Source organism: Diuraphis noxia, unplaced genomic scaffold (assembly GCF_037042655.1).
Source record: "Diuraphis noxia isolate RWA-SAM2 unplaced genomic scaffold, SU_Dnox_SAM2 contig0005, whole genome shotgun sequence".
NCBI lineage: Eukaryota > Metazoa > Arthropoda > Insecta > Hemiptera > Aphididae > Diuraphis > Diuraphis noxia.
Genome location: NW_028301715.1, coordinates 29,838,132 through 30,126,489, shown reverse-complemented (window position 1 = coordinate 30,126,489; position 288,358 = coordinate 29,838,132). Strand labels below are relative to the sequence as shown.

The 288,358-nt window shown below is 27.6% G+C and overlaps 1 protein-coding gene and 1 non-coding gene across 2 annotated transcripts; one reads left to right on the top strand and one right to left on the bottom strand.

The window, feature by feature from the left end:
* Window positions 1-109,733: 109,733 nt before the first annotated feature.
* LOC107163535 (octopamine receptor beta-2R-like) lies at window positions 109,734-277,639 on the top strand. The gene is made up of 7 exons (XM_015510992.2): window positions 109,734-110,285; window positions 119,541-119,565; window positions 184,488-184,544; window positions 247,258-247,684; window positions 252,615-253,136; window positions 258,699-259,060; window positions 273,840-277,639. Exons 4-7 carry the CDS (start codon window positions 247,562-247,564, stop codon window positions 274,159-274,161), a joined length of 1,329 nt encoding a protein of 442 aa, XP_015366478.1. The 5' UTR covers window positions 109,734-110,285; window positions 119,541-119,565; window positions 184,488-184,544; window positions 247,258-247,561; the 3' UTR covers window positions 274,162-277,639.
* On the bottom strand, window positions 129,959-130,100 carry LOC149055172 (U4 spliceosomal RNA). Its single transcript, XR_016192230.1, has one exon. It is a non-coding gene; the product is annotated as a U4 spliceosomal RNA (small nuclear RNA).
* Window positions 277,640-288,358: the final 10,719 nt, after the last annotated feature.

Sequence of the window (288,358 nt, the reverse complement as noted above, 5' to 3'; positions counted from 1 at the left end):
TTATAAGCATTATAATTGGAACACAATTATGTTTTGTGGTATTGTTGTTCACAATAAACGCATTGCATTTGAAGCAAAATTGTCACTAAAAATTAATTAAACAATAATAACTAAGTAGTGTGAAGGTTAGAAGAGATAATTATTAAGTTAACAAATATTATTACTTTAACAAATGCTATTTTTGTCATACTAGCAAGAATGAAATAATGTGAATTTACTAAGTTTAATTTTTAAATTAAGTTTTTGTTTCAAGTAGTTTATTTTTATACCTTTATCATATTGTTATATCTTTATAAAGTATTTTATTCTATAACTATCACATTTTTATCATCATATTAAACATATATAACAACCAAAGTTAACCACACGATAAAAAGTTGAATATATTCAACTTCACGGTATATGTGGGAACGTGATGGTAAGAGTCATTGAATCTGACAGTATACCATAAATTAACTAAATCTAACCACGTGGTTAAGCCAATTACAGCACTGAAAATATACACAACACGACAGAACACGCAGACTTGCGATGTGTGAATCCACGACTCGCGTGGTAGTAACTAGTAGTTATGTGTTGTCAAAGGTATTTAATAAAATAACTATTGCATTCTTTTTGGACTAGAATTGTATTATTTTAATCTTATCGTCATGACGTCTTTACATTTTGATATAATATTTATTATTTTAGACAGGGTACGCACTGAACTCTTTTTCAGCAGCGCTCGATATAAAATGCAAATCGCCATTGCTTTCATACGTTATAATTCTATAAATAAAGTGACCTATATAAAGAATATTTAAATAAAAAATTAAGTTGATGTAAGGTCTTTGCGATGAGCAAATTGTTAAGCCATTAGGGAATAATTAGTTCATGGGCGAGATGCTCGGGAAAGCAATTCAAAATTAATATTTCCCGAGATGAGTAAACACACTTATTTTGTCGGAAAACTCGATGACGAAGTAATCAAAAAGTTAACGTACTTAATTTAATATTTATATTGGCACATATTATATTATATTTTAATAAATTTATTACTTCGAACGAACTGTTGCAGGTTATGGTGTTTTGCAATGTGGAATCGGTTTTGTTTCAGTTAAAAGCGATATCATAAATAATTATAAATCCAATTGTCAAAAAACAACCGTCGTCGCGCGATTTGGTGATCATCGTTTTCGAATAGCGTTCATATGTAGTGCGTACCTACTACTCAAATTATAGGTAGGTAGGTACACAATGATTTAAATATTTATAGAAAAAGCGCCATTACCCATTGGTGTATGCTTACTATATCACAATATACAAACGACATCAAATATTATTAGGTATGATGTGAATGTCATCGAATATCGAAACATAATAATATTATTACAACATAATACATTTGAGAACTACATTACGCGTATGTTACCTTATTGTTATTATTATATTTATGGTGAAGACAATTTATGTCTCGTGCTCAATATTATAATATATTATTATCATGATTATTATTATTTTAACATCATGCGTTGTTCGACAATATTGTGTTCGTTTTATTATATCTCTTTTTTTTATTATTTATTTTTGAATTTGTATCAAAATCAAACCCAATTTTCTATTTTATACCGTGGTATAATAAACGGTATGGGCATAGCAATATGTTAGTCCGATTGCAAGGATGCGAGAAAAATTACGTTAGTTGTACTTTCTTGACAATAGAATTAATTTAATTTCTGTCAATGTTCTTCCCTTTATTATGTAAAACATTGTTCAAGTGTTGCAAATGTAACTCGGATCAATTTAACTTTTTGTCTCAGCGAACTTATTTTTGAAATAACAGTGAAATAAATTAAACGGAAAAATTAATAAACGATGAGATGAATATACTTGTTACTTATATATATATATATATTTATGAATACGAATTGCATTCTCGTTATGCTAACCTAACCAGGACTTTCTCCATAAATATTTATTATTCTTACTTATTAATATCAATACTTAATAATATTATTATTTTTTATTTTTTATTTTATATTAGCACATAATTCAGTATAAGAGCTTAAAACTGAAATTGCGTCCATATCAAATACCATGAAGTGTTCATTATTTATGAATAACTTAATGTAGTTTACGAAACTGTTTTTGACGATTTTTAATCCCTTTTAAACTCAAAAATGATATACAAACATTTTGTGTTAATGTTTTAATTTAATTTGCCATCAGAAAGTTTTGAAGCAAGCTCCGTCAATTGTAAGAATATTTAGTATAAGTAAATGTTTAACTTTCAACGAAGAGTACAACAATAGTTATTTACAAATCTGTGTACATACTACATATACACAATAAATAATAATATAATATATTGTTGGGGGTGTAGTAGCCGGGTGGATTTAGCCGTCGGTTGCGACGCGTACCGTCGCCTGTTCGAATTCCGGTCATGGGCGGCATCACTTTCTGGGCAGTTCACTCTGTCTGGAGATAGAGGCCGCCTCCCCCTCCCCCCCTCGGACATGGCAGAAACCTACGGGTGCCCATTAGAAATTCTGCCAAAACCACACACACGTGTACCAAAAACCTACACAACCTAAAAACTCTACAGCCGCCTATGTTGTCGTGGGTTGATAAAAAAAAATAAATATATATATATATATTTTTGGTAAAGCGTAAATAAGTTTTAGCTGAGTTCATATTATTATTATTATATTATTTACGGAGCAGTTTTACTTTTTTTATAATATAATATTTATGTTTTGGACTCGAGTTTGTATGTAATGTCACATATGATTTTTTAACTATTAATACTTACCTACTCAACTACTACACAATAATTATTCTTAAGTATTCAGTTTTGATGAATCTCATATATTCAAGAGCGTAATAAATAATATTCCAAAGTACAATGTGATTAGTACTTACGTATAATATTATGCTACGATTTTTCTTCCCTAGATTTTTTATTTTACAACATTTGTTAATAGTTATATTAACTGTATTAATTATATGATTTTCGTATTCATTATCCTATGGGCCCAAAATGATTATAATCGTAAATCAATAACCATAATTCATTTATTGTACGTTCTTGTGGTATAAAATTGAAAAATGTTTTGTTACTTTTTAAAGTTGTATTTTTTTTTATTGTGAAATAATTAAAAATTCATATTTTGGATTTTAGAACTCCTCAGGTAGCTAGGTATACTATAATTACTTACAAAAATTTAAAATATTTAACATGTACGGATTATTTCGTATACATTAAATAGTGTTTAGGTATACATTTTATAGGGTTAGTATTTTGTTTTTGAAATTTTTAGAATAATACGAGTATGTGTTGTATTGTATATCTTATTTTTAATATTATATTTAAATTACTTGGAATGATTTTGTTTTTCAAGTTATTTTTAATATCGTATTACACATTTAAATCTGCTTTATTTTCACTAATAACACACCAATCTACTACCACCACATATACACACCACATTTTTTTAAATATTGATTACAAATTTAAGCCAAATGATACAAAAATGTTAGGATACAAATATGTGATTAAATTATACGATATAGAATTACTCTTTTTCCAGTTTATCACAATTAAAAATTTGACACGAAATTAGATATATTTTGTAAAAAGAATAATGTATAGAAATCGTATGTGAAAAACAAAAACTCAAGGCTCTTTTTATTTCAATTTTGGGTGCACCTTATTGCAGTCATAAAAATCAATTGGCTTAGAGATAATGAAGAAAAATCAGTAATTTACATCACGTTTTATTTGGAACTAATAAATAAAGTCTTAAATTTTACCTTCAATGATTGCTACAGTAATGCCCATTTAGAGATATATTACCTGATTACTCAGGAAAGATCGTTTCTCGATGTACTAAAAAAGTAAAAAGTGAAGTGCCAATTTGACTCAACATATTTTATATTCTCCAAGGGGGTTTATTAGTTTTACAATGATGTGTGCTTTATTTTATATATTTTATAGTCACTTTCAAGGACAATAAAACTGCAATAAGTCGACTGAAGTTTGAAGCCATAAGTATTTATAATATTGTATTACTTTTGAGAGGTGTTTTCACCCAATTCGTGGTAGTAATCTTCGTAACACTACGTGATGGTACATTTGTTTTCTGTATCGAATAATTTTGTATAAATGAGCAAAATTGTAAAACAATAGTTACAGGTGTGATTAAATTTATCGTCTAATGAAATTCTGACTACTTAAGATTAAACTGGTTTCCACAATAATTGATTGTGCTTTATTCAATATATATGTATATGTATATATATACTGTGCAGGTTCACTAATGTGAAGTTATTAACACCATGTTATAGGATTTAAAATGATTATTATATGAGCATTATCATACATACATAAAATTAAGTCATGTTTATTTTTCTGTACGTTTTTATATTTTCTATACCTATTCAATTAAAAACAACGATAACTTACAAAACAGTAGGCTCGTTTTAGGACTATAAGACTACATTAAAATAATTATAGGGATCTATCCAGAATTTATTGAATCATTAAATTCATTATCATAATAATATATTTTATTTTGAAAAAATTTAAATGGTAGAAAAAATCAGTGAATTGAATTTTTTTGCTTCTTCAAAATTTCTACCGTAGTTTATATCACAAATTTAGCATGGTATGTAAGTATATTTTATCGGTGTAATATATAGTCATACGTACAGTGGAGTACCTGTGGGGTGGGGCAATAGGGAAAAAAGTTTTCGATATCACTTATCAATGTAGTATAATATGATTCATGTTTTAAATATTTAACAATAATTTATAATACAGTATCAGATTATATTATAATTTATAATTATAAAAAAATGTGCAATTAATACGTGCAAATACTCGTATAAATTATTTATAGGATTATTGATGTATATCAAAAGAACGATTCATAGTAATATTCATTGTATTATCCCAGTTTCAAACACAGTACACGTTATTATATCATATTCTAGTTCGTATTGAATTCAGTTTTATTATTGTCTTACACGGGTAAATAGGGTAGTTTATATTACAAAATAATGTGTTCGGAAATACTCGATGACAACATAGTTGATATAAAATATAAAAAAACTCATCACATTCTGTTTATACAATTTTAGTCATCCTACTTATAATAGTATTTTATTATAACGATATTAATTATTCTAGACAGTATTATTTTTTTTTTAAACCGAGTTTGACATACTTTCATCTGATTTTTATTCTAAATAAATGCGATTTAATACAACAACAGTGGAAGTGATAACATTTTTATTTTTATTTTCACGTGTTTCGTGTTACCTGTAAAATAAACAGGCACCCTTCATATTTTTCCATCAGTTAAATCTCTTTTCACCTCAATGTGCAAATATTCATTATACATACAACACTTTAAATGCCATCAACATTTAAGAAAACTATTATTTTTTTTCGTCGTGACAAAATAAAGTACTTACGTGTGGGTTATAAAATAAGTACTACTTAAAACAGTGATATCGAGTTAATATTTCAAACAAGACAAATACGTACATAGCGTAAGTAGATAAATTAAAATATTTTACCTATAACATGTATTACAGTTTTAAAATTTTAGAGAATTGTTATTTAACATGTAAGCCTTAATGTTGTTTTATACCATTTAATAAACATAAAACTGTGTTAATTGGAGTTGATAAAATATTTTAATACTTATAGAAAATTATTTGTTTTTATATTTTAATAAATCAAATAATATTTGTGCAATCTCCAACCTAAACAAGATCACTAGGAAAATATGTAATCAACTCAATGACCTTACTCAATCTGGCTATTCAATCACCTTGATTTAGATCCCTAGATACAACCAAATCTCGGGAAATGAAAGAGCTGACGCAAAATTTTTGTGTCCAGGGGCTAAATATCCCAACGTTGACCTGAAAAATGAGCTCTTGGCAGAGATGTAGCTAAATTGCCTGCACAGAACGCCGTATCACAATTTTATATTATTGAGTTTCTAAAATAATATTATAATAATATTTCTAAGAATCGAGAAAAATAGATATTGGGGTTGCATACAATATCTAGAGAAAAAAAATGGTTAAAGGTGTGTTGTAATTGTGCGTTGCGTTATAAATATAATATACAAGTATTATGACTAAGATTAAAGTATTATTGAATTATGGATTGAAACAATTGTTAAATAATAATATAAAATGTTTTAATAAATTAAGTTATAACTTATGATATGTATGAAAAGAAATCATTAACGGAAAAATACTTACATTTTTCATTCAAAGAGGTAGTAATTTCAAAACAAAGCATTATATTATATTGTATTTTGGATTTAATATTTTAATTTTGTCTCGATTTACGCCAATGTCAAATGTATTGTAATATTATGCTTATATCCTATAATCACTGGATGATCTTGCGTGTGTACTGTATAAGTATATAAATTATATTATTATGTATCAACAGTATCAAGTATCAATGGATCAGGATTATATCTTTGAAATATATACTTCACCATGTTGTATAAGCAACAACCAATAATATTGTTACATTATACAACAACGGGTGTTGTTTTTTGAATTCATAAAGTGTATTGATATGAGTAAATTAAAAAATTAAATAGTTTGATTATGAATTTTAACGATCAATTCTGAAAATGGACCATAAATATAATATTAAAATAAAGTGCGTAGTACGTTACACTGCAATTATTAAAATTATACATTTCTTCAAGATGGCAGCCCCTCTCTTATCTTCATCATACCAATGAACTTTGTATTTTCGCTAAAATGTTGAAAATCCTCAAAATTACCGTTATTTTTGTAAAATGATCATTTATTTCAAAAGCACATTTTTTTAGCTTTTACTAAATGGCCAAATGGTTTTACATATTTGTATTAAATCACTAGAAAACCTATAATTAAAACGAGCTGCTTCACTGTTTCATCCTGTGTTGATCTAAACATAAATTTTTATAATTTGTTTTACTATGATTAAAATATTAAAATATGATATTAATGTAATAAAATATCTGAATTAAAATGAAGTACCTATTGATATAAAATAAATTCTTTGAATCTTTGAGTATATAGATATTACATCCCAATTTGTATATTAAATATTGTGTGTCAAATATACATGACATTTTATATTATAATAATAATAATAAAAATAAAAAAAATATTTTAAAGAAAAAGTATCAAATTTTTTGCTTTTGTATAAAAATAAATTATCGGTTTCAACGAATGTAACATTATTGAAAAAGTTAGTATATAATAATACAATTACTTAAATTATTTATTATATTTTTACCAGTATAAATTAAATGAGTTTAGTCTACTATATTTAAATATGTGTTTTACAAATGAATCACAAAATTATTTGCAAGTATATGCTAGTGAGTTTAATAATATTATATTTCATTTAAAGTTTAATACAAATTAAATCAAATTAATTTCATATAATTTTTTATTTAAATTTGATATCGAAACAACAGTTTTATAAGAACTATTATTTCATATTTGTTGTTCATCTGGAGCTTAATGATATATCTAAATAAAACTTCAGTATACAATTTTATAATCCTCCAGATTATTAATTAATTTTGATACTAACGAAAAAAAAAAAATTATTAATTAATTAAATATTATTTTATTGGTTACATTATATGTTATTTTTATATTTCAAATGAATTACAGTATATTAGTAGTTTATGAGCATTGAAAAAGTTTCATAGTTATAATTGAATATAATTGAATACAATACCTATTGAAAATATTGAAATGTTAACTTAATATCATAATTTTTATAAATCGAACAACTTTTATGTTACGTAAATTTAATCTGTGTATGTTCGTTGATCAAATGCGCTTTAAACTTTTTCTCAATGCACTGTCAAACTATTGGTGAAATATGTTATAAATATTGTGTTGTAAATATTAATACAAACGTTTTCAATAATTTGGATTTAGTTAAATGAAAGTTGTAACAAACTTTAAAATGTTAAGAAAGAATATAGCTTTCGAGTGCTAATGTAGTTTTGTTTTGATTAAAGTTGTACTCCCGTGGACATTCAAATATTTACTCTCATTTTTGTATGTAAATCCTTACGATATTTTATATTTGTTCGATTTTAAATAAAATAATTATTATCAAAGAAAAAAATAACTATTCGTGTCAACTATACTTACGACTATTATAGTTTTTTGAATTATTATTATTATTATAAGATAAGGGTTTCAACATCTTGTGGTTATTAGCCTACGATTTTAACTAAATAAAAAATATGAACAAAAAATTTTTGTTACTACACTTATATTTAATGTAGTATTTAAAGATACTTACTTTTTGAAGTTTAAATTTATATTAAGAAAAATTTGTAGATTGCTTCGGAGTTGTCTTCGCTGAAAGCAAGTCGTAGGGATGTTGGGATGTTGAAAATTGTCTGTGATTCAGCGTATGTTAGATATCTATTGACGATGTGATCGATGAAGAGGTTTTTATTGCATGTGTTGCATACTGGAGTAGGTTTTTTGGAGATGAGAAAGGTGTGGGTGTGGGTGATCTATTCTTGGTTATGATGACTTCATCTCTTTTTTTTTTGCTATGGAAGAACGTCCATTTGTGAGTGAAAGGTTAACTATATTATTCTATAAAGTGTTTATAGAATTATTTGTATTATGAAATTAAGGCAACTTTTATTTATTTTTGAAATGTTTCAGAACGCATGTTCTCCCTGTCACATTCATCGTTGGTGGGTCAAAACGTATAAAAGTTTGCAAATCATCCAATATTTTATCGTATTTGAGTACAACTATAGGAAATCTAGTTGTACACCGCAACCGGATCATTGTAACATTAAACATATCAGTGTTAGTAAACACAGCCATAGATCACAGAATACTACATTATTCCGTATAATATCCGTAATAATATTCCGCAATAACTTTAGTGCTGAAAAATAAAGATGTTAAGTATGGCGAACCCGAAAACGATCGATAACTCACAGCGGTTAAGTGTATGTACGTGTTCCAAGTTATTATAATATAGCTTATGCAGGTAATCGTAATCACACGCGATCGACGTATAAATCAACTCGATGGACCGCTTGGCCACTATTATAATGCGTATAGGTATATATATTTTATAATATTGATAAATTATGGCGGCGCGCACCCGTCTTATACATTAACTTTAAAACTACTGCGAGATAGTGCCGTAGCTGACAAATGATCGCCAACGAGTGATACAATTTATAGAGGGTTTTTTTTAAGGATTTTTGTCGGTTTTATTTTTGTCATGGAGATTATATTATTTATCATACTACCGTATAAAACGTGTGCTAGGATCGGGTGGCTTGCAGTGCTTCTGTTTTTTGGTATTCCGTAAAGATATCTCACTTGTAGGTAATATAATAATATTATACTGACAGTTGAATCATATCCACATCATCAGCAGTTTGGTTTTATTTGAAATTGAATAAATAAAATAACCTTTGTTGATTTAAGTTATGGTGGAATATTTTCGTTTCATAACAATATTATCTATTTTATTTAATGAATACTTAAATAATATTATAGTTGTTGGCTAAAAGAATTAATTTTTTCTGAACTTCTAAATATGCGATGTGATAATTATTGCAAGAAATCCTAACAATACGATCGCGCAAATTTGATGTGTCTATAAAATCATAGATAGTATTATATAAATGGTTATTATGATACACTTATAAATCAATTTTATGGGAATTGATATCCTATGTATAATTGCAGTCGGTTGAGATAAATCAATAGTTGTTTGAATGTTAATATGAATAGAAAACTTGACAATAATATATATCACAGATAGGAAAAAAAAGACCATTCAAACCAAAAATATTTGAGTCAATGTCATATCTGCAGCGGCCGAACTAACCCATGGACTAAAGAACTACCTAGATGAACAATCTTAGTTCATGATCTAACTAAATGACTTTATATACTTAACCTTTACTCATAGACCGGCCCTATATGATTAGGACTAAACCACACTATTGTATACAGTAGATGTGAAGTGTAAAATGGAAATCGCCATTAAGTAAGTTTAGAGTTTTAAACTTTAGATAAGCATAAAAAGTTATAAAAATTTATGATATGTTTTGCATTACATTTTCAAGTTTTGACTTATTGACATTTTTTAAAAATAATCCGAAATTTCCATTGTTTGTAAATAGTTCAAAAACAGTCAAAATATATCCAAACTTATACCATGTATAGAAAATGCATATATAAATATTTAGTGATTATCTTATTCGTATTAACATTTATCTGTTTTTGAATCAACAAAGTAATAAAATTAGTTTCATCGAAAACTGGTTTTGCGTGAAAGTTTCCAATTATTTTTTTTGCAATTGTAAGATCCCAGTTACATATTAAAAGAAGCTTTTGGACTTTTTTTATAAAATTTTGAGCCACCAATTTTTTTCTTACACAAAAGATACTAAAGTTTAAAATTGAATAATTTTTTAAACCTGATAAACAGTGTCTGCATACAGACACACAAAAAAAGCACACATGATTTAAAATCACTTCATTTGTCTTTTCGCTGAGAATCTTAACTAAATAGGTGTTTTGGTATTCAGTTATATCGTTCGAATGAATCACATTTGTTCAATCATCACCAACAAAATCAGTTTGTTAATTGCCATGAATAACGTTTCGTTCCACGCACACGACTATGCCCGAGAACGCACCTTTGTAATGGATATGGTTTGCATAGTTATTTATAGTTGTATTGCGAAAAATCAAGTCTTTATATTACTGTTGTAGTAGCCGGTGACAACTCGCAAATGAACTCGTTAGATGCGCTCGCCGAAAAGAGAGAAAAAGTGATCATTTGTAGTACACGTATTATACACATTGATTCGACACGTGTGTAATACCGGTGTGTACATTATATATTATAAATAATTACTTACAAACTATATATCCATTCAATTCGAACGTTCTGGGTAGGTTTAATTAGCGAATATTGTAGTCGGCGGAGTATCTACGTGACAACAGCCTTCGTTAAATTTCACATTGTATCGATTCTTTTTGTCCTTCCGATGCATTCATGTAAAACGGTTTTTCGGAAACTACTGTTACACGCATCGTTGTAGTTATGTCGCACGGTTAACGTGAAACGTTCTAGAACACGAATAACCAGCGATAAATGATAATAATAATAATAACAAAAACAAAAACTCTTTGTAAACTGCACGAAATCCTGTACAAATGGGAGGGCTGACGCGTTTACGCCAACATAACATGATAGACATCGTCCGCATTGGAATCGCCACTCTCGATAATTTTTTTAAATTGAAAACACGTATTTAAAATCATAAGCAATAATTTATTATGATTAATTGCATATTTTATTCATTATAGCGATCTTCATTAGATAGTATTCTATGTTAGATATTATTATTATTGTGCTCTATTTATTACAAGTTACAGCTGAGCCAATTGTTTATTCGTTATTTTTACATACTTCACTCATTAGTCATTATCAATGTCATGTCACTCGATCAAAAAGTTAATTAAATAGGCATTTTATTTAATTTTTAGTATATTTCATATTTCATATTTAATAAGATTTTGTACTTTTTCTTAGACTTCCTATTGTAAAAGGCATTAGATATTGTACTTAAAATCCTCAAGAAAAACGCAAAAATATAATTTTTACATAAGTTTAGAATGGAAAATTAAGATCGAAAAAGTTATGACTAAGGTTATACACAAATTGTAAATTGTGATATTATCTTATCCAAAAGTTTAACCACGATGTTTTAAAAGGTGAATTTAAAATATAATTTATTTTTGAGTTATTCATCTCAGTGATAATGTGAAAGTTTTTAAAAAAAAATTACACTTAATTATTTAAAATCAAGTTGATTAAATACATTTTGGTGTTATTTTCAGTTATTTTTTTACACCGTTGACAATTTTGTAACCAGCAAGTCAATTAATAACATCATCCACTACAAAAAAAAAAAAATAATAATAATAACAACAACAACAAAATATATCTCACTTAAATTATAATAGCTACGTTTATTCTTCTCTTAATTAATCATAATATTTTTAACACAATCGAGATAATCAAAAAATCTGTACAAAATCTAAAAACTTTCATCAACTCTTTTAATTTAGTTGCTTTATCTTTGATTCGCATAATATATTTTATAACTATGTTAAATTAATTGATTCGACCATAACCACTGCATATAGTGCTCTTAACTGGATCGATGCGATATTCAAAACCCACTGAACGTGTTCCACTGTCGTCCATACGCGTGTTTCAGACGTTTCAGTGAACAATAAACTATATCGTTATATCACGCCAACATCATTATGTATACTGTATCGTGAATTGTATTAAAATATCTCTTAACCATCACGTATAGGTGAATATTTTAGTTTCACCGCAAACCAAATCCGCATATTAATGATCTTAATAAATCGAATAACTTTAAGTCTGTTATTGTCATCTTCAACTGTACAAAAAAAGCGAAACGTAGATTGGCATTATTATATTATACTACAGTATTTTATGCGTGGCATCGCATTCAGTGACCAGAGTAGCAAAAACGGATCAACAAAGACATCGCAACGAGTGACGGCGTCGAAGAGACCCGTCACGAGGTCTATTATTATAACTTCAACATAGGTCGACCTATATTGTTATACGATTGGGAAAAAATCCGCCATTTGAACGCAAAAAAACCGATGATATGGGCTACAATTAGAATAATATATTTTTTATTCACCCCGACTTGGTCACAACCGGATGAATATAATATGTATGTAGAGTCAAAGAGTGTCAAGGTCTCAAAAGCGATAACAATATTTTACTTCAATAATCAATTTGTCGAATTTTTTCAATAGTAATATTCATTTTTTATAATATTTAACGATAATTTTACAATTTTATTTTTGTCAGACACAATACATCAAAATTAACATGAACCAATTCCCATGAATTATGATAGTGGGGAGGGGCAACCCAGGCGTCACAAGTGACATGTGCACAATCACACAATACTATGGACTATGGTGTTAACCGCAATCATGAATGTCGATACATTATTGTATCCGTATTGCAATATTGTACACACAAAACGTTGAATGAAATTAAGTATAAAATAAAGATTCAAGATTGACACACGAGACGAATATTTATTTTTGCATTTAAATAATTTGAACTTTAATTTCGACGGCGGTCGTAGTTTTGTGTTGACTGTGTGAATAAGAAAAATATTAAAAATCGTATGGTATTAAATCCAAACGGTTTTAATTTTAATTCAATGTATTAATATTGTAAGTGCGTGTCCTGAAAGTTGTTACAATCGTACGTTTATCTTCGTATACAAAATTTGTTGACATAATCGCAGGGACAATCACATAATGTAATAATAATCTCGCGGGTTTTCGCATTAATTGTGAAAATCTTCCACGAATAATCCAATCGAATAAAATATTATAATTTATTAGAGCTGTTACTGCCTAGTGTCGGATGTGATCCATATCAAAAATCAATCAATCTGTTCGAAAACAAAAATCGTTAGTACATGATACCGTTCTATAACAATAATTTAGAAACACGGAAAACATGAATACATTAATTATTCATAATATTGTAATGGATTGTAATGGTACACAGTACAACAATATAAGATAGTAAAATTTGTATACATATATGTAGTACATGATGTTGTATAATGTTGGACGTTAACATTACATTACGATTCTTGTGTTAATCGGATCTAATGAAAGTAAATTTACTTTGTACAAAACAATTTAAACGCTCGTCAAATAAAAATACTCATTATTTTTTATTATATATTAATATAAGTTTTTTAATTTAGGCTTTTATTGTATTATAATGATATGTTTCTTGATGATTTTAATGAGCTTAATAAAAATAATAGTAATTTTAAAACAGATTTAAAAACTTTCTTAAGACTTTTTTTGAGTAAACATGTGGGGTTCAAGATTTTTATGAAACTTCGATTTGTTATTTAAGTTTCATCTGTCGAAAACTTATATACACAACTATCGTAAAATATAATAATTATATATTATTATTTTATTCAATTTTTAATTCGTGAAAATTTTCTACTCAAACTAAATTCTCAAAATGTTTGTGGTTAGGCTACCTAACTTAGGTAAACTTATCTCTGTGTAGATTATGTTTTTCAAGCGACGTATTTCCCAGTTGAATTTTCGAATCCGTTGTTGAATCCTCCAGAACATCCTATACATAATAAATTTTACTTTAAAAGTTAGTGGTCCAATTATTATTATAATGCGGAATTTTTTTGCACCGAAATTTTGTTGCAACATAATCTATTACTGGTCAAACCTTTGAAAAAGTTCGTCATTGAGATGGAAATTTCGACTATATGTGGGAATAGTGATGTTATCTATATTTCAATCTATATAATATATATTACTTATATATCTATTTGATATTTCAAAAGATACCGATGATAATGACTAATTATTGACTTTTTTTTTTTTCGAATTCGTTCGAACTTAAACAATTCCACTATGTTATCAATACCATTAACAAAAGCGTATGGTCAAAGATCAAAACTTGAAAATAATTGGCATCGAGAGCTTAAATCTTTGTTTCACGTCCAGCTAAATTATTGTTGCATGTTTTCTGGTCGGTTCAACAAATGTTTTATATACAATAAACATATTATATACTATAAATTAAATTATTTTAATAACAATATATATTTTTAAGATTATGCCTGACTTGGTGAATTTAAATCATTTTTATTTTAGATGTGAAATTAAAGTCTATAATTGTTAATGATTTTAAAAAGGGTTGATTTTTGGAATAAGTACACAACTATACCTATGGGTGTATTGGCTCTGGAACTACGCGTTATCCAATCATTCAGCGGTTTTTATTTTTTTATTCGCAAAGAGCATTGTAGAAGATGTTTAAGCATACAGGTTTATATTGCTTGCCAAGCCATCTTCTCAAAATTGACCCGGTTTTCACAGTGAATTAAAAACTTTAAAAAATCTATACGATCGCTCACTTCACCGTGTTAAAATCTATGTTGTTGTGAGGATACTGGGCACTAACACATTCTCGTGATCTGAGCTATACTTTTACTGAAATATATATTTTAAAATAAAACTTTAGCCAGAAAAATGTGTGTAATAAAAGTATAAAGGTATTATAAATTTATTTAAAAGAAAAAAAGAGAGTCTGAGAGAACTTTGTAAAGTTCTCTTTTAGAAATTTGACCACAGAGAAAATGCAATGATCATTAAATTATACCTTATACCTAATTTTGTTGATACAAATTTGAATACTAAAACGTAAACGGTTTCTTCAAAAGAGTTTAACATTATGTTTATTTAGGAAATAAAAACTTAAAAAAATTGTTCGCATTTTATATAGTATAATGCAATAGTGTTTAATAAATTAAAAAATATTTCATACTTTTTGTGCTAGTGGCTAACCCAAAAAATTGGTAAAATAAGCAGCAAAACGGTTTTGAATTGTTATTTCGATCTGAAATATTCACAGTTGTTGTTAATAGTTCCTTTCCAAGACTCGAGTTGGTCGACTTCGAAGTGTATGTTGTTGTTAAATTTTTTAATCCTCCGCAGACATTGAATTATCATGACACGTCTGCAGTGTATCTAAAATATGTTACCGAAAAACAAACGTAGTTGCGCATATAAATAACGATTTGTTATGCTCATTACCTCCACCGCGCGTTTCTTTCGAGTTGGCATCAGTAATAAGTTGCGCGTTTTATAGTTTTGGTGGTTTAGAGCCAAAACCCTCTCGGTCAGTGTGGTGGAAATACAATTAATTTGTTTCATTTTATATTTCCCTTTATTAATTTCGTTTCGAAAACTTTCACATCTTGAGCCAACTCTCTTCACCAGTCACCAACACACTTCGTCACTAAAATAATCCGACGCCGTACATGTTTGTCGACGTTGTTACCCTTTTCTGCCACGGTCCTGCTATTGTCACTGTCATATTATAATAACTGTGTAACATAATACGGAATTCCGGGTAAAAAATAAAGATTTCCTCAACCAATATTGTTGTATCTATCTCGTACAGCTGAATGTTATTTGTGTCGTCTAAAATCTAATTTTACTTGTACATAATATTATGTATTACGGACGAGCCGTTTTTCGGTAAACTGCATTTGAAAATTGGAACGTTCGATTTTTGAAAACCTTTTTTTTGTACGGTGTTAAATATGTAAATCTCATAAGAAAGCTAATAAAAACAAAAATAAAAAATATATAAAAACGAGCCATAAATTTAAAACCAAGTTTGTCGACGGACCATCGTTGTTTGGATAAACTGAATTTTAAAACCAAATGAAATACAAATAAATAACCGCTGAAGTAGATGGATAATGGAAAAAATAAATTTATCTGGAATATATTTTATTAACATCAAAATATACAGACAAATACGCTTTTAGTATTATTTTTGTTTCTTTTATCATGTCAAATAACGAATTATATAATATTATGTAGTATAGGAATTCACTAAAACTTGTTTCCAGATATTTTTTTTAAACTGAGTGTGCAATGACCAATTCATAGTATACTTATAAAAATATATGATGTGTTATTTGTTTATAAATATTATAGTATATCTCTTATATATAAATCTATTTATTTATTGATTGGGTGATGTATAAAAAAGATTATATTTTATAACCAGCGTAATTGTAAGTTTTGTTTGTTATATATTCATATTTGTAATTATTATAAAAAAAATTAGTACTAACAATATAATAACAAAAACTCAAAGTTATACATATATGAAAAAAACTTGGTCAATCAACAACATTGTTAGTAATTGAATCACAATATAATTTTAAAAAGAAATCAATATCTTATTTATTTCATATTGAAATATTTAGATACATAAAAGGTTGTATCTAGAGGACATATTATGATGTTCGCTTTTTTACCTTTTTTTCGTCACTTTTAATATTGGCATGTGATTGGTATAACTCAACTGTAAAAAATGATAAGTGAAAAGTTGGACTTAGTTTTTTTCACTACTCAATATTGTCAAATGAAATGTTCCTTTTCTTCGGTAAACTAGGCATGAGGGGACAAAAACAAAGGTATCGATAAACTTTGTTCTGTGAAAAACCAAATCGATTATGAAATTCAAAGATGGAAAATTAGATTAAGTCGACGTTGTAGGGCAGTAAAAGAAATGTGGACGAAATTATAATAATCATCGTGTAGACACAACTTGTGTTCACATTTAGCGATTTTCTTATTTTGGTGTAACTCTAAAAGTCTCAAACAAATGGCCGTAGATACTTTACATTTTCACTGAATGTTTATATAGGCATTTTCTATATTTGATAACATTTTCAAAATATTTAGATTTTTTTTTTTTTTTTTTTTTTATTAGGAAAGAGCCCTCGGCAGCATAGGCCATTGGGCTTACAAAATATGAATAGCTTAAATTAAATATTTACAGTAAGAAACGTACAAGAGAGAACTTAATTCTAGATTTTGGATTGAAGGTTTGCTGTTGTGATGAATTGGATGATGTCTGTTATGGCCTTGGGATGATTTTGGAGTATTTCGGAGAGTGATTCGGAAAGGTTGAGGCTTGATCGGATGTTGTGGTATGTGCGGCATTCGGTGAGTAAGTGTTTAATGGTAATTTGGACGCCGCATGATGCGCATTTTGGAGGATCTTCTTTAGCCATTAAAAAACTGTGCGAAATTTGAGAGTGGCCGATTCTCAGTCTCGTTATGATGACTTCGAATTTTCTGGGTGTTTCGATGGGAAATGTCCAATTGTCTGTGTTGTGTTTTATTTGATTAAGTTTGGTGGAGTAAGATAACCATTGCTGGTGCCATCTTAGATGACATTTGTTAGTTATCAGTGCTTGTATGTCCCTGTATGCGATGATATTGATGGGAGACGATAGTGTAGAGGTTATTGCAGTTTTAGCGGCAAGGTCGGCGCGCTCGTTTTCAATGATGTTGGAGTGACCGGGGATCCAGCAAAGTTTGATTTTGAAGTTATTGTTTTTCTGTAGAGTATATATTTTGTTTTGAATATGAAGACCGATGTCTGTTGGGTTATTGGTATTGTTAATATTGTTGATGGCGCTGAGGGAGTCAGTGAATATGATGGTGTCTTGGAGCTGGTGAACGGTTATTAAATCGAGGGCTTTGATTATTGCGAATGATTCAGCTGTGAAGACGGAGCAGGCACTGGGGAGTTTGTACATGGATTCCATGTTATTCCAAATAACTGCAGCCCCGACCCCGGTAGGGCTTTTGGATGCATCCGTGTATATTTTTTCGCTTTTTATGTTTTGTATTATGTGGAAATATTCTTGTTTATATATTGAAGGAGGGGTGTCTTTTTTTTTAAAAATGGAGAGATCAGTGTTTGCTACGTTGGGATTTGTCCATTGCGGAGTTAAGGGGGGAGAAATTGTTAATACATCTGAGATGACTAGATTGTTCTCCTGGAGTAGTGTTGTTAAAGTTTTAAATTTTGGATTGAAGTCGAGCGAAGGAAGAGTGTTAGCTAGCTTTAATTCGTGATTTAATGTTATTTTGAGTCTTCTTATATCAAGAGGAGGAGTACTTGATAGGTTGTAGATGCTCGGTATTGGACTAGAGCGATAGGCTCCAATTGACATACGAAGTCCGGAGTTGTGAATTGTATCTAGTTTTTTTGTAATCGATTTATTAGCCGTTGTCCAAATGAATGATCCGTAGTCGAGTTTAGATAGTATTAGGGATTTGTAGATAGACAACAATACGTGAGTTTTAGAACCCCATGAAGTATGGGATAACATTTTTATAATATTGAGACGTGGAGAGATGGCTGATTTCAAAAAATTGATGTGATGTGTCCAAGAGCATCTTTTGTCGAAAATGATACCGAGTATTTTGATTGTATTACTATTTATTAATTGATGGTCGCCCAATTTTATCTTAATTGGATTTGGAGCGCGTTTGCGTGTAAATACGATGCATTGTGATTTTTCGGGAGAAAAGGTGAAGCCGGATGTTTGAGTCCATTTTTGTAGGTTGTTGATGGCTTTTTGAAGATGGTATTGGACAGTGGCTAGGGATTTGCTCCGGCAGTAAATATTGAAATCATCCGCGTAGAGGGTAGATTTGACAGGGAAGGATATGTTTTGAGTGATATTGTTGATGGCTATCAGAAAAAGAGTGACTGAAATTGTTGATCCTTGGGGGATTCCGTTGGCTTGGTCGAATACTTTGGAAAGTGACTGGTTGATTCTTACTTGGAAAGTTCTTGTTTTTAGGAAGTTTCTGATGAAATTGAACATTTGATTTTGGCTAAGTACTTTAGAGAGACTAGTCAAAATGTGGGGTTTCCATGTTGTATCGTAGGCTTTCCTTAAATCTAAGCTAATCATACCTAAGTATTGATTTTCGGCGTATGTGTTTTGTATTTCTGTATGTATTTTTGAAAGACAGTTGTTTGTACCTTTATTTTTCCGAAATCCGCATTGTTCAGGAGTGAAGTAGTAGGACTGTTCTAGGAACCATATTAGACGTTGATTTACGATTTTCTCTAAGAGTTTGCATAACGTATTTAAGAGAGAGATTGGACGGTATCCTTCAGGTGTGAATTTATTTTTTCCTGGTTTACTTATGGGGATCACAATGCTGTTTCTCCAACTTTGTGGGAAAACGTTGTGGTTCCAGATATAGTTGTAGATTTTTAGGAGTATTTGGAGTGTATTAATGTTGAAGTTTTGGATAAAAATATAAGGGATATTGTCGGGACCTGTACTTTTGCTAGTGCATCTTTTAAGCGAATTCAGTATTTCTTCCATAGTTATTGGCGTGTTTAGGTCGGACTGATGTGTGTTTAGAGGTGATAATGACGATGGTTGGGGAGGGGGTTTGTTTGCATTCTCACGTAGGAAGTCGCGACTGTACATTTCATTACTGGAGTTTTTTTTGAAGTATTCACCGAGGAGGTGGGCGACTGAAGATGGATCGGTGTTTAGGGATGAGTTGGTGGTGAGGTAAATATGTTTGTGATTTTTCCGTCCCTGTAATGATCGAATTTTGTTCCACATTATGTGGGGGTCGACTTGGGCACCGATGTTGGCAGTGAAGTTTCGCCATGATATAATTTTTTTGCTTTTGACTAAGAATCTTGTTTTGGCTCTGAGTTCTTTTAATTTTATATGATCTTCCGAAGATCTGGTTTTGATGAATGTTTTAAGTGCTTTATTTTTAAGGGCTATATATTTTTTAATTTCATTGTTCCACCAGGGGACTTGTGGGTTTTTGGAGGTATGATTAGTGTAGCCAATTGTTTGTTCTGCTGCCTCTATGATGTTCTCTGTGAATTTGTTGACTGTTTTATCGATATTTATATCTTCACCAGAAAGTTTTATAGAGTTGATTTTCATTTCGAGAAGGTTTGAGAAAAGGACCCAGTCAGGGTTTTTGAGGTTCCATTTTGTTGTAGGATGGCTCGTTTGATTTGAGTTAGAAATAAATTGAATAGAGATAGGTAGGTGGTCACTATTGTATATTTCATTAAGTACTTGCCAGTGGAGTCTTTGAGCTATGGTGGGGGTGGATAACGATAAGTCGATAGCTGAGAGGGTTCTATTAGAGGGATTTATTCTGGTTTGCTCGTTGTTATTGAGGATTACAATGTTATCTTGTTCTAATAATTTTTCTATGATTTTACCTCTTGTGTCGGTTTTGTATGACCCCCATATATGACTATGGCTGTTGAAGTCCCCTACAATGATGAAAGGTCTTGGTAGCTGTTTAATAATATTTTCTAAGTCTGAGAGAGAGAAGTTACATTGATTTGGGATGTAGATATTACAGAGGGAGATTTTTGATTCGAGTGTGATTGATATTGCAACTGCTTCTAGGTTTGAATTGATAGGGATTTCCTCCCAGGGGAAAGAGTTGTTTATAAGGATGCATACGCCACCACTTGCCCTCAGGCAGTCTCTGCGATTTTTTTTTGCATATTGGAAGTTTTTAATTATTGGAGGGGATTCATCGTATTTTAGGTTGGTTTCTTGAAGACATATTGCAATTGGATGATGTAGATTGATTATTAGTTTGATTTCTTCGATATTTTTGTGTAAACCATTGAGGTTCCATTGGATAATGTTTTTATGTTGTGACTGCATTTAAATATTAAGGTTTGTGTTTGAATTGAGATATATATATTTATTAAGGATTGATTGGATCAGTTCCAAGGGCTTTGTCGAGCAGCGTGCTGCAAAGTCTTGAGAGCCTATTTTTTATGCTTTGATTTTTCAATTTGGGTTTTATGTTTTCGATGATTTCAATTATTTCGAATTCAGTGATGTTGAACTGTTCTAATGTAGGAGATGGGTCGGCAATACTGAGGGTGTTTTCAATAATGTACTTAAACTGATCGTAATTTATTTTTAAGCCAGGTGTTTCTGAGAAGAAGGATTTTACTGGATCAAATGTTTCGTCGAGTTTTAAAATTATTTGTTCTAAGGAATTGGTGCGTTTTATTTTTTTAGGTTTTGGTTGAGGTGTTTTTATAGAATTTGCGATTGGCGTGTTAATGTCGTTTGAGATAATAGTTTGTGACGAAGCTTTAGGGGATGGACAGTTAGTGGTTATACTTGATGATGTAGAGGAGAGCGCAGATCTTTTTTTCGATTCAGATGTGGGTATTAGTGTACTATATTCTTGTGTTGATTCACTTGTTATTGAGTCGTCGAGGAGAGATGTTTGAATTGAGTTTTGCACTTTGGAAGTATCAAAAGTATCATTTGCATTATCTGAAGGAATAACTGTTGACGGAACGATATGCCCGGTCTTATCTTTTGAGATGATTGATTTGCTTGTAGTGATGTTGGGGTCGGATGATTCATATAACATAGCGTTTGGAGGATCTGGTGGGGGATTTTTACACAGCTTTGATGTGTGTCCAGTGAGTTTGCATTTATAGCAAGTAAGGGTGTCGTCTGTAAGAAAAATTCTGTGAAGTTCGTTTTCGGCCTTAACCAGTAAGGATTCTGGTATTTTATGAAAGTCTTCATGGTTTATATAAACTTGCCGCCTAAAGCTTAAGATATGCGCTAGATCTTTTAAGTTGAATCCAGCGTTAATGTGTGTTATCGGTGATAGTAGTTGGATATTGCGATTATGTAGTTCAGCAATAATTATATCGTTAGGAATAGCGGGCGATACATTAGAAATAATGATTCTTTTGGTTGGGTTTACTAGCCGTCTAATTTTTATAGGTGTGAGATCATTTAGTTTGATAATAGGATGATTTTTGATTAGAAGATCAACAGTGTTTTTATCGTTGAAATAAACGCAAAAACGGTTGTTTGACATTCTAGAAACGAATTTAATATTTTTCGGTGGAATTATTTTGCTGATGGCTATGACGTATTCGATTTGTGGTATGTTATCGATAGAATCGAAGATGATTGCCTGTTCTTTTTTTGGTGTATTAACATTGCTGATGGTCTCGGCGAACGTTTTTTTTTTAAAGTTGTTTTTATCGGTTTCGGAGGGGTAGTTTTGAATTGATGTCGATTTTTCATTTGGAACGCTCTGTATATGGTTGGTTACATCGGTGTAAATAATATTTGCGTTATTTTGGTCGGATGGCTTGGATGTGTGGTCATTAGTGACGTTATCTGTGTTTGTTGTGACGATAGGCGGCGATACATTAGTTTCTTTATCTACGGTGGTAATGACAGTAACGGAAATACGAGTTGGCTCATTGGGTTTGTGTGTTTGGTTTTTTTTTGAATTTAAAAGTTTGTCTATTAGGTTAGGGGGGTTCTTGGGTGAATCACCCATTTTGGAGTTAATATTTCTATTAGGCGGGTAAATATAAGAAGGTGGTAGTTATATGAAAAATGTTCATATTACCTGATAGTCTTACGTAATTATTCTGAGTGCATACGAGAGCTAAAAATACGAGAGCGCGGTCGAAGCGATTAACATGTTGCTCGGTCGATAGTGCACACGTAACTGATATTTAGATTTGTTTTGAGCTGTTTACTGACATTTTAATTTTTCAACTTTTTTAGTTTTTTTTTCTATAAATATCGATAAAAAATTATTTGTTCGGTAGAAAAGCTTGAAAATTTAATACAAGTTTTCTAACACATTTTAACAATAGCAGTTGAAAAATAAAATAAATTCATAGCCACAATTTTTATTTACGAGCGTTCAAATTTTGAATTTTGACAACATACGTAAAAATCACGAAAATTCATAAATTATTTTATGCTAGAAATTCATTTAAAATTTTCCTTTTATACCTGAGAATTTAAAATTTTATATAAGGCTCCTAACATATTTTTACAATAGCAGGTGAAAAATAAAAGAAATATATTGGCACAATTTTTTTTTACAAGCATTAAAAGTTTGAATTTTGACAACATATGTAAATATCACAAAAATCACGAAAATTCGCAAAATATTTTAAACTAGAAATTCATAAACATTTTTTTTTAAATCTAAGATTTGAAAATTTTTAATAATCTATAATATATCCTAGACAGATAAACTGTCTTCGCTCAGAATCGTTTTTCGTATACAATGATATAATATCATTGGATTCAAATTTAATTCCATCCATTACAGTAACCCACTTGTAACCTACTGTACAGCAGAGCGACATCCACGACTTACCCGCTATTTTAAATATGAAATTATTTTTGTTAGATATTGTCAAGGAATCTGGTAAAACATTAGATCCTTCAACCGTTGGAAGTTGTTTGATTGAAACATTGAATACAACTGCAGTATGTATTAAATTGATTAGTTGTGTGAATTGAAACCAATTAATTAATTTAAAAAAACCTTAACGTTTGCTCTTGCTACCTATTTGTTTGCACACATTCAATAAATGTTTTGTATACAAAATATGTTTAAAATTTGTAATAAAAAAAATAAAGAGCTAATTTTAATTTTAAAATATTGTTTTATATTAAATTACTAAGAATTTTAGTAAGTTTATAATATATTGGTCAATAAAAATGGGCCTCCGTGTACCGTGTTTATAATTTCCCGGGCCGAATTTTGATCCCAATCCGTCCCTGGACACAAGCATTTGATTTAGTGACAGTTTACAAATTTTTAGGGAAGCAGTGTGTACAACATTAATGTGGAAACGTGTTGTTAAATTTAAACTACATGCATTATAGTGATGTTAGCGTTAGTTATGTTTTTTATTTAATATGTAAAAAAATAAGTATATATTATATTAACATATACGTCTGTGCTGATCATATTATTATCAATTTAATAAATGAAAATAAAAGATGACATAATATCCTATAATTACCTCATAACCTGATTTAAAAATAATGGTGTAATCTCTTGCAATGACCGTTTTACACTTTTACTTGATGACACAAGTTTAAAAAGCTCAGCCTTTAGTGGAAAAACTATTACTCTTATCACATATTTACTTAAATATTTATTTGATAAATTTTAAACGACATTTAATTTCCAAATATAATAATTTGTGATGTATTTTTTACAAATAAACTGAAAACACGTGTTGAACGCTTTTTTGCGCTGTGCATTTCCATATGACCACGCGGTATTGCAGATTTTTAATAAAAGCTCATATTTAACACTATCTCTTATAAATGTCATATATATTATATTATCTCGTATATAATATCTAGTATAAGAGTTAACACTGTCGGTATGACTGTGTAGTGAATTAGATTATCTATTTTTGTATCTTTCATGATATAATTAAACTGTCATTTAAATACTAAACTCTAATATTATCGTTGGTTGACACACTATATATTATGAGACATTTTTATCAAAATTCAATCAACCCTTATCATTGTTTTTAGCGAAGTAAAATCTAATCAAAAAACAGTTGTAGAAACTAGAGAAAAGTTGGGTTTTATCTGTATAGTATATCCCGATGAATTATTTATAGTTTATATAGTATGATGTAGTACGTGTACAATGTACATATATAATATTATACATAAATAATAAATATAATTAACTTTATAAAAACATGAAGTATGTTGAAATAGTTGATTGGTTCATAAATAAATCTAATTCTTTAATTTACGGGACTTGAATTTTTTATTTAAAATCACTTGTTGTTTTCGATTTAAACAGTCATTCGAGCTCACAGGAAGTGACAGAGTTCTACTGTAAAATGTGCCACATGGATTATATTATTTTTTTAAATTAGTAATTTATTTTGTTAATACACTTTTTAATAAGCGTTCTGTAAAATATAGTGTTTAATCATCTATAAAAATTAGGGATTTATTCACATTGGAGATAAATTTTTTTATTATTATTTTTTGAAACATCATTCAGAGGATAATCGAATCAAATTCATTAACAAAAAAAAAAAAAAAAAACAATCTCTTATTGAATTTACTAATAAACAATCCGACTTCCTAAAAATGATTACAAAAATAAAATATTATAGAATATTTTACGTTACTTCAATAGTAAGATTTAATGCTGTTTATTTTGAATTTAATTTGGACAAGATGAATGTAATTGAAATCTTGATTATACATCACGTTGGTATGATGTTGTTCCGTGTTTTAATATTAAGATTAAATTTTTGAAATAATTCAGTTTATAACATTTTACTGCCACTATGAAATAATTTATTCATCATGATTTCGATTACAAACAATTTGTTTGGTAAATAGTATTATTAAAGTACCAATTTGTATTTGTTTAAAATAGTAATAGTTAATAATTATTAAACTAAGGTGTGCACATTATTAAAACATAGAGATATTTGTTGTATCATCCATTTTATAAAATACAATTTTAAATAATATATATTTTTTCAAATAGATAAAATAATATCATGTTTGTCAACATGAAATACATTAAAAACTAAATTATCAAATAGGTAGTAATTATAATACTGTATAAGTTTCGCCTAACAATGTAGCTTGGGAATTTTTTTATTACATCTTTATGATCTGCGGAAAAATGTTATCTTAAACTTTAATTTGTTTCATAATAATATGTCTCTTTCTAGATAGCATAGGAAATAAGTACGATCAACTTTTTAATACTTTATTCGAAACTCTAAAATTAACATCTTTTCTACAGCCTTTCTAATAATGTTCTGAAATTATGCCTCAATAAAAATACTTAGTAAGATATTTCCGGTATTATATGTTGACATTATATTTAAAAGTTAATTTATTTTTATGTTTGTTGTTGGTTTTTGTATATAAAAAGTTTAAAAAAAGTAAAATCATTTCACAGTCGTCAACGCTAAATATCAAATTTTTTTATACTCAAAATATAATCTGTAGTACTCAATTAAAACGATTTTCGTAATGACACATAAATTAATTTGTATTTGCATTTTGCTAATTGTTTGTTGAAGTGAAATTATTTAAATACATTATAATTTATAATGTTTAGATTTTGCCCATGTATTAAAATTGTTTGGATGATAAATTGCATAAAATATAATAAATATACGTAAAATAATTTAAACTTAAAATAAAATACATAACCACGGAAAATCATGACTTATTATCATAACACTTATAAAACACCATTAAGACTTATTTTAAATCTAAAATAAACAATAACGTTCGATGTTTTATATTTATTATTCAGTATTTTATTGTATAATAATAATTTATATTGTTTGATAATATTTTAAAATATATGTTATTTTTATAAAATGCATTATCATTATTGTCGCTTATTAATAAAAATGGAAATTTTTTACAAATACCTATTTCCGCAATGTATAAATTACAAACATTATCGCCATTATTTGTCTCTAAAAAGTATAATATACCTGCACTTATCAGTAGAAAATATGAATATAATAAGCACCTGCAGGGCCATCCCTAGAATTTGCGAGGCTCGGGGCAAAACTCTTTTTGCGGGGCCCACAAAAAAAAATTCATACTCTCATTTACATTATTGCGGGCACCCTTATTCAGTATGTAAAGTATTTTTACCTATTACCTTTACCGCAATACCTCACATAACCATTTTGCACCAAAGCACCAAACACAAGTATATATTATCTATGATTAAATTGCTGTATATTTTTATAATAGATTAATAACATTATTTATTCTAGGTAACGACAGAAATAACAATAATTAAAAATTAACTTTTCTTGATTTGAGATCAGCAAATGTGCAAATAACATCATCCAAGTACAATTATTCATCTACTATTTCACGTTCTATAGATATTATTGCTAAATTTTTAGTTTTATCTTAATTTAGTGTTCTTAGGTAATTTTTTACCAACTTTAATTTTGAAAACGATCTTTCAGCTGTTTCTGTTGTAACTGGTAATGTGAGCACAATCCTCATTGCTATAGCAACATTAGGATAAACATCACCAACACTGTTGCAAAGGATTTTTTGTAAGACTCTTAAAGGTGATCAATTATTTCTGAAAGAAGGCAAAGTTCATCATACAATTCCACTCCAATAATATCCGTGTTTTCCCCTATTTGTAACATAATCTGTAAATCATGGCAACTTTTTAACAATATATTTGAATCAGCCGTCGATAGATTACCAATATCAAACAGAAATCCAAAATAATTGTTAAAACGATCTAATTGGGTGAATCGTTGATTTATAGATACAATTCCTTTATCTAAAATTGGTAAAAAAAAGCACTGACAAAACATTCTTCTTCATTTGTTGAGCATAATACAGCAGAACTTTCATAACTAAACATTCGTTTCTTTAAACTTCTTCTTTTAGATTTAAACTCTGGTGTTATATCAATTTGTTTGCAAATATGAATAGCTTCTTTTGCTTCATTAAATCCATTTTCACGATACTTAAACTGTTTCAGGCCTTTCAAATTGTTTACAGCAAAATCAATTGAAATTTTTTCATTTTGCAGAGTTTTGCTTACTTTATTAACATTATTTAATTTAATTAATAAAATTTCAAATAAAATAATATTTAATATATTATGTAAATTGTTGTACTTAATAAAGAAAACTTGGGATTTTTCATGTGTGTGAGCGCGGGGCCTAAATGAGAAGCTCAAAGCGCGGGGCCCGGGGCGTGGGCTCAGCTCGCCCTTGCCTAGGGACGGCCCTGAGCACCTGACTCTTGCTATTTATGTATATAACAGGTGCAACTCAGTTTCCAATGTAACATATTATATTACACCGTCAAATGAGCTTTAAATTGATACAAATTATTATTTGACCCTTTGAAAAGCATGCTTGAACTGTGTTTTGAGCAAGGTTCCTCGACACCGACTCTGCATTATAAATTTTATACTCGGGTATAAATATTTTTTGCAATAATGTTTGAATCTTCGATTGTAATCATAGTAATATAAACTGAAATAATAATAATTATCATTCTGTTTTGTTGAAGTTGTCGAAGATATAGGCGCATTGCAACATATTAATTCGACAAACATAATATGTCGTGTGTACGGATTAATGATAATAGCTATAAGTTTAGGTAGTAATACTATGGTGTCTAATACTGCAAGTTAAGACGTTAAGTATACATAAGTAGGTTGTATGACATACGTAATAGCCCCATGATTCATGGCAGTCATTATGAACACGTTTGATGGATGTACGAGGTAAATTATTAATTACATTTAAAATAATAATATTTGTTACAAATTCACAATATATACGTGTATCGTTATTTGGAGAACTGTATTGTAATTGTAATATTAAATAATATAATACGTCGACGAATGACGATAGACTTATTTACGCTAAGGAATATGAGATCGAGAGAGACACTGCTGCATTCAGAAATATCCTGGTCGATTGGTCTAGTTTATTGAATTATTTCGTTGTAGGATATTAAAATACACGTCTTATAAAAAATCGGAAATTTAGCGTCCTAACGTAGTGAGCTTTCCTAACAGCTAACTAAGCTTTCCTCGGAACAATTTTTTTTTAATTTAAAATTCAAATTAAATAATAATTAATAAACTAAAATTTATCTACGATATACAAGAACTATGAACAATGAACATCTTGTTTTCGTTATGTATCACAGTAAAAGTGTTCAATTGACAGTATTTACTTGTTTAAGAGTACACACTACGAATAATTTATTTTATAGCTTAAAAAGTTATAACGTACTTTTCGTATAATTTATTGACCATATACCTTTATTTGAGAATTCGTCCACATTCAAGATCCAGACCACGACACCGAATTGATGCTTCAAGTTTTCAACGAGCTTCGGACAAATCACCAGAAAAACGTCGGAAAGTCGTGGTCTCAAGAATTCGGGGGCACACAGTCGATTTAGGTCGATGCTTAATAATATGACAGAGCACACAATTTCCACATGCGATGCACTCGAGATCGGGTTTTCGTTCGTCAAATAGTTTAAATATGACACCTGTCACTACAATTATAGAAGTGTGTGTGATCAAGACGCAGTGTCAACCATCTTATTGCCACAGGTTTGGCGGGCGTCTCCCGAGTGCGTACCGTTAATCATATCGTCCTTTTTTATATAGTCCGATTGCGTCCGCGATAATACCGCAAATAATTTTGGTATATCCCTTGTGCGTCCTCGATATAATCGCAAATAATTTTGGTATATCCTATGTGCGTCCGCGATATTATTGCTAGCAATTTTTATCATTATGGATAAAAAGCATTGATATCTTATAATATTACACTGCGTGTTAATTTGCATTTACGCTACGAAATGATTTCGCTACGATTGAGTGATTTACGTAGAAATATACTATTCATATTTAGTCTTTGACAACCACGTGCAGTATGTGTAGTGACGTGTAGTGATGTGTATGCAGCTGACAGTTTTGTTTAAATATATTTAATTAACATTTTATATTAATTATACTTATATATATGTTACGGTAAATGATGTTATATCGGGAATTAACGTTATTCGCTTGTTATTTACGTTATTTACCTACGAATGTGGGAATCATCGTTATTTTCTAGTGAATAACGTTAATAGCCGTATGATTTGGGAAATGTTGATTTTATTTTAAAATAATGTCCAACAAGCAATGATAAAGTGATCGCTAAACTAATTGTGGTACTAATTGGATAAATCAATAAAACTTTATCGGCCACAGATAAGGTGGACACTGGGCCTATACAGTATACAATTACTATACATATTATAACATCGTTATAGCCGTGGAGATTACATTTGAAAATATTATCATACCTAACGAAAATTGATTAGAATAGGATTATTACTTTAATATGTGTACAACTGTCGTCGTATTTACCACATGTTTAAAATTGCTATCGATATTCAGACTGTTCGCGCAACTTTCAACGAGAGAATGAAAAATCTTCTTACGAGCAAACGAGATGACAATAACTCATTTTTGTCTACTAAAGACTACAATGATGTTATTGAACAAGTTAAAAAATCAAAAATGTGTTTAAAACTGTCGGTGAAGCTAAAACAATGAAGGACTATCGTGTAGTACGTAAGTACGATATTTTAAAAATAAATGGAAAAGAACGCCTTATTAGACCAGTTTACGACAAAAATGTTGTATTGTATTACGTTAAAATTGACGAACTGTTTGATATTCTTCACGAATCACGAATATTGTAGCAGAATTGCTATCGGCCACGGAGGACGAAATCGTATGATGGCAGAACTGAAAAATAAATATTGCAATATAACAAACGAAACAGTTATATGGCTTATTTAAAATTATATGTTCATATTGTGATAGACAATTGACACTGAGGGAAGCAGCTAGTAATAGTTCGGTTGCGGGCCCTCAAAGGTACCAGCGTCGCCATTGCAAGACTGGTTGTAATAATAAGCGTTGTGCCTGCCGTGGGGCTGAAAAATTATGTAATAATAAATGTCACGGGAGTACAAATTGTAAAAACAAATAAAAAATAATAACGCATTTTTTATATTTTTAAAAATACCTAGGTGTACATCATTTTTCAAATTGTAGTAGGTATTTGAGATTCACGTGCATATCTGGTCTATAACAACAATTACCTGTGTATTTGGTCATTAACGTGATTATCCGGTTTATAACGATAATTACCTGTGTATTTGGTAAATAACGTTAATAACCGGCGAATTACGTTAATTTCCATTTAACATAATTTACCGTAACATATATATATACTTAAAAGATGTCGATGTCGTTGCCGTCGAGTATGATCAACCAACACGGTAAGGAACTTAAAATTATTATGGGATATAAAATGAGATTTCATAAAATGTTGAATGGTGATGTAAAACTATGGTGCTGTGTAAACAAAACATGTAAAACTTACATGAAAATAGATACATGAGTGAGAATACAATTATTGATGGTAATAAATTTAAACCATAATTATGAAATCGAATCTGAAGGAAAAATGACGAGTCAAGTAATAAGGAACTATGTAAAACGAAAAGCTCAAGCTGGTTGTATGTCAGTTTGATGTGGACGAGTTTAAAATCGGCTCTACAAAACCTCCGGCCCACGATACGGCTAGTTTGCAGGATGATATGATAACCTGCGGTCGATGCAGTAATGCAGGAATGGTAGCGGCGGTAACCGCGGTCAGTCCAGTGGCACCGATGGCGCCAGTGGAGCCGGACGATGTGATTCGTCCGACGAATGAATTGTTGCGGCGCCATTATGATATACACAGACCGTAATATATACATAGTTTATAACTATAACAAATGTCTAGGCACAGCCTTTTAAACGTCACTGCTGCGGCCTTTGGACGTTTGTGGAGTTCTACCCGCTCCCCTCTCACCGTCATCGTCTCGTGTCTCGTTTACTCCGCTCTTTTGTATCCACGGCTGCACACCATTTATGTTCGCCGAACAATCCGTCCAATGTTGTTTTACGTCCGCCATTGTGCACGTTCGTCCTGAGTTCCTTCCTCACTTTTGTTTCCGGGTCGACGCCTGTTGTATTCGCCGGACAATCCGTTTACGTTTGCCATTGTATGCGGGTTCGTCCCGAGTTCCTTCCGCATCACTTTTGTGTCTGGCTCCCGTCCGTCGTGTCACTAAAATCTGTCCGAATCCGTTTACGTTCTCCATTGTAAGCGATTGCCCGTTTGACTTTTTTGGTCACCGAGTTTATGGCGACCAGCCCTATTCTGATGGCGAAAGCATTTCGTGTCGACGTATATCTCTGCACTCTGAGCACTGCATTTGGCATCTACCGTCAGAATCAAAGCATCTACTGCTGGACATCAATTTCGACGACCCACCTGAATCAAAAGGGATGTTTTCGTAAATGGGCTTATGTAAATAAATTATAACTTTAAATATTAGGATAGCTGCAGTACACGAATCAACGTTTTTGTACTGTTATCAATTAATTGATTTTTATTTCACAGTTATTATAATATTATTATTGATAAAGCGTGTCCACGCTGAGTCCATATCACTTATTGGACGTAGTACACTATTATTTACGACGAAATTAAATATTTAGTTTAGTATAAGATAAGAAGTATTTCAAAAACGTTGGTGTTTTCTAAAATAATGGCTATTTTATATAAAATAGATCATATAAATGAATAAACAAAGTTTCAACTTGAAATGTGTTGTATAACATTCTTTAAAAGATGAAAAATATTCAATTACAATAAAACGCATATTGTTTATAACGCCATCGACGTTATAACCACGATAATTTCTAGTTATTTTAGAGTCGAAGGATAATACTATTTTCTTGAATATTATAAAATATAAGTACCTGTCTACAAAATCATTTACCTGTTAAATATACCTGTTTGAATATATTATTATACATAGTACTTACATAGATATATATAAAACAAAAATTGAATTTGAATAAATACATAATTAAAGGAATATAATAAATTAAGTTGAGGATTGTTGGTGATATAGGCACACCCTGTAAGTATATGGTTTATAATACATACATTGCATACTTACACTGCAAAATTTAACTCAAAATCGGAAACGAAATTTAATATTATAACACACGCGTACAGTTTTACCACCATTTGTTGACGAACTTTTCCACTTAAACACTCAAATATTATTAACAAACCCTATCTCACGGCGTTTACGTTTATAAACCACCAACCGCAGTCGACTTATATAACGACTGTTTCAAAGAATATCGAACACTTGTATGCATTAATAATCTAAAGTTTTTAATAATAACGATACATTATATTTCGGAAAGGTATGGATAAAATTATTTTAATGCGATATTTCTCCGACGATATCGTGAAAAGTTCTATGGGTACATTTTGAAAGGCTTGCAAACCGTTGTATATAATTCGATGCATAATTAAATACACTATACGTTTACTTATGTTTACTGAACCCATTTGGGAACATTCTGTATAAATACATTTGATTTGTAAATAAGAAATGTATACACTTTTAATCATCATTGAATTAGATAGAATTGTGCAATTATTATTACAGTACTTAAACCTGACTGTAGATCGTAGAAAATTAAATAAATAACTAAGAAATAATTGTTGAAGTTTAGAATATGACGTTTTAGAGAAAGCATTTTAACAATAAAACAATTATTTTTCGGTTACATTTTCTGAATAACTGTTCAAGTTTAGCTAAAAATTATATTCAAACTTCACAATAACATAATATAAAAAATATGTTAATTTATCTGAGCTTAAGAAACAAATCCTGCCAAAATGAACGTTTATACGTGAACAACATACAGATGTACAATTTAACTGGATACGCTTAACGTAATAGTATAATATTATTATGTTAGTTGTGCCATTATATTTGCAGATTACGTTAACTTTAAAATAATTAACACCGCATCAGAGACCCGCTTGCGCAGTGTGTGTGTGTGTGTGTGTGTGTGTGTATAGGCTAAAATTAGACTGTTCAAATTTTGAGTGTTATAAAAAAAATGAAACCGCAATGATAGATCAAGAGGAATATTTAAGCAACTCGAAATATTTAGTACCCAATGTTTTGTTTTAATATAATTTATTTTGATAGGAATTCACAAAAAATGAATCATTCTAATAAAGTTAATATTGTCTAACGACTTGACCGACATTCACACAATTTTATTTTGTTTTTAAAATTAGCCTATGCACTAAAATAGCCGAGACGAAAAATAAACACGTGAACATAACTTTGACTCCGTACATTTACTCGGAGCGTATCGTTGAATTTTTATTTATAAAAATAACATTTTCACTAATAGGCATTTTATTGAAGTCCTTGGGTAAGTATTAATTATTATAAACGTGATAAATATAAGGTGCAATTATATTATATAAATGTTGGTAAAAATTTCCAAAAAAAATCACGTCAAATTAGATATAACAGCTAATGTAGTAGCAGCGATGTTGTGGTTGAATTTATTATGACGATGTATAGACAATCTAAAATTGATTAAATTAAATCAAAATAGGTAAAAAGTTCGTATAAGTCGGTACTTATGAATTTACTGTATGAACCAGAAGAGACGTGTTCAGGACTTTTATGCCTCTGTAATATTTAGTTATTTGCTCCGTTTTGCTTTCACTGTTGTAATTTGATAACAACAAATCATGTTTTTTTTAGACACTGTATCTATATATTTGTCAGATTTAGACAGATTTAAGGCCGAAAATTAAATACGTAGATGACGCATTTAATATATTATGTATGTATTCATTCACTTTAATTTAAAGATTTACTGTTTTAACACTTCAAAGGCACCTATGTTAATTTTAAAACAATTTTATTACTATATATATTTTTTTTTATGAGCATGAATTGTCGTTAATAACATCATATGTTATAATATTTCAGTGGTTTGATGAGTAGGGCCATGCAAGGGGCCAAGTCACACCGATTGGGACTTGGCACATTTAAATATTATAATAGCCAATAGGTAATACATATTTTAATAAAATTGTTAATTAGCATTTTGTTTAAAAGGACGCGATGGTAAAATCTGTTGTTTAATAGTTGCACATCAAATGATGTCAAACTACAGTACAGGGTAGATAATTACTACTGGAAATAGAAAGTTTAGAATCCATTCTGAATTTAACAAAAATTAAGACTTTTGATACAAAATATTATAAATACTTGGGTATAAAAGTTCTAGACCAAAATACGACAAATTCCGATGTTTAATACGCATTTAACTAATGATCACTTATAAGTATAGAGATGTGATTTTTTTGTCATAATTATTAGTTTATATTATTAGAAAATTAATTTTATATTTGTGGGATGGAAATCCAAAACATAATATTGACAAAATTAGATATCGATTCTTATGGAAAAAACATTGATCGTCAGAATTAATAAAAAGTACTATTTTCTGGTCAAACCGCTATTCAAAATGAATGGTTAATCCAAAACAAACCTTTTCCGTAATATAGAAATTGTTATTTGGACAATCAAAACCTTACTTTTTCTAGTGTCACACAAAAACATACTGCTACTCAAGTTAAAAGAATAGGAACCAACCATTAATTTAATCATTATTAGTTTTAGTTACTATAATAGACGTATCAGAGTTGTTAGCATAATTTTAAATAATAATTTTTATTTATTCTTATTAATTATATAATATTAATAATTATTTATTCTTATGGTTTTTAAAATATTTTCTGGAATTTTAAAGTGATTTTAAAATTGGTCATAAAATAAATTGTGTAAAATATCTGATAATTTTAAGGTACTTAGTGTTTTGTACGATATAATGCATACTAGTAAATACCGGTATGACACTTTTAAAAAAAAAGAATAAAAATTAAAACAATATGCGATATTTGAATTTATCTACTGATAAGTGAAGTTAACTAATAACCATAATAATTTGTGTACTTACAGTAATAGTAACTGTTTTAAATGTCTTATAACTCAAATAAATAAACTGATTTGTTTTTAAATGTTTTAGTATAACTTAATATGTTTATGGCGACGGATTTAGGTTTCTTTTTACGCATAATTTCTTTTATAACCCACGTCGAGTATTATGTCGGAAAAATATAAATAAATAATGGGTAATAACTAATAAGACATAAGGGCCGATAAAAATATTTCCAAGGACCATAGTACACCTTATTAGGTTTTTGGCTATCGAAACCCATGTCACGTGAAAAAATAATACTTTAGATATCGAACAAAGGGTGCAGTTGACAGCCAGAAAACAGATACACTCTGATGGTTGAACAACCGTGGAAGAATGAAGTTTCTCAAACGACAAATAACGAAATTCTTTTCGAAAGGACTGTATGAATTATGTGCTTTTTTTAATATCTAAAGCCATAATAATATTACGTAATAATCGTATTATACAGTCTTATGTAGGAAGGGAAAGGAAGTGCTCCTATATGATAAATCAAGTTGAACGCTAATAAAAATTGAAAAAATGTGAACATATAATAAATATTTTTTATTTTATAGTTTTTGATGGTATGTGTGCTGATAAACTTTGTGGGTACCGGAAAACGTTAGTAAATCCTGAAAAATCTACAGGAAGAATATTAAAATTTAAAAAAAGATGTAAAATAGAAATATGCAATACCTACGCAGTTTTGAAGCGATCAGCAGTGCGCTGAAAACGTATATTTATAATAATATTATAGGCACGATATAAAAAAAAAACATCTTACTTATAATATTATGGTCGATGACGACTTAACAACCGAGTATTCAATATGAGCACAAGTATTATGATATAATAATATACGTCATAATGTCGCGTCGCAAGCACGCTACAAAGTCGTTTATACTTCATTAGCGGAAAACGTATTAAGACATGACAAAAAAAATAAAATGAACCATGAAACTCGGTGCAATGTCGACTATATCACGACGATAATAATATTATTATGTATAATACGATTCATGATACAACATCCGGGGTGTCGTTCTTTTGTGAAATTCGTCGAGATATGAAAATAATCAAAATAATAAACGTGCGAAAGTTTTCCCTCCGACGAGTTTCCCACTCAAAAGCCGCTGCTCTACGATGCCTGTCAGCAAGCGGTTATGAATATTATTATTATTATTATTATTACTATTGCGTGGACGATATCCTGTATGCGTTCTTATTACATTTAAGTCGGTAGAAAACGATTTCGTAAATTTTCGGAACTGTAAAGATTTTAATAACTGTTAATATAACATACAATATTTCGAAAATTTTATAAATTATATAATTATATTATATATATATTATTTAAACGTATATGATATCGAAAATTGCGTACATTGAATACATAATACATCGACGCTATTCCGCATGATTTTTATGCAAAGTTGACAATACATAGATTTATATGGTATAATTTATAATAATAACATGTATAAAAAATGTATTGTATTAAGTAAAAAATGCACTTAAAGTCGTGAGTACCAGTGTCTAGTATATATAATAAAGCATATAACTTACTAGTTGTCCGGACCAATGATTTGTATTTTAATATAAAAATATATTTGTAAAAAAATGTAAATGCCATATTTATTCAAATTTCAATAGCCATATAATATTTAACCGATGGCAACCATTTAGACAAAAAAATAACTTTTTCGAAGGCTAAAAAAATGAAGTGTAGCTTTTCCTTTGGCCACCTAAAAGAGTCGAAAAAACACTATATAAACACCCTCCAAATCTCGAGAATTCTATTGATATAGTTTTCTTGAAAACGGTTCAAAAGATGAGTTTGAGTCTATCAACTTCGAACCGACATCCATTTTTAGTCACATAATCCGACTTTACCTGCAGTGTGAACATGGAAAAATATAAAATATACTGTATATATTATTTGAGCATATCTTTGGTTTTAGTGTAACTTAGTTGACGAGCAACTTTGCGTCGGTGTACTTTGATTTGGGAACTAATTTAAAAAAAATAAACTAACGACTTGAGTAAAGGTTTAGGCTCCCAAATCACCCTTTGCGTATGCCATGAATTGTAAGTCGTTATAATAATTCACGTTTTGTCTCTACATGTTTTTCAGCACGACAACGTTGCAATATTTTATATACCAATTGGGATCGTTTTTATATAAAAATTGAATTTGTGGAATCGTGTATATAAATCTATAAAAAAAATACAGTTTTAAAATTGTATATAAATGTTTTATAAAATCTACACGGTTCTGCAGTTTTGAGATTTTGCGGAATCACGGTGCACCCCATTATCTATAATTGTAGTACTGTTTTTGTTATTATTATTATTTAACCGTACCACAAAGTATTATATGTTTGTTCTTTGTATTGTATTTTTAAATATTTTAATGTAATGTAATTGTTGAGCTATAATTATAAATGAAATCTAATAAAAAAAATCGATAAGTTAATATCGGCTCATCGTAAAAAAAAAATAAATAAAAACTGAAGAATTCTAAGGAGCTTAGAATTTAGTGATTTTAATTTAGTGGGAGAATGTCATAAAACATCCATAAAATATTTAATTTTCGAAAAGAAAAAAATGGTTTTCATTCAAATTTAAAACTACCATATTGAGGAGCAACATTTTTTTTTTTTTATTAATCATTTTCGCTTTTTGCATATCAGCGCTACATCCATTTACATTTTTTTGATTTATATTTCAATATCGTTGTCATATATATGTTGTACATAAATTATATCATTAAATTTGATATGAGGCAAATGTATTCTAATATTTAAAATAACACACTAAAATTGATTCTTCGTCTGAACGTAAAATGTTGCTATATTATAGGATAGGTAGTTAGACGAAGACAATAACCCCGTGGTCCTTATATTGAACTCGGTAAATTATAATTTTTTTTTCAATATCAAATAACGAACCATATAATATTTATTTTATTTTGTTTATAAATTATTAGGATAAAATAAGTTGGACCTAAATACGTTTTAGTAATAATAATGGCATCAGTTTATATCGGACCAAACGTGATTATCGATAAAAATGTTTTTTTTTTTTTGAAATTGTTTTTAGACATTACCTATAAAGGTTTCACTTTTAATAATAATATCACGATTTTTTGATGAGGTCTTAATCATTAAGAAAGCGATTACTAGAGCATGATTTATATTGTCGGCATTGTAAAGATTTTTTTTATACGTGCTTTATTATGAAAGACTTTAATATACTCATACAACTGTTAACTTCATTAATTTTGTGGGTTTTCATCGATTAAATGTATAAAGTTACACTCGACGAAGCAATAGTACGTACGTTTTAAGACAGGTTTCTTCGTTATCTGTTGTTAAATGCGTATTGTAGAAAAAGAATAGACTATTCTTATATATTACTTGATTTGAAAAGCACATTTTTACTCGTATTTACGAATAATATAATTGGTGTAAGAAAACTGCATTGTTTAAATTAAAAATATATTTTCCAACTGAAAGAAAATCAGTACACTTCCAATAATTATAATATATCTAATATCTATAGTCTATAAAATCGTAGTCATACGTATCATCGGTTACAGGTCTCTAATTTAATTACTACTTAGCGATATCATATAATTTTGGAGCGATCCGCTTTTTTTCAAACAATTTGTGTCGAATAATAATTTTAATTTTGGGGTGAAAATGTACCTAATTTTTATCTCGATAGTTTTAACTACGTGGCAGTCTGTTTTAGCCGGACAAATGGCCAGGACTTTTTTGAAAGGGAGAAGGTATTTTTAATTTAGTGATCAAATACAACTTGGGGAGGAGCTGTTCACTCGTCTAATACAATTTTGGATTATATGGCCGTGAGGGAGAGGGTGGTCGAATGTTTGAACACCCAAAATCAACCACGCTCGTCCAACTGGCTACGCGCCTGCTCTTGCAGCTGAACTATCGCAAACTTTGTTTTATCGGGCTAACGTATTGAACGGGCACGGTAAGACCTTTACGTTTGCAATTTTTTTCTATACTTTTGAGTTTGAGAGCATAATTTCTAATCGAACAAGAACAACGCGTGCCATGTATGATATTATTATATAGGTAACTGCGGAGTTGCGACGAAAAAGTAATTACCCTACGGCCGAGACGATACAATAATTTTATAATAAATTGGCGATGACATGCCGAAAAATTCGATTTGTATGGATTGTCATTCATTGTGTTGGTGGTGCAAATGGAGGTGAGAATGACACGTATTGTGTAAGTAATATTATCAAAAAGAAAGAATAAAAAAAAAAAAAGAACAGATACTTGGAGTTTGACAAGCCTTCGGAGGCTTTATGCATAGTAATAATATGTAAATTATATATATATGTATCACTGAGGTGGGAAATGATAAATCGTCGCAGTCCCATCCGTGTTTGATTTTCTGTTTGAAGAGACACGGGAATGAGTGCACGCGACGTAAATGGAACAGTTGAGACTTTTCCACCATTTTCCGAACACGTTTTTTGGATAAACATAATTATATATACAGTCAAGTCTCGACAAATCGAATCTCGAGGGGGACAAAAACAAATTCGACTTAAGCATTTTTCGAGTTATAAACATCAAACAAAACTTAAAACACTTCAATGGACAAGGAGACAATTCGCATTATCAAGATTCAACTGAATTATGCTGACCGGTTTCCTAAAAGCCTTTTTCAATCGATATCTTTTTTATATCTAAATACTATATACGTAATACTATGGATTTAACACATACCATCGCGTATTTTGTCAAATACTTGTCGTGCACGTTTTATCTTCGAGTCCTTCTGTAATTTAATAAATCAAACAGCAAACCGAAAATCCAATCGTTTACAATCGCCGCCACTCGATTTCGTTATATTTGTCTTTTTGGATCTTTTAACGTATGCATTGTTTCCAATTTGAAATCTTTTGCATGCATTATCGTCTGCATCTGTAAACGTGCAAAAAGTCAATTCTATCGATTCATCTCTACTATAAACGTTCGAGATAAGATGTTTAGACGTGTCAGATGCATTCGACAAATCGTTTTTTTTTCTGTCCGTTGCGTTTTACAAACAATTACCGGTAAGTGCCATTTATTCAAACTCCAGTTGATGGTATATTATAAAAACATATCAGTGGTAATAATGTTAATACGCCGTTAGTGATTACTTAAAATAACATAATTATACAAATATGTTTTTTGCGTGGTAAGTACAGTGTGGCAGTGGGACATTATTTGGACTAAATATTTATTTCTAAACTACATAATATTGTTAATTTATATTATTATGATGGTGCGAATTATTATCGATTCTGTATAAACAGTAAATACATAGGTACTGCAATTAATGTGTTTAATCTCTTTCCTTTATTGAAACAAAATATCTCGACATTACGTTGACACGCTATATCGACACATTAAATCACGAAAACGTTTGACAACGTGTTCTGCTCGAAAATTATTATTATTTTTTTGTAAAAATATTTTTCAGAGTTTACCCATAATGTTTTGAAATTATAAATCATCGGTGAATTTAAATGTACCTACCACCAGCTTACATAAAAAAAATAAATTAATATATTAATCAAAAAAATGTACGTGGAAAAAAAATACTAGCCAGAGTGATGGTAAAACGTAAATCGAATTTACAGAATAACAATAGGTGTGACAAACGATAAATCCAGGTGTATTATAAATGACAGCGAGTCGAGGATAAAAATCTAAGGGAAGCAAAAAAAAACATTTGCTGAGATCATACAACCAAATTCGATCGGTCGGATTTCATCTGTCCGCAGCGACGGTCATACGCGATAACTTAATCCGACATAACTCTTTACGTCGTGTAATTTTATGCGATTGTTCTCATCAATCAAGTCCTCTTCCTAAGAGACGCATTATACTCGAAGGGACGATTGGTGGTGGATGACGATGATATGAAGTCTCCGTGTGTATAATAATAATAATAATAATAATAATTGGTGTTCTAACCGTGTTTGGAGTTCATCACGGTATCTACTATATTATATACGAGCTATTATGCGCAGTATAGATCGCATCCACTAACCAAAATTATACAGCTTACATAACTAATCCACACGTGGCCAAATTAGTTTTAGCCCCAAGGAATAACAACTAAAGGTGATATGATTTTTAAAAAAAATCTGTCGCAAGTTTTTCAGAACAATAATCCTATCGGGTTATCATCATAAATTATAGTAGATGCTTTTTAAAATTATTATTATTATCATTACCAATTAATTATTCTATTTCTATATGCGTACAATATTATGCTCCATAATAATTTCCAAGAACAAAACTGTCTGATTGTGAAATACTACCTATGTGTTTTTTTTTTTTTATATAATTTCGTCAAATAAGCTAAAACAATTTTTTTTATTTAAAATAATTGCATTAAAGAGGTACTTGATGAAAAAAGATTTTAATGACTTAAAAAAATGTACTAATTAATGAAGTTGTATATTATGGGTTCTTAATTAAAACTCGAAATATAATAAAAATTAATAATATTAAATTGCATAAATAGCGATTTAATATTATTATTTATGTGTTTTAGTTAGTAGGCAACTTAAGTCTTAAGTGCCTATACTTATGCAAGGGGAAAAAAGGTTTATACGTAGGTATTTAAGTTATGGCATGGCAAGAAGTATAATAATTAAAATGTTTATAGTCAATTTTGTTGTATATAAACCGTACATTTTTAATAAAAGTAGGTACAATGTTGTATATCATTATATACAACACACAAATATGTTCTTAAAAATTCCCATTAAAATAATATAAAAGTGAACCAATCTATTTATAAATTATAATTAAAAGTACATAGTGAGATCGTTAATACACTATTGATAGGTAGTCTCTAAAATACTATTTGATCGGTTGCGATTAAATAGTAATTGTATTCAATCGTCAAACTCGCAGAAGGATGATCTTATAAAATTGCATGTGTTTTTTCTAACTATTATTTCCAAATATTTATGTACGATTTGTGAGAATACACGTGTGAAATTATCTTTTATTTTTTAATATACTGGTTTGCAAGGAATACTGTTAAATTGAACGGCTGATTAAAATGAATGGGCTGATCATGGGTCACTATTCGATGATTAAGGGTCATTTAAATATTAAAGATCCGTTTAACTCTAATGGACGCTTGAACAACCCGAAATCGGTGTTTAAAATCATTCTATTGCAGCCATAATATCGTTTTAATGAAGATTTAATACAAAAAAATGTGTATTTTACAATAGGGTCAATAAAACACCAAACACGCACATTATATAAAAAAAAAACAATCATACATTACTTAATATTCAATGATTGAGTTAGTTTTTTTTTATGAACAAATATGTGTATTTGTTGATGGTGTCGATTAACACAATAAATTAAAGCTAAAAAAACTTTAAAATTATATAATATTAATCAAAGTTTGTTATCTAGATATATTGTTACAAGACGTTACAACCACCATATTACTATATTTTTTATGTTTTTTATAACTTACATATAAATCAACTGGGCAACATAATTTACAATTATTTTCATTTTGATTCCATGATTTATTTATTTATTTTGAAATTATTAATAATTTCTGCTTCGAAATCAGCAATTCCATGATTATATAATTATAAAAAGAGTATTTATATTAAATTGGTAACTTCGATAGTCCTTTTTAATAGCCTTTATCATAAAAATATATTTTGTTTTATTTTAAAATATTCTAATGCATATTCGGTTTTAATTTAAGAATTCTAAACGAGACATAATGAATTATTTTAATTTATGTAGTAAAATATTCCTACACATCAGTTATATTTCAAAATATTGGATAATTTTTAGACATTTTTACTATTGAAGGATAATCTAGTATGTTTAAGTTATAAGACATTGGAATTCATTTATATTGAAATTAGATTTTTTATTACTATTGTAGTTAGGTACAATCTTTTATAGTGTTATGTATAGCTAAAATGTTTTTGTAGATCAGTCATTATCAAAATGTTGGCTTATCATTATAAATTTAAATTATTGCAGGATCTAGTATTTTATAAATTATTATATCAAAGTCGTTAGTCTTTCATTCTAAATATTAGATTTGTGATTATTATTTTAGATACCGTATGTTTTTATTATATGCTCGTTTAAGAAAATTTGTTGAATGACATACTGTACAATTTCTAAGTTTCTATGCGTTATTCTCTTTCTGCAAATAGTTTATACGTTTATAAATATTTAAATAAAAGTTTTGACTTAATAAGTCATAATATTTTTATTAAAAACTCATTCTCGTGGTTTTGACTTATTTAATTGTTGTGGCTCCAATCGTTTAAATACTTGGAATTTTTGGTCTGAAAAAGTTAATAATAATATTTTTTAATATTTATATCTTATATGCATTATTATTATTATCGTACACATCACAATCAGTAATTCTTTTGTCGGTCTACAAAGTTGTAATTTTTTTTTTAAATTAAAACTATTTATGATTTTTTATAATTCACTGAAGCATGGATAATTTATTTAAAAGTCAATATTACACCAACTACCCTATAGAGGTGTGCAAGAATTGTGTAATGAGTCATGATATCATACTTATCATATTATGCCTTTTAATTATAAGGTTAACCTTAAAGTTTTAATTGTTTTTTTTGATGTTAAATAGCAACTTGGTTAGCAAAGACAAGGTGTAAGAACATTTATTGATTAAACATTTGAACTCGAACACTCCACTCTCCACTAGTAAATAAGTGGACAAAGTGAAATATTGGAGTAGGTACCTAAATTGAATATAGACTAGTTAATATATTTTTATGAGAATGATAAAATTGAAAAAACAGAACTCACGATGGTGGTGTAGCTGAATTAATTTTCAGCATAAAAAAATCATTATATATTAAGTATAAGGTACATATAGCAACAATGAACCAATACAGGATGAATATAGACGAATGAATAAGTGAGATATTATAATTAAGTCAGTTCGTGAATCTCATAAAAAAAAAACTTTTAAACTATTTAATGATTATAGAATACTCCGATATGTAATCTGTAATTTTATTATTGAGGTTTGAGTAACTATTATTCACATCACACATAATATAATGAAAAAAACTTCAAATTTCCTTTTCAAAGTCTTTTAAATGTCTAACCATTTTTTTGTTCTTTTAGGGATCCAGAAAATAAACGATACAAACACTGTCAATATAATATGTTATGTATTGTAATATTATTAATTATTATCATTGTGCAAAAGTATAAAGTACATTTTTTTATGAACTAAATTTTTCGTTTAAAATTTGTCAATGAATAATTTTAAATTGTATCCCAATAGGGTTAGTGCTCGCCGAAGGTTGCTTATGAAGCAATATCAGCGCTCATAATATCTGGTCCGAGAAAAATCGTTTCCAAACATTTTATAGTATTTTTTTTCTCTGCCACCATGCAATACGCGTTAATTTAATATTATACGTTGATGATCACAGCTTGGATTAAACGACGGGAAGCGTAAAAGTTGATTTTGTTAGTATCCAATATGCTACCGGACTATTTCGCCGTGTACAAACTAATTTGGTTTCTTAACACTTGACCTGTATTTTCGTTACAGCTAGCGAAGAAAAATCAGAAGTCTCGAAGGTTAGGTTCAAATCGATGTAATTTAAAGAATACATCTGCTGCACTTATTGTAATATAAAATATTTTGTCTTTATTTAATTAGTTTTATAATGTTACTATTTATAATTTATATAATTAGTTTTATAATGTTACTTTGATCATTTTTTAACTGCCGGTAAAGTTAAACCATGGCCCCAATTTATCATAGTTGTATGGCATTAAAAATAACAGTAATAGACCGTTCTACAAAGAATCCCTATGGTCTGACTCATATCGATTGATCGTCAACATCACTACGAAAATATTGGAAGAATAAAATTGTTGTAAAATCAGATAAATATATTTTTACTCACCCGTTTGAGATTAATATATAATTTATGTACTATTTACAGATGTTTTCAAACTATTATAATATTATTTAATTTGGTCAAGATAGTTTCAGAATATTCGTGTAATATTTGTACAAAACTCCACTTTTATTATATACATAATAATATAATATACAATCAATATCACTATGGTTAATCGTTACGCTATAGAAGTTATGACGTGTACGAGTTTTGAAAAATGTACTATTTAGGTACCATATGGTTTTAAACTCAGTAATATCAAACGTTGAACAACCGGAATGAAGCAATATTATGTCCTGCGATTGAAGAAAATGCGTTTTTGTTGCGTTATAGTTATTTATATTTCATATGATTAACATTTCCAACTATATTTATCAAACACTTAAATTATCAAATTTATCCGGGTACAAAACATATCTGATTATTAGTATTAAATACATTTGATTCTTCTGTATATTTATTTTTAAGTTCTACTATCCTATATTGGTATATACATTTTGATAACTTAAAAAAAATTCGTTTGCATTACGATTTATATTTATAAATATTTTCTAAAAATTATCTAGGTGCATAATAATATTTATGGTAAAATAAGTCGACTTAAACTTATTATCAGACTGAAGCACCAGCCTATGGAGTGGTCCGGAAAATCTCAGGTGTTAAAATAATATGACGTTAAGTATTTAACAGATACCTAGTGTATTTAAAAATTCCAAAATTTTGAATAACTGCATTACTAAAAAAAAAATGAGGGGTATGCTTGCGGTGAATACTTGGTATATATTTTTTAAGTAAAATATATTATACCGCTCATTTTTTTTTTTTTTCGTTCTAAACCGTATACCGGATTCAATGCAGTCTTGGTGTTTAATTGTTATTTACGACGATGAAAACGTCAGCGGAGTCCGCGTTGAGAAACCGTGCACACACCTACGTCTTGTACATATTGCAACTAATCGTGGCCTAAAAATAATGCGCGAAATAAATCACGAGCAACGCAGAATTTCGGTGTGCGCAATGAATTTCGATCTCGCCAGGGCTTTCGCAAGCATTAGCAGTTCTGAGGGAGAATTATTTAGCTACTCACATTACGCTGGAACAAAACAATAAAAAAAAAAAAACAAAAAAAGTGTCTCGTAATAATAAATCCGCAGATAACTGATGTAAAGTATCTAAGATATTATCATTATTATTATAATCATCATCATTATTTATAAAGAGAGAGAGAGAGAGAGAGAAACTTGGACTTTATTTGTGGCACAAAAAAAGAAATATAATGTATCAATGATGCAGTAGGTTAGACACGTATAATATCGTTTGTTTGTCAAGTATGAAGTAGGTATATAACCTAACTTACGATTGTGTGTTTAATATTAGATACTTATAACTTATGTAATAATGCATGTCGCCTAAGAATTTAAAAGATTTAGACTTAGATACATTTCTTATTAGACGTCGTTAGAGCAATTAAAAAATATCAAAAATACGTAACATTTTTTTTTTATGAGAATTTGAAGTTGAAACTGTGACGATATTCAAAACGTAAAATATTGATTTCATGGTTAAAACATTTTGTTTTTAATTCAAAAAATATAGATTAAAAGAATTCGAATTAATTCATTAATTGAATAATTGAATAAAAAAAAATAAGCGTTTTTATTGATTAAAATGTTAATGCTTGGCCAAAAAAGCTTCAAAATTGAATAAAATAGGTCCCTCATAAAGTTTTTTGACTAAAAAATAAAAAAATACTGAGGTGCCAATATAATTATAACAATATTACATGGTCGTGATTATTTTTTTAGGCGTTTCAAGTTCAAACATTAACAAACTTTGTTAAAATAACAAATATTGTCAAATTGCTTTTTTGTTAAAAATGTATAACATTTTCAATAATTTTAATAGCATAAAATTTAACATGTAATAATATAATGTCTTTCACATAATTGTTGTCCTTAATTCTTACTGAAATCTTAAAATATTGAAAATACATGCCGTGTAGAATTTTTCTTATAGTAATTCTAAGTTAGTACCAACAATTTTTACTTTGAATTTTTTCAAAATTTAATCATTACAATATATTATACTAATGGTTTTATTTTATTTTATAAGCAGTATTTTATTAAAATAATTAAAATAATTTTAAAATCAAATAAACCCTAATTAATTTTTTTTTTGTTGATACATTTAGCTGTTTTGGTAATATGTTTTGTTTTAAAACAGCATAGTTGAGCAGATTGAAGTTAATAATTGTATTGATGTACAAAATACTGTTCAAAATTTAAAACAAACAGTATAAGTACCTAATGTAATAATACTATCTATACTGTCATTCAATCACACTGATGGATGTTAAAATTTAATACACAACTCATATTATATTATTGTTAATAGTTTCATTAGTTTTATGTTATCGATTGAAAGTTTCGAAAAACTTATGATTTTTAATTTATTTTCGAACGCACCTCGCCATGAAAGATGTTTCTCAACCATCATATTAATATATAATCTATGTACTGTTATCCTTCACAGCAATTATTACTGTAGTCAATTACATACGTTTTTTGACGAGTATATTTTTATTCGACTTTGGTTTGATCTTCGGTTGAAAATCACACACACTGCTGCGAAATCAACGGTATGGTGATGGACTTAAAACCGATCGATATAGGTTTCCAGTAAGGTAGGGCAAAAAACCAAAAAAAAAAAAAAAAAACAAAACAGAGAAGAGAAAAAAATTACCATTGTGCCATCACTGTCTCGGTCCTTCGAATCGAATGGCGGCCAACGTGTGTAGTTTGCGTGTATGTGCAATGGCGTATACGATTACAGTGCTCTTCGTCGTCATTGTTGTTAATGTTGTTGTGCTGATGTTGTTTTTGGTTTTGTGTTCAACGGACAGTCCTGCCACTATCAGTGCCAAAAAAATAAAAAAATAAAAAAATAAAAAATAAAAATGGAAAGAATATAGTATATACGTACGTCAACCTCTGTCGAACACATAAACCGAGGGGATAGAAACTTTTTCGAAAACGGCCCATTTGTATCCTACCTATATCGTAAAGTTGTCTTTACTAAACGTACTCACACGAGCATACACAGTATTACAACCGTTCGATAATAATTTAACTCATTTAAGGAGTACACGCATCACATCATATATAGGTATACATTTATTCGTGGATGTGGAGCTGGTCTTAGATATATTATCTGTCTTACAACGACACAGAAGGCGTAAATAACCGTTACAGCTTCTCCTTTTTCCTGATTATTTCGTATAATTATACGCGGACTGTCAATAAAACCGCGAATGAATTGTATAGTTTTCTTTCGAGCAACGGACAATAAACTATTGTGTTATACTGCAGCGATACTCACAGAGAATATCATTATAAAGAAAATTTCTGTTAGCGGAGTAGGTCCCTTTTTTCGTGTCCAAAAATAAATAGGTTTGGTTTTGTTCTAATGAACTTTTAAGTAACGAAATCTTTTGTTTTGATCTACTGGAACAAATTTCTCTCAAGGTGCCAGTTTATAATACTCTTCAGTTTAAATTATTTCTTAACAGTTTGGGCAAGAATAATTTCGTTAAATACAGTCAACTTAACCTATGGTGATTTTTTGAAACAATATCTTAAATTTTGATATTTTATATGATAATTTTAACAAATCTAAGATATATATATACAGGGTGTCCAGCGGATATCTGACAAATGAAATAACTTTTGTTCTAATCGTTATTTTTTAAACATTTCTTTTAAATATAATTCATAGGCACTTGCGCTAAATTTTTGGAATACATTTTTTATTTTTTAATACTGAAAATAAAAAAAAATATTGATAAATTTTTTTTTCAACATATTCAATATAGCCAATTTGTAAATCTGATTTTTAGAAAAATTTATATGGTAAAAACACTTATTTAAGTCAAATGGCTGATTTATTACAAATTTTTTAAATATCAATATTTTCGTTAAGTAAATTACGATCTAGTTTATGTTAGAAACATTTTAATTTGAAAAAATATTTTATATGAACATTTTATATGTTCAAGTTAAAATCTAATTCATTTTTTATTGTATCTTCTATTTTATTATAATAATTTTATTTGGTTAATAAACTCATTATTTTAAATTCAAATTTTTTAAGTATTTATTAAAATATAAAAAATTAAAAATGTATTCTAAAAACGTAGTGCAAGTATCTATGAATTATATTTAAACGAATTTTTTTTTAAAATATTGATTAGAACAAAAATTATTTCATTTTTCAGATATTTTCCCATATTAATCTATTGCTAAATTATTTTATATCTTTATCATATTGTAATTTTAAATTTTTAAATTTTTAAGCTAGAAAATTGTATAATCTCTAAAATAATAATTTACATAATATTGTATTTAAACATCCTTTTATACTATTCTAAAATATTATTAACCTAATTGTACGCACTCTATATTTTTTCATTATTGTATGTTTAATATGTGTTTCTGTACCCAATCACTATTAGAGGGGTTCACTTAGAAAATAAATGAACATAAATAAATAAATCAGTTGGGATGATACTCAATAGTAGGTAGCCTATATTTTCACACTTGATATAATGATTTGATTTCTATTCCATTAAATTGATTAAAATAACTACAACCAACTCTAATTTTCAAAGATATCAGCTCTCATAGTATATCTCTATTATTATCGTACAACACTTTAATGAAGATCTAATGCAATTGCTGAATTGAACTTATAACATCAAACCACGTTGTTACTTCAAAACGTTTATTTTAAGTTATTTACTAATTTTCTAGCATATAATAGTACGCTAAACTACAAGCATTATATTTTATAATAATTTGCATTAATTATATATTCATTTTTAACTTTAGAACAATTACCATTTATCGAATTGATGAATACTACACATTATTGATTATTTGAACTAATTATTTTTAATATTTTCATTTTCATTCATATTGCCAAGTTCTTACCAAATAATAATAAAAAATGTCCATTAAAACGGTGTACTTCAGTCTTTCGTAGATATTTGTGAAAAAACCCCAATGATGACTTATATTTTTCCTTTTTTTTCAGGAATACCACACTTTACAGAGTTTTAAGAGTAATTTCACTTTCGTGATGACATATATTTCTCTCCACTTTCAAAAAAAATTTTTAAAAAGATTTTTTGAGTTTCCTAAAACTGAATGCATTTGATGAAATCTGAAAAACAACAAACTGTGGTGACGAAATAATAATTATAATATACAAACAAGTTCCATATTGTAGATTCTGAGCGGAGCGATGATTATATTGATTTTACCATGATGTGTGTTTTTTTTTGTGTGTCTGTCATCACGTTTTGGGGCAGTAAAAGTGCTTCGATTTTTGACTTCAGTACCTCGTTCGATCAGAAAGTGAATCTAGTTGGTACTTTGGGGGGTCAAAAGTGAAAAATTCTATATATAGAATAGTATATTCTATCCACCATGCAATTTTCAAAAATTTTCGACTTAAGTGGAACTATTCATAGGTATTTGCAATTTTCGTTCATTATTAGTTTTTTTAAAATTAATATCGATAAAAATTTATTTGTTAGGCAAATAAGCTTGAAAATTTAATACAAGGCTCTTAACATATTGTTACAATAGCAGTTGAAAAATAAAATAAGTTCATAGTCACAATTTTTTTTTTACAATCATTCAAATTTTAATTTTGACAACACACGTAAAAATCACGAAAATTCGCAAATTATTTTAAGCTAGAAATTCATAAAAAATTTTCTTTTTAATTTTAAAATTTTAAAATTTTAAATAATCTATAATAATATATCCTAGACAGATAAACCGTCTTCGTTAAGAATCGTTTTTCGTATACAATGATATAATATCATTGGATTCAAATTCAATTCCATCTATTACAGTAACCCACTTGTAACCTACTGTACAGCAGAGCAACATCCACTTTCCCGCTTTTTTTTTTTGTTTTGATGAAAATTAATAATATTTAGAGATAGTATCTTTGCTAAAAATTGTTTTACTTTTATTGTTTAAACATTTATATTTATTTAGAGATTCAAGGCTCTTAACTATATCTAAACCTTTATTACCACTCCTCCTTATGCATATCGCTGTCTTGGTTCTTTATGACAGAGGTGGCCAACAGGTCGATTGGTCGATCGCAACAACCTTAAAAAACTCAGAGAGGTCGATCCCTAGTCTTTCAAAGTTGGCCACCCCTGCTTTATGGCATTGATCATACTATCAAATGCAGGTTTCCAAGCATTTTCCAACACATTCGCCCATGCACTTTATAATAATATATAATTCAAAATTACACACTTTGGCGAGATAATCCATCTATGATTATCGAAGAATAATTTTTAATCGATGACGTGTCTTCTGAACGGTTGTAAACCATATATGTTGAATAATTAATTATATATTGTAGTAAATTTACTTGGAAATAAGTAGTAATCCAGCCAATGTGTTTCTGGATATAATTTTTATTAATTTATTTTTCTAACAACAACATTAAAAGATTATCATTCAAATGTTACACATAGGGCTCATGTTTATTAAACGTGCGTCTTTATAATTAATTGAGACATTAGGAAAATTGTATTAAAATTTAAAATGAACTCCACACCGTTCAAGAACGTCAAATTAGAACAAATTATGTAATAGGTCAAGTAAGTATCATTGAATATGAAAATGTCCCTCGAGAAATTGTTTTGAGGCCATCCTGTTTGTATTAAATTTTAATTTAGTCGGCGATTTAAAAGTTGACAGATTAGTTGTATATGCTAATAACACCTGCTTGTTTTTCACTGATAAATAATCCAATGGAGCTCATTAAAAAACCACAGTTGACGTGAACGAAGTTTATTAACGGATATGTGACAGAAATTTCATAATTGATATTAAAATAACACAGTGTTTATGAATATTCATATGAATACAATTTTTTAAATTCCAATTAAATTGCAATACGTATAGAAGTGTAAATGATAATAGTAGTATCTACTTAAATAAGTGTATAATAGTAATAATAATTTTATATTATGACATCACATCTAATAAAAAATATGGTAGAATTTGCATAGATACACATAATATTCAATCTGTATATTTTACGCATTATAGTCAATAACATACCATACAATTTTTTTAACTGAATAATATTGCACATTATATTAAATCATATTATAATATATCAATATACCTTCAATAGTTTAATTGGTTGTTACCACGATTATTTAGGATGTTTCATTTAGTGTTGATATTCTATATCACACTATAAATTGTAATTTAAAATTTATATATTTATATGTAGGTAGAGAGTATACGTTTTTAACTGGTAATGTATTAATTTATATGACTAACTTGATTTAGCTTAAAAAAATAAACAATCAAGTTTATCATACTATTATTTCATAGGATATGTAAATTTTAATGATTTCAATATTAGTAGAATTGTTACCAATTAACTTCATGCCTAAATCCGCAAGACTATTTTTCTATAGAATCAAATAGCTTATTACATGAAATAAATATATTTTTAAAACAAATATAAAATAATAACATTATATTCATTTTAAATTATTCTAAAACGCGTGAATAATATATTATTGGACGACATTCAGTTTTATTTTTATACTTAATTATTTTGGCAAAACGCATTTTTATATAATATGTTTATATTTGAACGCAGCATGTTTAATTTTGTGGCAAATTGATAAAAAATATATATACTTAGGTATCTATATACTAAACAGTCGTTTTTATTTAATACGTTTCTATGTTTTTATAGATAATTTTATGATTACCAAAATTTTAAATTACATTAGTGTTAATAACGTGAACTACACACTATTTACATTAAACGTTTAAAATACCGAAAAAGTAAGAAAAAATGTAAATATAAATATTATTTTTTTATTTTACCTTCATTTTAAAGGTTAACTACTGTAATCGTTTGAACTTTGAGCAGCAATATCAGTAGGCTGAATAATAAAATAATGGTTAACGGTAATATAGAAGTTGATATTGGAGCCAAAATGTTTTAGATGTAGCTCAATCGTATGTGTTGTGTTTGTGTGAAAAGTCACATGGGGAGCGAATAACGAAATAGGTATTTTTTATAAGCGTTATCAGAGCGTCCAAGAATTTTTATGTATCGCTATCAAAGTATTGTCTTAAGAAAAAAAATTAATATTCTGTATTGAATCATCCAAACCGGAATTTATAGTTTTGGTGATAATGTGGAATGATAATCAAAAATTATAGTATTATTATTTTGTAGATTTGCAGAAATTAGTACATTATGCTTATATAAAAATATTTGAGGTTGAAAACCGTCGTTTTTCTTTAGGGTTCTTAAATTGTAAACCTGTGACGATTATCGATTATGTCATATGTTCTAGATACGGATAAATTAAGTACGAGATATTAAACTTAATAATGTTTTTTTTTCATATTTCAAAAATATGCCTCAACTACCAGGGTTATTTCCGTTTCAAAATACATATTATAGTTTATTTAAATTTTACAGAATAACAAGTTGTGAATAGGTGATTTATATGATACAATAAGTTTAAGAGAAATATGTTTGACATTTTATGCGATATTCTAAGTATTGATATTATATTTTATGAAGAAGGTTGGTCTCTTTGAGACTTAATAATGTATTTGAGGTCGAAGACTGACGTTTATTTTTCTTTTATTAAGTTTATTTTTTTTTTTTAAATTTGGAATCATCGTGTTGTAGGTTGAAGTGAGCATAGATTTTAATTTACCTGTCCCGCGTTTTTTTTTCTGAGAATTCAGTTACTAGGTCACCTGTAAATGGCGTTAAATACCTAATAACTTCTGGTTAATTAATAACAGGCAATAACTTCGATGAGATTAACTGTCAAGAAAGATGAACTATCATTAACGATGGTATAGGTACAACACGCGTGACCTGGTAATTTTCTTAAATTTATTTATTATTTTACTTTTTCAAATAGTTGTGATTTAATTTTGTCACAATTCACAAAGTTAAGTTTCAGATCCAATACTCTAGTGAAATATTGTGTTAATTATTTAATTAAAAAAGAAAATGCGTTTCATGGCCACCAGATTTTTTGAAGTTTCTTGCGTAACCTCCAATGAATTTGTAAATTAACTCAATTTTACATTTTAAACATTTTAGTTTTCAAATTTGGTTACCTTCTCAAAATTGTAAAAAAAATCGTAAAAAAACTGAGAAAAGTGTAAAAGAATTGTTAGAATTTCCGTGTTTAAAGGTACAGATTATAAATTATTGATAATATATTATGTATTTATTTGACTGAATATTACATAATATTGAATTCCATGGTGAAACGGCTAATTACGCTACCACCAACCATCGCCCGGATTATCAAATTCTCAGAAAAAAACAATCTATATGTATAATAAAATAAAAAAAAAATTATGCATACTAATTATGAGTTATGACTAATGTCCTATGCTGTTGATGTCAAATATTATCAATAAAAAAAAGTATAATATTATGCTTTACATCTATTAAATATCGAATAACATGTTACATTAAATTGTATGACGGTAATATTGAGATTTGCAATGTAAATTTGACTTTTCTAGAATATTTGTTTAAATATAATATAATGATATTTTTTCATGGTTATTACTTGTAATTAATTTGACATTTATCTCAAAACAATTTTACTGTTAAAATACAATATAATGGAGTGTACAATTAGTATAATTGATACTTAAAAATAATAAAAAAAAACATTATCTTTTTCTTCGCTACATTGTACCGTTAGATGATCTTAGCCCTTGTAATATAGATATACTTTTTTCCCTATGTGAGGTATAAAGGGACATTGTTTATTTAAATCACAAATTGAGTCCACTTTGATTCTTGGTTTGAGTGAATTCACCACGGGGACATTATAACCAAAAGTAATTAAATACAGTTTTAGATGATGTACTTATGTTTTAATTATGGTAAAAATTTGAATTATTGCATAATTGCAAATATTCTATTTAAATGCTGTAAAATATTTAGTGACATAAATAAAAACTAATTTTATAAAATATGAAAAAAAATTAAAGTTTACATTAACTTTACCTACAGGCTACAATAACAATGGATTATTTATGCATATAGAAATATAATTTACTTAAACATTGAGTCACCAAAATAATTTTAAGCTATTCTAGCTGTCGATAAAGCATAATTATTAATTAATATACTAATGAAGACTTTAAAAATGTAAATAAGCACGATTCTGATCATGTATTTTTTTATCAAACTTTTCAAGTTCTGATCATTTTATTATCTTCTTAGTTCTTCTATTTATGTTATTTAGATAAATGTTATTTTTCTAAACTTATTTGCCCTAAAATATATTACAATGATAAATTATAACCATTATCATTCAACAGACGAATACGAAATGACTATTATATTACGATATTATACCATGTTTCAAGTTGTATGATGTAGGTAAGTCTACAAATATAGGTAAAATTAAATAATGATTGTTTAATTTGTATCTGTATCAAAATTAATTAATTATTTCATTCTTGTTAAAATACTATCCTTAGAGGTTGATATATTGTAGTCAAACCAAATTATATAATTAGTTTAATAGCAAAACACCTATTTTGTGTACCGCTTTAATAATTGAGAAACTGTATATTTTAAATTTAGAATTTAAACTCCACTCAGAGTCTAAAATTCATCTTTAAAATATTCATTATTTTTATAATTGAGTTATACTAATTTTCCTCTTTAAAAATCCACTTGAAATGTTATTTTAATTAACCACGGGAGTTCACACTTTTTGAACTTAGAATGAAAAGTGTAATTTTATGTACATTTTCTGGATAGCAATTGTATAGTTTTCTATACAAAAAAAAAATTAAAATTGGTTTATAATGATTATTTAAATGTAAGTAGGTAATTATTATAAACTTTAAATTAATAATAGCAAGAAAAAGATAACATTACTAAGCGTATCATATTTAATGACTCACAATAATTTTAATACCATCAATACGTCTTATGTTTAAAGATAAACAAAAATAAAATAAATCGTTACATTCTACCTTCATCTATAATGAAAGTATAATACCTAATTCAAGTCAATTTTGAATATAGGCTTATTCTGAATAAAGCCTAAGTCTCATTTGCAACGTATACATTAGACAACTTGTCGAATTAACTGCTTCGGAGGACGTGATGTTCGCATTTGTTATATCTACCTTGCAAAAGCTTACCATCTCATTTATAAGTCATATAGTATCATACTTAAATGTTCGTTCAGCAGAATCCAGTCTAAAGAAATTGGTATTAGTTGCAATACTTCTGTAAATTTAAAACAATCAACACAAAATTAATTACTGAGCTGCCACGCGAGATGTTCTGAGTGTATCTTGTCTTTGGGTAGATAAATGTATTTGTCATGGGTGTGTTAAATTTGAGTTTCTTGAAAAATAACTGCATCCAAAAACTCATCGTAAGAAAAGACAGTGGACAGCATCAGTTTCTAATAAGGATACTAATTTATAATTTATTGATATTGCTTATGTAGTAGGTACTTAATGCTATAGTAGGCTAATTATTATAGTAGCTATTTTCAAAAACATCTAATAATATCATATTATATTAAATTATAAAATTATTGTTTTAAACGTATAAATATGTAATTACTGATGTGTATATGCGCATATAATAACAGTATGAATAAGTTAATGGAATAAAAAGCTTGGAATTAGTCTATATTTTTAAAATGTAGAAAATAATTATAATATACCTACGTATAGGTAACTTTCAAATTACTTAACCAAATGAATTGTTGGCGTAAAAACAAGTAATATATTATAATGAATACTTAAATAATGTATTCAAAGAATAAAAAATGTAAAAGAAAAATACAAAAAAAAAAATTACAAAGTAGAGCGCACCTTAGAGTATTTTCTATGTCCTTTGAAATTTATATACCTATGCTCTCGGCCGGACGGTTCACATCTCGTTTGAGCGAGGTTATGAAACATACATAATACACCTAATATGCATATTGCATATATTTATAATATACATGTATATTGTATGTATATCAATAATAATTTACTTACTACTAATATGTAATGTTGTCATATTGTCGTTGGGAATATGCATAGCATTTTATGATCGTATATATATGGACATGATTTGTGGTCGCCGACTGTCGACCGAATGAGTAGATTATGTTGAAACAGAGAGACGTAAATGCGCTGTGTTTGGTATCGTATGAATAATAATAATAATAATAATAGTTGTAATAGTTTTCAGTGTTTATTATTTTCTCATTTGATCGATTGGAAATGTTATTTTTTTTACCTTATGCGCGTTGTGACACACAGCGTACTTATCTGTGTTCTAATCATCGCCCAACTGACGATTATATTATATTTATGCACACATGATATTGGGAATCATAATATATTATACAAAACACACATATTGTGTAAATAAATGTAATATTTAATAATACAGCTGGTTGATCAAATACTTAAAGTTTATCCCTGGACGAAAGAAAAAATGCTTGGCGTAACTTATAAATGTATAGCGTAGAAAATAAGACAGGTAGGTACTTTGTCAACTATTTAGTTTTAAGTTTTTAATTGTTTCATAGATACGTCAAAGGCTTTTAAGCCAGCTATAATAATATTATATAGTATATTATATTCACAGATGATAGTGTAACACTACCCCCTCCCCCCTACGATAAGGGAGTTTTTTTTATTAGACAACGATGTTATTTTTCTTAGAGTACGTCTAAACTAACATTAATATTTAATATTTTTAGATAGAATATTATACGTCTCACAACTTCTTCCTTAAAACCATCATAATAATATACTCACTCAGTGTTTTTTTTTTTCACTAACTTATTTATTGTAATGGAAAAGTCACGTGATCATACAAAGTATGAGTCATGTAAGTACTAAAGTTCAGACTTTCCACAATGTACCTTAGCTGTTTATTATATACTGTACGCATTTGACATTTGAGATCACCCATTTATCAGTTTGTTCTCTGACACTGGTAATAACTATAAAAATATATCGACCTTTTAAATTTTAGACTTCGGTTGCATTTAAATTTAAATTTACAAATTTGAATTTTAAATATCATTCTACGACCCGTGCTTTAGTTGCCAACAGACGTAAAAAAATTATCCTTCTGTCTATTTTAACTTTCATGATTTTATTCCGTGTGCCTTTTGGCTGGCGCAGTGTGTGGTCTAGAATTTTAAAACATGTACCACATTATCTAAATTATTAATTAAGTAGTTTGTATCATCAGTAGGAGATCTTATTTTTTAAATTATTTTCATATCTATTAGCCAATGTTTCACAGTGAGTTCGGTAGGAAGTAGTAGTTTCATAAAACGAACCATTATAATTCATTTAAATGATTTATTTTTACCTAGTCAAAATACTTTCGTAGCAATTATTAATTTTATTCATTTCGTTTATTAAACTCGAACCAATCGCAGTTGTTTATTTATTACGTATTTTAATTAATAACGAAATGCATAATGTATTATAATCAATATTTTATATGACGTTCACTTATGCGTTTTTTAAGCTTAAATTAATTATATCTTATTGTTCATGTATTATGTAAATACAATATAATTCTATTAATTTTCAAGAAACAATATTAATATAATTACTATAGTATAAAGTGGGTTAGGTTAGATTATGATTATTTCCATATTATGATCATAGTATTATGTTAGGTATTTTAAATTCATACAACCTAAAGCTCGACCATGATAAGGGAGGTCGATTAAAAATGCTCAATATAATTCTATTATATTTATAAGTGATTTGTGCTATCACATTTTTAAATCGTATGTTTTCTATAGATACTTATAAACAGGTAGTCGGATAGGTGTTCACACAGATAATTTTTTTAAAAATATTTTGTGTATTTAATTTTAAGCACTTCAAATCGTCGTATGGTGGTCATTTGAATGATCAAACATCAACAGAATAATATGATTTTGTTTTTTAATCGTTTAGACTGTTTAGAGCATTTTACGCTTTTATCCGTTCCGCGCAATTATAGGTAGATACATTTCGTTCTTATAATATACTATCTACCTACGCTTATTTTATTTTAAGAAGATATGTTAAAATATGTCATCTTCAAACATACGAATTATGACCATTGTAATCAAACTACTCAATAATGCCACACACGAAATAATATGGCAAACATGTTTTACGACGCACCCGTGGGTTATGAGGCGTGACGTTTCGTCCAAAGCGTGTCATAAATTAATATTATTTACACTCGTTTCCGTGTGTTTGTGTCCCATGTATATTTAAAACCCGAACGTTACACACCGAAGTGTGTCGTCCTAAATACAATTATTGCAGTTTTTTTTTTTTTTTTTTTTGTCACTGTTTACCACCTGAACCGTTCGCGTATTCTATTTTCATGTTGTATAGACCCTCGCAATGGTTATATTCGATAAGTTAATCACATTGTAAACAACGTAGTTGTGTCGTGGACCGTGGTTGTCGTACTTTGTAGGTTAGTTATACCCACTTCAAAAGTCATGATTTCTTTAATTGCCACTACCTTTGCTCGCTTGTTGATGATTTGTGTAAATATCATCAATTAAATTATGCACCTATGCTGCCAGTATTCTACCAGAAAGCTTTCGCGAGGTTTGAACGGCTTGATTCCGTGTGTACGCATTTTCTAAAGTAGTCTTTAATGTGATTAATATAACTACGAATAATATATTTCTCTAAATTATTTCACCCGTAGTATATCTACAGTGCTGTGAAATAATTACAACATTATTCATAACGTTCGTTCAGTGATCTTCATTTTAGGAAATTATATTAATATATAATGCACCTATAGACTCTATAAAACTGCAGTATATTCAAGTAGATACCCATTTCGCTTTTATTATATCTTTATTATTGTATTCATAAAAATGTTGGGTACACTTTTATTTTAATGTAATGCGCATTTAATTATAACATTTGAAAACTGGAATTGAAACAAAATTGTTTTATAAAATGCCGTATAAGTTTGTTTTTTTATCTGTGTTTATTAAATAGTGGGTACCTATTAAGATTTATCAATAACAAAAAAAAAAAAAAAAATGTTTAACATTACATTTTAGAACATTAAATATTAAAAACTTTTAAAACAGAGTAGAATTTTTTCACATTGAAACTGGGTGAACTCTCTCCAAGCTCTTTGTTTTACACTAAGGTTTTTAAATGAAACTTGGATAATATATGTAAATTGGATTTTTTTGTTTTTGGTGGGGGGGATGTAGGTATATTATAATGAGATCGTTTTTGAATACATAATTTCATTTTTTTTTTTAACCACTACATATATAATCAATCAACATTGTCATATTATGATTCTATACGGTATATCTAAAACGTACGTATTATTTTGGAAACTTATCTCTGTATTAGTATGTATAAAATAATGTGTATTATCATTACCATCTTAATATAGCGCTTTCCCATGGTTAGACGAGAACATAAAATAATAAATTAAAAAAACCATTCACAACAATTCGTCATTGTCTCAGCAAATTATTAAAAAGAAAATCATAAACTGAGCAGTAGTTCGTTAATACGCTTTTATGATGAACAATTATTATGCTCACTTCAAGCGGAGGAATGGGGGGTTTTTTAAAATTTTTTTATTTTTATACTAGAATACACAATATATGCACCAATTATTATTTTATTTCGTGAGAGACATGATGTAAAAATTGGAATTTAATTCGATTTTATATATTATTTCAATGTTTTGTTAAATATGACTTAGGTATATATTACATTAATAAATTGCGTTGTATAAGTACCGAAAGTCGTGGAAATACTTTAATACAAAACGGGATAATTTTGAAAATTCATGAATAGGGGGTAAGTTGGGGAGCTGTCCCGTCTACCCGCACGTATGTATATATATTGATATAGTCAATAAACGATGGCGGGCGGCACCGCGGAAGCAATGCGAAAGCTGTTCCCGCGGTGTCTTTGGTTAAAAATTAAAAAAATTAAAAAAAAGGTACCTACCGAAAGTAGTTAAACGCAATTTCGTATAGTATTTATTATATTATAGACTATAGTACTTAGTAAATATGTAGAAAATATTTTATCCAGGACAATAAAATGGTTAAAAAATGAATTAGTGTAACGAAAACAGACTTAACAATATTATCAAAGCAATAATAATAGTTCACCCATTTTATTTGTGGTAAAATTGGCTTTTGAGTACTGCACCTGGACACGCGGGTTATCTCTGATGCGTATATATATACTTAATAGTTATAAGTTATAATGTATGCGTTTCAAAAGTTTCGTAATCAAATAAAATTCATATAATTTACGAGCACAAAAAACTTTTTTCTCTTTTTATACTATTTAAAAATATATATTTATATATACCCGCCTACCGTCCATAAATTATATTAGCTTATGACAATAAAAAACTGTAACCTATCATAATTCCTTTTTCTCAAATCCAGGCCCAAAACCCTAAAATACCTGCTGATATCCAATGTAAAAAACAAAATTCTGTTTGCTAAAGTAATTATCATTATTATAAGACCTGTGATACAAATAATTTATTATTTTAAATTTGTGCTAGAAGATATGATTTAATAAAATTTAGTATTATAAATTATGAAATTTTTTGTAAATTTTGAGTGTTATTTTAGTAAAAAATTTTTATTTTTTTAAAAAATAATTTCTATAAGTTAGTCAACACTAAATTTAAAAACAAATGATATTATTCTTCACAGCTAGTATATAATTACTAATAACTCGTGTTAATTAAAAGACTTAGCGATTACTTCTTTTTGAAACATTCCGTAAATCAATAAATTAATTAGAGTATAAGAAACTGAAAATTAAGTAACATAATACTTTAAGTGTATGCTATTTCTTACCATAAAAACGCATGTCTGTCATATTTCAAGTCACCTTACAATTTTTATTGTAAAGTTATCAAAGCAATTTTTTTTATTAATTCGTTATCATTTATTGAAAGTGTGTTAATAGATTATTTGTTCATAGAACAATGATGTGTTCAAATATTTCATACCCAAATTCTAGAAATATCGAGTTTAGATATGGAACATTTTTTTAGACCGGGTGGTTGGTTCCTGATCTCCAATGATTCTAGAATTATTTATCTAAAATGGTTTCATTATCACTCCAATACTATCATAATTTTCACCGACAGACTATGAATTGGCCAAACATTATACACTCATGAGCATTTTATGAAGAAAAAGGAACAAAGGATATGCACCTCATGTAACACCGTGATCACAGTAAAACATCTTTTAACTGGATGCCTCCTCTGCACAGAGGACGCCAAACACAAACTGATGTTCCCCAACAATCTGTGTGAAATACTTGCACCAAACGAAGAAAGAACATCATCACTTTTAGAATTTCTCAAAGAGACCAACCTTCTGTATTAAATATAATAGCATTTTAGCAAAACTTAGAATATCACACATAATTTAAACATATTTCTCTTAAAACTTTTAATATCATTTGTTCACCTATTTAGAATTTATTATTTTGTAAAAATTAAGAAAACTATAATATGTATCTTGAAACGCCAATAACCCTGGTAGTTGAAGCATATTTGTTGAATAATAGTAAAAAAAACTCTCATCATTTTAATTTTTTTTCTAGAAATATTTTAATTTGTGTACATTTTTTATGATTGTCAAAAATTTAATCTTAAATGGGCAGATACACATACGAATATATTATTTACTATTACTTATTGTTAATACGGTAGTCAGTAAGTTGAATTAATATTATTTACATGTTGTCTTGAAATTATCAGTGATAATGAAAAAACTAAAATATTATATTATGTATAATTTTGTGATTTTTACGTATGTTGTCAAAATTAAAATTTTGAATGCTTGTAAAAAAGAAGTGTGACTATGTATTTATTTTATTTTTCAACTGCTATTGTAAAAATATGTTAGGAGCCTTGTATTCAATTTTCAATCTTTACCCAACAAATAAATTTGTATTGATATTAATTTAAAAAAAAACTATTAATGATCGAAAATTTCATATGCCTATAAATAGTTCAACTAAAGTTGAAATTTTTTGAAAATTGCACGGTGAATATAATATACTTATATAAATATTGGTTTAACATTTCATTTTAAAGTTACATCAAAAACTAAAATCGATATTGTCGAAAACCGACTGTGCGTAAAATTTCCCGTTTTTCTCTTAATTTTTAGTTTGTTTATCCTGTTTATTTAGAAAAATATTGAGAATTTTTTACTTTTGACCCCCCCCCCCCCTCAAGTACCTACTAGATTCACTGTCTGATCAAACGAGGTACTGAAGTCAAAAATCGAAGCACTTTTACTGTCCCAAAACATAGTGACAGACACACAAAAAAAAACACACTCATCATGGTAAAATCAAAATATTCCTCGCTCCACTCAGAATCTAAAATATATATGTTTTATACACCAGTGAATAATTTAAATATAATATATTACTAATAGCCTACGACGCTGAAGTTTTCTTAAAAATTATATAGAAACAAAAAATTAGTTTCTTTTAGTGTACAAAAATACTCTAAAAATAGAAAGTGTTTTCTTTGTTGACGCACAGTAACATAATATTGATTGTAAATTTTCTTTTTCTAAAAAAAATAATATTATTTTCATTCTTACACTTGAATAAATATATTATATATAAATAAATATATATAATATATAACATAATAAATATATATATATATATATTTATTTTTCTAAAAGTTATATATAAAAAATATTATAATATATATTGCATGAGTACGTGGAATTATGCATTTATTGGCCATTTAATTTTCTCAAAACAAGCAATTTATTTAAACAACATAATATGGGTGTTGTATATATGTTAATTATGAACATATAGTTCATGCCCCGTTTCGACCGAAATTGCACTGTATTGTACATTTAATGTTTTCGTTTTAAATAAATGTTCTGAATGTGATATTACTAGTTTTCTATGTGTATCTACTACACAGATATTATATATTGTCGTATATTGTAGACAGTAGTAAAATTAATATTATGATATATAATATATGTGTGTAAAATTTGAATTGTAAAATATTAAAATAGGTCATTGAAGCTAGATATGCTGAGGTAGCATAAATATTTCCTATATAACGCCGCCAGACACACGGGCGCAGGCAGACCCGTTGTCGCCGAGTGATTCGGCGAGAACGTGGTACGACGGTTGTACGTGTGAAACAGCGACCGTAGTAAAGGCTATGCAATTTGGATTTGCAAATTGTTTTATTTATATTTGCTTTAATTTAATAAAATTGTTTCCTACCTGAAAACCCTAGTTTAATATTATTATTTCAAGTCTTCTTCGTTCGTACCTTTATATTGGAACAGTGCTCGGACACACAGACCTATAGTCATTTTCAATATTAGGAAACGGACGAGGAATCGACAAACGCACACCATCATACCTATAAGTTACAAGCGCTAAACTAAATTTATTTTAGAGAGAGTCACTAACTTAGAACGTACGAAGGTGAGGCGTATAGTTGATTCACCGCGTAAAAGCTAATACGGGGGCGGGGTGATACCACAATAAAATGGTGTGTTGGCTTACATTTTAATAATAATATTCTATAACAAATGAAGTATGCACATTTTTATGATCACATTATATTTAATAATATTGCAAACTGTAACCGGATAGGTATAATTAGTTAAAATGAAATACCGTTAATAATTTGAAGTACGTATTGTACACGTGAAGTACTGAAATATAATGTAATTAATATGTTTTGAAATTGTTCACCGTAAAATTCGTACGCAAACGACGTGTGGGTATTAATAATCTTGAAACGTGAATTCAATTTCCTATTAACGAGAGTAAATTATGTGTGTGTTTTAGTAATTATTATTTTTAATAGGCACGAAAAATTCATCACATTGACTATGCATATTGTGTTGTATATATGTTTAATATGGTTTTCAGTGCATAAATATAGATTAGTTGATAGCAGAAATCAATATTTTGGTATTATACCTATATTATTATTCTTACAAAATCGATACTTTCTTATTTTATTAAAAAAATTCTGTACGATTTTAAATACTATCCCAAATATTACTCTCAATCCCTAACATATGTTTAGCTTAAAAAATATATATTGATAATCATACATTTGTTTATAAGATTGTGTTTCTATATTGTTAATTTATGAATAAAGAAAAAAAATTACGTTTTACTCTTAACTTGTGTATAGATCGTAATAAAAATGTAATGATTTTAAATAAATATGTACCTAGGTACTATTAGTAATTACACGTTATTGTGTCGTAAGGGAACATACAAAGCAAAATTTCGCTTTAATTAAGTTTAATTTTTTAAAAGTAAAGTTGTTTACCTAGTATATTCAATATTATGCTAATATTATATCAAGTAAATTTGTCAATAGTTGTGAAATTGAAATCACAGTACAATAATAATAGTGGCCTTGTATGGCATGGTGGCTATCTCAGTCGCAAAACGTATTCAGTGTACTAGCACCGGCTGGTGTCACTAGTTCCCAGATGGGTAACCGGGTTTTTAGTGATAATTATCCTCGCCACATTTTTATAAGTGTACAAACAACTGAACCCTCTCCGCAGTAAAAATCAACTTGAAATAACATTCACCCAATGACCAATGTTGCCAAAGGTTAATTAAAAAAAAGCGGGTAAGTGGGTATCGCTCTGCTGTACATTAGGGGGTGGGGTGGACCTCTGACTAGGGTAGGTTAAATTTGAATGCAATGATAGGTATCATTGTATACGAAAAACGATTCTGAACGGAGACGGTTTATCTGTCTAGGATATATTATAGATTATTAAAAATTTTCAAATCTTAGATTTAAAAAGAAAATTTTTATGAATTTCTAGCTTAAAATAATTTGCAAATTTTCGTGATTTTTACGTATGTTGTCAAAATTAAAATTTAAATGCTTGTAAAAAAAAAATGTCACTATGCATTCTTTTATTTTTCAACTGCTACTGTCAAAATATTTAAGGGGCCTTGTATTACATTTTAAAATCTTAGATACAAAAGGAAATTTTTTTATGAATTTCTAGGATAAAATAATTTACGAATTTTAGTAATGTTTACGTATGTTGTCAAAATTAAAATTTGAATGCATGTAAAAAAAATTGTGGCTATATATTTATTTTATTTTTCAACTGCTATTGTAAAAATATATTATGAGGATTGTATTTAATTCTCAAATCTTAGAATTAAAAAGAAAAACTTTTATGAATTTCTATCTAAGATAATTTGAACATTGCCGTAATTTTTACGTATTAAGTCAATATTTGAACTTCAAATGCTAATAAAAAAAATTGTGCCTATGAATTCTTATAATTTTTTAATCACTATAAGAATAACTTATGAGGAACTTTTAATTAAATTTTCAAGTATTTTGATAGGGCCAAAAAATTTTATCGACACTTCAAAAGAAGATTTTCATAAAAATTGGAAATTTCAGTTGTCTATAAATATCTCAAAAAAGTCAAAATATTTTGAAAATAAATCATGTAAAGAAAATGCCAATCTAAATAAATGGTAAAATTTTCAAGTATTTACGACTTATACTTTTTGAATAATTACAAATATTTAAAATCGTTTGAGGATAAATCGTTATCGTTACGTTATTATTTCGTAAAAATTTAAAATTTAAACGCACTTAAAATTTTTCCTATAATGATGCTTCAAGTTTTCTCTATAGCTACTTGAAGGAAAACTTATGGAAAATTTATTATTGTATTTTTAATCCTTAGTTATAAACACAAACATGTTTATGATTTTTCAACTTCAATATTATTTGCAAATTTTCGCGTTTTCATCAGATTACGTTAAAATTTGAACCATAAACGCTTATAAAAAAAAAATTGTGACTAACGATTTTTAATTTTTTTTAGCTACAATAAGAATAACTCATAAGGAACCTTGTATTAAATTATCAAGTTTTTTTGGTGATCCAAAATTTTTTTACCGACACTTCAAAAAAAAATTCTCATAAAAATCGAAAATTTCAGTGGTCTATAAATAAGTCGAAAATTTGTGAAAATTAAACTGTATATAGATAAACTAACATAAACATTTGGTGAAAATTTCAAGTATTTACAGTGATTGGTTTTCGAATTACAACCATATAAATAAAACGATTTGGTCGAAAACTGGTTTTGCGTAAAAATTCCCGTTTTTCTGTCATTTTTTTTTTTGTTTTTCTCGATTTTTTTGAAAACTATTAGAAAATGTTTACTTTTGACCTGTATAATGCACCAAGGATATTCACTTTTACATAGGAAACCACCCCAAAAGTTTGAAATTGAAGCATTATTTCGACTAGTTATGCTGTACACAGACACAAAAAATAACAACACACATCATTGTAAAATCAATACATTCATCACTTCGTTCAGAATCTAAAATAATTATAACAACTAAATTGATCTCGAAGTTTCATAATATTCTTTTTGAATGATGCCTCTTCGCATTTTACTTATCAATTGGCCAGTTGGACTGTTCACTCGGTAGTCGGTCATAATCTATAACAAAAATATACTATTATTATGCAAAATGAATGTCCTTAAGCAAACAAATCCAACGAACCAATTAGAAAAAAAATGTATGTCGATAGATTATATTAATATAGTTATAAAGTAAATCAAATGCATGTAAGGAAAAAAATTGATTAAAGTATTTTTATGGATTTACCTAAAAACCTTATAGTTTTAACCCACAATATTATTATACTCGTATAGTAGTTATGCGCGACAACGCAGGTAGACTCGGAGAAACGACTCGCCACGTGGATAAGTCTCGCGAGACTTTCGACGAAAGGTTAGTCGTGCAACCCGCTGCAGACATATATCGTTATACGCGAATAATACGTAATTACCAACTGAACAAATCCAGTCAACCTGTAACTATAATGTGCATATAAATACAATACTTTGTACGACACTCTTGCTGTTGCTGTTGCTGCACCGCCGCCGCGTCGTCTCTTTATTTCCGTTCTTTTTCCAAGTCTCTCACGTGATATTTTCATTACCATAATATGTATTATTGGCCCCGCGTACTCGTTCGCCGAACAATAGATAATTTACATATTATTCGAAATGTCATTTTGCCACTGGTCTCTCTCACTCTCTCTGTCAGTCTGCGTAAGCTGCAGCAGCACGTCAACTGACGCGTTCTGAGTTGTACGGCAATGGCGGCGGATCAGAGTAAAAGGCAACTTGAGATTTGAATGCGAATTTCAGGTGCGAGCTGAGACAAACACTTAAAATAAAATATCGACAAAAACTGGAATGGCGGAACCGACGGTGAAGTTTCTACCGACTGCTGCTACGACAACAGACGGAGGAAAAGTGAATAAAAAAAACTCGAGTGCGCGCACACACACACACACACACACACACACACACACACACAAAATATGATTTAATATTATACTATTACTATAGATATGCCCAATACTCGTGAGTTATACGTAACTAGTTGAGTACCACGTGTTACTGTGCAGTGCATGCTCTCGGTCTCGTTTCATCCAATAACATCGCAGAATTTCCAGAATTTCTGCATATTTATATGTCTACATATTTTCAAAAATGGAGTTATCAGCAGAGCATGGTATAACGAGTGGAAAAAAAAAATAATTTGATATTATATACATTTATATAGTATGCACACAATAATATTTGATTATTTACAATAAGTACACCCCGGTGGGATTCAAAACCAATTAAATTATACGCAGATCATCATATTTCAGTATATTATGTATATATCGGTGCTATGAAAAATCGTAAATCGTTTAAAATTATTTTACTACATAAGTAGCTAATGTGTTTATAAACTGTTATATATATGTTACCATATATTATATGCACCTGGACTTTTATTTGGGCTTGCAAATTGTCCAAATTAAATTTGATGATCAGATATGATATTATATACGTAAAACACAATTCACCGTTCAACCATGCAGCATTATTCAATTTACCAATTTATTTTGGACGAGTTGATGTAAATAATAAGCGGTGAATACATCAATTCGACCAACGAATCAAATTAAAACCATAAAGAGACACACAGAAAATTACACAGTGATTAAACAATTCTCATGAAGTAATAAAGCATCATTAAAAATCACTGTAGGTATTATAAATAGTCATGAACGCTGATCAATAAGTTAAAATCATTCGCTTTGGGTAACTACGTGGGATTTTAAACATCAAACCAATACGTACATTACAGGAGAATTAATTTTTTTTTTTTTTGTAATTAAAAACGAAAAAAATAATGTTTTTTTAATAGTCATCATTTTTAATTAACAAAAAGTTTAATTCATTATTTTTTTTTTTTTAATTATTATCTCTATTGATCCAATACGATTTCGTAGGTATTCTATTAGACATTAGACCTTGCAAGACTATTGACTGTATCAGTTTAAACAATCAATTATGTAATGCAGCAAAAATTATCAAGATAAAATTATGATGTTAAATGTGTTACCAATTTTCAAATGATGGTTAATAATATTAATGGACGTTTAACAACACTGTTTTCTTTTACACATTAATTTACCAAATAAAAAAAATAATAGTTATTACACTTTAACACAAAGTCTACAAAAATGACAGAATATTGTTGTAAAAATAATTGTGGTAAACGTATTATATTCATCAATATAATCGTAAGTAAACAATTCTCTGAATTTCAGTTATATGCTTATACCGGGTCCTATTATATTTTAGGGATAAGCTAAAAAAATTGAATTGCAGACATCATGTATTATTTGGTCAACGCCTACGTTAAAACTTATCGTTATCTCATAAACTCGTATTATATTTATTTTTTATTCCATCTGTTTAAAAAATGTATTATATACTAAAAGACTCTCTTACTACGATAGTCACCCATAGTGGGTGTAAGAAATATTGCCATCTGAGGTTCTGTTTTTATTACTCTTATGGAAAAATTATACTAACCTTACAGAACGTCTGCTTCAGATGATTGCTTCCATCGTTTTAATGACCAGAGCTTCGAGGATTTTGTTTTAAACGAATCCCTATAAAATAAGACTTAACAATTCTTCAAATTATTTTTATTCTATTCACAAACGATTCCATGTAAAAATCGATTTAAATTCTAATCTTCATCTAATTTCAAGTATATATCTGTACAGTGTATATACCCTTCGTAACCGCCGACATTTAAATAATATAAAGTCATCTCAGGTTTCCCAAATAGCACTGTGTATAACTGTCATCCGTGTTTTTTCATCATATTTATATTTTAATTTAAATAAATTATTTGTTGTACTAACTATATAATGAGCGTCATATTTTAATTGCTCATGAATAAAGCTAATAAAAAAAATAATAATATACATTCGATATGCTTACATAATACTGAGTACCTATGACTGGATATTATATTTTATGTTATAATTTATGCTTTTAAAAAATGTATTTGACACATACATTTTCGCTTTATTTGTTGATGAAGGCATGGTATTTAACACGTTTCGTCCAAAAAATATGAATTCATTTATTTTATCATAGATTTACAACTTCGTGTTACTTGTAACTTCATATCATTAAAATGTTATTTAAATACACTTTATTTATCCTACTTGTATAGGATTTATAATATTCCCAAACATTTGATATGATTTTCATCTACATCGGTTCTATGAAAAATAATAAATAATATAAAGGCAAACATTACAATATAACCTGAAGTACAATTGTCATACTTTGGATATAACATATTGAGTGGTCCCGAAATATATTATAAATAATGAAAAAAAAACAAATGCATGGAACTAGTGAATTACTATAGGTATAATTGCACTGAGATATCTATCGGGGTAAAATAACCTTGACTTTGAATCTTGGAACATAACCTGAACGCACATTCATTGCACTTATACTATTTGTAGTAGGTATATTTTATTATTTATGAATATCATTCAACTGAATGCAAATATTCATATCACGTATAATGCATATTGTATTGTTTTATTTCAAATCGTTACTTCAAGAGGATAATACTGTTGACATAAAACAGCTATATATTCTATATTATAAGTTTGACAAATGGAAAAATATCCAATTCGAAAAAAAACTATTTTGTCGTCATCATCTGAAAAAACACTGTATTTACTAAAATTATTCAATATAGAGTCAACGACAATTTTGTTTATTTTTTTGGTAACCCCGATATAAACAAATAAAATATGTATTTTAAATGTCCGTTCGTTGATCACTTTATATGGAATGTTACTTAGATATGTGTGGAATGCTTATAAGAATTTTTTATGCGGTGTCAAATACTAAACGTATTATGCTAAGTATTTAATATACGGGTTTTTTTAAACGGATAGGAATTCAAATAATAAAGATTGCAATTATACAATATTAGTGCTAACCATAATGATGTTTAGAGTAAATTATGGTTTGTAATTAAAACTTATAAATTTTTGTTTATTTATTTTTAGTTACGCAAAAAAAAAAAAAAAAAATTAGAAAACAAATTTATTTTAAGTAAATAATAATTATTACTGCATTTTAAATCATATTCAAAGATATTCAAATTGTATTAAATCGTTAGAATTCTAAGGGTATGAAAAATGTTTTAATTTAAAACGCTTCAAATTTATTCATTCCTATATAATATAAAAAAAAATCCTTTTCTTTCAGTGTTTATTTAACAAAATTAATATTCCATTAAATTTAGCATAGTAAAATAAATATTATGTAAATTTAACTACTAATCATTGCTATTATTTATTTAGAATTGATTATATTATAATGTTGAACATGAATTATATTAATTCTGTCTTGTTATATTATTAACTTTAAGTAAAAGTGCTTGTTATTTTATATAATTATTTTAATTTTAGATTAGCTCGAATTAAACATTGTTTACCTACTAGGGAATAACTGTTGATAAATCATAGTTCAATTGGCGTTTTATATATTTTTTTAAAGATTTTAATTTAAACTAAATTTAAGAATAAAATTATTATATATGGCCAAATTTAAAAACAATTAGAAACACACTCATTACACAAAAACGTCGTTTTTCTTAAGCTTAAAACTTCTCTATGATAAAGCCATATCTCTTCTTATTCATTTATGTTAATTCAAAAGCTGCAATAATAGCTCCTTTTTCATTTGTTAAAAATCTTATTAGTTAAATTTCTGTAAAGTATTCATGGAAACGAAGAGGAAACTATAATAACATTTACATCACTGTTCAATAATATTATCAAACACCATTGTACGTAATATCATTGTTATCATTATTAAACAACTTTGCCAAAGTATAGGTACGACAAACAACTTAAATTGATTACGTAGGTACTATGATCTATAGGTATCGGTATAATTTTATCTACTCGTGTAATCTGCTGAAAATATAAATATATATAGTACTATTAGTGTAATTTTGTGCTCAGGTGTAAGTAGTATTGTGTAAACAATGGCATATCCTAATGAAAGGGTTCAAATTGATTAATCTCTCATGAGATATAAATGTGAATATAATCAAGACGTATATGCGGCAAGGAGTTCTTTAGATTTTGTTATTAACAAAAAAAAGTTAATTTTCATCTCTTTTAGGTATCAAAGGGAGAATTATCGCCTCGAGAGATTAAGCTGTCCTTTAATCTTCGTAATGAACCAATGAACTAATAAAATAAAAAATATTTTAATCAAATGACGTATCGTGTTAGTTATTTCACGTACTAACGTAAAATACTATAAATAATTTAATTCTCAAATTAATATTGGTCATAATATTGTAACGCTATATTATATAATTGTTAAACTTTTGAATATATTATACAAAAATTAAAACAGATGATACCTACTATTAATACAAAACTATAAAATAAAACCAATTTTTAGTTACTCTCTTATTAATAAATACTATAGGAAACAAGTGGGCAATATTTAATTAAATAAAACATTAAAAAAAACTGAATAAAAAAATTAAAATACATATTTAAACTATTCTGTGCACAATGTTTCAAATGGTTTAGTTTTGTAAAATGTTCTAATTTAATGGGTTTTATATTGTTCGTTACTGATAATTATGTAGTTTAATATTACAGACATAACAACAATAATATTCTCCGATATTTTTGTCTCGTTAAATAGAGAAAATAAAATAATGCCTCAAACAAAAACCACACGGGTTTTTCTTCAACAACTAATATAATAATAATATGCATTAATCCATTTACGGGCTTAAAATCTTAAAATATATAAATTTATATCGCACGCTCGTGTATCCGTTTATATGTATAGGTACTCCATAAAACTATTCGAAATTCTTACTGCAGCTGCTGTTCTATAGTTATGATATGTACTAAGTAGTATACTATTTATATTTATATTAATACTACCAACAACAGATTGAAACTGCCTACGTTTTGGTATAATATGCGTTATGATTAATAAGTAACAATAAACATACATTGATAATAACACACGGATCTCAAATGCATTACAGCTCTTTTAATAATATTTGACGGTGTCTGGATTAACGGATACAAATAAGTCACGCCATATAGGCAACAAGACGATGCTTACTGATCAGTGTTAGTCTGTACCATGATTGAAATATAAAATGTCATTACGTGTTGCATTTATACGCATTACAAAATTTTGAATGTTATTAGCTTTTGCCACCGCATTTTTGATGATAAGAAAAAGTGATATCTAGTTATGATATCCCTTTATAGTTTTCAGTGTTTTAACAGTCATTTTTTATCTGATGATAAGAATCCAAGACTATTTTACTATGCTGCAATAATCTATATATGTATTCTAATCATGTTAATATGAAACAAAAAATAGTTTGTTAACACCCCCAAATAACTTAATTAATTATATACCTAAGTCTTATTAAATTGACTAAAGAATATCATGGCAAAAGATCGATTTCCAGAGTTGATTCCCGTTAAACACTTGAAAAAGATTTAACAAAACGATTAAAAAAAAAAACTTAATTAGGTATAAATTTGCGACTGAAAACAGAAAAATAAGTATAGTTTATTATTTATTATTTAAATAACCGATAGTACTATCATTGCATGTAAAAATATTGCGAATAAAGGAATGCACAAAGTCATTTGCATATATTGTAATCTCTGTATATTATACAATTTTAACAGTCTCGAAATTACAGTTTCCGCGTCTAAAAGCTCGAAGCGGTTGTACGATAATGTGGCTGCAGCTGTGAGTGCGTTAATATAATAACAACATCGATTGACATCATTTCGATACACTGTGGGGAGGCCGCGGTAAAGTGAACGACCATTACAGTGTACAATATCGTTATTGAATAATAATATATTGATATATTATAATAATAATAATATGGCCGGATGAAACTAAAACACAACGTATCGCAAACGAGACACGGTCGTAATAATTAAACTACGGCGTGCACGTGCGAACGGCGATGGGCCAAAGTGTGGGCCGCCAATTACGCAGAAAACGCGACGTTATTGGTGCCCGCCAACGTGTATAGAGTTGCGCGGCCGACAAGTGTGGGACGCGTGCGCCGAATAATATGACTATTAAATACGTTTCAAGTGGCGACAAATCGTTTGGACGAGTAAGCTCCGCGAGCGTGTTCGATACCGAAATAATAATAACACAGGCACCCGCAGAAATTTTTCTAGGGGGGGGGGGGATTTGTTAGGAATTGAGGATAAATATTATGATTTTACAAGGTGTTTTAAAATAATAACCTTTTTTACTATACTCGTATACAATATATTATATTTTATAATATTACAACTTATTTTATACTTTAAATTTGTTGTATAGTATATAGTAATTTATCTTAAAACATTCAATTAAAAAAAATATTTTGAAAAAGCCAGGGGGAGCAAATGCCCCAGCTTGCACCCACCTGCGGGCACCTATGAATAATAATAATGTCAATAATTACATAATATTCTGTATAATTATTAATGACGTGCAACTCTTTAAAATGTTCAAACGCTGGCGTCCGATCCACGTTTTAATGTACACGTCACATTATAATATAATTTCTCGTTAGGCGTTAATAATAAAATGTTGTTAGGCGATAAACGTCATGCGCGATGATCACGGCTTGTTTTTTTTTTTTTTTTTTTTTTTTTTCCCCAAGACACGAAAAACAGAAAATCGTTAGTTGCATTATTGCTTACGAGTGCAGCAGTTAATCGTTTGGACAACGGCAGCGTTACGACACTTAATTAAAAATGTTGGCATTAAAAAATTACAAACGATTCAAAATAAATTTCTCAGAATAGCTTTTAAAGCCCCATGGTTCATGCGAAACACACAACTCCATAATGACACTGGTATACCTTACATAAACACATGGATAATTGAACAATTTAAAAAATTTCACACGAAACTAAAAACAATAGAAGGCGCCCTTCACTTCAAAATTGGGAAAATAACTAAAAACCGCAGACTAAAGCCACGGCTACCTCAAGACATCTTGCTACCTCCAGAATCATCCTCATCATCTTCATAATCGGTATCATCAGATCAATGACCTGACTAAACAACTCAAATTTAAATTCATTTTACTAAAAAATAAAATAATGTACAAATTGTATTACTCTATATATGAAATGTATAAATAATATAAATGTATAAAAAAAAAAATTGTAAAAACAATCATTTTGTTGAAACAATTATAATTAATAAATGAAAAAAAAAAAAATGTTGGCCATTAAAACGTATGCTGGACATGTTTCTGTAGTTTGTTCTAATTTCAAACGCTGTCGTAATACTCGTAATACACGTCATTATGCAGTGGTCGCTGTCGTTTCTTGACGGTCGGCAACGATTCTAAATATTGCCAACATATAGGGAGATAAATGGGAATTAGCAAACAGCTCCCAGTTATCCACAGCAATTGAATGTAACCACTTGCGATAACCGTTTTCTCTGCAGGTCCCAAAACCTACTGATTAGCATTTTCGAACGGCAAAATTATAATTGTTAATTATAATTTTATATAATACATTAATTGATGGCGTATTAACATAATATAATATATGTCAGACTACTAGGTGGCAGCGTGGTCTTGTACAAGTCGGTCAAGCTTTAGGGCGAACATATATTTTAAGTAGGTATATATACATGATAATATATATTATATTTTCTGCGATATTTACACTTTTCAAACGGCCGCCGCCGGTCATTTGTCTTTTGGGTCGCGTCGTGGAGCTATTTTTGAATGCAAAGCTACTAAGTGTTGGCACAGTTTCGTTACGATTCGCGTGCGCAAGATCCTAAAAGAAAAGAAATAATAATAATAATAATAATAACAATAAATAAATAAATAAAAAGTAAACCAGAAAACGTCATGTATATGCGTATATAAAAATGTATATAATGTTTCATATACGAATGATATATAATAATATGACTGATTTACGGCAGATTTATACCTGTCATGCCGACTTCTACAGTTCTTTTATACATGTATGTATACGAGTAATATATAATATTCTTTAAGTCATATAGGTACTGTATGATTTAAACGGAGCTCGGTGGATACGGAGTGGTGAGGCAGGGACGTTGAGTACGAACAATAATATTTGGAAATGTGTTTTATCGGGTTGACTAAATCGGTCTACTAAAGCAGTACCGAGGAGCCTTTGAAACGCGCTTCGGGGCTGGCTTATTTTTCGGCGGTGTTTAAATAATTGTGCATCTGGTAATATTCGGTATCCTCCAAAGCGGAGTGTTGCGCAGTCGTTCCTGTGCGAAAAGGGACTACTACATTGTAATCAAATAAAGGATTGCGAACACGTCACGATTCATATTTCCGAATTGTAAATTCGAAAGCCAAAATATGTGAAATAACATAATATTAAAATATATGAATCCATATTATGTATTTTTTCGTGTAACGTGCAGGTATATTGTTTGATAAATACCTGCACAGAGTTGACCTAGCTGAAATCGATAGCGATCTATTACAATATACTATATAATATAATGCACCAGTCAATCTACACGGCGTCAATTTTCAATAAAAAGGTTTATAGTTTATAAAATCATCGTCCAGTATCATATATAGCATCGGGTCCGTCATTAAGGCATGACGGAAAATATATTTTTTAATTCTGTAACTAAAAGGTTCCTCTGACTGGATAGCTTCGTTTTTCCACGTCACCATGTCCAATATAATATGTTCGCCTATTTGCTGGTCGTCAATTTTTTTTTACAATAAAGATTGTAAATATCATTTATTTGTTTAATAATAATAATAAAAAAAAGGTTTGTACCTGTTTGGCGCAATTATATGATTTTCAGTCGACGTTTGCCAAAAAACTATGTCTCAACAGGTTAGAAACATATCAATACTGTATATACGTTTTCCAATATCGATATAAGTATTGGACTTTAATATATTTATTATTATTCGATTACGTGTATTATAATATTTAATATATATACATATATAACAGTCGGCGATTTAGATTTTTGGCATTGTCACGAGTTAAACACGCGTCGTCTGTTTATTGGCACGGATCCCTCGTATATTATTATTTTTTCTTGATACGCGTTTCGTAATCATCAAAATAAATAAGCCTGACATAAAAAAACACACATCGGTCGACGCCGTCACATCGTCACTGTGCCATTATAGCAACCGTTCTATGCATCACCGTGAGACCCGTTTACTGTATGATTACAGCTTTTATTCTGATGTGTATAATATCAATTATCATTAAAAATTACATTAACACGAATGCGTCTAGAAACAAAAAATTTTCCATCAACTCAAATAGGACAACAGAAAAATGCTGAAATTCACAAGTCACTGGCCCTTCCCACCGCCATGTGAAACCCGCCAATATGCAAAGCTGTGCTCGATCAAAGCATTGCTTTCTAGATCTATCCTATTTGAAATCTCCTTGAAAATATTTTTTCTAATTAGCTAAGTAGTAGATTTTCAAATTATAATATTTCAAGACAATCGCTTACGAATGTTACAATAGTTCCTATAATTAGTAGGTAAATAACTAAGCTATTGGTGGGCTTATTACTTACACTTCGCTCAACCACTTTATAATCCATGTAGAAATGTATATCATACTAAACGATGCACATTAATTAATTAATATTGATCGTATATAATATAGACACTGTTATACTATATTTTGGTCTCCAGGGAATCCTGCACTCAATATTTGAATACGTCACCGTCACTCTCTCCATTTGCCCTGGATCAAAATTTTCTCCACATACGGGTTCAGTTGTTTGGATTTTCGAATTTGTCGTATTTCGCCAAAGCCCAAAGGTAATAGTCTTGTTATTAAATTGTGTACACGAGTTTGTCTAAAATTAAAAACTTTATTCTAAGACGAATTCACTCAAAATGTATAACCAAATAAAATGGTTTTCCTGACTTTTAATTACTTCGTCTGTTCACTGTTGTCTGTTGTATAACCGTAAGACTGTTGAATGCTAATTATATTATTATTTTACATACTAAACAACAGTAGTCAAATTGCAGTACAATAATAATTGTTATTGACATTTTAAAACAATGTTCTCACAAAAAGTGCGCACATTATGGACAAAATATATAACTACTGTGTGTCACCAATATTTTACGATTATAAAACTTTATTATTCTCATCCATTTTCAAATTGGCCACGCTCACTATCAAAGCCAATTGAGTAAATGTAATATGAAGTCTAGTGTTTTTTTTCGCAATTTATTTTTACACACTTTCTTCCTCTCACAATTTGTACAAACTGATTTCTACGTATTTTCAGTGCAGATTGTATTAAAAAAAAAAACAACGTGATATGAAAATATAACAAACTTTGTCCATATTATAATGGCTCAACACGTCACGAATTTTTCTTTTTAAACAATATAACTGTTATACTTCAATATTGAACAGTTAATTTTTCAGCCGACAACACGTAAAATCTCGTTTACATAATATGTACATTTTTAGTTCAGGGCTACAGTTTTAGAATAACTGACTCATTAAGTATAATAATAATATGCTATTAGCCATTTCTAAACACATCATTATAAATGCAGACTGCAAATTCGATACGTAACAGCCTCACAAAAAATAAATGTTAAAATTCTTATGGTAACACTTAAATAATATTCAATTTTAAATTGTAATTGACAAAATTTAATAAATTATTAGAGTAAAATAACTCTGGTGAAAAACTAAAAATATTATTTAAAATATATTTTGACAAACGTGATATTTTATTCATGTTTACATCGATTTTAACAAAATATTTAATTTAATTTAATTTGTATAATATATTATTTTTCTTCTAAATGTTATAATATGTATAATGCAAGTATAGCAGTCTTCTGATCAGTTTTGTTTTAGAATTTAGACGACACGTGACAGGAAGGGATATTAGGAAATGTGAAAAAAAGAGAGATTATAAATAAATAGTATGTTTGGTAAAACTCATGGATAAATATCATAATATATTTATGCTATTGTCAATAGTGTTTTAATTTTCAGCAAAACTTTTAAGTATTAATTTTGTTATCGCATACTTTAATGGATTACAATTAGAATTTAGCATTTGTAATTTTCTTCCAAAAAGTTATTGTTAAATAGTGCATTCATGCAAATACTTTAACTTACTTTTATTGAAATTTAAATTGTATATTCGGAAATATCCTTGCTGTCTGCTACAACATTAAAGTTTAGTATTATAACTTAGGAACTAAACCAAAAATAGACGTCTACGACCTTGACTGGTACAAGACCTATTCCTCATAATATGACAGCAAAACCCTTTCACAGATGAAGATGATTAAAAACGAAAATCATATAAACTAACAAAATCATAATAAACCAACGTCTAATAAAGTACCACGTAATTACGATAATAACGTACATGTATGGTATTATATTGCTATTGTCTATTACTGCCTTGAATTGTATATTATTTTATAGTTATTATATTATAATTATAAAAATATTAACGAAACGCCTCAAAATGTTAACATGAAATATCAAACCTGTAATAACAGAAATAAGCTAAAACGTTTTAAAACAAATTAAAAAAAAATAATGATGTGTTTTATAAATACATGAATAATAATGTAATAGTTATCACTAATTACTATTAGATTAAAATTATTATCAACCTGGTTAAATAAAAAACATATACATACAATGAATATTATGATTATAGGTACCTATTTATAATTACCCATATATTATAATATAACATAATATTATTTATAATTTAGTTTATAGATCATAACGTATTCATTGTTATGTAGAATAAGTAATGCATTATATGGTTTCATTCATTATAGTTTTAAAGATATAAATTTTTTCAACGATATAACTTTAAGTGTTCCATCAGTTTTTAACTTTGATTTAAGTTCCGTCAAAGTTGTGAACTACCTGTGTGAACAAAGTGTACCATCATTTCGGAAACAATATTTAAAAACATGACGGATTGATGGATGAGGTTTAGAGAATATTGACAAAAAATATTATATGCCCATGAGTATAACTTTTGTCTTTAGTTTTTTGTTTAGTCGAGGACTGAATAAAAAAAAAAAATACAAGCCTGCATCAAATCACGTTTTTACCAACGAGAAATTTAAAACCAGAATATTTGTATACAAAAAAATGTTTTAGTTGCTTACATTATTTTAAATTAAAACATCTAACAAACTTCATGTAAATTAACCAAATTATTTTTACTCGTATAGACAAGCTTAATTCGTGAGATAAATAATAATTAATATCGTTATCGTATAAATGTAATTTTATAAATAAAATGTATAAGATTAAAAACTGAAAACGGTGGAGGGAATCGTTCTGCTGATTTTCTGCCAAAAGATTTAGATCGAAAAATACAAAGAAATTGGTTATTCTACAAAATAACTATTACTGTGCTCGTGGCGGGCGAGGAGTGGTTTGGTCAGTAATGTGCTGTATGTACACAATACACAATAAGTAGCCTAATCTGCCTAATCTGTGTGTGTGTGTGTGTGTGTGTGTGTGTGTGTGTGTGTGTGTGTGTAGGTATGTGAATAATGTCTATAATTATTATTATTTGTTATACAATACACGTGATGAACAGACGAAATTTACGTTCGAAATATTCCAGAAATCAAACAGTGTACACATAGTTACTAGGTAGTTAAACGTTGGGATTTGGAAAATTTCGGATAACAGCGACGGAAGTCAACCTTGACATGTATGCGAGTCTGCACAATGTGTATATATATGATTGATACGTACGCAGTCCTAAGAAAACAACTTTCAATCCCAAAAACCTATTATGGTATTTTAATATACCATAATATAATACCATTATTATACCAGATAAATAGATAATATATGTATATTATATTGTAATATAATTATCAATATTACGGAGACACGAAACTCTTCGGGTTCGAAATAACCGTAATGAGTATCATTTATTACGCGTAGCCATTTCGAGGGCAAATTTGATTAATTAGTGCACAAAACCTTTTCGAATGGAAGAACATTTTAACCATTATGTCAATTTATTCTTGGAAATAAATTGTAAAACAATAGTATAAAATAGGTAAATTATCATCATATTATATTAAATGTTGATGTTGTGAATATCTCTGACCGAATTAAATGCGGAGGCAATCAGCTACCAGCCTGTAATTACACGGTTTCCATTAAACACAATCTATGGATATTCATTTTATTCATCTACAACCTGATTGAAGTCTTGTCGCTCGAAGCCGTTGGGTTGTACTATCATTGTGAAGTTTAGATATGTGATCGACTGCAATACGTAATGCACACAGATACATTTAAAATAATAAAAATCGTATGAATTATGACCAATATGTTTAACAAATAGGTATATATAAATTTGTAGAACATAGTTTGGTATATTTTAAAGTTTACGGGGCGATTAATAGAGGTTTACTGTATGCCTAATCTAATTTGATGGATACGTCAAATCAATCAAAACATTTAAACAGTACGTCATACTGCAATAGTAACCGGTGTAGTTGATATATATATATATATATTATAAAAAACGGTCGTGGAAAAATTTGAAAAATGTTATAATATTTATGCGCATAATAGTATAATTGTATATTATAAATAAAATAAATTGTCATTTAGTAAACAAATAGTAATCGCGGAAGCATGGCGGAAAAAAGGACGTATACTCATTACTCAGTCCCAAATCGACTTCTCCCCGAATACCCGTAGGAAAAAAGTAAAATGCGCATTTGAGTGTGAGCTGCAGCAGCGGTCCGGAATGAAATAATAATAATTATCATTATGAAAATAAAAATAATAAAAACGAGCGAACATCTGCAGTCAAATGGACGAATAAAATATGATACATAAAAATACCACTACGCGTTCAGCGCTGTTTAATCGGATGTGGTTGTGAAGGTGGACACTGGAACAGCTCAAAAAAAAAAGAGAGAAAATTTTTTGCTGTAAAATATACTGTTTCAAAATGTACCTATTGTACTTTATTGATGAGTTGAGCAAGTATTACGTCATAGTGTTGAATTCGAGTCCAATGATAGGTATAATATTATTCTAAACGAAAAACGGTTCTGAGTGAATACCGTTTTTAGCCTTTATTCCTGAGGATATCTTAGAACTAAATTGTTATGTACAATGTTATTTTTAAAAGTGATTTTATTTTAAGAAAACAAACATTATGACGTTTATAACACACAAAATTACGGCAATGGTAAATAGATAAAATAGAATAAACAAAAATTAGTAAATATAAAATAAGTTTTTCGTTTTTATTAAATTAATGTGATAACCTAACTTTTGTAAAAAAAAAAAAAAAAACATTGCATAATATTAAATCATGTTATTAATGATTATTATAAATTATTATAATATTATTGCGATCAAGTTATAAATCAATACTAACGTATGGTAGAATTTTTATCTTGCAGTTAGACCAACACGGTATTGGCACTAAGAAAGACCAAATTCAAAACATCACTAGCAATATGCAAGTCTCTTATAATGCTGAAAAGTCATTTTTAATTTTTTTTCCCAGAAAAATACATTTATTGTGCAGGTTAAATGTACTAGTATTTAAAAACTACAAAACTACTATACACTTGACATTTATTTTTAACACAAATATTATAATTATAAGTTATTATTACATTTGGTTGGCTTTCGAAGAAATATCATAAACTAGATGATAAATAATGGGAAATTGAAATACAAAATATGTTATATTATACCTTAAGTTGTATTGTATTAATTATTATAAACTACGGTTTATAGTTTAATTTAACGAAGTTCTCTAAAATATGATTTTATTTTGCCAACAAGACTTTGTAGAATGGAAGTTCCACTACGCCGACATAAACGATGATGTACGAGCACAGTATACCTATTACCATAATAAGGAGTAAGTATTTAATCTGTGGTAGGTATAATTAAAGTCACTAATATCAATTGTTTTAAACCACAATATTTATTTAAGTATTTATATACAACATACATCCTACTTTAAAAATATAATACTAATAACAGGAAGCCATTATGTTAGGTATCATATTTTGTTTGTTTGTATTTCGTGCGTCGTTCATGTATTATTGTAATATATATTATACAGTGTATTTATCGTGGTATTATAGTTTTGTATAGCGCTTCAAACGTAATTTGCGTTTATTTTTTAACTAGGTATAATTTAAAATATAAGTCATGAAATTGGCACGGATGTCATAAATATATGAGATTGATAGTTATTTTATAATAGCAAGTGTCGTAACAGTATAACACATAACCAGGAAATAAAAGTATTTATTACATTCGTACAGTATTCTGAAAACATTTTCAATGTAGGTAATGATAAATAATTAATGATTAAATAATTATTGTACTGAATTATGTTTAAATTATAGATATAATATTATACTTGTAAAAATATGTATTGGAGATCATTAAACAATCGTTTAAAATTATAACTATCTAATTAATTATGGTATTTACTTTTTTTTTTACAAATTTGTGAATAAACCAAGACCAACACTAACAGGTGTGACCATTGTACCAGGGTCGAGTCCAAAAGAACAAGACTATGCAAATTTTAGTCGTGGCCTTGGTGTGCTCGTCATTAATGATGTGCCGAGATTTGTGGAATAAGATATAAGAAGCTTAATAAGATTAGTACCAATAAATATCTTGAAAACATACAGAGAATACAGTACTTTTGACGATGCTCCCGCCACCACCACTCGCGGTAATACTAACTAGATAGACTACCAACAACTTCTCTCAAAGTTAAAGATTAAACCATCATATTTTCTTGATTAAAGCGTCATCAAACAAACAAAAACATTGTAAACTTATACTGTATAAGTTTTTCACTCTAAATAGTACCTACAATATTTCAAAACTTTGCGCCTTTAAAATCTTGCGCCCGGGGGCAGATGCCCCCTCTGCCCCCCTTTAATCCGGCCCTGCTTATACATTAATTCGCAACTCCCCTCAAATTCTGATGCACTATGTTAAAGACGGGATAATCCACGCAAAATCAGTTTTTGTTTATTTCCAACAATAATTCGAAAAAACTGAATTACCACAGACTTAACGTTTTCTCCGAAATTTCAATGTAAACATTGTTTGAACATAAATTAATATTTAAAACGGAGGCTTGGTTAGGTGCAGTCGTGCGCTCTATCTGCGGAAACGCATTGAGCGTACGCACCGGCTGCAGTTGCTAGCTCCTGGATGGGTGACCAGCCGGGATTTTCAGCAACATATCCTTGACACACATACACAAACACCTGTTACCATCTTACCAACAAAGAAATCCTACAAACAAAAATAACTCCTATCGAACCACCCCAAACCCAATGGCCTATGTTGCCGCGGGTTCCTACTCCTAATAATAATTTAAAAATATTTTTCCGGTTTTTTTTTTTTTTGACAGACATTTCAAATTTTAAACCTTTTTATCTTTTTTTTTTTTTATGTTTTTAATCATCTACAGTAAATCATCTATTAATGAAAAACATGAACATATCATGATACCTCGTTCTCGGTGAATTGTTTCCACCCTGATCGCAGGATAAACGTTTAAAGTTTTGTCCATATCCCATAGGCGCTCAACAAACGTGGCCGAAAAACGCGAACGGTCGACGTGTCATCGTCCCTACAATAATATATCATTATATTTATATTGCGGTTGCAGACGGCGACAAATGTGCGTGCGAGACAACAGCTCGTCCTGTGGTACACTGACGACGATATTTGGGGTTAATAATTAAGTGTGATACGAGTGACAGGTCCGACACGTGACAGACGTGTCGGCACTATTGCAGCAGCTTTGGCGTGCGCTCACTCGCTCGACGTGTATCGGTCGTATGGAAATAATAACACGATGATGTATATCATCGTCGTCGGACCGTCACCGATACGTACACAAAATATTATGACAAAACCGCAGTTTCGAATTCAAAAAACGACATTTTAGTTTTTTTTTTTTTTGTGGTGCCCATGATATTATCAAGTTTTTGAAGTTTGAAATTAAAAAAAATACATTATTTCACAACATTTTAAAGTGGTTATTGGATTAATTTTTATAACTCTTTTGGTCGTATTGATTATGGGAAACAAAATGACCCGTGAGCTAGATTTTCAATACTTTGTTGGTTTATTATATTTTATACATTTATAATTTCATAAAATAATATAAAATTGTTTAAAACAATATTATGAGATAACTGTAGTTATAATATTCACTATTCAGTGTAATAAGTAGATATATTATATATGTCATATTATATATATTTAATATAAAAAAAAAGTCTTAAATGTCTTTTATGTTTTTTTAGAAAATTATAATTCTAAGTAATTATGTAAAGCGTTTTATAAGTTGCTATAATGTGTCTTTATCTGTTATCTGCGTTTTTTTTCTTGTATAATTGTATAAAAGTCGTTTGGCGTTGATTATGATAAATAAATAAATATTATAACATAAACGCAGTATAGATACATATACCTTTAAGTGTTATGAAAGTTGCCCCTTTTCACCGCAAAACAAGATGCCATTTACGCATAGACCGTTTCGGTCAAATAAAGAAGGACAAAATTCTGGTTCGTTTTTGACAGAATGTGTTTAATTTTTTGTAAATACTACGTTGCTGAATAAGTTTTATTACCTATAACAGCGAAAACCAGTCTTTTTTCGTAGTATCTGTACTATGTAATGGTATTTAGAAATGTAACACATAGATACCGGATATTTTTTAAAATATTTGTAAATTTTGATACGGCACAAACAACAACACATAAAACGGCCGTTCTCACGGCCACCAATTGAATGCACATATCAAGACAGAATCATACGAGCAACCGTAAATACGGATAAGAACTAGGTGATTCTTCACAAGTATGCTCAACGATTATGACGAGCGAAAATGACATCAACGGAGCAGAATAGATCATAGGATCGATGTCATATTCACTCGTCATAACAGAACTCTCCGCCAATGAAAACAGCCACAACAGCAAAAACTGGTATATATACGGGTGCATTTTACTGATCGTCACCCTTTTTTTTTTAACCAAAAAAGCTACCCGCGTCCGTGGTATGCTTTACCCCTTACTTAACCGTACTAGTCCCGTTCCGCTGAAAACAAAACTTAACATACTTAAACTTTACGTGACCCCATACTTACATATGCTGGCTCTTCCTGGGCACCCTTTATCGGCCCCTCCCATTGGAGACGTATTGAATCCGTCCAAAACATCGGCATACGCACGATAACCGGTATGCCCTCTATCGTTAGAAACTCGGCCCTTTTAAAATCAGCCAACTTCAAATCTATCCAAAATTCCATTTGCTCTCAATCAAAAACAATGTTCTACAATAACTCTTTTTCCGATTACGATCATATCCGCCTCTTAGGTAAAACCCACTCCCCTCCAACCACCAAACGTTTACTCAAACCATACCCATTAAATTGGACTGACTAACATAACTGAACCTACCAATCAACCACAAAATCCATCCACTAGTAGAGGCACAAGCCTGGAATAGTAAACGGCATAGCCACCCCTCCCAAAGCAAAGCAAAGCAAAGATCGTCACCCAGTACTCCTTCAACCTTCAAGACATCAAGAACTTATCAAACAAGATTCATTGCTGTCTACAAGAAGGAAAAGGAGAACGACCGACGACGAAGCCAATTTTTCAACACGTTGCAGTGCATTAAGAAGCGAATCGGACACGACTAGCCAGAGTCCAGACCCTCGAACGGCGACGATCTTTGAAGCCAACGCCGACCACACCGCATTATTAAAATAGCCCGTTTCCGGGCTGATAACACCGACGCAGCTTACGAGCCGAGACGAGCAAGAAACTTGCGGAAACCTCGCGGCTCGTCGAGCATTACAGTCAGCGCCGTCAACAACACCAATAGAACGAGCAACGTAACGGCTCACCAACAGATCATCACCCGCAACTCAATCCGTAAAGTTGCCGGATACCTAAAACGGCCCTTTTAAGGGCCGATAACAAACGTGTACTGTCCGCCCCCAAGCGCGCCTGCCTAGGCCACGCTTCCCATCCGGAACTATAGATCGACGCCACTTATTCGAGCGGGCTGATCATAGTCAACCGGGTCGCCGCCCCTTCATTGTTCAATTAAACCTATACCCAACTTTGTAAGGACCGCCGCGCATCCATACACAACCTTGTCGGTGTGGGAGCGCGAGCCGTCCACTCCCCTTATATTGTATATAAATATTTCTTTATCATAGAAATAAACCAGCAGATGATACTATAAAGGCATTTGTATACTTTATTTGAAGTAACGGATGTTCGCTTCCGGTGACTCCGTTACAATTTATTAGAATAATATGTACACATCGAACTAAAACTACCTAAGACACTTACGAGATGATATCACCCAATCCCGAGACGACCAAAATACTCTTCAATTTAGTTAACTCAACAGAACTGCGTCAACTGATTTGAATATTCTAACTTAGAAATAAATGTAAATCTGTATATAGATAAAAAGTAGAAATTAAGCAAGTAAGTAAAATATTAATGTAAATTAAATATATAACGCCAGCTAATAACCATGCAGTTGATTCCTCAAACAATTAATAAAAAAAATAATATGCACACGGTTGCTCGTACAATAGTATTAGACTTAATATAAAAAAAGTTATCAACAGAGTTCAATAATCATTTCATAAAACAACAAGTAATTGTTCACTTATGTTGTTGAGTAAAAAAAAAAAAAACTGAAGCTTTCGTCGGCGTTCACGGTAACGCATTCAATATTGGGTTTCAACAGAAATTAAAAAAAAAATATAATATTAATACGGAATATTATGAGTTCTCAAAAATTTATTAGCCTGATTTTTCGATTGTAAGAGTTGGTAGTTACGGTTAATACGGTCGATTAGGAACACGTGATGTTTGTGACAAGAATTTGTCTCTAAGAAACTAGTTGGTCCACCGATTCTCGGCGTTCTCGCATAGGTCGGTGCTGGCACTCGGTGCATATCTGTGACTGAGGTAGACACCTCGCCACACTTCGCCACAAATGTATAACTGAATTATAGTTAAGTTAAAATTGATAAAGTATAGATGTTATATAAACTGTTTCCTATATTGACGATAATTGCTATACATTGTTTGTGGAAGAGCCCGCGATTATTCATCAATTTCCAACCACTATACCTTTTGCATGGTATATCATACAACGTACTTTCCATTTACCACAAATTCTACGCGATTTAATTGTGTTATACACTTCTTGTGTATTACCTATCAATTTTTGTGTTATTTTGGTATTGATATATTATAATTTACAATTTTTAAACTTATGTAATTTACCATTGTAGTTAATCCTACGTTTCATAAATGCAATAAACCACTTTATACTATCTATGTCACAATGGCGTTTATAAACATTTTAAAATATCATAAGTTTTAAATATTTTAAAATTGTATATTTCGTGAAATTAAAATAAACATTTCTGTTTACATAAGATTTTTTCGATATAATTTTATTGCGCAGATATTATTTAAAAACTTAATTGATATTTGTGATATAAAATTTAAAACAGATGTAATTAATGTCAATAGTCTTTAATCTCGTTATTAATAATTGTTGGTACTTAATGAGAAATATATTGTGAATTGACATTGTCAAATATAATGATACCATCTTTATAATTAAAAATTGAATTATTTGAATCATATCTGATTGTAATATTTCGATGTGCAATCATATTTTATTGTTAATACTGTTCATGATTGTTAATGATCATATTGTTGTGATTCATTTTTTTGTAAGTTCATTATTTATACCGAATATAATTATTCTTGATAACAATATTGAATTATATGTGCGTTTACGATGAGTCTAACTTTTTGATAGAAAATGTAACTACGTAAGCGTAAAAAGAAATTGGAATTTGCTTCTTTCTTCATTTCGTCAAAAACCTAGAGAGGTGGCAAAAAAGTTTAATCACTAAGAACGCCAAAAAGCTCAATACGTCACTGTATAAAACATTATATAAAAATTAATATTATTTTCATGGTGCTGCAGCGGTCGATTTGATAAAAACTCGCGATGATGGTGGAAAATAATGATTATTATTGTTAGGTACGAGAAAAAACTTAAAACAAAAACGAATGCGCTGAGTCCCGTGTCTGTTATAATTACCATTGCCGACGATGACGAGACTAGGTTAGGTTGTTATTAAATATAATACGTATATAAGTACCTATATGCCATACGATGATTTGGCCATAATATAAGTAATAACATATTATTAGTATTATTATTATGTGTCTGACAGAGAACAAAATAATACTGTTTTTGATGATGATTCACTGGAAACGCATTTAGAAAAAACATAATACGTAAACGTGTAAAAATATGATTTGATTTAGCAATAATTATAATATTATAATATTGTTTAATACATATTTTAGCACTACACGTTTTACTTATTTTATTGTTGCAGATACCAATATCATTACCTGCACATTTACCATACTAAATTTCCCCTCCCACACACACACCTTCCAGAAGGCTAAAACCAAGGTAACACCATAGTAAATTAGATCTGTTTTATAAGTCACAGACAACACGACACCATATCTCTGGTTTCTTAGTGCACTTGCAGAATGCATACAGAGCGTATAAATAATGTTGCAGTGTTTATTAATTACTCATTAAGTAATGCCAGAAATGATAATTGCAGAAAAATCACTTTCAGGTAAACATTATCAGATAAATTGGTGTTCTACAAATATGTTTTTATGTGGTTATAAGTCTTAAAAGAAACTATCATCGTTAATATTATTTACTACCTATAGTTAACTTCAATAAATTGTCAATGACCGTTGTTTTATAACTTAATGTATATGGTGATGTATATCAAGTAATAAGTTAATCAATTCATTTTCGAAGGATTAACATTTCAGACTAAGTCTGAACTTGACAAAATTGCATCAGTCATCAGTTATAAAGTATTTATTTAGCACAGTGTCTCATATTGTTTATGATAACTATAATATATGCGTATAAATCCCCTAATCACTTAACCTCTTTACACTAAGCCTGTAAGACCAACCGTAACCGAGATACCGGGACTAAACTAAGTCTAATAAAAGTTTGGAAAGGATTTGCGAAGGTTAGAAGAAAATCAGACTACATAGGCTAAATAAGATATTTAAAATTTAAAAAAAATTATTTATTACTACCTATATTAACGCATGTGAAATTATTCCTCGTGTTTTTAAATATTACTCAAATATTCACAACATTTTGCTAAATATTTAAAATATGAAAAATATAACTGAAATTAAATGTTATTTGGTTTTTAGATAAACTATTTTTATCCTCTTCTAGAGGTTAGTTAATGATGAAGTAATATAAATTAAATATAATTTCCAAATATTTATTTTTGACTTATATTTTAAGCTCCGTCACTCCAGCACCCCAAGTTTAAAATTTGGCGTAAAAATTTTAAACTTGGGGTGCTGGAGTGACGGAGCTCATATTTTATTAAGGCCTTCATCTTTCTTCTTACTTGAATTTGATAACATATTATATATTATTGAATACGAATTAAGATATTTTAAATAAAACTGTTAAATTTTTAATTTTCTGTTAAATTACAGGTACAAACACCTCGTTTAAAAACCTATTTAAGTACAAAATACTTAAATACAAAATATAATATGCGTTGAGTCTATTATTTATTTATTAACGTAAATTAACGTGAACACTTCAAAGCAGTATTTTTATAAGAAGAAAAATAATACAAACAGAAATAATATTATGTTTCTACTAGTTTTCTGTTATGCATATAGCATACTGAACCACTTGGTTTAAAATATTAAAGCAAAGCTAATGCTAGACTTCTTTAAATGTTTTGCTATTAGACACCTGGGTCATACGCAATATAATTTAGAATCAACCTTGTACAATTGAAAAATAAATAAATTCCTAAATTGTTTAATGAATGTATTAAATGTAAAATAATTTACAAAACTACTAAATTATTGCATTGTTCCAAAGGAAAAATAAACTTCAACATAATAGTCAGGTAAACATCAAGTATATTTTATGTCAAGACAATGCTCAATTAATTTTAATAACGTGGAACTTATGATATGATATATGGCTATATTTTTGTTTTAAACTTATGATTTAGAGAATAGCTAGCAAATAATATTTCTCAAGCAAAATACATTTTCACCGAAATTCATAGATAAATTCTATAAATTGGTACAGAAATAATGGCATATGATGGTAACATTTTTATAATTTTACAATTCATTGATTTTAGTTTTAAAATAAATTTAGTATTATAAAAAAATATTACTACCTGCTTAATAAAAAAATATCACTTTGACAATTACTATATATATGTTACTCAACTTATTTTTTTATTCATCATCAAGATGAAATTAAATAATTTGTAGATGTATTGTAAGTTTAAAACACATTGTAAACAAAAATATCATAATTTGATGAAAATAATAAGCACATTATGAACTTATTTAAAAGCTCATATAAAATACCTATTTCAATAAATCAATAAATGTAAGTAATACATTGGTAATATTAAATTACGATTCAATAATAATAAATACTGAACAATATTTGTTGACCCAACATATTTTATACTTAACACATTGCGTTATATTATAAATTTGGGCTCTTATTTAGTTATTTTAAGCATTATTAGACAACATCAGCATCTCAATATATATTATACTAATTTTGTGACTTATTTGAACGTTAAACGTTGATTTTAAAATACACTTGGCTATATTTTTAAATATGTGATTTAACTAGTTATGCAATGTGATAAAAAAAAAAAATAGTTAATATTATAAAAAGAGTATAATAATAATGTGTATTACGAGTATTTCGTATAAATACTAAACTATAGTTTAAAATATTTACTTACAACATGATACTTTATACGCATTATACGTATACTATTATAATGTAACTTGTAAGCTAAACCAATAATTCATTTATATATTCATGTGAAAATAATTGTGTAATAATTATATTTAAGAAGCATAATCCATCTAAAATACCATTTAACTTAAAAAAATCCTAAAAATATACCAATTCAACGTGAAACAAACTTAATATTTGTAATAATTATACTCGAAAAAGATGTATTTAGAGACATTTAAAAGTTTTCTTAAAAAAATAAAATAAATGAGAGGAAGTAATTGAATAGTGTTGATTTATTCTAATAGCTTTGAAATCCATCAAACTGAACAACTAGAGTCTAAGCTGATTAAAAAATATATTATACCAAAGGGTTAAATAAGCAGCTTGCGTTAAAGCTTGACAAACGGACGGAGATTTTTTATTTCATTTTCATCCAACACCTAGTCTAACGAGTATAATAATATATTATGTAAAAGTTGATTTTTTTTTCCAAGTATTATAGGATTTTACTAACCTTTATTATTATTATTTTTTTTTTTTTTAATAAAAACTTCTAATGGTTAAGTAGTTGAATTCTGAAAACTATTGCATAGTATATTATCATTAAATGAGTTAAAAATAAAAAAAAATAAAAGAAAGAAAAATACAATCATAATTATTGTAATGCCTGAATAAGATATTGTATAGTTGATGAAAAAAAATGCTTTTGTTTATAACATTTAAGTCAAATAACAAAAAAAGAATCAACTTCAGAGTTAACGCTTCTTAGGTAGATAAACATTAACTCAAAACAAAAAATATAAAAAATCCAACTAATAACACCTATATGAACTTTTTTTCCCTTTTGTATTGAGAGCCACAGAACCAGAGAAGGAACTGCGTTAGCATTACTTCTCCTCTGGCTTCCCGTCGTTTAAACACCTATATGACTTATGTTGTATACTAAATAAATTGTATTAATGATATATTATAAAGATTAATGTAAATGTTTAGTTTTATAATTATAATTCAAAAAACTAACTATCATCATTTGACCCACTAAATATTTCTGTATGATTTAATGATTTATAACTGAACATTTACTGTTTCGCCCGAGTATGTCACGCATTCTTATATCAAAGTCCTGCGTAACGTTTATGATATATATAATAGTAGGTAACATTATTTATGTGATAGCACCTGCAAACTAGTTAGTCCTGTGGACTGTAAATTTTTTTCATCATAATATTATATGTGTTTTATGTTCAAATTACGCAGGAAACAATAACTAAAAACATAAATTCAAAATAGAAATGCATCGTTACGATGACGTTTTTTGAGCTATTTACAAAATTTAAACGAAATTTATTTTTTTATCTAGGAGGGTAGGTATGTGTAATATATTACATTTTGTGATGTTTGTGGAATTAATATTCACTATTACCGTGTATGCATCTGCGTTTCTTAAAATAATATATGTTTATATAAAAAATAATATGTAAATATTATTTTGATAATTAAAGTCGATGGTAGAATAGGTGCAAAAATGAAAATCCATTAATTTTTTTTTAATATTAGCTTATGTTGTGTAGTGCATCATGAAAAATGATTAACCTATTAATATTATATCGTTACATCAACGGTATAGTGGACGCACTATATGAACGAAACTAGTTCCGGAATTCTTATTATATAGGTAGGAAACTTATTGTTATTTGTTAGTCATGGTTTATTGTTTTTGTTAAATAATAATAATAATAATATTAATATGAAATATGCATGTTAAGACCAAAATTTTGGAGTTTTTAGTGAATATCTTGAGTTTAAAACTATATACACATGTGGATGTACAATCACGCATGCAACATAGAAACAACATAAAAGTGCGTAAAGTTTTTTTCAAACATTTTCAAGGACGCATTAGTCAAGAAAAGAAAGATTTATAACGCAGAGTTATTCGCATAGCTGGAACTTTTTGGCGTCGGTTGTACATCGCTCACAGAGACAGCCAGCTAAGACCGGAAGTCTTCCGGAAAATCCTAGGTATGTCAAGTCGAAGTCATCACGTATGCTCAACGTGACAACATTATACATACCATACAAATACAATACCTGTGTGTGATGGATAAGGCGCTGGAACTTATTTTTTGAGGACATAGTTACTTAGTATAAATATAACTTATAATTATTTATAAACAATAAATTGTTTGGAAATAGATATCCGATAAATTAAATCGATTATCGTTAAAATGGAATCACGCATAATATTTTACTTAAGTATTGTTACCGTATTGGATATAAAAAGTGGAGAGGTCAATACTTCTCAACAAATTCAAATTTCAATAAATAATACGATTTTACAATTCATTATAAAATGCATAAAACCATTTATAATTATTTATTATTGATTACTTTTGAATATTTTCACGTATTTATTTTTTAACATGTTATAAATAAGATTGACATAATATGGATATAAAATTATTTAATTAAAATTGATTATAACTGTATAGTAAAAATACTCAAAAAGTAATCAATAATAAATAATTATAAATGGTTTTATGCATTTTATTTGTAATAATTGTAAAAATGTATTATTTATTGCAATTTGAATCGCTCTCATTCAGTCAATTTTGGTTTTAGAGCCACAGTTAATGGGTCAAAATGACTTAAAAAAATCCAGTCTACCGAATTTGGTATCAAAAATACCATTTGTTATTAAAAATATAATAATAAGTTGCAATGCGCATGCGCGTACCGAGAGGGTTAAAAATTTGAAATTTATCTGAAAATGTGTATTTATATACCACTAACTTGTAAAAATAAAAAATTAACGTTTAATAATCGCCGTCGGTGTAAATGCGTTAATATTAAAGGTTAATATTATTATTTCTATAAAAATAATAAAAACTCCCGTACGTATAGTTATCATATAATATATATGTTGTAAATTAGTGAGGTATAGATTCTGGTAACCTGCACTGGTATAGATTATGTACCTATCTACTTAACACCAAAAATATATAGTAGGTACAATCTAATGTAGAAGCGAAAAGTTTTATAGTCTGTTGTAATTTAAATTATTCCACGCCATTAGCTGTGATGTTGTATTATGTAGTACATGCGTTGTAGTTGTCGTCGGGTGAAACTACATATACTTGGGCGTTATTAAAAACATCATATTCTTCGGATTTCGATAATTATGTGAACCGATTTTCACTCATTCGTCCACACAAATATGTAATAAGTATAATACACAACCACATCGATGATTATAAAATATTACTATGTCCTACGTCCATCCGTGGTGGTTGCGGCTATTAAACATTCCGCCGAGGAAACTTTGCTAATTGTTACACAAGGCCCTGTGGATTTTATCACCTAATGCGAGTAATGTCCATTTAATTTAATGTAATTGGTAAAATTTCAATAATGAGAATAATAACATCAGAAACAACAAAAGTAATGATCAAAGAACCGAAAATGGAACTATTCGACGATATAATGTACCTATTTGAAGTCCTAACCAGCTGAATTTCCTATTTTGTCATTCCTCCAGCAGTTAAGATTGTAAAAATATTGATACAAAATAATTTATAAAATTGTTATTTTTTGATTATTATAGTAAAGAATCATTGTTATTATTATTATAATTCAATAATTTTGCTATGTATACAAAAAAAAAAAAATAATAATAATAATAATAATAATAACAATGATAATAAAAAACAAAACGATAGTGACAATATTTCCAAATTGTCAATACATAATTGTTCAAAATAATTCTGAAAATATAGCCAATAATAATACTTGGTATTATAAATTCATAGTGAACGAATTATTAGGATCTCACGTCGTATGTTCTATTCATTATAACCTTCGTCGTTTTTTTATTTGAAATTGTTTGATTGATTCGTAGGTATAGCTAGTCGTATAGAGTGTACGCGTTCTATGTAACGACTAAACATATGATTATGATTTAAATTCATCTATAATAAGTAGGTACAAATTTTACAAAGGATTTTGTATTTCTCGTTAATAATATGTGTATCTATTGGCTGCCTACCTATCTATGTTAATATGATTCATTATTCTGACTTAAAAGTATTTTATTTTTAAAATTAAAATGGAAATATAATATAATATGTCACCACATTTATACTTCCTCGAAAATGATGTATACTAGTTACAAAACTCAAAAAATTATTTGCAAAAAATAATCAAATTAAATTCATTTGAGTTAATTTTTAAAAATTATGGTAGTATATTGGATCAAAACGAACATAAGATAATTTATAAATTATTGATTCAGTTATATTATACAAAAGTGCACTCCGCGATAATAGTAGTTATCAGAATAATAATATAAATTAATAACAATTTAATAATTACATAATTGCATAATAACACATTACTTAAGATTTATTATTGTTATTGATTTATCATGATTGTATTGATTTAATTTATAATATTCTTTATTAACCACAGAAATAGAATAGATTTTGCACTTAGGTACCTATAAACCATATTTAAGCAAGCCAGCAACTATTTTGTGCATTATGTATTGTGTTATATATTATACTCGTATTATATACATCAGTAAATTACCAATGATATATAAAGAGTAAGACTTTTAGAGATTGCTTTTAGAGTAAGGCTTATACATATCTATATAAAATATTGCACTGATGTGCGTAATAGCGTGTATGAATCTACTTTTTATTTTATTTATTCGATGAAGTCAAGCATAATATCGTATTCAACATTATATTCATTAATACATACTATTTGTTCAATAAATATGGCATAAGAATAGAAGTATAAGTATTTAAGTTTTAATTTATATGATTTTCAGAAAAAGAAAAAACAGTTCAGAGGTAACTATGCATATTATACTATTACATTACATTTATTATTATTATCACAGGATTACGACATCACAGTATTATGGTCTGAATTTCAAACTCTGAAAATAACATGATCGGTTATAAATGTGAGTAATAGTTATTTTAATGGTGTAAAGACTGTAAAGATAACATTATAATAATAATTGTGTTCATTTTTATAGAAAAACATAGTTTTATTTAAAATTTTAAAGCGTGAAAAAATCTTTAAGCATTATGAAACAAACGAAAACATAATACAATACTATACAATAAATTAATAGTTCTGTTAAATATTTTTATTTCACTATTGAATATATTACTGTTTGATATCATTATTAAACTGTGATTGTGCGTTATTTCTAGAATAAAACTTTGTATGAACTATAATAATATTTGTTTTTTGTTTGTGTTGATTAACCGTCGTTTTAAGTAAGATTCACCTATAGAATAAATTAATTTAAAAAAATATAAGATATTTTTTATGCTATAAAAATATGACATGAATGATAAATTTTTTTCCAGGAAAAAACGAGTAAAAAATATTGTTAGGTTTATTTTCTTTATTAGAATTTTGAGATGCATTATCTTATAAGTTTAATGCACTAATAAATGTATTATAATTTTAGTATTATTATATGTATCGATTTCATAAAGAATTTGACACTATAAAGATGAAAAATATTAAGCGCTTAAAGTTAGGTATTATGGTAGCCGGTATGTGGTAGTGCAAATTTTAACATTATTTATTTCTTTGTTTTTAGAAGGAGAGTGGCTCTAAGACATATTGAGTGCTATTACACATAAACTCTAAATTATAAGATTAGTAAAACAACAACTAATAATAATAATTTGTAAATATTTTAAGCCTTGAATTAGTCAAAAATGCTGTAGTCAAGGCTGACGAGCCTATATGATGAGTTAAATCCTTGAAAAAGCCCTTGCAACATAGAAAATTGTATTAAAAATCCTGAGAAAACCTAAGTAATATGTTTTCTGTGTTTTACTATACACCTATTAAGTAAATCGACTTCGCTTTTATGAAACATTTGTGAACCTAAGAAGAGATTGATAAGGTTATATAAAATATTTTACAGGAACAAATTACACTTATTTTATAAAATATTTGATATCATTAATAATCGTCATGAAAAAGTATAAATCTCAGACCTAATAAGTACTAAAATACTTTTAGTTATGTAAAAAAAGTACTTCCAAGTCAACATTAGACAACTACAGATTAAATATTTTCTATTAGAGCACTCCTTTCGGACGAACCTATCACTTAGCCTAGACATTTTTGTGTGGCAGATAATGTTAAATAGTATGTAGAACACGTGACCTATTTAATTAATATATCATTTATGCGATCAAATGACATTCATAAATATAGAGTTTCTTTATTGTTAAGTATCAATTTAAATTTTTTTTTTTATCTCAACTCTCCACTGAAAAATTAAAAACAAATCTTTATAATACATATATTCATAGATGCAACATCAATAGTAATGTAATGAAGTTTTACCGTACAAAACTGAATGCGTATTATTATAGGTACTTTCTACTATATTGGAATAATAGTGGAATTCGCTTCACGTTTTTACAGCAGGTGAGTAAGTGGGTGCATGAAACGAATATTATGATGCCACTTAAGTGGACATCTCTGTTAAGCATTTTTTAGTTTGATAAATTATTATAACTTTAACACTTATAAATATAGTATTATAATATAATAATATTATTATTATTTAATATAACCTTCATTATTTTTACTACATAATATCTATAATTATTTCTATACTTTCTAAGTTATACATTTCTATAATTGCTTATTGAGTCCCAGTAAATAATAATAATAATTAATGTTCAAATTTTGTTGAATTCATTATCTGGATAGCAACGATAATAGTTAGGCACTATCATTAAATAGCTGTGGCTTAACGCAATACCGGAATTGTGAAATAAAACGTGAATTCAAATGATGACCACTGTTGTACGAGATTGAAAAAAATAAATACAAGATGGCGTGACGGGGAACAAGATAAGAGCCGTACCACTGTGATGAAACATATTTCACATCATTCGTGGACTAGCTGCAGTGAGCAGATGAGCTTATCGTGTAACAGATTGTTGACAGAATTTTTTGGCGATGGTGCAGCATAATCGCATGAAACCGAAGCTCAGCACCGAATCGCGTATTGTATGCCATTATATTTTACAGATGTTAATAAATTTTAAATTATTTTGACTACTGACCACCCATATCATATGAAATTTTTGATACTATAAAAAAATCATCTGCAAGCCATACTTCGCCGCCGGCATGCGATGTTTGTTAGTAATATTACTAGCTGCTCTAGACTTGACTTCATCGGGGAAAAATTAACGTAAAATACAGCGTTACGGCAGTGTATTTCAATTTCAATGTACCTATTTCAGTATAGGGAAAGTTAGAAGCAAATAATTTTAATATATTGCAAGTCGTTCAAGAAAAACAGAGTGTGATGAATCATGGCTTATCGAGTAACAGATTTCAACGAAAGCCCATTATATAGCATGGCGCAGCTTAATCATATTAAACTACCAACCAAATTGCGTTTTGTACTACGCCACAATATTATACACATTTTGATCATAAATAATTTTGGCGACCGACCGTTCACATCGTATGAAATTTTTGATGCTATAAAAAAAATCATCCTGCACCACATCGGCGTGTGAGGAATTTTAGTATAATATTACTAGCTGTACGACTCGAATTCACCAGGGTAAAAAATGAACGTAAAATATGGTGCTATATCAATTGCTATAAATGCTATAAAAAACAGAACTGTGAACTGATTTGAAAGATATGGGTCATCTATCCGTGGTAGATTAGATATAGAATTTGGTATATTTTTTAATGTATTCATACTACAACTATCTACATTTCCCAATTTCTATATAAAAATAATCTTTGAAATTTTATTTAAAATTTAAATCGGTCGAGTATTTTTTGAGTCTATAAGCTACAAACAAATAAGGATGTTGCTTTCCGTTATAGGTACATTATTTTAATGACAAACATTAAATCAAGTACATTATTTTATTTTATTGAAAAGCAACACATAGACTTAAATTATTTTTTTAATTGTTTACCTATAGTCAATGACAACCCTAAATGTATATTGTATATAAATGAAACAATTATTCGATTATCACGAAGGAAACGAAATTCGCGTACATGTGTTACTTTAATAACCTATAGGAGTTTGATACAAGTTATAAAGGGATTCAAAAAGAAGCTAGAACACCATCAGTGTTTCAAGAAATCTATTGATATAACTTTTATTGAAATCGGTCACATGCATTACTTTCTTCTGAGATTAACTGTTAAAAATCTTATTTCACATTTATATGTTTAAATAGATTAAATAGGGTACGAAAAGGTTATAACTAATAAGGTTAGGTAACTTATCTATGTATTTTACGTCATACCATAGTTGAATTTTTTCTCCAATTAATTTCAATAATTAAAAATAAATTTAAATATATTATAATATAATATGGCTATATATTATATAATATAGTTCCTTAATTTTTACATTTAAAAATAGTAGCATAACGAATAATTTAATTTATAAAAATATGAATTTTTTTATTTCTTACCAAGATTTTTAAATATTTATTTATTTAGTTTCAAATTCATAATATGGTCTCATTCCATATTTCATGTATAAAATAGAACTATATAGATACATAGAAAAATTTAGATACCAAACTATAGAATAGCATCGCTGAAAAATATAAAAATTAACTCTAAATTGTTGTGAAAAATATACTAAATGCAATTTTAATCATACACATAATATTTCTAATTTTGTAAACATTTATTTGTAAAATAAATACCACAATGTGAATAAATTCTGATAGTCCTGAGTTACCTACAATAATACACTTACTATTTATTACATTTTTTAAATTAATATGATATACTAAATTAAGTGTGGGTGATACAATTTATAATGCTTTATGTTGTGGTTAATAGTTTCAATGTGAACATTATATTACATTATAATAGGTTTAAGAATATTTCATAAATTTACATAATTTTACAAATTAACACCGGGTTTTATTAAAATAATTAAAAAATATAAATATTTAATTTAATGAAATGTATAGTTTGTAAGTTATTTTAATTTTAGATTTATCTTACGAACACTGAAAAAACTATGATTATATATGTTATAGTTAGTACCTAGCTAATACATTAATATTTGGTGGGCAATAGTTCTTATAATATAACGCAACTAAAATATTATTATTATACCGCCCTGGCGGTTGGTAATTGGTGCCATAATATGTGGTTCTGAATACTTCATTTGTAACAATTTAACACAAGCTTATAAACTTTTATAGGAAGTAAAGTTATCAAAATAATTATTATAAAATATATTCAACTACCTTTCTACTGTCCAGCACTCAGATAGGAGTCACTACTTCTGTTTGCAGTAGGAGGACCACTTCGTAGTTCATAGCAACACCATCCCACATCCCAGCGTGGTGGTTCCGGTTCCGGATAAATGCGCCGAACTATATTAAAATAATGTACTAATAATAATATTATCTGCTATATACTATAGCAGGGATGGGTAACTCAAAGTAACTAGCGGGCCACTTTTAAGTACTTTAAAATCTAGCGGGCCGCAATGCATAGGAGAAAGCAAAAAAAAAAAGGTCCTTTAAATTTACTAACGGCAGTACGGATATGACTAAACCGAAAATGAAATAAATACTATGTTAGCTACGCCATTATAAATATATATTTAGACATTCAATAATTTAGTTTCGGTTTAAAACTAGATAAGAATTTATATACACATTTTATCGAAAAACATAATAAAATAAAATAAAACACAGATAAGCGCTAAAATTATATGAAGTAATTTGAAAATGTAGCGCGGGCCAGATAAAAAAGGTTCGAGGGCCGCCAGTAGCCCATCCCTGTACTATAGTATTACAGTTTGACATTAGCAGTTTCTTAGGATGCCTCTCGAGTTCTCGGCATTGTGATATCAAAAGCGGAATGATTCTTTAATGGTTGCAAGTTCATTGAAAATTTTGAAATTTTGTGTTACACTTTTTCCTTCCAAATTATCACTAGGTAGTTTTAAGGTTATATTGACAGAAGTATAATATAAGCAAAACAATTTGGAGGAATTTTGTGGGTGTAAGAAAAAATGTCCATTATAGTGGACAACGAGTTTATAAAAGTACAAAAATAAAATTAAGCTTGGACGCTAAATCAGTTATAATAATTGCGCATTATAATGGATATTAGGCCTCAAAGGGTTAGGTTTTCGGTTAAGAATATTAATATCAAATTATCATCGAACAATTTTCGCATTTCTAATTTATATTACACCGTGGTGTCTTCATGGTTTGTTTTGCTAATTCAAATATAAATTCAACTCGATATGGATCCAACAAAATAATAATATAATATTACGTGGTCGTATTTCTATCTTGGTACAGATTGAAATGACTCCTCGCTTGGGCACAGACTTAAATTGTCGGGAGTGAAAATTCATAGTGAACATTTACGAGTTTATAATAAAGGTTGTGATACAACCAACGACGTGGTCACTGATTTCCGCAGAGTTATTTCACATTTTTGTTTGTACGTTTAGGAAATAGGTATATAGTTTTTATATAATATAATTTTGTATATTCTGAAATAAAGTTTGTTATCTCCAACATTCAGATATTCTTTAACTTAATACTATAATATTAATAAATAGTAGAGTATAAATAATCATTTCTTAAACGTTATTCCAGTATTATCGATAACGTCGGTTGACCGATCCTTGTACTTATAACAGAAATTTACGACCATTTTATGTAAAAACTTTCGTAGATTCCGTTAGGTGATGCGCTCTGAAGTGAATACCAGTATATTTGGTGGAGCGGAGCACACGGACCGACTGACACCAGTGGCTATAGTGCCCCTTGGTTGAGGTACGTCATCAAACATCGGATATTAAAATAGATCGGACATACGTGGAAATTAATGGTAAGTGAGCACGCCTCGGTAATAATTATTATGACTGCGCTCTGCGATGGCTTTTGTCGCGTATACCTATTACCTACCTAAAATAGCAGTTTTTTCTCGTTGTGGCGCTCGTTAATCGATCGTGACGTGTGCAACCACGTGGTATAATTTGGAATTGTTCGTATTATTTGCGCAAAAGAAACGAAACAATTAAATATAAGATGCTTAAAATATGAACTTTTCCGACATAAAAATGAAAGAGACCCTTGATACAGCACTTGGACTCGAAACTAAAGACTACTGAAAAATGATCGAACTTTTAAAAGCATTGCAACTTAATAATTTAATTTAGTAATATCTTCCTCTTTCTTGTGTGAAATAATGCCTTAAGCCTTTATAGTTATATTATAATCTTGTTTTTTATTACATGTGTAAATATTGTAAATAATGTAGTTATCATAACTATAACTAATATTGTCACCCTACTTTTTACTATTTTAACTAAAATTTATCATCCCTATAAACACACAAATAATTGCAATTACCATAATTAATGGTCATAAATGCCGGATTTTTAACATAAATAACAAAAAAAATATTAAATATTCGATCTTTCACATTAAAATTTTTATATTAACTCTGTATAGCAAAATCATGTGGGTACCTGTACACTGTACAGTGTACAGCGCTCACCACCATCTAACGGACGCTTATAAACATATTATACGGCGATGGACAGACTATAATCGTATTATTCGTATTATAAGTCATATAACGTTATAACTTATAAAATACAAGTGCCAACAGTAGTCTTCGGCGTACTCGGATGAAGGCCATGTCAACTACAACATATTTATGTCGAACGATTAAACAAAAAGCACATTTTAAATATATTATATGTTATCTTTAATGACTTTATAATAATAATTTCAGTGCCTTGAGCTAATAAATCATAAACTTTGGATGCATTTATTTCATAATATTTTAGCTGAACAAGGAATATTTCGGCGCAAATTTATGATATTTAATAGCATTTCATTTAAAAAACAATACTACTCACACATGCTATGAAGAACCTTCTATTTTCATTATTATAAAATATAAAAACTGCATTATATTGTATACCATATTAATATATATACGACATACGTGTAGGTATATAAAATAATTGAAACTTTTATTGTGAGAAACATCAAACGTTTTTAATATAAATTGTTGTTTTATTCATGAAAATATTTATAGTTCAGTTAAATTTCTGTGCTATTGTTATAATGGTTTCTATATACAATTTGATAATAATGTAGATTATGGTATATACATTACATATATAGTAAATTAGTACATATAAAATGTAATATGCATAATATTAGGTAATATAATATAATATAACATAATACGTCATAATATGTAATATAATATTTTGAACTATTTTAATGATATACATTTTGTCATAAATCAATATATTATTAATATCATGTAATGCGAAATATGTCAGAATCTTATATAACTCGATATTTGTAAATTGTAGATGCTTTAGGTGTAGGCGTTCATAGTTTTGCCTTATTTTTGTAAAAATGTTGGAGGTAATAATTGTTGTGTTCTACAATTTTATGAATTTTTTTTTGATTCAGGAAAGATTTTTCTGGTCTTTTGTTTTATATTCATATAAAGATTTCCGATTTTTTTCGGTTTTAATAATTTTCTTTTTTTTATGTGAAGTTATTGATTTTATAAACAAATACAATGCGTAGTGTTCTCTAACGGGACGTGAAAGACTTTTCTGATTTAATATTTACATTTTTATGTGAAGACGAAATTAGGTTTATTTGTAGGTAGGTACATAAGATGTTTTTTTTTTACATGCGTTTCACTGAGACTTCCGTTTTTACGGAGTTCATGCATACCTATTAAACTTTGCACATTAAATTGTATCCAAGTATCCAAAAGTTACAAATATTCAGTGACAGATTAGTACATTATTTAATAGTTTAGATAAAAAACACTTGGGAGCCATTAAAGATAATCACTTACAGTTAGGTCTGTATACATCATTATTAAAAACAACGTATTATTTTAATACATTTTATATCTTTCATATCTGCTTAAAAACGTCACATTTAAACGATTGCACAATAATTACAAGGCACTGAATAATGTCGAGCTTCTATCAATCATTACAACGGTAAAACTCTAAGCTCATATATTGAAAACATACTCGTATATTTAGAATGGGATATTGGGGTATATAAGTAAGTAAACGATGAAATAATATACTTAATAGTGATCACTTACTCGTTACGGAGAAAAATATAAAAATAAAACTAGAAAATAAGATTCAATCATATCAAAAAATAAATTTTATTATAATATTATAATTTTTATTTAGTTTTAATAAATATGAATTTACTTAAAATCCCAATTATAGCTAAATAAGATTGGAAAAATTGTTATTTGAAGCTTAAAAATGTATTTAGAAAAATACAATAATTACAAAATAATACTACATACACAATAGAAAAAATATTTTTAGACAAATTATTTCAACTACAGTCATAACTTGTTCATACTGTTAAATCGTTAATTATATTTGCACTATTCGTGTATAAATACTACAACTAGTATTATTCGTTAAAATGATAGCTAACCGTTTATTAATGTAAAACCAAAGTAATTAATTAAATATATTTTAAATGTTATAAATAATTTATTACATATTAATTGTATTGTTTTTTAAATATATATATATAGAAACATAATAATAAGAACATGATTAAAATCTGAAAAAAACCATGTTTATTTTCCATTTCAAATATAAAATCTATAGTTTATGAAGACAATATTATAATCTCGATTGTATCAGTCAGATGTAGGTCAAATGACGGATGATAATATTGTAAATAAAGAGTTCAATGTGTATACGAGTATATCCAAGTTTTATTTAATATTTATGTGATGTGTTAGTAAAATAAGCCGTAAACTAATGTTTTGTTTTTATTTTTGCGATTGCTTGTCTACGAGTTATACGTTATTGATATAATATGAACAATTTTCAGTGGTTATAAAGATAATGATTATGAGCTGTGTAGGGGGCAAGAACGTGTAGGGCAAAATGCAATTTGCCCACAGATGCTTTCAATGTTTTCAGTTTGATTGTATTTTTGTGCGTTTTCTCAAATGTTTGCCAAATTGTTTTGTCACCCGTGTAATTGATGGCGTCTTTAGTTGCCATTTCTGATATTGAAATACTACTGAAGTATAGAGTAACTCACCAGCTGCTTTTTGGATTTTATTTTATTGTATTGAGGTTAGACAAAATTAATTTTGTTCAATAAAATGTTCTAGAACTATTACTGAAAATAATTTAAGAAATAAAATTCTAAAACGAAAACATAAAACAACGTTTCTTAAAAATACTGAAATGATCGAGGAATATTTTTAAATTCGTCGAATTAAGTATATTTGTTTTTTAATGTATGCAGTTAATTAATGAAGTTGATTCAAAAACTTTTTTTTAATTTTGAGTTTTATTGTCATAAAAACATTAAATAAGAAAAATGATCTAAGTTGATGTATTTTACCATGTTTATTTTGTGTATAATTGTGTATGTAGGTAACATTATAATAATAGAATATCATGTTGAGAAAACATTATTTGTCACGTCACATATATCATTGTCATTAATATTGCAGAATTATAACGTAGGGCTATATACTGATTATTGTAAGAAAACATCAAGCTTAAAAGTCATTAGCATCGACCATTGCCATAATATTAAAATTCCATAAGTATGCATACGACACGTCATGCACATAAAATAATATGACGTAATAACTGTGGTTATTATTAGACCGCAAATTATTATTACCGAGCATTATTAACTTATCGACGACAGAAATGTATAATTAAAAAATTATAAACCACCTAATAAGAAATATTGATATCACTTGAAATATATAATATGCAGACTATATTCCCAACAACTTGGCTTGCAAATTGGATGCAATGTAAGCGTCTGTAGTCGTGCACTAACAGTTTTGAGTTTCGCTACAGTATAGGTACCTCACGCTATGTATTTATTAATAAATAATAATAATAAACAAAAATAAAAACCTAAGATATATTTATAAAAATAATATATCATCGATGAATAATATATTATATTATTATTCATCCACACAAGCCACAACGACAACAGTATTATTATTATTTTTTTAAACTTTATATCGTTGTCAATATATTACTAACATTTAATTTTAAACCATTTTCAGGTTCGTAAAATAATTATGACGTATAGGAATAATAAATATAGGATGGAGCTATAAAGCCATAAATATATTTGTAAACAAAGTCTGTGGTGGCTGACACCGCCGAGTGCCGACTGATGACCAGGGTTAATCATAGGACTGTATATGCATGTAAAATTAGCTAATTATTTATAACAATTATAATTAACTTGCAACAAAATATCGGTAGTTTTAATCTGATTATTATTAGCGTGTGAATGCATGTTAAACGTTAAAAACGTATAATTATAACTGATTATAAGTACAATTACATTATATTACAAAGAAAAACAAAACTAAATTGAAATTATAAAATTGAATTTTGTTTAATATTGTGTAATAAATATTATTGGTTATTGCACTTACGGTAAGTATTGGACTTACCTACGGAATTATAAAAACCACTTTTTAGTGATCCACCTATCGTCGGATAAAAATGATTGACCTATATAAAATAGCTAGTATAGGTACACTGAACAACTGCAGTAGATAGTTTCTATATAGGTAGTGTAGTGCAGAACGTTTCCAGACGAACGAATACATATCGGTTTCGACCGCAGTTAGTATAATGTACAGTGTACACGTATGTTAAATTCTTTTTTGAACAACAAAAATATAAAAATATAATATTTAGTAACTATATTGCGGTAAGGAGTAGCGAAAATACACGCGAAGAAGAATGACGATATAATAAAAATAATATTATATAAAACATATTACAACGTACCGTGTCTCCGTGTCTGTGCAGCAATATGCGTTAGGTATGTGGTATGTGGTACGTCAGTTTAGTTACCTAGGTATACTTACTGTTTGAATGCAGTCCATTCGGATGAAAATACGTAAAATAATAATTAGCATAAAATTAAAAATTAAATCGCAGGTACGAGCCGGAGATGAGCGTGTCACGATAAAAATAATAATAATAACAACAACAACATTAACAATACCTATAATAAAAACAATAATATACGAGTCATAAAATTGCGCGCGCATTAGCCTACGGTAATATTTTATTGCGGTGCTCGCGATCACTGTACGACGGCCGCGCCAAAGTTGCCTAAGCACCGGAGCGGCGGCCGCCGACGCACACGGTAGCGCAGTAGTTCCGGATTACCCTCCAAGCGCGCCGCCGACCCGCGTAGTCCTGCGACCGCGTCAACCGTTCGCGCCGACGGATAACGACGAGAGATATTTCGCGCGATTTCGACTTCCGTTCACCGTTCGAATAAAAAATTCCTGCGCGGATTATAAATTTTGTTGTTGTTATAATATTATAAATATTGGTTTATTTTTTCGAATTTATATTTTCATCGATTTTGGTGGTATTCCGTCGGGGCAGTGAACGTCAGTTAACACGCTGTCGTGAATACATCTTGTGCAGTGTCCGAGTGCGATTCGGTGTTTTTTTTTTTGGCGTTACGTGATTATCGAATCCGGTTGTGTGTGTGCGTATTTTTTTAATTTCGATTTCATAGCCGTGTCGATTTTACTTATTTTTTCAAAAAAGTTTTCCGCAAATGGTTTAACTATAATATTATACTCGACGGTTTTTCCATTGGACCGAACGGCTGAAGCTACCACCGCTGTCGCCGGTACCATCCCGTCAGGCGAGAACCTAGTCGCAGTTAATTATAGGTAGGTACTTACTGCTTACCTGGGTTATTAGGCAACCGTAAACGTCAAATAATATTTTATTGTAGGCAGGCGATAGTACTGTATATTAGAATAAAACTCGAAATGTATAATATGTATGAAATGACTTGTTTTTCTACCTCGTATATTTCATATTATTATAAAATATATTATAATATATTAATCGATACGAGTATACGACTAGGTACTTATTATAAATAGTAAAATTATAAATATTAAAACGTTTCAAAATATGATTGTACCGAACTAAATGATTGTCTTTGTAGAATAAAACTCCGAGCGGTAAATATTATGAAGAAAAACCAGTAGGACCTCACGGAGTATCTAGATTTTAGGTGTTGTTTTAAATTTAAATCTATTTTAGTGAACAACGTTGATAGGGACTTTTCAATATCGGTCGAGAACAAACGACGACTTACATGTACCGCGTTACACGAACCAAAGAGTACATTAAAATAATTTTCGGAGAATTTCCGTAGACGATGCTTGATGATTTAATGCAGTACGAGTTTGTATAATATTATATACCTAAATCCAGTGTCGCGGCGATATCGTTAGACGCAACTTGCGTGATGATAACTCACGATTTCTGTTCACGACGAGCATTAGCGGCGAATGAAAATCATAATATTAATTGAAAAACAAGTAATTCACTACGACCTAATAAAAAAAGTATGATCTTTGTGTAATAATAACTAAAAACAAAAAAAATAATAAACGTTGAAAAATTAAGCCGCTTGACGAGTGCCGACCGATAAAAAAAAAAAAAAAAAATGAGAAACACTGGTGGAGTTCACTCGATGGTAATTGACGTTAGGTGATGGGTTACTTCCGTACTGGATTCCCATGTGTGCGTGTGTGTGTGTTTTTATTTATTTTTTTTTTGTCCATTGTCCGCTAGAACGTATTCGGTTGGTGTAGTAGCTCTACAGATCACAATGATCGCATGTGCATAATATTATTATAATAGTTGGTGTGTAGGTATCTCGTTTAATGGAACATAATATTATTAAGTTTAGCTATATAATATGTCGCACGTTTAAAGTCATATCTACGTGCTATGCGAATCGCTGGTTCTATAGTCTGGACGTTATAAAAACCTACTGCAGTTGTAGAAACCTGCATTCGTAGTGTGATCATTATTTTAGCTATATTTTATTTGAAATTTGGATCCCTAAAAAAATTTCAATTTATTTGGTACATATAATAATATTCGCAGGCCTATTACTTTGAACTCCAAGCGGCATTGCGATATTGGCTAAAGGGCGATTATTTTTTTTTTCGTTTTTCTTGTTACTGAAAACCACTTCTCTTTTGGGCCCTAAAAGTGGACAGCCATTTGTACAGAACTCTTTATAGTGTCTATATTGATTGGGAAGTAGACACATAATATGCAATTAAGCAGGAGGTCAAGCACTATAAATATTCGCAAATTCATTTTTCTTCATTGTGTCATAAAGCTATAAAATTAAGATTGAAAAACTTCCTTTTTTTTTTGAGTAAGGATCATAGTATTAAAAGCAATGTATTCATTTAAATTATACTTGCATAATATTTTTTTTAACATACTCATATGTATCTACATCGTATAAATATTTAAAATTATTTATAAATAATGAGCACTTATGAAATATTAATATTACCTACCTAATTATTTATATTTACATTTATCTTTTAAAGTTAAGAAAGAAGGTATAAAATCTAATTATCGCTACTAATACATCAATTATGCTATAAATTATAGAAATTACTTAGATACGTGTTATATACTTAGGTATATATTGTAGCATAATCAATAATGTTTAACTCAAAATCATAAAACTACAAAAGTAACAATAAACGTAATGAAATTGCAATACATAATTACCTATACACAATAGGTACTGAATTGATTGAAAATATGTTAGTTGTGTAAATGATGTAATTAAATATCTAATAAGCTTTTGATTAATTATTTAAATGTTCTTATGTTACGATTATGCTATTTATTTTAACCTATAATAGCATTTAATTAATTAATAATACCTATTTGTAATCGGCACATAAATAATAAATGAAGACTTATAATTAATTATAATTACTCAATTAATAAGCAATATTTAGTAATATGGTAGGTAGCTTTTCGAAAAGCGCATATTGTAATAATGAGAAAAAAAATAATCTTTAACCTTATACGTTTTAGTTGGAGTTTCAATGTAACAAAATCACAACAAAATTATAAAATATTTTTCATTTGATTATCTAGAATATTATTTATTTCAAAAACCAATGTATAATTTAAAATTAAATTAGTGTAGATTATTGGTTAACTATAATCTTATAACTACAGTATTTACTATTTTGTGATTCAATTTTGACAGTTTCATTTTATTCTTAGGTTCCTATATACATATACGTATTTAATTATTTAATTTATTATGTTGAAGCCCGTACCGTATACCTACATAACCTATAGATAATTCACGAGTTCTAATATTTTCTGATTTTGATTTTCCAACATTTTAAGGTTTGTCAGTACTTTTCTAGTATACTAATAAAAATAAAAATTGTAACATTTTAAAATTAGCAGATAATTTAACTGTTTAAAATTAAATATGTCAACATCGTTATCTGAAAATGATGGAGTGTTAAGAAATTATTAACAATTCACTGTTAATACTAACAAATTTTATGTCTTCGTGTGATATATATTTGTCATAAAAATTTAAGGTAAAAATACCTATACAATTTGTATTTTTTTAATTATAGGTAATTATAACAATATTGTATATTACATTATAATGATTATAAATAGTTTAAAATAACAATCATAATATTATGACATAGAGATACAACCATGTGTTTGATGATCCATGTATATATATACATATATATATCTGTCCTAGTACCTTAAACATATTATTTTCCTACCTTAATTTTTTTTTTATAATATATTGTATTATTTTTTTAAATTATATATATTTTTTATTTTAAGACTTTTAAGTATAAATGTATATTATAAGTATGTTTGAAGTTGTAACACGTGAACAAACTTATTTATAAAATAAGCAATTTTTTGATTTTAGAAATACTTAAAAAAAAAAAAAATGCTACCATAAATATTCTAGTTATATTAGCCAATATCAAAGTTAACCTGAATACTGATGACAAGAAGTTTTTAACATAATACATAAATAAATGATGTTCTTGTATCAGGTTTTATAGGAGTTAACTTAACTTTGAATTATACAGAAACATATTACTTTTTAAACGTTTTAAAAAAAAAAATATTTTTAATTATACTGTAATATGTACTTATTTATATTATAGTGATTAATTTATACGTGTAGTAGGTTACCTATACAATATACACTAAAGGTTATCTGTCCGCCATAGATTATTATACAAAAGTAATTAAATTAACAGTAGATATTATTTAGGCCAAAAAAATACTACATAAAATACATTTTCATTGATGATATTAAATATTCATTTATTGATTACTGTTTATATTTTAAATCCTAATGTTAAAATTATGAAATACAATAATAATATGTATATTTTAAATTGTGTATAGAGTTGCATTATATATTATAATAAATGTAGATATATTAGATTATTATTATCATTAGGGAAAATTTCAATTTTTTTTTTCATAGTACAGGAATATAATTTTGTTTTCATAATATTTATTCACAGTCATTCAGTTATTTGTGTATTTGTTCTAATCTATTTTTAGATAGTTCTTATACCTAATATATTTTCGTTATACGTTGTTATATTAGCCGAAATAATATTTTATATGATTTAAAACTTAAGTACCTACCTAACATATTAAATTGATAAAATAATTTATTTTTTTAGTATTTATGTAAAATACTTAGTCATCATTTTGTTATTCTATCGTTTTCTTTAAAAATATTTGTTAGTAATTTTTTTTCAAAATTCAAAATCTATATAAGTAAAGCATGTACATATTCATATTTTTTTAAGGTGCTTTAAAACCACGCGTATACCTTTTTTAATCATTCTCAATGTAACAATATTAGAAAATAATCTAAGATTATAGAACTTGAATTTGTCCATTATGATTTTTAATCTTGATCAATTTTAATTTTATTTACCAAGCAAATGCTAACTTTTTACGCACGAAATCACTAATCAAGTCGACCTTGTTATTTATACACATTATTTTTAGCTCCTGTTTAATGTATATATTTAGCGCAGTATGAGTGGTCAAAGCAATTAATTTGTGTGACAAAAAGTTTAATAATTTTACCGTAGTTTTTGGGGGTAATTTTATTTTTTTAATATTTATTATTTGTACGGAATAGTTATGGGTACATTGTTAGTTTTATCTTCTAGTATTTTTGTGCAGAATACATACTATAATATTATATTTTAAAATGTATTTATTTGTAAATCGTTATGATTTTCTAAAATATTAAGTTAATTTTATGTTATTATCTTATTAAATATTTATAAATGTTTAATTTCTTGTTTAACTATAGTCATAATAATTTTATTTTATAATTTTAATGTCTATAATTTGTTGAATTTTACTATCATGTTAATTTATCCTGGAAACTATATACAATTTGATGTATTATAGTTAATTGTTATATTTATAAATGGGTTATATTTTAATTTCTCTATTTTTTAATGATAAATGATATTAAATTCTTAATTTACTCTATACAATACTGAATACACTATGTTAAATCATATAAGATAATCAGAGATTTAAATAAAATTGTGTTGTATTATAAATGCATATTAATATTCTGTAGTATATTAAAAAGCGGACAGTATTCAGAACCTTGATGATTAGCACTAGTCTCGCTTTTAAAAACAATCTATTTATAATATGTATGTAGTAATCTTAAAGTGTCAATAATTTTCAAGCAATTTTTCATTATAATAATATTATAATGGAGATTTACTGTAGATATGGGAGAGTTAAATTATTTAAGATTTGTTATTGTTTTAAATGTATAAAAATATCGTAAGTCAAATATTTTCCTATGATTTGGTAAGTTTTAATTTATTAAAGTATTATTATATACGCATTTTTACATGCGAATGTATACTACTATTATTATAGGGCAGTGGCGTATATAAGGGGGGGGTTGGTGGTTCAAACCCAACAAAGTTAATTTATAATAATAATTAAATTCCTTTTTTTATCCCCCCCCACCCCTAATTAATTCCGATAATATACGCCGCTGACCACTAGCCACAGTTTGTATGAACGAGTGTGGTAACTACAAATGGATATCCGAGTAGATATTTTATATTAATATTGTGCTAATTATGACTTAGAAATAGAAATTTATCGACCATACACGATTTTAGTACCCAACAATAGTTTATTTGTAGTTAAAAAACTCAAGCGTGTTCGATTATTACGGACGTGCACACGTATATTATTGTATTATTGTAGAATTTTGTATTCGGTAGAATTTGTATATTATTGTAATACCAATAAAAGTCTTAAAAAAATATGTGTTATGTAGTTATAAATTATAACACTGCTATAACCTAAAATATATTATACTCGATATTATAGGTATATAAAATATACTTACTCGTACTTACGATAAACTATTATACGAGGCATAGATTTTTTAGAAATGTGAATGCATACTTATGCTATGATACCATTAATAAACTTAATGATAGTTATAAACGTTAATCGATTTATAATTGTGCATCTCGTTCGTCAAAACTACCCATAACTTTTTCAATACATTCAATATATATTTTTATTAGTATTAACTGATATGTTAACAATAAAAATTTAAAATTATATAATATGATTTATATAGGTAATTATACAAAGATTTTGTAAAAAAATTGATCATCATACCGTATTACCTATACAAATATAAATTACTTTTAGTGGTAATACATATATTATGTTTTGAAATAGTCTTAAATATCAATATACATTAATATAAATACACGCTCTATAACCGCAGATAATCATTTTTCGTGTATACAATAACTTACCATTGAATTAAAATTATATACACCCATATAATTGAATTATTACAGAGTACAGTAATCTATTCAAATTCGAAGTGGTATCAACATTTTGCATATTCCTTGCGCCGTTATTAGTTAATTATTATTTCTCTATAAAATTATTCTTACAATATAAAATATAAAATTCTCTGTGAGAAAAGTATATCAAAGATTTTTTTTTTACTTAAGAATTATACAATTTATGTCCAAAGGTATAATAAAAATATGTTCTATATTAAATTAATACATGACAAATAGTGAGGGAAGAAACCATTCAGTGATCGCACTTATTGTTTACGAACTACGAGGTGATTAGGTATTAAAAACAAGCATTCAAAATATCAGCTAACATCCATTTTTCAACATTTAGAACTAATTTTTTACTATTTATTATATGCGTAGGTATGTATGAATATAATTTATTCTTAAGTTTACTGTTTATTGTGATGTTACCATTTGGAGCGCTGTACATTATTTTTTGCTAGTTGTTTCATACGTCACTTTATCAGAAGCCAAATGGTTTATTACAATAAATCGTATTATTATTTTTACAAGCATAAGAAAAGTTTATGTCGTCACATATTTTACTATATTATGTTATTTTACCTAATGCCTAATGAATGAAACTAGTGAGAATAATATTTTTATCTTTTTTATTTCAAATCTCAAAATGTAGAGTACATTATTGCAGATTATTTACAGAGTTATTATGGATTATAAGTTATAAGTTATTCATTTTGTACAGTCATTTTTAAAACGTGGATGATACATTTTAAGATCATTAATATTTCAAGAAGAAGATGTAAATAATACAATCATACTAATAAACATAATATGTATATTATAGTAGAATTGTATACAAAAATTAATACTAACTATTACCTAATTCTATATATATATATATATATATACATATATAATACTAACAAAAAATTAAGATCCCCGAAGAGGACAATTAGAAAAAATATAGGATATAGACAAATTAATTAAGCATTATATGCTCTAAGTTAATATCAAACCTTCGGAATAAAATTAATAATTAGGTAGGTACATATAGGTACTTATTGCTTTAATTATTGTTGGTATTTGTTTTTTTTATTTCACATCTTTCTGTCTTGTCATAAGTGTAGGTCTGGTATAAATGTAATCTTATAATGTTAAGGGAGATTGGATTAGGTTTGGTGGCATATTGGTTCTTTAATATGAATAAAAATATACCAATTTATCGATTTAAGGGTTTAAACTAACTACAAAAAGTAATTTATATTATGCCCTGTGTGGATGTTTTATTTCATGATATGATTGGGTTCACTAAGGCATTAATACTCACTATGGTTTCGATCTTTTGATCTTAATATTTTAAGGAAGAAAAAATAAATAATAATAAATATAAAATTAAGTACCAATTTGATTCCAATATTATTGGCTTTATACAAGTATTTTATTACATTATTACATTATCACATTTATTAATATATAGGAATAAATTGTATATAATATACAAGAATACAAGAATAGGTTAATTTAGTTAATACTTGGTATATACCTAGGTACAAACAAAAGATTTATTCAATTTAGGTTGATTGATTTATTGACTTTATTGAATAAAGGTCGAATTATGTTTATTTTAACGAAAATAATTTTATTAAATTATATGAAGCCGTTTTTTTTGTTTTACTCAGGGCAGAATGAATTATGCTATGAATTTAGTTGCCATTTTAAAATATGTATCATTGCAATATTTTTCTATAAATCTTATTGAATAGCCATCTTTTTTTTCGTTTGGTATTGCAACTAAGGTGAGAACTATGATAATCAATATAAAGATATACATTTATTGGTTATGTGTTTTATGAATTTGATTTTGATCTTTTTCAATAATTACTTGTAAGGTGACTCACTGCCCAACAATGTCATATAATACTATATAATCATAAAATATCAAAGAGTTTTTTGTATTTTTGTATAAAAGGTAGTTTTTTAATTTTATCAAAAAGTAATGCTGTTTTAAAGTGTAAGAAAAAATAATGATAGATAACTACCAAGTTATTTTTAAAAAATGTCAGCATCATGGTTTTAAGTTTTAACCGATCAAATTCTGTTAAGAGAGGTTTTTAAAGCACGATGATTTATTATTGCTTTCAACATAAATAACAAAAAATACTATACTATATACTAATTTTTTTTGCACCACCGCTATGCAGTTTACGGAACAATGCAGTGATTTAGGTTTTTCTGATTTCCTTATATTATAATCAACACTGAAGTGCAATACATGTTTAATTTAAATATCCAAAAGTTACTGTTACTACCCAAAAACTCGTAATTAGGAACACTACTGTAAAATTGTTTATTTATATTATCCTTTGCTTTGCTCTGAACATAAATGTACAATAAAATGACCGAAGTGACAAAAGTTTAAAATTCACAGTCTGACTACAATAACTGGTATAAGTAGTTTAAATTATTCATTAACTTGGTTAAATATAATTTCAAGATTAATTTAATTATTTTCTTTATATCACACTTTATTGTGTGTTTGACTTTACTCCAAAATTATTATTGATGATGTTATATTTTAAAATCATTATTAATATTTATATAATACATATATTATAGAATTTTATTGAATATTCTTTATTTAATACATTTTGTTTAGTAGTTGTAATAATGTATTTTTTGTGTGTCCTAAACCGTGAATAAAAATTAGATAATATTTATGATTTGAGTTAATATATTTTATTTTGAAATTATCATATAGGTAATATTTTAATTTTTAATCATAAAATTATGATTTATATATAAAAAAAAACTCATTATTAATGGTGTGATGCAAATAAAAATGTTGTCATTACAATTTAATCAGTAAAAAAAAATTTTCTACTGATAAATATAATATTTAAAGTTTAAACATTGAGGTTTTACTTATTCAGATATGAGTTAAATTACAAATTTCAAATTTAATTGTGAAATTTAATATAATTTTAAAAAATAATATTTAAATACATAAGTATATATGATTATTTCAATGAAATTAAATGTGGAAAGTTTCAATAATAGGGGTGGACTTTTTAATTAACCTGTGATATCAAGTTTGTGAAATAAAGTTATTTAATTATAATCGTTGAAAATTATATTGTTTAATTTATTTATATATTATATATTCAAGATTTAAATCATAATAATTTAAGTTTGTATTTGTTTATAAATTGTTAATTTTTTATGTTTCAGATATTCAATCAATTAAGAAATACAGGTAATACTTTGTTTTATATCATGCATATTTTATTAGGTATTATAGTTTAGTTACAAAATACCTATACACTATTAATATATATATATATATATATATGCATATGCATAAAAGTATTTATAAATTATATATGTTGTATAAAAATAAAAATATCAAAAATAATTTTGAATATATTGTATGTATTGAAAGTTTGATAACAATGTGTTGGCTATAAATAATTGTAAATATCCAATGGAAGAATAGATCGTATTGTAACTATGAATATAATTACAAAATTAATTTAACACTTTTCCTTTGTTCAAGATTTTATAAAAATGTAATTCTCAACCTTTTATTATAGAAATACTTTGAGGTGCAGACACAAAGGTATAACATTTCTTTGAGAACTGTAATACTTAAACGAAAAGATAATACATTTTTCTTGGGTATTATGAACATAGTATTTAGGTGTATTATTATTTCTCCTAAGATTTCACAGATAATAATTTTCTTAATTTATACCAGATTATATATCTGAAACTATTTTAGTTAAGTTATTAGATTCGTAATATGTCGGGCATAAATATATGTAGTCTTAGGTACAATTAATAGTAATATACAAGTATAGTTACGTTACGAGCTAAACATAAATACCTACGATAAGTCTAAAATTAATGCATGGATAGGTAATTTTAATGAAAAGTAACAACATTTAATATGGTTTATCTATACTCTTTCCACAAGCTATAAAAGATTTATAACATATTTAGTTTCTGTAACAATAAGCTACGATTAAATATATCGTGATAAATGCATCAGTGTCAAATATATTAATTTAATATAACATAAAAGATTATTATTATATTTATTTATTTATTTAATTATCTATTAACTGTATGCAGTATGCATATTTGTAAAACAAATACCTTGTACATTTTTAATTATACCGAATGTTAATGTTTAAAAATACACATATTTAAGATTTACGTTCAATATGGAAATATATTATGTATAATTATTTGGTATAATATCATCATAATTTAAATGTGCATTACTTGATAAAACATTAAAAAATTCATCGACTATCCCTTATTTTGAATTTGTTTTGACTCTAATCGATGAAAAATCTGCATGTATTACATTTAGTTACTGAGTAACAAATTAATGTAACTATATATTTTTTACTAAATTCATTATTATATAGGTAATCATTAATCATATTTTACTAACATATTTTAAAAATACTTGATATAATATAATTTGGAACTAGAGAGTAGTATAAAAATAATAACTAAGATGATCACATTAATTCATATTATTTTTTAATTCATCATATTACATTTTTAATTTATAAAACTAATAACCTACCTATAATCAATTTCTTTTCGATTCTCATAATGGGAATTGCTTTAAATTTTATATTCCCCTGACAGCCCGTTTTGGTAGAATGATTTGGTGCAGTAGGAGGGGTATTTAACATTCTTAGCATTCATGTACGAGTAAAACGGCACGCCAGGGACACGTTACCGCGTGTGGTATACCAACGAGTCTCTTTCTATCATTGTCCACTTTCCTTGCCACCACCATGCAACGTTTTGTAACGCACAATTCATCTTTATTGCCTCCGCTTTCTGTTCATCCATCGTAGGGTTTAAACAGAATAAACCAGGTAGTGCCACCCATTTCACAAATGCTATTAAAAGGGCCACGTACTTGGGAACCGTTTTCCACCTATCCTTTTTTGATAGTAATGCACCTTATTTCTATACATTTATCTATACATAATGATGAAGGTTACCAAAACAACAAATGATTGTTGTGCTTTTGTAGAACACTTACAAATAGTCTTATTTTATTTTTCTGTACAATTAATTTTTTTTTTTAGTTTATTTATATAACTGTTTCAATACACCTAATATCTTTACAATATTTTTTTTTTTCAAAGTTTATTAAGGCTTCAACAACACAGGTTTTTAGCCTACTTTAGTTAAAATTTTACAATATTATGAAGTTAATTAATTAAGGTTTACAAATAAGTTTACGGATAAATTTTAGCTTGATTATGAGTCTTTATTGTCTTCTTCTTGAGCTTCAACTGCTTCAAGTAAAATATATTGGGGTAGCCGTGGCTCTTTAGTCTGTGGTTTTTGGTTCTTTTCCCTATGTTGAAGTGAAAGCCACTTTCTATTGTTTTAATTTAGAATTCATTGATCCATGTGGTTGGGTATGGCATTCCAGTGTCTTTATGGGTTGTGTGTTTCGCATGTACCACGGGGATTTAAGAAATACCACGAGAAATTTGTTTTGTATCGTTTGAAATTTTTGGGGTAATTTTTTGTTTGGGATGCGGCTGCCCATATAAGGCATTCATATGTAATTAATGGTATTATTATTGATGTGTATATTAGAAATGGACATTTAATCTGAAGTCTTGAACTGTAATTTATTACGGGGTATAAGATTTTCAACTGTGTATAGGCTTGGTTTAATTTTTAATTTATATGTATTTTCCGTGTTAATTTTTCATCAAGATAAACTCCAAGATAATTTAATTGATTGATTTTTATTATTTCATAATATAGGCTGATTTTTAATTTTTAATCGAGTTGGATTTGTATATCTCCTTATGGTAGATATTTTTCCTTCGCTCTTAACCCAATTAAAAGTGAGTTTCCATTTTACAAACCAGTCTGAAATGTATACAAAAATAATAAAATCAATAAGAAAAAAAATTATATTTATCTTAAGTAAACGTAAAAAATTAAAAAAAAAATTGATTATTTTATTATATTGGTTTTTAGTTATCAAACATGATGTATATGTTACTATTATACTATTTTTTATATTTATTTATTATGATCAATAATAATAAAAACATAATATTCGTATTATAAAAATATAAAGTAGTATACCTAGGAACTTATTACAAAAGTACCTATGCATATATTATATTTTATTCTTCACGTATTTATGTCATTCTTCTTATTTGTTTAGAGTCAACTTTTGGCGTACGAACATTGAAATTTAGAAAAGTGTGATTAAGTACTGACATAAATCATTTTCGATCCACCTAGACCTAAATATTTAAATTTGATAATTGTTTAGCTTCGCATTACAATTTGCCGTTACGCGGGTTATGACTGTACATAAAATGAAGCTTAAGTCTGAACAACAGATAAATATACGAGTATATATAAAATTAAGTACTAAATTTACTTAAAGTTTGACATTAATTTGTGGAAATTAACCATAGGCGAAGTGCCCTCTCGTAGCGGAATAGCACCGTGGTTCATAAAAAATGTTTTTAAAATTATTAAAAATGTTTTTTATGAATTTAAGTATTTGATACGATTGACGAAATAAAAAGTAAATTATATGTGAAATGGATTTTTGTTCCTTGGAAATCTTAAATTGTATATGGAATTGAAAATGAAGATTTCATTACTAGCTTACTATGTTTAGTGTGAACTCATTTCGTACCTAGTTTTGATGATTTACCTAAGTTTTATACTATAGATATTTGAATATAAATGTGCATATTTAAGTAAAACTTTTGTAATTTAAATAATATAATATGCAAACGAATACTTTTTTCGAATGTTTTCAAGTTCAAATAAAAAAGCGGTAAGTGGATGTCGCGCTGCTGTACATTAGGTAGTGGGGTAGACCTCTGACTAGGGTAGGTTAGATTTGAATGCAATGATAGGTATCATTGTATACTAAAAACGATTCTGAACGGAGATGATTTGTCAGTCTAGGATATATATTATATTTAAATATTGTCATATATTCTATTTTGAAACAAATATTTTATTTTTCAATTAGGACGCATTTTGCATAAGGCATGGTTAATCAATTTTTCCAAAAACATTGCATGTAGTTATCATAATTCATAATACCTTATATTATCATAGATATACATAATATACCCGATTTCATAAAAATTTAAAACTCAAACACTCAAAACATTTTTCCTTTAATGACGCTTCGAGTTTTCTCTATGTCTACTTAAAGAAAAACTTATGGAGAACTTAATGTTGTATTTTTAATCGTTAGTTATAAACAAAAAAAATTTTATGATTTTTCAACTTCAAAATTACTTGCAAATTTTTGCGTTTTCGACAGATTTCGTAAAATTTGAACTATAAACGCTTATAAAAAAAAAAAATTGTGACTTACGATTTTTAATTTTATTTAGCTACAATAAGAACAACTCATAAGGAACCTAATATTAAATTTTCAAGTTTTTTTGGTTATCTAAAATTTTTTTATTGACACTTCAAAAAAAAATTCTCATGAAAATCGAAAATTTCAGTGGTCTATAAATATCTCAAAAAAAGTCAAAAATTTTTGAAAATTAAACTGTATATAGATAACACTAACATAAACATTTGGTGAAAATTTCAAGTATTTACAGTGATTAGTTTTTGAATTACAACCATATAAAAAAATCAATTTGGTCGAAAACTGGTTTTGCGTAAAAATTCCCGTTTTTCTGTCATTTTAGATTCTGAGCGGAGCGATGAATGTATTGATTTTACCATGATGTGTTTTTTTTTTTTTTTTTTTGTGTCTGTCATCACGTTTTGGGGCAGTAAAAATGCTTCGATTTTTGACTTCAGTACCTCGTTCGATCAGAAAGTGAATCTAGTTGGTACTTTGGGGGGTCAAAAGTAAAAAATTCTTAATACTTTTCTAAATAATCGAGAAAAACAAACTAAAAATTAACGGAAAAACGGGAAATTACGCACACTCATTTTTCGAGACAAAATCGATTTTGGTTTTTGATGTAACTTTAAAACGAATGACCATAGATACATAAAATTTTTACCGAATGTTTATATAAGTATATTGTATATTCTATCCACCATGCAATTCTCAAAAAATTTCGACTTAAGTTGAACTATTCATAAGCATTCGACATTTTCGATCATTATTAGTTTTTTTAAAATTAATATCGATAAAAATTTATTTGTTTGGCAGAAAAGCTTGAAAATTTAATACAAGGCTCTTGACATATTGTTACAATAGCAGTTGAAAAATAAAATAAATTCATTGTTACAATTTTTTTTATAAGCATTTAAAGTTCAAATTTTGACTAAATACGTAAAAATTACGGCAATGTTCAAATTATCTTAGATAGAAATTCATAAAAAATGTTCCTTATTTTATATCTAAGATTTGAAAATTTAATACTTGGCGCCTATCATATTTTTATAATAGCAATTGAAAAATAAAAGAAATGCGTAGTCACAATTTTTTTTTACAAGCATTCAAAGTTTGAATTTTGACTAAATACGTAAAAATTACGGCAATGTTCAAATTATTTTATGCTAGAAATTCATAAAAAAATTTTATTTTAAATCTAAGATTTGATTTTTCATAATCTATAATATGTCCTAGACAGATAAACCGTCTTCGCTCAGAATCGTTTTTCGTATACAATGATATAATATCATTGGATTCAAATTTAATTCCATCCATTGCAGTAACCCACTTGTAACCTACTGTACAACAGAGTGACATCCACGACTTAACCGCTTTTTTTTTCTTTTTCTCGATTTTTTTGAAAACTATTGTAAAATGTTTACTTTTGACCTTTATAATGCACCAAGGATATTCACTTTTACATCGGAAACCACCCCCAAAGTTTGAAATTGAAGCATTATTTCGACTAGTTACACAGACACAAAAACAAAAAACAAAAAAAACACACATCATCATTGTAAAATCAATACATTCATCACTTCGTTCACTAAAACTATGTTGATACATCTTTCAGATTAGATTTTGTTACAAAAAACTTAATATTGGGCTTTATGTGTTAAGATGTAGTTTACGGCAACTTATATGTTATAATGTAACAAAGTCTAGAAAGAATTGGGTCCCCGAAAATATTAGAAGTTAAAAATAAAATAGTCAGGGATATTAAGGGATAATAATATATTAGAATTTTCAAAATATTTTCTATGCCTCAGTCGTTGTCTGGAATACATACTTATAGAGAAAATATTGGATGACTTATCATAAATGGTAATTTTTAACTCTCATTTAGTTTATAATAAACCAACTTTTAGCACATTATACGAAATCATCGAATAATTTCACATAATTTCTATATTATTATTAAACTCTTTACTCAACTTCATAAAGCATGCATAACCTTTATGGAGTTTAGAGAAATTATATAATATATGTGGACATTGAATATTCCATTTGAGAAATATAAATGCGCATGTGTTTCTATTTTATAGAGAATTTATTGCCTAGAAATAGGTCATAAATTAAATAAATAAAACATAATTTTTAAAACAATATAATATATTAAAGTCATATTCTATGGAACTATTTGACAGACCTTAATAATAGTGAGATTAAACGGACTGTCACCATTTCACGGCAAAGCTTCTTTAGTTATATTATGCCTTAGTGGCCACAAACCTAATAAAGCCGTTGACTTTGAATCATTTCACCCAAACATGACCTGAATTAACTATCAATTATCAAAATGGAAATGCATTATTCAATAAAGTATATTATTTACATTGATTTATGTAGACATCTAGAATATCATTAGGTTTAATTATTTTGTTTTATGATTTTCAAATTCAAACAGTTGTTCAAGGAATGGTTTTAAGATATTAAAAAACATTTTACCAGCTAACGTAATGAGTATTTTTATTCGTATATTCGAAGTCGTAATTATAACACGTTTAGCTGTAAAAAAGTACCAACCAATTGTACTGGATAGTTTAATGCAATTTTTGACGATAATGGTATAAAGATCACAATTTTATTATTGACAGTATCTAAGTAATTTAGTATACCTTTATGAATATGAATATAAAAACACTTATGACAAAAAATTCTGATGTAGAATAACTCGATCCAGCAATACTTAATTTAAATGGTTTAACCAATTTGGTATTCTCAGTTATAACATATATTTTTCATGTCTACTAATACATTAATAGCCTAGAAATAATTATAGGATCTTGATATGTTTTTATGATGCAAACCTATCAACTCATGATAATACGTTTGGTAAAACCATTCAACTTAAAACTTGCTTGCCATAAAGCCATTTGTATACATAGAACTTCATCGAAAACTTTGTAAAACTTTTTCCTCGACGCCGATTCGTTAAAATATACTAGTCTCACTATACATTGAGAGAGCCTATTGATATAGTTTGAACCTTGGTTTGAACGATATTATATATCATAGAAAACTCCCAATTGTGATATTCGATATCTGTCCAAAATAAACGCCGAAGTTAAGTATTGAACTATAACAGTCAACGATGCGACGACGAATATTGTTTAATGCATGTGCCCGAGAAATGTAATTGTAGTATGTGATTCCGTTTTACGTTAGGCGGCCATACACTTTTGAGCATCGTTTTTTTCGTAATATAACGAGACACTTAATCGGAACTAGTCACCTCGTTTGGACAATGCATGGCGATGAACTACACAGCTATACCTACTGTGGAATATTTCTATTTGGGTTTAATGTGAAATTGAGCTGAAAATTGATTGTACAAATAATACTTCTAAAATAGATGATTAACTTTTGAAAACCTAAAATAATGACTCGAGGGCGTTTTGTAGGAAAGAAAAATATAATAAATAAATAAATAAATATATATATATAAGTGTATTTCTTTTAAAATTTGGTTATTTTTATCAATTGAATTGTAAAACACTTACTTTAATAATAGGTAATAATAAAAAAAAACGTATTTCATTTTAGTCATTAGCTCATTACTCATTACTTACAGGCTTATATTATTATCGAGTTATCGGAAAACAGATTAAACAAATTTTGAGAATAATCAGAAATTATTGTTTGATATTAGTATTTTATTATATGTATAATATAAGATAATCGATTTTTTTATTCCTGAAATATATTGTGCAATACAGGTAAACAGGACGAAAAAATGTGTTAGCAAAGTATAAATTCTTACCTAACTTAACTTAAATATAAAATGTAATCAATTCATATCATGAATCAAAATAGTTATTAAAAAAAAAGTAAAAAATATATTATGTATATATTATTATATGGATGTATATATTAAAATACAGAACCTTCTTGAATATTTCTGATAAGATTATTATGATTATTTATTTTTTTTTTTTTTGTATATTTTTAAATTCGTGTTTCGAATAATAATAATAGTTAAACTAATGCATTCAAATACTTTCTTTTTTCTATAGACATTTTTAGTTACATAACATTTTATCTTCTATCTCATGTATAAAAGAATAGATTAAATATTTTATTCTACCAACAAAATGTATACTGAACATTTATTACAATTACTTATTAAAAAATGTTTTCTAGTTTTTATTTTGCTTCTAATAACGAGAAACTCGTTATACCCGAAATATAAAAATTCGATTTTACAATAATAATTAATTAACATAAGCTTTAAGATTAGACATAATTAATGATTTTTAAAAATTTTTATAACGAATTAATATGTAGATATAGAAATTAGCTTATCTTAGTGCAAATTAGTAGGTTTTAGTTTATTTGGTGTTTATGATTGTATATAAACGATTCAAAATTAGAGATTTGATAAAATATTATTTTTATTTTTATTCTCAATACAAATATTTAACTAATTAAGTCTTTAATATATATATTTCTTTTAGATTATAAGCGTAGTGCATAGAAGTATTATATTTATAATGATGAGTGTTTTTTCTGTCTGTCATAAATATTTTTGGTTGTAAAAATGCTCACAATATCGATAGTAAAAACTAAACAAAAGTGAAAAAATATTAATTCTTACGCCAAACCAATTTTTAGAAAATTCGATTTTATTTTTGTGTTGTAACTCAGAAACCAATAACATAAAATTTTTATAATAAATACAATATTTTTGAAAAACTTTGATTCTTTTTGTGCTATTTATTATTTATATAGGCTATCATGAGCAATTTTTCGAATTTCGTTAATTAATTTTAAGTTTGAAATTTGAATAAAAGTTTTTCTACCTCTATCAAAAAAAAGTTCACCATATCTGTGAGCTATTTCCGATTTTTTTTTTTTTTTAATTTTAAAATTTGATTATTTATACAAGTTTGCCAGGACGACAAAACGTCACGGCTCAGAACCATTTTTCGTATACAAGATTTATCATTGAATTCAACTATATCATATGCATTACAATTCCGTGCTCGACAACTACTGTACAGCAGAGTGTTACTAACCTTTTTTCAATTTATCTTATCGAAAATATTTATATTTTGTATTTTATATACAATTATAGTGCTTACTAGCTACTATGAATGCCAATCCATAAATTTTTAGCTATAATTATCAACTCACGATTTCTTTAACACAAAATAATAATTTTTTTTAGCTGTCAATATCTGCACTTCTTATATTCATTCCTTCTTAAACAATTAAAAAATCTTGTAGGTATTTATGTTACCAGGAAGAAATTTGTATGGGATTTACACCGTCGTTTCAGAAGATGGTGGTGCTATGACTTATTGTAGTGAAATTAAAAAATAACCAAACAACTATATAAAACATGCTTAGATTGCATAAATATTAGGTTCATCAAATTATCACTTTGTTATTTATATTTTGAATAGTAATAATTATAAAATTAATTATATTTAATTGCGAATTTATACTAAACTACAAAATGTATTATCTATATATATATATAATGACTTCTGGGTTATTCATCATCGCCTAGTTGGAACCACTGAAGCTATGAGTATGAAATGTTGATAGTAGTTTTGTTTTGTGATATATAGGCACCCAATAAGAAAGGATTTTTCAAAATCCGACCCCTACAAGGGTTAAAAGGGTTAAAAATGAAAAAAAATGAGATTTTTTATAGTAACAATAAATATTATTATATTTTTGTTTATTATATGGTTGCTTTTTGTTATATAATTTAGTATGGATGAATAAAATTTGTTATAATATACCAATTTAAAAAATAATGTTTACAATTATTATTGTATCAGCTTTACATACATAAATATGAGATAAAATATAATGATTTAATATAATTTTAGTCCTGTATTTTAAACTACTGTGTTAAAAATCTTTTATGGAGATTCAGATAGGGTAAATCCACGAGAATTTGTTACAGGAAGTTTTGATCATGACTAAGGCGGGTATAAACGACGAATTAAACAAACATTTTGAACCATATATAAAGTCGGTATTTTTAATAGGCAACGAAGTGCAAAACTATAATGTGGACGCAGAAAAAAAATGGTTTATTTAATTTAGTGAAGTTCGTAATTGCCTCTGTGATAGAGATGATTGTTAATTCCGAGGTTAATTCTTTCGTTCCTCGTGAGAAATTGAATTAATTCTTGTATATTTTTTTTATAAAAATAAATATTAAATAGTGTTTCACTGTATACATACCTATTTTTCTTTACAACATCAAAATATATAATTCAATATGTTAGGTGGCTTTTATTTAAATTTAAGAAATTCTTATAGTTTTTAACTAGCAATAATCGCACTTCGGAAGGACTTCATTCGTTACGGTATCGCAACTGCGTATAATAATAATTTTAATAGTTCATTACATAATTTAAATTTGCTCTGTAAAAACTTAAAAAGTACAATAAAACACACGATGTTTGTTAAGTATTTTTATAATTAATTTGGGATGAGTGAATGATTTGAATAATATTTAACTTGAAAAATATGAATAGATATTTTACTGCACTGACTTTTGTATCATATGTTATCAAAACGATTCGAGTGTCTACACTTTGTTACAAATCATTTTAATTTTCAGATGGTTTTAATTTATTTAAATTATTTTACGGTTTTATAAACACAGTTGTAGTAAAACCAACTTAAGACTACAGTTATATTCTATTGAATGCATTATAATCTTTTATAATAAAGTTTGCTTTGGGGCCTGTATGAAAAACAAAACAAAGGTTGAAGTAAATTTATACCTTATACATTGAAATACTGAGTCATAAGAGAGAAAAAACTATGCGCTGCAAAGATGTGACATAAAAGCATGTAAAAGATGAGTAAAAATACGTTGATTAGTAAACTGCAATACGCGCAATCGGTTTATGTATTTACAATTTGTATAAAGAAATGTGTGTAATCACTATATCATGTAAGTTTGCCAATTTCTTAATATTTATTATTGCACAAAATATAATTTTTAATAATTTTTAGTTAAATAAGAACTATATTACGGTATACATTTTCATTTTTTTTTTAATTAGCTGGGGGTAAAAGGTAATGCAATAAACTAAAAAGTAATTAGCCAAATATATCTATATTGTTTGTGTCTAATGGGAATATCTGTGAGACAGTTGGTGGAATGATGAGTTACTGTCTAGGGACTAGTAACACGGCGGTAACTTCAAAAGCGATTATTGCTGAAACTTTACAGAAACAATATGTATAGAAATTAAAGAAATAATAAAAATATAATGAAAATCAAGAGTTAGATTTTTTTTTTCTGAAAATCTTAACAATAGGGTTGTCAGATGAAGTGTACATTTTTTACTTTTATTTTTTTGCTTATCTAAGCAAAGCAATATCGATCTTGTCTGCAAAACGTATTTGACATTTTGAACCTGTGCCAAATTTTTTTTTCAAAAACCTCGTACATAATTTTTATTTTTTCAAGAAATATAGTGAAGGTACTATTTTTAACACAGAATTTACGATTTTTATTTTCCAAATAAAATATAACCATAATAAATAAAAGACAACAAAGGAAATATTTCTGACACGTTTTTTAATATTATTTATCTATTTGGAAATATATTACATCGCTTACATTTATTGTTATATTTACTATTGACATATTAATGTATAAAACAAAAAACCAAAATTGATAAAAATTTTAATATCCTTATTTAATAATTATAATATCAAAAGAATTAAAATAAGGCATTTATCTACTACCTATATAATGATTAATCGCTAGCACGGCTGAATAGATTTACAGGGAAGGGGATTTCTCATCAGGGCCTCTGTTCGTATTTACAAGCATTTTTGAGGCTTTTATTCATCATTGACGGTTGACGTACCTATTGTCGTCACTTTGATGCTGGTCAAATATAAATTTCAATTACTAGGTAACGAAAACCGCCTTTCCAGTTTCTACCAATATTATGTTATCAAAATTATATCTTTTGACACAGAACTTCAAGTGACCATGGGCAAAATATTTTCAAAAGTGATCAGTTTAATTTCTGTGTTTTTATACTTCATTCTTACATTATTATCATATATTCTTATTTAAAATTGATCCATTATCATTTATAAATTTATTTTGGAAAAAAATTGTAAAAAATAACATTTAACCGCGCATACTGATATTGCTATCGGAATTCCTTCAAATGTTGTAGAAATTAGACGAAATAATAATTATAGTTTAAAACGGATACATACTCAAACATAATTTAATAAAATGACATGCTCTTAAATATATTTAAATAGGCACTATTAAATTATATTATATTACATTATACAGAAGAAGTAGTTCGTATTGTTCACATAACTGATAAATCAATATATTAAATTCACTAAATATGACTTAATATTGTATACGATTGATTACAATTATAATAGTATAGTGTGTAAATAAAATGCTTAATATTATAATCACAGTTACAGAAAATTTGAAGTTAAAATTGAATATTTAGTTATAAAAGGGATAAGATAAGAAAAATATCTGGATTTAGTGGAAACTAATAAGTAATAATATCTAAAGGTGTTGCACAGATAAAACAGGAGTACGGAAGTGTAATATATAGCGTTAATAGTTCTAATGATATGTCAGCCTAAAGTTTTGAACTACCTTAAGATATCTGCTTTAATCTCTTAGTAAACTTCAAATCCTTCGTATCTACCTTGTCTATAGAACGAACACATTCAAAACAACACCTCTGGATGAATATAATATAAGTTGACTAAATTCATTTACGACAAATATTTGATATTGGTTTTACAAAAAGTGTTTATATAAATTATAATTCATATTATAACACTGTTTTGAAAAATACAAAACGTATGTGGACAGTGGACAGTAAAATCAATAAATATATACAGTATACACTATTTAGTAGCCAATTTAATATAGTTCTATATGTAATACTAAACCAAAATAACTAAGAATTCAAATATCCTTACTTGATACTGCTATCATAAAACAACTATGGACTTTGTCTAATACTTTAAAATTTCACCATATCCTATATTTCAGTTTCTCAGTTATTGGTGATGAATTCACAATTTTTCAGTATTATCTTATTTATTTATTTATTATTTTGAACACTTTTAATGCAGTATACAAAGAGAGAAAGAGAAAGAAAGAGAGAGAGATAATACCTCTCAATACATTTCAGCTAGGAGCTTTAACATTTTATGTAAAGATCATTGGATGAAATCAAGTTAAGTTCACACAGTTTTGATGTTATTAATAGTTTTTCAATGTGTAGAGAAATAAAATAATCTAGACAAATATCAAAAATAATTACTTATGAAATTTGTGGTTTTACTTAAATACAAGAAATTTTACTTGAAATCACTTTTCGAAAACGATAGTATTATTGCTTTCCAATTTAATGAAAAAACATTTCTTCTGGACAATCCTAATTTATTCAATGTTTTCTAATATCACTGTATTCTTTTTGTATTTTTATGCTCTTAATTTAAGCTAAATTGTAGAATTAATACGTTGTTTATGGTATTACTTAACTTAACTTTAAAATATATATTTAATGTGATTGTTTATTTTTCCGAAAGAAACTAAAACATTCGTATAATACATATTGTTATATTAAATTAAAATATCAAATGTTTGATTGGTGTGCGTATAGTAAATTTTTATCATTATACAATTTTCAAGATAATAATTATTATGTTAACATTATTGTTATTACTTATTACTAATGGTCGTTGTGGCATACCTATTGTATATTGTAGTTAGACACCTTTCATTACTTTTAAATCACGGTGGTTGTGGATAAGATCTAAATCCAGGATTTAGTAAAGTGTTGTTTCTAACCAATCCATGGCATAATTAGCTTAGTGTGGACGTGTAAATAAATAAACACATTGAAACATATGACTATTATATTATTGATTCCATATACATATAAAGTAAATAATATATAAATAAGTATATATCTTTTTTGTATACACTTACACCCACATGATATTGCTTAGATTTTCAATACCAATGGTTTAATTAAATTTTAGTTCAGATTTTATAAATATTATATAATAATATACTCACATCGTCCGATCATCGATTATGAAAAATAAGAACCATTTAAAAGAGGGAATCTATAGTAAATTTCTTAACTAATATTTATGAGAAAAATAAACAAGATAAATTCAGAAAGTACAACTTACTATTAAAGTATACATAGGTACTACTACTAAGATTTGCTTAACTTTAGAATGCATGCTCCTACGTTTTTTGAGCACTCTTTCCAATCGCAAACCTTTTAGGTAGTTATAAAATCGGAATACACCTTTTCTCATTGCATGAATTAAACATCAGCTGTACAGTCACGCTTTTTTGCTTGTAAGCAGCTGATATTATAATATATTTGACAAAAACCTCATGAACTAAATCTAATAGTAGGCAAGTGTAATAATGATTGTTATATTTTCAATTTTGGGACGGATTTTAATTTTAAGACTAATAGCTGTCCTTCAGTTATAATTTACAATCTTTGTGTCGTATTTCTGATAATGATCGTCATATTTATATACGGGTCTGTGTTAAATGCCATACTCTTATGAGCAGTACCTCAATCAACTCGTCAAATAAATTAATGGACAAAATATTAAATAATATTATATTGATTGCTATCATAGTGCTATGTTGTCTAATATGACTAATTTATTTACTTTCGTTGAAAAAATAAAATAATAGGTTATAATAAATATTATAAACAACCCTTTTGAAATATTTTGTTAATACAAACGACTATTACTATACATTAATTTTTTTATTTAAACATTGTGATTACAATTAGTTCCAATAATTATTTTATATAATCGAGGTTTCTTACATGAAAAAAAAAAACATTAACAATATGTAATTAAATTAAAAATACTGTATGGTTAAAGAAAGGTAATATATTCAGTTTGATGTTTTTTTGTTCGATTGAGAATTTATTTATAACATCAAAAGATATATTGGTAGTGTTCAAAATAGACAATAGGCTGTGGCAGATGAAGTGGCTTATATCACTGACCACTGGGTCATTTTGCTATTAAATTTAAGATTTAAACATAATTATAACAGATAAGCGGTATGGTATTTTTTGTTCCGTATTTTAAGCATTGTAATGATCTTGGCTTAACGTTAATCCACCAGCATATCTACATTCAACAATACAATATATTATGTTACAACATAATTAAATAACACTTTTAATTATTATTTTATTTTTATTAACTCAATACACATTTAGAGATTAAGTTATGAAAAAAAAAGTTTATTTTAAGCAATATTTAGAATATTAATATGCTAAACTGATAAAAATAATAAGTTTATAATTAGATTATATTAGATAATTATTATTTAGCACATTGTTAATTTATAGGTACTTTTTTTGTTACTTTTAATTTTTAAGTAATTTTCATTTAAGGTATTGTATAATTAGGATATGGTTGAATATAATAATACATTTAAGTAGGTTTCTACTCTGTCAAAAGTAGGTAGGCATTTTAAATGTTTTTTTAATAGTTAGAAAAAGTTAAAAATCTTTGTGTTTTTAATGTATTTATGTATAAAAACTTTTAACTAATGGCTATTTTTCAACAATAAAAGATTAAAAACTAAAAGTATTTTGGAGTTGTAAAGTAGACTCAAAACAAAAAATCCTTTTTTGTATACAAAATTCGAATAAAACCAATATTACAAAGCTTATAAATTACTAATTTCTTTAACTTAAACATGTTTTAAATTTGTTATAGATTTAAGGTTTTAAGTTTTAATTTGTTCTAAATCATTATAATGTAGAATTAAGTGGTATAAATGTACCTATTAAATATAATTATCTTGTACTTCAGAAGTTTTTATTAACAAATTAATAAAATTAGTTTTTCTTTGGATTCATCATAAAGGTATACATAGAATATTTTTGTTTTGAGTAGTATGATTCATTTTATTTAACATTCACATAATGTCAATTACATTGCAATAAATTAAATTGCATTTAATAGTAGTTAATGTATTTCCACATAAAAAATTGTTGTAATTTTCCATAATGATTAAGAATTTGTTGAGTTTTGAGTTAAAAAACACATCATTATTCAAATTATTACACTAAATTAGATAGTGTTACTATCATATTTGTATGAAATCGTGAACATTTGTTTGGTATTTATTTTGGAGGACAATATACACCTAGGTATACTATAATTTATTTTAAACACTATTTTTAATTCACATCCAAATGTAAAAAAATCGTTCTGCTGTGTAGTAGGTTTTAAGTGGATTACTGTAATGGATAGTATTAAATTTTATTTCTATGATATCAATATCTTTGTATGGGTACGAACAACGATTCTGAGTGGAGTCGGTTTATCAGTTTAGAACATTTGAACTAAATAATTTGTAAATTTTCAATTTAATACATTTTATCAAAATTTGAATTTTGAATAGAATAAAAAAAAACACGCCTATATATTTTTGATATCTTCCAACTGCTATTATATCAATTTATATAAAATTTTCAAGCTTTTTGACCCAACGAATACAATTTTATTGACGTTTATAGAATAAAAAACTAAAGTAATAAACACCACTTTGCCCAGAATCTAAAAAAATGTGTGATAAATTTTGATACCATATAAAAATATTTTATAAATCGAAAGTAGATGAATTATTTCAAAACAGTTCCGTAGGTTTAAATATAAAACATTTACCTGACCAAACTGCTTGAATTGGAATTACGCATTATAAGTGTTCAAAACCCTATGACATTATGCATAACCTTATATATCTATACTAATTATGTTACCCATAATGTAACAATAACTTACTTAGTTAAATTAAATATAGTTTCTCTTAGCGGATTTTGTAGGTATGCGCCTAAATAATGTTACAAATAACATATATGGCATTACATAATATCGATGTTTATTGGCGTTAAATGCTGGCAATAATCACAATTATACAATTGCCTGACATAAATACTGTACAAAAATATTATTATATAACGTATATGTCAGCATTTGCATGTGTGTTGCGACCGTGTACACTACATATAGCTTGACAGCGACCAGATGTCGTTTGTCCGGCGACGTCGGCAGTGTTGGTTCGCAGTTTTTCTCGGCCCATGTGCGCCGACCATAGTTACTGTCCAGATAGGCACAGATACACATTAGCATGAACTCTCAGTTTGTGGTCACGCAGAGAAAAAAAACTGTCAGCGCGTTCATCACTGTTTGTTTTGATAATAAATAATGAAGACAAGCGGCTGTGTGTGTTTAAGGTGGTAGGTGCGATCCACTCGTGTGTCACTCGGCGTATGAAATCATACATATTATATGAATATACGGATATATGAGACACAGCGCGTGCTATTTTTGAAAACAATATATCGGTAGATGGTTAGCACACACACTGCTATTAGTGTTTACCTACTTGCAATGAGGTTGTATTTTTCTTTGAATATACACGTATAGAAATATGTATATAGTTTTGCAATAGTTTTCAATCAGTTAGGAACTATAGCTAGTAAAGTAATTTTAAAAAAATATATGAAATTATATATAAATTATATACATAAATTATATTAAATAGGTATATATGTATTTTTTTTTATTGACGATATGTAAAATAGGTATATAATTAAATTATTTTTGTGAATCATAACTCACACCGTAGTACATTCTAAATTGATTTAACCAAAATAATATTGAATTTAAAAAAAATACTATTTGACTTAGATAAATATTTTTACCATCAAAATTATTCTTAAAATCAGATTTTAAAAATAGACTATATTGTATTTATACAAACAATTTTTATTACATTTAATTTTTTTATTTTCAGTACTAAAAAATAAACATAAAAAAAAGATCAAACATGTAGCGGTAGGTCCACTTAATGAACAAAAAAACAAAATAAATAAATAAAAAATATTGATTTGAACAAAAGTTATTCCAAAAGTCATTTGAATCTATTGCGCCCTGTATACGTCATAACAATTTTATTAGAATAATATGTTTTCAACACTCGAAATGGTATTTAAATGCTTTTATCTATTAATTTTAAGCAAAATAATTTTTCTAAAGTATACAGAAATATAAATTTAATTTACTTTTTACTTTCCACTTATTTCGTGACTAATACCTATTATTTATTTTTTTTAAATGATTAACAACTCCCCATTCTCCCCTCCCCGATTACTTGTGGTATGTACAGTTAATCCACAAAATAAAATGCTTCAGTTTAAGTTATTAACCTATGTAGTTGGTGCTTGACCAATAAAAAAAAATATGCTTCTATATAGGTTGTCTTATTAGACCCAAGTTTATTATTGCAATGTTGAACATTCAAATCATCACTATTCCTCTTGTAGGTTTGTAATATGTATTCATTAGAAATTAACTATAAATAGCCAAATAGGTATTTCATTGTAATCATGACTTATTTATATAACTGATGAATTAAAATCATTGAATCGCGTGTTTATTTAAATATATATTTTTGTCGATTTATATAGCATAAATTAATTTCTCTTAAGCAATGAATACAATTTTCTAAAAAAATGTAATTAACAAAATAGGTAGATTTAACTATGTAAGTGTTCAATCAAAGTTATTTGAAATCATTGATTTTGATGGTTGAATTAAGTACTGAAATAGAAAACATTTAATGAGTTTCTTCTAAACATTATTCATCTAAACGACATTAAATTTGACATAATCAACATAATAATATTTATTATACAATATTTTACTATAGCAGTAGATCTAACCCACTTAGAGCTTAATTACGTTAAATCACTATTATATAAAAATATTAGGTGTATTCGTTACAACAATATTTGAATTTATTATTTTTTGCCCATTGTAGTTTAAAATGCTCTGGTAAAATTTAAATAATTACTGCAATATTCAGTAAATTTGTTTTTATTAATTAATATATTAGATAAAAGTTTAAAAATTTGCTTTTATAGCAATTAATTTATTACAAAATGTATTTTCATATTATTTATTACTATTATATTAGTTCGTTGTTGCTTTAACTCCACGTGGGCAGGAAATAACAAAACAAATAATTTTAATCAAACACTTAAGTTTCCATTTAATTCCACGGTTATTACTATTATGAAGTTTGTATTCAACTATTATAAACTGCTATATTTTATCTATTAGTAAAAGCGATGATTTAACTGGAATACAATATACTAGTGAAACTTTACAATGCATTTCAAACACCTTCCAAAATTAGTATTTTCATAGTGGGAAATCCCTTTGCGAAACGTGCATTGACAATGATAATAATATTGTAAGCAAGCCTAAGATGCAAATAAAACTAATCACATAAACAAATTCCGATGATAAATTAATTGTACAATATTTTTGTATTTATTATAATTTGAATGATCTTAATGTGAATGTTATAATTATTTGAAATGAACCACTTAAAGAAAATGCTTAGTTTGGTATTCATAAGCATATGAATATTTCAGCCTATGTTTAACAATATATTGAAACCAATATAAAATTAAAGAGTTAATATAGGTACTTCCGTTTATTTTACATCAGATTTTTTGATTTTTTTAAGATCATAAAAATTTAAATTTAATGTGTTATACATAGTATTTAAAATAAATACATAAAAAGTTAACCGAATTACTTTTACAATTAAAATATAAGGAGTTTAAAGCTTACACACGATTTTATGTAATAAATAATACTATAATATTTTAGAAATAGGTACTACATACAATATACACATACCTATATTATGTATAACAAATGTAATGGTTTCATTATGTAAATTAATTTTAATTTACGAAAAATAAAAAAATAATAGGTAGTTCAAAAGGTTTTTAAATATCACATAAACCGTTTAAGTATTTTTTTAATAGTGCGAAATTATTTTTTATCAAACATTTTATCGGTAAAATACCAATTTTTTTCGAAACAATGTTTTACCTAAAATATCAGCTTTCATGTAAGTTATGCGAAAATGTACGCGATATAGTAGTTTTGCATTGTATTGGTAGAAGTTGAGACTTCAAAGTTTTTGCTCAAAAGCCTTGACCGTTACTGACCCAGATTTATTTCATACTGTAGAAAAACTTTGAGTGGCAGTAAACTATTATCATAAAAAAAAAATAAATAAATAAATAATAAAAACAATTTACATGTACATATTCATTACTCTTATTTCCTTTCGAGTAATGTGGATGTGTGTGGGATGTACGGCTATTTGTTATTTTCAGATAGAGTAACCAAATGTGACATTATAGATAATAAAAAATTGAAAACAAATCTAAAGTGTCTTATATATGTATATATTTTAAATTAATTATGAGACAGAAACGTGTATTTTATACATATAAAAGAAACTGAGAAAAATTAACCAGACGCCCAAAGTTCCACCCTACCTATGTCACTAGTAATTTTGACTTGTATATTACATAGAAATATTTGGGTTACACGTGAAAATTTCGAGCCAATTAAATACTAAATACTTAATACCTACATCTATGCATAATACTTTTATACTTTTTTATTTAATTTTTTTAAAGACTATAAGTATTTTAGTCATGCCTTTTATTTTTTCATCTTTGACTAATAATCAATGTAATATTGAATTGGTATAGGTATGTAAATTATCTATTATATTGTTATGTTTTCGTAAAAATTTTTTATTTTAAATGTCATTAATTTATGGGTACATATTATATTAATGTGGCTAAAGCTTCTCTTAATATTATCCAAACGTGTGCATTAACGATACTTATTTATTACCTATGTTGTAAAAAATTTAAGTATTACTTACTAATGTTCCTTAATAATGTAATATTATGTGAAAATTGTCATCTAAATCTACGTAGGTATGTTTTCAATGGGGAAAAAAATAGTTTTTTGAATGTATAAAATCAATTTAGTGACTATTAAGTAATCATTTACATTTTATGATTGTGTCCGGTATCTATTTCTATCCAAAATAAAATAAATTAAAAGCTTTTTTTTATGTGATAATTGACTAATTAATATGCTTAGATTTATTTTATAGCTTTTAGTCTTTTTCCATATTTACAACCACACGACTTAATCATTAATGTTCCTTGAAATGTTGCATACAACTTCATATATGTTGCATTGGAATAATATAAGTCATACTATGTAACTAAGTACCTAATAAAATCGGAGTTGTTTGTGTGTGTCGAAACTAATTTAAATTAAAAAAAAATCTATAGGTATAATAAATAATGTAATTTTTTTTTTTTTGTAAGGAGAACCCGCGGCAACATAGGCCATTGGGTGTGGGGTGGTACGGTAGGGATTATTTTTGTATGTTTGTTTGTAGGTTTTTAATTGGGTAGGGTTGTAACACGTGTTTGTGTATGTGTGGCAAGGATATGTTGCTAAAAATCCCGGGTGGTCACCCATCCGGGAGCTAGCAACTGCGGCCGGTACGTACGCTCAGTGCGTTTCCGCAGATACGACCGCGCCTCACCAAGCCACAAATAATAATATAATTATATTTCAGTATTTCACGATTATTATTTACATATGTTCTCACGATTATATATAGCCACTATTTATTTATTTATTTTTAATTTTTTCTTTATTGGTCGGTGACTAAGGCCATTAGCTGTTGGGTTTATGAACTGTGGTAGGGGTAAGGTTTTGGTACGGTATGTGATTTTTATGGTTGTTACGGTTGTTATGATGGGTAACAAATACGTGTATGTGTGGCAAGGTTTTTTTTTTAACTACTATGAACCTGGGTGGTCACCCATCCGGGAGCTAATAGCTGTGGCCGTCACTTACTCGCAGTCACATTCCGCGATCGGTAGCAGCCAACACACCACGCCAAGTCACAGTCACTATTTTATATTACCTACAAATAGGGAATGTTATACAATTTTGATTGATTGTTTTCGATTTAAATTATTATTGTGGTTAGTGGTTTGTTAATATTTGTTGGTCATGAGAAATGAATTAATTTTCCCACCATAAGAAAGATAAAGCATCAATTAATATTTATTTCTCGAAAAGAATAAATGTAGATGTGGTGTGCTAGAATTAAAAATACGTTTGTTTTGAAAACATAAACCATAACAATGTCTTAAATAATACATAATGGATAATATATCCTATTTACCGGATACATATATTGAATAGTTGATACAATTTAATGATAAAATACAAATATCTTACTTAAAAAATATTTACTGGACGTATTTAATAATACAAAGTGTAAGACATCGTATTTAGGCACATTTTTGCTCATTTCAAATACATGCTGAATGTTTACGCATATGCTCTATTTTTTCTTTGGCAACAATATTCAGTCGTTTAAAGGTTTTGCAAAAAGGGTTTTTTTTTATTTCATGTATATACATATATTAAACCAGGAAAAGGTCGAACCTTCTGAAAAGCTATACGGCAACTTTCTAATAAATGCCACCAGTCCATAAATATATAGACTTGGGATGAGAAATTTTTTGAACGTACAGGTTTTCGAGTGGTCTCAAAGAATTAAATGGAATGTGATAGGATCGTGGAATGAATGAACAGTTTTGTAACGGAATATTGTGACTGAGCGCATTTTCACAATTGAATCAGAAAAAAAAAATAATTATAATTATAATTTTCAATGAAAAAATTATCACCTAATACGATTTTAGTGAAATATTATTATTAATTGTGAATAAAAAAATTAAGAATTATTTATTTTATACTTTTCTTTTATACGTTGTTTTGTGAGAGTTAGGTTTCAAACATGTTTATTAATGAACCGTGAAAATTAATGTTTTCCTGAAATATAATGTAATGTTAAGATGTTAAACGTGGTGTGAAATTAAATTAAAAATAAAACAACTCACTTGTTCGACTTAAAAACAAAGTAATGTAAATTAAAACAATTTTAACATAAAATACGGTTGAATTCTGCAGTATTAAGTATCATTAACCGTCACAATAACTTAATAACTATGTCACAATATGTTTTCAACTGAATGCAATATCTCAGTTTTGTATATTATATGTATATATAAAAAAAACAATAAAACATTATAACAATCACAAAAAATAGTTAACAGTTTTTGTTTTTGAAACCTTTTTGTAAACGGTAATACTGGTTGTCGAGACTGTTTCATTGGGCACTTGTAACTTATTAAATATTCTTCTGTACTTTTCAAATATTAAAATTAAATTATTAGATATTTTTTAGGTATTTAACTAACACCGTGTAAACTATGACACTTTAAAATTCAAAAGACGAATTCATGTTTTTTATACAAGCCATATCCATAGAAATCATTATATTAGATATGTTTTAATAGCATGCCAATTTCACGGTTCTGAGAACTTATTTATACCTGTATGTTGCGTGTAGTATGGTTTGTTATATGCATTTATAATATTTTAAACTACTATATCTTTATTGCCCCATCAAATTACTAAGCCGAATATATTTAACGACTTCGAGCTTATTATGGTAATCATAATGAATTTCAAATTTGAAAGAATTCTGTTTTTCTTATATGAATAAAGATATTAATCTAATAATATTATTAATATAAAAAATACATTTGATTTTAAAATTCAAGCAAGTGTAAATGCTGGGTAAACGAGTATGTCATGTGAAAATTTGCAATCAAAGTATTTTTGATGATATACATTGCTGGATTCATAAAATAGAGTATAAATTATGGTGTAGCTCATGAATAAAAATATTGTTTAAAGTACTATTTGCTCAATATTTTTTTTATTAAATTTATTTCACTCATAAGACAGTTAAAAAATTAAAAGACTTTTTACATTATATAATTATTATATCTAACATGAATTTAGCTATGCTTTATAATGCATAATAGCATATTCGTATATAGCTTTACATAACTGATTGACTAAATTTGTAGTTTTGTATTATAAATTTAAATTTAAAATCACTTACAATTTGTTGCGAAATTTGCCTTATTTGATATTAATAATGAATAAATATAATTACGGTATCTGTAATGAATTAAAAATTAATAATTGTCCCCCAAATAATTGTTAGTTAGGAAAATTTTATACATTTTTATTTTTTGTATATTATTTGTAAGATGGAAAGTCAAACTTTAGTAATTTTATTGATGGTTAGTTGAAAAAAATTGCTTTAAGTTTTACTTAATATTTAATTAAAAAATAGTACAAACATGATCAGTGATATTGTATTATGTTGAGCACTCTTCTAGTTATGTTCACTTCAGTGTAGGACAATGTGTTATTATTTATTACATTAAACATTTGAAAGAAATGATAAATCATCGCATTTGAAAAATGGTTCTGAGCTTAGCTTGTCTTATTAATAAAGCAATGTTATAAAAACATCAAATATTCACACCGATAATAACTCTTCAGCCTGATTTCAAATTTGATTAAATTTATAGTAATTAAACAGGCTTAGATTTGAATATTTAAATTAAATATATTCAAATAAAATAATATTATTCAAGATAAAATAAATATCTTGTGTTGTAAAATTAAATAAAATTTAGTTTTTTGTGAGTATCGTCATTAACACATAATGTAACTTCAAGACCTATTTTGGAATTTGTTTTCTGTTGACATTTCAACCTATTAATATCTGAAACGGAAGGTGAGATTTTTTCTCGAATTTAATAAAAATTAGCTTATAATTCCAAAACTATAATTTAATACATTAATTTAAATAAAACCGTAATATATTCTTTGGTTTCATATTAAGATATCTAATAAATAATAAATTGACTTATTTTTTTACTGACCATATCTGACACCAGTAACAAAGGCCATTAGTCACAATTAGTAGTGCATAACTTTTTTTTAGATTTTATCATATAAATTGGGTTTTTATTTGAATTTGAGAACCCGTCTGACGGGGGTAGCGTCGGGTCGAGAGCTGCGTCCAACGTGATGGTTACGTTATATGGTTAATTTGGAAGTGAACATGATCACAATAGACTTATGATCATAATACTCTACAACAATAATAATCAATGCATGTTTGATGTTTATAAGAATATCGTACAATATTGTAAAATTGCATGTTATCCATATCTTAACTTTTATTGGGTTAATTATTTTGTGTTTTAAAGTCTATTATAAATATTAAAATTATTATTATAAACACTTTGCAATATTTCATTTATTCCAATTATTTACAACTTGATTAAAATAATGTGTTAATTAATATAGAGTGCTTCAAGCAATATTTTAATATATTTGTATTCATTGTCTTATAAACACATACGCATTTCCTAACAGTATGAGATATATATATGTATATATACATACAGCATGTCCCTTGAGGATATACCAGTTAGCCGTAGAAGGGACTCACCGCATGGATAAAAACCAGTTTTTTGCCATTTTATCTATCAACTAAAAAATTATTAAAAATTGTAAGATTTATGAAAATAAAATACATTTAGCTCTTGTCTATGTGAGTCTAATAAAAAAAAAAATTATGATATATTTATTATCTCAAGAGATATCGCAATTGGTAAATCCTGGTGGAACAACTTGTGTATATTTAAATATTTATTAAATTTTAGTTGTTTTTTGAAGAGTGTAATTATTATTATAAAATTGTTAGATAAACAAAAATGATAATATATATAATGTTATTTCTTATTTTGGTCCTTATAGTTATGACGATATTATTATCTTTAAAAAGATGTTGTGCAATATTTTGTTTGTCTTATTTGAGTAATTTTTGTTTTTAGTATCCTCTATTAGACGTGAAAAGTAGTTGTGGATTAGATGGGCGATGCAATAAGCCAATCATTCTAGTGCCACCAGTTAGAAAGATAAAAAAAATATATGTTTATAAATAAAAAGCTACATCGGCGTCCCGAACCCCATCCATTAAAACGAATTTGTATTTTTTTTTTTATTATGTTTCAACCCGCTGATATGTTTTGCCAGGGCAAATTGGGTACATTATCGTTAGCTTCGGTTGATGATGGCTTTCGTGTACACGCCCTATTTTGATGATACCCTGCACGTAACCTATTGGCACCCCGTCCTTCAAACTGTATGCGAAAAAAAATAATATCACGTTTGAGTATTTACAAATGGGCGATATAGGGCAAATGGTGGGCAAGAGGTTTTCCGCCGTTTTAATACCTAGTGAATTGTTATCGATAGGAATTTAGTGGGCGTGAAAAGAATGAATGAATGAAAAAAAAATCTCAAACCGTATACATGGCATAATACAGAGACGTGATAACGTGACTTATTTCCTAAACAACCGATACGTGAATATATTTATTTTCTTCCTGGCTTGTTTCCCATTTTTATATACAATCCAAATGTTTGATTATACCATTCTTAAATAATACAATAATAATACACACGAATATTCTTAGTTTTCCCTTATTTTCTTTCAAATGCTATACACATTCGTCTACTTTTAACAAAAATTATTATTGCATGTAGGTTGTAGGTACTTACTTGTATTTAAAAATAGTTTCGTGTCTTAAAGTATTCGGAATATTTTTTATTCGTACATTTATTTACTAACTAGGTTTTCAAACTACAAAATAAATAATAAAATTTGTGCCTAACAATATTATATTATATTTTAATCATAATATACCTATAACCTATGATACTCGGCACAAGTTGTATGGTTTCTCTAAAATCGAATTATATGGTTTCTCTGTGGATTTTATATCACGTACGTAGTCGTGCTGTAATATACCTGTAAATCATGAGTTGTGGCACTAAATAAAACGTAATTTTGTTGCTACACAAGGTTTTCTAAATAGATAATGATTTATCGATCGATCAATAAGTATATTTTTGATTTGACGTAGGTACATCCTGTAAAATGAATAGCTTTTATCGTTTTGAGCTTTTTTATTGCCTCAAAATCGCTAAAAAATAATAATAATAGTAATAAAACCAAATAGTTTTCTCTCTTTCTCTAGTAACTTAAGCGCAAACTATAATCTTTCGTTGTTGAAATTTAATACAGATTTATACTTCAAACAATTAGTCGTAACTAGATATATTTGTAACGTTAAAAATATGAAGCATAGCAGTAACGTCTAATAAAATATTAAATACAATAATTTGTGCACAATAATTTTAACATAAATTAATTAAATTATTAATTAATTAATTATTATTTTATAATATACAACATATAACATATATTTAGTTATATTTTTATAGAGGAAGTGGAAAAATAACTCAATCTTAGAAATTCGCAATGAATGAAAACCAATTTCATAATTTTATTAGACTTCATCATTGACATATTAATTAGGTAATGTATTTCTTCTTAATATAAATTTAATTTGAAAAATATAATTTTAGTATAAGATAAAATATAAATACTTTATTGAGTAAACTTTGTAAAAAAAAATATTTATTTGCTTTAATACAATTCTAAACAGTGCCACTAAAATAAATTATTTATTGTTTTGATATAGTTAAATAGATGGAGAATTGTACTAGGTATATTAAAACCTAAGCTCATTGTTTTTATATGAACTGAACGTAATTTTCATTCATAATTTTAGTTTGAATAATGGTAAAAATAACTTTCTTCAGTTGGTGTATAATATTTATTATTTATCAGAGTTGTAATGTATATTTTTTCAATTATGATAAAAGTAAAATTTATTATTATAATGCTTTTATTAAAATTCTGATTTATATTTTATTGTATCGAGTTAAATTTAATTATAATTTGCATTTAAATTAGTTTGGTTATTTATAAAGTATTATTAGTTATTTAAAACTTAAATTTGAATATTTAGCCATTAATGCAAATCATTGCTGTATTAGATCTCGTATATCAACTATATGTATGACCATATAGTGTTCGAGGAAACAATAAATGCATCTTCAAAGTATATAAGCTTGTTTACATATGTAATTTAACAAAATTGAATAAATGAAGGACTTTAAAGTTTATAAGGATGTATTTTAGTGTAGGTATTATTAAATTATACCTATACATTTTATAATTTAACGCTATTATGTACGCAATTTATACGTATTTCTATCTAAAACAATATACTCATCAATAAAACCATAATATATGATAGGTGTATCTGTATCTGTAATAAACTGGTTATTCCTGAATTTTTAGTATTTTTTTTTCTAAAGTTACAATCCAACAATTGGACAGAATTCCAAAACTTGAGTGTGTGATACGTTAGCACATAATAATATGTAGTGACGTGTGTTGTTATATTAAAATTGAAGCAATAATAAATTCTTGTGTCCAAATAATAACAATTTTTTGGAAGATTTAAAGAAATATCTTCAATGTATTAATCATATTTTATAAAATTATTATACATCATGATTTTTATCTACAAAAATATTTAAACACTTCTTTAAAAAATATTGTCAGATAAATATAAAATAAATAACATCCATGATGAATGTAATATAATTATATATGTCTCCTTCATCTATAATTTAAAACGTATCAAATGTATAACATTTTTTAATTTTATTAGGTACGCAATGTTTGTTAAATTATTACGATTTATATGCACCCCGCCTAAATAAAATGATTCAATAGCAAACTTGAATCAAATTTATAACAGTTTTTTTTTTTTTTAGTAACATAAAGGCTTCAATTATTTGGATTATTAGCCTATAATTACAAAATGATAGTTATACAATATAAAGGTTGACATTGTCTTTATAGATTAACTTATTATTATAATTATTATACATTATACATTTTAATTTTATTAGGTACACAATGTTTGTTAAATTGTTACAAATTATACGCACCTAGCCTAAATAAAATGATTCAATAACGAATTCGAATTCAATTGTTATGGTAGACGACCATGTAAATAATATATGAGTTATATTTAATTGTTAAACACTACTCAGTAAACTTATATTACAATCGCAGATATATTTTTATTTTTATAACTCAATCAGAAAACACAAATCCAGACACTTATGTTTCAGACACACACAAATGAGATTAAAGAATACACCTCGAAAAGTCTAGTACTTCAGTGACTTATTTAAGAGAAAAACTTCAAAATAAAACAATTTGTACATTTGAATATAAGTTGTATAAAGATATAGAAACACTTGATATACAACTTCATGATTGATTAAGGTTTTTTTACAAATCGTTGTTTTAAATATTTATCATAAGTTTTTTAATACTTACACTACATTGTGATTATCAGAGTCAAATTTATGGCGTCCAATCAATAATATGGAACACGAAACATAAGATAAATTGTGTTTATTTTTTAAATCAAGTTTTAATTTAAATGTGTTTAATTGATGTGTTTGTTTTTCAAAATCGAAAAAATGTCTATCATCCTGGCTACTTATAATACGGGAGAAGAGTGGTGGAAAATATAATTTCATAACTCATAAGTTTAGATATAATAAGTGTTAATATCGTTGTATTATTATTATTATTTTTTTTTTGTGGCACCGTTAAGATTATATTAATTAATATTATTTGTATGATGTTATATATTATGTTATTATTTATAATATTGATTATCCACAATACCTTAATACTAGTATTATATGCTTTTGTTAGAAATTATGATAGTCATATTATTATATTAAATTTACCATATTTATTATTTTTTAAGCAAATATAACATAGTAATAAACACTTCTGTTTATGTAAATAGGTACGCCAATTATTTTTAGTAGTATTACATTTTAATGTGTATACTTTTTTAGTAGCGCGTTATAAATTCGATTTTTACGTTATATTATTTTCTGTATTAATTAACTTAAGAATTCAATTTGCTTTTTAATTAAGTATTAAGTTTTCGATGACATTCGTGTATTATAAATACACTAGTTTAATTATCTTCTGTGAAATATTTCTTCCGGCTTCAAAACTTTGAAATTAAATTTGTTTTTAATTGCATCACAAAAATATGCTTAGATTGCCAAACCGAAATTTAATATAATGTGTTTTTCTATTAAAAATCTAGAATTTTATTTTATTTCAAAATCCTTTGTTAAGATTTTCATAAGCATATTTTTGATGCATGCAGTAAGTTTATTTTTATTAGTTTATTTTATTGTTCTGAATTACCTATAACTACTATAACCTATACTTATAATTAAGATGATTCATCCGTAGTTTGTGTTAAATAACAGAATTATAATTTTATGCATTCATAAATATTAAATACACTATAAAATATAAATTCAATAGGATTGATCAGGATAATATGTCTTAAAATTAAATAATTTGATTTTTATCCTTCAGTGATTAAATTAGGTTTGTCAAAACTTAAAACTAGGTATGATGATTATAATACTTATAATCTATGAGTTATGTTGTAGTTAAATAATCATTTTATGAGGTTATAGTTTTTATTAGTTAAATAGTGAATGTTGGTTTGGAAGAAACTTGGATCTGAATAACATTGATACTACCTTTGATGGATTGATGAATGCGAGTTACGGCTGCATGCTTGTTATTTTACTAAGTCAAAATATTGAAAGTTCAAAGCTAAGTTTAAGTTTCTATTTTCATCAGTTATATCTTGTGTATACATTGATTTTGGTTGGACAATCCATCTGCCAATACGCTACCGTTATTTTCACATAATATAATAAGTAATATTAACATATATATTGTGTCTTACGAGTTCATGTATGGAAGTATAATATATATGATGCATCACAACGATAATAATATTATAGAATTATTATTACTAATAGTTTCATTAGTAAAATTAAAAAACTTGATGTAATAAAATAACTAATAGTAATTGACAATAGTAAAAATACACCTCCATAAATTACCTAACATATTTTAATTATTGATTAAATATATATATATATAACATTAGGTGACATAAATAAACTATTGTATTGTATTATCACTAAATTAAACTAAAAATAAATATTTTTAATAAAAAATTGTATGAAACTAAAAACATGCGGTAAAAGAAGAAAAAAGGTACAATGATAAATTAAATATATATATATATAAAAAAAAACCCGAGGGCTTGGAGTTAAGTGATTAGCTTCATCTGTGGATACTAGTCGTTGACTGTGAGAAGAGGACTACCTAGTACTAGTGAAGGTCATAAATAATAAGATAATGGACAGCCCATGTTTACTACACGATAACTTAGTGATCGGTTTTTATATTAATATGGAACTTATTGTTTTTATAACCTCGAAATCTCTGTACTTCTTAAAAAAACAAAACAAAAAAATTTCCATCTTTCTTCCCTCATAAAATATTCACGAATATTATAATAAGGACCGAGAATAGCGTTTTCAAACATTACGAGATAAAAAAAAATGTACTTTTTAGCGCGAGTGCAGCACAGCTAGTGTTGTCTACACAGTTAGTGTTTTCCAACGAAAAAACACGAACTAATCAGAACTTTTGTGAGTTTTAAATTTTGATATTTAAATATTATGTGAATAGGTATATTCAAATATTCTATGAAGTCTTAAACACTCAATTACAAATAATTAAGTGTACAAATTTATTACATTTTCAAAATGATTCAATTTAGTTCCACGTAGGTTCAGTTATTTATCTTTTGATTTGCTTGTAGTTACCTATTATGTTTATACATAAGTTTTACATCTGGGCTTACTATAATTAAATAATAATACCTATATCTACTTTTTGTTTTAGGTCATTGATTCATTTATTAAATTCAATGTTTTCAGATTGATTGTTCAACTATTATTCTACCAAACTGTTGTATAATGAAAATACCTAATAAGTTTAAATTACGCTTACATTAAACCCTAAGCTGCTTTATTTTTTTTAAATTGTTTTTACAGACAAACATTTTTGATTTTATATCTTTTAGTCATCTATTTTGAGTACTGGCAAAGTACTTGTCCAACATAGAAGTAATGAGACGAGGTTTTTGTGTAAAAAGTTAACTTTTTCTTATTTATTTGCATCAAAAGTCGTGACACAATTGGTGATTAGAAAAAAGGACAAGAGCAATATGTAGAGGTACACATATGAATTATCAACATCTTCACAAAATTTAAAACATTTTTATGGCATATTTTGTACTTGTGGTTTAAATTTTAAAACCAATGACTATTGTACTCGTTGCTTAATAAAATTGTATATAGTGTCATGTGTGGTAGATATTTATAATAGTTATTTTCATTATGTGCTCAGCCGAAAGTATTGTATAAAAGGGTCTGGTTCAAGCTTGTTATCTTAAAGTCTAATTAGTTAAAATGACTAAATATTTTATTTCATGCAAATAGAGAGATTAATAATTATGAATTTCATGATTATTTTCATGAAATTTATCCCAGAGTTTATTTTATCTATCATAATACACAATTATAATAGCTGATGATATTAATTTGTAACGTTACGTAGAACAAATTTACGTTTTATTTCTCATGACGTGTCGTCGTGGTGGAACAGTGTACGGAAATGATAATAATCGCTTTACATTCTTTGCAGAAAAACTGAACCCGATCGATAAGAATAATTAAATCTGATTGTTCTTGCAACTGTATACTGTAGAAAATATAATAATATCACAAGAATTGAAATTTCACCCCCAACGCAACTCCCATCGTACACCCCTTATCCACCCTTAACGCTACTCCTCTTTGAGCACACAACCGAGACGGTTGCCATCGTAAATACTTCACGGACGCATGCTGCAGTTACGTTATGGATTTGATAGCTTAGATACGCACACACGCGATATTTATAAACATATGACGCAAATCGCAATGTCGTTCCGTGTTTTCGGACCGTTTCGCAACAGAAACGATAGTTTTAATCACCACGTGAACGACGGCGTGCATGCGATCGTTGTCATAATCATAACGTCGTCGTCCCCGACCCTACACTCGATCTGGTGCGTCAAATGACTGCTATTGCAACCCTTTCGCGACAACCGAGAGGAACACACGCGCGCTCATCATGAGTACAGGTCCCACACGGTCAACGAAACGAGCTTTGAGTATCCAGAAACAGCCTGCACTTCTGTACACGACGATTTGCCGAGTACGCTCGCAATTGTATAGCTGGCATATCGTTATATTAAGCCTGCCATATTTTAGAGAGAAAAATCGTCGGCTCTCAAAAAATGGATTGAAAGAAATTCTGATGTTTATAATAACTAAATTATCTCGCGTTGCCACACTATTATTGGTTTAAATGAAATTTAAATATTATAATATTAAAATAGGACTTGATTAGTATTATTCATCGTGATTAAATATTCCAAAAGTTATGTAAGAATTTTACCAACGCGTACTTTAGTACATATTCTAAAACGGTGGTTATAAAAGTGGTTGTGGACGTATTCAAACTGCAGTACATTATTATTGTATATTAGTATGCACGGCGCACCATATGTGTACGATGCGACATCATGTCATTTTAAAAATCCGCATACATCAAAGCACGCGTATCATACCGAAACGGTGAATGTTAAAACTATATAGGTGTCTATGGATCCCGAAAATTGTGTTTTTTGACGAGACTTGCTGTTGAACGAAGATTTTCCTGGACGGATATCATTCGCTTGGGAGTGTGTAATGCTTGAAATTATAATAAATAATCCTTTTAATATTTATCTAGATAGCAATACATAATTTTAAATTATTTAAAATTTAAAATAATCATTATGATAATACCTATATCCTATACATATATTATAATATAATTTTCTTTTCATATTGGAATAATTTACCTGCAAACTTTGACTCGAGGTATAGAGACATTACACCCAATATTCTTAATAATATCTGGTTCAGCAAATTAGACCTGCACAGATCACATATTACTTAATTTAACAGATTACGCATAGACACTCTTTATTACCTAGTCATTCGTTCAAACTCGGTTTAAACGACTCCCCTTTCTGTACACTGCATCTCTATGAGTGTGTATTTGCGATCTATATCATATAATATTATTTGATTGCCCTACTCTGATATCCGAACGTCTTGCCTTAATTAATTCCCTTAGATCTTTCAATTGTTCTTTTATCTCCACTCCATTCTCAATACTAATTTCATCTTCATTATTAAATGTATTATTAAGTTCATTTTGTATGTTGGTTTTACTATATAAAATCTATTTTATGCTTTAATTTAATTTAAATTGTACTCTTCTATTATATAATTGATGAGCTATATTAGTTAAAATTTAAAGCTATAAAAATGTTATTTTCAATTTTTACACTCGTAAATTAGACTTTTGTTTATTGAATACAATTGTCCAGTTTGATTTTTACAGAAAATAATATTAATGATACACATGAATATATTAAATTAAAAAAAAATTGTCAAGATAATTTATCTTAGATATGTAATCTTATCCCCCCCCCCCATTATATAACAATAACCAGATCAAAAACACCTTAAATTATTTTTATCCATATACGCTAATATTAGTATAGATAAATATATTTTGTATCTGAATACATTAGCTGTATAATGATACACAACACTGCTAATGCGTTTTGACATAAGCGAACTGCGTATGTGCAAATAGTCCCTCCCCCCTCCTGGTTTAAGCGGTCTCTACGATTTCAATAGTCACCAAAACATTTTCTACGTCAATTGTTGATCTTTATTTCTTATCAATATTATAATTAATTATATTATGATAAACCTATGTTTTTTACTTCCAAAAATGTTCCATTGAGTACCTACGGCTTCATTCTATTTATCTGTCGCTATATTATCGATATAAAGTACCTATAGGTACTAATTTTCGTCATCTCAATCGATCAAATACGAAGTAGGCACGTGGAGTTTAAAATAATACGCTTATAGGTAAAATGGAAAATGTTGACAAAAAAGGCGGGTACACGATGTCATAATTTTCACCATTCTAGGTAATAATAATCGACGCAGAAATTATTTCGAGAGGAGGCTTCGTCATCGTTGTCGCGAATTACGGACAAATTGTACTACGAACGTCGCCATCACGTCTACTGCGGTTTGGCCGAGTTCTGTTTACATTTAATAACTCGACGCCCGAATACAATATCAAGTTACACAACAGTATATGTGTGTGTATATGTACGTATATGTTTATACGAACGACTCACGATCTATCTAGGTGGCGTTTTGTACATTTAATAAAACTACACCGTCAATTAAAGTCGTGCACGTGAGCTGTTTCGTTATGTTTGGCTTTTAAGTCGTATTATACGTGCTGTCCTATAGGTACATCCAAGATCCCTTAAACAAATATATGTCACACGAAGTAGGAGTTCGAGTAATCGGGTCAGTCAACGAGGTTTTTATCATTAGTCGATTATTTACTGACTACTGTTTTCTAAAATGTCAAATATTCGATTGAGAATATTTGAATTGTCGAGTTTAAAATATTATGGTTCAAATAATAACACACGTTAATTACGAAATATCAACTACCTAGTGAATTTCATGTTATTATACATTCTGAAACATACCTATAATATCATACAAAAACAAAGAATACAAATTATGTGAGAAAAAAAAATTAAAGTCGGAACATTTGAATTTCAATAAATATATATTAGGGAAGGAGTGAATGTGCGTATGTAGTTGTTATATTAGACTAGAAGTGTTTAAATGAACACATAGATGTGGTATCCAAGTAAATTCCTGTTTGAAGAGTAAAAACAACACTATAATTCATCATAATAATATATCCATACTATATAGTATTGAGTAGTTTAAAATTAAAATTATTCATATTAAAATCTAATTACTTCAAATTCTACTAAAAATTATATGCATTTTTAACTTTTAAATTATTTTAAGGTTTACATAATGATCTTAACGAATATTTTCAACATTTAAATTCAAATTGAAATTTGTATAAATCATGAATCCATATCATGCTTTTATTAGAATTTCTAAACATCACTCAAATAATAATTGTATAAACTAATAGTACCAATATAATAATATTTTCTATAATTACCTCAATATTCTGTTTATATACTTATTATTGTTTATTGATTCATTATCGATTATTTCATTATTATTTATGGTAATTGAATAAAAATATGTACTTACTTTCAGTATTTATTGGTAGTTCAATATGTTTTATTTTATTTTAATTCTTATTATTTTAAGGTGTTTCTTATTAGTAATATTCATGTACTAATATATTCTACTACATGATCCGCTTTTTTACATTTACGTTCATTCAGTTGATTAATGAAAATGTCAGCCTGTGGGTACATAGTGTTAAAATAAATTTGCATAATGTATATTGACGGATGTGATATGTTTGTTCGATCTTTATAACAATGAACAGTACAGGACAAAGATGAAAGGAAATTCGAAACAGTTGAGGGCATTTCACATGGAACCTGTAATTAGAGCCCTTCATTAGATAACCCTTGGAAGCTTGCAGCGACGGGAAGAAGTACTAATATTTATTGGATCATCGACGATCGACTTGTGTCTGTTGAAGTTTAACGATATACTTGGAATCGTATAATTTGTAACCACAAACTAAATTGTTGGTTTACGATCGTAATGTAATTTATATTTATTTTCTACCACTCTTCGGACGTTAAATACTACTCTAAATAGGTGTCATGTCCATATTATTATTACCAATTCTTTTTATCAATAACGTAAAATAAACTGCAGTGTTAGACATAAAGAAATAAAGGGGAAATAAAATAAAATTTTAATATATTCTAGTTTCTAGTACCGCGTGTTTTAGTCGTTCGTTTATATTTTTCTCACAAGTGGTTTTTCGTGAATTTTTATTGCATTTAAATCGTTTCCATTAGATACAATTTATTTGAACTCCGTTTAGCTGACAACTCTCAAACTTTATACGGATATTAATGAATTACGCTTGCGATTCGATTTTCTTCTTCTTAAACCATATACGAACGATCATGTGAGACAAACTCAACAAATACTGATAGCTTTGAAATATTTTTTCAGTGCGTCGGGTAATGCTAAAAGTTTAAAAATAGTATTATGATAATATAATATTATAATACTATTAAATTTTAGTTTGTTCACATAATATTATTATTGGAACTTATCAAATTTGATAATGAGCCAACTATTATTATAGACGTTTGATGACTTTTGACATACCTACCTTTTGTTTTCCATTTAATAATTACTAAATGAAATTATTTACCTAATAATAATATTATTAGTATGTAAGAATATAATTTGGAGTTTGGTTATTTTTTTTTATTTTTAGAATAAAAAAGATTATTCCCTTAAATGGCCTTATATTATTAAAACTGAATAAGATAAAATATCGTTAAAGAAACTATATATTAGTATATTACAATTATTATTGCAATAGAAAACAAATAATTTGGATTAAAAATATTAAAGTAGTTATGCGAAAATACCTTAGTCTTATGAACGAGCGTAATATAAAAACAAGTAAAATAGTTAGTTGCAAATATTTAAAATGTGGTAATTCATATTTTTTTTTTTTAAAGAATTTCAAAGATTTTTATTTTTTTTGTTGCATTCAAATACGATATCAAGAATTTATGTCGAAGTAGATATTTTTGTTGGAAAATGATTACACCCACGTACAACATAGATTATAGTTACATTTCGTAACTCTTTTAAAAAAAGGATAAAGAAAAATACTTTCTTTTTATTTAAGAGTTTTTCTTCATTGTTTTATTATTTCATTGTAAATTTATTAACACTCCTAAGACTAGTAGGTAGTTCGTATTTTATCTCCGTGAAATTTATGATGAGACCCGAAACTCATATAATATAATAATAAAAGTCTGATTTTTAGATGCCTTATTTTATTTAGTTTAGTATTCAAATGTACAGTACAAAATTTCATATTATTTAAAATTTCTCGTCGCCGAGATATGGTTATTTATTATAAATATAAAAACACATTTGTTTGCTACAGTCTGCAATAATGTAGGAGAAAAATAAAACTACAAAATAATTTTAAATTATTGTATTAAGTATTGATCAAAACAATTGTACATTATACATATACATTTTTTAAGCCTTACGCATTTTTTTCTATCGTTTTTTTTTTTGTTTTTAGGGGACATTTCATGACCAATAAATTAGCTTAAAATAAAAACTTTAATTTTTGATTAATTTGATAGATAATTTTTAAAATTTTAAACTTGTATATTGGTGTTCTTCCTATTAAGGAGTAGATTAGATTTTTAAGTCTTTATCTTTATAAGAAACTATAAACATTAAAATAATTTTACTTACGTACACTTATTATTACCTCATGATAGCCAGCCATATTCTTTTAACTATATATTTTTTTTTTTTTGAAACATATTTTGGTATTTGTTCAGAATATGAACTTGTATTGGCAATTTATTTAACTGATTAACAATGTATTATATTTTCATTGTTTTTTATAACCGACTGTTACAATACTTTTAAAAACCGACAAAACAACATTGTAAATTGACCACCGCTCAGTATCGTTTTCGAATTTGATAATTTATTGTTATTCATCTCTGCTTTCAAATTAATTTACAATACCTAATACATCACTGTCTTACTTAAAATAAGTACCAAAACTCAGAGATTGTTCTGTCTATAGTTTTCCTATGCTTTTAAACACTAAGTGAATGGTTTATGCAAAATTACCTTGCAAAAAAATTAAAAACTTTTCAAATGACTAAAACAAGTATTTCGTGAAAATAATGCTTCCCACATCTAATTATTAGTTTCATTTAAATTGAAAAAAATGATATTAATATATTTTTGTTCGACACATAAGATTAATAAAATTAGATATTAATGGTTTTAGAATACTTTATACAATACCTACATCTAGTAATATACATAATATTTTTTTTAGCTAACAGTTAGAGACTAGTATAGCTTGACAATTAAATAATTTACATAATGTAATATTACATTTACATTAGATACTTCTTAAAATAAACTTCATATATACATAATTTATAATCATATATTGAATGCTACAAATTAACATTGATTATAAAGAAAGTGTAGTTTTCAGGTTAAAAAAATTTAGATTTTAATTTAGATAAAAATTTATTAAGTTATTTATGATATTCTATATATTTTTTTTATTTTTAACAAGAAATGTACAAAATGTTGTTATATGTAAAAAAAAAAAATGGTCGACGATATCATTTATTGTTTTTGAAGAGTTTGCACCTAGGTTTGCACCTATATACGCACTAATTATTTGAATTTAGTCAATAGTCATTTTTAATAACGACTCCAGTTTTTACAAGAAAATGAATTGCTATAATTTAAAAGTTACTATCGATTTCTAGTCAAGACATTGTTACATTACTTAAATGAGACGGTCCGTTAAACTTTATCTACCTATGTTTTAAAATAACACGTGTTGAGTAATTGCCTAAATTTCTGTAAACGAAACACGAACTTTAATAACTATATAGAAATGCAATGTCTTACAACCAATCGATTACTTCCACAAAGATAGAGTTTATTATTTTACTTACTTTTTCCGTGAAAACTTTTTTGTGTCGAACATAATTGCTCGAAGAATCTGATGTAATGTAATTGTAATAGGTATCAGAAACACCTCGCTCGAGTTTTGTATCCTGAAATGATGCTTTACATAGAAGTGATTTTTCGATCTCCTTAATCAGTTCCCTAATCGTAAGAAATGATAATCATGGTCAACCAGAAAAATATTTTAAAGGTATTTTAAGTTCGTTATTAACTGCAGAGCTCTGAAGCTCGGAGTTGGTTGGAATGCGATGATTTATTATTGCTTTATCTTGTGCTGGGTTGAGAAATTAAGAAAAATTTGGAATGAATGCAGGATAGTATATTATGTCTGATTTCTGAATTGTAATATTATGAACATACCGAATTTTCTGATTTTAGAATAAACGTAATGTTAAAAGAGTCAAATAGTTTTTAATAAAACGAGAAAAAATCTAATACTTCCACATAACACAAATATTCTCAATCTCGCATTAATTTCTAGATTAGATTACAATTTATTTGTAATGTATTATACATTTTTTCACTTTTTCAATTTAAAAATAAAATAAATAAAATAATATTAATTTATGTACAAATTTACAATGTATTAAATTTATATTTATAAATCCATGTATGATTTTCACTATACTAAACAAAGTCTCAAAGTCTTTGTTTGTTATGTTTATGAAATTTATTATTTTTTAGGTTTAATAAATGCTGAAGAATGTTAAAAATGGATAGAATTTAGAATTGTTAAACCTTCAAACCTTTTTTTTTAATTTCTACCAATATTTGAATATTATTCTTCATTGAAAACTTTAACCCACCAAAAGTTCTCAAATATCAATTCAAATATTTTACTTAAGTATTTATTTATTCCTTTCGCTCCGCTATTTTAATCTATATTGGAGTTTGAAAAACTTCACGGATCATAAACTATTATAAGTTATAAAGAATTTAATATTTTGCAGTGTTTATCGTACGGAATCTCTCGTATATATTTAGGTTGCTACATTATTTTCGATTGTTTGATCGATTTAGTAAGTAGCAATAGGTATGAAAATATTATAAATAAACATACCTTATTTATTTTGTTGATAATCGTATACTAAAAAAAATATAATAACAACGAAGTCTTGAGCATAAGATATTATTTTACTGTTATAATAAATTATACTAAAAAAAATATTCAATATGTAAAAATTAATATGTTTGGTATGTTCCAAAACTCCTAAATCCCCTTAGCTGATTTCCACGGAAAATTAATATACTCAAATGTGATTTTTTTCAATAATAAAATATCAGTTTCAGCCTGAAAATACCTATACAATCATACCTAATAAATGTTTATGTTTTAATATTAATACTGATAGAAACAACAATATCTGTGTCTTATCGTTAATTGAGCAACAAAATTGGTTACCAATTTTTAAGTATTTTAAATATCGTAAATAGTAAACCTCAAATTATGAAATGGGGCAAATAGTCGTGGTGTTAGAAATTTAATTTATTAAAATAACACCTACATATATAATAAAACAAATAACATTTAAATACGATAAAAAAATGTTTATTATTGGTAACTTTTTTTACTCTAAATGGCCAGAGGTAAAATAAGAACATTTTGTTTTAATGTTAACTAAACCAAAGAGTATTATTTAAAGTTTCTTATATATTTTAACCAAAGCGAAAGTATTCAATGTATAGGTAAAATATAGTATGTTTTTCTTACATAAGAATAAGAGCCCTTAAAAGCGATTTTACAAAAATATAAATAATATGTAATATCAAATCTGTAGTATTTATTACTTTTGGGTCATTTTTTATAATTGTAAATATTGTAAATTCGTAAAAATTAAAATAAATGAATATAATTTTGAAATTACTTTAGTCCTATATCTTCAAAACCCAATTTCACAGACTATTATCAATAGTTAACAAAGTTAATTAATTCAAAAATAACTAGTTCAAATTTTGATTTTTATAAATCGTAATGTTTAGGAAAAGTAACCTATTAAATAGTTAAAAATCGAAAAGAGAGTTATTTCGAAGAATAGAAGACTGTATCACCACAATCCATTCATTGAGAAAATGCTACAATAAATCTTAAAAGTTTGAAAAATTGGTCTCAGTATATTCTTCAAAAATTCCAAAACCATACTTCAAATAACAGCATTATTGAAGCAGAAAAAAAGGTTTTTTTTTGATAAGTAGCAGTGTATTTAAAGGGAAAAGTACAAAGGATAAATTATACATTGTATAAATTTGTACAAATACTACAAAATATAGATAAAACATTAAAACAAATCCATATGTTTCATATCTTTGATGATATCATTTTAAAATTATAAAATTCAACGGATAAATTTTAACACATATGTATATTATATGTTTTTGAAACTAGTTTCGAATAGTTTACCGATAATTCTATAATAAATAATTATGTGCATCACTATTTATTATTAAGTTAATATTTATGTAGAAATAAAAATATAATAAAAACAATTTTTGTATAAGAATACATAATTCTATATCAGGTAATTAAAAAATAAAAATGCATCACTTTTCCGATTTAACCGTATAACTTTTTTTTGACACTCATTGCTTCGGCGTGTTTGTTTATCATCACTGTATCACCATAAGATTTGATGTTTTATTATGATTATAAGGTTACTATGTGCGTAAACATAATATCGCATATTACCTACGCATAATAGAGTAATATGGAGTAGGTATTAAAAACGATACAATATTCATAAAAATATATCGTGTTACACACATGACGAAAAATTATACTTTTGTGGCAATATCTTGGCCAAATCAGTTCAGTCGGATTTTATAGTAATACATGTATTCTATGATAACATATTAACTTAACAATAATATATAATTTACGTGATAAACGTGTAATCGACACATTGATTGAATCGTGACATAATCGTTTGAAAGTTATGCCCATCAATGATTTCGTTGTATACTTTGTTCAACATCGGTTTGCCCTCGAATAATGGTACAACTGGTGGGATGGATAGAGTGTGTCAAATCAATGTGAAACAAAAACTAACATTTCCAACTATCATAATTTTTCAAAAATTTACATTGTACGTATATATATATATATATTATGCATATTATAATAAGGTTAGGTCACTAACCTATTATAGTCACTTTATTCAATTTAATGCATAAGAGTTTTCCTACCCTGGTAGAAATTAGATATATATTAAAAGTCACTTGGGACACATTATTATGCATATTAATAATATTATGCTACTATACATTTGATAGATTTATTCACATATGTTAAAACTTTTTTTTTTTTTTAATAACCCAATTTTTAAATAATAATAACAGCATTATAATTTTTTTATCAATTGGAATTTAGTTGTGGAAGTTTTTAACTTTATATTTGGTGTATTAAGTAGCTACATTTTAATACTGATATAATTGTAACTTATATCAAATTAAAACTCTCTGAGTTATTCCTATACTAGTTATGTATTGGAAATATTATGTTATGTAAGAATATAATTTTTGGTTTTAGTTTGAAATACCTACTGGCCTACTTAATGTCCTAAAGTTTTCTTCGTTTTCATAGTTTTTCAAGATTATTCATTAAATCTTTTAAACTGTAATGATTGCTAAGGTTTTATACATTTAAATATAATCCTTAAAGACATAAAACAGAAAAAATAATTTATAGTTCAGCCATTATCACTATTATAATCAATTCATACGAATTTAAATCGATATACAATTTTAACACATTTCACAAATCGCATTCCATTTTTAAATGTTCACTTTTAATAAAAATATTATATTGAAATAAAATATACATTTAGTTTCGGTAGAAAAATATGTGTACCGAGAATAAATAATAATGTAACCTTTGTTTAATACTTTCATATTCGTCAGATTGAGTCAAATGTCCTGTATTCGGCCTGTGATTATGAAATCACCTCTCATATATTTTCTTAAAAGGTCTATTGTTTTATTATTCGAACCTGGCTTACCAAATATCTCGACTTGTAACAAAGAAAAGTAAAGTTTGTCGAGTTCCCATCTTAGGCAAAAATGTTTTTTTTTTTTTGTATCGATCTTTGCCTCCACTTATCCTCATCTCTTTGTAAAGCGAATTTTACCAATACGCTCAGTCCAATATTTCACAGACAAACGGAGTAGTGATTTTCTGTTCATTGGTGATTTTCAGAATAATAGTTATTATTATATATAGTATCATTATTATACTGCTGCAGCTGTATTACTATGTGTGTGCATAACATAAAAATACTGCAGTCTGCAGAAACTTGAGGAAAGCGGAAAATACCTTTAAAACTACATAATCCTAATCTGTCATTGAAAGTTTTTAATTATTTTCTAACTTAAGTGCCTAATTATATAGTGTTAAATTATATATATATTTAGAGCGAATCGATGGATTTGTAAGTATTTGAATGATTTGTGTTTTTGGAGTTTCTGGTAAGAAAAAATGAGTCTAATTGGAACCTTGGTGGGTAAAAATTACCAGAGTAAAATGATTGTCAACAAATAATTCAAAATATTTATAATAGCTATATTTTCAATTCATAAAAATTTAAAATTGTTATGGTTTTTTTAAATATATTTAATGACGTTTTACATGCTTGAAAATTATTCAATTTATTTAAAAACATGGATTAAATTATACCATTATACCCATTTCACAAACTAAATTAACTATACAATTCTGTTAAATAAATTATTACTAAGTAACATAGGAAATAATAAAAATAACCATCAATTGTAGTAAATTAGAAATGTTATCATCATACCTAGTTTATCCTTACAATATTATTTTCTATGAATGCAAAATAAAATATTTAGAAACAGTTAACCGTTTATTTTTTATGTCGGCAATTCTCCACTAAAATTAAATATAAAATCTGGCTTATACTAGAGAATTTTAAATAATTCCAATAATTGATTTTTTTTGTTTCTCGTCTATGTTTCAATTCAATGCATTTTATTATATAACTGTTCATTAAAAACTAGGGATTATTCCCATCGAATTAATATGATTAGACATCTGTCTGTGTTTGGTAATACATATTTCGCGTTTGCAGCAGCATATAGAATAATAATATGGCAGTAGAGTGATTAAGAAGCTTAATACAGTGGTGGAACATAATGAGCCAATGATATCCCGGTATCGAGGTGTTGTACATTTACGTATTATTTGTTTTAAACACTATACACAAGAGCCGAATAATATAATACCACCATCGATACACACTCAAGTACCTCTTAATATATATATTACGTGTGATTCTAACATATATGTATATTATATGAGAAATAAGAGGTACCTATCTCTATCTGAATAACTTGCGTGCGCATAATAAATGTGAGTGGTGCATAATATGACGACAACGAAATGTATATTATTGTGTGCCTAGTGCATGCGAGTGTATTAATTATTATGTGTACAGATGAGTTTTATTTTAGCAGGCAAAATTTGAGGTTTTTTTTTCATTTACATCACAATGGATATGATGTAGTCGCTGGTAGGGAAACTCGTCGTCGTTAACCTATAAAATCGTTATTGTTTATACTGTAATCAGGGGCTAACTGAGACAATATATCAGGCCAGGCCACCGGGAAATCTCCCATCGTCGCGTTAGGCCACCCTTGTCTGTACACTAACAGATATTTACACGATATGAACACAATACAAAAGAAAAAAATATGTTCTGAGACTAAATAAAATAAATAAAAAAGACTTAAATAACAAATAATGTTCATTTTTTGTATCTTGTGATAGACTTATTAATAAAGTTGTAAAAAAATAACACTAAACGAAAGTGCCGAGTATAGTGCCATCACCGAAAATATTTGACGTGTTGTTTTATTATTATTTTTATTTTCTAATGGATAAGAGATTTCGTTCCGAAAACTCGTCGTCTCTAACATTAATTTTTTTTTTATTATAAATATTATTATTAATAAAAATACTATAGTGACATTGGCTTATATATAAAATATAATAAAAATAAAAATAATATATATATATATATATAACATGTATTGCAATAATGACTGGGATAAAAATATTATTCACAAAAATACACCTATAACTCAATTCTATAATTATATTAAACTAAATTTGTGTGCTTATTTATAACAGTTTTTTATTTTTATAATTTGTTTTTATTTTTATTTTTTGATGAGTTTTATAGTGGCTGTGAGTGAGTATCTGTTGTGGCTGAGAGAGATTCTGAAAGGTGTTCAGGAAGTTTGGTGGTAGTTCTTGGTTCGGAGTATAAGAACGACATTTCGTCATTATGTGTTTGATTGTAACTTGTAAGACAGGTGCTGCATGAAAAACATTTTTAGGGGTAGTTTTACTCATTAAGTGACTGAGTAATTAGCGTGAGCCCTATCCGTAGTCTCATTATAATGACTTCAAACTCTCTAAGAAAGTCTGCGGGTTATGGCCATGTGAATACGTCTTTTTAAATGTCATAAAAAAAATTCATCATTGTTTCACACTTTACTCTATATTGATTTATTAACAATAAAAAAATATATGTTTCCCGACTTCAATAACTAATAATAAGTATGTAATTCGTATTTTGAGATAGACATATTGATATGGTTGTAAAAAAAAAAAAAAACCATTATACATTAGAGCAGAATATAGTACCTACCACTATTGATAGCGCTTCTCAAGTATCTCTGAATATGGATCTTATGTGTAATTCCAGAAAATATGTATATAGGGGAGAGGTATCTGAGTTGCATGTGGTGTGTGCATAATAAAATATGTAAGTGAAGTTACATGACTACAACCCAATGTTTCTCATATTATATATATATGTGTGTGTATTATGAGTATATAAATGTATTTTATTTTATCAGAGTACATAATATTTGAGGTTTTTATTTTATTTATTTTATTTCCTAATGGACTGGAATTCGTTAGGAAAACTCGTGGTCGCTAACCTATAAATTCGTTATTGTTCACAAATTGTACGTCTATATTGATTGGTGAACAATAATTTTTTTTTAAATTTATGTAAAAACAATACAAAAGAAAAACAAATATATGTTCCCCAACTTGAATATAACAAATTATGTTCGTTGTTTGTATCTTGGGATAGTTGTAATATTGTTGTAAAAAAGAAAACTTACTATACATTTATTCAATGATTGATGAAAGTGTAAATCTAAATAATTTATTTGTTCAAAACAGTAATTTTATTGGTATGAAAAATTTCGCCTTTGGGAATCTTCCGTGGTTCCTATAAAAATGCATATTTGTGTTAAAATAACCGTAAATAGAGCGAGTATTGAAAAGTTTTTCGTATCTTTTAAAATAAACAATATTAACGGAATGGCAGTAAAAATATCACCCGGGTAATATAACTCAAATGTCACAGTCCATGGTCAATATATTCGAAAACTTTACAACTATGCAAAGAAAACTCGCAAAGATTGAGTGTGCATATTGTTACATAATATATTTATTTATGTACTTAGACGTCTTTGTCGTTTTTGTTCTAATAATCGAAGTTGTTCTATATATTTTCTACTGTACCTATCATGTACAATACAAATTAAAGGTGTTTTTCACTTACGCAAATATAGAGATCGAACCAAAACTACATTTTTTCCTTTTGACTTTATATTTTTTTGGCGTGATTAAAAAATGATTTTAAGATTATCACTACCTATGCAATTAATATGTCAACTAAAATACAATTTAGTTACAATTCGTTTATAATTAATAATCACCATTAAAAACTAATCATGCAATATCATGAATGAAACTAATTATATTAAATGGCCATTCCAATTAAGCTTTGTGTATTGAAATCTATAACTACAGTATACCACGAATAATACCCCTGGTTTCTAACTAAATCTTATCAATACCGCACAATAATAACAAAAAGTGTAAGTAATAACATTGAGTGAAAGACTATTGTTAGTCATTCTACTCTATTATTTTTAATTATACAAAACAAAACGAAAAATAATAATCCTAGATCAATATAATATTTGCTAATCATAAATTATTGTAAGTTTAATGTATTTCTGCTGTACAGTTATAAAAACATTCACATTAAAATATTGAATTCTACCCACGTTTTATTTCTTAAAATAATAAAACTAATAGTATATTTTTACTACTCTGCGATAATATCTATATGACTTGCATAGTAACTTGCATAAGTGATACAATTCTCAGTTGTGATAATACACCAACGAGTGCTACAAGTATGTCTGTAGAATATAATACAATGTACCTATAGGTATATGCATTTGAAAAATCCTATCATCCCTATGAAATCATTGGGCCATCTGTAGTAAACAACTAGCTCGACAACTATCTTGTTCAATGAACATTCTCTTTCGCTATTATATCGATGTATAAAATATAGTAATATTATGAATAATGAGTATTGTACAGTGTGTAATTTCATCATTATCGTACTAAACAACGTTCGTTTCACAAAGACAATTGAAACCGTTCTTTGAATATTATAATTGAACATTGGCCATTTGTTAACGATAACAACAACTTTAGAGCGTTATAAACAATAATAATGATAATATATTATATATTATACATACCTATATATACATATATTGAACTTGCGTGTTTACCCAGGGTAAGGCGCGTTAACTTTGCATTTCCCGGGAAAAAGCTTTTCGCAAAGAATGCGGTTAAAGTTGCTCGCACCAATAATTTCTTTATTGCATGAAATTTACATAATATCCTATAACAATGCGTTTGAAACACTGAACATCTGATAACCGTATACCTAATACCATCATATATATTTGCATAGAAACTACGAGTATATTGAATAAGACATACACCGCAGTACCTAACTACAATAATAATGATAATATGAAGAATTATAATAACTGTATTTAAGCACTTAAAATTAAAATCAAATCCCATATAATATATATGCCTACTGTCTAGAAAGGGTTGTTCTAACATTTGTTGGCCTTTTTAGGTACCTAATTCTGAGGTCACAATATTGTTCGGTAGTTTTAGAATGACTCAGTTTTGAATTTTAATAACTATTAGCAGCTTTATTGACCACATATTCTTCTTTACGTTTGAAAATGTGAAAATGTTAACTTAAATTTATTGTAAGAAGGGTTTAATTTCAACCATAATAATATAGAAAGATAAATTATAAAAGTTGTACAAACTTTGAAAACCTAACAAATATTAAAATATTAATACATATTACATATGATAAATATATTACAAGCACGTCATTCTATCTATATATGCATTCATTTTAATGGAATTTAAGGTTATTAAAACTAACATCCGACGTTAGAATGTGCGCTTGAGGTGTTTATTGTTCTATCGTTTTGGATTACTATAGTAGATAGAATATAGCAAAAAAACTTGCTGTTAAAACGTTTTGAATATCGCATCGATTCATTTAATATTATTTTATTGTTTTATATTAAAATTTCAATAATGTTTACACGTTATTGTTTTTGTTTTATTGACAATTATTCATTGCAAAAAAAAAATTTAAAAAGAAAAACGCATTTCTAACTACATTTAGTCGTGATATTATGACGTCATGCAATGAACTCGCTAAGATATTATAATGTTATTGCAGTTTATGTTACTTGAAATATATTTTTTGATACGATACATTGACGGTAATCCCATACATGCTCAGTGCACACATTATGTTTCCGTGTACGTGTCCATTGTGCGTTCGCTCCACTGTCATTATTTTATGACTTATTATGGGTGGTCATGTGTTGTAAGATCTTCGTGATATTGTATATATAGTATGTTTGTAAAATGCCTACAAGGTATCATTGTGGTTTCGTCACCGTGTTTCTTTTTTATTTTGTTTTATACACGTTTAACAATAAAATAATATATTTCGTTGTTCTTCGTGCGTATATTCCACAGAATTCGCATTATCGCAGTCTCTTGGAAAATTGTGCATAATTCCACTTCAAAAATATAACATACACCCGCAGATTGAATTATTCACATTCATCGATGATGTGTAGATTGAATTAAACGCATATTATGTATTGTTTTTCGAATAAACTTCATGGTTTTTGTTTTTAAATAAATATAATTGACATTTTTAATGAATACAATATTGTAAGTGCCCCACATCCGGGCTAATACTTGATTTACTTATTATAATTAGAAGAGCTTTGCAGTTTAAGCCTCCTTACGTGTTTTTCTAGTTGTGTTGTTGAGCAAATTATTATCGACTTCATTTTATATGAACTCTATTACATAATAATTCAGTGCAAAGAAATATATTTTATTCTTTCTTTTTTATATTTAATTTTATTTGTAAACGAGTAGATTATATTTTTGTTTATTTAATTTTGAGTGCTACACTTATGTATACACTTCGAAATAATAATAAAAAAGGAAATTGAGTAAAAATTAGTAGGTACATTTAAAATATGATGATATATAGATTAGTTACAAATATTTAAAAGTATTTTTTTCGACATGTTATTTTATTATATATCACGTGATAATTCCACGGTGTTTTATTTTATCCAATTAAAAGCACGTTTGCTGATTAAATAATCAAATCATATCGTTGAACGAAGAAATCCGTTTTAGATAAATATATTTTTTCATATTACTGTTGTAGATATAGGCATCTTGAAATAATATACAACAAGAGGTCGGTGGCTACGAATAATGACAATCAAACCTGTCACTACCACGAGTTCTCAGTTTCACTTAATCTGGTTGTGTTAGAATTCGCGAATGTCAAAACAACAACCGTTGATACGTTTATATATATATATATATATATATATATATATATTTGTATTTTAATATGTGCTATTTGCATAGTTAATGCGAAATCTATATTTATAATAATTATATATTCACAGTACATCTCGGGCAATTATAATATAGAGTAAAATCTTTAGAAAGTGTATAGAAGACAGTATTTCTTGAGTAACAGGCTGATGCATAATGATGACTTCCAAAAATACTGAACGGTTTTCCGGGGAACTGAGCAATGGTTTCTGTTTTGGTTATCATAAATTTAAACTAACCAGCCACTCGCCTAAAACCGTATATACAATATATGCGGAATAACTTGATCAAATTGTTTTATGATACGCAGGCAACTTTACCCGCAAAGTTTGTTGTGCAATACGTGTGGCCGACTTTATATACGTTCACCGGCGACAAATCGTCCCTTTGAAAACTAGCAACTATTATATAAACAATTGTAATGCGCCTTGAGGTCGCCCATTCGGTTCCTGTAATAATATTTCTCATTTGCTAAGTCTGAAGAAATGCAAGCTCGAGCAGGAGTGGTTTTCGATAATTCGAAGAGTCCTGAAGGCTCCGTTTTCCCAACGAAGTAACATAAATGAAATTTAGGCACCCGGATTTCAACCCTTCTTCTGACAATCGGAGTCATCGGAGTGTATATAATACTTCTAAACACGTAATATGTTCTACTGTTTATTTTACGAATTTATATACAGAGGTGTACCAAAACGTATTTATGCAGTCGACAACCCTGTTCGAAATGAATACTTATCATTAGGTAGTGAATAATATAATAAATTATATTAATATTGTTCGTATAATATTAAATTGTAGGGAAAAAAATCATTTCGGGAAATACATACATAATATATAGGTTGTGATTCAAAATTTCCAATTAAATTTTTTTTAAAGATTGCTGAGGAATTTTACACATATTCCGAAATGAGAGAATGGTTTCACGTGATAATTTATTTTCTTTACGAGCATAATAAATAGTATACAAATTTAAAAGTGTAACACTATAATGCGTGTGTGTGCCTATATGCTATAATACTGTATTGTCACAAATACTAAGCACGAGGGAGGCTGCAATATGTTGTTCGAAACACTAATCGATGCGCGGCATGGTTGTATACATGTATATACCTACGTGTATATATTGTATGATATATATATGAAATCAAAACCAGCTTGGTATATAATAAAACTGCTGTGGCCATGAAAAGTGAACGTTGACCATCACGCGCCTAGCGGTATTTTCAGTTGGGAATTAATAGAACGTATTATAAAAATCTTCGGACTTTTAAATTATTTGAAATATTATTTTTGATCAGTGAATGATCAAAACATGTACGACTTTCAAATAACACAGTCAGATGATTTACCATACCTACGCTGATTATGATATTTGTATATTATTATTAGGTATTAGGTGTCTTTTATGTCCCTATTGTTTGGTTGTCTCGCCCAGTTAACGTTTGTGAAATATACTCAAACGCAAAACTGTTCGGGACTGCGATAACTAGACGTACTGAATATTAAGATCAGCTATTTTTTAATTCAAATTGTAACAAAATATAATTTAATAATTGTATTTTTAAAATCGTAAAAATTAAATATAATAATACGTATGTATAGTTTCTGTGATTTTTTTTGTCCCATTAACCTTTTATTGTGAGTTTTACATTTTACAGTGAACGGATGTAAATCATGATTTTTAAATTGATTCAGGAATTAGAAGTAAAGGATTATTTTCATATTATATTGAAAACTATCTCTGTCATTTGAACTTTTTTACCTTATTTATTTTAAATAAAAAAACATAATACTAGAATAACACCACGTAGGAAATATTAAACCATATTGCAAGTTGACAGCTATTAATCACACAACATACATTATAGTAACTGTTGTAGTCCATAGATACTACATTCTTATCCTTTTATGTTGTTCAAAACGTTGTTTTACCAATCAATTATAATTAATGAAAACACATTATGAATTAAAAACCGTTTAATTAATTACGTTTATAAGAGGATAATTTATATTTTCTTCTATAATTTATTATTGTTATTATTACTATTATTTTTATTGATAGATAATTAAAAAATGAATATCAATCATAATACTTTGTGTGACGAAAACATGACGGCTAACAACATAATTTAAATAAAAATATAAAAATTGATATTAACCAAATAAAATTGGAATGAGCTGCAGCAATCATTCGATTAATCAAACTGTTTCGTAATTGTATTGTATATACCCCTGTAGGATCGGGTCGGCTGTGGTGGAAAACGACCACACAAAAACTGATAAAATGTCTTTCAGTTGAAAAAAGAAAATTAACTTTTGGGCGGTTTTCCCGGATGACAGTCCCTCGGGTGGAGGTTTTGATAAATTGTCGGTTCTATCGTTTATACCCTCCGATAGCTATGATTCTTGCACGTCGGTGTGTCCGTATCGAAACGATTAGGTACATTTACAATATTTCGAGGTCAATATTGCGTGTGCAACTCTGTCAGTGTATTTATATTATTATGCAGCCCCATATATACCAATTATATACGACTCTGCTTGTCACTCTAACTGAAGTGGTTTTAACACGTGAGTGATAAATCACCGTGCCTTATCGTAAGCATAATAGGACGCAGTGGGTAAAAAACAAATAACGATAACGAACAAAAAAAAAACATAAAAATGTATGTATATCCATATTATGTACGGTAGACATGAGTTTAAGACATAAAAATTATAAATAAATATTTTCCAGTTAAAAATCCGTGTGTTGTAAATTTGTAATTACAAATATTAAATCGCAATTGGCAATATTTAAATTTTCTATGACCTATGAATTTTTTCATAGCTGGTATAATCAAAATTATTATACTATCAAATGTTTATATTTTTAAATGTTTAATAATAATAATAATAAAAAAAAACAGCATAAAATTGTGCTCCATTAGGAAGTGTGTTAATGTTTAGATGAGCGAAATGGAGTAATAGGTATAGGGACAACCACAATAAATGTTTTCCACTTACTTTGCTAAAATACTTATAATTTATTTTTTTTATTATTATTAGAATAAGCCTCGGCAGCGGTGGCCATTGGCTGACATTGTTTACATTGATTTTATATAATTTTTTACATAGGTAGTTTAGTTTTTACATATTATTTTATACTATTTGTTTACAATAAATTTTCAATTTCATTTTCTTTTATGAAGTTTAGTGTCTGTTTGATGGCTAATACGTTTGGACCTAATGATTGGTATAGAAATTCTGGGATGTTGTGTTTGGTTCTTGCATTTTCTGTTTGTCTGCATTCTACGAGTATATGTTTTATAGTAATACTTTTAATATTAATCTGCATACTAGTACAAAAATTGGTATTTATACATCAAAATATTCTAATCTAATTCGACCATAATTTTTATGTTCTTATTCTACAAGTAATGAATTCTTAAAAAATAAAATTACCTATATTAAATTTTTTTTTTCAAAATCATTAATAAATATAGAATTTTTTTAAATCAATTTTATTTAAAATAATTTGAAAAACATTAACATGTACTTTATGAGAAAACATTAATCTTTATTGTTAAAGAAACCTACCCTGTAGTATATTTTATTAATTATAATATTATATTGATTTTATTGTATTATGACTTTTACGGAATGAAAATTATAACTTTTTAAATTGTAGATATCACATACTTTTGTATTGTGAAAACTAAAATAGGTACTTTATTTATACTTATAAAAGGCAGATTTTGTTACACGAAGGCACTATACAGATAATCAGGAATAATATTTATGTTATTTCAAAGTAAATAAAAACGTTATTACTAAATTATATTCTAAGAGAAGGAAATTATACTCTGTGTGTAACGTATATATAATGTATATACCTAACCACCAATGTCGGCAATCAGTAATTTTCAGTAATGACTAGTCATTATTGACAATGGTTGATTTGGTTAGATAATATTGACATTGAATAGACATTATATCAATATTACGTAATAAACTTAAATTGACTAAATTTGGTAGTTGACAATATTTAATAGAATACCTAGGTAATAATATTATGTACTTAAATTGACGAAAGAATGATTATTATTTTGAAGAAAATCTTGTTTATTAAGTTATTTTATTTATTATTATTATTATATAAAAACAAAAAATGAATTAAATCTTTACAACGCCTATAAATATCTTATATACCTAAGTTCTTATGTAGAATTTATTTAAATAAGAAATAAGAAATTTAACATTTAATTAAATGTTCTAAAATCATAGAATAAGATATTATAATATTAAATTATTTTTGTTTCTTGTTTCTATGATTAATATTTTACGATTTATAATAAAATAACGAAAATACTTACATGATAAATATATTCTGAATATCTAAGATCGTTAAAATTTGAACTTCCAATTGCTCACCAAAAAAGCACGCTAACTTTTTTTAAAATACATTTTATACAACAAAATAATTTGCAAATATTGATGATTTTGATTAATTTTGCGAAAATTTGAATTTGAAATGCTTAAAACAGTTTTAAAATGTATTTAACCGTTTTTAATTAGAATATGAGCAACTCATGAGAAACATAGAGTTAAATTCACAATACTTTTTACTCAAAAAATATCAACTGTCCATAAATAGCGGAAAAAAAAATTAAAATAAAAACATTTTTAAAATATAAAGCTTAAAATATGTAAATATAAATATTTGGTGAAAAATTAAATTCTACAATCATCCGAATTACTAAAAATGATCGAAATTGGCTTTGTGGAAAACTATTATTGAGTAAAAATATTTGGTTTTCTCTATTTTTCTTCTTCTGGAGAATTTAGAAAATAACTGAGCATTTCTTATTGACCCCTTAAAGTGCCAACCTTGTCCAATTGAAAATTAAATATTTTTACAGCTCAAAAGCTGCATCGCATACACAAAAAAACAATGCATATTGTAAAACCAAGAATCTTGAATATTTATATTACAATGATATATTAACAATAAATATTGCTATCATAATTTTACGACAACGAATGTTGTACATTATTTTAATATGGTTGAAACTGGGTGTAGATAGGTATGCGTTGTCGTAAACGTACCTATTATAAGTTTTACTACATATGAGATAAGCAAACAAGAGATAAAAACAAAGTAATGAAGCTGGACTATCTGGTAATTAAATTTCATATTAAAAAAAAAATAATAATAATAGTAATAGTTAATTATTTTTAAGAAAACGAATCGTATATACATTTAAAAAAAAAATATTTTTTTTTTTTTATTAATGATGAAAATTTTTTTGAAATAATAATTCATAGATTGTATAATTAAATTTATGAAAAATTGATATCGTATTATACCTTGAATATTATTGGTAAAGGAAAGATAATATTAATTCTTAAATTTTCTAGAGATTCCAAATTAATTTAAAATTATTTTAGTTCAAAAATTGACAAAAGATTTCTAATATTTTATGTGCATTTTTTAAGGGGCAGTTTTTTTATTGTATACTTATTAAATTATCTTGGTTTATCTTTGCACGAATACAATACGTGCATTATTATGTTCAATAAAATAATGATTATTGAAAATAAAAATATCGTTTACGATAGTTATTGGATAGCTAAATAAATTATTTTTTTGCTTAAAATATAGTTAAGTGAATAGAAATATACAACTCAAAAACATATAATCTGAATTACACACTCAAATAAAACATAACATTAATTACATTAACAAAGGGTCAATATCATAATTGGTGTAGTGGTTCGTCCGGGTCTTGCCAATCATTGATTATTTAATAAAATATGAAACATTATCTATGTCTCTCTGGTTAATTGTTAGGCATGTATTATAATGACACAGGTGATAAACATGGGCATGTTAATTGGCTAATAATATTATCCATCCAACAGCAACGAGTAAAATCAATAAATTATTTTATTTTATTTTTTTATTGTTACAGCATCAAAATCATGGTTATTAGCTTACAATCATTGTATTCATACATATTATGTAAATACTTTTGTCATATCCAGAATAATAATAAGTCACATACGACTAATTTTATTTGGTTGATCAAATGAAAAGTGAAAAAGCAACCCACTCAAACGCATCCGGTACAGTTCACAACAGTGATTCTTTCGCGATCCCCTGTTTGCAGAAAGGAACGTGTGGTTCCGATTCGGTATCAGAGAATGCAGTAGAATGTCTTATACATAGCACCTATGCAATCTGAGATCATATCATGTTAGGGATATAGTATTATAACCAATTATTTTTGATTTTGAATATCTATAGATTTTTTTTTTATTTCCCGTGTATTTTTTGAGTCTGTGCGTAATAGATTTAATTTTCAACAAAATGTCTATCACAATACTTATATAAATCTTGTGTTAACTTCACTAGTAAATTAATTGATTATTTTCTACTTTGAGCGTTGTACGTAATTATAACTATTTTAATACTACTCGCTACGTATAAATATTCATAAATCTATTACTCAGTACATTGTATAAATAATAAATAACTAGTAAAACGCGTTGTGTTCGGTTATTAACAATATTTCCTCGACTTTATACACTTGAGTTGTGACAGCTCTCCGTCGAGTGCGTTTGAAATTCTATGATGGAAATTATGATCAATAGTTAACCAGTGAAAATTAATAATCAATACATTATGACGCGCAGATACAATAGTTACATAAGCTACCTATTCTTTAAGTGTAAAGAACATAATTTAAATATGGCAAGATATAAGTTTCGTATCCCAGTTACATAGTGTATAGAATAATTGTTTGTTATGGATAGGCCTTAATGCTTTACATTAATCAATCGGCATTGCTGCACACCTACGTTTAGATAGTCGTACTAATATAATAAAAGCACCTTGGATCCATATAGTTGTTGTCATCTATTGTAGGAAATATCTCTGATTTTCACGTTTTACATTGAGGCAAAAACCGTTAAAAATATGAGCCTCAATTAATGATTTTATTTATTTTTATTTTGTAAAATGTGTATGTAAATATTTACAAATAATATTATTGTACGTTGATTGCAAAACAACTTAATAAAAAAATTATATTTTAAAAATACAATCAGAAATGCCGATGTTATAAAGCGATTAATCGCAACGTTACAAAAAAAAAAAAAATATATATATACTAATGCAATACAGCTACATATTAGTTAATTGTGGTTTGTGGAATGTTTCAACTTTTTATGGTAAATAACAATAAAAAAATACGATGTACCTACCGTTAGGTTAGGTATATAAATCGTGTAAAACATCAATGTAGGCCTTGAATATCTGTCTCAAGATTAATATTTTAATTTGATTGGTTTTCATCATCAATGCGTTTTCCCAATAACCATATACCTACCTATAAGTTTTTTCAAAATTAACTTAGCTGGTATTTTAGTTAGGTATATTTTTCCAACATGTAATCGAATTAGTATACGGGTATATTGTTTTATATTATTATGTATGATGTATCATCATATTATATTTTATTTTATCTAATGGTTGTACGAGTCTGCTTCAGTATCTACGATACCGATATGTTATTCCTTATTACTGTAGCTGATATTATTTTAACCTTCTGTAATTCAGTTTAATTTCTTCATTTTATATATATTTTCCATGTTATTATGTTTTCGTCATAGGTTGGATTAGGTAAGGTACCATATCAAACAGAATAATAATAAACAATGATATAAGTACATATAATATAAGTATTCGAATTATGTAAATATGTAAGTATAATAAGCAGTCAACGATAATATTCTGAGTTAACCTTTGAATTGGTGTATATATACCTGCATATTATTGTGATCAATATTTGTTCAATCAAGTCCAGTCATAGTAAAATATTATAACGCCTCCCCTATCCCCCAGGCATATTATTTATAGTATCACTTAAACTATCAACAATATACGCATTTCATTCATGATTGAGTGGTACCAACCTAGATTTTTAATATTTTCCTAGACGTTTAATCTGACTAATATTATTATTATTTTTTGTATTTTATTTTATTGTTACTTGTAGATATTATCATTTATTATAATTATTAATTGGTTACTGCCTTATATTCATCGAGTATTTTGGCTTAGTCCTTATTGTTAAATAAATATTATAATCTTAAAATCTAACAACTAATGAATGAAAAAAAATTATAATTTCACTTAAGCTGGTTTGTGACTTTACATATTATATGTAATATATACATATATAACGAATTAATATATTTATAAATTTTTTATCTCAATCGATTGTGTACATTAATATATAATATGTTTATACATCGGTGTAATAATGTGATCATATTTTCATGTTTTAAAAGTAAAATATTCTTAGTTATAATATCATCTATCCCAAATTATTCAAAATATTGTGTTTCAAAAATTAGTATTATAAGATACTTAATATTAAATTACATTATTCTAACATTTAAATGATCATTAAAATTAATTTATATTAAACATGCACCTTTTATTAATTTTGTAGTTAAATGGTTCAACAGCACATCATTTATTTGTGTTTAATATTATCGTGTTGTCTGTGCAAATTATAATATATTAAATGTGATACCAATTTTATTTTTAATGAAATATAGTAAAAAATTTAAAAAATTATTCTAATATTTGATAATATCAATATACATATTATGTACAATAATTTAATATTATTTTGATATCTAGACAACGTTTGTTTGATAACGTTTGACAGTTACTTACCATAATGATAACTGACAGGCTCTTATGATTGTATCTATTATTGATAATTATATTTTACGAAAACACGTAATAATTTTTTAATTATAATAATTTTTCTCAAACGAATTTTTTAAACAAAATTCTAAGTTAATTTTTTTATATTAATTATTTAAAATATATTTATACATTTATCAATATTCTATAGGAAACATTTCAAGATAAACTTTCCGTAGAATAAAAGAAATATTATCCAATATCCATAGTCTATTATGCATAGACTCATCAGTTCCGTTAAATTGCGTTAGGAAATCGAATCACAGATTAATAATAAAATCAAGTCATTTATATTGAGATGTTAAAAAAAAAAAATGATTTAACTGACTTATTGAATTATTTTATTTTAATTGTAAATCCTTATCGCGTTTACAGAGTACCTACGCTATACATTGTGTATAATGTTTATTGTATATTTTGGATAGTAGAATAAATTTTTGAATTTATTTTATGTGCTGTGTTTAATCAAAAATACGTGCAACAGTATACAACGTACTCAATTTCTAAAAAAAAATTCACTTAAATTATAAACAAAATTATTCGAATATTCGAATATATGAAAAAAATACTCTTTTAAAATGTTCCTAGGTGCCATAATATTTTACGACGTATATTTTTTCGTCAGAATTCTCAAATTGTGTACATTAATTTGTAAATTATGCATTTTATTATGTATAAAGTAAATACTATTACTGATATTAATATATACTAGGACGGCACTCAACGAACCCGTCTCCGCAGGATATAAAAATGAGATGATTCATTGTTCATTGGATCGTATATTGGACAACATATAATATACATTTTTATTTCTGTCTTTTGTAATTTAATTTTTGACGTTTCCCATTGTGGCATTACAGAGAATAATGTTAGGACACGGGCCGAGAGAATAATGATCAAAACGAAATAAATATTAACCATGCCGTTAGCGTTTCTTACTTAAAAATCGGATATTACATTAAACAATAATGGTACCAAAATAGTTTTGCGTTGTATATTGATATGATTAATCACCGATATGAACCAAATAGTAACTTTTTTTTTCACCACAAAAAAAACTATAGTCTGGGGAGTACTATTTATCACAATACTGCCACCCAATAATACCTATCTAATTTTAAAAACACTTCGTGACATCTACATTTAAAATCTCCGAGTATACCATACCACCGCGTGGAAACATGAACAGTAAATGAGTACACTCATATGGTTGTACAAGTACAAAATATTATGGTATGTTCATATAGTGCGTGAAGTTTTGTGAAATAACACTCATGCACGCATATGCATAGGTACAAATTTTACGGTAGATAGTATCAGTAGTAGGTATAAGTATGTGTATAAAAATATAATGTGGTATATAGACTCAAGGCAACGGTCGTCAAATTCGTTATTAATTATCATAATTCGCACACGATAATGTTATTACGATCTATAAATAGACTAGTGTTTAAAACAATTATAATCAATACAGTGAATTTTCTTACATCACTCGATTTTACAACAAATATGCGAATGTGTTTATACATATTTTTTTTATTAATAATTATAGCTGTATAGCAGACGTCATGTAGACAGCAAATTTGCTTACATCTAATGTTAAACTCGCTATTGTAGAAATATAAGGTCTTCATATTATTATACAGGGATTATACCAATTATATAAGAAGGTACTTACCTCGGTACTTACGTAGTTCTTATGGATATTGATATTGGTATACAATACTATAATAAATAAAAAAAAAACCGTACAAATGATATTGATGTAAAACTGCACAATTTTATATAATTTTTATTTTTATGTTCAAAATTTGAGTAAATCATCTCATTCAAAAGTCGCACTTGGCTTGTTGTGATGTTTATAAGACGTTTTTTGAACTATATACTTTAAACGATCAATTCTAAGATTTATATTTATATATGTGTGTGCGTGTGTACATAGTGAAAAATATATAATACAATTAACCTTTCAAAAAATTGAAGCTTAATTTATTACAGGGATTAACATTGTGTTTTAAACTTAAAGAGGCTTACAATAGATATTAAAAAAAAAACAGATTTTAATTTGCTGTTTAAATTGGACATTCAGTCGAATAAAAGTTATAATAAATAAAAATAATTAGAATTTTTAACGTAAAATTTGATTGGGTGTTTATGTATTTGACAAATAACTACTTTTTATTTTTTTAAATATCCAGTATTTAATTGACAAATAAGAATACTTTCAAGAAATAATTCAATACATCTAATAACTGTTAACTTTAACGGGCTGCGAAGAGCAAGGGGATCAGCTTATTATACATAAATACTTTCTAGCGCTTAGCTGTAATGTAACACTTGGAAGGTAACTACGCACTATAATATATTATTATTATAATTTACATACCATCACATGGTAGTTCATTACTGTTTCGTTTTATGAATAAATAATTAAAAACCATTTAACAAATAGATTAGTATTTTTTTTTTTTAGTTTATTGTTAAATGTAAAAATTATTTATAGTAACAGACGCATGTGACTGCTAATTTTTGTCAATTTAAAAAGGCGAGACTAAGTAAGTTGTTAGTTGTATATGTTAAACATCAAGATATTTAAGTTCATTATATAATTTTTTTGTTAATTAGAGTTTGAGAAAATTTTTTTCATTTTTGTATTGAAAATTTAAAAATGTTGAATAATTTTTTCTCTTATAGAAAAAAATTATAAAAAAGCATTTGTAACTGGTTAATGAATTTCAAAAAAAATAATGGAATACTGCCACGAAAAATAATTAAAAGTTTTACTGAATGAGACGCTATGATTAAAACTTTTGTAGTAAGGTTTCATTTTTCCCCACAGCATAACTTATCTTTACACGAGTATTATAGAACTACGAAAATGCATGCATGCTTTATTATAAATATATTTTAATGATAATATTGGTATAGGTTTCATGATTTTTTTTATTTAAGACAATGTAACAAATATTGTATATCAACCTATCTAATTTAAACTAAAACATGATTGTTTATTAATCTTTTGATAATAATAATGATATAATGAATTAGAAGCAGTATTTTTAAATATTTTTAAAAAAGAACAGGTCCTACAATATGATCAAACATTTTCCTATCTGTTTAGAAAAAGGTTACCATTATTAAAATCTAATGATTCAAATTTGCCAAGAAAGGTATATAGTATATTAAGAAATAGTTTACGTCACAGCATGGAAAATTAATTGTTTTCCCCAACTCGGAGGCGTCGGCTACGCTGTATACGTTATACAATCCCACTGAACATACCTTTTACAAGTTATAGTGCATTACGTATCTTAAATATATATGTACTTATACATATATTTGGAAACTAAATTAGATAAAGATATATCATTTTTTTTAAATGTTTATTACTTTTAAACTAAATGAAATTGTATATAACAATAATAACTCTAAAAAATGATTCAAGAGTGAATAATTTTAGTTTAAACTTCTCCATCAAACTCCATGACGTGTATCTGAATCATTCATTAGTAATTAGTAGTTTTAAAGTACTCATTACTAATCAAATTTTATTTATTTAATATAATGTGCACATGAGGAATCTGTGGAGTTTTTCACTTGTTTCACATACAGTTTATACGATTTTAATCCTATTAAGGGCCTTCACGTACATCCATTCCTGCGTTTGTGTGTTCCTGTTTCAGATTCGACGAAGTTATCACAGTGATTGACGGTTACGTGGGTAGGTATCCACACATGCCAAAAGTCAGTTCTATCCTCCCCACACATCAGCGCGTGTAATTGAGTATCTACTTAATTTTTTACGAAGTCACGTTATGTAGTTTTGTGCCCAGTTTCAACTGTAAGATATTAATTGCGTTACGAACATTTGCTTATGACCATAAATTTATACGTATAGCTTATATAGTGCAAGTAGTTCACTAAATGTATGTAACGTCACACACACCACACACTTCGTTCTTTAAATTTACCAAATTTACAACTATTGTGCTATTTTCTATTTAATTTGTATATCTAAGTTTTTTTTCATAACTGGATATTGAAAATATTATTATTTTTATAATTGTCAAACTCTTTATTTGCGGTAGATTGCATATACCTTATATACAGTATTCGTTAAATTTACGGTAATCCGCGCACTACATAATATTGTGCTAGTATAACATACTATACATAATATTTTATTCAGATGTTCTAATTATAAAATCTATTAGTTAAATTTATTATTCTATTTAATTATATGATATATTTTTGTTTTTTCTTAAAATATTTAAAAAAATTGTTTTTGTTCTCACAATCCTGCTTATTGGCTAACGGACAGTATATTCATTATAATTTCATGTCTTGTAGCTGATTTCAACGATGTCCCAATACTAAGGAAAACAAATTTAGTTTTATATTCCTAAATACATTTATATATTTATCTAACATTTTTTTTGTGTTACATAAATGGGTATATAACCAGTTAAAAATAACCATAGCAAATAATCATAAGCCAAGTTAATTTTAATTTTTTTTATGGTATTTTTTATAAACATTACTGCTATAAGCTTCTTTACAAACACTTACTTAGGACTTAAATATAATTTAATGTAAATATATAACTTGTAATATTCTACTTGTTAATTAAGTCAAATAATTAACACACATATTTCGTTTTAAGTGGTTATCAAATACTGTTGTTATATAACTTTATTAAAAGCATTTAAAATAGATTTGTTCAAATTATACATTAATTAGATTTCACTGTCAAAATTTCCTGGAATAAATTTGTAACACTGATTAGAGAATAGTTATAGAAATTTTATTTTATTTATCAAAATTTAATTTATGTAGATTATCTTGTAATTATTTCTTTCATTATATATTTAAACAAATACAATTTGGTTATGATTAACTAATATCGTTTTCTTTTAAGAGTAAATTTTTTTGACTATCTTATTTATTGATTTTTTACAAATTTTTCCTGCACTTGAAGCTTTTTGTTACCATAAGAATAACGCTTATAAAGACACTAATTAAAACAATTTAGATTTTTGTGATTATTTATCACTTCTTCTTCTTCTTCTTGGCTTTATGACTCTCCAAGAGTCTTCGCCGCCGCCGTCAAAGCCTTTATTTATTTATTATTTATCACAAAAATATAAAAATAAACTAAAAAATATTTTTTTTTACATTTTTTCTTTCTATGACCAATATTTCAAATATTTTTTTTTTTTTTAATGTGAAATATGTACATTTAATTTTCAAATGTGTTTTCCATACAATTATATTAATATATTATAAATGTTATCATCGGTAAAAAGAATTAAGTAACAAAAAATAAATACACAAACAAAAAATTATTCAATTACTATTATATAATGTTTAGGTGTCAAAGGAGAGACGGATGGTAGTTATATGGCAATATGTGTAATAGATAATATAAATTAAAATAATAGAATAATATATTTTTTAAAGAATGTGTTATTTCCTGCTAATTTTTCTTATTTACTTTCACTGAATTAATACAACAATTAACAGAGCATGTAGATATGCGTTAAGGGTGATGGAAAAATCAATTGATAATTTACGCATAACAATATTGTAGGGTCCAACAATAACACAATTTGTGTTGCGTATTCCATTGCTCTATACCTTACGGTGATAAATTATCACTGATAACTATAATCGACTATAATTATATGTTTTATTTTATTTCAGATAATAGTACGCAATTCATAAAGTCAGAAGAAAAAAAAGTTATACAATGCATATCAGGTAATTAAAATACGATTTTATAACAAATATTGTATATTGCTTATATATTTTGTAATATTTTTAAAAACAAAAGTTTAACCTTCACGTTTCGAGATGTTGGCCTGAATTAAAAAGTTAAAGTTGTGGATTCAATAGGGCTGTGAGTTATGTGACAAAAAGAAAGTTTAAATCTATGTGAGACATTTAATTTCCCTTATAAATGGTACTGGGTGAAAATCGTGTAGGTGAAAAAAACTGTTTATCTGAGGCGGTTGATGATAAAACATCATCTGGAAAAAGACGCATAGTGAAGGCGAGATTACTAATGGAACAAAAACCTTTGTTATGTTTGTACGTATACATGTAAAAATCATGTTTGAAATATATATTTTTTTTATCACGTTTTTCTTAGTTATTTAATACGAAAATTATTTTAATATCAACTAGCTGAATCGAAAATTTATCCTATAGCTTCGTAATTATTATATACCTCTAGATACAAATAGTTTTCACTTTAGCAGTGACATGAATAATTAGTACTCAAACGGTAATCAACCGATGGCCGTAGTTGTAATTTTAATTATTTTAGAATGAATCAAATGCAGAAGGGAAACTGTATAATTTATGTGAATAAAAATAATTCAATAATTTTTTTTTTCATCTAAATATCATTGGTTTAAAATGTATGAAAATAATATAATTACTAGAACAGTTGATGTAAATTATTATTGCATTCATGGGATTCAATATTTCGATGAACTCATTTCACTATAAAAATGTATTATTTGTAGAAATCATAATAAAATTATCAATATAATTATTGATAGATATGGAATAAATTATCATTCGTGATTTAGAAAGATTAAAAATATAATACGAACTAACGTTTTTATAAAAATTAAGACTTATAATTATTAAAATAAATTATAGATTATGATAAATTAATTAAGCAATGTTTTATATCAATAAAATCCATTTTTATGACTTAATCATAATTTTTTTTACGATGGTTTGCACCTTGTTGTGTATGTTTTCACTACGAAAATGATGACAAAGATGTTGAATGAATTATTTGGTTTATAGTTGGTTTATTAAATTGCACAAGATTATTAATAAATGCTTATTTATATATTATAAATATAAGCTTATCTACTATTAATATTCATCTTTCATTATTCACGAAGTTACGATTGCTATATAATATGTTTAAGCACACTACATAGTTATAAATTATAATATGTGTTTATATATATATATATATATAATATATATATATATATATATATTATCATCTATATTCATACTAAAACACAGTTAACTCGAGTAAAATGTGAAACGCTAATAATTAAAAATAAATCTTTTTTTTTTTTTTCTTTTGTGTTGATTAACTCGATAAAGAAATGCAAAGTAATAAAACTTCAGCAATTAAAATAATCCAAAGCTTGATTTTAATTTGTGTGTACAAAAGAGCTTCAAAAGCAGTCGTGTAAAAAATACTTTTAAAAAGTATATATTTAAATACTCATACTTGAATTTGCACGAAAAAAGTTTTCAAAATACATTTCTAATATTTTTATAAAAATTAATTCTACAATTAATAACTTAACGACATATGAATACAAGCGTAAGAATTTTTTTTTGTTAAATTTTTTACACCTAAATATGGAATATTTTTCATGCGTTAATATTGTATTCATTTAAACATAATAGGTAATATACTTACAATATGATCATTATTACAATTCTTAGGAAGAGACAAAAAATGTGTTTTTTCAATAAACCAAAGACGATATTTTTAGATGTAGTATTATATTTTACCTTTTCTTGGGTTAGTGAATGTAAGTATGTAAGTTACAAAAAAAAAAAAAATATCTAATACGCATGCTCTAAAATCACTAGATTATTGGTAGATACCTACCTATATATTGTAAAATAAAAAAAAAAGAATTCTGTTTTAATAATTCTTTAAAATTTAGTATGGCTTGGCTCCTAGTATTGACAATAAATATGCATTTTCACTTTTATCCATGAATAGCAATTGTTTATAGCAGTAATATATACTGTCTGCTTACACACCTACCGACATTTATAAATAATTTAAAATCAAATATTCTTGTATAAAATATTATGATTGAGAGTATAATATTGTTATTTAATTAAAAAAGGTTTTTAATTAATGTAAGTGCAGTAACATTTTATACGTTTTTATTAAAACGTTTATGATTTTTAGAATTTAATGGAAATAATTTCATATTCCCATTTATTTAAGAATTTCATACATATAATAAATTATTTTTATTATTTTTATTTGTTATCCAATTTAGTATATTTGTTTGATTATGTTGTAGTGTTTGAATTATGTTACTTTATACTTCCAAAGTATCCATCATTAATTAATACATCACTCGCAGAAAATTTTGTTTACACAATATACATCCAATATTTTAATACTATCTATTAAAATAACTCTGACTCTTTAATATTAAGACGCGTGTTATTAGTATTACATTACACATCAAATTCAAATCTGTTTTAAATACTATATGAACGTCAAACAGTGATAGTTAGATTCCAAAAAAGTATTCGGCTTATTTATTTGTTTTCCAATAAAACTAAGATAAAATTAAAACGTTGTGATTTACAAGTTATTTGCAATAGTAAATTGTGAAATAATTTCTTTCGAATATGATTTCATGCATTGAAAATAATCTCATACTTCATTGGCTTACTACTTAAGTGTTTTTAGTGAAATTCTTTAAATACACCGTTTCACCTCACCGTGAATATAATAATAATTGATAATTAAATATAGCTTCACTTTTAATGCTGGATTACTACACGGTAGTAACTATTTACAGTTTACACTTTAAATCAATTGTTGTAATGTCAGTTTAAGTTATGTTCCCAGCAACTGGACGTTAACATCTAAATGATGTCCCTTATGTATGTACCTATGCAATTAAGATTTTGTGCATACATTTTCAAATATAACTTATTTTGTGGCATATTTTATAAAATAAAAAACATTTTTATCCTAATTCGAGTACTTAACTAAAAAACTCGAAATATTATGTAAATAATTAAAATTAAAATTAATTAAGGATTTCCGTCGTAAAATGATTGGAGTAAATTGAAACAAATGGCAACATCATTAAGTACCCATAATTTAAATAAAATGACATATTATGAATATACGTATAGTTGATTCTTTGCTTACGTTGTAAAATATGTTTTCAAAAGCTGTAAATCGGATCAGAATTGAGTTTAATAAAATGGAAATACTTGTATAATATAAGAATGAGTGATTTCAAGTCTCTCAACGATTACTCTGTCCGTTATCGATCCCATTACAGTAAGTCCTCGGAGTGCACTTTCGTAAACCGTTTTATTGCTATAAATGTTACACCGAAAATAATAAGATGGAAAAGAATATAATATATTATTACTTTCAGTTTGTTGCAGTTAATGTATTAAATCGTTTTCGAGTTCAACTTACATTTTAATTCGATGTCTTATTGTTTCGATTTTGCCATCGTTTCGTTGTTTTCATATTACATATTGACGTATTTGGACATGTGGATGGTTATTATTAATACTTAAAGGTGTAATCTCGAAAAAAACGTTTGAAATGTGTTCCATATGCACATTTAAACAAATCGAGACACATTGGAAATCCAGAACCTCTTTTTTGTTTTTGTTTTATTTATTTCATTTCCCTTTCTTCATGTCATGCTATTGCCCTCTTTTTTCACCAGCAGTCCTCGCAACATCACAACTGCTTCTCTACCAGTCACTGTTCTTGGGTTTTTTTTTCACTATATCTATTTATTCCTTGATCCTTTTACCTAACTATATATCTACATTTATCGATCTTACCCTCGTTTCTCTCTTCATATCTCTCTCACTTACTGCTTGTGGATGTGTATCAGATCTCTTACCTCGTATACCAATTCTACATTTTACTCCTGTCGTAGTGCTACAGCTAAATCGATTCGATCGCAGGCATATATGTGTTACTCCTGTTCAGTTGAAGTCAACAATCGATTACACGTTTTGTTTCTTATGAGAGGCTATTTTTTCTTCGGTAAAACTACTATACTACGTGTACGTTTTTGGTAACTACTCGACGTGAATGTCTACTTGCTTCCTGCAAACCACACCCGCTTGTCATCGATGAGAAACGTTCTTATTTGGCAATGAGGCTGGTTGAATTTGAGTACGGGTGCGAAGGGAAACGTGGAAAAAATGTGTAATTTCTCACCCAGGTGCCCTAAAGGGGAATACACCACCGACACATAGACACACCGAAACAGGCACACGCACACGTATATAAACATATATATTATAAATACGTATATATCTCAAGCTGATGTTTCTGTCGTGCGTTATAGTACTCTTTTCTCAAATTCACGTGTAATGCTTGTTGTGGCTTTGTGCGTGTGTGTGTGCGTGTATCGTTCACTTCGTTTTTTCTCTACTGCTCAAACGTATTATATACAGCCCGACCTCTATTTCTTTCCTTAAGATGTTTTTATTGTCCGGTACTATTTTTATGGTGTCCCACCACCTTCTGATTCAAAATCTTTGTGGTTCACTGGTGTTCTCTCATCTACCCTTTACACTTAAAAACGTACATGCACACGCAAACATAATGCGTCTTGAAACACAGTTTTGAAACGTTTTCACCATATTTGCGTACTCTGTAGTAGTGGCGATGACGGAGAAGGTTGTGGTGATGGCGGGCAAACAGACAAGTGCAGTGAGCTGTGGCTTGTGGCCGTGGAGCTTAAATATACTTACCGTACTCTTTCCGCCTACATAGTCATCCGGTGTCAAACTTGTTCATGCATCTACCAGATAGATTCTACATAAACATACACAAACACCTACACACACCCATTTTTGTTGTGACTCAAGGTATATAAGTATACTATTGTATACGATTTATTACGATATAAATGTTAACGACGTGTGCATCATCTGCAGTATTTCACCACTGACAGCAGTGGCCCGTTTTACCCTTGTCGGAACTCTGTCATCGATTTCGTATTATTATTATCAACTACCTAAATCTTATAATAATATTTATTTATTTTTTTTTTTTTTTGACAGTATTCGAATCAAAACAACATTCGATCAACTTCGTTAACTCACCAAATATATTTACGTTATCGATTACAATATCTTCTGTATTCAATTCGCGTTCTAGGTATACGTCACAAAACTGTGGTTCTTCACGCATTAGTGTGTATGTCATAGTTATTTTCCCTTCTTCAATATAAGTTTTAATGTTAACGTGAAAACTATCACTCGAGCTCACTAAAATACATGAGTTATACATCTGCCGTGGCATATCATCATTATATGCGTATATGCGTATTTCTTCGTATACAATATTGGACAACATATTCTTGAATCAAAATAAGTAACATGATAAATCGCCAAAATATTATACCTCCTTTTAATTGTTTTTAAGAACTATTTATCATTCTTTTGTAGCTTTTTGCAACATATTTTTGAAGGTTCCTTATTTTTATAATAAATATGAAAATGCACGTAATACTTTATTGTACTTATAATGAATTTTATATTGTTTATAACACCGTGCAGCCTTATAAAAGTGGAATGGATCATTAGGTATTACAATTGAGTAGTATCGATTAGTGACTGATTCAGGTAAACTTCGCTTACTGTATATTATAAAATAACTAATATCGAGGCTTATATTATAACAATTTTGGATTATATTTCCTATTTTTAATTAAATGGAAAATATAACTTAAGGATTATCTTAAAAATGATTTCTATCATTTAAATCTGAATTTCAAAGTTAATTTAACGTTTAAATTATTAGTGGAATTTACTAAGATTGAGGATTTATATAATATTCGTATTTTAATATTTATCTAATTTTTTGCATAAAATATTTTTTATTTTAAATAAGCATAATTTTTATGTATATAAAAGCATTCTCGCTCCATTAAATTATTATATTATTTTATTATTGGAAGTATAAAATATTATTTTATGATAACTCGTATTTTATTAATACTCTTAGACATAGAGGGCACATTTTTATTTCTTCATAGTGAATAAATATTCTTGTTTTGTTTTTTTATAATACAATGGAATCCAATTTATATATATATATATATATATATATATATATATATAGCTTTTTAAAATGTAAATAAACAACATAATGATGGAGTATTAAAAAAACGATATTTCTATAAATAATATGTGATAAATATGAAATATAGATGGAATTATCAAGGGTGGAGGTGTCAGAGTCATATTATTATACTATATTTCAAATGGGAAATATTCAGGGGATAAATATCGACAGAGAAAATAATACAATATGGAATGATATACCTACCATTCAAAATAAAATACATTAAACTCTATGTAGTATAATATTATAATGAAACATAACTTCCGTCATGATTTATTCTTTTATTTTTGAAAATTTGATGTTTATTATACGTTAGTTATGATGTATCTTTATCCAATATAAAAATGTAAACTAAGTAAAAACATGTTATTAAAAAAAAATATTTATCCATATGGGTAGACGTAATAAATTAACTTTTATAATTATTTACGTACTACGTGCGTTTTCAGATACAATTCAACAAATAATATCAATTTTACGTAGGTTCCTAATTTTAATGAAAATTTATTTTTATTTTCATTTTTTTGTTATATGGAAACACTATAATACGTTATCATTATATAGGTGGTGTTTTTGTATTACGCGCGATCGTTAAATATAATTTTTAAACATTTGGACTACAATATTAATAACTATCTAATTAATAATGATTGTAATTTCCATTTACATCTATTCACAATCAACATCTAAAAGGAGGAAATGAAAAATATTTTAGCTTATCATATCTATACGTACAAATATGCCACAACAACAATCGCAATAATAATAATGATACAGAAAAACTTTCTTGTAAAATTACTAAGTCTCAATGGGCTACGAAAAAATAAAATGTTATATTATATTGAGAAGTTCGTTGAACAGAATCATGTTCATTTGAATCTGCTTTGATTAATTCGCTTCTCAATGTATTTTGATAAATATAAATAATACCGTCAAATAAAAATTCTAATTTTACGGAAATTTCACCCTAATAAAATAAAAAACTCAGTAACGCAAGTTCGCATGGGTGCTCTTTATAGTGTGGGTTCCCTATATCCCTGCATTTCCGACATTAACCCATTACAACCTTCCTGTACCTGGAATATATATTTATCTTATATTATTATTATTATCATTATTGTTATATAACACGATATGTGATAATAGCATTGGAACAATAATTACCACATTTTATGCAGAAACACCTCGATGCGTACATCGCGGGTGTGTAACTAAGGAACCGTAGATTATCAAAACGCACAATTTGACCTGGTTTTTTCTTGATGGTACAACGCTTAGATAGATACCAGCTACCGACATCTCGTAAGCACCTATAATACCTATTCTATAACGCACGCACAGACAAAAACGTCAGTAATATATATTATTATTAAGTATGTGCTCGGAGCGAAAATGGAAAATTTGAAAACGAAATAATAATATCAATATTATAATGTATAGTGTATATTATATAGTAATAGTGGTAGCGTAGGTAGAGCTAGTACCTTACGTGCAGTATATTATTGTCTAGCGAACGTCATTATTATATAATACGATAATTTATCTATTATTCGTGACCGATTTCCATGGGATGGGAAACGCTAAGGGTATGAATTATAATAATATCCTGCAACGATGTCATCAACGACGCCTCGGGCCACTCCGAATACCACACCTGTTTTCGGACGTCGAGGGCGATTCTCGAATATTATTATTATTATCATCGTCATCGTACGCGTGCACGTGACATTCGTGAACCCGAAGCAGGTAGGTGCTATGGTGCTGTCGACTATTATTATTATTATTATTATTATTATCGAGCACTGTTACTGATCATCTTTGATGACGATTTGCGTTAATGAACGACCAGCCTTCGATGTATTAATATTGTTGTGCATAATAATAATATGGCATAATATTCGATACAATAAATATCGTCCTCGGAAACTCAGTCGAACTTTATATACGTACCCGCCCTTATTATAGTAAATTTATGCACATTTTATTATAAGATGCGATCGATAGGTATACTATTATATGCGCGCAGATTGGTCGTGATATTTTTAAGTTCACTCCAACGTCACCGTGGTATTATACTATAGTAATATTCTCACGTGTTATTTTGAAAGAGTCTCAATTATTGATTTTTCCCACATTTGTCGCCGTTTTGACCTTTAAATCTGACCAAACTTAGCTCTCATAATCGCACTCACACGGTGAATGTCATCGGCAGACCGTGGTGTACACTTTCTACACGTAAATACACGCATACGATTATAAGATAATTATTATTACAGACGGGTAGTGTTCGTGGAGCAATCGACCGCGGGATTTTGCCACACGCGAAATGAAAAGAAAAATTTCTATAGATATATGTTTCACTAAAATATTGCTAGCTTTAGCTAACGTTTCTCAAAAATATAACACCAGTACACCACATCTAACTTTCTTCCATGCTCGTAATATAATTTAAATTTGATTGTGAATAAACAAAATAAGTCCAGAATCATAGTTATAATTTTTCGAAAAAAAAAAAACAGCGATACTGTGGTGATAATCTGAGGCATTTATTGCATTTCTACAGCAATTACCTACCGTGAGCTTTATTTAATAATAATAAAAACCAAAATAATTATTAGAGAATTTTAAGAATCTGAAAAGTAGTAATTTTAAAATATTTCTATGATAATTTGGAAAAATTCGTTATCATTAATTGTCTTAATACGCGACAAATAACCGTTGACGAAATATATTATACTATAGTCTATAATATAGGTAATTACTCAAATTTTAAATAATTTCAACGAGACAACGACATACATTTTAAATACAAAATCGTACTATCATAGAACAAATTATCATCTCATTGGTAAATAAACGAATAAATCGGGTATTGTTTTATAAAAGTATAAAAATAACAGATTCCTACCTCCAAAGACGGTTTTCTCAGTTTCGATTGAAAAACCATTCAGGTAACCGAATTATAATAAAGTATAATATCATTGTTGTCGCTGTATAATAAATTGTGTTTGTTTAATCATAGTAGTAAATGTACGATGGTATTATGCGATTTTCTCGGATATTGCGTATTGTGAATCTAAATAAAACAATATGTAAGTATTATTGTGAATACCTATACTGTGTATATGTCAGGCGCTTGTTGTAATCAAATCTTTGTTATTTTTCTCTAAATACGAGTATATTATTCTATATATAACATTAAAGACTGTATTAATGACAGCTATTGTTTGTTATAATTGATAAAAATTACCTACACTTTACATAATATATAATATAGTACGCTCTCTGAACAATACGTTATATAATTTATTATGTCCATTAAATTATTGTTGTAGACTATAGAAATGTCCAATGACACATGCATGCGAAATTAATAATGGGCATTGAAGCTATTACTAAAAATCATCTTTGAAACCAACATATTATTAATTGGGTTATCAATGAAAAGGCTACTAGAGTATACTGAATAAATATATTTAATAATCATTGTTTCCGTTCGAATTGAAAATTACTCAATGAAAACGTATACATTGTCAACGAGATTTCATGATATAAAAAACTTTCGTTAGTTAGAAAATGGTGATCGATTTTAAAGATTTAGATCCTAGCTAAGAGAATCAAGAGTAGTTAACACACATGCCATAGATACTCCAAAACGCAATTAAAATATCATAACGTTTTTTTCGAGGGTAATCAATTTAAAAAATACTCAAAACATCCGAAAACAAAATACAATGAAATAAAAATCTATCCGTGCATGTAACACAATAATTCGCGTAATAATTTTACCGTACAATAATACACATTATATGAAATCAACTTGTTTTTTTAATATTTCATCCTTTCCACCGTAAATGTATATAATAGTGTTAATTTATCGGCCAATTTGAGAGTAGGTTTGTATTTTAGTGTCTATATACATACTGTATAATACAGGAACACCAGTTCTATTTCATTTTATATCGATAAATTATGTAACTGAATAAACTGCAGAGGCACACAACGAAACTCCAATTCGGATAGCTGCTCTTCTCGTCCCCCCGGTGAATAGTGATAATTTGTTTTAAATGGTAAATATTGATTCAAAACTGTGGCAGCTGCCCATTATAGACGGTGTACATTTTATTATATCCCTTCCTTAATACCAATATGTATGGAATATGAAATCGATAAAATAATAGCAGTGTTTTGCATAAATAAAAAAATAACGACTTTGTCTACGCGTTATAATGACGCTTTTGAATCCAATTAAATGTGCTAATACGAGTATATTATAGGAGTGAACTCGAAATAATTATTAATAATATACAATAATTTGTATAGTTTTGTTTTCACAATTTAAAACAATATTTTCAACATATTTGGCAAGATGAAGCTCGAAAATTATTTTTGGTTATGTAAAAATACAAAAATACTCAAAATATATCAAGAAATTTCATTAAAAAAAGCAAAATATACCGTTGAGTTAGTCAATAAACTTAAAAAGAGAACAAAAATTGTTTATCTTCATTAAATATTTTAAAGAATAATGGGTTGTTCATAGTAAATTACAATACTATTCGAGAAATGCTTTGTCAAATACTGATATAATTTTAATAAAAACCAAATTAAGTTTGTCGCTGAACAAAACCATGGTCAGTTAACATGTTTATCAAATAACATTTAAGATGTTCATTTTACAACCTGCAGGGTAAGAAAAAAAATAGTGACCCGCTGAGTAATTACTATAAGCTGAAAACGAGATTGATAAATAAGTACATTACGTGTATAAATCTCGAAAAACATTAATTGGTCCTGCCGGCCAACAGTAATATTCTCAAATGAAAAAAACAATAAAAGACAATATTCACATTATACATAAAAAACAACTTCCTATTCTACTCCGTAAATAAATAGATGCCTTAAGTAGTTATTTAAAATGAACTATTATTTGGTTAATAAATATTATTTTATGCCATATTATATTATCAATTCATTGCTTATATCAGAAAATGACAAAAATTTCACAATTTGTTTTCAAATGTTGAGTACCCTATTGGTATATGATATGATATATACTTTGAAAAACTATAATCATTTGAAATCAAAAATCTTAAATTGTATTTGCTGTATCCACCTATTCTGTCTATGAGATATTACATCAAATGTGTTAGTTTTAAAATAAACTATGTAACAGCATAATGTAATCAATATTCTGTTATTTCTAACTACCTTTAAACACATACAATATAGTATAACCATTTTGTAATCTCAAATCTCTCAATCGGGACCCTGGTGCTATCTCTACGACACTATCAAATTCGTTGACACTGTCAATTTACACAACAAACTTTAGTACTTATCTCTGATCATTATGTCGTTTATGTGATATGATATGTGTATTTTGTTGTATCATGTAATCCACATGCAAACAAATATCTATAAATCACTACCAATCGCCACTAATGCGGAAGATAATTTTAAATTTAAAAATAAATAATGTTCATATGGCATTGTATTATAAAACTAAACTACGTTTTATTTAGAACAATCAATGCCAATTTAAATCTGTTAATAATTTAACTGTGTAGTAATAATAATAATTATCATTATAATAATTATGTTTTAATAATTAAAATTGTAATAATTATTTTTTTAATTATTTCACTCTTTGGCTCAATCATAATAATATTTGAGGAACTGCATTTTGAAAATCCGGGATTACAAAAACCACTTTGTCTTACAATATATCGATCCAGAACACGTTGAAGAGCTTATACGCACTCGAAAAAATGGCGGTGAGAGAGAGTGAGACGGGGACAGATGTAAAAAAAATTATACATAGCATACAACCCTTTCAACCACAGTTAAGGTCTCGTAGTAGCTGTTTCATAGCCATGGCCCCAGCTTTTGTTCTAAAGAATTTTTTCACTCTGTTTTTACCCCTTAACCCCTATTTCTTAGCATGTAGATAGTGTTTTTTTTTGCTTCTCAATATATATATATATATATATATATATATTATGGGAATCCATGAAAAAAAAAATAATAATAATAAAATAAAATGTACTACGTTTTCAATTTTTCTTGTTTCAATCCCAAACTCGTTAATCAGGTCTATTTATCAAGGATCGATAATTGTAGAACAACTCACATACATTTACAAGCAAATTAGGTACCTATTTTATGAAAGATATTGCCAGTTATTTTACGAGTGTATAAAAAAGCGTGATTCGTTTAGCAGGTAATTGTTGTTGAATCACTGTTAAAGCATGTACATAAATATATATATAAAAAAAAATAACAACATAAAATAATAATCAAAATATTTTTAGCATCCACTGAATCATAAAATACGTAATATAATAAACACAAAATCATCTTAGTTTTCGTGTGCTAGAGATGCCAGCGACATAAATCAATTGGTTTCCAATACCTACTTCGCGTTTTTATGTTTCGGAAAACTCTTTTCGAGATAGTAAAATCGTGCCAAAACATTTATAAATAATAAATTGAATATCTGTTAAATATATATATACATGGAAGATTTATTAGTTTTATACATTTTTTTATGATTTTTTTCTACTTTTCAAGACCTCTTCGAAAGATAATAAACAGTAAATATTTTTTTTCGCTTGAACAAAAACAAGTTTAGCACAATTGAAGTTAGGATTAATAATAATAATTATTATTATTACACCTAACTCAGAAGATGTATATAATTCAATTAAATTCAATGGCCCGTCTTTCCGATTTGAAACTCGTTGACTATAGTCGCTGCTTGCTTATTTTATCGATCGGTTATATCTATACAATATATTTGTGTGTGGGTGTGTGTTAGAGAAATTTTTCACAAACCCTATCCGTTTGGGACATATCCCTGAATGTCATGGTTTCCTACACGAACGAATTTTTACTAGACAATACGTTTCAGCTCAAATCGATATACATAAATAGTGTAATTAAGAACTGGCTTATATGATTATTTGTGGATTCATTGGTAGTTGTATGAAATCCCCTCACCGATTTTCCAGTACCAATTTGTTCTGCCAATTTTAATTTTTTCTTGATCGTTTAAAAAAAAAAAATAAATAAAATACAATTACCCAAATGCAATTTTTTTTTATGTTGGGTGAAATGAAAAGACTCTTTGTCTTATTTTAATATATTTTTTTTATTATTATTTAAACTATAAAATTACTTTTGTCAGGGATTAAGCTTCTGGTAAAAATTGAGGATATTCACACGCTAAATAATTTAGCATCAGCGTAAATTTCAAGTAACTGGTAAAACTTCATCACATACCATTCCCACCGAAATGGGAATATAGATTGTATTCAGGTCTGTACACGTATTATAATATTATATATTATGTTTACCTGTCAGTGGAATATTTTACTCTCCAGGTTCGCATGGTCGTAATGGTTTTTGGTTTAATTTAGTTCATTTTACGGTAACGATAATGTCTATAATGTATTATGTTGTAAAATGTATACCTACGGCATAATATTTTTTCTATTGGTTTATTTTAGTGAAAATATCAAGTTGTTTCCATTCACCCACAATGATGATTAATGGAGTTCGATATTATATATATATATATATCACATATCTTGGACATTATTATATACGAATATAATAATAAATCGAAATTATAATATAAAAGTGTTCTCTTAACATTTAAAATATTTAACATTATCATGTGTAGTGTACAATTTAATATCAGCAATCAGAATTGTGTATTATATAAGTATACAGGAAAAACAAATTACTTGATATTTGATGATTTACCTCCTCTGCTAAAAACTTTACTCATAAAATACCATAAAGTTAAGGCACTGAGATTCTTTTGAATATGTTAAATAATTATAATTTAATGATTATTATTAATCAATTATTTTAATACCTTTTTTATAAAAATCATTATCTCATTATCTCCATAAATCGTGAACTGTATCATTAAGTAAATCGAATATTTATTCTCGTTAATTAATATTCCATAGACATGGATTTTCTGGTGTCTTGTCAGTGTGTTGAATGTATTTGTGCTAAATGAAGTGACCGATCAAAGTGTGGAGTTTTTGCGCACCGACTCGTCAAATAATAGTTTCTTTTATCGTACGAGTAATATCAATGCTAAACATTATATTGCATGATTTATAATTATGGATAATTTTTATGAATTACTGAATGAGTATGAACCTGAGACAGAGGTTGAACAACTTACTATACGTGGGTTTCCCTTACTGAATGCATATTACATTACTATGATTCACGGCTAGATTCGGTGTAACAAATCAGCAAAACTATGCTATTAACGAATGTTAGATTAATGGTGTTAGATGCACATGTATAAATTATGTAAAATCTTGGGACATTTTTGTGTTTTTTCTTCGAGGTTGGAACTTCGAAGTGTTGCTGAAGTGGACATCATCGATGTCCTCAGCTAAATTCCTTAGTCTACTGTCTTAGGGGAAGTATTTGGAAGTTGACGGTTCTCTTAAATGGGATGATGGCAGTTACTTCATGGCTATCAAAGGTGTTGAAGATGCAAGAAGGATTTAAGTACCATGACTGTGAAATTGGGTACTTGTTTTTTTGTAAAATATCGCCACGCCCTAATGGTACGAGTATGTAAGTCGATATTTTAATCAAAATATCGTCGGCTGTTCACGGTTGGTCTGTGATACTGGTGGATACCAGTTTTATTGATTCTCTTAAATTATATTGATATTTAATTGATGCTTGTGGATGCAATAAATATTTATTTGGATTTCGGAATCTCAATCCTAGATAAATAATACACATTCAAAGCCTATGTGGCACAAAGTTATTGATGGAAACTTTAACTATAATTAAACATCACGTGCTATTACCTTGTTGTCGGAATCCAGAATGTTTTCGCTTATCATTAACTAAAAAAGTCAGCTGTAGCATTTTTCATCGCCTGGGTATAAAAGCAGCGTTTCTCGTTACTCTGCTGTATAAATTATTGTTTAGCTTTCATATTTTATGACATTAACGTTGATGTAGACATAATGCAGTACGATAATAACAGTTTAAAAAAAAGTTGTGATTTGATTAATATTATTAAATATACGGCCTCTAATGAAATGTTTAAGTTTTAATATTTCGATGTTATGATAAGGGTTAATTGATTTGTTGTTTTAAAAACATAGTTGATATTGTTGTTAATTGGTAAAAATGTATGTCGGAAACTAAATATACTCAATTACTGGAATAATTCATGAAAACTAATAATATTATTCTTCGTCTTTTATTGAACTAACAATATATAAAATGTGTGTTGTTTTAAGGCGTCAAAATATAAACTCTGTATGAGCACTTATGCAATATGTATTCATTGTTAGTGACTTATTTGTATGCAACTTTATATGTCTTAAACATTTTGGAGCTTCTATTAATAAGTCACATGATCTGTGGGTGTTAAAATTGTGTGTATAATAGAGAAATGTTCTGCAGTGTAAATAATGTTAACTAAACACTTGAATGATAAAATGCATATAATCATGCACGTCAGAGTTTCAGAAACTACATACTTACTACATACATAATATATAGTAGAAACTGTAGGTACAGATAATATTTTAGTGACAGAGTATATCTAAAAGTAAATTGTTAGACATTTTGGTTAAATCGAGGTGGAAATGCTGCTAGAACTCATGTGTACCTATAAAACTAATAGGCAATTATATAAAAAGGGCTAAATTGGTTAGAAAATAAATTTTGAAAGTTATAAAAAAAAAAAAAACATCTGTCAAAAACGGAATATAATCAGGGAACAAAAAAGAATCCGTTTCATATTCGGATTTCCATTTTTTTTTTTTTTAGTATCAAACATATTCTTATATCTATTTTACCCATTCAGCAAGACTGTATAAAATATTTCCGTAATAGACAGATTTCCGTTTTTGTTCAGTGTCCGATTTGTGATTTTATTTTGTGACTACAAGTATAATTGGATGTCGTGTTCACAGATATATAAACATATATATATGTATGTTTATATATCTGTGGTCGTGTTACAGTTTTTCAAGATAACCATGACTATTGTACGGTTTATTTCTAAATTGATAGTTACCAACATTTTAAATCAATAATATTTAATATTTATTTCATAAATATTAAAAATTGTTAATTTTGTCAACCTACAAATCCGTAGGTTTTAAGTTTTTCACAATTTTTTTTTTTAGTCTTCTTTGTTTAGTTTACTGTATTCGTATTATAGTATATTTGTATTTTATCAAATTAGATAAGCTATAATATAATTGTCCAATAATCAGTAGGGGAAGATTAATTTATCTTAAATCATAACCACTGAAGGAACGTGAACCTGACTTGACAACCGAATAAATTGTTCAATATGTATACAAACTCTAAATGTATTTTGCGAGATAAGTCATCAGCAAGTTTCGGCTTGTTTAAGTAGATAAATGACAACAAAGGAACGCAGTTTGACTTACCCAAATTCAAGTCGATTAGAGTGCCTTAAAGTTTGAATGAAACAAATCTTTGAATTGCACAAAGTAGATACAATATAAAACTGTAGTTAAAATTTGAATTTAAAAACACCTGTCATAAGCTATTAGACTATTTGCGCATTTTAAACGTGTCGTATAAACCCAGGAAACGGCAATGTCCTAGTCAGGTGTATGTATTGATAAATTGTACGTGCAGATGACGTAGAAAGTGGAATCGTGTCAGAGACAAAAGACATTAACAATCGTCCCCCGTTAGAACGTGTCAAATGCTTTTTCTGAAATAAAAGATTTTATTAGTGTCAGGTACCGAAATGGTAGAATAAATAATTAGCACAAGTACTTTACTGGCGTATTATTTTCAACCTTAATATACTGATTATAGTTTACGTAAAACTATTTAATTTCGAACAATTACTTTAGTTTCGCACATCATTAGACACATTATTATACCTTTGTAGCTGTTAATATTCTACTGAATATTGCTACGCACCAAAGAAAATTAAAATGGACTATTGTTACGAATAAACTGTTAAAGAACACCTGTACTATTTTTTGTACAAAAATCATACAAGCAAATATTTAAACTGGTAGCTTTTTCTGAATAAAAATGCAAAAAACCGTATTTCTTAATATTAGATTTTATAAGATGTTATTTATTGAGTAACTACAAACATGTCATAATTTAAATTTCAACCGGTTTATTTTTGTAAAATTAAATTATTATGTTATTTACATATTTTTATTATAACTCAGATTTAACGCGGTTTCTGCGCTTATTATATTCAGAATAGACGTATTGCTTAATATAGGTATAAATAAAAGACGATACGTCATACTTAATAATGATATTTTTGGTAGATGAAGCATACATTTTGAAAATGATTTTCAAAATAGTGGTTTCTGGTCACCGATTCGATGACAAAAGTATGCATTCAAATTGGATAAGTAGGTACATTATGCTGCTTGGAATGATATCAGCCATGCTATATTCTAAGCTATACACAGCTCTTTAAAATTTAAAAATAGCATTTTCATATTAGTCACTCCATGCGTGTACAACTGACAAATATTTCAACGAAAAATGTCAAATTCTTATTATTTCCGTATTTTGTGAAGACGTAGGTACAATTGTTGAACGGCATAGTTATTTTTTTACGCATAAAAATATTATGTTATTTTTGTAACTTAATATAAAATTGATGGAACTGTAAAATTCCATACACGCGCACGTTGAATAATATAATATAAAACGTACATTGCATAGTTAGTAATGTACACAACTTGTAAGTATGTAGTTTATGGTTTGATTTTTATGGCAAATCATGATTATCGTTATGAATTTTATGATTATAAATTAAAAATTGATATTTTTATCTTTTTAATAATTGTTATCTACGAAATGATAGTGTATTACAATGAAGGATGTCTGAACAACCGGTATCTTCCTATAATACAATAAACGATAAATTACTTGAACTTAAACATGGTTTAAGTACTATGACTTATAAAATTATATTTTTTTTTTCAAAATTATTTTTGTCTGGATATCGGCGAATCAATAAGAATATAACGTTTAAAAAACGATATAAATCATATTATATTAGATATTATGTTTATCGAAAACGAACAGGTGTTCGTTGTCTATCGCACATGAATATTAATAAAAAAAATAAAAAAACAACGAACCCCCAGTATTTATAATCGTATATTTAATTACAATAATAAATTATCCTAACAATGTTCTATCGATATATTTCGATCACACTCGTTCGTGATCGGAAGTAACTTCACGTAGGTATAACAATCAAGGCTACCGTTGTCCGGTATAGCACAACGAATTCATTCACGACATTTTACACAAGCTGTACGTCACAGCCATGTACGACACATGCATAATATATAAAAATTGAATAATTATTGATTTCTAATAAATAAATTATTATGTTTTTTTTGGTGTTAGAGAATCATCGTGTTAAACACTGCTTACAAACGTTTTTTAGAAATGAATAATGTATATTATATTGTTGTTGGCTATTTAAAGTGTTATAAACAATATTAATAATAGAAGTACTAGCGTACGAATTTTTTCATTTTAAAATGGTATTTTTTAAGTCATGTCCATTATGTTAATATCGAAATTGAATATTGCATCTATTATATCCAATTTAGTTCTCATGCATAAGTATTTCAAAATTAAATTTATAACGAGCGTAGAACAACAGTAAAATTCTGGATATACATCAAATTAACTTATTTTAAGTCTACAACATTATTTTATATTTTTAGATGTCTTACAATTGAGCTACGTTCAATAAATTAGTAACTTATTATAATGTTATATCGCCTTATATTTCTGGCATGATATCAATAGTTTTGTAATCAAATCCAAATACCATTGTTATCGATTTATATAATTCTGTTATTTTTCTAATTATTTTCATAGCATGTACTTATTGTACTTATATTTTACTGAATTAATATACTATATGTCTTTTATGCATATAATTATTATAAAATGACAATGTGTGGTTTTTGAGTTATTTTAAGCTTTTTTTACTCATCTTAATTAAAAGTATACTATTATACATCCTGAAGAAGTTGTATTCTATTCTTAAAACCTAATGACATTCGCATAGTTTGTTAAACTTAATAAGTATCAATAGTGGAAACTATATGAAGTATATGAGTAACTATAACTTAAAATAATATGAGTTGAAACTAACAATAATTGTATGGTTCCAATTATCGTTGTTTCAAACTTTATGACAAAACTGTATTAAAAGTAAATCCACTTATTTTATTTATGTAAGGTCTAACTGATGTTAAATAATTGTAACATTGTATTCTCAGTTATATTATATGTATACGTTTATATCAGAAAATTAATAAATTGCACAAATTTAAATAGAACATTATAGTTTAAAGCCTGTATTTTATCTGCTTTGTATGTTCAATATTGTAAAGTATTGTTTTTTTTTTTTTTTGGGGGGGGGGGGTATTTATATTTTTCTTAGCAATAAACAAGTGCTTAATGATTACCTAGTGGGTTATCTAATGAGTCAATACATAATAATTCTAATTAAAAAAAAAAAACACGTTTAGTAATTTATTGCTATACATTGAGTTGAGGTATCGAAAAAAAGAAAGACATTCTCATAGAGTATAGATATGTAACAACCATAATATTTTCTAATCTCTATTAACTTCCTTAGTATATTTTTGTGAACGCAATAAATATTTTTCAAATCCTTATAAAAAAACATTTGAATTATTTTTTTTTAAATCCAATATAATATTAGCAAGTTGATGGTATATTGGTTAAAAGTAAATGAAATCTCATAATTTATCATATTACAACACGTATTATAAATAAAATACAATTGTTACGTTTTCTTTTCTTTTGGAATTATATTGCTGGAACGGAAAAAAATTTAGAAATAGGTTAAGTACATGTAATTTATTTTTCTCGTGAAATCAAAATTTAAACTCTATTACGACTTCTCATTTGTATTGCTTGCATTTATATTGATCAATTATTCTTATTATTTATTTTATTGATCAATGATAAGAAATGTATAAGTATTAAATAATCTGCTAATTTTATTTGTTTACATAAGGTTATTATAGGCTACTGTTAACCCGCGTACCGATTAGAATAGGATGATATATTTGGGTTTTATAGATATTTTGGAATCTTAATCAGTGTAAATATTTTTTTTTTCACTGAATATTGACGGTTTACCGGACGTGTGAGACTTTATCTTGATATTTGATTACAGAGACTTTACAGTCTATGTATATTATATTGTAGTGCTGGTCATATATTTGTTTTATTCTATATTAAAATAAAACGTATAAAACACACATGCGCTTGTTTTATTAAATAAATAATATATTAGAGGTAACGTATGGACAACTTCGGTGAAATAATAAAAATTATATTACTTCATAACCATAACAAAATATTAAACCTTTGCGACATTTACATATTATATTATTCGCTATTTTATCGTGATAAAAAAAAAAAATTGTATGTAAAAAATAAAAAGCTAGTCTTATATTTTAGGAATTATACATTTTACGACTTTTCTTTAATATATACAAAAATGAGAAGCAGCAGGTACTTTTTAAATTTATGATTTTATGATATCCAATTCAAAATCTTTTTTTTATTCGTATTTCAACATGACTTTTGTCCAATTATATTGTTTGAATAGAACATTAAGTCGGTCGTGAAATTGAATAAAAAATGTCTTTTTGAATGTATTATACTGGTTTATTTGTTTACGCAAAGAGAAAATCAAATATTATTTGTTTTCTAACCACATAATCTAATGACATTAATACATTTTTTTTTGGATAAGTCAAAGAATAATAAAAAAAATACAATTTTTAAAGATAATTGTTATTTTTTTCATACGTGAATTGAAATTTAATTTAATACGTTTTCAAGTTATCTAAATACTAATCGTTTTGCAGAAGGGTACATGCAAAAAAAAAAAAAAAAAATTTAAACCTCAAATAACGATGGTATAGCACCTTATGAGAATAGTCATGCTTTGATTTAATGAAGGGTATCATAGAGAAATCATAGTCAAACAAGGTATTCTGTTAGTAAAAGTTTTGGAACCATTGATTTGTGGAACATGCTTAAAAATCTAATGTTTTTTTTTTATAATAAAATATATTAAAATTAGTAACTGTTTTATAGTAGATGGACAGGTGTCAAAGAAAGAGATGGAATTGAGCCAACGACCATTACCTCGTATTAGCTTCTTACTACACGCCTTTTGTATATTCATTAAATATTATATGTTTGTCTTACATTATTAAATCAATCAAAAAAAAAAAAATATTTAGAGCAATGCATTACATTAATATTTCTACAACTAGAGTTATAGGAAAATAATGTTTATACCACTTGTATAATTAATATAATAATAATAATAATAAAAAAGATTTTGAATACCTAATTCTACATGTACGTAATTTAAAATTTCATTTGTACAGTAATTAAATATACTTATAATTCAAAGATAAGTCTGTAATATAATAATAATATGTATTCGTCACGCGATTTAATAACACATTATATTGCATACACACACATACAATACATAATAGAGGCCTCGAATTTTATTTTATTTTCTTTCTAAATTGAGTTAGATATAATAAAATTAGTAGCGCGATTATAATATAATATTATTATTTTAATATTGTCTTGTATTATAAATGAATACTCTGTTATAAATCGTTTAATAATGGACATTAAAATTATTAATTTCATAATGACTATAATAATAATAATAATATTATTTTCATTTCTGGTATACCTAGGGTAGGCTTTCAAAACGAATTTATGTTCGTGCTGGTTTGTCATATTTTGGAATCTTGACTGACGTTTTTTTTTGTAATAATATATTTACCAAGTTATTTGATAACTTAATAATAATATACACTATCGCGCGGCGTCTTGAATAGGCAATCTAGCTACACCTCTACTGTGAGTGTCCATTTTCCTGGGTCTAACACAGCATGATATTAATCATTATTATTTTTTATTTTTTTATTATTTAATGATAACCCTCGGCATCAATGACTTTGGGACATGAATTTTTTTTTAATACATGTTACAATGTCGTAATTGAAGTACTAATGCCAGATAGAAATATATAATAAATTTATAAATTTAAACATAATTATAATAATGTAATTATTATTATTTCATTTGTTATAACAATATTATTATTTTATCTAATCTATAACGAACAAAACGCAAATAGTATAATTCTGTATCGTTGTAATCTCGCAGTCATCGTTTGAGCAACTGCAACGCTTGCATAATAAATGTCAACGTAATGTTCAATATATACACGAGTGCGCGAGCGTGTGTGTGTGTGTGTGTGTGTGTGTGTGTGTGTGTGTGTGTGTGTGTGTGTGTGTGTGTGTGTGTGTGTGTGTGTGTGTGTGTATACGTCCGTGTATACGTCCGTGCGTGTGCGTGTATTATTCTATTTCTGATAGCGGGTAGAGTGTGGTGGAGCGACTTGTGGCCTGGCCTGGATGATGGATAGTGGAGGGATGAACGCATACGATACGCGTTGACGAAGCAATAGTAATGGGAATTCCGACATACCACAAGGAAATACCATTCAGTAGCCACGATATTAAATACGTTCCGGACAAATCGGAATATTATCAGCGAAAGTGGGGTGACGTGGAGCACAAACCGTGACTTGCAAAATAGGCGGTAATCAGAGTGTATTTTATATATTCATATACCTACATTATATAAGGAGTGATCACAACAATTGGAAATGCATACTTGTCCAGAATAGTTTAGGAATTATATTATACATAAATATATTCAGATAGTCTTGTGGTGACGAATATCGTTTGGATTTGGTGATATGAAGAGAAATAAAAAGAGAGAACGTGAAACAGATAGAGAGAGAGATAGATAGAAATAGAGAGATAAGGATGAGATTCTATTGAGCACGGGGTGAAAAGAATTTCGATGAAACGACAGGTAGGCTTCACTGTTAGGGAGCTTTTCTCCTTTCTTTCTTCCGTATTTTGAGCCCAATTCCACTGTTCACACACAATTTTTTCCAGATGTAGTCCCATTGACCGAAAATAACCCGATAAATTCCTGCCATTGTGATCATGTATATTACTAATATCACACATTATGTTAATATAATTTATTCAATTTTAATATAAATTATATTAAATTATTTAGTTTTTTTTACTGCATGGGAAATAATTACGTTTCTGATATTCACTTTTTAATAACCAAGTATTTTATCATTTACGTAAATTTAGATATCCAATTTCAGAAAATTTCTTGATCTTCTTACTATTAATATTCATTTTCACTTTCAACAAAATCAAATACATAATATATTTGTATTGGAATTTAGCCATTTATAATAGTTACCATATTAATATTTTATCAACACATATCCGTTCACCCGTTCGACGCACAGTACCATGTTATTCTGGCATAGCACAGCGATGCATCTCATAGCTATTAAAATTTACAACTATTGTAGTACCTACTATTAATATGTATAATAAGTGGGCGAAAAACGGTCAACAACAGATTTATATTGGTTTGATATTGTATGTCTTCTCTCGATATCGGCGCAAAACGTCCCGTGACGGACTAAAATATTATGTACAAAATATGCGAATGACACGTTGACCGTTTAAAATATATAACCGTAATAATATTGATAATAATAATAGCATACATAATAAATCGTTATGATATATCGTGGGCATAACATGGTCGTTATCGTAATGTTAAGTTATTACTTAATAGAGTGTACGGACGAGCTGACCGCACAAATAAGAAGTATTTTTTGGTGTCAATAACAATATTATTAATATAATATAATGGATAATAATAATAATATTATGACGGTGGAATCTAAATGATATGTATAATGTATGAATAAAATTATTAATGTCACGATGAGTCACGTATCATCATTATAGATATCGTGCTATTATACTATAATATTATATTTTAACGTTTTTTGTTGACGATGCCTTGTTAGTTGTTAGCAATAAAAATATAAAATTACTATGTTTGCTTGCCGTCGAATTCTTTAGAGTTTTCGTCTAAAACATATTATTATTTCGTTGAAGATATTAAATTGCTGATTATTTTATAGATTAAATTGTGGTATTTTAAATTGTTCATTTATTAGATTTTTTGTATTATTATTTTAAACTATTCAAAGATTCGATTAACAGTGTGAAAAAAAAATGTAGCTGCTGTCGTTAGTCGATATGCACAATCTTTGAAGTTTTGGCAGACGACCAAAGAATTTGCCAAAATAAATGCCACCAATGATTAAAAATGCTACAATCTTTCACCTAAATAAAATTAAAAAATCAACTGGTAATTGAATTTATTTGTTAAATTAAATATAGTATAAATAATGTTTAAAATGAATGCTCACATTAAATATTTTGTTGCGAACAAAATTTCTTTAACGTCGAGTGAAACAAATTATCTCAGTTTACAAAGTTTATCTATGAACTTTAAAAATGTTAATAAAAAAATGCTTTTGAGGTACTTACTTCAGTTTAGAGAAATATAAAATAATGCATGGTTAACGTTGAACCACATTTATACTAAGCATTCTAGCTGAAAGTTTAAAGCTGTAGATCTTCTTTTTTCTTTGAAGTATCTACCACCAAGGTGTACAAATAATTTATGATATAGAAAAAAATGTTGGAAATTATATTTTGATTTTAATATTAAAAATTAAAATATTTTGATTATTTATTTCACGTTGAAAAATCAATCAAATATGTCGTATACAATATAAACGAATATAAAATATGTCGATGAAACGAATAATAATAAAATCATAATCAATAATAGGTACCTATTCTATGTAGAGTATCACATCGTAATATATATGATATCGTGATAATGCATGGTAAGACTGGCTACCGCCAAACAAAAAATAAATAACTTCCATCTAGACCTTTGGACATACAGAATAAATATAAACATTTTTTTTTTTTTTTTTAATACCATACATTTAAGGAGATAATACATTTGGAATAGCAACCACTGTCTCTAAAGCACGTAATTATTACGTAGGTAGTAAAATAATAATATCATGTTATATTAGTATACCAGCTATTATGAAGATATTTTTTTATGGTATTAAAGTTAGCTAGAATTGAAAAAAATCATTCATATTTATTTAAAGAAATCAATGTAAAATGACATCAAAATTATCAGACCTTTCCTTTATAACGAAAAAAGCAAATATATCTTAAATTTTGATAGCTTAAATGCAATAATATTAAAATGAATTGATTCCTGTAATGCCGTATTATGAGTTCCAAGATGTACTTACAGAATCTGCTCTGTTGTTAGATGGAAAATATTTAGAATTAATATGGAAAATAAATTTAAAGATAATGACATTTCTCGTAACTCACCTCACTTTTGGAAAAAAAATATCCTGATAAATATGTCGAGTATGTGACAGTATGAAAACGTTAAGATAAATAAATATTGTTATATTTTAGGTACCTCGCATATAATTTGGTTGAATACTATTCAATCCCGGATTCAAATAGTATATTATATTAATTTATTACGAAATTATACTAATAATATGTCATTTTATCGTGCTAATTATATAATCAAAATAACATTAGGAAACTAATAGTCATATCAACTGGATTTTAGATCTATAATAAAAAATAAATAATAATAATAATTGTTATTTATTTTATTTTATTGTTCTGCACTACGTCATCGTCGTTTCAAGGCATAAAAAATTCGAAACTAGGACATCACATAATTATTTCTATCCTCCGACCGGGATGATCATCGTTAAACAATAATATTATGTATCGCAAGCGCGTGTTGAGTTGACATGACTTTCTATGTCTAAAACTATCTCTTATCGCGTGGACACCGTAATACAATACAAGTAATTTACCTAGGAGAAAGTTTTTTTCTAAGCAACCTGGCTGAAGTAAGATGTATGATATTGAGTGATACATTTATTGTTTTAAACATTGCTATTTCTGTCTCTCATTTGGAGTCGCCTTATCCGACTAGCAGCTTCTTCTCTTGCAATGAAAATGTACACTCTTGTTAATTTTAGTTTATGAGGTGTTTCACCAAACATATTTATCATCTTTTTTTTATTTAATAATTCAGTTGTTCAAATAAAATTGATTTTTTGAGTTTTTTATTTTTGATATATATCTTCGCAAAGACCATAATATTTTGAATAGGTACTTGAGATTTTTTCGTACCATTCATGGAGGCGTGTTCTGTGGTGATACAAACTTTTGTTTTTTTAAGCCAACCTTTTTTTCTTAAATTATTCAGCAGATATTTTTTTATGTTGATGTACTTAAATCAAAACCAAACGACTAGTTTCACTAAGAATAATAGTCTATGACTCTAACCCAGGCTATGATGATTGTACAACAAATTTAAATCTGATATGTAAATTCAATTTTTATTTTGTCATGATTATATTCTAACAATCATTTATAAATTATACGATACTAACAAGATTAATTTTATAGTTAACTTACTATAATTTTTCAATCAATAAAATAGCAAACAATACATATTATATTATTTCTGGGTCTTATAAATTCCTTGTCTAATTTTTTTTTCATAAATATAAACAAATAAATAATATGGCATAACAATTTATTTTGTAGGTGTATTATGGTTCGGTGTTTGACCTCAGTCACAAATGTGTTTATAGGTTAAGCATTGCCCGATGCCGCTAATACTCGGATGAATGACGATTCATGTTTTTTTAGTGACGAATTCTCGCCCAACATGTATGTGTGTTATGAAACGTACGTATCCCCGCCTACAATAAAAAAAGGCTAATAATTACCACTTAGTGCCTTTTGTTGATGAGGGTTGAATAAATAAGAAATATATTGTATGTTATGTACATAAGCATCTATAGACATATGATCGTAAGTACCTACATAATGTTCAGGCGTGACTTGTTAACATTTTGATTTAAATTAAAAAAAAAAAAAAATTACTGAATAACTTAACGTCAACAAGAGTTATTTTTATTTGAAATTCAGAAGATTGTTACGCTTTAGGACAATCCTAAAACGGTACAAAAAAAATTACAAGTGTTAGAAAATATGGTCTTAAGCTTTAACTATACCGTGTGTCCCAAAAAACAGGGGCCACTTTACCACTCATTACCATGAAAATATTTTTCAATTCTGTTTGTGGGACATTAAACTAGACTAATGGATCATACATTTCTATGACTTTCAATTTTTTTAACTCATGTATCTTGCGCATGCGCAATAAAACTTACATTTTTTTTTATGGCAACCTGTAATTTGAATATCATATTCAGGTTTATCGATTTTTTTCAAGCCATTTTGATGTATCAACTTGTGTCCTAAACCCAAAATTGACTAAATTAGAGCTATGGAGAATTTAAAAAATTAAAAAATTAAATTTATAATAAGTTCAACATTTTAATAGGTATAGGTAGGTAAATAACAAAAATAGAAATACCAATGCTCATTATTATTTTAATAGATACTTAATTATAGGTAATTCTGATGGAAACAAAAATACACTTCTTCTTCTTTTTTGGTCTCGGCCAATTAAGACCATATGCAATTTCATAATGTGTAATAATAAAATAAGATAATAATTCATAAATAGTAAATAGTTAATTAATTTAATAATAATAATTTTGATTGTTTGTTGCATGGTGTTTAAAAAAAAAAAAAGTACGTACTACAGTTAGAAAAAAAAAATTAAATACATTTAATTTTTTAATTTTTTAAATTCTCCATAGCTCTAGTTTAGTCAATTTTGGGTTTAGGACACAAGTTGATACGTCAAAATGGCTTGAAAAAAATCGATAAACCCGAATATGATATTCAAATTACAGGTTGCCATTAAAAAAAATGTAAGTTTTATTGCGCATGCGCAAAATACATGAGTTAAAAAAATTGTAAGTCATAGAAATTTATGATCCATTAGTCTAGTTTAATGTCCCGCAAACAGAATTGAAAAATATTTTCATGGTAATGAGTGGTAAAGTGGCCCCTGTTTTTTGGGACACACGGTATATGAAAATTCTAAAAATCCAATTTTAAATTACATACTTATTACAGAAAAAATGTGGCTTAGCATGCTGGGAAAATCATACCATATTATTGTAATTCATTCAATATAATGTATCCATGAATTATCATTTTTCCAATATATATTGAAAAAAAAAAATTAGAAAGTTACATCAATAGGCACTTAATGATATTAATACATTTTAGTGTTGATGCTCCCAACCTTGTTCCATCGAATTGACATTCATACGCAAATGAAAAGTTCCTGTTATTTTATTGTTACCGTTTTTCTATGTTGTATTTTTTAATTTTTTTTTTTGTATTTGAACGTATGAAATATCAGCGTCTCCGTAAAAAATTAACTTTTAATGTTTTGATATACTGTTATAATATTTCAACGGAAACTTAACGGTATCCGATCTCTTGGTAAATTACCCTTCGCGCATTGTTCTGTGATCTATGTGTGCACATAACTCGTTCGTCACAATACACCAAGTCCTTGTTATCTACGATATAGTTCGTTGTTGTAACCGAATATTGCAGATATAAAAGTCCATACGATCTCGAGAAACTGCGGAAGACTCAACAATACCCGGAGATTTCTGTTCTTTTGCATTGGGCGATACTGTGACTGAGTTATACGAAAACACGAAATTATACAATATTTCAACACCTATAATATTATATAATAGGAATCGATCAGGGAGTACCCAATTTCCAAAAACATCAGTTCACAGTTAAGTTTTCCTGGGAACAGACAGTATATAATAATATGATGACGTAGTGGTTTTAATTTTGCAGCTCAAGAAAAACTTGTTCTGCACCTAATAAAAAAATAAAAACTTTTTATTTGTTTTTAAAAACTCAGTTTGCAATAGAAATCATCCGTCGCTGCACAGCAGCATAATAGTGTATAAGCGCACATAATATAATATTTATATGTCATCGCAGTCTCGACAACTCGACGCCAACGACTTCATATTTTGAATATTCCCATTGAGAATACTCATATATTAGATTCGAGCTTATAGTTCAGTCGCTAAACGTATCAGCTATTATCGATATTTATTGTAATTGTTTGATTGATTTGGCTGAATTAAATAAATAAACATTCAGCTCTTGTTCATCGATGGTACCTAAAAGTGTTTGCGATTTTTAATGATTTTATTCGGTACGATTTTTTTTTAAGCCACGTATTTTTACGTGCTCTGTTATTGTAGTAGATTAAAAGAAAAATGCCTCATACAAAGTTCAACATAATCCATTAATTTTTCAAATAATTTCCTCGATTTATTTTCTAAAATTTCAAATTTTTAAACACATTATTATATTTTATTATGATACACCAAGTTTTGTTACAATATCACTGCTAAGTTATATATAACAACTTGCTTATCTACCCACTTAAAGCGTTGGCCTACTTAAAACAGTGACCTTAATCTATATGCAAAGTATTTTCAACTCCCGAATCGTTTGTATACATTATTTCGTTTCATAAAAAAACTATTTCAAACTCAAAATAATGTGTTATGATAATATTTCACGCAAAATATTTACCACGGAATGACAGATAGATGGATGGCTGGTAAATTGTAGGTAGGTAAAACTTGCTGAAAACTCTTATAAGCGACTTGATGAATCGCTCCGATAATCTTTACACGAGTTTCTCTCGTGGATTTGTCTGCAATTTGTGCTGAGACCAACGTACGAAACATCGTAATTTTAACCACAGTCAAAAATTTTGACATCAAACAATTTCCTTGATGTAGTGAAACAACACAACGCGACTATCGTGAAGAATACTATCCATAGTAAGCGAAAAAAATATTCGCTTTGAGACGAAAGTTTAAATAATTTTACGTTTTATTGAAATACGCGTAACGTAAAGAAGCAGCACCGTCATTGTAATGATATATGTTATATATGTTTAAATATAACTTGGAAAATTGTACCTTGACACGTATTTATGTATAATATATATAATATATATAGGCTAAAACCTGTGTTGTTGAAGCCTGTTTCATCTAATAAAAAGACATATATATATATACTCGTATATTACATATATATTATATTGTACACTTATGGAATTTATGACTAAAACTGTCTTTACACGAAAACCGTCAACAAAAAACTTGAATGCAAAACGTGTGAAACGAACCACTACAGAGGAGAAGTTGTGACAAATAAAAAAATGTTATATAATATCTCATCACTCTTATCGCTAAATAATAATATTACTATGCTGGGCCCGACACATGAGCTCCACTTCGCTGAATCTGATTGTGAATTTGTATTTCACTAGAAAAATAAAAACAAATGCACCGTGAGTTTTGACCTTTACTTTCAATGAATAAATTTTATTCAAATTTCTAAGATTAACCCGAGTATGAAGAATATTCAAAATCCTAGTAAATATTATATTTTTGAAATAGTCATGATTCTAGTCTACTTGACAACGCCATTTTGTATTTCGTATTCGAGTTGTCAATATTATCATATGTAATGTATACATAATATGATCATAATCCACTGCCAGAGAACTATTTGGGGCTGAAAAGGATCAGTAATACTTTATTGAATAAAATGTGCAAGTTGTAATATATAATATATATATATATATATACATGTTTTAATACTAGCATGGTAGACTACGGAATGCAAATGACGCAAAAATATATTACTCCTGAACTTTTTTACCCCCATGGAGGTCACATTAATGTAGTTTTCATGATCCTTATCAATAACCAACAAATTTTTATGGAAGGTAAAATTAACCTAGGATAAATTAAGCAGGGGTAAAAAATCTAGGTCATAAGGAACATTTTTTATTTAAATAATTGAAAATTCTAGTTGAATTATTAAATTTATGTTTGATCTCAACCCATGCGAACTAATCACATTAAACGTATTTACAGAGACAGAAAATAAAATCACGGAATTATAACTGTTGAGTATTAGTTTCATTGAATCTTTCCATGAAATGGACGTGTAAAAATGTAATCCACTGATAATTAATTGTATGAAAAAAAATAGTCAACATTATCAATTGTTATTGGTAACGACCTAAACAATAGTCAAACAAATTTTATAATTATTTTCAGTCAAAATTTATTCATTTGAATTTTTGATCAAAATTACGAGTTTGTAATTATTATTATTATTATTATTTTTTTATATCTTACAGACAAACGATTTTTTTCTAATACCTAAATATTTCTATCTCAGTTATTTTTAGTTTTTTTATTTCCTGATTGTTTGAAAAGTACGTATTGGATATTTAATTTAAAAAAAAAAATCAAACCTATATGTAATTTTCTACCAGGAATCAAAATATTTTTGTAAAAAAAAATTAATTTTGACAGTTTGAATCTTTAATTAATCGTATAAAGCGTTCGATAAAATCTTTTATCAAGATTAGGCATTTGTTCTGCTTCTGGGATAATATTATATGGACTAAGTTACGGTATTTGGCTTTATTTGCATTGACAATATGTTCGACAGTCGTTAGATACAGTCACGCATTTGGGCAACAAATACTTAACGATACGGTAGAATATTTTATGTGCAACGTCTAGCCGAGAACTAAATTAAAAACGAGTAAAAAATAAAAGAGATTACCCAAATTATGGTTGATAAAATTCCATTGGAACGAAAAAAAAAAATTTATATATTATCGTCTTTGTATAGTTAATAAAATTATAATTTATAAATTGAGATGAACACACGGCTGAAGTTAAGGCATGGAGTCAGTTCGGTACTGTATTAATTGTTAGTTTTGTTGTATGTTTATATCTACATAAATACATATTCATTTAATATTACAGTCATATTATTCGAGAATTTCAGAAATATTTACATCTATATATAACAAACATTGAATAGCTTTTGTCAAATAAAATTTGGTAGGCAGTTTAAAAAAAACTTACAGTAAAATCCTCATAAGACTAAAATAGATTGTGTGTATTATATAAACTAGAAATTAATTAAATCCTATGTGTACCTACAAATTTTGATTAAAAAAAAAATAGTTCTGAAATAAATAATGAGCTTAATATTATTATTATTGTCTGACATATAAAAAATATACTGATATGTTATTTTACTATAGAATAAATAAATTATAATAGAATTAGATGGAAAAAATGATGCTTTTAAACTTTAAAAATTATTTCTATAAATATATTCTAATTTCTAATCATGATTTAAAAGTGTTTAAAATTTTAGTTTTTGAGTAACTATAATATCTTCTAATATCTAAGAATGTACCTATTTATGTCGATCAATAAAATAATTCGTGTACTACAGTAAATATAAAATATAAATGTTTACTTAAAATGAGTTACAAATATGATAATAAATTTGATCATGTTCGTCAGTTTACATCGTTATAATATTCATAAGACATTTACATAAAATTTATTAATAAAATGGGACCTATAAAATTGGTATTCGTTGTCTAATATGTCTAAATAGTTTAATTAATCACAGAGTTTAAAAAATAATTTAATGATGAATTAACAATTTTTCAATTGAGTAATTAACATAAACTAAAACATTTTAAAGTTAAAACATAAAATATAAATGTTTTGTTGATACAGTGAAAACTCTTTATAACGAAACTCGTTACAAAGAAATCTCTATATTACGTAAATAACATTAAATTAACTTATAATGGTTGGTTTGATTAAAAACCTATTAATTACTCTCTATTATGAAAACTCTCAATAACGAAAGAAATCGCATGGTCCCTTCAGATTCTTTATAGAGAGTTTTCACTGTATATTATAAATCATTATAATTTATACATAAAGTTGATTTTTTTTTTCGATTTTCCATGAGTTTAGTCATATTACGTACCAATACCATAGGTTAGACATTCAAAGAAATCATTATTACTATTATTCGTTGATATTATGGTCGAAACATAATATCTTCTTGCCTCAATGTAATGTATTTTAAAATAACATAGTGTTCGCAAAACAGAGTGACGGGTTAAAATGTATGAGACCTAAACAAAATCATTTATTTGAACATATTTAAAATTTGAGGTATATATTAATATTTTTATAATATTATAACCAGGTGTGATTAATAATAATAAAAAAGCTTGCACGCACGCAGAGGATTTTCCGTCAAAATTTGATTTTATTATAACGGGTGTATTCTGTGGCAATCGAATGACCCAGAAAATGTTGTGGAGTCGGACATAGGTACTGTACAAATAGCAGACGTGATGTCATCATGTCAGAATATTTTTTCGTGTTAAGGTTAGTGAAATAAAAGGTCAACGCTTCATATAAAAAAAAGCAAGTACCCATCATATTATTTTCTCCCAAAGCAATGTACATTTTTCAACTTCATCTACGAATGTACCTGCACGTATACATATATGCATATTACGTTATGACATAGTGGATCTGTTAAAAATATGAAATCTAATTACATTTGTTGGTAGAACCGAGAAGATAATAACATTACTGCTTTCGTCCGGTCAACGTGTTTTCAACGTAAAACAAGATCAAATCTTTCGTTTGTTATTGGTCATCATGCGTGACACTGACATCAGTCGAATGACGAAACCACTGTCCATCCTCCGACTGTAAATATTTACGAGGATCACAAGTATGTATATGTATATATATATATATATATATATATATATATTTGTGACGCTTCAAAGTCTTAACTCGTGACAAATCGTATTGAGATTTTGGTCCGTTGAAAATCGCAATACGTCATATAACTATAACTATTGCAAAATGTTGAATGTACATTTTTAGATTCTGAGCGGAGCGATGAATATATTGATTTTACCATGATGTGTGTTTTTTTTTTTGTGTCTGTCATCGCGTTTTGGGGCAGTAAAAATGCTTCGATTTTTGACTTCAGTACCTCGTTCGATCAGAAAGTGAATCTAGTTGGTACTTTGGGGGGGGGGGGGGTCAAAAGTAAAAAATTCTTAATACTTTTCTAAATAATCGAGAAAAACAAACTAAAAATTAACGGAAAAACGGGAAATTACGCACACTCATTTTTCGACAAAATCGATTTTGGATTTTGATGTAACTTTAAAACGAATGACCATAGATACATAAAATTTTTACCGAATGTTTATATAAGTATATTCTATCCACCATGTAATTTTCAAAGTTTTCGACTTAAGTTTAACTATTCATAGGCATTTGAAATTTTCGATAATTATTGTTTTTTTAAAATTAATATCGATAAAAATTTATTTGTTTAGCAGATAAGCTTGCAAATTTAATACAATGCTCTTAAAATATTGTTACAATAGCAGTTGAAAAATAAGAGAAATTCATAGTCACAATTTTTTTGTATAAGCATTTAAAGTTCAAATTTTAACTAAATATGTAAAAATTACGGCAATGTTCAAATTATCTTAGATAGAAGTTTATAAAAGTTTTTCTTTTTAATTCTAAGATTTGAAAATTTAATACAAGGCTCCTAAAATATTTTTATAATAGCAGTTGCAAAATAAAAGAAATACGTAGTCAAATATATATATTAATTAATATGTTCCACTATTTATGTCTTGTTAAGGTAATCATTTTTGATTGTCCTTAACTTGATTTTTAATTTCATAATAACTGATTGAACTTTTGGGTACCTAAAAATTTATGAAAAAATGCCATCGTTAATATTACCACAAACAATGTCTCACCTTGGTTTGGCTTACTTTACAAATGCATTATAAATAGTTCTGATATAAGAATAAGATTGGTGAATTTTAATTTTAGTTTTACCTCACGAGTCCTCTACTGCAGTCCGAACCAACCATAGCAAAAAATAATGAAATAACATTTTATTCTTATAATAGTGTTACTTCAAACGTTTTGAACATTATAATTTGGGTTTTCTGTATTTTCAAGTGTTTGTATATTTGTGCATCTGTTTAAGTTTACGTACACAAACTTGTTTACGACGAGTATAAATCTACTCTTTAGTCATAGAACCGGCCAGACATGTGTAGACAAACGTCTAACTCTTGTATTAATAATGCGTCTTGTAAAGATAAATAAAATAATTAGCGATGAAATGTACATTTTAAATAAAACATGAATTTATTATTCAATACAACAATGGTTTTGTTTCCGTTTTTCCTTTAATATTAATTATAATGCGCTGCACATAAAATACACCTTTCAAATCGAAACGTAATCTGGTACCCTCACCCCCTCCAACACAAACCCCATACATTTACAATTTTTCTTCGCAAGAGAAAAGTAAGAATATAAAAAAAAAAAAAAACCGAAAAAAAAATAATAATAACAAAAACAACAATAAAATCCACAGCAATTATTGCGGTGTAGTTACATCCGGAACGTCGAGGGTATTCGGAAAACTCGTGGGTTTGTTTGTTGCGTGAAATAATATACGACTTCTGTGGGAGGAAATTAAAATTTATTCAACTTCCTGCGGAATTACGGAGCAAAATATAGATTCTGGAAATATATTATTTCTGATATTAGATTTTGAACTACTTAGAAAACAATAGTAGATATTAGGTATTATATTATTATTATAATACCTACCTGTGTTTATTGTACACAATAACTATATATAAATATCAAATAAAGGTATTTATTATGATCATGAGTAATTGCTTTAAGTACCGATCGTCTGCTAGATAATCGTTTGTTTCATTGGTTTACCAAGCTGACTTGTACTTACGTATACCTTCGACTTTCCGTAAGTACTAAAATGACCCGTTCGAGTTAATTAACTCCAATAATTTTGTAGTAAATGATTACTTTCTCATAAATCTAACATATACTATATATATATATATATATATTCTTAGGAACATATTTTCAACACTATACAATGTGATGCATTAATATTGAAACGGCGTGTATACACTTTTCAAGTCCGTCACTGACCCTCAAATAACTTGATTTGGAGTTTTTTTTTTATCTAGTTATCACGAATTTTTAATCATACATATATGTGTAAATTATAAATATTGGGAGAGAGAGAACGGATTTATCTGGCTGTGGCTGGATAGACCTGAAGGCTTTCGGAGGTAACCGACGCCATGAAAGTGTAACACTATTTACATTCCATCAGAAATAAGTAACGTCTCGTCTACAATAGTTGAGGTAGAAGCGTCCGTCATCCACAGATTCGCTTAAACAATGGCATTTGATGTCAGCCTGGGAGACAAATTTTAAGCAACCATTTAGTGGGTGACTGCGTTTGGTAGCTCTGAAATTAGTTGTTTTTGAGTGTCGCTGATTTTTCATTGGCTAGACCATATTTAATTATTCCAGTCTTGGAATTCCTTATTTGTGACCATCCATGAAGTCCCAAAGTTTCTTCGTCGATAATTGGGTTCCAGAATAGCCATATGAATTAATATTCAATAGTAAAAAATACTCGTTCGAGATTTTCAATTAATTAATTATAAATGAGAAAAATTTGGTCGAAATCCCAGTTTGCTTAGTGAATCACAAAATATTATATAATAATATATAGGTAAATTTTTTATTTGTTTATCGTCATCAGAAATCTTTGGTAAAATCGTTATCGTTCCAAAAACCACTGTTATTTATAATTACTCTCGAGGGAGGTAAAAACGGTCCAATATTGTAAATAATTATTAACGTTACGTATCAGTTATTGCATCACCATCAATCGAAAGTAAAAATAAACAATAATTACGATTTTCAAGAAACCTTTAGATATACTGCTACTAAATTTAAAAAGAAATGGGTAGGTTAGGTAGGTACACACTATAATTATTTTTTAATAAAAATAAAAATAATTGTAATCGAGAATTCATTGCTCGGTAATATCTAGACTAGGTGCATTTTTAAATTTTTAATATTTTAAAGTTTTAGAGTGCAGAAAAAAATTATATAATGTATACAACCTACTTATTAAACTTGACTATCTTAATTTTCTAAATTTTCATTCACATTTATTTTAAAAATATATATATTTATTTTTATACCTACTGCTTATACCTACTAATTATTATTGTCATGAAAAAATATTTTAAAAACATACGATGTGACAAAAAGTACATTAGGTCATTAACATAATGAAATGCCTGCGAGCTAAATATATTATTACCCGGTCATTTGGTCTTAAGGTTAGATCTGGTTATCATCTGACGTCAACCTTCAGTGAAGATGAGTATTGACTTGATGGGGATGCGTAGAGGATAGTATTAAAAATTTCCGATTTATAGCCCTACATCAAAGTCCGAATAATCGGAAGTGGCACAGCGACGACATCGTCACGCGTTTGTGCCTATTTCTTCGACTTATTGATGTCGTCGACGGTCAGCACAATTTCAAGGGCTCACTGACAATATTTAATACGCATCATGTTCACCCACCGATATCTCCAATCAGTTACTTTTCAAAGTGCTGGTACTTCAAAGTCTGGATATTCATAGATTTTTATATGACCCTAATTACTATACGTATCTCATTGAATTTTCATATTCAAATGTCAAACGATCCCATGAGGTGAAACATCACCGCTGATCACCCTACCCGATGAATTAATGTTTTGTTATATAAATTGACAAGGAACTGTGATGTCCAACAGAAACCGTAGAAACAACGCTCTAGAAACAATTTCACAATATTATGTCTCTAGTGAACACTTGCATCCAGTAGACACCTTTATCGGTGGCTATATCCAATATCGACTGAATTTTCTCGGGGCCATATACTTTTGTTGGGAGCCTATTATACAGTTGTATACTGTTACAACTGTTCTGCACGGTCGCGAATGAGATATGACCTTTTCGCCGTGTGTGGAAAGCCCCCCGAGTGCTATTTTCTCCGGCTGACCTGCGTGCTGCGTGCGCGGTGGCATATAAAATAGAAAAATGGTTTTCCTAGCGAGTCGCGCGAGTTTCAATCCCATTTCGCCCGACCATCATTTTTCAACCCCTCCACTCTCCCCGCACTGACTTGCAACATCATCGTGGTGGTGGAGGTGGCGTTCAAGCGGGTGGGCACCGGAGACGTGTTTTTCATACAAACTCAATTAAGCCTCGACTACTGTAGCTAGTGCCGTACGTGTACCACCCATTGCGTATTTATTGTACCAAAGCAGACGTGGAGGTGGTATATATATAGGTATCCATAATATGTGGACGTTACACGCGCACGTCAAACATTGAATTACCGTTGCGCATAGGTTGTGGCCGTGCTCGGTTATGTTATAGGTACGTGCAAACCGTAAAAAACCAACCGAAGGGATTTTATGGGCTTTGGAGAAAAAAATTAACTCATAAATTAATATATATGAATTTAACTGAATAACGAGGGTCATATAATATTAAAATATTACGTATTTGTTTTGTTAGTATAATTTTATTTTTATCATTTAAATAATATTTACTATAAATTACCGTCTCTGTAAATACGTCTGTTATATAATCATTATAATCTCTTAAACCCTACACATACACACACACAAAATCGATTTACTTCGTTTGTATTTTGTTTAGTTTTTGGTTCTGTATTTAAGATGTTTTCTCAGCCTTTTCCGCTTGCTTTAGCCCGAGGGGTTTATTTTTATTTTTGATGTTAACATTGTCTACTACTTTAATACATCATAAACTCAACTGACATAAAATAAATAAACATAGATATCAACAGTTGTAGTTATAAAACAAAAATGGTATACATTTATTTTTTCATAAAACGCATTTTCATTTAAACATTACGATATAGTATTATTACGAGCTAATACCTATATTATGCATGCCTACGAAGGATAACAATATTTTAAGTGGCCATTAAATACGTAATATTATAATCTGTTTATGCCGACTGGAACGGCAGAATACATTTATAATTAATATTTCGTAAACCATTAACATGTGATTAACACAGATCATTGTTTAGATAGATGAATCTCAATACGATAAACTTGTGAATAATATTATTAATTGTATTATAGACCTGACGATGACGAGTCTCGTTTTGACGCATTGCCCTGAATGCATGAGTAACTGAAACTCTAGGGCAATTCGTTGGACTAATTATCGATATTATAATATTTGCCATCTGAATTTTGTCTAGTCCGATAAAACGGAATTAATGTACCTTTTTTTTTTAAATTACATTTCAATGAGCGGCAGTAATCAATATTATGTAATTTAAAAAAATTAGAAATTTTAGTTCAATTTTAATATAAGTTAAAATTAATTTCAAATAATATTATTAGAGTAATTAGTACTCGATTACAATACAATTATTACTAAGTAATAGATTTAATTTGCCTACTTATTTTATAATCATAACAAATTATAGATTAATATAGACGAGTTTAATATTAATTTGTTTGTATAAAATATGCCACTTATAAGCAGTAGTCATAACTCATAAAATCACTTCGAAAAATGTCTCTTTTTTTTACAGCAACGAAAAAAAAACCAACTGCTTATCTGGATGGATATAAATCATTTATAATTTAATTAATTTTTTTCATTTTATCGCGGCATACCTAAATTATTATTAAACCATGACAAATTGTATAGGAAGCGATGAAGGCATCGATCATCTATTGTATAAGTTCCGATGTGGTTCTCGCCTAAGGATAAAAGTAACGCGTTTATAATTATACAATTCTACAACATATTAAAATCGATTCGTTTGCATAACGTACGTAAGAATAATGTAATATATCGGTATACCACCTATGTTTTACTAGTAACAAAATAATTATTTATTAAAATTTTAAAATTGAAAATCAAGTTTGGTACCCAATTATTCGATTAGTTTTCACTCGCATTTTCTATGTATATATATATTATTTTTTTATCATTGGCACGCACGTGTGTGTGTATGTACATACAATGTATATTCTATAATACATAAATATAACATCCATTTACTCCATCACGACTATTGTAACGTGATCAATTTCAATTTACATACCTGCAATTTAACAGTGTATAATACAATATGGTAACGTAAAACTCCCTACGTATTATTTCCTAATTCACGTGCATCATCTTGGGCGTATTTAGTGCATGTTAGAACTTAGAACACAAAGAAATGAAACGATTGCAAATGTGTATTCAGCTTATTAACATCTGACATATTAATTAATTTTAGTTCCAAACAATTTTTTTTTAAATCTGATTCTTCTGTAATATTTTTTTTTTTTGTTTTTCAATTTTTAAACATAGTTTTGAAAAACATTTTTTCCATGAAAACGTTTATCTAAGTCAGGTGGTTTATTTTTTTATGGTTTTTTCAGAATAGTTTCAAATGAGACTCAATTGTTTTAAAAGCAAATAATTTTACTTCACAAAGTTAATGAGATTTTAAGATATTATAAAAAAAAAACTTTCTTGAAAATCAAATTCGATACCCAAGCCTTCTGGCGGTTTTCATTTGAGCTTACATATAGTTTATTATTTTCGTTAACACAGATTCATATAGGCACATGTTATATACGTGTATAGCATCGATCTTTTCCATCACGACCATCGTGTTGCAATCAATTCCAGTTTATATACCTGCAATTTTTAGTTATATATATAACCTATAACATAAAACTACCAACGTGTTATTCTCTGGCTCACACGTGCCTATGGTATATTTAAGAGACCGTTAGACCGCAGAGAAATGGAACGACTGAACATTTATACACCTATACGCGTACATTATATATAAATATATGGCTCCATTGGGCTTGGGGTCCGTAAGCATTTCAATTTTATTTTATCGACGATGAAACGTTATCACGAAAATCTAGACAGATCTCTCAACACAGCAGACGCAGTAATACGTTTTTCACGAGAGCCCTGCGATGCGTAAATCTGGATTTTGTGGAGTTCGCCTGTTCAGACACATACATACACACACACACACACACACACACACACACACACACACACACACACACACACACACACACACACACACACACACACACACACACACACACACACACACACACACACACACACACACACACACACACACACACACACACACACACACACACACACACACACACACACACACACACACACACACACACACACACACACACACACACACACACACACACACACACACAGGTATTAAATGTATTGCAATTTTATTTTTATTTACCGCGTAAATTATTATTCAATATAATCCAATTTCAATTCAATATTGTTACGCTCATGATACTCGAGAGTAAATAAAAATAATGGTATTATATATATATATATTTTTTTTTTACTTTGATTTTATTCTAAATCAAACGTGTATATTTTTTTAATTTCAATAAATATCTAAAAACAATGTATTTTAATTGTTGTTTATTTATAGACATTTCACATAATTATATAATAGATTGTATAATATTTAAATTTGCTTACCAATATGATATTGGGATATCAAAAATAAAAACAAAATTATAAATAGGCATACGGCATACCTATACCTCTATTGCATTATACATTAACCACTGGAGTACAATAGGTATTATAGAATAGTATATAAAAACACTAATATATGATTTGAATAAATGTTTTTGTACTCTATTATTATAATACTGTACACTTTGATGGTTTGACCACATTTTCGAATGTCGTTTTAATTGATAATACTCGGTTATATTATTCAAGTCAGAATATAACCTATTATATTATGTATTAAAGTTAGCGAACAATTTTCAAAGAGTGATGGCCAAAGTGAACGTGAAAGGAAATACCAGAGATGGCAAATTGATGGTTCGCATCATAAATCATGAGGATATACACTTTTCGATGGGCAAAACATGTCTTTGAAAATAGTGGCAGTCATCGGGGATCAAGAAAAAAAATTCGCACCTGAGGAAATATTACGAGAGACGTATTGATGGGTGTTGGTTACTACGACGATGTTCCATTGGTTTTAAGACTTTAACGTCGTTTTATCACAATTCAATAGGTATTGTAATATGCGCAATAATGCACGTGCTATACTATAACCCAATTAACTTCAAACTGAATCGTATCAGCGTTTTGTATATTTTATTTTGATGACACTGGTATAATATTCTGACAACGTACTACGCGTACAACACAGTGACAATAAATGAATTATAAATTAAAAGACAAACTCAATTTACACTTTCTGATCCACTGTCCGGTTTTCATAGTTATAAGTTACGAGAAACCAAAAGAGTTGTAATTCAATTATCAATATCTTTAATTAATGTATAATAGTAATACCTATATTATGATATGCTAGTATTACCTAGTTTTAGTTAAATATTTGTAATTAATTCGTATTCATTTATATTTAATTTTACTTTAGCTAATCAAACTCACATTATATACTGTGTTTAACAAATATAGATATATATATAAATTATAGAAATAATAATAAATTAGTATAAAGTTTTAACTCCCGTAGATGAGTTCATATTCCTGGCGATGCCTTTGACTGCCTGTAAAACTACAGCCTATACAAACATTAAATATTCGTGAATGATTACATTCAATAATTGAATGAATAGATATGTTAATTTATAGTGAACGACATTTATGTTAAATATAAAACTGAGGGGACAATAAAAAAAATATGCTTATGAGTACCTGTTTATAGTAAACGTAGGTACTAGATTTCACTATCCAAATATTGTTTTGCCCGTTTGGGGCGCAAATATAAAACCCACATGTGGTGCTATACTGCAAAAGTCTTCCAGATATTTTCTATATTATATTCGTGCGATTTTAATACTTACCTGATAAACGAAAAATCAAGTTAATGATGATGAGAGTTGAAAGAATATTTATGATATGCTTTAGATATATCCATTCAACGTAGTTGTCAAATCACCACGCGTGGTGACCGGAAATAAATGAATTATTAAAAAATAAATAAAATCTGTAGATATCGTAAGAACGCGATTCGTTTCTGCTGCTAACGTCTCCTCCTTCAATCCTCATTACGCCGTGTTTGCAGCCAACGCGCTCAAAATGAGAAATCATCGCCATGGATTAGAATTGTTAATGCAGAAAAGCTTCTAGGGAAATTTTCCACAGCGTTCTTTATGTATAGACCTCTCGCCTTGTGATATATATTCATACGTTCATACACTCTCCCTCTCTTACTCTCTCTCACACACACACACACAAATGTAACAGATGTACGTGGCGGGACGTATAGAGGGATAATTTATGCTGGCCCGGAAAAACGAAGGCTTTTGCTCGTCGCACCGACTGGATAAACGACACGCCATTAATATGGACTACATATATGACCGCCTCTTCCGCAGCAGCCGCAACCACCGTGTATACCGTAAGGCGCACACTACTGCCACCGCCGAGAAATACTTATACTTCACTTATACCTCCATATATACAGTGTGATAACAACACTGTTGTAGTGCATAATTTTTATTTTTACGAGCGTGATAAATCCAAAGTGTTTTGGCGTATTCGTGCACCAGTTGATCTACTACTAATATATAGACGGTTAATATCTACCGATTAATGATGGAAGTAATCTACAGAAAAAATCGAACGCATACGCTTTGATGATCGTATAAATTATAGTAAAAATAAATCAAAATATAATAACTCACTAAAAAATACACTGTTTCTCCATAAACTATTGTAATTATTGCGACACTTTTAAATTACTTATATGTTAAATTTATACTTCTCAGATAACATTACTATCGAGTAAATTCCGTGTATGACATACGCAATAAGTAATATCCATATAATTAAAATTATAATAGTCTAATCAGTGTTTTATCGTACTTTATCAACTCTACTACTTCTACTACTACTAGGTACTACAAAAGCAATATGGGTATACCTTTATTAGTAGCTAACGGTTTGGTATAACCAACCATGTTGGCTGTTGTTTTGGACGGCAGAAGCTTTGACAAAGGATGGAATCACTTTTCGACAGTAGTTGAAGAATCGTCTGCATCAGAAAGGCCTCTTGTTGGACATTAATGAATCGGAGTGTTTGATCCGGTTAGGTTAGTTTCGATTCTACTCACAAGTTTTAGTCTATATAATGTAGGTAAAGTCTTTTATTTCTCTGCGCCTTTGCGTTATATTATTCTTGGTCTCAGCTGGGATTGGCTGCGGTATGCTGACATAAAACGACATGTGTGCGTGAGATTTATTGTTCCTTATACGCCAATATGCATTTCGTTCAGTTTTGCCTATCCATCTTATTTGTACGTCTTCCAATTATATTAGTCGTTATATCATATGGTATAGTTGTGGTGACTGTCCCGGAATAATGTACCTAACTTTTTGGGGACACAAATATCAAAAACAAAGTGCATTTTTATATTGTTTAAACACATATAGGTATTTTAAAATATAATGTTCATCCTTATTTACCATAAACTAAATAGATTTTGTTCATTCGGATGTGTAGTATTTTACCAAGTAACTATTTTGTTGCTGTTTTATTTTATTTTTTAGCCTTATATTATATGGACAGTTGTAAACTCCTGCACGATTATAGGGTCGTAATAATAAATCAACACATAAATTACTAACAAGTAACAGATATAGATAAATAAATAAAAGACAATAAAACGTAGTATCTAGTATATAGTTTTATATAGTTTCCTCGTTTTGTAAATAATTTATTTGATATTTTTACAGTGAATAATATCCATTATAAAATTCTTACATTTTTATTAAACCGATAAAAATTACATACAAATCGATAATCGTAAAGTATAATAATTATAATATTATATATATATATAACCTAACCTAACCATCACATTACTATTATTTATATTTAAGTACATCAAATACGAGTAATTAGGTTGTCAAAGTTATAATGTTATATTTTAAAAAAAACTCAAATAAACAAAAAATGTCATTAACCTACTATAGTATAGTTGCTATTTTACTCGAGTTTCATATTTTTTTTTGTATACCAAATTACCAACTAAAACATACATACATACAATATTATATTTTGTATATTAAAAATTCAAACTTTTTGGTCGCACTCGACTAGATACACATTTTTCCATCGCAAATTCGCAACGTTCTTTCATTAATAAACATACTCATATTAATATATTATTTTTTTACAATATAATATATTCAATATTATATTTAATATTTATATATACATGATTACATGTTACTAACTTAAATAATAATATAGAGTGCAGAGATCATATGGATGAACGTTTCGAGTGATTAAGATAAAAAGTTTCCCATATTTTTTTTTTTTAACATACAATTGGTCAAGAGCATACCAACTTTAAATTATAATTAATCATTATTATTAAAAACTAATTAATTTTATTCGGAGTTGGAGAAATTCATGATATTTACCAAGTTCGTTAAAAATATTAACTATTAATGTCTAGGTTAAAAAAAAAATGAATATAATTTATTGAAATCGCTTTTTGAAAAGTTCTGTTTTGCGTTTCAACTGACCTACTAAAAAAATTAATAATCACTAGTTAGAAAATATTTCTATTTTAATAATTTTCTTTGCAACTTAGGTGTCTTGGTATAATAACTCGTGAAAATAAGCTTTTTTTTATTAATTAGGAATTTCTGACTTCAGTACACTGTGATCATATTAAATTAATTTCAAAATAAATAACGGTTGTATTTTATACAGTTAAATATCGATCCTATACTTTATAACCTGATGTAAAATTAATATATTTAATTTTGCTTATAAAATACGTCAATACATTATTATTGTTAATATCGTAGAAATTGTTAGCAAATTGAACTTTGTTCGATAGAAATAAAAAATATCTTTATAGCAGCAGAAACTTTTCATGGTTGGGTTAGTTAAAAGATCAAAGCCAAAACAAAAAGACCATTCTTGTAAGGCAATATCGAGGAATTAATATAGAAACAAAATAAACTAGGGAAACCGCTGTGCTGCATACCAGCTATTAATACACGAATTCTTGAATTTTTATATTAATAGAATAAATATAATAAAAATTAATTGAATGCGCTAATCTTAAATTATATTATATTTCGTCGTCCTTTCTTCGGGATATTGTAAAAACAGTTATATTAATAGATATTGTAAAAATATTTTAAACCAATATTTTAAAATGGAATTAATAGTTGAGAATTGTAGTGCATCATACAATGGTAGAAATAATTTAACGGTTGGTGAAATGTTAACTGAATTTCACAAAAATAACAGAGTATTATTTTATTTTATTTTGTTCGTTTAAATTTAGAGTTGACTTGGATTTATACAATAAACAGTCCTAAAATGAAAATTACACATTTTATGATTATTTTACATAATATTATTAAATATCATCAATTTACGTGTGCTTACTTCATTTTTGAGTTATTGAACGATCATAAGTTCTAAACTCATATAATATGAGAATTCTTAATTTTTAAAAGCGATATGTTTTGATAATATATTATATGGGTTTTACTTGAATAATATTATAATTTTGCTTAATTAATTCCCACACATAATCATAAACCCAAAGTTTAAGTCAATTTCAATTAACGATCAACTTTGGAAATAACTGCATACATTCTAATCTATTAAATAAGATGGAATATGAATCATCTCGAGAGATAAATCATATAATATATTATTACTTATGTCATAAATATTTTGATACCTAACAGGTTAAATGATCAGAATAATAGGTATAAATAAATATTGTATTTCATTGAAGCGTTGGTCGGTTTTCAGTTTTGACCAACAAATTATCCACTGGATCAAATCTTGGTCTAGTGTTCACACCCAATAACAATAGTTTTTGTAAATTTTAAAACCTGGAAAATATGACTCAATTATAATATAATTTAATGGTTATAATTTCATTGTTTTATGATTTTTCCAATACACGTTTTTAACAATATAAACCTTAGCTACAATTATTGCTTTTCTTAAATAAAAATAATCGTTTCCCATATTGTTGTATTAAATTCAAGGATAATGAATAATGATAAGTAAAAATATAAAAAATAATAAAAATCGGGTGGTCAATATGCTCTATAATAGGTTTCGAGTGTATCTATGTGGTCGTTAAGAAACCAGTGTTTATAATGGATGTGTTAAATTAGAATTTGATTATTGCATTCAAAAAACGATTCTGAGTGAGAACTGTGGGTAACAAATAGCATAATGTATTAAAATATTTTAATGTCATATATAATTATGGGTAGTTATTAAATTATATAAATATGAATCAAATCTTAGTCAGTGTCTAGAATAGCATGAATTAGAGTAATTAAAATAACTTAAAATCAATCTAAATATAATGGTATGTTTTACTTACAACATAATGTTTTAAAAATTTTGGTTTTTGTTTAAATATTCAATTTTGTGAAAATATTAAATTAAAATCTTCATAAAATCAAAAATAGTGCCTGAGTATTTTTATTTTTTATTTTTTTATTAGAAAAATGTACGAGGAATCTTTTTCATAATTTTTGGCCAAGGTACATTTTTTTTATCAACGTTTATATTTATAAACTAAACAATGTTCAAATCCTAATTGTGTTTATAAAAAGTTCTATAATATATATAACTTAAAAGTAGACATTTTTTTGTTTTTTAAATATTTAAAATAAATTGAGAGTAGAATTATTCAAAAATCTACGATATGTATAGTATTATTTGGATTACAACAAATTTCAATTGTTTTAGAAAAAAATCAGCATAATATAATTTTGAATATCCAATTTCATTAAAATTTAAACTTCAAACACTCATTAAATAGCCTTATACTATGCTTTGTTTCGATACCAGTTAGGACATTTTATGAATCTTGTATTACATTTTCAAGTGTTAAGTATGCATATGAGATTTTTATTAATTTGAACTACAAAACAATTTACAAATTTTTGACGATATTTGTCTATAATTTGTTTTACTTCAAACGTTTTTAACAAAAAATCGTGGAAATATAAACTATACATTATTTTTATTATTCAAGTACAGTTCTGAGGTTCTACACAATATCAAATTGAGGAAAAATATGTAATTTACTTAAAAAAAAAACAAACCAAATTTAAAGACTTTATACGACTGTTAATAACTTAATAATATAAAAAATAGTTTTAAAATCATTTAAAAGTAAGGTTTCGCAAATATTCAATTTTTTCAATGTGATTGCACTGTATAATTTATTTGTTATTCTCATATATTTTACTTGGCATTTTTTGTTTTTGATCACCAAAATATAACCCATAACCAATTTTCTACTAGAAACCACCTACACTATAAATTATGGTTAAATAATTTTTATAGAATAATTAATAGTGTCTGACCGGGGGAAAAAAATACTATTTTAAGAATAATACATTCATTGCTTCGCTCAGTAATGGATTGAACTTCTAATATAAATTTAAATATTTCTTTGCCTAGACTATAATGACTGATAATACATGGATATTGAATACATTAAAATATTTTTGACCCTTAATAACGTGTTTGTTAATTTATATGATGTATGATAAGAACTCTGATAATTTTTAATTAAATTGAAATTTACTTATACATTAAAGTGTATCTAATATTTAAAATAAAACAATTTAGAATATTATGATTATAATATATTTATATCAATCGATGATTATTAATATTTATAAAAAAAAATTGTTTCACATTACATATATGACGTAATATTCTAGCACAAGCATTGAATTTTAAAAATCATTTATTGCAAAGTACAATAATAATGTTGTGGATTAAATGCTTACCAAAAATAAAGGAATCTTATCATGATTGTTCTAACAACGTTAAAGTAAAATAGTTTTTTTTTTTTTTAACTCTCAATGTATTATTATGTCTGTGTAGTTCCGTATCAACTATTATTTATTATATCATTTATAGAGGTAGTTAAAAAGCTTATTTTTTTACTTTTTATCCCAACTGTTTTTAGTGTGTTTCATTCGTTGCTTTTACAGAAATAATAAATAAATTGCAACAACTCAATAAAAGTATATAAACCTTATATTAATCCCGCTGTGCTTAAAAATACATTTTAGAGTAAGCTTTAACGTAAATTTTTCTAGAAACGATCCATTATAAAGATGTACAAACCCAATGGCTAATTTAATTACATATTTGTACCAATCAATAATAATATAGTCATCAACGTTAAATACGTAATAATATGTTCGTGGTTCTTTTAACGATTCAGAAAAAACTAAATGTACGTACGGTTTTTTATAAGAATACATAGTCATAATCGTTTTTTTTCGAATAATAATCATTAATTAGTTGAAAAAATTATAATATTACGGAAATAATATTATAGTTATAATAATATGACTTATATGTTAATGTATTTTATTTATAATATATATTTTATTAAAAGGGTGAATGCTAATTACAATTTTAAATATACATCATCGTCCCCAACAATTTGCGCATTCAAATACGTTAGTACAAAATATATGGATAAAAACCGAAGAGAACTTAATAAGTCATAAGTAGGTAGGTAAGTACTTATAAAGAACGCTGTCGATGAATGGTTTTCCTACTTACGCTCATCAAGCCAAATATGCAAAATTACACTTTTCTCACATTGACTTATTGTACCTACCTATTTTTTGTACCTAGGTATAGATTGAAAATAAAGTTTTAGTTAAATAAATCATATTTATATATACAAGTGTAATAATAAAATTACAAGGTGTGAATTTCAATAATACATTAATTATACAATTTTTATATATCTAATGTCAATTGTTATAGTGCAACTGATAAATGGAAATAATACAATGTACTTTAAAAACTAACTTAAAATCTTATAATATTACATAACGTTGTAAAAAGTTTAAACAAAATGTTAAAATTAATTAAATACAATACATTGCAGGTGCCATTCGAAAATCATAATAATTAGTTTTACCATGACAATATTTTACGTATATTGTTCGGAATAATAATTTACTTGAACAGCTGTTTGACAATAAATATTATTGTACTTACCTTTTTTTATAAGATTTGAAATGATCTAAAAAAACTCACCGGTTATCGCCTATGTAGAATTACACCCATATTTATATATTGATAAATTAGTTCGAAAAATATGGCGTTCTAGATGCACTAAACTACGTCTATGTATACAGAGTGTGCTGAACGGTTTTTTCATGTGTTCCATAATAAATGTCTGCGAAAACACCACTGCAGTTCATGTATATTTAAATTTACGAACGAACGGTATATACAGATGTCCCCTGAGCATTTACTAATTATATAGACGCGCGGTATCCGTGTGCGTAAATTAGTAAATCCTCGAGAGACACCTTAGGTATGGGAATGTCCATTTGTAAAAACTATAAATGCATAGTATGAAAAAAAAAAACGTGTACCCACTTAAATTTAACACGTCCAATATACGCGTGAGTGGTGTATGATTTTTTATTGTATTTAATCTTCTACGAAATATGCGTAACGCTTTGGCATTTACAGAGGTAATAATATCCTTTTATTCGATGTTTTTGAGTGGGTAAGATAATTAATAATAGTAATAATATTATTTTATGGAAATCGTTTTCCGATAAATCTTAATGTATAATTGTATAAATAATATTAATTAGATACCTAATATATTAAGGCATTATTATATTTTCGTAGTATGTATAAAATATAACCACTCGATTTATTTACAGTTCCAAACTCAATACGCATAATATTATATTTAAATACTAATTATAGATTTTTATTTTTTATTTTTATTATTAATAAAAACTCCCACGATGACATAGTCCATTGGGATACTTATTATAAATATTATATACTAGTATTAATAATTAATTGCATCGCCAACATTCATTTAAACCTAATATTTGAATCTTTAAATCTAGCTGTGTGGGTGTTTATTTTTTTAGTAATTTTTATAAAAGCATTTGAATGTTTTTCCTACGTTATACAACAACAAACTTAAATGCACTTTACCTCTATATCGATTATAGTTATTATTGCTATGCCACATAATAGTATGATGATGATGATGATAATAATAATAATAATATATCAAACACGCTACACATTGACGATATTTCAAACGATGAAACCGAGTTGGATATCTCGCGAGGGTGTGCCAATAAGATATTGTATGTGTATAGTGTGTAATAATATGTACGATAGCTCTTATACATATCTAAAATTGGCGATGGTTAAAGCTATTCTTGTATAATAAATTATAGTGCAATGATTTATGGTCCATTGACGTTTGATAAATTAAAGTTATTTTATAGGTTTACTGTTCCATATTTTCTTCAATATTTCGTTCAATGGATGTACACGTTTCACTTGTGCGGCATGCTGGCGTTCAGTGCATATTATTAAGATATGAATTATTATCGTCCATGATGACATGTGCCGCATTGCAAAACAAATATATATTATTGGCGAAATTATCAACGACTCAGCTATTAAAAATTATTATTATGTAGGTATACGCATCATGCTTTGAAACGAGTTGGAACTTTATTTGTATAAATAAATAAAATATATTTATATGATTCTTATGGTTCTTACAATCTGCCCCCCTATTTCTTTCTCATAATCTCTCTCTCTCTCTCCATATATCTTTCATATAATCAAACAGCGCGCACCCTTTTTGGCACATTTGTGGTATGGTAATCGTCGACCCATTTTATGCGTAAATTGATTTAAACAATGTATAAACAGTAAAAATTTTATAAAACATGACTTTATATTTGCGTCTTGTTTTCAATACGTATCACTATGAAAAATAATCTATAGATTTATGACCATACCGTATTCCGGTATATTATGCTCTTGCGTGATTATTGGCTGGTGTTTTTGCAACTACACTGAATTCTATTGTACAATTTTACATTTTAACAAAAACTTAATCCTCTATAAAATAGATTCTGAACGGCTCGAGTTTCATAAACATAAATATAATAATATCTCACATGTGCGTAAGAACATATAATATAGTGCACTGCGCTACTGGACCATTGAACATGACGTTTTTCCACTACGTTACATTGTTAGATTTAACGGGCCACATCATTTCACAAAACTGAAAAACACATTTAGAACTTTAAAGAAAAATCAAAGAAATTCACACGTCATGACATAACTGTGTAGGTGGTCCTGAATTTATCTCGACACAAACAAATGGGTTAACCGACTCTAATAACGTTGATCACTCCCAGGCGTGGTGGCTACGATTTTTTTATGATGGTATCTCTATTTTTTATTTAAATAAATAGCACATATGGGGGACATTATACACGCTCATTGCATAAGTCATCAAATATGATCATGTTAACCATATCAAATAGTATGAATAAAGATTCTATACAAATCTGAATTCTATGATAGTTCTTAGATATTATAATTTTTTTGCATAAATACGGTCAATGGGGGGAGAAGTTGATGAAACATTGAAAATACTTATTTTTTTTCCTTTAAGCAGCATAACTACAAGGGGATTGAACTGTTTGTATTTTGCATAGCCACCATACAGCATTATTTATTAATGATGCAATCATATTATGTACAACGTGAGATGACCTCGAAGAAGCTCGATACTACTTTTTTTTAGCGTGTTTATCGTATGCATGGACTCAATAGTTAATGGATGCAGAATTTGTTAAAATTTGGTTGAACCTGAAAAGGACAGACGAGGAGGGCCCGCCTTAACCCCTTTCAGATTTACGACTGTTTAGGTTAACGAAAGTCCGTTGCAACCAATTGTCACTTCTCGGGCTGACCTTAGTCCGCCCACTCTAGGAAGTGATATTACAGTGATCATAACACCTCATAACCACATAAAAGCTGACAAAAACGATTTAGAAATTAAGTGTTTTGCTCTAGACGAAACCATCGTCTGTGTAATATTCGACAAATTGAATTTGTATTTAACCTCGCGGGTGATCGCCCTCACAATTTCACGTGATTCGAATTACTAGGAGAAATATTATTTTATAACAACATGATATCGTGGTGAAATGTTGTAGTATATTTATACCAATTACATGCCTATAATGTTATTGTTTAATATATAATATACTAGTAAGAGAACAATATAGTAATATTCAACATAAATCTAAAATAATTGTATATATTATGTGCATATTACGCACAATACTCTTTAAATTATTGTATTAATTGTCCATAAAATTGTTACATCGTAAAAGAAACGTACGAATACTTCTTTACACGTTTTAGAAAACATAAAAAACCCGTGTTTTGTTGGATGAAATATAATATATAACAACGCAAGTCATAAATTAAATCCTAATCCAATTTAAAAGTACGAAAATAATTTAAATAGCGTCATACATTTCAATGAGACTGTCGTTTTATTATTTTTTAATCATTTCAATTGTTTTTTTTTCATTAGTTCCTCTTTATTTTTATTCTTGAAATACATTTACAAACTTTTTTTTTTAAGTAATTGAATTGAATGTAAAAAAGTCAAGTAACATCTATTCACAATTTTTACCTTTTTATTTTTGGTTTTTTTTTTATTTTAGAAAATTATTAGAATTATATTTTATATGTACCTATATTGCAAAATATAATAGTTTAGTGTTATGCATTATAATACCATTTATAACATAATATGTTATTTTGAAAATTAGGCTAAAGTTTAAATACTTTGGTATTTGAATACAGCGAATGATACGGTGGTAGTAGCAAAACAATCGTTACAATTGATGAAATAATTTTGTGCCATATTATTTATTATATTAAGCTAAGCAGTTTCGATTATCAATATCTCACGAGTAAAAATATTTGTTCAATAAGTTATTACAATTAATTAAAATACACTAAGTGGTCGATAAGAAATATTTTTGTTTAAATACTGGGAATGCAAGAGTCATTAAAACTCGTATGAAACTTTAAACTTATATTTTATAATATACAATACGTTTAGTTGGCCATGTCTTCGAAATTTAACATCAACTTCCGAACATGTGGGTATCCTTCGGTCCGTATACATTAAAATATGTGTCGTATCGTTAATCTCTCGGTGTTGTCTTCTGACGTCTAATTTTATTAAATTAAATAACTACTGGCTCCTTTTAACTAGACAAACGCCAAAGTTAAGCTAACGAGCGAAGAACCGAGAATATTCCAAGATGGTTTTTTCCATCCAAGTGACAAGTAATTTGTTATGAAAGTATATTATACCACGCACGCATACACACACACACACACATACACACACATACACACATACACACACACACACACACATATTCATTACATTTTTTCATCTCGCTAGTAACTTTAAAGTATAGCAGTTGAGGTCATCTCAATTAATATAATATATATATTATACTAGTTCATGAGTCATTGTCACCGTTGCTTTACTCTGCGGTTGTTGGAATTAGTTAGAAACTAATAGTTTAATCTGTACAAATTCCTAAACATATTATATTATATACGTGTTACGTTGATACGCATTAATTTCAATTTGTCACAGAAGTTTTTGTATGACAATATAATATATAATTTATATGTATGTATATATGTATATATCATAGTTTTTTTTGTATCATATACACAATTTTTATTGCTGACGTTTCAGAAAAGTTGTATAGAAATTATGGCTCAAAATGTTCATGATCCAATATAAGTTTTTTGTTACAAAATTTTCGTAACTGACAGAAACTAAAAGAAGATACATAGCATGATACAGTGATACACGTTCGAAGTTTTGGATCTTATCCAAAAAAATAATAATAAATGGAAATGGCGAAAAAAATGTTTGGAAATAAAAGAAACAATTAATATTGCAGACTGATAAAATTCATCTTAGTCACCGAGCCCAACAGACCAATACAATATACATATTGTCTAAGGATTCGTATTTTAACCATTCTTCATTTTATCAGTAGGTAAAGTATTCTACTCCTCTGAGATAAAAAATACATTTTTTCTATACATTTATGTTAAACTTTGCATTTTCTCAAATTAAATATAATTTTCTTCGTAATAAAAATAATAATATTATACCTATATATTACCAAAACGAGGTTTTGTAAAAAGAACAATACGATGATCATATTAGCTATTGCAACTTAAAAATAATTTTCAAACAATTCAACTACAATATCAAAATAAAATTTATTTAATTTAAAAACGTTCGATAAAGTATATATAATGTTTATTAGTCTATATGAGTAAACATTATATTTAGGTTGGTAAAAATGAAAGCAATTTTTTATAAACGTTATATAATGAAAGAGTGGCATTCGATGAATGCACGGATATGCGTATTTGAATACCATAGATGTTCTTTATATTTTACAGTTTTGATATTGAAATATTTAAAACGGTGTTTTTAACGAGAATTTAAAATACAATATAAATAGGTTTAAATTTTTTATTATAAAAGTGATCATTTTTAATTTAAAATGCTCCTTAGTTAGATAACATATTTATTGAACATTATTATGAGTACCTTAATGTTACCTAATTAATTTGACTTATCTTATACATTTTCTTTAACTGAATCATTTTTAATTGAAAAAAAAAATATTACACTTTTTACATTAAGAATGTTCATATTCGTTTTCATTCATATTAAAGAGAAAACAGAAAACGAACACATATTAAATTGTGTTTATGTTTAATGATTTTTAATATATTATAGTTCATGTCTATCGAGAGAACATGCTGATTATGCACATATTTACTTAAAACCCTGTCATCGAGACCTATTCCATCATGGGAGGGTGGTTTTTGGTTTTTGTCAGGTTTTGACGAGTTTTTTCGCTGGATGGAGGTTATTTTAAACAGCGAGTGACTGATTGTAGTTAACTATAGTATATTGGTGAAATGTTTTGCATTTAATGAAAAATTTGGTTTATGACGCTATTAATGTGATGTGACGTAAGATACGATAATACTATAATATTATGATTACGAAGCTAAATACATTTGATGCATTAATCAGAAAGTTTTTTTTAATTCTAGTTTCCTGTTCTAAGTCGTAAATATGAAACTGAAGGGAAATAAACCTTTTACGAAACGTTTAACTTGTATATGTATATTCTTGATATTTTAAATGTTTTCATTATTATTATGATTGCTAAGGGCAACGAAGTATCTGATGAAGTTAAAAAACATAAAAGTTTGGTTTATTAGTATTATTTCTATTATATTGATGTTCTGCTGTAATAAGATTAAAAATTTGACGATAAACTTTTATGATATTATAACCAGATGCGTGAAAAATACAAAATAAATATACTTTCAATAGAACCATCATACTGTAAGTTATGGGTTCTCATCGTTGAATTATAAGCTATAATTGATAAAAAAAAAAGAGAGAAGGACTATATCATATTATATTGAAGAATTATTTTCGTTTAGCTATAAATAATTATTTATTTTACAAGTATACAAGCATTATCTGTAGACTGTATTATCAAATAATGAAATATTATTTAATTTTACAAATATTGCATTATATTTCATCGTTTGTATTTTGGTTGAAACACATAATTAAGATTGATTTTTAACTAAATCGATTAGAAATTGAATAGTATGCTAAAAAAGATTTTTTGCAAGTTATAAACCCATTTAACAGGTGAAACTGAGATAATCTTAAAAGTTATGTGTTAAGAGGAAATGTTTTGTAAAATATTGTATCAAATTAAATTATTTAATGTTGCTTATAATATCTTTACTGAAATTCAACTGACAGCAAAATTGTAAAAGTCGGTCAGTATTTCACTGTTTTGTTTATATTCAAAGTTATTGGTGGATGTAACTTTTAAGATGCAATATTTATAATTTAAATTAAACCAACTATACGGTGGCTTATAATTTCCATTCGAGAAACTCGTCCGGAACTACCAGATTAGTTCAATGTTTGCGTGTTAAATTAAAAACTATAAAAATACTTTTGGAAGATCATGATCCGCTTTTATTGTAAAAGTTGTTTATAATTTATCTAAACTCCTTGCAAGTTTGAAAATCGATAGATCGTTTCATGTGATATACTCAGTAATACACAGCAAACATAATATAAATATAATACTGTATTTGAATTATTTAAATTATTAAAAAGTACTGAGATTTAAGACTCTGAGTGAATACAATTTTACTGCAATTTTGTTTTATATTGAAATTTAGCGTTTTATATTTTCTTCGGTAATGACGCTGAAAAAAATGATTTAGTTAAAAAACGGATACTTTAATATCTACTTTTTATGTTTTAACAATTTTCCTAGCGTTTTTCGTTATAAAGGGTAAAAATGTTAATTATTGGCAAACTCTCGACCGCTGTAAACACTGGAACTGCAACCTCGACCAATTTTGGGTGAAACTAAGCGTATACACATTTATAATTGTGTAACGTATACAGCTTAGCGACTAACGATCGTTTTACGAATACGAGAAAAATTCATTCCAACACCGTCGTGGTCCAATATTGTGAACAAAAAAAGTATTATATATGTACTGCGCATTTTTTATCCTACAAAACTCCTCTTTATATATCATATAAAAATGGAAAAAAAAAATGATATCCGTTCTCTGTTACACGATTATCGCACCCGCACGACTCGCTTGTGAATATTATCACGTCACGTAATCCGGCTATAACAGGCACCTTTACATAATATATACATTATATACCTAAATAACGTCATATATACGCCAACCGTACACATATTATAATATAATAATAACATGTAACTGTACAACGCTGGGTAGTATTTTAGTCGCCGCAGCGGGATTTCATTCATTCCTCCGTGGTCGGGGTCAAACACGCCGAATATAGCGCCATAGTATTATTATTATTATTATTATTATTATCATCATCTACGTCATTATTATCCAGTAAAACGAATTAATATTGTCGTTTCTGCGTCAACTCAGTCAACGAAGGTTTTATGATATTATTATCGTTAGTTACGCAACAATGTTAAATTACAATGCATGTATAATAATATAATATTATATATGTGTAATAATAACGTAAGAATAATCGACGGACCTATTTGAATAGTTGCGTTTAAAACGTTTTATTAAGGTTAAAACGATATATGCGTACAGGCAAACTAACGCATAGAGTATTATATTATAATTAGCGTGAGATTGAAATACGTTTTAAATAATGACATACGGAACTACATTATAAACAGATCCTCTTAACGACATTTTGTTGTGATGATGTAATATAATGTATTCGCGTGGGATCAGATATTTGATTTTTTTTTTTTTTTGGTTTGGTATCTGAGCTTTGGAAAATATGGCCATTGGCCAATAGTTCATTTTTTGCAGGATATCAAAGTTGGTTGAGAAACTGCTCGTATTTACGTGGGGCAATATTATTTGTTATTGAGAACCCGTTTGGTCACCCATCCGAGAGCTAGTGACATGAGTGACATTGGTTTACAGCAGTCCACGAGAATCAAATATTATGAGCATCCGCGTCTATTATGGTATGGTTGATCGAGATGAAACGTCGTGCAATATTCAAAAGTCATGCATAACACACGCGAAACGGCGCGGTGTTGCGTATTGATCAGACCGTGTGTTCTGTATGCTAGGTATATTATGTAGACAAATGGAATAATATATTCAACCTAGATTTTCTTTTTTTTTTAAAAAAAACGAAAATGATTGTACTCTGAAATAAACGTCAACGCGTCATATTACATTTCTTTTTAAATTATTTTTTTGCTTTACAATTCTAGACGAAATATTCTATTATGATATTTTGGGTAAAAATGCCGCTAAATTGCCTATACGACGCGCCGTCTTACATTTATTATATTATATTATTCTCGTATTATTATATTATCATAAAACTGTTCTACAGTTATCGGTGACCTTATATGTACAAATAATCTAATCTATTTCATGGGCTTGTTTAAATTTCCATCTACTTATAAACTATTGATCACACCTTGACCTGAATTATATGATCGACCGCAGTTTCGATACTTGAATCAAGAGCTGTTACATACAATGAAAATCATCTTAAGTATTATATAACTTTTTAGCAATTGTTTATACGAATTAAAAGATTAAAAAATTACGAAACTATAAAAGATATAATCTCTTATAGTTGTACGTATTATACCAAAACTGTTTTTTTTCAATCTGTTTATTTTATTTTGAAAATAAAAATAATATTTGTGGTATTTATTTTACTACAATATGGTTTTAGTCTAAAAATGAAACATTTTTTTTAAATTTCTTTCTCTACTCTGATGTAGTCATTATTTTCATAAATTCTCACTTGGTAATTTTTCTTGATTCTTCGATGGCTAGTGTGCTTTAATAAAATTCATTCACACCATTGCATGTACCTATTTATTAAAGTATGAAAAATCGTAAATTATATTCGTATTATCTGTTACGTTATGTTTGGATGTAACAATATATAATATTATTATATACATCACACGAACGAAATTTCACATAATTGTGTGTATAACATGTATGACAATATAATTGTACGTATAACATGACAAAAATATTTTTTCTGTATATTTTATTAGACCTTACAAATTACAATAAATAAAGCTTTTACCCCAAAATGCCGAGAACACCAATATTGAGAATGATCAATATTTTAAATAATTATATAAAAACAAAAAATATGTTTAACTAATGTTTTTAGGGTAAAATCCATAGGTAGTACTGAAATGTAATTATTATTTATCATATATAACCATTTAACATTTCAATCGCATTGCTAAATACGTAATTAATCGCGCTCAGGTATAGTTCACTACACACTGATATGAGTGATATGACATTGTTATGTGTAATTCAGAAACAAAAAAATGTTTCCAAAAGGTTTGATTTATATAACACAATCTCATTTTGTAAAGTCACTTTTTGATATTGTCAAAATTGATCTCTCCGGTTCATTAAACATTGCTGTTGACAGTGATAGGTAAGTGAGGCTAAGTGAGGGGGAAACGATGAGTGGTGTGGAAGAGGTCACATTTTTCCAGGCAACTGACACGTATGTTTGATCGCGTGACAATTTGACCGCATGTCATTGCAATTTATTATAGAATTCCCAATGAATTAATTATCATAATCAACCGTATCTGACATGATCCAGTAATAGCGTGTCATTAACTCGTACTTCAGAAGAATGATTCAACATTGAAAATTATAACAAATTACATTATTTTATTTAATCAAACCTGATTAATGTGAAATGCAAATTTAGCACAGTGACAAAGAAATGGCAAAATTATATATTAAATAATCTATATAGTTTTTTTTTATCAGACCATCCATAAAATATTTATTTACATCAACCGTATTAAATTTGATGTAGTTAGTTGATGAGGTAGAATTATGGTATTATCACTAAAACATTACTCAGCAATCAGCAGTAGGTAGTACTATAGATATGATACAATACATAAGTATATTTATTTATTATATTTTTTGTTAATCTGTTAATATTATTATTTTTTATCAGATCATTAAATCACTACACCATCACCTGCTCCTCTTAAGTGCCTGGGCCGGTATCTGAATGTAAAGCTAAATTTAACTGTTTGCAAAGTGGAATTGAATGAGTTATTGGGGGTAGATATTAACACCTATAAGATTGTTAGAATTTTTTGATTCAATTAGGGGTAATCACTTTTTTACCATACGTCACGATATTAATAGTATAAGCTTGTGTGAAGTTAGTATTTAATTTCTTAATTCTTTGCTGCACCTTACGTAATAATATATAGAACAAATTAGGTAGTTAATTTTTTCATTAATATGAAAATTTAAAAGATAACAATTTTCGTCTTTGTGCTTCATATATTTTGCATAAATTCAATTTGCATCATACACACAGGTACCTACTCGTACAATGCAAAGTATAAAATCTACAAATATCTTTAAATATTTTAATAATCTCATTATAATGTTATTTTTTTCACACGTATTTTTTGAAAAATAATGGACATTTCTGGATTATGTACAACTTTACTCTGTTAGAAAAATATTTGTACATTTATGTAGGTACAAGAAATGTTCAATCGGTTTACGTGTATCAAAAGCGTTTTCAGTGAAAAAAAAAAAACCAAACAATAACAGTTTAACACAGGCTATAGTAAAACTAATAACTCTGATGTAATTTCTGATATAATTCTAAAAATAAATAATGATTTTTATGGTTATTTCAAATTTTGATGGAAAAACAACGACCCCGATGAATGCTGGAATTTCTTGGAGGTATATTATGTGTACAGTTTGAGGGTAACTTTTTAATAAAATATACGATTCTCGTTTAATTAATTCTCTAGTTGACTGTACGGCGTGAGTTTATTGACAAGGTTTACTAACAATTATCTTTTGTGTGTAGGAATCTTATTGACAAGAGATAATATAAAATGTAAAAACCTTTTAGATTCTCGAGAAACTTAATGACAATCTTCATGGAATCTGGCTATGACTGTTAGTTACTGAAGATTCTATGGAGAAAAAATATTGTTACACGTAAATCAGCTATTATATAACAATACTCGGTAAATGTATAATGAATTGGTGAAAAAAAAACGTACTGCGCGAACAATATAGCCAAGTAATTTTTTTTTCAACTATCTTATTGAACGTATTTTTGTCACTGCGTTATGTATTCATATTGTCTAACTTTGAGTTTTCGGTTATCACTATGAAATGTTTTCCAACGTTTGTAAATCGTTATTAGTAAATTATAAAAAGGTGCATGTACGTTTTTATTTCTAATGGCATATTATGTAATAAAAAATTGAAATACAATCGATCTATTAAAATAAATAATAAAATTTTTAGCAAAAACGAGACACGTGCGTGTACTCCAGTGCGATGTAATATTGCTATTAAGCCCGTATAAAACTAAAGAAAATTATTCAACTTTTTAGTACTACACATACAGAGTACTATACTTACGGAGAGCTTTACAAACCAGAAAGATCTCTAGACTTGTTATGAAGAATCGCGCCGAGTTAGTGACGGGACGTACATCCATATACATACCATGTAGAAACTTGTGTATCCACTTTTATACTCAACATGCAACCTAAATATACTTCTCATCTAAACCCTCGTAAGACTTCACATATATTATCTAATCTAAGCCCATGTTGAACTCACATTTATCTTATTTAAACCCGTTCAAAACTTGTATAATAAATAAAACGTATATGTATTATTTGTTTTTTATTCATTTATTGTTATGATCTGATAACACCAACATCGCTGTGCAACAACAATACATTAGCTATATTATTATAAATGTTGAAACATTTTTAAAAATCAGTATATAAAATTACATATTAAATATGGATGTGTTTATTTTGTCTTGTAAAGTTTAAAAAAAAAAAAATTCGACGGAGATACTAATTTTAAAACAATAATATAAGTAAACATTTTAAGTCAACAATGAATCTTTTACTTAATGTAATACTATTTACATATTTTCCTCGATATTTTCCAAAACACTACGTAAATATGATTAAATATAGTGTTATAATTTTTAAATATATGTTTTTCTTTTGTTACAGAATTTGGCGTTGTACCTAGACCGATTTGGTCGTGACACTGAAATCTGCAGTGATATCAACTTTCCGAAAAAATTGTCACAAAAACATTCGGCTGGTGTACCACCTTCAGCGATTATAACCACGGTATTATAGGATCGTATACCACTGTGTACCGCATACCGTCCGGTATGTCAGCGGACGGCCACGGTAACGTCCTGAACCGAACGTGATCGACACGATTGTTCGCCGGTATGGTTAAACGGCCGGTGACCGAGTACAATACTCCGGTTACTTCTCAGACGCCTATTATACCGCAACAGCGGTCATGGAACATGGTAACGACATGTTCAACCACACCCCCACGTCCATCGTCACGACACTCGATCCCAGGGACTCACTCTACCGGTTAAGTGTCATGGATAACGGCACCGATCCCACGGTCCAACAGGTATTTTTTATATTAGATGATTTTGAGTTATAGTATTTGCATTTAAAATTTATAATATTCTACATAGGATAATCATAATTAGAATTTATAATATTAGTCTTAGTGCCTGATATTTGGGTGTTAAAGAGTATTAGGGCAAAACAGCGTTTGAATTTATATCGCTATTTTATATGGCATCAATGTTGTAATATTTTTCGGTTTATACAGTATAATATTTTGTTGTAATGGAATAGAAATAAAGTGAGAAAAAATTGATGGTGAAAATTTAAAATACTGCTTATTTTAACTTTAAGGATTATTATCTGTAAATACTGCAGGTATGTCAAATGTCCCGTCTGACACGACGTTTGGTATTCGACTGGGAGTCTGACAGCCTTATATTATCTTTTCATGAAGTGAATAAGATTCATACATAAATTATGTGATAACCACACTAAAAAAATACACCACTATAGTATATATTTTCACTCTAGTTGAATGAAATACTTGCTTATCATTTATGTATACTAATTCCATAACAGTAGATTGTTTTACAAAGATATGAGATTACATTGATACGAATGTCAGTTTATTCAAACTTAGAGCTAATCCCTATAGAGTTCAACATAATCTCAAAATTATGTAAATAAAGTATACATTATACAGACTCAGTATTATAATTATACCTTGTTGGAATGTACGTAAGAAGGTTATTTAATATTGTAGATAATATATATTTTTTTAATAAATCAGACAACAATACTGAATAATTTCACACGGATAGTTATTGTCATGATATTAATTGGAAATATTTAAATTATGTTTTTTTTTTCATATTAAAGATTATTATTATAGCTTAAATCATTAGCAACATGTGGGTGAGAGATAAGTGATTTGTAGATTGAACTTGCATATATCATGAAGCGATTCCTGAATATCTGTTAGGTTTTTATTTCTAATGTATATAACTAAGCAAAAAGTTGAATGTGTGTTTTAAAAAAAAAAACTATTTTTGAGAATGTCAATAAAACTGACTGAATGTTTTTGTACTCTTCCGTCCATTTCAAATACTTAACTGAGATTGTAAACCATCCCTACGTTTTTCTTGTGTTCAATGCATATTGCAGTATGAAAATCTGTCCGGCGTGATACAAATTGGTAAACCTACACCGTAAAATATTAAATAATTATTATATAATTTATGTAGCTTATTAAATTATGTGTATAGCAGTCTTTGATAGTGATTTTTTAGTAGTTATCAATATTATTGTTAATCTTCCGTTATGTTATTGTATTGCAACTTGCGAGGCACTTGAGTCAATTGATTACTAAAAACATTGTTGACTTTACTCAAACAATCTTAAGATAACAACATACCATTAAATTGGACCGCTAAAAATATTTCTGGACACCATTGAATACGACTACTTAACCTTTTTCCGAAAAAAAAATTCGGATCTGGTAAAAATGCAGCTGTAACAGTAACGCGCGCCGGGTGGTTTGAAGGGCTTATAATTTAATATCGCGTCGTCGTCGTCGTCATCTTCCGCGTAATAACCATATTTTCCGATCATTTTATCCTTTCTATAGCGTTGGTTGCCCATCCCGACCGTCATAAGCCTCCCACGGATATTACATAATAACTTAGCGCCGTTGGTCACGCAGCAATTTAAACTTAAAACCCTATCGTCTATAGGTATATAATTACTGTTACGATACAATAATTATCGTCTTACCGATCATCTATCTTAAAAAAGTTGCTTCGAAAAATCGATATGAAATTCGTTAATATTGATAGGAAAAAAATCGAAAGATACAAATTTTGCAAAGCGTCTGAAAAAAAAATTAGTAAATCCATTACTGGGCTGCATATTATTAATGCTACAGCGGTCGCGATTATCTCTTCGACCGTATGTGACGTGCGTGCTCATTTGCCCGGAACTTAGGCGATAAGACACGCGTGTTTAATAAACGTCAGCCTTTGACACGTCGGTTCCTGGTTCAACACGATACCAGGTAATGTCTCATAGATACCTACAACCGGGTGTCAGGTATATTTTCAAGCGATTTAAGTATACGTTTATTTTAACTGTTTGGCATAAAATCACTAACGACTCTGGTAGGTATAAATCGTACAGCATAATATATTTATAAAATATGATAAATCTTTATAACATAATATATGATAAATTGTTAAAACATTATTAACTACTATATTTATATTGTATTTTGTTGTGACTATTCTGCAAATGGATCACATGCAGGCTTAATTGGCTCGGGTGGTGTTTGCGAGGAGTACGAAAGATTTTCGATTAACCTACTCATAGAAAATTCTGCTCTATATAGTTGTTGAGTACGTTTTGAAAGTCCCATCTGCATATAATGACATTTTGAGTTTATCCAAAACGGAATATCGGTTTGAGAGAGAGAATAATATTAATTGCGTGTATACGTAATTTCAATTTGTACACAGCTAAACTTCCCGTATTTAGATCGATGTGAAAACTAAAAATAAAAACGTTCTGATTTCGTCCATATTAAGGAAAATAAAATTTAGAGATTTGAATTAAACTATCTACCTTTAAATAATCATGTGTACATTTGATACATCTTTTACTTATTTGTAATTATGGTAAATGTATTTTAACTTTTGAAATATAATTTGATTTACGCCTTTACGGTGAAACTAATCATTTTGATAAAATGTATAATTTTTCTTTAATTCCTCGTCGAAGACAGCGTTTCAATACTAAAAGCAAATAATTGAAATAATAAGATTTCTACATGATATCATTCGTATCAAAATATATTATAAACTATAGTCCCCAAACGTTTTTAAAATTTATTTTTTACCAATGCCCAAACGAAAAGTACAAACGAAATAAATTTAAACATTTCGGTAAGATTCTTATCTCCCTCACGTGTAATTTATGTGTGTTTGTGTAATTAATAACATATAATATGTCTGAATCACCAAACCTATTTTACCAGAGTAAGAGGACATGATGACAGTTCATCAAAATATACAAATTACGAGAAAGGCTTCAAAGACTATGTAACATTGTTAAAAAATAGTTTTATAATTATTGAAATGTTGGACGTAGGTACCTACATTAAAAAATATAAATACGGTGATTTTTTAAGCATTCTCGCCCTATTTTTATGCTTAAATTATAAATAAATTCCAACTATGATTTTTGGAATTTTTAAACAATATATGTTTAATTATAATTATTTTTGTCTACTATTATTTTTATCACAATATTATTATGGTAACACGCTTCTATAATAATTCATAAAAATGATATATGCTTAGTGCTAATCTTTGAATTGAGGGGGGGGGGGGGCTAGATATTCCTCGATTCCCTCTCAGCTATTTGTAAATAATAATGTTTATATAATTTTATTATTATACAATATTATGCATACGTTATCTTGTTTGTATGAAATTGTTGTTCTTAGAGCTTACACAAATTATACATTTAATAATATATAATACTATATTTTTTCTGTATAATATATTTACATAAAGCTTGACAAATTGAATAACATGAGCATTAGCTAGCGCCGTTAGCATTATATCCTAATCGTTTGAGCCACCCACACCCTATGATCCCTAGGTAAATCTTTCAGTGCCGAACTTCTGAGAAAAGATTATGAGATATCTTCTTTAGTTTTATCATCTCGTAAATCACAAGTATTCAAGGAGATAATATTATTAAAGACTTGGTTACAAAAATTTTGTATTTTTGATATGAAAACAATATGTTAAAATATGTTATCATGATTTGTAAAGCATAGTAAAGCCTCGGTCACACGCGAGCGTTGAAAGAACGGACGTTAATAGTTATAACGACCGTCGCAGCACGTATCGGACGTCATCGACGTCGACCGGACGGTAAATCCAACGGATGTCAAGTGTTTGACCGCCGTGCAATAAATCGCATAATTTAACAACAGACGTCAGTAAAACGCTCGTGTGACCGAGGCCTAATGTGATCGCGTATATTATTATAATAATTTCAGTAAATTAATAATAGCAAAATATCGTTGTGTAGTGTTTGTACTTTTAGATTTTACGAAAGGTTTTTTTTTCTTCAAATTAATCCAATACAGAGGGTTAATCGGCTTTAAACGCTTGGTTTGACGGGGATAATTAAAAAGTATAGACTCGACATTACGATTGAAAATAATCTTTATGAAACATATAATATTCACAAAGTTCTCGGTATTTTTTTTTTGTACGTTGTGCACTTTCGGAGTACCTTCACTAACTATTACAATATACTTCCACGAGAAGTCGCCTATACTTCAGTCGTAGTTTTTTCATTATTTCATTGTTGAATGCCGTCCGATAATGCGCCTAATTCAGTCCGATAAAACAACTTTTTGATTTTGGATTTTCTCCTATTGTTATATTTTTATCCACGTCGTTCATTGTACTAACGATATGAAATAATTACAGCGTATGATGAGATGATTATTTTCATACAAATACATTTCACTGAACGATCGTGCTTGGTAGCGGATATTTTACAATAATAAATAAAATGAATAAAATAAATTAAATTAAAATAATGTCCAATATAATTTGTGTACCTATTAAATAAGTTGTTGAAATTATATTAATTTTTAGCATTTAATATTCAAAGGTTAATATTATTTCAACGAGTATTGTATTTAAAAATCCTGAGTCTGTAAAAAGGAAGGAAAATGTTTTTTTTTTTATGTATTTACTCGTTTATGTTATTTATCGGGATATCGAAAGATCTAGAATTCTAGAACGTTAACCTCACTTTGCCAATAACGAGTGAAAACACTTAAAATTCACAAAGAACCCACCCACTGCTTAGCCAAACTTTTCCACTACTTTATCACATTTACCCCACGGGTCAGTGTACTCACAGTGTTTATTCGATTAATAATAATGATTGTAATTGAAAATACGCAGGTGACCGGCGAAATGATGGACTGGTCCGATTACGTTTCGGTGGCGCTGAAAACGTCGATCATGGCCATCATTATACTGACATCGATCGGAGGCAACCTGCTGGTGATCGTATCCGTCGCTCGACATCCTCGGCTTCGGGTGATCACCAACTACTTCGTCGTGTCACTGGCGTTCGCCGACATGCTGGTGGCCATGGTGGCGATGACGTTCAACGCCAGCAAGCTGATCAGCGGCAAGTGGCTTTTCGGTTACTTCATGTGCGACGTGTGGAACTCGAGTGACGTGTACTTCTCCACGGCTTCCATACTGCACTTGTGCTGCATCAGCGTGGACCGGTACTACGCCATCGTCAAGCCGCTCAAGTATCCGGTGCTGGTCACCAAGCGGCTGGTGGCGTTCCTGCTGCTCGTCACGTGGGTGGCGCCGGGTATCATCGCGTTCGTGCCAATCTTCTACGGCTGGTACACCACCGACGAGTATCTGGCTTACCGGATGGCGCATCCGGATGACTGCGATTGGGTCGTGAGTACCTATACTACTTATTTGTTTATTTATTTATAATCATCAAAGACGGTGTGGGGTGAGCGTGAAGACATCGCGACCTGTTATAAAGATTAATTTGTTATCAACATTTTTTGTTTTTCAATCGACTCACAAACTCGACTGGATTAATTCACTGGAGGCATTAAATATTAGTCAATTTATTCAGCTGATTTAAAAATAATCTATCAAATTAATATAGTATTAGTTTTTATATTTTATAGGTCAAATACCTATATCTAAATACACGGTTTTAAATTTTAAAATAATAATCCAACACTCTGATAATACTTAGTAATAATATTTTATGCTTGTTGTTTTTCTTGATAAAAAATATTACTTAAATAAATATCCACAAAATCCTAATAATGTGATCCGCAGACTAATTTAAAAAGTAGGTTAATTTCTCCAAACTGAGTTTAGCTGATTTTTTATTTCCATACTAATTTTAAACTTAATGAGTTAAATGTATTGTTTGTTAACTGTTAATTTCCAATTTGGTGAACTCATGTTTGCTAATCTTAACTTAAGTCCATTATTTTCATTAACTATTGTACCATAATTTGTGTATTATATTATGTACAGTGTGTAGGTAAGCTTTTCGATTGGTCATGTGCAATTTTTGTGTGGTACAAATTATAGTCGTATGTTTATGGTCACATCATTATTATGTATGGATTGTCCGATATACGCTTTTTCTAATATGATTTTCAGACCGTTTCATCGTGATGACTAGTTTGAGAACAGAGCATTTATAAATTTGCAATAATCATTGAAATATATCATATTGTGGTACAATTATATGATCTTCAAATATTTGTCCGGATTATTTAATTTTTGGATAAACAATGACAAATATTACAAAGTTATATAATTTGTTTCATGATATATAATAATTTTGAAAAATGTACAATGATTATAATTATGACTGTGATAATTTTTAATTCTTATAAAACAATATGAGTTACCTTTACCTATATCATAATAGTTTGTAGGATTCATTTTCGCTCATTTTAAAACTTGCATGTACTAAAGAGTAAGTTTCATTAATTTTGCTTTTATTTTATTTGACCTCCCATACGGCTATTTAAATGTACTTCAAGAGTCGTTTTATAAAAAAAATTTGGTATTATGCTGTAAAAAACTTTTGGTGCAGTATGTATGATTTAAGAGTTTGGACGTTTGATTTGAAATTGTTTCTATAGTTTAAGAATTGTGTTGGAATATATCGAAATAAAAGGAAATATGTCGGACCTGTCAGAGAAATATAACTAACAATTAGTTAGTAAATAAAGTGTGTAATTATGGATAAATTATAACAATTATATAATATTTTTCCACTGCTATGACAGTGTCAACCATACCTAACAGCAGTAAAATAGATATTTTTAAAATAATTATATATTTTTCTGAGACCTGCTAGAGCAGTTGACAATAATTTTACCCAAATTGTTTCCATTATAAGTGTTTTCCACTGCATATGACATTTTACATTATATTGTAATATATTGGTACGCTATATTATATAACAATTATATAATATTATAGTTATATTATAACTAAACTAAGCTTCGTGTATCGTGCAATTTTTTTTTTTTGCGAGGGTTCGTTTGCGTGATAAATTCATTTCATGATTTTAATTGACGATTTTACACTTCACATTTAAGTATACTTTAATTTTATTATTGTTATATTAAATTATTATGATAAAACATAATTATTAGTTCGTAAATTATTTACTATCCAAAAATGAGAGTTGATTTTACTACAAAATACCTGGAACTCATTTAATATATTAATAGCAAACATTTAAATTATAATGATTTTAAAAATCTAAAGGTAGTCAATTTTTTATATTTTTTAATTGTTTAAATACTATTATATAAACATACAAAGTATAATATAAAGTATTGAACATAAAACTGATAAATTTATTTTAAAAACAAAATTCGATAATCATTTTAAACGATAACCTCGCTAGTCGTCTTTTACAACGAATAATAAAGATATACAATAATGATCGTATGCGCGGCATCATAGATAATATTTATTCTACAATTTTAAATTTCACTTATAATACGATATATTTATGGCCAAAAAAAAAAATATAGCCATACACATATTAAATAGTTTTCATAAGTTTTGCACAACTTCTACAAAATTCCCAAGACACGTAATTTTAATAAAAATATGGCTCAAAATCTAGCTAAGTACATATATACTGATAATATTTAAATATAACGTAAAATTAAAGAAGAAAAGTGTTCTTTTATTTTCTTGAATCTACCTAAAAATGAGGTAGCCGTTCATTTTTTTAGTTTAACATTAGTGTTAGATAATATTTAATATTTAATATAACAATACTCTAATGCATTTTAGTTTCTTGTAAGTTTTGCCACTGACTAACTTATATAATATGTGAGTTGTTTGTCATGGTAAGAGGAAAATTTATTGAACAATCAATATAAGATGTTTTGTCTGTCACCAAAGAACCCTAATCAAAGTCATCAGTTCATTAAAACTTAAATTATTTTGCTCTCAATATCTCAGACAGACATTCATTGTTTGACATTGTTTTTTCGAACTCAAATTAAATCCACACTCAATGTACGATTTCTAGTTCGTTCGATATTAATACCATCTACGTAAATTATTTTATTTTTTACCTAATGTCTCCGTAAATTGATAACCTCGTTAAGTAATATCATATGAATAAGAAATAACTTAACATTATTTCTGTTACATTAATTATTTTAATTGTTATAACAAATAAAAGATGAATTAGGTTAATTATATGTAATATACTCCATTAGTTATTGCTTATTGAATTTAATTATTGTTAATATTTCTTAATACTTGTAACATGGTTATGATATTATAACAATCTGATTTGATGATCAATACACAAACAATGGATGGCATTCTTTAAAACTTTTCGAAATTAGAGGGAGCTTAAATAAATTAATGGCACGCATGTCAGCCCTTCGATCTCAATGGATGACGCAGGGATATTGCTTATATAATAATATAATATTTGATAAATTCAAAGTTCCGTAGATTGCGAAGAGCAAAATAAATACACCCCGCACTGTTCAAAACTGATATCTACGCGTAGACAGTGTTATTAGTAAAACTGAAAACAAAACAGACAAAAGACTCGTGTCACTATAGAACTGTGCTAAAATAAATACATAGGAAACAATGTCTCGTGAAATAGCTTTGTGGCGTTTTGAATTCTATGCAATTTCAGTTTGTTTTGTTCTATTGTGTATTTTAATTACGTGGTTTACTTAAAAAATTTAAAAAAGTATATTAATTGCTTAAGTGAAACTGAAAAATGAAAAATCTTATATCTTCGCATCAGCAATTTCTCATACGTAGCTCATTTTATTTGTGGAAGATAGTTTCTATTATAGTAAATTCATAAATTATTTATTGATTATAGTAAATTGTAATTATATAATAAATCCTTTTTTCAATTAATCAGATAAAAAAATTATATTTATTTTAACGTTAGAATACGTATGATATTTGTTTAGTTATTCTAAATTAAAAAAAAAAAATTGTATTCATTTTATTTTAAGTATGTCAGAATTTACAACAGTAATTTTGTTTTAAATTAAGCGATTTAATTGAGCTGATGATATTAATGGCGAAGTTTGTCGAGAGAGTTTGAATAATATTATAATTAAATACAACTGGAGGTGCAAATTGGTTTATATTTTACATCTCATAACAATATACATTTCTATTCCTTTTTTAAGTTTCGGTTATTCAAGGTGATTCACCAAGTATGCTCACAATTATTTTTTGCTTTTAACAACAAATTTAACCAAATTATGATTTTTGGAGTATAATTTAATTTTAATTTTATATTTATACCCACTTCAAGACCTTATTTTAATATTCTTGTGTTTTTTATTTTTTAAACTACTTAAAGCAGACCTATAACGATACAAACTTTCGTTTTTCAAATTATCACCAACTTTTACTTCAAATTATTAAATAGATAGGAAATAGTTAAAACATCGAACTAGTAGTTTACAAAAATATAAAATATTTACATACGATTATGTAAAATTATATCAAGTATTATTGATAGATTAATATTAATTACTACAATTTTTAAATCACCTTAGCCATGATATCTTTCAAACCTAATAGCCTTAGGACATAATTATAAATAACTTAAATACTACTCGAATAAATTTTGATTTTGGTACATTTACATTTGCTAAAAAACAAATTTGTATCATAACAGGCTAATCCTTTAGTAGTAAAAATAATCTTAAGATTTGGGAAATCCATTTTGTAGGTAGGTATATTTTAGAATTAGCTGCATTATTAAAGAAGTAAAATAAGTGACCATATTTAGTAAATCACCGTGTATTATAATATAATATTTTTTATTAATATTAATATTTAATTTAATTTAATAATACAATAATAGTCATTTTTTACATAAGAAGACCCACAATAATATTTTGCTATTGTTGTAATTCAACTGTTAGTATCTTATTATAATAATAATCAGTTAATATTGTAAAAATCATGTGTTTAATAATTTATGATTTATCATAAATTTTACTGTTTGGATATTAACCCGAGAATATCTATTTACATGCGTTATTTAAGGAACCACCTACACTAAACTTCCCATCACATTAATTGATGGGAAATTTTTTAAACATCGCTATTTGAAAATAAAATAAAATAGAGTTATTGTGCAATAATTACATTCTGCATTACTTTATTGAATTTTTCCATCGTTGAATAAGTATTTTTTAAATAAGGCTAAAAAAAAACTGTTACCTATTTTGGGGTCTGTTCGATTGCGTCGCATTTTTTGAAACCAGAAATAGGTTCTTTTGTTATACCCAGACTTATTGTATTCATGTCAGACAATAATATTACGAAATGTTCTGTGATTGTTGTACCATTTCTAAGAAATATTGTATTATTTATGTCTTACACAAAATTTAAAATAATTGAACTGTGCTAAAGGGTGTAAAAGAATAATGAATTTTTAGAGTTAATAAAATACTAGTAAATATTTGAATTCCACTATAGCAGTTGCAGTATAGGTACTTGTTGTTTATTGATGTTTTCATACACTGCAGAACTCGTTGTTATCGAACAGCATATTTCAGATGTGTGTTGATCAATGATGATGATTAATGATATTTTTTGAGTGGCGACATTTTTTTTTTTTACTCTAGAATGCTAAAAAAAAAAAATAGCAAAGTAAAAGCATTTTACAAATTTTAATGCATTTATTTTGTAATATTTTCGATTCTGTAGCTCTTGTTCGTGCAGGTCGCTTAAAATATTTTAAACGAACGGCTCGCTGCAGGCATTAACTTTCACACACTATTCAATCCGTCGTTTCCGAATACGTCTTTGCCCACAACAAAGCATATTCGTAGTTTAGCTCTGTTCCTCCATAACGTCAAGTTCAACTATACCTACAATATAATGATCGATTTTCACCGAATAATTGTGTGTGTTCGTATTAAAAACTTTCGTTCGTGTTTCGTTTTTCAGGTGAACAAGGTGTACGTGATCGTGTCGTCGTCCATATCATTTTGGATACCCTGCACGATCATGCTGTTCACGTACCATGCGATATTCAAAGAGGCGAACCGGCAGGAGAAGCAGATACACGCGAGGATCAGTTGCGGACAGCAGATCAACTACAACCGGGAGCTGGCCGAGAATCAGCTGCGATCGAACGGTACTGCCAACGGGTCTTCGTCCAGGACCACGCTGGCGCCAAACGATCACCACTCGACCCCTTCCCGGGACAACAGGAACATCATCAAGATGAAGCGGGAGCACAAAGCGGCCAGGACGTTGGGCATCATCATGGGAACGTTTATCGTCTGCTGGCTGCCCTTCTTCCTGTGGTGAGTGTCCCGATGCCGTTTTGCGTATTTAAGGTACTATTGTAGTCGGTAATTATGTCCAACTGCAAATTACGTTTTGTGTTGCGAAAAAGAATGGTCCGAATTTAGAGAAACGCATTTTGTACCTCGAGTAGAATTTCAAACGTGGCATAATATAATATAGGATAAGATGCAAACTGCAAAAAACTTAATGTTATGAAATAATTTTAACTTGGAATACGCTTAATAAAAAAAAAAATTACCTATAGAAAAAAATTATTTTTCTAAATCAATTTTTTAATTACTACACTTAATTTAAAAAAAACTATTTTTCTAAAATATTTACCACTCTATTTATATTTACTTATCTTATTTTTTTTTTTTTAATATCATCATGCTTACAAATTACAATATATCAAATTTTTACCACTCGAATTTTTTTTGTTGAATGAATCGTCAAAATGTATTTATGGTAACTGCCTATTAGCATAATGTTTAAATTTTTGTTTGCTTTTGATAATTCTGTTTTGATATATAATAATTTAAACGATGTTTCAAAATATCCTGACTTCGATCGTCCAAGGATAATATGATAAAATGAAATAACAGCTAGACTAGAAGTATAAATAAAATTTTGAATTTCATTATTCTGAAAGTATATTTTTCATTATCATTTTATCATTTTAGCCAGGCTTACGATTTCGCATTAGAATACATCGAGTAGCTACAGATAAGTTTTCCAATTCTATTATTGTAGAGTGTTCATTCATGGGATTTTATGGCACTGATTTATACATTTTAAGTCACCCTGAAGCGTATCCTCTATATATATCAATCTCTTTGATTGACATGCTTTATATATAACTAAAAATAACATTTCCAGAACTTTAAATCTTTTAAAAATACAATTAGTATTATTAATATCACTGATAACGGTTTTGTATCAAAATTAATATCAGTTCAGTTGATCAATGTAAAAGTTTGTCGTCGTTCACTAAATCTTATCTATAACAATATTTAATTACGAAAAATACAATATTATATCTCGCCCTTAAATGCTTTCATGTTGATTTTTTTTCCAAGTATGTTTCAAAGCTATTGAAACTACTATAAAAGCAATTAATGGAAATTCGCAACAAAATAATACTATGTTATTAGTATAGGTACCAAAGAGATTAAAATATTCTATCGAAATAACGTTTATATCAGTCATTTTATCGGAAAAATTCGATTTTAAATTTAAAGTATTTGTAGTAGGTAGTCAGCTATGAATAATCTGTATTCTACTGTGAGTCATACTAGTAATTTCTTTCTTCAAATGAGCGTAAACATAGTTTCCAGAAATTTTCACCCTGTATAAAATGTTAATATTTTTATTAATTATTGAGAGCATAATTTATTTTTTGAGAATATACATTTTCCTCCTAGTCCATCAAACTTTTAATGACGATTTTTAATTTACGAGCAAAGGTAATTATTAATATTTGTCTTAATTTATTTTAAAGAATTTCGTCCGAATCAAATGACAAAATATATAAACGAAACTCAATTAAAAATTAACCACGCCGTGAACTCGGATATAACTGTTTTCTTCTATTAAATATAACAACAAATACAAAAACTAGATACCTGCTTGATTTTTTATTATTTATTAATTAATATTTTGATTAAACGTAATTAATTCTGTTTGCAAATATATTTTTTGTTCAAAGGTTAGTCCATTTTTTTCTACAACTAAAATTAAATTATGAATATTCTGAAACGAATTTTTTTCATTTATCCGGTATTTTTGCGAAGATGCAATCTTCGCGAAAAATGTTTATAATCTATAAAATATACATTTATATATTTTTTTTTATTTTTTTGTTTATTTGCTCGATAATAAACATTCGAATATTTAAGAAAAAGGGAGAACTAAATATTAACGAATATCATATCTTATTATCTCATACACATCTATCTAGTAAAACACCATCATATCTTATTATATTTGTTTCATAATTCTTTTATGTTAAAATATAAGTTTTTAATGTTTATTTTTTCTTATTCAACAAAGGTCAAACTGGTATAGTAGTTAATAACATTTTCGTTCCTACTATTAGTTAAAATTGTATTTTTTTATGGCTTATTATAATATTACAGTATGTATTATGAAGTTTATTGTAAACATTAAGATTCTAATAGAGATGTATTTTATATAAATGGCTTAAAAATTATATAACAGACAAAAATATGGTTTTTTTTAAAATTTAAATTATAGTGTTGTTCTAAAATTCAATTAATATTGATGTATCATCAAAATTATAAAATTTTATCAAATAACATATAATTTACCTGGAGGAAATAAAATATATTATCTATCTTAAATTTTTAAAATAAATTTTAAAAACTATGTTATTGTTCCTAAAATGGGTATCCATATGCTTCGAACGTATACATTAATATTTATTTTGTATCGAAAAAAAAAAATTAAAATAAATACCTATATTTAAATCATAATATATCACTGCCTACTGGTGTACTATTCAGATTCAAAATTAGATAATAATTTATAAATTGGAGTGGATCCAGACTCCAGATTATTATATAATAAAGGTTTACATTTTAGAACTAAAATTTTAATTCCATATTTATATTTTTATAGTTTTTTTTTTTATAAATTATACAATTTACATAAACACAATATACATTAAAATGTCAGGGGTAAGTCCAGTGTTAGGACTTATCTAGATAAATTGATCTAGATAAATTATCCAGATAATAATTATTTTAAATATTAAATAAATATAAGTTATCTAAGTATTTATTTTAGATAAATATTTGACTTATCAAGATAAATTTAAAAGATAAATTGTTTAGTGAAAATTAGATAGATCTGTACCAAAAATATTATTAACTATGTGAATTTTGTTTTTGGTCCACTCGACAACTTCTTCAGCAGGGTGACTTCCCAAATTGTTATTTATACTTTGTTACTCCCTAGAGTCCCTTGGATCATATTGGTTCCTTATATAATTATATGTGTTGAAGTTAATGTTTGGTGATACACATCATGATATAATAAGTTAAGTCGAAAATAAACATATTATATAGGCATGTACTTACATGACATTATATATGTTTTTTTAAATTAGTTGTTTTAATTTTAATTTCTATAATTATCTGTTATTTATCTGGATAAAATATTTTTATCGTTTATCTTTTTGTTAGATGAATTAAATTTGTTTATCTTTTATCTGTATCTTAGATAAAATTTAGTGTTGTTATCTTTATCTTTATCCAGATGATTTTTTTGTTATCTGTTCCTAACACTGGGGGTAACACATATGGCATTATCTTATCATGGTCGATCACCAAACTAATTTTTTCAATGTATATTTTCATTAACTGAAACATATAAGTAGATGCATAGATCACATAGAGGTAAATATAAATATGGTAATTTTTAAAATGAGTTTTATATTATTTATTGTTTTATATAAAATTTACAATTTTATATTTAATATAATAATATATATACATATAAATGTTTTGTTTTGTTATAAGTATTATTATGATGACATTTCTCAATGATATTACATCAAAATGAGAAGCAAAGAAATTGTTTTCTAAATAGGTGCGTATGTGTTTTTTATAAAAGATCACCATAATCGTAGTCTTACAAAAGCAATATTACAACTAACAATAATAAGGAAGTATTAGCTTGTTCTTATGTGCATACACAACACTGCAGAAGGAAAATTTAAGGCATATCCTTTAAACGTCTAAATTATTTTAATTATTTTTCTTCATATTATTATTAGTATTTATTTATTTTTTTATTATTATTATTATTATTGTTGTTATTGGAACATCTAAAACATTTGTTGTACAAAAGAAATGTCAAGGGTTTCGCTTGAATTAGTCTGTCAAATGTAACAAAAGCGAGACCTTTTCCTCTCATTATTATACAACGGTTCGAGAAATTCTCAAACGTTATTTTTAAAATATTTAAATTTATCCATGGATCTGAAGACTCAATCTACAGGTAAATATAATTATTTAAAGCTTCCAATGATTACAATTGTTTTTTAATGCAACAATAGGAAACCAAAATGTCGTCGTTTTTCCTTTAGTATTTTCATTATATTGAATGACAAATATTAATCTTAGTGCTCGTAATTAATTAATATGATTTGAAGTTTTTTACCTAAATGTTCAAAAATGAAATGCTAGTATATTCAACGGTACATTTTCAACATTTTTATTCATGCATTATTTAAGTTGTTCAATTTATTATTCTATATAGTATTTCGTTAGCACATTTAGATAACTGATACGCGATGCAGTTTTACAATTAAAATATTAAAATATTATCTGAACATACGAAAGAATTACAAATAATCAAAATAAAATCGTAAATGTTTGATCACTAATATCGATTTAATGTAACTTTAATTGAACTATCGTGAAAACAATATTTAAATTATTCGTTTCCCTCTTTGAACCGTAAGAAATGTTTAAATCATAATTTAAAAAAAACGGGTAAGTGGATATCGCTCTGCTGTACATTAGGTGGTGGGGTGGACCTCTGACTAGGGTAGGTTAAATTTGAATGCAATGATAGGTATCATTGTATACGAAAAACGATTCTGAACGGAGATGATTTGTCAGTCTAGGATATATTATAGATAATTAAAAAGACAATTTTGTATAAATTTCTAGCTTAAAATAATTTGCGAATTTTCGTAATTTTTACGTATTTAGTCAATATTTGAACTTCAAATGCTAATAAAAAAAAATTGTGCCTACGTATATTTATAATTTTTTAATTACTATATGAATAACTTATGAGGAACTTTGTATTCAATTTTCAAGTATTTTGATTGGGCCGAAAAAATTTTATCAACCCTTCAAAAAATTTTTTTAGAAAAATTGAAAATTTCAGTTGTCTATTAATATCTCAAAAAAAGTCAAAACATTTTTAAAATTAAATTATGCAAAGAAAATGGCAATCTAAATAACTGATAAAATTTTCACGTATCTATGACTTATACTTTTTGAATAATAACAAATATTTAAAATCGTTTCAGGATAAATCGTTATCGTAACGCTATTTCGTAAAAATTTAAAATTCAAACGCACCTCAAATTTTTCCTATAATGACGCTTCGAGATTTCTCTATAGCTACTTGAAGGAGAACTTATGGACAATTTAGTGTTGTATTCTTAATCCTTAGTTATAAACACAAACATTTTTATGATTTTACAGCTTCAAAATTACTTGCAAATTTTCGCATTTTGGACAGATTTCGTAAAAATTTGAACTATAAACGTTTATAAAAAAAAATTATGCCTATGTATTTTCTTATAATTTTTTAATCACTATAAGAATAACTTATGAGAAACTTTGTATTAAATGTTCAAACAAATTCTTCTCTAATATCCATGAAAACATTTCGTAATCACAATATAATCATCTCGTCTAATATATATGTGTTATAATCTGTGGTACAATTATTGAACAAATTTTCAATTTTTCAATTTCCGATCTAAATATCTGGTGAAATTTTCAAGTATCTACGACTTATAATTTATGAAGAATAACAAATAATATTTAAATTCGTTTGACTCGTTTGAGGATAAATCGTTATCATTACGCGATTTCATAAAAATTTAAAACTCAAACGCTCAAAACATTTTTCCTATAATGACGCTTCAAGATTTCTCTATAGCTACTTGAAGGAAAACTTATGGAAAACTTAGTGTTATATTTTTAATCTTAAGTTATAACACAAAAATTTTTATGATTTTTAAACTTCAAAATTACTTGCAAATTTTCGCGTTTTCAACATATTTCGTAAAAATTTGAACTATAAACGCTTATAAAAAAAAATTGTGACTAACGATTTTTAATTTTTTTAAGCTACAATAAGAATAATTCATAAGGAACCTTGTATTAAATTATAAAGTTTTTTTGGTGATCCAAAATTTTTTTACTGACACTTCAAAAAAAAATTCTCATAAAAATCGAAAATTTCAGTGGTCTATAAATGACTCAAAAAAAGTCAAAACGTTTTGAAAACTAAACTGTATATATATAACATTAACATAAACATTTGGTGAAAATTTCAAGTATTTACAGTGATTAGTTTTTGAATTACAACCATATAAAAAAATCAATTTGGTCGAAAACGGGTTTTGCGTATAAATTCCAGCTTTTCTGTCATTTTTTTTTTGTTTTTCTCGATTTTTTTGAAAACTGTTGGAAAATGTTTACTTTTGACCTTTATAATGCATCAAGAATCTTCAATTTTACATTAGAAACCACCCCCAAAGTTTGAAATCGAAGCATTATTTCGACTAGTTAGTAGTTATGCTGTACACAGACACAAAAAAAAAAAAAAAAAAACACATCATTGTAAAATCAATACATTCATCACTTCGTTCAGAATCTAAAACTATTTATTATATCAGCTTTTAATATTGATGATAGGTACTTAACTTAACATTTTTTTTAATACAAAGTGCATTGTAAACATAATACTTAAATGGTCGTTTGAAAAAAAAATTATTTATTTATTATAAATTCATAAATTTGTAAAAAAAAAGTATTTTATTATTCATTGTAGGTAGATCATATTTTTTGAAAACGTTCGATATTCAAAACTATAAACCATATAGTTAAGAATGAGCTTTGAATAATATTATACTTAAAAGTTCTTATTTTTAATAAATCAATTTATTTTTATTTAAATATAGAACTCTACGTGTTACTTTAAGCTAAATATAAATTTATTGTTATATTTTTTTAATATACTAAAAATACAATTTTACAAAATAATTAATTTTTTTTTTAGTTTTTTTTTTAGATGTTTACCTCTTTTTTACATTTTATTTTCCACTTTGTTGAAGTGTGTAATAAATCATGACTATCGCTCATATAATAACTATACACTACCTATTTAAATTATTATTTATTATCCTAATTATTTTATTTTATTTAACATCGTTTAATTTAGTACAATATGTTTTTTGTAACTACATAAATAATAAAAAAATATTGTATGGATAAAAATACAATAAACATGAGAAATTCCATAGGTCATATTTACTTAACGCTTCATTCTATATTGAACATAAATTTCAAACGACAGACAGATTGTACGATAAGTTTTATTATAGGTTACTGCAGTAACGTCTGACCTGTGTCACGCGAACACATGTGGCCCACCTACGCATTAGCACTTAGAAGTGAATCGTGGCTTATTTTTTTATTATAAACGAAATTTAAAAATAATATAATTATTTCCAAAATATATCAATTTTATGTATATTATTACTTTACATTCATTTTTTATTAGATCTTAATATCTAATTAATACATGCTCCAAATCCAAAATCATTTATCTGTGCCTGTTAACTACACGTTTAACAGAAGACTTCAAGCGTTGTTTTTATCTGAATATTGGATCTACTTGTTATTATAAGATAGTAAAAAAAGAAAATTCCAAAAACGTTGGGAAAAGCAAAAATAAAAAAGCAGCAAAGTGGATGTCGCTCTGCTGTACAGTAGGTTACAAGTGGGTTACTGTATAATGGATGGAATTAAATTTGAATCCAATGATATTACTTATATATCATTGTATACGAAAAACGATTCTGAGCGAAGACTGTTTATCTGTCTAGGATATATTATACATTATTAAAAATTTTCAAATCTTAGATTTAAAATAAAAAATTTTTATGAATTTCTAGCTTAAAATAATTTGCAAATTTTCGTGATTTTTACATATGTTGTCAAAATTTGTGACTATGAATTTCTTTTACTTTTCAACTGCTGTTGTAACAATATGTTAAGAGCCTTGTATTAAATTTTCAAATTTTGAATATAAAAGGAAAAAATTTTATGAATTTTTAGCGTAAAATAATTTGAACATTGCCTTAATTTTTACGTATTTAGTCAAAATTTGAACTTTAAATGCTTATAAACAAAAATTGTGACTATCTATTTATTTTATTTTTCAACTGCTTTTGTTTTCAAGCTTTTCTGCCCAACAATTTTTATCGATATTCATTTTAAAAAAACTAGTAATGATCGAAAATTTCAAATGCCTATGAATAGTTCAACTTAAGTTGAAAATTTTTGAAAATTGCACGATGGATAGAATATACTTATATAAACATTCGGTGAAAATTTCATGTATCTATGGTCATTTGTTTTAAAGTTACATCAAAAACCAAAATCGATTTTGTCGAAAACTGATTGTGCATAAAATTTCCCGTTTTTCCCTTAATTTTTAGTTTGTTTTTCTCGATTATTTAGAAAAGTATTAAGAATTTTTTACTTTTGACCCCCCAAAGTACCAACTAGATTCACTTTCTGATCGAACGAAGTACTAAAGTCAAAAATCGAAACACTTTTACAGCGCCAATACGTAATGACAGACATGAAAAAAAAACACACACACACATCATGGTAAAATCAATACATTCATCGCTCTGCTCAGAATCTAAAATAGGAATTGTAATGCATAATAAATTTTGACAAAAGGTATTTAATTTTTGTTATAATTCTAAAATAAATAACTGTAGATTATTTGAAATTTTCACCATATTTTCATTTTGATATTTAATTAGATATAAAATAATTTAAAAAATATTTTGGTTCACTTATTTGTAATATTAATTAACATTTAAAACTTACAATTTTATTTCCGTACTTCATTTTAATTGAATATAAGACAAAGATAAAAGAGCAAACGAATAAAATCGTAGGTTTTAAATTAATTTGACATTCGACTATTTTTGGAAAACGTAATTAATATATTGTTAGATGATATTTAACTATATTTTTGTTTATAAAACTGTCAAATAAAATTGTAAAAAAATACGCAATTATCTCATGGTAAACTAAAAAATGTATAAAAAGTATTGGTATAAATTAATATAGTGATTAAGTAATCTTACTTTAAAATATTTTTAAACCTAACCTTGCCGATTTTTGATTTTATGGTATAATTATCTGTTAAGAACTTATACTTTACACTGATGTTGAGGGATATAATATTCAGTCTATATTTCTGTCTGTATAGAACGCGTATCATCGGAAAAAAAAAACTCCTATTTATAGTTGTAGAATTCTCAATTTCGTAGGTTCTTATAAGATAGAGTTTATTATTGTCAAATAAGAACAACTCGAGCAATGATATATTTCATATTCCTTGTTTCAAGTCCAACGTAAATTATTTAACATCAACGCGTTATAATATGCCTCGTCCACTTTTCTAAAAACAAGTCATATTTTATGAACTCTCTAAAATCATGTCAAAAGTTAATCATTAAATAAAAACGAAAAACTTGTAAGGATCGATATAGTTCTCGCTGCTTTCAATTCGGTAATAGCTGACCCACGATTTTTCTCTTATCTTACGCCTACACATATACACCACTGCTGTAAATATATAGTGGCCATCTTCTTTCATCCGTATTATTTATGTTGACTCCATACTGCTATAAACCGAGATAGATAATGTAGTCCGAATTTAGGAGCTTCGTTCCAACATATAGGTAATATATATAATATATGTTACGGTAAAGGATGTTAAATGGAAATTAACCTTGTTTACCAAATACACAGGCAATTGTTGTTATAGACTAGTTATGCACGTGAATCTTAATTACTACAATATTTAGTAAATGACGTACCTAGGTATTTTTGATTTTTTAACTTGTTTAATAACATCATTGTATAATCTTTATTAGATAAAAATGAGTTTATTGTCATCTCGTTTGTTCGTAAGAATATTTTTCATTTTTCGTTTAAAGTTGTGCGAACAGTCTGTAGGTACATATATTCCATCGGTAACCATTTTAAATAAGTGGTAAATACTAATTACTAAGGTAATAATCTATATAAATTGTTGATAGGTATAATATTTTCAAATGTAACCTCCACGGCTCCACCGATTTTATAATATGAATAGAAATTGTATACTGCAGTACCTATACTGTTTAAGGTCAATTGTCCACCTTATCTGTGGCTGATAATGTTTTATTGATTTATCCAATTAGTACCACAATAATTAATTTAGCGATCACTTGACCATTGCTCGTTGGCCATTATTTTATATATTCAAATCAACATTTCTCAAATCATACAGTTATTAATGTTGTTCACTAGAAAATAATGATAATTCACACATTCGTAGGTAAATAATGTAAATAACGTTATAATTTCCGATATAACATAATTTACCTAATATATATATATATATATATATATATTATTAATTATTATTATTACTGTATTATATATTTTATTGGTTTTCTTTATCTAACACGCACGCGCGATGGACAAATTATTATATTATGATATTTCTGAACGATTTTTTCTATTGGGCGAACTTTTTGCGCCCATTTCTCTCGTTTCATTGGCCGTCTGCACTGCCGATAATAATTAAAGTCGTTAAAATAATCAATAACACGGTGATTATAACATTGTAAAGTAGGCACAAGGGTTATTTATTATTTTTTATATCACGACCTCCTCATCTGCACGGCCATTATATTATTATATATACCTACGCTTTTAGCGACAACCATCATACAGTCGCTTTCCGACCGCGGACCAGGTCGATTGGCATCGTACGACTACGACGCGTGTTGTATGCGTGTCTACAAGTGTGCCGTATAAATAAAATATATTATAATCATATAACATATTATTAAAATTCCATCGTGGTATTAATATAACATCGTCGATTTATTATTATTATTATTTTGTACAGTGCTTAATGTGTTTAAAGCGTGTGTGGACCACCGCCGCCACTGGCCGTGAGCGCTAGGCCGACGGCGGAGGATGGGTGGCTTTAAAATATATTATAACATGCGCGCTCGTTGGCCCGTTTCCATTTCGATTCGGTACGTGGGCGGGATCGGCGGCGAGAGGATCGAAAGATCGATATAGGAACGAGGAAAAAAATATTCCGACATCACGCATGCTAAGAAATAATCGGCTTTCCCGTTTTAATTGTTGGCTACGACCCACACGCCCCTCTAGCATACATTTGTAGCGGAAGCCCACCTCGGCGATCGTAGAACATAACGCAAAGCTTATCATAATAATTATGCGGCCATTCCCGCAAAATGTTATCATCACCAGGCATGCGGTGGTGGTGGTCGTCGTCTTATCGTGTTCTAAACTATAACGTCATCATCGTTATGACTTTCAGCTAACGAGGTGATGATATTAAATGTCGCTGACCCTATATATTATTAAAATTTTGTAATTATTATTTCAAGTCTTGTGTGGCATATCAATAATATTATCACACATCTGACTGTTTTCAACTTGTTTGGATTTTACACGTCATACAACATCCGTCATCACGATTGATAATTATATTTTATTCATTAAGTACTTACTATAGAAGCGAAATCAATATTTTGTTTTTAAATCAACATTTTCAAAATGATCATGGATATACATATCAACAGACCTTGAGCCGCATAAAAACCAAATCTAGATGACCCACAGTCGTTATTTAAGTGCACAGACACACAGTACAGGTATTTAATAGATAATGCCTAATCGTAATGGACGTGTATTACATTTAATCGCAATTCTGCCTATAGCTGGTTCTTTTGAATTTGATTTTAAACAGCTATAGTGAAGAATTCTGTTCCGAAAAGTGAGGTTATTTCAACGATTTGATATAGGGACCTTTGGAGCGTGAACATGTGTGGGCACATATTGTGGTATTCAATTGCGATTATAATTATCATAATTATGATATATAATGATGTATGGTCAGTGGACGCAATTAGAGTATAATTCGAAAATAAATCGTTGGCCAATATGAATAGGAAATGTGTGTGTGTGATTCCTCTGGCATTGGCCACTGCAGCACTCAAATAATGAAATAACACCATATAATTTTGATATCAAACGCGTTTAATCATAAAATGCAATAGTATTAATTATACCTATACCTAATTACCAAAAAGTGAAATCAAATGTTCGAAAACATTACCTTTGCATTCGTTAAGTATAATAGTCATCGTGTACTATTTATTGATTTATACCGACAACGTTTGATGTACATAATAATTCATAAATAATAACGAATAAATATCATTGCGTAATATTACCACCCGTGTGATTTGAATCTGTCTGATTGTAAGACTTTCGAAAAAGTGTTTTTTATCATACCCGTAGGCGAGTTTCGATTGAATAGCTTAAAGGAAGTATATGGACGACGACGTTGAACACAAACATATATAAAAAAAAACTGCGACCTCGATAAAACTGTTTTTTATTCGTCACGTGGATGTTTTTCGTTTACCACTATAATACATTTTTGATTTTCCACCTCGTTGATAACGATAAAAAAAAAAAGAAAACAACTACTTCTATATTACCTACCTATACTATTTAGGTTCGTTTTGCAGTAGGTAGTGACGATGACGTGTGCTCGTCGATTTATTTACAATAATATAAAAGCCAAACAGTCGAGGAACGCCGACTTCTGTTTATAAAATAATATCACCTCCATTGCAGGTGCGCACATATTATTATAATATTATATTACTAATACAACCTTGGGCAATTTAACTGCATGCGCGGCGTAATCACCACTCGTGTTAATTAATAAGAGATTCGTTTACGTGGTTTAACTTGTACTGTATAACTGTACTATGTATAGTCACTCTGACGTCGAGGTCACGGGTCGTTGATTCAGTTGAAATCAACCCAAACGTACTCGTTCGTCAGCTTTCTGCGCACGCGCGGACTTGGGAGTGTGCATAACCGTAACAATGAAAATTAACAACATTATTGTAGCACGCTGCCGTCTATCTAGTACAAATTAAGTACATCATATTATTATTATTTTGCAGGGGTGGATGAAAGAACATAATTTTGTTGTACTGTGTAACACTTTGCGCCAGGCACTTGCTCGAAATAATTTCAAAACTTAAACGACGACTATATAATATATGGTTAAACTATATTAGTTTATTACCATTATTATTATTGTTATTATTATAGACATGCTTCAGCTGTCTTGAGTTTTTTTTTCGTATTAGACATTAATTGCATCGTATACCGTAAATAGTTTTAATCATAAAGAAGGGTATTGTTTTTCTTTTTTTTTTCTTTTATAACTTCGTTTAAGACTAATTGAACATTTAGAAGATTCCCGGGGATATATTTTTAACAACACCTCTTCGTAATTAGTCAGGTTAAAAAATCGTTTTTTTTTTTTTTTTTTCATGTGCTGCACCGTTTGAACATCGTACTCAATGAAAGCCACGTAAAATTATATCATAACTTATAAACTAAAACCTGCCAATTAAAATTTCATCCTCTTGAAATTATATGCTCTATCAATAACATACTATAATCATAAAACTTTAAAGTTTTGATATTATTCTTAAATAAGGATATGAATATCGGTAAGATGATATTTATTGGATTCATTTGCATTAAATTTTTGTTTTAGATCAACCATATTATTATAAACAAAATATTATATCATAGGATTAAAAAACATAACTTATCATCATCACCGAGTCCACTGAAAAGTATTTGATTTAATTTTAATTTAAGAATAAGTACTCTTAGAATAATTTATTAGTATTTATAATTACATTCTAAGCGAACATAAACCTAAGGTCGACGATCAACGTACATTATTTAATATATATTAATTGGATTTCCTGAACATATTTTATTTTGCTATTCATGTTAAAGTACTATAGTAGAAACTAAATGATTCTATCAAAAGCTCGCGTTTTTATGTCAGACTAACACCATGTACGTACGCCTGCATTCCTTTAATTGGATTTCTTTTTCTTCGCTCATAAAAATTGAACTTAACACACGACTGTTCGGTATCATATATGTTGCATAGAACGACCTGTTTAAGGTTCTTATTCTAATTTATTTTTTAAAACGAATCGCATCTATGATGCACTACACGGTCGTAAATGTTACCGACTCGTTCACGTCTATAATGTACATTGTGCTGCGCACAATAATAATAATAATAATAAATATTTACCGTTGCGTCCTGCTTCTTTATTTAGGCACCTAACGATGCTCTTGAAATTTCAAGTGTTGCCGAGGGATAATGTGATTTTGGAGTACCTACCTATAAAAGTTTATTTTGTGCGAATGGAAAATATAAACGGTCGATTTAACAGATCCCGGTAAGACAGAAATCTTTTTTCTGATGATGACTATTATTTTCATTCTGTCCTGCAGTTGTATAGCAAACTTCTATTAGAGATGAAATGTGTCTTATTATTATCATAATACTCTCCGATCTCATTTTGTTCTGACAATAGGATATTGACCGATTCTTAATGTTATCTGCTATTGGATTTACAGTGATTGCAGTTAATGTAGTGGATTGACATAAATGAATTGAATATATTATAGAGCTAGTTGCAATACTGCAGAAAACAATTCAACATTTTCAATAGACAAATATTTGTCTTTTTGTGATTGATTGAGTTACGTAAATGGTGATAGATAATAATATGTTGTGAGCAAAAAAAAAAGTTAAGTTTGCAGATGACGAGTATCATCAACAGGATAAATCGCATTATCCATTGAGTTATGCGATTGAATATCGATACATTATCAATACATATTATTGGTATATTTGACCGACAAACAAAAAATAACCGAAAAGTGTGCTCTTAAAACGAATAACCAACTTTACTGTACCTTATAATATCTGTTATTGAATGCGTATTTTGCAATATACATTGGTCGCATATTAAATATTTTTTTTGCATTTATGTGTTCGCAGGTACGTCATCACGACGCTGTGTGGTGAGGCGTGCAACATTTCGTCGTCGGTAGTGGCCGTGCTCTTTTGGATCGGTTACTTCAACTCGACGCTGAACCCGCTTATCTACGCGTACTTCAACCGGGACTTCCGGGAAGCTTTCAAGAACACGCTGCAGTGCGCGTTCTGCAACCTGTGCAGGAGCCCACCGTCAGACTTGGAGGCGCTGGACGCACGGAGGCCGTCGCTCCGGTACGATGACCGCACTCGCAGCGTGTACTCCGAAACATACCTGAACCACTGTGACAGGCGCCGGTCCAGTCAATTCGGCAGCAGCTTATGATCCACCGCGCCGCCAAGATCCCGGCCCCGAATTTAGAGCTTTTTTCGCACATCCTTCGCCGCCGCCACTACCGCAACAACCTACACCGACACCCCCCCCCCCCCCCAAAAAAAAAAAAAAAAAAAAAAATAAAATAATAATAATCTCCAAAAAGAAACTCGCTATTCCAGAGGGTTACGGAAAAGAAGAAGACATTTTGAAAATCAGCCGCCACGATTATTATTATAGTTTTACCGCACCCATGTCTCGTCGTTACTATATGATAATAATGACTAATATTATAATATTGTTGTAATAATGATGATATGATAATATGATGATACTTACTTACCTGTTTGATTTGGTGATATCAACAAAACGACAGTTATATGATTATAATATTTATATAATGATGATATTCCATATGCTGCTTTTACCTTTCGTCGATTTGGCAACTTTTCAGAAAATACAAGGAAATTATTTTTGTTTTTATTTTTCTTATGTCTAAAAACATATTAAGGATTTTAAATTATTTTGTGACTATCAGCAGTATTCGTTCTTAAAATTAAATTCCTTGCATATTCCAAGACGTAATATTGCGCCCGGTTCGCGGAGATGAATTAATGAACATCGTCTGTATAATATTAATATAATCAACTGACTCATGCGAGTTATTTGCGCGTCATCGGCACTCGTACGATGGTAATAATATAGATGAAGACTTATCATAATTCGTGTACGAATATATTTAGACGATATTCTACTCCTCTTAAATCGTCATCCTCCTCCATTGCAACTACCTCACGACAGAGTTCTATAATTAAAATTACTACAATCCTATCGTTAACTGTAGTTTTTGAGAAACACTCATCCAATGGTCGCCGTGATATCATCATTATCAGTTATCACAGTGCCGTGAGCTCGTCAAACCTGCAGGTGATTTTATGACGATCTGTCGTTATTGTGCCCATCATTGCCCGCCACGTGGGTTCGCCAAAACTACTCGAACGAATGAACGACATCGTATTATTATTATTACAACGCGTGATGATAATATTATAACAATGATATTTTTCCAGAGACTTTCAGACTTACCGTGTTTCTAACGCTCTCATCGCGATCGTTTTGCATTTTATTAGGATTATAATATTTTTTACAAAATTAGTATTATAGTCGTCGGTAGGCGCTACAGGTCCTGAGTTCGTTATAACAATATAATATTATAAATAGTATATTATAGTCGCGCATTCACGACAACGACTGCGGTCACGTGTCGATCGCGAGCATTAACTACCTAACAATAATAAAGAGTACAACATATTGTAATGTTCTAATTTTTTATGTTTCTAAGTTTTTTCTAAATTTTAGTTGGATTAGAAAATAATAATAATTTGAAAAATAGCGTCGATGTCAATACGACCTGCAGAGTTTAGTGTAATAGATTGACATTCGATACATAAATAATATAATGTAGCGATATAATTTTTTATACGACGAAAACAACAGTGATTGCGAGGGTTTACACTCATATTATAAATACCAAGATCGTCGAATTATGGATACCGCGAGACGTAACGTTTTAAACGAAAACATTTGACGACGTTTTTTATTATTCTAAACAAAATAAATTCCGCAGTGTGGAAAACCGTAGAAAATAACGAATAATGTACTATAGCGATGTGTTTTTAAAATGAATTCTACCTTCCTCCTGGAATTTTTCAACTCAAAATAAATATTATATTAACATCGAATCCATTATAATATACTATCAAACCCGGTTAAGAACAATAACCAACAAGACTGTATAATTTTGTTTTCGTCTTTGTTACAAAATAGCCTTAATGATAAAAAAAAATATATTTAATTATTTTAATCGATGTAATATAATATTAAGGTGTACAATTTTTAAAACAAATTAATTATGATGTGAGGAATCGCTAACTTTTTACAGCTTGTTTTTTTTTTTCTTTCGATATTGATGACTATTATTAAAATATAGATTCAACAACTATAGCATAATGTACGTAGACAACGTAAATCTACGAGTCAGTTGTGCATTGTAATAATTGCATCTCAGTTTAATTGTTCACAATATCTCAAAGTGTTTCGAGTCCCGTTAAATTTTTTATTTATTTATTCATTGAAACGACCCCTAAGTTGACCTCTAGGTCTAATGCTTATCACAAGTGGGTAGTAGGGAGATCATGTGATATATTTATCTATGTATATATCACTATGTACATGATACTACCCCCTTCTCCAAGAGGAGACATGTGCGGTCTTCACTCTCAGTGGAGTGGGACCTAGTTGGAAACCGGATGACGCAATCAGACGACAGCGTGGGGATTTAGTGATCACGTAGAACCACTCAAATTTTTTTGCAGTTTGCTATGAATTGAACCAATGACTGTGTGAGTCGTAGTCAATTGCGTGACCACTGCGCCACTCCGGCCTCCCAAATCCCGTCAAATGAGAGTAAAAATAAAGTAATAATAATAATAATAGTAAATAAATGATACATGATGCATTTGGCACAGACCACGAAAATATGATGAAATTTAAGAAAAACCTTCGTAGTTCAAATATCAACATCTCGTGTTGGATGACTAGCAATATATATCTGATGATTTAAGTTCTCCTATAGAGTTATGGTTAGATCGCAATTATTATACCTATCCATTTTGTCATAATAACGATTATAATATATAGAAAAGAATATTTATAAATAAAATAGAAGTGATACGTTTTCACGTCGTGATTAGCTGATGAACTACACACTTTAGATGACTAAACCGTAACCATACGAAGTGTACCTATTGTAATATGTACAACATACTAATTATTTTTGTACTAACTGCAAACGTGTATGTATTATACGATATTATGTTAACAGTCAACTCGACGATTAGTAGTATATTGTTTCACTCGTATTGTCTACTGCACACCAAGGCCTATATAGTTTAATTAATTTTAATTTAGTATCGTTCCCACGGTGTATGTTGTATTGGGTGGTCAATTTATAGTTAGTTTCGGGTAAATTAATTTACACACAAATTATAACAATAAAAACAATAAAAAATAATAACAAATGAGTATAGGTAGAATTCGGGTTCTCGGCGGTACAGTTTAATAAGATAGTTAATTGATTAATTTGTTGTTTTTGTTTATTTTTTTTTTGCGCTTTAAAATATTTTTGTTAATAATGAAAATGTTATCATTAATAATTTCTAGCGTATTACAAGAGGAAATGTAAGTTACATTTTTCATGAAAAGGGAGATATTTTAAAAATTAATAATTTACAATATGTAGATAGTTAATACTACTTCCGAAAAATAGGGAAAATAATAATGTATTATTCTTTATTATCATAATGTAAATATTCGAATTAACCATTTGTCGAAAATATTATAATTTGTTATTATTATTATTTTATTTTTTATTTTGGAATTGTTTTTTAACTGTAATTATATTGTACATAATAGAGTTTGTTTTTGGTAATCTCTCTCTTTTTTTTAAATAATGCAACAATTATTTATGAATAAATATTATACCTACATAACACTACAAGTACCTAGCAATTTTGCAGTGTTACAGCTTACTAAATTTAAAGTATAAAACATTCACACGGCAAATATAAATCACTTAGTGAACACAAATTACCAAGAAATCCTTACTTCAGATACCTTAATCCATAATTATGTGATAATAATGTGATCCACGGATAAGAACAAAAATTAGGAAAATAAAATATTTTGAGGTGAACTCGTTTTTCCGAGGAAAAGTATAGGTAAAATATGTCACTGATTCGTTTGTATTTTCTTCTAGACACCACTCATTGTAAAGCTTAAGAAAAAATAATTTTTCTTATACATAATATTTTGTAACCATTACAATGAAATCGATTCGTTTTTCTGCACGGAAAAAATATAGTACAATTTACAATATTTTAGTAACCGTATATGCAAAAGTACACGTTAATACTATTGTGACAATATAGCAGGTAGTTATTATTACGATTTTTGTTATATAAAATATATAAACTTTCAACGCTCTACCTGTACTCACGAATCTAAAACAGTCAAATATTTATATTTTTTGTCCGAAAACACTATAGCAATATTTTTGGTAAATTATATAGATCTTTTTTATCGTTACTAATTATTATACTCTACGCAAACTTGGACCAAAATATTATATTGTATACACAATACATTTTTTATTATAATTTAATCTACATTCGCCGTCGCTGACCTTGGGTTAACTATGTCCACCCTACAAAAATAAAAATAAAAAAAATAAAAAAATAAAAAGCTTAAATTTGCATCGAAATTACGAAATAGAATATGTTTTAATGTGTTTCATTCAGAAAAATTAATTATTATGCATGGACGACGCTTTTAAACGGATTTTACATTCATATTTATTAATCGTTTACGATGATCGTTTATATAACTAGTGAAATTACTGTTCCTTCTTTTAATATATTAATAATAATATTGTATTATGACATACGAATAAGTATGCAGTACGTTATAATACTAATATTTACATGTACACAATGGTTATGTTTATTTTGAAAATATATGTGTATATGTGTTGTTTTGTTACTACCATTATATTAATAACAATCGCTAGTGGAACGATCATGTAATACTATTATTATACTAATATTTATGTATATTATTGTTTATGTACTACGATATAGTAATAATTATTATAAATAATAATATATTTAATATTATAGATGCAGTCACATTTTGTACCTGAAACTCCTAAAAAAAATTGTAAAAGTAGCATTGATTATTGATTCTTTATTTATAAATACATTTTTACTACCTATGTATACAATAAATATTATATAGTTACATACATGTACAAATTTATATCAGAAGCATATATTATATTATATCTAAAAAAAAAAAAATTAATAGTAATAAGTACCTATAATATAATATTATGTATTATGTGTATAATTTAACTACTATATTTATTATTAATTATAGCCCACTTATGACAAAAAAGAACTATAGTGATTCTAACAGATTTGTTATGTGTTAAGCCTTGCTTGAAATTTTGAACTATTGTATAATATAATATAATGATATTAAATAACTCCGTATTGAACGTATTGATTTTTTCAAGACTACGTCTTGTGCACTTGTGTCACATAGTTTTTATTTTATTTTTTTATTTAAATCCCTGAAAGAATATTCCACAAGATTTAAAAATAAATGTTTTAACAACTTTTTGTCATCAAAAAGATAGTTTTTCATATTTTCTTTTGAAAGAAAAACTTTTCTTAAATATTGTTTATGCATATTGCCGACACGCACACGCAAATTATTTGTATGTGTTTATATATATATATATATTTATTTATTTTTTAAGTATATAGTTTTATTAGTAATTCTTTCAGTTTACTTATAATATGTTGTTCGTTTCATTTCATAAATTTTCAAGAAAAGCAAACAATCCGAAATACAAAATCGTGCGATAAACAATGATTAGTTTCAAAAAAAAATCCTAAAAGTCCAACATGCATCAGAGTAAATTAGGCTACAGAGGCATACATTGCCAAACCGTATGATATTATAATATCTTGATAGTACGGATATTGTTGTAATTCAAAAATGTGCATGAACATTCTTATACTTAACTTTCAATCTAGAAAATACTTTGTTCTATGTAAACCATAAACAAATTATTTTCTATTGTATCTAATGCAATCGTTGTAACATACCGGAAATCTCAAACACTGTTAATTGATGATATTTTTGAAAAGTCTCTCGGTGATTTCTGTACCTAGATATAAAAAAAATTCAACGCAATTTGTGAAATTTCCCGATGATATTTTAAGTAAATTGTTATTGAAACGTTATGTTAGAATGGTAAAATATAATATTCACACGTACTTTCATAGGCTATGATTTTTTTTCATTAAATAACCCAAATATGATTATTTTGAAATAATTCAATAATTTTTAAATGGCTCGGTTAAACTTATTTAATACATATTTTATAGGAGCAGAAAAATGGATACGCATTACGCATGTTATCCTTATCTCGTGGAATCGACCACAATTAATGCCTCCTTAAGGGCGATATTGAAAATTTATAATATAACATCAAAAAAAAGACATACCAAGAGTTCGATCAAATAATTTAATCTTTTTTTGGTATACATTGACAATTACAATAGTTATTTACTAGGCTGTCAGACAATTTGTGATTCCACCCGACCCTAAGTCATATATCTGTGTATCTTAAGTGCAGTGTTCAGTGGTTACAATAAAAATAAATAAATTACATATTGTTACTTATTGACATTTGAATGTTAAATAATAATCGAAATCTGAATGTTTCGCTTAGGAGGGGTGAGTATATCCAGGGGTATGCTTCATACTTTAAAGCTAAACCGACAAACCCAGAAATAGTTGAGAACCACTGATATGCTATTGTAATGTAATATGCGTTGATAAACAATGACGTTCCAATTTTGGACGTCAAATTTCTCTATCAATGTGTATGACAGGATGGCGGTAGCATGTGCTCTGTTAGAGAGTTAATTCACATCCCAACTTTAAAACCGATTTTCAATCTGCCAACTGACAATTTAGTAAAGTGCCATAATAGTTTTGGTCCCGTTCTTAATAAGCTTTTCTATTTTTCAATTGATTCGTGAACAACACTATAATAGTCCTACGACGTTAACGCTACTATATATACACATAGGTAATACTAAAGGATGTGAATTGTCAACACAATACATTGATAATCAAAAAATAAAATCACGTTGATATATATTATTATACATCTAATTTGGACCAACAATAGGTAATATTATTTTTATTTTTTATTTTTATTGTTTAATCAAGTTAGAAGATATTGGGCTATACAGTACACATAACACGCGAGTAACGAACAACAGCTGTTTTAATTTATAGAAGTGATTTTCATTATTTTAAAAATATTTTTATTTTGTTTTATTTAGCGACACGTTGATATTATTTTGAAATGTAAATAGTTAATTGTAATATTGAATAGTTAACCAACAAAATAAAAAACTAACATCTTGATGAATTAATTATTAAATAGGTAGTATAAAAAAAATATACATTATATATGATTAGCAGGTATTTCAAGATTTATAGAATTAGATTGTTGTTAAATATTCTAGTTTTTTTATTTATCCATATACTATCACCAGAATCACAATACAACCCCAACAGTAAAATATGTTTTACACAAGCTCATAATGCACATCAAGTCAAATCTCGGTAATATAACAAAAATTTTATAGCTTTTTTGTTCGTTGGATATTTTGAATTATTGAATATCTATTGGAAAAGCTAACAATAAAAGTCATTTATACTATTCTGACACAATTTTTTGTGTGACTCCTAAACTGCGTTTTTCCAAAGTGATAATAAAAATATATATGCACATTGACGCTCTTTGATATTAAAATGATTTAAATATATTGTTTTTCCTTTGTGAGTGACGAGCTATTATATAGGTTCATCGCAGTAATCTCAAATGATGTGTTGCGAGTGAATTTTCTTAAACCTATGCAAAAAGATTTATTTATGTTTTTTAAATATAAATTGTTATTCATAAGCGTATACATTTGTATATTGCATAGTATAACATTTTACATTTTATACCATGCACATCTATAGAAAAATATGACTGAACAAATGAAAGAACGTTTTGGATTTTGTGCGATATAAGGGTTACATAAATTGGTTTCATACGTCGCGAGTTTATATTATCATATGGGCAAGACGGTGAGAGAGGCCTATTATTATTCATAAAACTATTCCTCTAAATTCTTCAAGTAGTATTCCAAACAAACATTTGACATTTATCACATGTTTAATACTCTTTGGAATGGTTTTATTTTCCATTTGCAATGCTTAGCTTGACGATAAAAAAGTTATAGGTGAGCAATCTCGTTTTTAACTAAATATTAACCAAGAAGTACACAGGTAAAAAATATTGGTTGAAAGATGGAAAGGTCAATGAGTTTCTTATTATTTCAATGCAGGTAAATTAATTAATCATAATTGTTCGTTATTTTAATCGTTGACATTGAAATTAAATATATTAAATAATATTTTTATTCACTGCATGTATGAATATACATACAAATGAACTTATTTTTTTACTTCACTAAACGATAGAACATTTGAGTTAAGCTAGGGAATAGGTTATAAATGACAGCTGTTTCCACAAAATTACAAAATTATTCTCCATGATATAAATGTTAATTTTTCTGTAAGCTATCCTTTCTAAACATTTCATAAAATGGAGTATCATATCTAATTACGTTTTTAAAATAAAAACACTTTAATGAATTTTAAAATACCATTTGTTGCCCAGCCATATTTTTTTATAACCAAATTATTTTTTGATCTTAACAAACTTATTTAAATATTCTTATTTTATCTAACTAAACTGAACTTGTTCATTAATATAATTAATGTTAAACTATTGTATTACATATTATATATACAGTAAACATACAACAAACTACGATGTTATTTAAATAAAATAAAATAATTATATTTATACATATAATATTAAATAACTTTTTATAATAATTGTGTACACATTGCATATTGAATAGTCTTACAACTGAAACTATGATACTTTGAAATTTATACACACAATTAACATTTGCAATACCTATTGTTGCTTAAAATCATTAAAATCATATTTTTACCCTTAATTCTCCGTAAAAAAAATACAAAAAAAATAAAAATATACTCACTTAAAAACCAATACATTACTAAAATAAATGAAATAATTTAATTCATTTTTATACAATGAGTTATGGGTTGAGAATTTTCAAATGGGCTAATCTTCATTCGCTTATAATATTGTTTATTTATTAAAAACGTACGGGTTGCCTCTTTTTATATATGTGTATAAGAATATATTACTGCGTGTCTATATTTAAGTAAATATTTAATTTAAAAAAATTGAAACAACGATGATACAACGATGATACAAAAATAAAAATAAACACGAAAATATAAAAACACAACCAAGAAATAGCGGTGCTCGTTCGCTAGGACATATTATTATGTCGTTTTGTTAGTTGTAAATAGCTGTCATTAAATCTTTAAGAATAAAATATATCAAAAGTATCATAAAAACGAGATGAATATAAAGGGTCATTAACATTATGTTTTTGTGAAGCATAGATAGAGAATCGATTTGGTTTTTTTTTTTTTTTTTTTTAACAACGAACCTGAGCTCCAATTTATAAATGTTTAATAAAAATTTTAACTGCAGTCAATGGTTTTTGGTTATCAATCGAGCTGTATGTATTGTAATATTAAAATCAAATATTTATTCGAAAAACCGTATTGTCAAAAGTTCATGACGTGTGTTAAGTATTTTATTGCATACACTAACAAATGAAAATTCGCAAAATGTATAATTTACATAAACCATTGGGTGTAAACCTATACACAGACCAATTATTTATGTTTTGTTGTGCATATGAATCATTACTATTAATGAATACGCGCACACACACACACATACCATTCTTCGGCGAAAACCAAACATAAACATATTCTTTTTTTTTATTTTTTATTAGCCTTCAGTCATCGACTATGATGGCTCAACAATTACAACATTATGCGATTAGAATAATTACCTGATAGTACATTACATAATGGAACAGATATATAAGAATAATATTACACAGTGAAAATACAGATAATAGTAGGTATTTAAACAGAATAATGAAAATAATGAACTTTTAATTATACTGTAGTATTTATATGATGGGAATATTAACACTGCGTTCACACTGAGTATGAGTCGAGTCTATTATTGATTGAGGTGGATGTTACATTGTTTTAGGAAAGAGTGAATTAAGAGTTGCAGTGAGAAGGGAGATTAGAGGGCTAATAATGGAATTGAGATTGGAAATGAAATTAGATAAAATACTGGAAATATGAGTGAGTGAAGAATTATCTTCAATTTCGTTGCTTCGGCATAAGATTTGTTTTTGAGTGAGGGTTGAGTGACCGGCGCCTTGACAATTGGAACGTCTGGGAGCACATTTTTTGAGACGACGTTGTTGGTAATTTTTGAAGAGGAGCGTTTCTTATTTTGGATATTGATAAGTTCTTTGTAAGCAGGGCAGCCCTTATAACTTGCCGTATGAGCGCCAGAGCATAAGGCACATTTTGCGGGTAGATCTCGGGACTTGGTTTAATCTGTGGTGAGATGAGTTTCACTGAATTTGACGCAGCGAGAAGTGTGTCTGCAATAATGCCTGGTATGACCGTACTGCTGGCATTTTAGGCATTGGGGAGGAGAAGGGGATTTCCTGGGTTTTTCTACAGTGATAATAAAATTTAGTAATTTGGTTAAATTAAAGATGTTTTGACTGAAAAGCCGAGTTCAGTTACAGCTGTCTCTATATCAGTAAGTGCGATAGAATGATTCAAATACCAAATAACCGCTTGGATTGGAGTGCCACTAGGTAGATGGAAAGAATGAAAATCAAGATCTGTAGCCACGAAGTAAACATATTCTTTATGATTGCAAATTGAATAAAATTGTAGGTATATAATTCTGTATTGCACGTGGTTAAATTACAACCTAATCTATATAAATATGAAAAAGAATGTATGTTTTAATGGGGTTTATAGAAACTATTGAACCAATTAGCATCAGGCCTAAAACATTAATTCCTCGAGACTGGTCTTCGTTTTTTGAATCATATATAGGTTGGTGGCTCACAAAAAAATTTCAATTTGTTACGTGGTATATATCCAATGTGCCACAGGCAGATTGCCTTTCTGGGCTTAATTAGTTCACAAAGCAGAGTACAGAGGAGTAGATTTTGAACTGTGGTATACGTTAACACAGAGAAAAGTAGGTACACCGGCTAATAAATTCACTCATATTTTTTAATAGTTGAAATGAGGTTATACCATAGACTTATTAATAAATAAACTGAGTGTCTTCATACCTTTAGGTACTATATGTTGCCAAGTGCCCACATGGTTAGAAATAGATGGTCTAGCCACATGTAAAAGAACTGGGTCTACCTACCTAAGGCGTAGTCTCTATATGTTTTTCTAAACATTTTGTTGTAGGTACTATTCTGTCTCTCTCTCTTACTATTAAATGTATTTAAATTGTACCTAAGTTGTATGCTATCTCTTTCTAATAACGTTTGCCCCGGACGGACATCTCTCTCTGCTATCAGTCCATTTCTTTATATATCTATCATGGGTTGTACAGCTATTATAGTTAAGTTATATAATGTATTAATTAATCTAACCTGTATCAAAAAGATTGATATTTTTTTTTTCAAAACCATTATCACAACAATATGTTATATTTAAGTAGGTTATTTACTACAAGTTAGGTTATAAGCTTGCAGACCAGTCGACATCGCACACGCAATAAGGTAAAAGAGAGGACACGAAACGTTTCGATATAATGAATTACAAACGTTTTGAACGACGTACAGCCTCAGTGTCGATGAAATTTGAAAATGATAGGATTACAATCTGAACAAATTATAAAGTTTACGTTACGCATCGCTAAAATGAAATTCAAAACGCGATTAGCATGCCACTGTTGCCGACTTTGTCAAAATCGCCATAAATTAATAAAGTTGTTGTCCGTCAACTGTGCAGAAATTATATAACCACCACCACAAATCGTTTGGATTCACTACGACATTTTGGGAAACTGTAATCAAAGTTATATTTTAAAAAGATATAATCAAGACTATTTAGAACATTTTTTAATTTCTACGAATATGTGTAAGTAGGTATAAATTCAGATTTATAAAACAATAAATTGTTAGAACCGGTCAAAAAACTGACAGTCAAAATTTCGTTACAGTAAAATGTTGATGTCGAAATATCGAAAAGTACCAAATGCTGAATAAATGTAATTTATAAAATAATATTATTTTATTTCTCTAGCGAATGGAAAAGTATTGCAAAATATCACATCTCATGTATCGTAATGTGGATTTATAGTACTACGGTCGATTATTGAAATATTGATTAAATTATGATATTATGATTTAATGTTTTGCGTCTGTACATTACGAGTATGTTAAAAAATCGAATTTATTATAAACTGAGGTATTTAAAATGTCTACGACAGCCAGCTCATCAAGTCGGATGCGTAAATTTCACCACCAATATGTTACGATAAAAATATAACCTAAATCTACGTCACAGTAAGTTGTACTACACTTAAATCCACTGGTTTTTGCGTGGAATCGAAATTGTTCGGTTAAAAGTTATACACGTGTAAAATGAAACACAAAAGTATTCGGTGGCGTTGTGCAAAAATAAATTTAAAAAAAAAAATACTCTGAAACAGACAAGATAAATAATGGATTCCTACTTATCTGTTACGTATAGACGCATAGTTAACTACCCGAACTGACAATTTGTTTAAAAGTTTAAAAGGTACAACGTACACGTATACAGCATAAGATAGCTTTAAGCATATTTATATATATAAACGTTTAGTCTCACAGCGGGAGGTGTATTGTTGGGGGTCTACGGTGAGGGAAAGAAAAATCTTCAATTATATAAGTAAACATGAGAAGGTATTGTTATGTACTTGATACAAATTGTCCTATATTTTTTTGGATAATATAATAGTGTAGGTACGTAATGTTTTAATCTCATTGATATATATATATATATATATATTATTTTATTTGATAATATATTATTTAGACTTTGATAGATACATTTTTTATCTTCTATATATCTATTTATCACATACCTACGAGAAAAATAAAATATCAATTATATTCTATATTGTGTATAGAGTTTGAAAACTTCAAGACATATTAAATTTATTGGCAACGAATATTATAAAATGTTTGATATTATTATAGGAATATATAGTTTGCTTTATTTCTTATCCCTATTAACAATTATTACATTTCTTACAGACGATAATTTTACTAACAAACTATTAGACATCTATAGAATCATACCTAATAATAAAGTTGTATACATAATTAGATTATTATGTTTCACTATACTTTAAATTAAATTCAATACAAAGTATTGAGACACAAGCGTGTGAATTGTTTATACTTATTATTAAACTCCATAATTGCACGGCATAACATCTCATCTCCAAAGATTCAACATCTAGTCTGGCTGATACTCAGGCTACTTTACTAGTTTTTAAATGATAGCTGCTGTTTTTCGCGTGAGATAAATATTACCGACAATTTTGTAATACTTCTGAAGATATATATTATACAAGTTGAGTTTCAAGAAAACATCAGCAATTGTGAGTTTGATTGTACTCATCTCAAACATTATTTTTCGAATTACAGTAGATATATTTATTTATCTTTGCAGCTTACACGTTTTAATATCATCACACACTACGGTTTCGTGCGAGACGAGATTAATGTTTCATCAAGATGAATGTTATGTGTGTCCAATGTCCATATAATATCTGTTTAATAACATATTATAACTAATGAACGTATCGACCAAGTGTGCTCGATTGGTCTAAACCTGTCATCGTATGTCACAATTAACAACGATCACATCACAAATCACGATTAAAACACCAAATAAATCTAATAATACAGTAAGCCAAATTCAGGAATATTTAATTGAAAAAATAAAAAATAAAAAAACAACTATTTTGTATGATTATTATATACAATGTATTGTATCGATACAATAACTAGAAAAATCGATGCATTTATATTTGGTTTTAATATACTATTATAATATTATAGTCACTATACGTTTAGTGCTAATTCGTCTAATTCGATGATACAGTCATCATCCCCATTGATGTAAATAGTAAATGTTAGTAAATGTTGTAAGAGTATTATAATGCATGAAAATCACTTTAGTGAGACCCGTCAGTAGTTTTAAGTTCTTTTTATTACTATACACTTCACAAATATCATGGGTAGGCAATTTAGGTACACCTAATCCGTGAGTATAACATTATTTTTTCCAATATCTCAGTATATTCATTGAATACTATAAATGATAATAATATTATAATAAAAAAAGGTACATTTAATAAATTTATATATTTTGATTTAGCATAAATATTATAAACCAGTATAACGTGAAAGTTGTGTAAAACTAACAAAATATATACTGATGACAGAGATGTCAATACCGTCGCATGCATCTGACAGAACTTTTACGCAACAGAAGTCTG

Excerpts from the sequence above, each read along its gene's own strand:
- LOC107163535 (XM_015510992.2), top strand. The coding sequence starts at position 247,562 with ATGGAACATGGTAACGACATGTTCAACCACACCCCCACGTCCATCGTC. Across the intron at positions 253,137-258,698 it reads CGGATGACTGCGATTGGGTC|GTGAACAAGGTGTACGTGAT; the intron begins GTGAGTACCTAT and ends TTCGTTTTTCAG. Across the intron at positions 259,061-273,839 it reads TGGCTGCCCTTCTTCCTGTG|GTACGTCATCACGACGCTGT; the intron begins GTGAGTGTCCCG and ends ATGTGTTCGCAG.